Here is a 231,308-nt window from a genome sequence, read left to right on the forward strand (position 1 = left end):
CAGAGCGTCCTGGATCCAATTACGAGGACCCTTTCAAGGCTGTGGGAGCAAAGGGCCGAGGGCCTTGGGGCGGCTCAGGTCCTGGCCCCGCTCACGCTGAACACCCAGTCTCCTGAAATCTGCCGTGCGGACCATCTGCGCGGAACCGTGGGACCCCAGCGAGCGGGACTGGATGGCACGTGGCAGGCCTGGCAAGATGTGGCCCGTGGTGGCCACGGCCGGCGTCGCTAGGCACAGGACTGGAAGCGGAGACCCGTCAGCAGCCGGGCGCTCTGGAGGGCCTTTCATGCCCCTTCCAGCGTGTCCGTCCATTTTTTCACAGTTGTGGAGGGTGCCCTGTTTTAACTCCCTTAAAAAATAGCTTCATTGAACTGTAAGTCCCGTGCCGCCCTCTGAAGTGTGCTCTTCGGGGGTCGCTCATGGGGACGTACGGCCGTCGGCACAGCCCGCTCAGAAAGAGGCCGTCGCCTCCACGCCAAGCGCTTGCCCCAGGCCCCTTGCCCCTGCCTCACCCTCCTCCACGCCTGGTGGCTGGCCTTGCTTTCCATCACCCGCCATCTACTGTTCTGGACTTGTCACATGAGTGGGACTGACCACATGTGGCTTCTGTCGTCACTCTCTCAAGGTCCCTCTGCGGCACGGCGTGGCGTGGTGTGTGTTCGCCCCACGTTGCTCATGGTGGCTGAGTGGGGTTCTGCCGTGGGGCTGAGCCACGTTCCGTGTGTCCGCCCATCCCCCAGCACACGTGCAGCGTGCGCCCCCCTTCTGGCCGCTGCTGGGAACGTGCCCGTGTAGAAGCTTCTCTTTCTCTCGGGGTCACGTGTAGGAGCGGAGCTGCAGGGTCACAGGGACTCTCACTTAACCTCGTGAGGCTGTGTGTCCCGGCTGCTCTCAGGCCGTGCCCCACCCCCCCACCCAGAGCGAGGGTCCCCTTTCCCTGCCTCCTCCGGCCCTCACTGTGGCCCGTCTCTTCCGCCCCACGTCTGGGTGGGTGTGAAGTGAGCCTGTGAACCGTGGGTGCCGGTCACCGTCCATGGGAGGACGCCCCTCGATAAGCCAAGGTGGGCACAGGCAGCACGTGTCCAAGGAAGGCGCTCGAAAACGCGAGCTGCCATCGGAAACACTCGTGCGAGCGAAGTAAAACACCGCGGGGCTCGGGGCGCCCGGCAGCGCGGGCGGTGGAGCGTCTGACTCTTGGTTTCGGCTCGGGTCGTGATCTCAGGGTCGTGGACCGAGCCCCGTGTCCGCGGGAGGCGCTCCCTCCGCCCTTCCCTCTACTCGCGCGTGGGCGCACGCCTCGCTCTCCCTCAAGGAAGTAAACAAGTCTTCAGTAAAGGGAAAGATTGTGGATCCCCTAAAACTTGGGGCAGAAACAGAATTTAAAATGAAGCTGGTGAAATCCCCCAACCTCCGACCCTGTCCTGCCCTCAGCCTGTGGCGCAGGTGCGTGTCCGAGCCGCGGCATTTTTTAAGCAGAGTGAGTTCTTGGCAAACCACTGCACTGTGGACATGTAACCGGCCCCCAAACGCTGCCTGGCCAGGTTCTTCCCAAGTGTCTCCCTTCCCCACAGCAGGAGGAGGAGGAGGAGGAGGAGAGGGATGGAGGGGAAGGCCGGGAACCGGGCATCTTGTGGACAAAGGGAAACACCCACAGGGCTGATGACGGGGCACCAGAGGAAGGGCGGTCACTGTGGGCCTCCTCTCCACTTTGTTCAGCTGGACACGCCCATGAGGCCGTGTTTACCAAGCAGGGTAGGGACCAGACACGGGCTGAAAAACGGGAAGGGAGCGCGCTCTGGTTGTGCAGGCCCAGCGGGCGGGGCGGGCTGTTCTGTTCAACCCCCGCTCCTCCCGGCCGGCCCGTGCCCCCACGGTCCCCCCATCTTCCTGGCCAGCCCGTGCCCCCACGGCACCCCCCCACCAAGGTCACCAGAGCTGGCTACAGGTCCACGGGGCAGGGAGGAGAGGGGGCCCTGATCCCTTGGGAGACCCAGGCAGGGCACGGCGCTATCCCGGTCTCTGGTCCGTCCTGCCCCTGTGTTCCCTCACAGCTGAACCTTTTTAATACTAAAGTAATTTAAGTTTCGGCAACCAATTAGCTCTTTAACGAGGCTTTCGTTTCTAAATGAATATTTATGAGCTGTTGCTGAGCAAGTGTGGGACCCAGGGACCCTGGGAGTTCCTGAGCTGAACGATGACAGGCCGGGGACCCCTCCCAGAGCCCCTGAAGGGCCTGGCCCAGTCGGGGCTCCCATCCCAGCCCCAACCCCCACGCCCTGGAAGAGGGAGCCACTCTGCCTTGGGCTGCTCTGCGACCCGGGCTGGGCCAGGGGCATGAAGCCCAGACCCCCTTCTCAGTTCTACTGGGGACACACTGAAGACAGATCCTAATGTCAATGCTTCTGCCCGATGTTTGCAGGGAGGCCCAGGGCAGGAGAAGGAGCCCTTTGGTTTGAAAGGAAACGTGCAGGGTCAGCCCGTGGGCTGCTGTCTCTGAGTAACAGAGACGCTGGGCTTTGGGGTTTCTTTCCATGGGGATGTGCCCAAAGCCCCTCAGAGTCCTGGCCGACAGTGGACAGGCCGTGGGCCTCCAGCCTGTCTTAATGTTGGCATTTAGGGAAAAGACGGTGCCTCCCACGTCCCCGAGCACTGAAGGACACGCCCCAGCCACAAGCCCCACCACCTCTCCAGACCACGCTGGGGTTTCTGTCTGCATTTGACCCAAGACGATGTCGCCTCCGAGGGCCTGGCACACAGGCGCCCACCCTGGGAGCCTGTAGGATGTTTGAGCTCTGTGGGCCACAGTCAGGCAGGAGGGGGACAGCCCTGCTGGCCACAGCGCTGGGCGCCTCTAGGACATCTGTCTTGTTGGTGCCACAAGGACCCTGTAGATATGCACCGTGGGAAGAAGCAGCCACAACCCGCTCTCTCCCCACCCCGAGGTTCTGCCCAGGCTCACAGAGGCCCCCAGGGACTCGGCTACAGGTGCGCGGGGAGGAGGCCGCCCGCCCCCCCATCCAGGTCACGCTGGTCCTGCTCCCTTTGGCCCCTCAGTCAGCTCTGCCCTCTCCAAGCCAGGGAGCGTCTCTTCCCTGCGAGTGAGGAGGGAACAGCCGATGAGCCCCAGCTCTGCCTCCCCCTCTGCCCCACAGCATCGGGGCACTGGGACCCCCACAGCTGTGTCCACTGGCGTGAAGTCCAGCCTGAGCCATGAGGCCCAGTGACGCCCAGCCCCTCCTGCCTCACCCTCAGCAGCCCCCACTCCACCCCCCACCCCCACCAGGGAGCCACGCTCAGAGGGAGGGAAAGGCCTAGTCCCCTGGCCAGGGCAGCAGAGGAGTCAGGCCAGAGTGAGGAGGTGGGCCCCGGCTCAAGTCTCTGCCTTCTGGTCCTGCCTCCTCCCAGGCAGAGCCGGGCTGAGTCAGGAGGGGTGGGGGTGGGGGCCAAGGCTGAGGGAGCCTCAGGTGCAGAGCATTCCAGAAGTGGGAAGTCTGGGGAGGGCGTGGACAGACCGAGCCGCCTCCGGGCGGGCGAGCTGACTCACCATGGAGGGAGGAAGTGCAGGGAGCCGGGGGAGGGGAGGACGGGGAGGGGAGGACGGGGAGGGCACCGAGGGCCTCCCTGCGCCTCCAGCAGGGCCCTCCCCGGCTGCTTCCCAGGAGGCCCAGGCTCCAGCTGCAGCTCAGGCTCAGCGGCAGGGACAGCCCTGGGCCAGGGGGGGGTCCCCCGGGGCGGGGCGGGACGCTGCGGAGAGTCCCAGGGGCGCCTCAGAGGGGCTGTGGCGTCCCTTGAGGCGGGGACCTCCTGAGAGAACTTCCAGCCTCAGGAAGGGGCCTGCGGGGTTGCCAGCTGGGCTGAGGGCGCCTCAGGGCAGCCCAGGGGGCCCAGATGGGGGTCCAGGAACAGCTGGTGGAGGCAGGGTGGGGCGGAGGGAGCTTGGCGGTGCCCCTGCCGCGTGGTCCCAGGGAGGAGACCGGTCTGGTCCTGGGCTCTGGTGCCCGGGGCAGGCGAGGCGAGCTCAGGAGGCCGTGGGTGGGACAGGAGCGCGAGGGGTGTGAGGGGGAGAAAGATGGGGTCTCGGGGTCTCGCTGGTACCCCTCCTCCCTCCGCCTCAGCCAACCTACCCGCCCCCTTTCTCCCACTGGTCTCACGGGCCCAGCACACGCGGCTCACGTGGACCGCAGACAGGATCTCGGTTCTCCCCACACTGTAGTCAGGTGCAGACGCCCGGGGAAGGGCCTTCTCTTCTCCCTGGCAGCCCACCCCACCCCCAGCTCAAGGCGCTGCTCCCCCCGGGGGCCTGGGGCTGCGGGAAAAGCTAGTTCTGTGGGGCCGCCTGCCCCAAGCTGGCCTGTGCGGACAGGTGGGTCATGGGCTCTCCAGGGCCCTCCGGGCTCAGCACGGGCCACCGTGAGCCTGGAGGAGGCTGGGCCCACCTCAGGGAGGGAGAAGAGGCCTCCGCACACCCCCACGCACTCCCGAGGGACCAGCCCCACAGCATTCCCGGCAGGATGGGCTTCCAAGGACTCCGCAGAACCTGGAGGAAGGGCAGGGGAGGGGAGGCCTGGGGTTCTAGGGGTCCGTGGGGAGGCCAGAGCGTCCCCTCATGTTTGGGAGAGAGCTAATGGCCCCAGTCCAGCAGAGACAGGAAATTCCTAATCGGGGGCTCCTCAACCACAGGAGAGAGAGCCCCCCAACCCTGCAGAACTACGTCTGCCCCCTCCCCCACCACATCACCCTCCTCCCTGGGGACCCGGCCCCTCCCTGCCCTGCCCCAGCACCCAAGCTCTTCCGGGAACTTAGGGCTTCGTCTTGCATTTTCTGTTTTTTCAATCATTTTAATGAAATAAGGTTTCAAAAACCTGTTCATTATAGAAAAGGTAAAAATACAAAAATAAGTTTCCTTTTGGGGAAGAAATGGGTAAGAGATCACGGGGTGGACGGAAGGGGTACGGGCCGTGGAGCCCACCGAACGTGCACTCTGGCAAGGCAGGGGTGTGGTCCGGGCTGGGGTGCTGCCCTGGCCGCCCGGGAGGACCCAGGACCGTCTCCCCAGGGCCCGTGGACTCACGGTGAGGATGGGGAGGGGTCAGCCCGGTGCAGCTGGGGGGCGGTGCCAGGAGGACCCGCCTGTGCCGTGGGGGAGAGAGGGGGACGGAGTGGGCGTCTCCTTCCCAGTGTGGACCCGCCCCACCCCGACGTGCCGCCGAGCTTCAGTGTAGGAAACATTCACACTGTTTTTCTGCGTCCGCGTGTGATTTCCAGCGTCTACCAACGAGCACTGGCATTCTGAGGGGGCCCGACCAGCCAGCGGGCCAGACGCTACTGAGGGCGGACGGGCTGGTCTTCCTGGGGGCCAGAGGGCGCTGGGACAGGCGGTCAGGGAGGGAGGCGAGTCCTGTCCCCATGGACGTCTACCTCGGGACCTGGGGCCTGGGAGGCCCATGCTGGGGGCAGGAGACGCGACTCCCCCCACCAGGGACCTGGCAGGCCACACCCTGTCTAGTGTCTACAGGGCACAGAACAGACCCAGGCCTTCGGGGCCAGCCCCCGGCGTGGGGGTCCCTCGGACCCACGTCAGGCCAGGGCAGCCACCCCGGCCACCGTCAGCTGAGCGGGGCAGGAGAGGGCGTCGTTCTGCAGGGAAGAAGGAGCAGCAGCTCCAGCCAGGAATGCGTGCGGGCACAGGGCCACCAGTGTGCCACGCAGCAGGGCACGGGCGGGTCCGGGAGTCTGATGGAGCCAGCCCGAGATCACGGGCCTCCACCCTGAGCCTGGCTCCTCAGCTCCCCCTGGGGACACGGTATCTCCTCGGGTGCAGCGAGGATGACGAGGACGTACGTGCAGACCCCAGAATGGTGCCCCCGAGTTTCCTGGGAATGCACCTGTCTCAGGGCCTGGAGGTGCCCGCGGGTCCGGGAGGCTGTCTCACAGGCAGATCCCCCCTCAGGTGCCCTCTGCCGTCCCTCCCAGCAGAGCTGCCCGGGGGACCCCCTGGAGCCTCCCACCCACGTGTGCCCTCACTGGGACACTGTAGGGGCTGTCCTTCCCGTTTACGGCCTCCAGGCCTGTGACTGGATTTCTCAGAGGCCGCTGCCGTGGAAGCCCCTAGAACACACATTAGCCCACGACATGCAGCGCATATGCAAACAGATGTGTGTGCGTGTGCCCACTGGAGAGCCAACACACCTGTGTGTGCACGCGTATGCCAGAGAGTGTGCACACGTGTGCATGCGTGTGCTGGAGAGGAAGGTGTGTGTGCATGTCAGAGAAAGTGTGTGTGTGTGTGTGCTGGAGAGTGTGTGCGTGTGCGTGCACATGCCTCTGTGTGTGTGTGTGTGTGTGTGTGTGTGTGTGAATGCTGGGGAGGTTCTCTTCACCCTCCTTCTGGAAGCTGTGAGAACGGCCGAGCCCCACCCCTAGCCCCACCGCCCGGCAGAGGCAGGACTTCGAGGGTCAGGGAGGCCCCGTGCTTCGGAGGGAGAAGCAGAAGCTCCACGACACCTGCGTCTGGGCCGGGGGCTCTGGGAGGGTCACACAGGGCTCGTCCCGAAACAGCACGGCCCCCCCTTCACCAGACAAGGGGACCCTGGGACTGACCTGCAGACACTGGACACTGTCCCGACAGGCAGAAGGGTGGGGAGCTCACCGGCCGTCGAAAGGAGCCGCCTCTGCGAGGCCTTCGCGGGGGCAACCAGGGCCCGGCCGAGGGAGGGAACGTGTCGCTCAGGGCACAGCGGAGCAGGCAGGCCCCGGCCTGGGGCTCATAGTGGGCAGCGCCACTGGCCAAGGAGGAGGTTTGGGGGGTCCACCTTGGTTGAGGAGGGGACTGTGGTGTCGTCGTTGGTGGGGGGGATAGCGAGCTGCAGCTGTGGGCAGAAAACTGTGAGCCCGAAGGGGCAGCCGTGGGGAAGATGACCCTGAGGACTCCTGTGCCTGGGGGACGCTGCCCCAGAGTGGCCGCCTGGTCCCCGGAAGCAAGTGGAGCTGCCCTCACAGCCGGTGGCCAGTGGGGCTCCAGCCCCTGCAGGAGGCCCCTGGATGAGCCAGCCCCACCCTGGGGCCCCCTGCTGCCCACTGAGCACCCCGCAACCTGGTCCCGAAGCCTGTGGGGGTTGCGGCTGGGGTGGGGGGGGCGGGGGACACAGCCTCGCAGGGCACGGGTGCCCTCTTCTGGCCACTTTGTCGAAGACACAGACCCCTCCAGCACGCGACGGCCGGCGCTCAGGTGTCCAGCTGCCCAGGCGTCCTGAGAGGAAGGCGCCCGCTGGGTTTTGAACCACTCCGTGCCTCGGTTTCCACTTCGGAACCCCAGGACCGTGCGACCCCGTCCTAGGGTGTGCGGGGGAGTCCGGATGCATGAAGCTCCTGCAAACAGCAGAGCCCGGCACGTGTCCCAGGGCCGTTCCGGGGACGCTCCAGCCCCCGTGGAAAGCCCCCCAAGGCCCACAGAGGGCAGGGCTCAGGCCACGGCGGGGGAAGCGCCTTCGCAGGGCCGTGGTGCCACCTGCTGACGCTTCCAGGCATTGCGCCCCGAGTGGCCACAGCACACCAGCTGGTCCCAGGGGCGGTGCGATGCTCCCAGACGCGGCTCACAACAGTCCAGAGGCTCCCCGAGACCAGACACAATCCCTTCTGCCCTAAGTGAGGGCTTTAAAAACACATTTACCTGCACAGACGTTTGCCGGGGAGGACAGGAAGTACGTGGAAGGAGGCTGGCCTCTGGCTGGGCTTCTAGGAGCTCAGCCCCCTCGGGGGCCTGGGTGGAGGCCCCAGGACGGATGCCCGCCACTCTGTGCTGGGCGCCCTCGCAGGAAGCGCCTGGAGCAGGGACCAAGACCTGGGGCGACGGCTCACACAGGTGGTGGCCCCAGCCGTCCCCCCGGACCCCCAGCAGGACACAGACCGAGTCACCCGCTAGTCCCGATGCTCCCTGCAGTCACCCTTCCGGAGAGTGAGAACTGCATCCGTCCGTGCAGCAGGTGCAGCCTCGGAACGAGCAAGGCCTGGGGCATCTGCCCTCGGAGACGCTGCGTCCCGAGGCTGCCGACGGAGACGGCCGCACCAGCGCAGCCCAGCACGGGCAGGGATGGGGCAGCACGGAAGCTGGGATGGAGGGCGGACAGAGTCCTCCGTGCTCGGTCTCCATGTGAGGGGACAGGTCATCTCCACAGCAACCACGAAGCTTGCAGCCGTGTTCTGCCGGCGCTGGCGGACGTGTGCACACACCCTGCCCGGAGCGCGGGGTCTGCTCGGACGTGAGCCTGCATCAGACCAGCGGCCTGGGGTCTGGAACCCTCCCGTGCAGCTCAGAGTCTGGTCCCGGGACTTCCAGACCTGCTGTCCCGGGGTCTACAGGTCGCAGAGCCTTTCCCTGAGCCCAGAGCCTTCCGCGAGAGTCCCCTCGGTGGGTCTGTGCCAGCCAGCACTCAGGGCCTGGTTCTCGGGAAAGCCTGCCCTAGCCCGTTAGCTTTCCATGCCGGACAAAGCTCCAGCCGGGCAGCCGACCAGCCCCAGACGGCGAGGACATCGGTGGGCTTCATGGTGTGCCTTTGTGTTTCGGACAGATTCCCTGGGTGGCGTCCGCACACTGCCCGTGGAGCTGTCCCTTGCCGGGAAGGCCACTGCCTGCCTGCTCTCGGCTGACTGAGAGCTGGGGGGCAACGAGAAGGCGTGTAGCCCCTTCAGCATCCATCAGGAGGTCCTGCTGCAGACCGAAATGCCGTCCCATCAGATGTGGTCGCTCTCGGGCCTGGACCGGAGCCTGGAGAGCCACGGCGGCCGGGGTCCCAGAACGAGGCGCACTCAGGCATCCGGTGTGGGGTGGGACCCCGCGTCGGCAGTTACAGCGCTTTGGGGGTCTCAGAGACGCCCTGCGGGCCCCTCTATTTTTAAAAATTCAACCCCACAAAGACTGGCTCCAACCACCCAAACCCGAGTCCAGGGGGCCCCGCACCCATGTGGAGCCGTCAGTGTGGCCTCGTGCTGGTTGGACGGACAGGAATGTGGCTCCGATCCTGCCCTTTCCTGGGAATGGCGTGCCGGTGCCGGCTGGTGCTGGTGCAGGGCTGCGGGTGGGGAAGAACAAGCGGCAAAAACATTCCCCCAAGAGACGCTGCCTCTGCCATCACTGCCGAGAGACTGTCCCTGGGGAAGGGTCCTCCTGTGATGCTCAGAATGACTTCCCAGGAGCAGCTGCGTAAGGGGCACCCTGGGGGCAGTGGGCGGTGAGCCCAAGCAGGTGTAGCCAGACCGTTGCCTGCTCCCACCTTCCCGGGGCTGCTCCAGGAGTCATCAAGTGCAGGTCTGGCCAGGAGGCAGCCCCATCCCGCCGGACGCACAACAGTGCCCACCTCTGCCAGCAGAGGGCACCCTGCGTGCATGCGTTGGAGCCCTGCATGCCCAGGACCCACCCAGTACCGGGCTCTACTGTGACCCCACCCGTTTCACAAGGCCTAGAGACTGCCCCAGACGCCACAGCACGAACATTGCCCCAGAGAAACCCTCCAGCTACAAACCTGCAGAGCCACCGCAGAAGACTTCAAAGTTTAAAGAACAAAATGAGTGTCCCCCTCCACTCCCCAAATAGAGACACCAGACACCCCTCATCCTCCGGGGAGTTCCTCCCAGGTGGTCCCCCCTAAAGGCAGCTGCTATTTCCCCACATCTCTCACCTTCCTTACCTGTACCCTGATTTTATTAGGGCCCTTGTGAGCACCTTGTGAACACTGCCAAACTCACCCCAAGAATCCTGCGGTGACACCTTGCTGGGCATGTGTGTGAGCTGCCATGTCCCCATCAGCAGCAGCAGCATCTCCATCACCTTCATCATCACCGTCATCCTCATCATCATCATTTCCATCATCATCTCCATCACCGTCATCATCATCATCTCCATCATCATCTCCATCATCATCTCCATCATCATCATCATCATCATCTCCATCACCATCATCACTATCATCCTCTCCATCATCATCTCCAACATCATCATCTCCAACATTATCATCTCCATCACCATCATTTCCATCATCTTCATCATCATCATCTCCAGCATCACCGTCATCTTCATCATCATCATCACATCATCATCATCACTATCATCATCTCCATCATCATCTCCATTATCATCTCCATCATCATCATCATCATCATCATCTCCATCATCATCTCCAACATCATCATCTCCATAATCATCTCCATCATCATCTCCGTCATCATCTCCATCATCATCATCTCCGTCATCATCATCTCCATCATCATCATCATCTCCATCACTGTCTCCATTTTCACCATCCTCTCCACCATCTTCATCTCTATCTTCACCATTGTTGTCCCTTTTCATCGAGTCTGAAACCCAAGCTGTGTCTCAGTAGGCAGCGGGAGTTTTTAGGGAGCACAGGGGGCTTCTCCTCCCTGACTTGGAAATAACTGTGTTCCTAGCTCTGAGCCCAGGAGGTTTTGACTGCTATGGGGAGCCCCAGGAAGCGGTTCAGTGACGTTTGACCCCAGCCAGGCTCCCCATGTGACTGTGACCACAGACAGTCCCCCCCGTAAGGCCATCGGGCTTCTGAGGTTCTTCCAGGCTGACCATCCATATCTCTGACCAGCATGAGGACAGGAAGTCCAGGAGCCATGGCTGGAGCTCCCAGGATCAGGGCTGTTGGGGGCTGCACCATGGCTCCCGTGGGCATCTCACTTGGCGGTCCTTGTGGCTGGAGTTAGAACCACATAGGTACTTCCTGTCTGTACAAGCCCCGGGCTGAGAGTGATCATGCAGTGACCACAGGTGCTTCTGTGTGTCATCCCGTGCGTGTGCATATGCGTGCAGGCTCTTCTCTCCAGCAGGACTCTGGCCTCTCAGAGGGAGGATTTATGAATTTTTTGTGGCCACTGTAACAAATGACCACAGCTTTGTGGCTTAAAAACATATAAATTTACGGGGCGCCTGGGTGGCTCAGTAGGTTGGGCCGCTGCCTTCGGCTCAGGTCATGGTCTCGGGGTCCTGGGATCGAGCCCCGCATCAGGCTCTTTGCTCAGCAGGGAGCTTGCTTCCTCCTCTCTCTCTGCCTGCCTCTCTGCCTGCCTGTGATCTTTCTCTGTTAAGTAAATAAATAAAATCTAAAAAAAAAAACAAAACCATATAAATTTACCATCTCACAGCTCTGACGTTCAGACACCTGAAATGGGCCAAGTCCAGGTGTGGGCAGGGAATTTCTCTGGGGAAGGATGGGTGCCCTTGCCCCTCCGTTCCCGAGGTGCCTGCGTTCCTTGGCTCGCGGCCCCTCCCTCCATCTTCAAGCCAGTAGGGTCTTCCCTCTGCCGTTGGGACTCTCCTGTCCCCCGCCTCCCTGCAAGGACCCTCGAGATTACACGGAATCTGCTCACTGAGAACGCCTTCCCGTCCGAACATGGGCCGTTTATCACGTTTATCAGCCTTTATCCCACTGTACCCTGAATCCCCATGGCCGGGCAGGGCGACACACTCACAGATCCTGGGGGCTGGACATGGACATCTGGAGGATTTTATGTCCGCACCATGCAGGGCCTCCTCCTGGGCAGCCGGGCCATGTGCCCCGAGTAGAGGCAGGCGCCCCGTGCAGCACTTAGAGCCCTCAGCCCCCATCAGGGGCAGCTGGGTGGCCGGGAACAGGTTTGGGGCCAAACCTCCTCGTCAGGCAGGAAGAGCATTCTCCGAGGTATGTGATGGCCTGACTTAGCCCCAGCTCCTCTCTTAAGGCCCGCAGCGGAGCTGGGTCCCTCTCCTGTGGGTCCCTCTCCTTGCCAGGCCCCCTCCCCCAAAGTGGAGGACTTCCTGGAGGAATGGGGGCTGCACAGAATGGACAAGGGACAGGGCATCCCAGCATGAGAGGCCCTGCTCAGTGGTTTGAGCTTGGTTCAAACTGTTCAGGTGTCCCATGAGGGACAGAGAGGAAGGGCTCCTGTTTGCTTTGTGGTTCAGGAAAACCGAAACAATTAAGCTTGGCCCAGTGATGGGTCGTCCACGATGCTGGCCATGTCTGCCCGGCAGCTTCAGGGAGAACGGGACAGATGGCAGGGTGACAGCCATCTACGAGCCTGTCCTGGGCCTGACCTGGCCTTGCTGGGACGGGGAGCAGGCACCGCCATTGCTCTCCCAGCCCCCCAGCCCCCCAGAACCTGGGGGGTCACCGCAGGTCAGGTGGCCATCGGTTGACTGTCACACTGTCTGGGCAGGCTTCCCTTCCCCAAGGACCGAGAAGGACGCTCCTGTCTTCCTCTTCAGCCTCAACCTGACCAGAGTTAGGGTTAGGGTTAGGGTTAGGGCTGGGCCCAACTGGGGTCAGGGGGCGTGGGGGCACACCCAGGAATGGCCTCTGCCCTCTCCAGCCAGCCCTGCCTGTCCCTCTCCCGTTCTGAGACCCTGTGTGTCTCCTCCACCGCAGCCCCTGCCCTCCAGCTCGGGCCTCACCTCCTCACTGAAGCATCTCCCTGTCGCTTCCATCAGGCCCCCAGGCCTCTCTCCCCGCCTGCTCTGGGGTCCCTCTGCTCCACGTCCCAGCACCCCCTTTGCTACTCATGTGGGGATGTGTGGCTGAGGGAATGAATGAAGGAGTGAATGGGCATCACGTGCCGGGGGGGCACCCGGGCCCAGAGACCATGTCACCCTGCAGGGGACAGGCTTGGGGGAGGGCTGTCTGCGCACAGGAGCATCTCCAGGCTGCTGGCTTTGGCTTGGAGCCTTCTTAGAAGGGTTGTCTCTTGCTGTGGAAGGGAGGCTGTATGTGTCCCGGCCTCCTGGGTGGGGGTCCGGGCAGCAGAGACCAGGCCCTCCCAGGAATGTCACCGGGACGCACTGGTCTGCACGACCTAGAGCAGCAGCACCCGGGGGTTCCCTGGGACAGGGTGCATCCCGGGAGGCCCAGCCCGCCTGCCCCCTTACCCTGCTGCCGCCCGCTGCCGGCCCCTGTGGGCTCCTCCTCCAGCTGCGGGTAAATCGGGTTACGGCCGCGTCTGCTCGCGGGAGGAGGAGCTCCTAAAACCAGGACAGACGGCAGGGCCTCCCCGGGGGGAGTGGACTCATTAGTCGTTTCTAAATTAGACAGAGGGATGGGGACACTTGGTGGGGTCCTGGGAACCCACGGAGTCCCACTCCTGCCCACACAGGGAGGCCGCTGCCACCTCGGAGCCTCAGCCACCTTGGAAATTGATGGTGGCTGCGCGGGGACAGAGCCGATGGGGGAGGGGGGAGGCCGAGGAAGACAGGGCTGCGGAGATGCGGGCCGGCCGGAGAGGCTGCCCCTGGGCCCGGCTCCCCAGTGATACAGCCCAGTGCCCTGACAAGGGCCTCTGGTCAGCGGCGAACTCAACAGGAGCCCACAGATGTGCCCTGCGCCCCTTCCAAGCACGGTAGCCATCAGGACCCACGGCAGAGCCCAGACCTTCATCTGGGAACTCGCTTGCCGGAAGGAAGCCAGCAGGAAGCCGACTGTCTCTGCAGGCCTCTCCAGGCCCCTCTGGGAACAGTGGCTCAGGAAGCCACGGCCGAAGGGCGGTCCCTGCTCCCATCGCGGAAACGGGGCAAGACGGCCCCTGCATCCTCGCAGCCGGCCAGAGCAAGGACTCGCACTGCGGGGGACCCCGAGGCCCCTTCACCGCCTCCTGCTCCCTCGGCAGACCTTGGCAGGTTCTGGAAACGTCTCGGAGAGGAGAGCCTGACTGGGCTCCTGGGCATCAGGCTGAGCCTGCTGGACATGCCCTGGCTGGGACCAGGGGGGCAGCACCCCCGGCCTCCATTCCATGGCTTGGGGCCGTTCCAGGCCAGCTCTTCAAGAGTGAGGGGCGGGTGGGGGCAGACAGAGCGGCAGCCAGACCGGTCCAGGGTGACTCGGAGGCGGGCAGGGCCAGAACGCACAGGGACACTTAGACCTTGGGGGGCCCAGCCCCACGCACCCAGCAACGGTGGTTGAGGCCTGAGTCTGGGGTCCAGGACCAGGGACGAGGCCTGGGATGTGGAACAAGAGACGGGGTCGGCCGTTGTGGCTGCAGACGCGGCGCACTCGGGACTGGGACGGGCTTCGGGACCGCGGGGTCTGATCACCAGGCGTCAGAATGAGCATCCGGGGGAGGATGGTCGCCCGAGCACGGCCTCCTCAGTCTGCTGGGCACGAAGCCTGGCGTCCGGGCCCAGCTCTCCGTTCACGGACTCGGCAGAGGCCTTGCCCCTTGGGCCTTGGTGTCCTTGCTTATGAACAGGCCCCAAGAAGGACCCTTTCTTTGTGCCCCGCACACCATGAGGTCCATGTGCCCACTCACAAGGGCAGGGAGCAGCAGCAATGCACCAGCAGCCATCCGTGCTGGGAGCACCTTCCCCGTGCCCCCAAGACCACCGTCCCAGCCCCCTCACCTGTCGGCTCCGGGCCTCTCTCCTCTGATGGACTCTGTGCTCCCCGAAGGGGGTGGTCCTCGGCCCCCAGCACAGCCCAGACAGGAGGCCGGTGGTCAGAGCGAAGCTGGGGAGAGGCCGGCGGTCAGGAAGCAGGCTGCGGGCCTGACAGGAAGAGAGGGCTGTCTCCTCGAGAAGCGAGTGGGGGCCGAGGCTGGGGCCTAGGAGAGGAGATGGGGTCCCAGCAGAGGAGATGGGGTCCCAGCAGAGGGCCGCCAGCCCCCCACTGCCATCTCAGTGTCTCTCCGGGCACATGTACGGGGTCTGGACTGCAGATGGGGCAGAGGTCAAGAGGGCCGGGTACCGTGCCAAGGTCACCCTGCCTTCAACAGCAGGCTGAACTCTGAGGGCCCCCAGTCCCCTGTAGCCAGAGCACCCTGTCCCCCCCTTCTCCCAACAGGCTTTGCAACACACGCCTGATGGGCGGCCAGGACTCGGCCCGGCGCCTGTGCCCCCGGCGGGCTAAGCAGGAACCCTGCCCACTCGTCCTGGAAGTGCCGCGGGCTCTGCCTTCTGCCAGAGCCTCATGTTTTCTGGCTTGCTGTGTCCAAGCCTGGCCCTGGCCCCAGCCTCCTGAGGGGCCAAGCCCGAGGGGAGGCCTTCTTCTCCAGGAACCCTCCGAGCGCTCTGCCATGCCATGGGTGTGAGGGCCCGGCCGGCCCAGTGCACTGGGCGGCGCGCCGTGCTGGGCTGGGAGGAAGGGAAACAGACCCCGAGGGGGGTTCCTGTCCTTCTGGTCCAGCTGGCTCCTGCGCGTCAGGCCTGTGGACCTCGCCGCTGCAGACAAGCCCACTCCTGTCCTGGGGCCTGCAGTTTATGGGGACGCCTCCCCGCCCCCCAGAGCTGGAGGAACAGGTGGGCCGGGGGTGTGGCTGGTGGTGGGCACGGGGTCCCCCCTCCTTCCCGGGCCCCCTGGGGGCAGGACGGCGGCTCCTCCTTCTCGGAGACCAGTGCCACGGCCCGAAGGTGGGAGAGGCAGGGCCGGGCCTGGCTCCCAACAAGCCCATCTGGTTTTCTTCTCTGGCTGGGCTCCAGGGAGCCAGGCCTGTCCCAACCCAACCCGGAAGCTTCCTTCCAGGACACCCTGGGGGCCGGGCCAGGCCCCACCCACCGGCCCCTGCAGGAGGAGGAGCTGAGCGGCAGGGGGAGCCCTGGGCCCGCTCCCGACCCCCGGCACAGAGCCAGGCTCTCGCAGGAGTGGGGCCGGCGGTGGCCCCTGCGGACATGCCAACACGAGCCACCCAGGGAGATGGCAAGGTCGGAGGTCACGGTCTGCGCCGGGTTCCCCGGCTGCCAGGCTCTGCCCTGACGTGCGCCCGACGCGGACACTGGCCGGCTCCTGCCCGGGGCCTGGGTCTGGAGGTCCCTTGGGGCTCTGTGCAGGGCTGCCACCAATACCCTTGGAGGCCCCAGTGCCCAGGAATTAGGGTGCCCCCCACCCACCAGCACGGTGTAATTCAGAATGAAAACAGCGCTAAGCTGGGAAGTACGGGGAAGGAGGTCAAGGTTCTGCTCTCTCCCGTAGAGACTCCTTGGATGCTGGTTTGGAAATAACAAATACCAAATCCTTTCTAAATATGTCACTGGAGGCCTGGCCCAGCTATGGGCAACCCCCCGCGCCCGCCCTTCACCTACTCCTGGCCGCCTGCCGCCTTAATCCGCCCCGGAGAAAAGCTGCCGAGAGCTCAGCGGCATGTGCTTCTCTCCAGGAAGCCCGAGGCCGCTCCAGGCCCGGTGGTTCAGGGCGCAGCGTCCTCCTGGACTGGAGAGGCAGCCTCGGAAGGTCCCGCCCGATCCTGGCTCGGCACTGCGAGGAAGATCCTTTCCTCGAGTGTCCTGCTTGGGCTCAGCACCCCCCCGAGCCAGAACTGGGCCACCCCCCACCCACCCTGCACCAGGAAGGCGAGGGCCAGGCCCCCCGGGACAGAGGCCATCCTCCCGGGCAAGCAGGAGCAGCACTCGGTTGCGGTCAGCCTCAGGTCGCACGTGCCCCCAGCAGCCTGTCCTGGAGGTGGACGGCAGGCTGCACCGTGCACCCCCCCGCGCGGGGCAGGTCCCTGGTCCTCCGAGCGGCGTGCGAAGCCCACTTACGGGGTGGGGGCAGGTCCTGGGCAGCGCCAGGCCTCTTTCGACCAGACCCGCCTATTGCATAGGGCTCACTGAGGCCCAGAGAGGTCAGCCCTGCCTGAGGACACAGGGCCACGAGAGAAACCCGGCCTAGGGAGGCAATCAACGGCCCTCCCCACCCGGCCACCACTGGCTGAGGACCTGTGGTGTCGATCGCTGAGCTGGGGGCTACCTACAGGCAGGGACAGGGCAGAGCACCCAGCAGGGGACACCCTGAGTGACAACTAGAGAGGGAGGCCTGGAGATCCAGACCGTGGGCAGTCACCACAGTGCCCAGCTCGGGCCACTTGCTAATGAAGGAGCCATCTGGAAGGAGGGCCAGCCCGGAAGGCAGGATGGGGTTTGACCAGACGGTGGTCCACAGGAGGCTTCCAGGGAGGGGGCCCAGCCTGCCCCCGGACCCCACCAGCGCCCTGCCAGCCGGAGTTCGGAGGAGCGTGGTGGCTCCTCGAAGGGAGAGGCCGCAGCCTCCGTCTCTCCCCTCAGACCTGCTCCCGTCACCGTGGCCCAGATTCTGCTTCTGGAAATACACTCCCAATTAAATAGAAAGCCCAGAGAGAAAACGGGGGTTACACAACACCTCGTTACCAGCAGCTCCCAGGGGCCCAGCGGCCAGGCCTGCCCCTGCCGCCGCCGCCGCCCGCCTGGCCCTGGCTTCCCAGGCGACGATGACCTCCCTGCCGGCTGGAAGGCACCAGGCGGGGCAGGGAGGCCATGGGGCGCCCAGGGCCCGGCACTCTCTGTCCTGGGAGGGTGACCTGGGGTAGCCTACGGGCCTCTTGTCTTCAGATGGGGGCATCGCGCCCTCCCAGGGCTGGTGAAGCGACGGCAGGCACAGGTGACTTGCCTGCGGCCCGCTCGGGTTTCCAGGTGGCTCGTGCTGAGGGGGCGAGGAGCCAGAGGGGCGGCAGCTGCCCCAGCTTCATCCCGGTTCCCGGAGGGGGGGTCCCTGGGCCTGCTGACCCCCACGCTGCCCCGAGGCTCCCCCTGACGGCTGGGAACGGCCGGGTGCACCTGGGGCGGGCAGCCCGGACACAGGCTGAGCCGAGGGCTGGCCGCAGGCTCTGGGCAACAGGACCCTGCTGGACCTGGAGGTGTTTATGGCCCCTTGGCTGGGAGGAGCCCCGCCAGGGCCCGCTCCGCGGCTTCCGTGCTGGGCATCGGTCGCACGAACACGCCGTGGGCTCCCCTGGGCTTGCCTTCCCTTCACAGCGGGTGCGGCGAGTGTCAGGGCTGCAGAAGCCCGTCACGCGGCAGACAGCCGGGCCCCTCCTGTCTGGGGCCAGAGGGAACCCTGCGGACCCTGTAGCTGCACCCACGCCCCCGGCACCCTGAGGCTCACACCAGGCGGGGTCCCTGTAGCCCTAGATGCGGGTGGAGGGGGGCTGGGGGCAGGCAGGGCCGCGGTGGGAGAGGCGGGCATGAGCAGGGCCAAGGCAGGCAGGTGTCTCCACGGCGAGGGCAGGGCACCTGTGGGTCTGGGGGTGGCGTGAGCCATGCTTGCCCGGTTCTCTTCAGCCCTCCTTCCCGTGGCAGGGGGCAGGGAGGTGGGGGGAGCTGCGACACTGTGTCCCCCGGGGGGAAACTGCTTATTTGTTTAGGAAAATATATTAACGGCCCCTGCAGGTCTGAAGGGAAAATCCCAGGGCAGAGACTGCGTCCCGAATCTGAACCAGTGGATGTGGGGCCGTCCCCTTGCAGGAAGAGCTCGGCGCCGGCCCCGCAGGGCCTGTGGGGGCCGATGGGCCCGGAACCTGGACTGGGCGGTTTGGTGCAGGGTAAATCCTACCTGGTTTTCGTCTAATTTCTCTGGTGCCCGGAGGCTCTAGGCTTGTTCACTGTAGACATTGGGTTTATTCTATTGAAACCCTTGGGTCTTAATCTTTCCCATTTTCCGCTTTTTGTTAGTTTTGGAACTCTTCTTCTGTGGCCGATGTGTGCCCCGTGTGTCCGTCGGCTCGCCCCACAAAGACCCTCACACGTGGGAGCGTGTGCGCACCCGAGTCAGCCATATCGCCTTTGAGGACTCTTCTTGGGGTTTATGCTTAGAAAGTTCTTCTCAAATTCAAAACTGGCGCAATACTTACATACGTTTTATTTACAGCATGAGTTTTTCCTCCTTTTTTTCATACTTCTCCAATCCATCTGGAATTAATTTATAGGCATGCTTGGCCAGGGATAGAACTTGACTTTCTTCTCCAAATAATTGACCGATTTTCCCAGCTGTGCTGGCTAGATACTAGGGACACGTAACGGCCGCCGTGTTCCTGGTTTGCTCCTGGCGGGGTCAGGGCAAACCCGGGAGGCCCGTGGCTATGGCCTGTGGGAGTCTGGGCCAAGGGACCCCACGGGGAGCCATCTGCCGAGAGACGGCTGCGGGCTGCACCCCCACTCGGAGACAGCCTGCCCGCAGCAGCCGGGGAGAGGGCAGGAGAGAGCGCCCGGCCCCGCTCGGCTCCTGCCCCTCCTCCCTCTGCCAAACCCCACGCAGTGGTGGGGAGCTCGGGGCAGGCGGGTGACCAGAGGCTGTACCCAGTGCGACAAGATGCTGTCAAACTCTAACAACTTAAAGCAACGGGACCCGAAGTTGGTAGAACCCCATCCCCGATATTCTGAGCCAGAGTCCTTCACCGCGCGGCCGTGGGTGAACGGGAGGGCTGCGGAGGTGTGCCTGCCTTTCTCCCCGAGCCCCCGGGGAGAGGATGCCGGGACTGATCTGCTGCAGGGCCTCAGGGCATAACCACAGGACGCGGAAAGCCAGGCAAGTGGGCCCCCGTGTCCAGGCAGGAGGTCACGGGTCACAGCGGGCCCACGCTTCTGCAGCAAGAAGAAAACGCCAGAGAAAGCACAAAACTCAAGGCACTGAAGGCAGGGGTGTGCCCCAGAGGCATTTCCCCACCAGGGTTCTGGCCAAACATGTTTGGGCCCAGATGAGAGGCCACTGCTGAGAAGAGAGAAACCCGGGAAACACGCAGTCGTGCTTGGAGTAAGGCCAGACTGGACCCTGGAGGGGCCTCAGACACACCCACAGGGGGTTGCTGAGTTCGGTGGGCACAGGGGAGGCTGGGAGCCAGACTGAGCAGTTCTGAGAGATGCAGGGAAATCCCTGGCCTCCCTCCCTCAGGAGCTCTGCAAGCACACCACAGCCTCTCCAAGCGTCTCTGGTGGGAGCCAGGAATCAGGAGGCCGGAAAGTCGGCCGGAAAGACAGGCCCCTCATGGCCTCAGACCGGAGGCACACAGCCCTGCCTGGGACGGGGTCTCCCTCATGCTGTGAGTCAGCCCAGCTAGCTTCAGCCCTGACCACGGAACACCTTCAAGGTACGACCAGTGGAAGTTAATCTTATCCGGACCTCACTGGCTTTTTTTACCCACAATGTGAAGCCTATAATGGACACTAACCGAACATGGAAGAGGCAAAAAGGTATGACCCGTAATTAAGGGGAGAACTAGGCAATGGAATCAGACCCAAAGATGATCTGGACATCAGAGTTAGCAGGCAAGGACTTTAAATTACGTTATATAAAACTGAGGAAAAGATGGAAAATTTTACCAGAGAATTGAAATCTTTTTTCTTTTTTTCCAAAACTGTAATTTAAATTATAAGGGGCACCCAGGTGGCTCAGTTGGGTTAGGTTGAGTGTCCCAACTCTTGATCTCAGCTCAGGTCTTGATCTCAGAGTCGTGGGTTCAAGCCCCACACTGGGCTCCATGTTGAGTGTGAAGCCTACTTCAAAAATTATAAAAAGATCACATGGATACTTTATAACCATATATCCAGTGTCTGAAATTAAAAACTCAATTAATGCCCTTAGCAGCAGAACATAGGACTGAGGAACCAGACAATAGATTAATGGAAAATACCCAAACTGAAGTGCCGAGAGTAAAGGCAGATAGGGAAAGAAGAAAAAGAAACATAGAGGAACATGTAAGACATATGGAGCATGCTCAAAAATTCTAATAATTAGGGCGCCTGGGGGGCTCAGTGGGTTAAAGCCTCTGCCTTCGGCTCAGGTCATGATCCCAGGGTCCTGGGATCGAGCCCCGCATCGGGCTCTCTGCTCAGCGGGGAGCCTACTTCCTTCTCTCTCTCTGCCTGCCTCTCTGCCTACTTGTGATCTATCTCTGTCAAATAAATAAATAAAAATCTTAAAAAAAATTTAAAAATTCTAATAATTAGAGTTCCAGAGAGAGAGGAGAGAAATGGGGCGGAAGCAGCGTGCAAAAAGATAGTGACTAGGACTACCTAGAACAGAGGAAGAACATCAGCCCACAGATTTAAGAAGCTTTGCAAACCTTAGGCAGAAAAATCAAGCTAATGAACAATAAGGCAATTACTAACTCTGGTAAAATATAAAGTTACATAACAAAGGAAATATAATCAAATTACATTTCATGGCTCAGATCCAAATGACATTTACCTAATCTAATAACACATACACTAATTTTGATTGAATACAAATTATGATATAGCCCATAAAAAATGGAGGGGGGAGAAGTCCATGGGTCTGTTTAATGGGAGACAATATAAGAGAGCTCTAAAATTTCCAAACTAGGAAGCCAATAGAAAATATCTAAAATTGAAAAAAAAATCAAGCAATGATAGGAGAAATGTGTTATTTAGAACTTTATGAGATATGAAGAAATTTTTAAAAGAACTGAAAGTGGTGTCCTCTGGGGAGCCAAAACTTTCTAGAAGTAAGAGGAATGAAGGGACTAGATCATTATGTTATAAACCTTCACAAACAATTCTGACTTTTAAAATTAAGCATGGATTACTTGGATTAAAATTAAGGTGAATGGATATTAAGTATTATCAAATGCCTTCTGTGGTATTCATTAATAAATTGTCATGGTTTTCATTAACCTGTAAGTACAATAAAGCTATTGATATGGCTTCGATTTTATAATTTTAACTGATCGTTGTCTTCAAGAGATAAATCCCACGCACTCAATGTATTGTTCATTTAAGATAGTCACTGCGTTCAACTTGCTATAAATGTTTTTGGAATTCTTAGCTCTGTGTTTGTAATTGAAACTGTAGCATAATTTTCTATTTTTCTTTTCTTTTCCTCATTTTATTTTTTTTAGAGAATGAGGTGAAGGGAAGGGGCAGAGGGAGAGGGAGAGGGAGAGAGACTCTTAAGCTGGCTGGAGCCTGATGTGGGGCTTAATCTCATGACCCTGAGATCATGGTCTGAGGTAAAATCAAGAGTCAGACACTTAACCCACTGAGCCACCCAGGCGCCCCCATCGTTTTTCTTTTAATGTTGTCTTTGCCAAAATTTCAGTGTCAGGGTTAAACTAGATTCATAAAATTAATTTGGAAGATTTTCTTTCTTTCTTTCTTTAAAGATTTTATTTATTTATTTGACAGACAGGGATCACAAGTAGGCGGTGGGGGTGGAGAGCAGGCTCCCCGCAGAGCAGAGAGCCCGATGTGGGGCTCAGTCCCCCGACCCTGACCAGGACCCTGAGACCTGAGACCACGACCTGAGAGGAAGGCAGAGGCTTTAACCCACCGAGCCACCCAGGCGCCCTGAAACAACAAGCGTGCTCCCCGTTGGGGAATCGAACCCTGGTTTCCCGCGTGACAGGCAGGGATCTCACCCCTATACTAACCAGGATCTCTTTTTCTTAAGTCGGCTCCACGCCCAACATGGGGCTTGAACTCACGATCCTGAGATCAAGAGTCACACACTTCGTCAACTGAGCCAGCCAGGCACCCCTGAGAAAATATTCATATACATATATAGGGCTTTTTCCACATATATATTTTTTTCGTTTACACATATATATTTGTATCAATTTTCATCAGTTTTCATCTTGAATGACATTGAGAGTACCTGTCGTTTACCCCCCATGAGACTGGGGCGTTCTGCCGCCGCCGCTGACGGGAGAAATTCTCCTGCAAACCTTCACACGCGTTCCATGTTTGTTCACCTGTTAAACTTTTTCAAATTTCCTCTTAAGGCAAATTTGGAAAAGCCCATTTTCTTAGAAAATCAACCCTTTCTTTCAGAGGTCCAGATTCGTTTTAATGCTGTATACTTTTCACTTATAATTTTTATGTTATGTGTTTTTTTTAAGAATTGTCTTTGACACACGATTGTGCTTTATCACAAAACACAATTATTTGGATTCATTCAACATATAATTGGTTTTAAAACTCACTACAATTTTTTAAAATTTAAATTTAAATCCATCATCGCTGTGTCCTCAGTCGGGCACCCGCTCGGGGGCCCGCGCTGGGAAGCAGGGACGCACGTTCTCCGCCACCTCTAAAGTGCCCGCCTCCAGTTTCCTTCCAGTTTCTCGGGGATCTGCCCTTTGCCTCCTTTCTGTCAGAATCTCTTCACTCCCCCCGGTCAGCGCGGCGGCCACTCGCCTGCGAAGGGCTTGTCTTGCTCGACTCGGGCCTCTTCCTTCTCTCTTGCTTCTCCTGCACGTTGACCCTTGATTCTGAGTGAGAACTCAGAGCGGACACTGACCTTCGCATTCTCTGTTAGAAAATCTTTAGTAAAGAATGTCTTCTGTCTTCATCTTGATTGTCACGTTCTACATTTTCATTAAATTTGTTAAATTTTTTTAGATATTGTTTATTTGTGTGAGAGAGAGAGATCGAGGGAGCATAAGCAGGGGGAGCGGGAGAGAGAGAAGCCTGCTCCCGGCTGGGCCGGGCTCGACCCCGGGACCCCGGGACCCCGGGACCCCAGGACCGCAGGAGCCCGACCTGCGCCGCAGTGGACGTCCAGCAGACTGGGCGGCCCAGAGCCCTTTCGCTTTTCTTCAGGATGAAGGACTTTTACAGGCCCGAGTGGGCTTTGTTCAGGGTGTGTGCACGTTTGTGTGTGCTTATGCGCCCCCATGCGGAAGGGCCGTGTGTGTGTGTGGACACTTGTGTGTTTGTGGGTGTGCGTGTACGCGCACCGGTGTGTTTCCCGAGCGTCGTCCTGGGCGGTCAGAGGCCTCGAAGACCTGGGGGTGTGGACATCTGTGAGCGGAAGCTTCCCCCTTCCCTCATGCCCATTTGCTCTCTGACACAGCCAAAGGGGGTTGAGGTGCCCAGTCCCCGGCCGCCCCTGACGTGCGCTGCCCTCGTCCCCCTTGATGACCCACCACTGCTCTCTCCTTCCAGAGAGCCATTGAGAGCCACCGCTCCGGGACGACCTGGCCCTCGCCGCCCGGTTACAGCCCCAGGGCCACGTCTGTCTCCAGCTGGGCTGTGTCCCGGGAACCCCAGTCCCGGAGGGATCGCCTGGGGCTGCTCGGGGCTCCCCCTGAGGCCTGCCTGGGCTGTCCGCAGGCCGAGGATCTGCCCTTCCCGGGGGAGCGTGTGTCTGGCGTCGGCTCTGAGCTGTAGAGCTCCTGCGGGCTCCGCCGGCCACCGGTGAGCCATCCGAGCTTAGGCGGGCTGAGCTCCTGCGTCCCGGCCCTGTGCCATACTGGCCGCTCGGTACCCATCAGCAGCGACCTTTGCGTCTGTCAGCCACCTGGCTTGCCTGCGTGTCCCAAATGCCAGGGCCCTAACACTCGTCAGAGCAGCCTGTAGGCTCAGGGACGGCTGGCTGAGACTCCCATCCCCCAGGCAGGCCCCACTGCCCAGTCCTGTCCTGCTCGGAGCACACAGGGGCCCCACTGCCCACAAGGAGCCTGGGCACCCTCATGCAGGCAGCCGGGCCTCCCCAGAGCTTCTGTTCCTTGTCCTTCTGCCCGCCAGAACCCCCTTCCGAGGCCTGGGCCCTCCCCATCGCGCCTGACTTCTGCCCGGAGTCTGACCCCACCTCAGCCCTCCACCGGCCTCCTGATTACACATGTGCCTGATTATGCAATCCCCGTGCCCCTTGCCCTACGCTCACTCCTCGGGGGTCATGGGCCTCAGGCCTCACCTGTCCCAGAAAGCCTTCCCCAGGAAGCCCGGGGCCCCCACTGCTCACCTGCTCCCCAGCACGGGGCCAGTCTGTGGAGCTGCTGGGAGCTGATGGACGCCAGCCTGGGTTCCTGTGCTCTGTGACCATCTGCTGCTGTGGACTGCTCCCTCAGAGGTGGCCTGGGACACCCCTGCCCCTTCCAGGGCCCTGGTCCTCCGAGGGGTCAGGAGAAAGACCACCAGCCTGGGAAGGAGTCAGAGCCGCCCGCTGCCCGGAGAGTCTCCTGACCACAGCCGCCACAGGGTGCGTGGGGCCGTGTGCACCCCTGGTTGCTGGGCAGGGGTGGGACGGTGGCCATGTGGCCCAGGGCCATGTCCCGGGCAGGCTTGCTCACTAAAGCCCCGGGCCCGGTGGCTGCGGCCCACAGGACCGTGGCTCAGAAGTGGCCTGGCCGGAGAGCACGGAAGGCCGGCCTGGTGACTCCAGGGGCCACGGCTGTGTTTAGGCCTGGGGTGCCGGGGCAAGAAGACGCCTCTCCTGGTGCGGTCAGCAGGGGCTGGGGCTCCCCGGCTTCACGCTGCCTTCGCACGTAGTAGGTGCACACACGCGGGGTTCTCCCCAGCCTCCAGGTCATCTGCGAGCGGGGGACAAGGGGCCGTGGAACCATACTGTGGAGCGGGGGACAAGCAGAGGCCGAGCAAGGGAGAGGAAAGGAGCCTGGGTCAGAAGGCAGGTCCTCTTCCCATGTCCCCCGTTGGCCTCACAAGAGGCCGGGGAGGCGCTGAGAACAGGCTCCCGGACGGAGAGGGCTTCTGCAGGCCTCGCCAGGAGGGCCTAGGAGAGCTGCCGTGGACCCCCCCGACTCTGATCCCTGACTTTGCCTCTGGGTCCTGAGCATCCCCTGGGGAGCTCAGAAGGGGTGGGGTGCCATAGGCTGACCCCTGCGTGGTCCCAGAGGCCCCCAACCACCTCTGGCCTCCTGGGCCTTGTGGCCCTATCCCGTGTGGTCACTGAGGAGGCCCAGAGGAGGGGGAGAGCCCTGGGGGACACTCCAGTGACACCCTCCACTCCCTGGGGCCCAGGGCCCACAGGGGAACAGTCCCCTCTCAGCCGGACAGAGGGGTGTTGCTGAAGAGGCCGGGGCGCCGTGAGGGGGCGCGGTGCCCCCGCCGCAGACCCCAAGCACCGGCTTCTTCGCTGCAACCCCGTACACCCTCCTGGAACTGTGTGCCTCAGACCCACAGGCCATGCTGAGGGTGCCCTGAGCCCGCAGTGGGTTTTGAGGGAGCAGCAAAGCATCGCGAAGGCCCAGGGAGGTCCCACGGGGGGTGGCTGGTGGGTCAGCGCAAATCCAGGCTGTGTGGTCCAAAGCCCGCCGGCACCATCCCTGGGCCCGTTGCCACAAAGTGCCACAGGCTGGGGCCTTCCACACCAACCCAGCTGGCTCCCAGCCCCGGAGGCAGAGGCCTGAATCCAGGTGTGGCCATGGGTCCTCCCAGCCTCCCACAGCTCCTGGGCCTCCCTTCTGGTCAAGCTCTGTGGTTCCAGGGGGAGGGGAATTGGGGCTGACGAGCCTGACCTGGGCATGGATCCCAGGGTCTGGGAAGGAGGTCCGAGAGCCCTGCCATTTCCGGAGGGGCCTCCTGAAGTGGGCCCTGAACGCCAACGAGCAGGGGGCACCTCGCCGAGCCATCCCCCTCCTGGGGAGAGGTCCCACTGGGAATCTGCTGTCCCCATCTTGCTGCCTGCCCAGTCCACGTGGTTCTCCTACAGCCTCGGGCCCCTCAGTCCACGGGCTTGTCATCAAGGCACGTCCAGTCCTTGCCACGTGCCGGCTCCTGGTCGTGAGACACAGGAGTTGGAGTCCACGTGGACACATAGAAGCCTCCGCTCGCAGGACTTTCCCAGCCTGTGGGACACACTGACAGTGGCCGCTGGCCCATGGACGCTGGCACAACCGTGGGGACAGGAGAGTGCATCCTGGCCCTCCTTCATTCTTCCCTCACTCACTCACGAATGAATGAATGAACGGACAAGGGCAGACAGCCTGTTTCCTGGACGTGCCCTCACACAGCTGTGCTTCTTCTGTCTGTGACCCTGGGACAGAGAGCTCCACGCTCCGTCCCCCGACACAGCTGACTTGCATTCTGAACCCTCCGCTGGCCAATGAGGACGCAGGTGTATCGGAGCCACATGAGTCCTTTCCTGAGCCCCACTCTGACCCCCTCTGGAGGCCGCGTGTCCACCTGTCCCAAGACTGGGGCGGGGCCTCGTTCTTCTGCGCTGCTGCGAGGTCCGTGGACAAAGAGGGGCTCTTCAGGGCGGATCCGATCCCAGGCCTCCTCCAACACACAGAACCGGCAGAGCCACGTGGTCCCTGGGGTCACAGAGTATGTTCTTGTGCTCCTCAGAGACACTGCAGAACCACGAGCTACAGCGTCACATGCCTGAGAAAGTCCTCCTGGGAGCCTACCAGCAAGCCCAGAAGATTCTGAAAACCCCGTTTGGAGCACAGCAAGGAATTGTTCCAGATGCTTCCTTCAGGAAACTGCTTTGTCTACAAGGCAGGGGTGTGGGGCCAGAGACAGGCCCAGCCTCTGTGGTGGGTGGCCGAGGACCCGGACACGGCAGGCAGACACGGGCGCATCTGACCCGCACCCTATGGGACAGCGCCTGAGAGCCCCACCCACCTGCTCCGGCAACCACCGCGAGCGGCCGCCTGGCCCGCGCGCCTCCAAGGCCCCCGAAGGCCCCCGAGGGCAAGGACTGCGGCTCGTGAGGCACAGACACCCGGGGCCTGGCCAGGGTCAGGAGGGCAGCATGCGGCCTCAACAGCAGAAAAGAAGGAAAGTTAAGGAGGCGAGTGTCCCACTTAGAGAAAGCGAGAGCCTGAAACCAAAGAAAATAAGAAAAGACACAGATTTGAGCAGAAATATAAACAGTGCAATTTCTGGATGAAAATAGCTGATACTTATTTCTGTGATCTTGTCATAAGAGAGGATTTAAGTATAAAAAGATTGACCAAAAAAGAAAACTTACATTCATTAAAACCACCGTGCGGAAATGCGGGCCGCTCCCTGGGGACACGTTTGCTTGTGGTCGCGTCGACAGGGGACGGCGGACGGCGGGCGACCCTGCGGTCCCGTGAGGGCGTTTACACACGCGTGTCGCCGCCACGGCTTTATCCGTCTCCGTCGCCGCACAGAGTCCAAACCTTTCTCCTTGTCAAACACACAGGACGGCGTTCTTAGCGATAAAGACGTCTGTGACGCACACGAATCCCAAAGGACCCCCGGCCGGTGTTCTGTGAGTATGTGGTTTCTGGAAGCGTAAGAAAACCCAACAGCCCAAGAGAAAGGGAGCAAAGCCCGCGAACAGTGAAGACGCACAGCGGGTCGCGGTGCGCGGGGACCGCAGGGGATGCCTCCTTCCTCGTGCGGGACACGTGAATTCGAGACCCGAGCAGCTGGGCAGGATGAGCAAGTGTGACAGGAACCCGTGGGACGCCGTGTCTGCGAAGACGTCCTCGGTGCCGCGGCTGCACGAGGACGCGGTCGCCGCCTGTCTGGGAAGCCACGTGGGCTTTCTGACAAAGCGGAAATTCCCCGAGCCCGGCAGGCGGGGCCTGAGACGCGCGGCGCTCTCCCCAGACCAGGCCCCGCCACCCTGGCCGACGGCATCCCGCGCGAGTGTCCGGCAGAGCGCCCCGCGCACCCCCGGCCCGTGCAGGCGCGCGAGAGACCCGGGGGTCCCCCTGTAAACAGGCTTCTTCCTGAAGGAAAGACACAAAGCTCGGGGTGACACCCGGTCCGGCCTCACAGGGCCCCTCCAGGCTCCGGATGTGGGGGGCGTACCGCATCGTGGACTCCTGCTGTCCTCCTGGGAGGGTCCTGGGCGAGGGCCTCCCTGGAGGGTGGGGATGGAAAACCAGGAGCCGCGGGACCCCGTGTCTGTTTGGCCCGTGTCCCCCGGGGGCGGGACGGGCCTCCCTGCTCCCAGATCACCAGTGTCAGCTCGGCTGAGCCGGACGCCTGGGTTCTCTCCCCGTCACCCTGGGGCTCCCGGGCCTCGAACATCGACCCCCAAGGATGGGCAGAAGCCACAGCCCTGGATGTCCCCCCAAGAGCTGGGCCACACCCTAATCTACGCACCCCATGCCCTCCCTGGCGCCCTGCCCCTCTCCCCCACCCCTGCCTGTCTGACTGCCTGTTTGCAGAGCCCTGGTCAGTGGGGAGCAGGCAAGCAGGGTCCAGGCTGTCCGAGGGGTCCCTGTCAGCGTCTGCTCCTCTCCACCTGGCCCCGGCAGCCTTTGGCGTCCTCGGAGGCTCACCCCACCCAGGTCCACGCTGGCTTGAGCCTGTCGGGTCCACTCCCGGGGCACTACCCTTCCGACGCAGGCCTGTGACCCGCTGGGCCGTTCCGGGTCCCTCGCTGGAAGGGCAGAAGGCCCCTGGCAGAGCAGCCATCCTCTGGCCGAGGGAGCAGCCAGCCCTCGCCCTCCGGGACAGGCAGAGGGGCAGGGGCTGAGCCGGTCCTCCCGGCTGGCTTCCTGGCCCTGGGGCAGGGGCTGGACGGCAGGAACTCCCCAGGCAGGGTGAACTGCGGGGCTCTCCCACTCCGTCTCCCTCGGCAGGCAGGCACGAGCCGTCCCAGAAGGGTGCAGTCAGGACCCGACTGGGTGCGGGAGGGCCCCAGGACAGGCCCTGGAGGGGCCCTGGGGGCCTCTTTCCCCAGGGATGCATGATTTCCTACGGGGAGCCCTGGCCTGGCCTCTGGCCTGCCAAGTGATGTCCAGCACCCTACGTCCCTCCCCAGGGCTCTTTTCTGCTGGTCCTGGCTGGAGGGACGCTGGACCCCTCACTTCCTTCCAGAGAAAGTCGTTACAGCTTCCTTTTCTATGACTCACCAAGCGGCACGTCCTGCCCGATCTTTCCCTTGGCCCTTGGCTCCTCCAACCCCGGCCCCACCGCCCCCCACCGACATGCCGCCCGGGGGGCCTTGGCTCCAGGGTGCTGCGCGGAGTCCCGGATGAGGGCGGGAGGGCAGGCCGCAGGCCTCAGGTCCTCGCCCCCAGCTTGGAAGTCCGTCGCAGCCCCACCACGAGCCCCAGACCTCACATCTTTCCCCGAAGCAGACGGATGTCCGTCCTCTTGCCAGTCGGCCGCCCCCACGGGTCACCCCTTTGAAGGTAGGACAGCTTGGCTGAAGATCCTGGCTGTGATACTCACCCGCTGGGGGCCTTAGGCCGCTTCTTAACCTTTCTGAGCCCCAGGCTCTTACGCTGATGAGAGGCAGGGAGCCAGACCCTCGCCCTGATTAGAGACCTCCTCTCTGCATTCCTGCATGTTCCTGGGGCCCCTGGGGCCAGAGCTGCGGGACGCCGCTGGCCACGGGCCCCTCTGCCCAGGTAGGACCTCCCCAAGGGCCTCGCGTGCACCCCGTGCCCCCTGCCTTCTCCCTGTGGGGAGCCTCATAAAGATCACAGCCTCCTCCCCAGGACGGAGCCATAGGAGGCTGCCCCCTCCTGCAGGTGCCCCGGCGAGCAGTGGCTAGGAGCCCCTGCTGTGGTTCGGGGTTCCTCTTGGGGAGCGCCACAGGCTGGAACTGTCCAGGGCCACCTGGAGATTAGCCCACCGGAAAGTTCTACGAGCCTGGTCACTGCGTGCGCACGTACGTGTCTTGCTCGGTCTCACACACACACACACACACACAGTTGCACCAACCCCCGGGGCCCGAGTCTGCATTTGATGCAGGTGATGTGCTTCGCTCGGGCACAGACACAGCCACGGGGACACCCGTGGCCACGGGGACACCCAGTCGTACACACCCAGCCACAAGGACAAACAGTCTCTTTCTGAAATTCCGGTTTCACAGATGGGAACCAGGACCCAAGACGGGCTTTAGAGGTGGAGTAAACAGCCCCTGCGGAGCCAAAGTGACAGCCTCCTCTGAGACCGGATGAGAAGGCAGGACGCGGGCGGGCCAGGCCTGGACTGAGACCCCGCCGCCCGAGAGCAGGGGGGAGCAGAGTGCCACGCGTGGGGACCCAGCCGTCCCCCAACCCCGTGCTCTCTGCCCCGCTCAGACCCTCCATCCGAGTCTGGGGGTCGTGCCGGCCGGAAGCCGGTGGCCCCCTGACGGGGGATGTGGGCGGGCGCCTTATGGCTAGGGCGGGGCTCGGCGGGCCACAGGGGCCACGCCACAGGGAGTGGCCTGGCGGCGGACGGTGTCCAGCCCGGCGCTGACCGAAGGGAAGTTAATCTGACTTCCTCCCGCGGCTTGCTCTCGGGGGACTCTGGCTGTGCGTGGGGGCCTGTGGCCGGGCAAGTCCACCTGTGGCTCTGCCTGCTGACCCCCATGTGGGTTTGGGACGTTTCCAGTGATCTCAGGAAGGGCAGCACATACGTCTCTCAACAGCGTCAAGACAAGTCAGAGGTGCTGCGGGTTAAGGGAAAGTGCGGGCCGGCAAGCGCCTCTCCAACGACCCACGTCCAAAACGGGCTGTGTCTCCTGTGACCCGGTTTCCTCTTCCAGAAGCTGCCGGCTGGGCCCACGTCCGGCCTGGGCTGAGCCTCGGTCCTCTTAGGCCAGTCTTGGATCCACCACGGGCTGAGTCTGGGTCTCCTCTGCGAGATGGGGTCCCTTCAGGTCTGCTTGAAGCTACGGCCACGTGTCGGACCTGCTGGGTTCCTCCCTCCACGGCCGGCGGTGCCCCCCAGCTCCCCAGGCCCTGTCCCTCGCTTGTCCTCGTCTTTCAGTCCGAGTCACTGTAGACGGGTCACGTTCAAGTCAAAGTCCCCAGGAACAAGCTTTGGGACGTTTCCTTTGTCCTAGGACCAGCCCTTCCAGCCTTGGCCAGACCACATCCATTTTGGTAGTGAACGTCCTGAGTGGCCCTGTCCCCTGCTCTGAGCACATCGCCCCCTTGGGAGTGACCCATTCCTTTCGGTCATGATTTCCTCAAAACTGGGAGCTGGTGACAGTCGGGGACAGAGTATCTTCCCGTGTGTTCTCTGAAGATTTTTAACTGAAACCAGCAAATCATGGACAAGAAAGAAGAACAGATTTAATGAACACTATGGGTTTGATTCTCTGAGAATCTTCCTACACTTCACTGTGCCTCTCCCGCCACTGAGGAGGCCGAGCTCATCTGCCAGGAGGCAGCGGGACCTGTCAGCGAGGCCTGATGTGGGGGCCTCCTCCCCTGGGTAGCCCCTTCCAGCCTTTCCTCTGGGGGAGCAGAGCTGAGCGTGGGAGCTGGCGGGAAGGACGGAGGAGTGTGGGCTGGGGCTTCGGAGCTTGGGAGAGCCACCGACAGTGGGGCTATTGGTGAGAAACCTGCTGCCCGCTCCCCGAGGGGGATGGGGATGCAGCGCTGCCCACTCTGGGAACGGGGTCACAGGTGCGACTGGGCAGCCAACGTGTCCCCGCGAAGGCGAGGTCCTGCAGAGAGTCAAGGCTCTGCAGGGCCCGGACACCCGTGACCCACGTTCCCTGCTGCCCTGGTGTCTGAAATTGAACAAGGAAGCAGGTCTTTCCTCACATCCTTAAGGTGAACTTATTCTTGGAACTCGAAGTTAGACTCACTGAGCGAAAGTCACCCAGATGTAGGGGCCGCCCGTGCTCAGGGGGCAGAGAGAACGTGGAACTGCACATCCGCAGCTCCAGTGCTGCGCAACGCCCTGCACGGGGTGCACGGACACGGAAGGTGGCCCCGTGGCCGCTCAGGCCGGGCGGCGGGGATACGGGACGAGGGTCTTGGGAACGGGCGTCTCCTGCAGGCAACGGAGACGCTCCGCAGTCGCCTGTGTGCACAGCCGCACGTCTCTGCGGGCACCCCGGGCCGCTGCACGGTCCCTCCGCGCGGGCCGCGTTCACGCATGAACGCTGTCCCGGGAAAAACGAGAACACCCCCGCGAAGGGAGCGTGTCCCCTAACACGGCTCCACAGGCAGGTGTGGGTGGGGCGCGCCCCACGTGGGACCCGTCTCCCACCCGCCCCCTGCACCCACGCTGCCGGGGGTCCCCGCGGCCGCCTGCCCGTGCCCTGGGAGACGGGTCCCGACGCGGGGCGCACCCCCGCCCAGTGCGGGCCTCCGGGGACGCGCCTGTGTCAGACGGGAGCGGCGGTGGAAATTTCCCACGGTATGTAGGCCAAGATGAGTCAATGACAAAGGAAATCTCTTTTTAGATTTGTCTCTGGTGATGGTGACTTGTAGGGTCGGTTATTAAGGATCTGCCCAGATCACGTTTTCATGACTCTCTCCTCCAGAGGAGACCGGTTCCCAGTGTCCGACCGCGGCCGGCAGCAGACTCGGGGGCCTTCATCCCTCCTCCATTTAAAGAAGAGGCGTCGGGAACCACTCGGAGGCCTCCGCGTCTCCTGCCAGGGAAGCATCACGCCTCACCCCCAGCCACGGGGAGCGTCCAGAAGGTCGCTTCTCTGACACAGGGCTCTGACACAGCGGCCTCACCGAGAGGCACAGGACTGACACCCGGGGCGGAGGGCACAGGGTTCCGAGTCCCCGGGACCCACAACAGGGGCTCCCACTGCGGCCCTCACCAGTCCCCAGAGCATCCTTGCCATGACCTTCGAGGTGGGCTGCCGTTCCTCCACCTCTGATCCCTGGCCGGGTCCCACCCCGAGGTCCTGGGGGCTCTGGCTGGCCCCACATACCTTCCCCTGGGGAAGGCCCGACGAAGGCCCAGTTGGGGTGACAGGAGACACGTCACACATGTCGGCCGGCCACGCACCGGGAGCAGCTCGGGCCAAAGGCATCTGTGGGTGCAGGGAGGGGAGGCAGCCTCGTGCCCGGGTGACTGGGAACCACAGCACAGGGCCCAAAGGCAGCCCCTTCAACCAGCTGATGTTTCGAGGGAGAGGGGCTGCCCAGAGTCCCTGGCGGGCCCCCAACTCAGTGACCGGTCAGTGCAGGCTACAGGCCCAGGCCTGGCTGAGACGCTGGAAGCCCAGAGCTCCCCACGGGCCCACAGAGGCCCTGAGGACCCCCGTGGTACGTCAGTGCTCCTCTGCCTGAGGCTGTCCCCTCCCTCAGACCAGGAGGCCCCAGACCGTCCTGCAGACGCCCGTTCCGCCTCCGAGGGGGTCTTCCAGGGGGCGAGTCTCTTCCCCTCCCTGCTGGTGAGGTGGCCGAGGGGGCACAGGCCCGTGCCCCTTCTGGGAGCATTGCCAGCCTTCAGAGGCAGCGGGAACTTGTTCTCTGAATCTCTGATAAAAGTAACGAGTGGTCCGATTTTCCCGGGGCTTGGCCCCCCAGATCCTAAAGGTAGCCATTGTGTTCGGGTGGTTAGTGTAGGAGATGCGACAGAGGGTCCTATAGGGCAGCTCCCGTACCTCAAGAGGATCCCTCAGAGGCCCCAGGTTCAGTCCCTGCCACTCACCTCACACGCCACCTTGTTTCCTCACAAACCCTGGTGGCGCTTGAGGTCCCAAGGGGGCCTTGAGAAGGATGCGTGAGCCGAGAGAGCCCAGGCCGGACGAGAACGGCGGCCACGGAGAAGTACGGGCAGTGGTGACATGTGCCCCTGCGATGGCCGTGGCTGCCCTCCCAACGGGAGCTTGGCCCCTGCGGCGCGCGTGCCCTGCATGGAGGGGGGGGTCATCCCCAACCTTGAGCTCACACCTGCAGGGAGTGGCCCGGAGAAAATCCCCAGACCCGGTGCCCCACCAGGCCGAGGAGGGGCCAGCGTCTGTGAACAGGGGCTGGGGGGAGACGGGGCCCTGGGTGCTTTCACAGAGCCGAGTCCTGGGTTCTGTGCAGGCGCGTTCTGGAGGGATCCTGGCTTATGGCTTCCCCCTGCCCCCAGGGCCTGCGAAGGACAGCGGTCCAGGGGGACAGGAGGGACCGAGCCTCTGCAGGAGCTCAGCCTGCCCGCGGGCGAGACCCAGGGCCCCAGCCCTCAGCATCCCGTGCACCAGAGCCGCGGCCCCTTCCCGGCGCAGACACAGACGAGGGGGTAAGCGAGTGACAGGGACCCGTCCTTCCCAGGATCGAGGGAGCTCGTCTCCGGCCTGAGTGCGCCGACGCTGAGTAGGTGGCTCACATTTCAGCTTGGCGAGAAGATTACAACCCGTCCCAGAGGGGCCGTCGGACGCCGGGCCGGGGAACACGGCTCCCGCGCGAACTCTCGGAAAGAGGCCACGGAGCGCGTCACGCTGGCCGAGGGCCGCAAACCCTGTGGCGGGGCTGACTCGGCTTTAGGGTCCTGTCTTCGGGGCAGGGGGGCAGGGAGGCTCCCAGGGAGGCCAGTGGAGGCCAGATGGGCTGTCCCCGGCCACGACAGGGCCACGTAAGTGGCCTGAGCCCGTGCACCGCCGAGGGTGGGGCGAGGCTTGCGTGTCTGCCTGCCAGACGGCCGGCCCCGGCACCTGCCTGAGGGATGCCCCCCAGAGCCCCGGGGACCGCGCGCATCGACAGCAGCAGCCTGCCCTTCCCGGAGACACGGCGGGGCCCCGGGACTGTTCGGGCTCAGACACACGCCCTGCGCAGCGCCCCCAGGACGGCTGGGCACGGAGGCGGCTGGGCCTGCCCCCACGCAGCGCCCCGTGGAGCTTCGGTCCCAGGGGATTTCAGTGTGTGCGTCCGTCCCTGAGGACCCTTGGGGAGCGGAGGGGTCCACACTGGGATTTGAAGTGACATAAGGGAGGTGGGGAGCCCCTCAGCCTCCCCCGCCCCTGACGTCCGCCAGCTGCTCCTCCGGAGCCCTGGTTTCCCTGACTGCAGAATGGGAGGGCGTGAGGCTCCCGGGGCAGGCGCGTGTGAAAGCAGCTCGTAGGAAAACGTGCAAGAGCCGGTCAGCAGGCGTGCAAAAAGAGGCCGCGGCTACACTGTGGACAGAGGACCTCCGGACAGATGGGGCCCTTCCAGGGGACAGGAAGTGGCCATGTTCTGGACGGAGCAATGGAAAAAAGTCATTTTTCACCGCAGTGTCATGTGTGCAACAAAACCCTCTTGAAAGCACTTCTCGTGTTTCTCCTCCAAGGCTGCAGAGGCGAGCCGAGCCGCGCTGGGTCGCGAGGGCGTCCCCCGGCGTGCTGAGCACATTTCCCAGGAAAAAGGAAAGCCGCTGCTTCTCACAGGGACATCAGGCTCAGCCCCCGGCTGCTCCACGGCAGAGACTACCCCGGGCAGCTGTCTTGCCTTCTGGGGCTTGTGCACGTCTCAGGGCCCCGGGCCCATGGAATGATCGGGCCCCCAGAGCTCACGGGACTCCAGCCAGGGTTTGCCATGGTCTGGGATCTGGGGAGTCCAGCACTTCCACCTGGGGATGGGGCCATCTCGTAGGGACAGGACGGCTGGATTTTCAGGACATCAAGATAGGGCTGATTGAGCGTGGAGTTGGCTATGACTGAAGCCTGTGCCAATCTAGACTCTTAATTATACAAGACACAAAACAGCCAAATTAACTTCAAGGGCGTTTATTCATTCACATGGCTTAAGATTCAGGTATGGCTTGATCAAGCATCCCAGGCTGGTTTCTGAGTGTGTATGCCTGTTCTGGCACCACTCTCTTCTTTGTCGCAGGATGGCTGCAACAGCTCCAGACCATTCTCACAGGGACAAACCTGAGGGAGGAATGACCGTATTTGTTTGGAATTCCCAGCAGAATTCTCATTATTCTTCATTGGCTGTCATGGGGGCACTTGCCCACCTCTGACCAGGAAGAGATGACGCTTTGACGATTGCCATGCCTGGATCACGTGCCCAGCTCAGCGCGGGTGGGAAAGGGGAGAGCAGCAGAATACCGGGCTGGCTGAGCCCAAACAACCACACAGACCCCCGTCCCTGCCTCTCCCAGGATGGCCCCTCATAGCAGCACTTTGACTGCCCAGCCCTGCTATCAGGGCACAGCCGGAAGACCAGAATCTGGGCTTTGAGACATGGGTGGGGACTGGGCTTTGTTAGGAGCAGAGCCCACGGGGAGAGCTGTGACCCTTGCGGCCAGACGACCCCGTGCTCCTCCTCTGAGTGTGAGATGCCTGGAGCCGCCTGGTGAGTCCCTGCTCCGGCCCGAGCCACCCACACAACCTGACAGCCAGCACGCGGACCTCAGCCTGGGCTCCAGCATTTCCCGGGGTAACCCCTGCGCCATTCCATAGTATTCTCATCACAGTTTCTTCAGGCAGCTGGGGCGGATTGGGGAGTTGATCAAATGCCCTGTGGCTTTTGTGGAGAGGATGAGATTTCTCTCCGTTGACCTTTGTCCCGGACCGAGCTTACCTGTTACTTGCTCTTGGGTTCCTGGAGCAAACCGTACCTGCACACGGGGGGGAGGGCCTTCCTCGTCGCTGTGATTCTGATGGGCTACTGTTCCAGCTTTGACTCCGCATCTGGGTGGCTGATACGTGTTTTGGAATCAGTTTCAGTTTCTTGATCGAAGTTATGCTGGTCTCTTATATTGAGCTAGGAAGCCCCTCGTCTTTACCGGAAAGGTCTGTAGCGTGGGAATTGCTTGTTCTTTACATGTTGGAAGGGATTCCCCAGGCAACCTTTGTTTACAGGTGATTGTTAAATAACGATCTTCAAAAATCTTCTATAGTTATTTTAAAAAAAACTGCCTGTGCAGTTTTCCTCAAGTTTGTTTTAAATTTTTTTTAATTTAAATTCAGTTAACTAGCGTACAGTGCACTATTGGCTTCAGAGGTAGTTTTCATTCACTGGTCTTATATCACAGCCGGTGCTCAACACATCACCCAAGAGCCCAAGAACCCAAGAGCACGCGCCCTCCTTGGTGCCTGTTCCCCAGTCACCCTTTCCCCTGGCCCTTTCCCTCCAGCAGCTCAGTTTGCTCCCTGGAGTTAAGGGTCTCTTACGGTTTGTCTCCCTCTTTGATTTCCTTTTATTTCATTTTCCCCTCCCTTCCCCTATGAGCCTCTGTCTTGTTTCTTAAATTCCACATATGAGTGAGATCGTATAATTGTCTTTTTCTGATTGACTTATTTCTCTTAGCATAACACCCTCGAGTTCCATCCACATCCTTATAAATGGCAGGATTTTATTTTTTTGGTGGCTGAGTAATATTCTATTACATATACATGCCACATCTTCTTTGTCCAGTCATCTGTCGATGGACATCTGGGCTCTTCCCATAGTTTGGCTATTGCTGCTATCAACATTCAGGTGCACGTGCCCCTTCGGAGCACCACGTTTGTATCTTCAGGGTAAATAACGAGTAGTGCAATTGCTGGGTAGCTCTATTTTCAACTTTTTGAGGAACCTCCATGCTGTTTTCCAGAGTGGCTGCACCGGCTTGCATTCCGACCAACAGTGCAGGAGGGTTCCCCTTTCTCCGCATCCTCGCCAGCATCTGTCGTTTCCTGACTCGTTAATTTTAGCCATTCTGACTGGTGTGAGGTGGGATCTCAATGTGGTTTTGGTTTGTATTTCCCTGATGCCGAGTGATGTGGAGCACTTTCTCATGGGTCTGTTGGCCATCCGGATATTTTCTTTGCAGAAATGTCTGTTCGTGTCTTCTGCCCAGTTTTTTCTTTTCTTTTTTTTTTTTTAACATTTTATTTGTTTACTTGACAGAGAGCTAGAGAGAGAGCACAAGTAAGTAGAGCAGCAGGGAGAGGGGGAGAGAGAGAAGCAGGCTCTCTGCTGAGCAGGAGCTCAGCCCCGATGCGGGGCTCCATCCCAGGACCCTGGACTCATGACCCGAGCCGAAGGCAGCCACTTAACCAACTGAGCCCCTGGGCGCCCCTTCTGCCCATTTCTTGATTGGATTATTTGTTCTTTGGGTGTTGAGTTTGATAAGCTCTTTATAGATTTTGGATACTAGCCCTTTATCTGATGTGCCATTTGCAAATATTTTCTCCCATTCTGTCAGTTGTCTTTCGGTTTTGTTGACTGTTTCCTTTGCTGTGTAAGAGCATTTGATCTTGATGAAGTCCCAATAGTTCATTTTTGCCCTTGTTTCCCTCTCGCCTTTGGCGATGTTTCTAGGAAGAAGTGGATGCGACTGAGGTCGAAGAGGTTGCTGCCTGTGTTCTCCTCAAGGATTTTGATGGATTCCTGCCTCACATTGAGGTCCTTCACCCATTTTGAGTCTATTTTTTGTGTATGGCTTAAGAAAATTGTCCAGTTTCATTTTTCTGCACGTGGCTGTCCAATTTTCCCAACACCATTTATTGAAGAGGCTGTCTTTTTTCCATTGGGCATTCTTTCCTGCTTTGTCGAAGATTAGTTGACCATAGAGTTGAGGGTCCATTCCTGGGCTCTCTGTTCTGTTCCATTATCTATGTGTCTGTTTTTGTGCCAGTACCATGCTGTCTTGATGATGACAGCTTTGTAATAGAGCTTGAAGTCTGGAATTGTCATGTCTCCAGCTTTGGTTTTCTTTTTCAACATTCCTTTGACTATTTGGGGTCTTTTCTGGTTCCATACAAATTTTAGGATTATTTGTTCCAGCTCTGTGAAAAAAGTTGATGGTATTTTGATAGCGATTGTCTCGAATGTGTAGCTTGCTCTGGGCAGTGTAGACATTTTAACAATATTTGTTCTTCCAATCCTTGAGCATGGAATGTTTTTCCATTTCCTTGAGTCCTCCTCGATTTCTTTCATGAGTATGTTATTTTCTCAAGTTTCTTGAGGCCATTTTGTTAACTTATTTTTTATCAAATTATTTTATTGGGATTTTCATATTTTAACTGCATGTCTTATTATATGATTTTGCTTATTTGTATTTTTGTTCTGTTTCTGGATTCCGTTTGACATGGATCTCTTTTTGTTGCCATTTTGTCCGTGGACCAGGAATTGGATATATTGATCAGTTCTGATTGTTTTTCTAACTTTTTGGTTTTTGCTCATAAGATACTCAGTTCCTCCCCCAGTTAGTTCTTCAATTAATGTAGTTGAAACCCCCAGATCTTCATTCTTACTCCCAAGGACATCGAAGACCCTTGGTTTACCTCTGAGTAGAGCACTTGACCCGTCCCAGAAGTGTAATAGGTAGTATTTGCAATTCCATGAGGTCCCAACCACTCGGTGAGTGGGCCTCTGCTCTTTGAGGGGTTTGCTTTCATTCCTAGTGGCCGGGGGTCTCCGTGCAAACCAGGAAGGCTGGCCCAGCCCGGCAAGAGGAGGGGCTGTCCGTGTCCCACCTGCCAGCTCTCCTGGCGGCCCCTGTCGAGGAAGCGAGGGGCCAGGGCCGGGGCCCCGCACAGCCTGAGCTTCTCGGTCCTTTCTAGTGTCTTCATCGAGGTTACCCGGTGTGGTCTCTACAGAAGCACTGTCTTGGGGTCCTGAGGTCTCGTACATGAACACATAAGGAAGCTCTAGCACCTTCCTGCCAAGAGGTGCGTTCTTTCAACGACACACGGCATTTTGTAAAACAGTTACTTCAGCCGTTCCCCGAAGCTTTGAATTCCCTTCCTGTGCCGAAAGCGGGCAGAAGCACGCGGTGCCTCTCAGCACAGACGCCCACCGTCTGCAGCCGTGGCCCGGGGTTCCCGAGTGTCCGCGCACAGGCTCCTACGGCTGGTCCCGCGGGGTCCAGGGCACGCAGCGGGGGCTGCGGCCGCTGCTCACTGCCGGTGCCTTCCCCGCCGTGCGCACCCCTCGGCAGCCCCCCGCTCGCGTCCCGTGGAAGCCCCTCCTCCAGCTCAGACCCCCGTGCTGCCTCAGTTTCCTTCCTGCCCAAAGACTTGTTCTTCCTGATGTTATCGGACGGGACGCCATTTCACCTCCTCTCTGCAGGCCTAGCTTATGGGCTCCGTGATGTGTGCTCTGTGTGTGTGTGTGTGATGTGCGGTGTACGTTGTGGTGTGTGTGTGCAGATACACGTGTGCACAGGGTTCCATCCCATGTTGCCAATGGCAGGACTGGGGACTGGTTTTCCTCCTTCCCTGGGGGGAGCGGCACCCCCGCCCACAAGGGCTGCTGCGTGGAGCCCCCAGGGGGCCCATGCCAGGGGCTCCTCTGTCCTCCAGCCGCCTTTGTCCCACGCCCTGGGTCCACGGCTCCCGCTCTCCCGGCTCTCAGTCCCCATGGGGAGCCCTCCAGGCAGGCCCCGGCTCGCCGAGGGGAGGTTCGCTGCCCTCCGCCAGCCGGAGGGGATTCAGAAAGGCGGGGGCCTAGAGGGGCTCTTGGGAAACAGCACAGCTGCCTCAGAATGTGGCCCCCAGGGCCAAGAGGGCCCCTAGGTTTCTGGCGGGCATAGGCTGGGGTTTCTGAAAAGGGGGTGGAGGGGTCTGGCACGTGGGCAGCAGAGGCCAGGGGACAGCAGTCGACGTCCACCAGCCAGCAGAAATCCCTGCCCAGGCTGCCAGGTGTGCTGGGTGTCCGTGTTTCTGTCTCAGGGGTGTCTTACTGGGAAGTTTAAGAAGCGGTCCGTGACAAGGGCCGGCAGCCAGATATTTTAAATGAAAGCCTTTTTCTAAGGGATTTTGAAGTTAATGAAAAACAGCAGAATACTTTCCTTCCAGAAAACGGCTTTTCGTTTTCCCTCACTTCCCTGGACGACACACCTAGGAATAGGAGAAGAGGCAGGGCTGGTCGGGCATAAGCGCCGTCATCATCCGCCCTGGGAGGCACCGTTCTCCCTAAACAGGGGAGCGTCCTGACGCCGAAGCAGAGAAAACAAACAGGAGCCGGTCCGAAGGCTGCGAGGCCGGGTGGCCCTGGGCAGAGCCGCTCCTCTGAATCTCCGCCTTCTGGGGAACAGATGACGACGGCAGCCGGACGGCACCGGGACACCTGGTGGTGCTTGGAAGACCAGGCGGAAGGGACCGGGGCGCGAGCCCGTCCCCCGGGGCGTGGGAAGCCGGGCGCTTCTGGCCGCCGCCCTTCCGGGCTGTCTGCACCTATGTTTGCCCACGTGAGGGCCAGCCCGAAGCCACGGGACCTGCCAGGAGAGGGGGACAGGGCTCTAAGACTGGGCTCTTCCTTCCGGCTGGGACCCCCATCTAGTCCGTGCACAGCCCCCAGCTCCAGGTGCCGGCGCCGCTCCTGCTGCGTGGGAAGGGGCCGGGCAGCCAGCGGGGACATCTGTCAGGGGGCCTGCCTGAGACCAGAGGCGCGGCGGGATCTCGTGTGCTTCCAAGGGAGAAAAGCTGCCACACACATGTTTACATGCATGTGAACACACGTGCCACACACAAGCACGCACCTGTGTGTACATGTGCAGTGTGGGCTGTGCTCACTCCCAGCAGCACAGGAGCACGCGTGCACCGATGTGTACACGAGCGTGCACTCTCAGGAGCACACGCACACGCAGACACACATGTGCACGCGGACGCGCACTCACACGGACACACGCGCGCACGCGGACGCACACTAACACGGACACACACGGACACACGCGCGCACGCGGACGCACACTCACACGGACTCACTGTACACACGTGTGCATGGGTGCCTCCCAGTGTGCCGCGCGAACACCCCCACACGCATGTACAACCTGGCAGGCACAGGCAGCGGCACATGGGCACACGCACACGCACGTACACACGTAGGCGGGCACACACAGTGACCCAGGGACGCGTGTACACAGTACATGCGTGGGTGGGCACTCAGGCACGCAGTGATGCATGAGCGTGCTCACGTGCGTGTACACGGCTCTCTTGCGGACCCCCCTGCCCTCCGCACATCCTGCAGGCGCTTCCTCAGGGAGTGGACGGGATCAGGGGCTTCGGCCAGGCAGGGCTGTGCTCGGAGCTGGGCAAGGGATTCGCCACCCCAGCTCCACTCAGCCCGGCTGACCTGCTCCAGAAACCCTTTTAGTAACAGATGGCCTGGCCGGCCACCCGATGAACCCGGGCTACGGGGGGGCAGCACCGGCCTCGGATACACCCAGTGGTGCCATCAAGTGCTCAGTGCTTGGGTGGGACCCCCAGAGCTGAGGACCAGGGCCACACTGGGGCAGGGGGTGTCAGAGAGGAGAAGGGGGCTGTGGTCCCAGGGCACTTAGGGACACCAAGGGCAGGGAGGGATCCAGGCCCAGCCCCTTGGGCCTCATGGCTCCCCTGGAGGTGAAGGTCAGTTGCATTCTTTGCCAACACTGGAATTCTGACATCAGATTTTCCGTGCTCGGCTTGGGGGGAGGAGCCGGCAGGCGGGAGGGAGCAGCGGGCCGGGGTGGGGGTGGCGGAGGGCCTGAGGCTCCCAGGAGGCCAGAGGCGGGAGGGCTCCTGGGCTGGCCTGGCCTGCTTCTGGGCCCCTGCTGCCCACGCCTGCCTCCGGGCTGCCTGGAGCATCCTGGCCGCGGGCCACCCACAACTTTCTCATCCCGGCTTGAGGTCTTGCTGAGTCACATGGGGGCTGGGTTAGGGACTCTAAAAATAGCTGGCCGCTGGGGCCAGGCTGGGAGTTATTATTAGGCTGGGACAGAGCCCCTCCTGGGGGGAGCTCAGAGCCCTTGGAAAAGCAAGGGACATAGCCGATGGCCGGGCTGCCTGACCCCCCAACCCTGGACCCTCAAGCCCTTTCTGGGCCCACGGCTTGGATCCCCCGCTCCTGCCTTCCTCCACCTGATACCCCTCTCCTGGGCACCCCATGGAGGCCCCTGTGGCAGCTCAGGGCCCTCCACAGAGGCCAGAGAGCCCCCCGAAGAGCCCGTGGGTGTGGGGTTCCAGTGAAAACGTGGTCCCTGGTTGGAAACGGATCCGGGATTTCCGGACTAGTGGGGCCTCTGAAGCCCGGGGTCCTGTGGGATGTCTAGTCCATACCTGGGGGGAGCCGGTCCGCAAAGTGCCCAGAGGTCGTCCTGGTTTCCCGAGGAAAGAAGTCATAGCCCCAGAGCCTGTGGGACCTTGAGCCTCCTCGGGGTCCAGGAGTCCCTGAATGCCCAGCCTGTCATCTGCTTCCACGGGAAAAGCCGTGGTCAGGCCAGCACCTCTCCGCGGTACCTGAGCCGTCCAGGTAGTGTCATGTCCCTCCGGACAGCCGTTCTGCTGATGCAAGCGGCCGTAGGTGCTGCTCTGGGGGAGCCACACCCCAGCAAAGAATCCTCCCGTTAACCCCTGTGCCCCGCACAGGACACTGACCCCAGGGCGTGCACGCAGGGTCCTCCGCCCACCCCCATCCTGCTCCCCCCGGCCCAGGGCTTCCGGCTCAGCCAGCACGGTCTCCAGCCTCGGCCTCAGACCCCAGCGTCCTCCAAGGCCAGAGAGCAGTTGAGGAGAGCCTGCCCCCAGTGCCGGACGCCAGCCTCACCGCGGAGCCCCGGTGCCCTTCCCACTTCTGTGGGGTCGCGTCCTGTGTTAAAGCTGCACCCACACGGCATCGGGGAGAGCAAGCCCTGGGGCCCCGGAGCGAGCTAACTCAGGACTCAGAGAAAGTGAGCCGGACGTCCCGGGGCATCCGGGACAGAGCCACCACGCCCTCTCTGCACAAAACAGAGTGGGACGCGGGAGGTGGGGGGCCCAGCCCAGGCTCCTCAGGAAGCCCCTAGGGAAACAGGAACTTCCCCAAGGCTCCCTGCGCTGGAATGACCCTGGGCTGGAGGCGGGGGGCAGTGACCCACCAAATACTAACGAGGACGGCGCCCGAGCCAGGGAGCCAAAGTGGCCCTCAGGCGATGAATGTTCCGTGAGACCAGAGAGGCGCAGGTTCCGGGGCGCACAGACCGTGTTGTCGTGGTCCCCCCACCCCAGGATCGTGGTCGCCTGGGGGCGATGGAACGTCACCAGCTGGAACGCACGGCTCAGGCTGGGACCTGACCTCTCAGGGTCTCCAGAGGCCAGAATGAGGCCAGCCAGGCCTGGGGGGTTCACGTGCTCACCCCTGACCCCACCTCTCCAGATGACCCTCCCGGGCCAGAAGTAACCATTTCCATGCTTGCCTCCCAGACCTCTTGGCAAAGATGAGCCTTTTCCTCCTGAAAAATAATTCGTGGGCTGAAAGGCCGCTGGCCAGGCTCAACCTGTCTGCCTCGGGGGACGCAGAGCCCTCCTGAGGTCTCCATGGTCCCTATCCCGCGCCCCCGCTTCCTGGGGCTGGGCTCGTGGGGAAGAATGCGGCGCCGTGTGGTCAGCAGAGACCGCTGTCCAGCCCCCCCAGCGCGCAGGGCCGGGTGCTGCAGGGAGAAGGGTACCGACGAGCCGCGGGCCCGGAGGCTGTGGCTGGGGCGCCTGGCTCCCACGGGCGCCCTGCTGCGGACCTGAGCCACCAGGACACCGGTCGCTCCCCGGGGACCACAGGCCCGCCCGAAGCAGCCCACGCACAGGTGTCTCATGCCCGCCAGCCCCCGTGCAGATGTCTCCTCCGCCTGCCCTCGACGTACGGCACTCAGGGGGCTGACTTTCCCAAGAAGCCAAGGAAAAGGCAGGAATTCTGTACCACCTTCCCAGGTGTCCCGCTCCATGCCCAGAGTCCTGGGTCCCTCGCCGCCCTGGCTGGACTCTGGCCTGCACCTGAGGCCCGGGGAACGGACGCGACCCCTTCACTGGGGCCCGTGGACTTGGCCATGGGGAAGGTGACCCCGAAAGAGAGGCCACCCCACGTGAATGGCCCGGCACAGGACGGAGTAAAGCCGGCTTCCCAGGTGTTGGACGGCCTCCTCGTGCCAGAGCCCAGGTCCGTACATTGCCTGCCTAGGCCCACGCTGCAGGGGACCCAGGGGTGCACCGGTGAGCTGGCCCTGGCCCAGAGGATGTGTGGGCGGGAGTCAGGAGCGAGGAGGGCTTGGGTGGGTACATGGGACAGGGGGCGACAGACCTCCTTGCCTACACCGTCCTACTGAGAAAATAAAACTCCATATTTATCTTTTTCCTCAAGGTAAAAGCCGACCTTTAAGAGGCGACATCTGATTTGAGGTAATGAGAGACAGAGGGGCATTTATGCAGCCCAGGCTGGGTTTCACCTCCACATGCCCCAGGCCGGTGACAGCCTTGGAGGGAAGGTGGCGGGGCTAGCGCCCGGGGGTCGCCCACGTGCCCTCTGCGCCGTGGCACGATCAGCCACGCCCCCCACCGGCCGGGCCCTGCCCCGTGCTGACTGCGGGTACGGGCCTCTCTACCCTGCTTGCCAGTCCTGGGGCCAGCTGAGCACAGGCGCCATGGGCCTCCAGGGAAGACAGAGAGTGGGTGGCTGGGCTGCCCTGACATCGGGCTTCCCCCAGGACTGTGGGGAGGGGGTCTTTGCCCAGCGGCCTGGGGAGCCGGAAGGACACAGACAAGATAATGCCACTCACTGGGGGTCGCAGGCTGAGCTTCCTGCCGGTGCTTGAATACCTCTAGAAGAGCAGGGGCTGCGCTCCCCTCCCCCTTCTCGCTCATCCCTTCCCTTCCTCCTCCCCCACCCTCCCCCTTCCCAAGCCTGGGAACCTCCCTTCCCTCCTACCCTTAGAGGGAACCAGCAGGCTGCTGGGAGTAGGTGCTGGGACTCCCCAGGGGATGGACCAGCGAGCTGACCACCGACCAGTGAGTGCCATGTGGGTCTCCCCAGGACAGGGCCCAAGTCCAGGAGCAGACAGCGTCCAGGCCCCTGTGGGCACTGTGGGTCGGGGTGGGACAAAGGGCTGCTTGGGCAAAGAGCCTGCTCCCCCCGAAAGTCGAAGAACCAACGTGTGGGTGACCCGCCTTCGGGGCCTGGACGCGCTCTGTGCCGGCGCTGGGGACAGGCAGGCAAGCAGCAGCTGGTGGGCCCTCCAGAGGGGCCCCGGCTCCTCGTCACTGGAACTGAAGGAACCTCCGTGTTACTGCGGCCCTGTTGTCAGGGTGGTGTTTCAGCCCCGGGGCGTCGGCTCCCCTCTGCTCCTGAATCTGGTCAGAGACGTCCGGGCGCCTTGGGCAACGGAGGCGGGCTAGAGGGTCTCCCAGGCCGAGGACACCGTGGCCTGGGCCCTGGAGGTGGGGGAAGCTGGGGGCCCACTGCAGGGCTGACTGTGGGCTGTGGGAGGGGCGGGGTGGGGCGGGGCGGGGCGTCCTCTGCTCCTCGTCCTGGGCTACGGTGGGGCCCTGCTCGCCAAGCCCTCCTCGGCCTTTGCCCAGCACCCCCGCCCCGATGAATCACCGAACTCGGCATTTACATGGCCCGCCAGACCGCGAGACCGGGCTGCCTGCCCAAGGCCAGGACGTGCCGTGCCCAGAGCTGGGGTCTGGCCGGCGGAGGATCCTGTGGCTGGGCCCGGGCTCTCCGTTCCATCACTCCAGGAAATGGAAATGTTCCTAAAATGTTCGCTTTACAGCTGCTTTTACTTTTTACGTTCGTGCTTAAAATAGCCTGGAGCGCGGCCTCTCTGGTTTGCCTTTGCAGAGGTTAGAGACGCTTGGCTGGGGCACCGGAGGCCGGCGGGAGGCCAGGCTCAGCCGGAAAGCGCTTCTCCTCTTTCTGTAACTTTGGGCTGCAGTGCTCGCCTTCTGAAAGTCAGGGGACTAACAGGCTCGATCATGAAGTTGCGCTGCTGTTCACGGTCTGGAGGGCCGTGTGCGAGCCGGGCCCGTTCCCCTCACCACCTGCACACCACTTAACCCAGACTGGGGGCTGAACCCACAAACCCCAGGGTCCCGGGCCCGGAACTGGCTGTGGGCCTTCCCGCTTGCTGCTGTCCCCACACAGCCCCCGGGGCCCAGCCTCCCGCTGTGCTTCCCTCCGCTGCGGGGAGACTGAGGCTGGGAAGTACGGAGGTTTGCCCGAGGTCACTCTGGAGCTGAGGGGGACATCCGGAGAGCCCCGTGCTCCCCCGTCAGGCCCGGACGGCCACGCTTGTGAACCGCCTCTCCGGCGGGCTGCCACGTCTCCAAGTCATGCCCAGAAGGGGAGAGCCAGGCTGCCCCCAGCGCCCTCTGTGTCCCCTGCCACGCTCAGGGCCCACTTTTCCTGAGGGTGGTGTCCGGGGCCAGCGCAGCCTTCCTGTCTGCCCGAGCGTGGACAAGACCGCGTGTGGGCCTCGGGGTGCTGCCCCTCAGGCTGCTCGAATCTGGCCAGTATGGGAAGGTGCAGGCAACAGGGCGGCGGCCTCCCCGGGCCTGCGGTGAGCACGAGCCCCCGACCGTGCTGGTCAGCGCAGTGCCTGGACGGCACCAGGGAGGCCCCGGGCTGTGGGGAAGCGGTGACGCCCAGAGCCTGTTTAGAGCGGGTGGGCTCAGTCCGAGCGCACTCTCGCCCTCTAAGGGCGGGGGCGGGACGGGGGGCACCCACGAGGGTCTGCGCACACCTGCCGAGAGGCTCCCGTGACACCGACCCCACGTGGCTGAGAATCTCAGCTGGGTGTGTGCAGGCTGGTGACTTACAAGGCCCTGGGGTCCCGGCCCGACCTCCCTCCCTCCTTGTCCTCCTCCTGCCCTGGGGCCCACCCCCCGAGGATGAGGGCTAGAGGCAAGAGTCTGTGGTCTGTGCCAGAACAGGCCTCAGCCCCTCCCCCAGTCCACTTCCTCTTCCTCCCCTCCCCACTCTGCGGCTCGGGGGCTGACCGCAGCCAGGCCCTTACCAGCTCATCTGCGGAGCCTGGTCCCTGAGCCGCAGGCACAGCCAGACGCCCGCCCCTGGAGCCCATCCTGCACTCTCTGCTCTGGCCCAGGCCGCCCTCCCTGGCTCTTGCAAACACAGCTGGCTGCGGGACCCCGCAGCCCCAGGACCCCACGGCGGGGCTGAGCCTGGGCCTGCCAGGAAGGAGAGAAAGGCCATTGCAGGAGCTTGGGCAGCCCCTCCTGTGACTCAGTGGAGCCCAGGCTGATGGGGCCTGGGGCTGCCAAGTGGGACTCCAAGAACCAGGATGTCGGAGCATCACCAGGGAGCCCCATGGAGAGGGCAGTGCCAGGCAAACCTGGGTCACAGCAGGGGTGGGTGGCCCCCGGTTAGGAGGAGCGGGAGCCCGGCAGAAGCAGCCTGGCCTGGGAGCGGGTTTCCCCCCGGAGAGCTGGAAAGTGGAGGAAAGGTTCTGTGCTCCTGCCTGAGCCAGGGCAGGTTAGGGCTGGGGGGCTTCTGCGAGGAGCCGAGCAAGGCTCTGCCGATGCCAGGCCATCCCATACCCCACGTCCTGAGCACTCCCCTAGGTCAGTTCTAGGGCAACGTCCCAACTCTCTTTGGTCGGCAGGGGATGAGCACAGAGACTGGTTTAGAGGAAGTTCGTCGTTGTTGTGGGCCGAGAGCAGGAGCTGCTCCGCTGATTCTACAAGAAAAGCCACCACGTGGGGCCTGCTGACCCCAGTGACCCCTGGGGGGGCAGGGAGGGCCTCCCCAGCAAGGGTGCAGCCTGGCCACCTGCCCACCCCCCGCAGAGCCAGGTGAGCCCAGGGCCCACTCACCCTGTGCAGGTGTGCCGTGAGCCTGGGGAAGGTGAGCGGGAGTCCCTGCCCAGTCTTAGGAAAACAACTTGAGGATCTCGGGGTGGGGGGGACGCTGCTGGCTCCCACTCCGGTCCCCGCTTCCCCCACTGCTCTGGCCCAGAGGCTGAGCCCGGGCTTGCCTACGGACGTCTGCTTGGGTCCGGGCAGGGAGGTCCAGGGAGAGGATGGTGGGGGCGTGTCTTCCCAGCCTTCTTGCCCTGGACTGGGCGACCCTGGCCCGTACAGCCATCCCTGTGCTCTGGCCATGTTGCATGTCCAGGAGGAGCCCAGGGGACCCTGAAGGACGGAGCACAGACAGGCAAGCGCCCAGGTCCATGTCCCTCCCGCTCCCCAGGTGGGAGGACAGTAGAGCCCCGTGTGTCTGTGGTCCTACGACGCCCCCTTCCCCGGAAGCCCTGGGTGGGACGTGCCCTCCCCGAGAAAGCAGGGAACTGTCGGGGGACCCGCTGTGTGCGCTTGGCGACTTGGGGGAGGAACGTGGGGAAGAGGGTCTTGCTGAAGCCGCAGCGGTTTCCGTGGCCTGGGACCATGCTCCTCTCTGAGCTGTGTGTGCTTCTGCAGGGTCCGTCTCTGCACGTGGTGGAGACCCCACAACGGCCCACCCCAGCCCTGCCATTGGCTTCCCAGTAGGCCCCGGCCGTGTCTCCGTCATCTGCCACCCGGGTGGCCCCCTCCCGAATCCTCACTGAGGCCCTGCTGGAGTGTCCAGGTGGAGGAAGAGGGGGCACAGGGAGCCCAGGTAAGGGGGCAGGGGCAGCGTGCCCTCTCCGGGGTGGGTCTGGCATCGCAGCCCCGAGAGGGACTGCAGAGAGAGGTCAGTCCGTGCTGGGGGCCAGGGTGCAGGGGCTACCGTGCTTCTAACTTACTGAAATTCCAGGCACTCCCGTCTGATTTGTTTCTTGGGCTTTGGCTGGGAGAGGGGAAATCTGCAGTTTCTAAGCTCTGAGTTCCGACTGAACCTGTTGATTAAGGCAACCGTTGCACTAATCGGCCCAGAGTCCCTTCAAGGTCGAAGGGTCAGGTGCCGGCGGCCGAGCAGGCAGGGGAACCGCCAGCCGTTCCACAGCTGGATTTCGGGCCAGTGCCACCGTCGGCCTCCGACAGCACAGGCACAAGGAACCCGCGACTGCGACCGTGAGCAGCAAATGCAGAGGACACCACGCGGGGCGTCGGCTCCACGGGCAGAGCCTTGGGGCTCCACACGGCCGGGCGGCCCTTCCTCTCATGGGTGCTTGAAATGGTTCACCCTTCAACACACTTCATCAAGGGGCGCCTGGCTGGCTCGGTCAGTCAAGCGTCTGCCCTCAGCTCAGGTCACGGTCTCAGGGTCCTGGGGTCGAGCCCCGCATCGGGCTGCCTGCGCGGCGGCGGCGGCGAATCTGCTTCCCTCTCTCCCTCTGCTGCTCCCCCAGCTTGTGCTCCATCTCTCTCTTTCTACTAAATAAATACAATCTTTTTTAAAAAAAAGTACATCATTTAAAAAATCATGATTGGATACATCTTAAATATTTTATTTGACTCTTATTTCAAAAGACAAATAGTTTAAATCTATTTGTGGTTTGAAAAAAAATCTGTCCTCTATTTTTGATTTTCAGGTGCATCTTAACTTAGCTTTCAATAGGATTCAAATCTTAATATCAAGCCTGTTAATGTGACGGCCTGCTTGAAAAATGGGGAGCATGTCTAGAGCATTATGATAGAAAGAAAACCAGAAGGGGTCGTTTTCAAGTGTTTAATGCAATTCAGATTAAGTTGCGTTTGTGCGTACAAAGTGCTAGTTTGAAATGTGTGGAAGGAGACAGTCATTGGTCCTAATGATAGGACAAGAGACTAAAATACCCAGAAATATACTTGAGAGATATATATGACATTTTTTGAGAAAAGGAAATTGCCCTGAAGGGCACATAAGAATGTCTGCATTCGTAGAAAGGCGTGTTTCGAGACGGATGTATCTGATTGAGAGAGCAATCAGTAATTCCTCCCGACGGAAGAATGGATCATACACTCCCCGAGTTCTCTTAGGATAACCACTGATAGAGTTCTGCTTCGTTGAGGAGGCAAGAGAAACACAGAGCGCTACAGCTGGAAAGTGGCATATTGGGTTGTTCGTCGCTGTTCCGCTTAGACTCGAGTTACCCTCGGTCACACACGGTGGGGCACAGCGGCTCGCCGAAGCCGGCTGCGGTGACGGTGATTACGCCGATCATTACTGTTCTCACGGGCGAACCTGTGCCATAAGGTATTACTGGCTAGAAATGAGTAAACATTTTAAAGAAAGAGATTTGAAAGCACCGTGGGTGTGTAGTAAGGGTGAGGCCTGGCGTCCCGGCTCACCCCGAAGGGCGGCCCGGACCAGGACGCAGTCAGGCGGCCTCCAGCCGCTCGCAGACAGGGTTTGAGGAGCAAACCCCTCGCCCTCCCGTGCACGAGAAACGATTTCCGAGGCTGTAGTGAGCAGCTTTTCTTTTCCTTTGCTCTTTTTTAAACTCAGAAAGACTAGCTCGAAAATACGGTCAGAGGGACTTTAGCCTGAACAGGGGGCGCCCCCCTTGTTCGGCAAGACGGGATGCGCTCCGTTCACGGACGCTGTTCCCCTCTTTGACTTGACCTTTGGGGCTCTGCCCGCACGTTGCCCGCAACAGCTGCTGCTGTCAAGTCTCATCGGCTCCCCGACCCGGCGTAGGACTCCTGCCTCCCATCACGGACGGACCCTGTCGCCGTGCCGCCCCAAGGAGCCTGCGGCCTCCGTGTGGCCCTGAACCCCTCCAGGCTCCGATTTCCAACCCTGCAGGGAGGAAGGCCCACCAAGCCTCCGGCTGCCCCTGTGGCCCCATGCCGCCCCGGCTAGCTGGCCAGCCCAGCCTTACCTCTCCCCGCTCCCCTCTCCAGAGGCCCCCTGCCACACTCACTCCCCAAGACCAGGTCCGCGAGGGACGGATCCAGGAGGCGTCCTAGCCTCAGGGCCTGCTTCCCGTTCACCCCAAGCTGTAGCAGGTCCCGCATCACTGTTCGGTTCTGAGATGCGTGAGGCTCACAGCACCTCCTCTAAGGGATAAACCGTGGGGACCTGAATGGGGTCTGTTTTCTCACGTGTGGTTCCAATTAAAGCTCCACCATCTCTTATCTGAAACTCTGGGGACCAGATATAATTTAGAATTCAGAACTCCCCCCCGGATTTATAGGACGACGGTCGACTGCACGCCCGTGTAGGACGGGCCGCAGACGGTAGGTCCTGGGAGAGGGTCCTGTATCCACACATCGCCACGTTTCAGAAACAACACACAAGGATTTTCACAATAAGCCGGCTCCCAAGGCCCCCAATTTGTCCTGTGTTAGGTCAGGGTATGCCGACAAACGAGTTTAAAACCCACTCTCTGATTTTAGAGGATTTGGGTTATGTCATCACACACGAGAAATAGACGTCCATGAGCATAACCACTCGTTCGTTTCCTTTTCTGGGCACGGAAGGTCAGCCTCGAGGTGCCACTTTTGTCCAGTGAAATCCATCTGTGTTGAATGAGCTGCTCCATGGGTTTTGACGACGGTAGGCGCCCTGGAACCTGCCTGCCCCCCTGCACGTGGTCCTCCCCAGCCGGCGGGGGTGGCCGGTGGCCTGCCCCTGTCCCTGTGGGGCACTGTTGCCGTTCCTCGCACGTCGAAGGCACGGAATCGCGTGGTACCTGCTCTTTGCATCTGGCTTTCATTCACTGTGGAGTTTCTGAGACTGGGCCCGGCTGTTTGCCCCGCCGTGTGGTACCCTCATACACTCTCCGTCCTCATGACGGACTTTGGCGTCAAGAGAGTGTGACTTTTGGGACGCCTGGGTGGCTCAGTGGGTTAAGCAGCTGCCTTCGGCTCAGGTCATGATCCCAGCATCCTGGGATCGAGTCCCACATCGGGCTCCTTGCTCAGCGGGGATCCTGCTTCTCCCTCTGCCTCTGCCTGCCTCTCTGTCTGCCTGTGCTCGCTCTCTCTCCCTCTCTCTCTGATAAATAAATTAAATCTTTAAAAAAAAAAAGAGAGTGTGACTTTAAAATTTTGATAAACTGCGACTTAATCTCCCCCCCCCCCCTTTTTCACTGCAGGTAGTGGTTTTGGGGTCGTCCTCTCTGAGAAGTCTGTTCCTGCTCCAAGGTCTCAAAAATAGTCTCCCATGTTTCGGTAAATATTATAGCTTTCGCTTTTGGCTGTGGGTTTGTGAGCCGTTTTTAGTTAACTTAGGTGCCGTGTGTGTGTGTGTTAGGCGTTAGGGTCAGTCAGGGTTTGCTTCGTGCTGCATGGAAATCCCGTTGCTCCCAGCACTGTTCATTGAAAAGACAATTCTCTCCCCCGAATTGCCATCTTTGTCTAAACCGTTGGACCGCGCCCGTGCGGGTCTGCTTTTGGGTTCTCCCTTCTCTTCCCCACCAGCACGCCCACCCTTAGTCCAATAAAGCACTATCTCAATGATGACGGCTTTCTAAGTCTTCAAATCAGGCAGAGTGAGGACCCCAGCTTTGTTCTTCTTTTTCGAAACTCTTTTGGTGGTTCTAGGTACTTTGCACTTCCATATATATTTCAGGATGAACCTGTGGTCTCTAAAACAAAAAGCCAGAGCCAGCTGAGACTAGCGTGGGATTCATTAAAGCTCCGCGGAGGAAAGACATCCTCACACTGGATCTCTCAACCCGGCCAGGCGGCGGGCGCCCCGTTGCCTCCGCCCGCTCCAGCTTCAGGCCCCTGCGTTCTGTGGGTTCTCACAGAGGGCGTCTCATGCTGTTACACCTGTGCGTAAACACTTCACCTTCCAAGCTGTTTAAATGGAAATGATCTAAAGTTTTCTTTTCTAGTGCTCGTTTCTAACATCCTGCAACGCAACTGATTTCTGAATATTGACCCGTGTGCCATGACCTTAGTCAATTCATTTATCTGGAAGTATTTTTTGTGGATTTGTTAGGATTTTCCATGTCAGTGATCATGTTGCCTGAAACCAACAGCAGTTTCACATCACGCTTTCCAATCTGTGTGCATTTTCTTTCTTGTTCTTATTTTCCTGCGCAGGCCGACCTTTAGTTAACGTTGAGTAGCAGGAGTGAGGGCGCACTGCCCTGCCTCGTCCCACAGCTCAGGTGGCGGTCGCGGCGTCTGTCCGCACCCCGTGGTGCTCGCGTACGTTTCTCACGGCTGCGTCTCAGGAGGTTCAGGAGGCCTCTCCATCTTCCGTTTGCCGAGAGGTTTTAATCACAAATAGATGCTAGACGTCCGTCGAGGGCTTCTTCTGAGCACTGACCCGACGGGCAGGAAGGGAAACAACCCAGCCTCGTGGCACGATGTGTCCGTCCAGCATCGGCCGCTCCCGGACGGAAAGCCTCCAGGGAAAGCCCTCCGTGGCACCCCAAAGCACGTTACAGAGCCGGGCTCGAACCGGAGGAGCGTGTATGGCCCGAGCTGGGCAAGGAGCGCGGCGTGTGCGGTACTCGCCGGAGGTCCCGTTGCAAGAGCCACAGCGCTGGGTGCGTTCGCATGAGATGAGGGGCCGCTGCTCCTCCTGGGCGGACGGAGCCGTCGACAGACCTTGGTTATCGGGGATGAGTGCGTGCCTGTCGTAAGGGCACTGTCAGCGGGCACCGTGTCGCCTCGACGCAGGACCCACATGCGTTTCCCACCGGCGCTCCTGCAGCATCTCAGCTCCCTGGGCAGCTACCAGTCTTCGCCGGCGTGAAGCGCCGCACGGGGAAGGCACCGACAGAGACTCACCAAACGGGTAAGTGAAGGAGCAAAGGGACGAGGGAAAGGCCGGACACCGGGTAAGGCCACACCTGCTGTCGAGGACCCGGCAGGCCTGGCGTCCTGGCTTGGACCCTGCTGCCTGTGGGGAGTTGGCCTGCTTTCTGCTCCCGAAGCTTGGTTTTCTTACCTCCCAAAGGCAGATACAAACCTCGCATGGCGGGCGCCTGGATGGCTCAGCGGGTTAAAGCCTCTGCCTTCGGCTCAGGTCATGATCCCAGGCTCCTGGGATCGAGTCCCGCATTAGGCTCTCTGCTCAGCGGAGAGCCTGCTTCCTCCTCTCTCTCTCTCTCTGCCTGCCTCTCTGCCTGCTTGTGATCTCTGTCAAATGAATAAATAAAATCTTAAAAACAAACAAACAAACCTAGTATGGCCGCTTTGGAGGACTAGGAGGAAGAACCATGAAGCACCCACACAGCCAGGGTGCCTGCAAGGTGCTGGCTGCTCCCGGAGAGCGCTGGTGAATGACGGAGGAATCCAAGTGACTCAGAAGCACAGATGCCTCCCTTTCCCAGGTGACTGTGAGGTCACTAACGGCAAACACGCTTCTGGCTAAAGCAACCCAGTCTGGCCCGTCACTGAGGACAGAGCCCTGGATTCCTCCCCGGGGGGTCTGCCCAGGATCTATGCAGAAAAGCACCTAGAGTGGGACCTTGGACACCGTGTGCTGTAACAACGGACCCAGGGTGACCCCCCAGCAGGGGTGTTGGAAGTAGATGACCACATGATTGAAACACACTTTGCAGCCAGAGTGCCGTCCTCCTCTCCACCCGTGGGGCGAAGGGGGACTTTTAAGCTTGCTTGTGCATAAGGAAGCCCAGCCGTGAACCTCTGAAGCATCGGATGAGACGAACCCATGAATAAGTCGGTCACTATCTTAAACTAAGTCACGATATGAGATTAGTGGCTACCGTACTGTCCTTTCCGGGACAGCTGACAGTACATTATTGTTTAACTAGAGTCTTGGCCAAACTGTCTGGGAGCCCCGCGAGCACCTGGCCAGGCAGGCTGGGTTGGAGCACGCGGTCTTCTGCGGAAGAACCGATGTCACGCTCTCGCGGCCTCCACCTCCCCCTCTGCCCTGCTCACTGGGGGACAGATCCAGGCCCGGATGCCGGGGGGGGGGCAGGTCTCTCCTGAGGCTGGATAAGTGGGCTTTGCATAACGTATAATAAGTTGCAAAACTTAAAAAATGGTATTACTCTCTCAGCAAAGGAAACATCCAGACAGAGTTCCAAAGGCAAAAAAGAACATGCTAGAAAAAGGAAGCCTCCCCTTTACCCATGATTTTATGAATGTGGCTTTTAAGTTACATGAGATTAGGGTTCAATACCTCTCTGAGAGTCAGGTAGCCCTGGATCCAGGCACGGGCATGGCTCCGACACGGCGCTGACTCACACGGCGCACACTTGTTACTTCCCCGTGGCTGGCTGCACCTGTGTGGCGGGGAGGCGGGGGTGGGGGGGACGGTCCATAGGCAGAGGGGAAAGCTGGTGTGATGGCATGTGTGGCGTTGGGTGGGTGGGTCGGGGTGGAGGGGGCGGTCTGTAGGAGGAAGGAGCATCTGAGAGGTCGGGTGGGCCAGCAGAAGCCAGAGGAGTTGCCGCTGGGGCACAGAGTCAAACGCGGCTGCCAAGGGCCGCACGCAGAGTGACTGGACACTTTGGAGTGTGAGCCTCCGAAGGAAGGAGTGATCCTGGAATCTGCTGGGTCTGCTGGCCTCGAGACAGCCCTTCCCAGCACAGCAGCAGGCACCTGGAGAAAGTCTGAAGAGACTGGTATACAGTGTGCACGGGAGGAGGAGCCAGGACCACAGCTAAGGAGGCCGGGACTCCTGGCGGAGCGAAAGGGGCTGGGGGGCAGGCAGCCAGGGGGGACCAAGACGGCCAATGTCACGGTCACCAGGGCAGAACCCGTTTCTGGGGTAAGTCAGGTGGGTGGAAGCCAGGGGTGGGGACTGGCTGCTGAATTAGGAACCAGTGCTAACCGTGCCGATGGCCCCGTTGGGGTGTGGCACAAGCAGCCGTCGAGAGCCTGGAAGGGTGGTCCGTTGGCGCTTGGGGGAGGCTGGGCACTTGTAGAAGGTTTGCAGTAAATGGAGCAGAGATGGGACAGCGAGGAGGGGCCTAGGACAAAGGGGGACTTGTAGGGTCTGAGACGCAGCAGCATGATTGTGAGGGGAGGGCAGGACGGAGCAGGGGCTGGGCGGAGGGAGGCGGAGGCCGGTGGGGCGCAAACTCTTCTTCGCGAAGGTGAAGCGCAAGCCTGTCCGCCAGATGCGAAGGGCTGCTGGTGGCCTGGAGATGGCGGGAGGGGTCCCACGGGGCAGCCAGGAGGTTGGGTGCTGGGCGAGGACGGGGCATGCGGCTGGGTCTAATTCAGTATATGTGCTGCCGAAGCGAGCACGGGCTGGGTCTAATTCAGGCAGTCGCCGGGGAAGCAGGCTCCTGCGCGCAGCTCAGGCCCTCGGCCAGGCGGGCAGAGGTGTGAGAAGAGACACAGCCTGAGGACAGGGCAGGAGGCGACCCGGCTTCTCAGGAAGCCGCCCGGACGTCGGGGACGTGTCTCCATTTGCTCTCTATGGCCGGTGTCCTTAGCAGCGGTGGGTTTCGCAGGAAGGTGAGCAGGAGCTGCCCTACTGGTAGGGTTGGGCTGTTACCACAGAATGACACACAGTAGGTGCCTTTACTCAGCGGAAATTTATTTCTCGCCTTCTGGACGCCCCACGTCTGAGATCGCGTTCCCACAGGGTCTGGTTTCTGGTGAAAGTTCTCTCTTCCTGGCTTGTCCAGGGCTACCTTCTGTCCACTCACATGGCCTCTTCTTTGATTTCTGTTGGGATTCGGAGCGTGTGGGGCAGCATGTGCTCTGGCGCTCTTCTTGCAAGGACACTGAGTCTTGGGAAAGAGACACCTTTATGGCCTCCGTCAACCCCAACTACCGTGTAGACGCCGTCCCCACGATGGAGGCTGCAGCTTCCCCTCGGCGTCCGGAGGACCCTGGGCACGAACCCGCCCGCCGGCCACCCCGCGGAGCGAACGTGGGTTTCTGAGTCAGATGCGTCTGCTGCAGGCCCCGGGCGGTCGCAGCCGCAGAATCCCGCAGCTACCTGCAGACCAGACGCCTTCCGGGAGGGCCCAGCTGCCGGCCGCCCCCAGCGACCCGCAGGGTCAGGGGCGCGCACGCGATCTGGGCAGGGTCAGGGGCGCGCAGGCCAGCCGGGCGGCCACCCCGTCCCAGCCAGCGCCAGCCGCTCCCCGGGGGCGGGTCTGGGCAGGGGCCGGGCGCAGAGGCCTGCTGCGCGCCCAGGCGCCGGTGGACAGCCTCACCCGAAACGCCTCCCTGGTGACACCCGAGAACTAGAGACGCGCCCGGAACGCGCCGGGGACCCCGAGCCCCGAGCCCGCGCGACCCCGCCTTGGGACCCCGCTCCCGCGGCCCCCGTCCCGACCACGCCCCCCTCCCCGAGAGCCCCGTCTCCAGCCCGCGCCCCCGCCCGAGGACCCCCCTCTCAGGGTCCGGGGCCCGAGACCCCCGCCCGCCTCCCTCCTGCGCCGCTCGCTGTCCCGCTCCGCGACCCTCTGAAGCCCACCTTGGGCGGGGGCCCACGCGGCCTGTGAGTTAATAAAATGTCCCCGGCCTCCGCCTTCCACGCTCGTGGCTCAGGCGCGGGCCACACGACCACCGCCCCCCCGCCAGCCCCTCTGCTCCCGCATCGCTGACTGCGGGTCCGCGCGCGGCCCCTTTAAGAAGCACGGTCGCGCGCGGCCCCTTTAAGAAGCACGGCGGCTGCCGGACCGTGACGTCACAGGAGTGCGGGGGGCGGAGACAGTGCGCGGCCTCAGCGCGGGGCGGGGCGAGGGTCGGGAGGGCGGCCGAGGAGAAGCCCGGGCCGACGCAGGAGAGCCCCGCGCAGGTCCTGCCCCCGCCCTCGGCCTCTCTGCGGTCCCGGACCCACTCCCAGTGGCCCCGCCCCTTCCGTCCACGCCCCGTCCCAGGCCCCGCCTTCTCCAGCCGCCCCGCCCCTCCCGGTCCCTCCCGGGCAGCCTGCCCGAGGTCCCGCCCCTCCCACGCACGCCCCGCCCCGCGCACGCCCCGCCCCCCGGCTCCGGGCGGGACTGGCCTCGGCGGCGGCGGCAGCGGCGGCGGCGGCAGCGGCTGCGGGAACTTCGGCGGCGGCGATCCTAATGGCTGCGCGCGGGCCGCGGTGAGGCGCGGGAGGAGAGCGACGGGCGCGGGGCCGCGGAGCAGCGAGGGCGAGCGAGCGAGCGCGCGCGCGGCCAGACCCCGGCCAGGCCCGGCCCGACCCGCCGAGCCCGCGATGCGCCCCGGGGCCGCCCCCCGGCGCAGCTGACGCCGCGGCCCGCGGAGACCCCAACCGACCGGCCCCGCGCGAGCGGCCGCCGCCGGCCCAGGCCACGATGGCGGGGAAGGCGGCCTCCCCGGGCACCGCGGTGCTGCTGGTCACGGCCAACGTGGGCTCCCTCTTCGACGACGTAAGTGCCCGGCGGCCGGACCCCGACCCCGCGCCGACCCCGAGCCCTGGGGCCCCCGGGCCCCCGCGATCCGGACCTGGGCCCCAGCTCTGATCCGCGAGCCCCCCCGGAACCTGGCCCCCAGGTCCCGGTCCCCGTCCCGGAGCCCCCGAGTCCCAGGTTCTCGACTGAAACCCTGAGTCTCAGACCCCAGGACCTGGACGCTGGATCTGGGCCCTTCAGATCCTGGTACCCCCAAATCCTGAGACCCTGAACACCCGGTGCCCTGAGCCCTGAGCCCTGCCCCGAACCTTGGAATCCAGGTCCCCCATCCCTGGCCTCCAGACTGCATAGGCTGAACCCTGACCTCAGAGCCCCGCCGGAACCCAGGGCCCAAAACTTGGATTCTAATCCCTGTCCAAGGTCCCCAAATCCTGATCTGAGGACCCTTGTGCATTGGCCCCAAACCACAACCCTGGCCCCAACTCTTGTCCCGGACTGTTGAGCCCAGAACCCTGACCCCTGAGTTCTGGCCTCCTGACCCCGCCCCTGGCCGGTGGGCTAGTCCCCCGCGCTGGGCTGCACTGGCCGGCTGTGTGTGGCTCCGTGCTGGGCGCCCCGGTTTTACCCCGTAACTTAGTATCTGTCTAGTTCTCCAACCAGGGCGGCTGTGGCAAGCCCTAGAGAACACTCTGTTTCTTGTTTATGGAAGAGAAAGATGCCGGCGAGCTTTTCAAGGCCAAAGAAGGGATGTGACTGTCCAGGCCTTTACCTCTGGGGCCTCCCGCCCAGGCGCCCAGGGCGGCCGCTGCTGGGCCATGGGGAGCTGTGGGAGCCGGGGACTGGGGCTTCTGGAGCTCTCGAGGCAGGCCCGGGCTGACCTAGTTCGCTGCCGGAGCCGTGGTGCCACCCGCTGTTGGTGCTCGCGCTGCCAACCCAAATACAGCAGGCTGCGGCTCCAAGTGGCGTGCTTGTTTAGGAAGAAAGGGCGATGGCACAGATGGAGCCTGTGGCGGCCGCGCTAGGTGAGCAGTGGGCGTGGGCCGGTCCAGTGATACAGGCATGACTTGGATTCCGGGAGAAGGCCTGGCGTCCTGCCGAGCCTTCCTTTGCCGGCAGCAGGCACGGGTGAAGTGTTTCAGTAAGCTCTAAGGTCATGGGCGGGCTCGGCTTGCTTTCCTTGACACGGAGTCGGTGCCGTTTTCGTGTTTTTCTTATTTTAACTTCCAGGCGTCCGCGATCGGCTTCCCCGCTGCCGGCGAGCTGTCCTCCCCGTGCCCCTCGGACAGCGTCCCGCGGCTCCTCGTTGGATCGTCTTCTGCACAAGGGTCCCGTCCTGGCGCGTGTCTGTATATTTAGCCGTCTATTCTCGGCTTTCCAGTAACACGCCGCTGTGACATGGTTTTGCTCAGATGATTCAGATCCGTTAGCTGAGGCTTCAAAGCCTCAGAAATGTCAGGAAAATTAAGCATGGTGGGGCATTGCAGTCTCAAAGGGAAGAGAATTTTGCTGTGCAAACATTCTTTCCAGTAATCTTTGATTCCGCGTTCTAGCGCGTTCGCTGCGTCTCAGCTGCGCTCACACACTTCTCTCTGCTGGCGTCAACACGGGTCACTTAATTTGCTTTTGTTTGCCAACACGTTCTCTCTGAATTTTCATTTTTCTTGAAGGCTGTATGGAGTTTCGCATCACGTTTGCATCTGGGAGGGGCATTCGTTGTGGTAAACAGCACACGGGGTGATTCTGCAGGATCGGTTCCATGTGCGGGCCCGCGGACGAGGACCTGCCTGGAACCCGTAGGTTTCTCGCCAGTGGAGCTCAGCCTTGGGGGTGGCAGGCGTCCTCCCTCCGTGGCACGGGGAGCAGCAGGTGGGCGCTCGCAGGCTCCCCCACACTCTGGGGCGCCCACTGTGGCTGGGAGCCGTGTGCTGCTGCATTTTGCAGGGGGCCTGGCGGGGGAGAGCAGTCTCGAGTGCAGGGGTGTTGGTTCCTTGGTGTAGTGCAGGTTTCAGCAGATCTGCCCAGTGGCTCTGCGCACGGCATGCCTCCAGCAGAAGGGGGCTGGGCCCGGGAAGGGATGCTTTCTTGCCGGCTTGGTCGTCGTGGGGAGGGACGTCTGAGGGAGACACAGGCACGGTGCGCCGTGAAGGCCACACACGTCTGTGCTTCTGAACTCGGGCAGCCTTGCCCCGTCAGCAGGTGACCCTCTGGAGGCTCTTTTCTCATCATTGCCCCTGGCTCATGTCCCCCCCGCCCGAGCGTGGCTGGCGTGTGGTCCTTCCCGAGGGCCCTCCGGTTGCCCCGCCCTTGCGAAGTTACCCGGGAGGGGCTGTGAACAGCCGCCCCACCGTGGTTCTCACCCTTGGAGGATGGACGGTGGTGGGGAACCCCCGAAGAGCTCCTGGTTTCGGGGTTATGACCACCCGTGTTTGCACCACGTCGTTAGGTAGATCCTGAGAGAAGCAGAAACCGAGCTCACGCTTTAGTGGTCAGAACGGTGATGTCATCACACATCATGCTCTGGAAAGTTCTGCCGGTCACTCAGGACGCTGAGGCCGGGAAGAGGAGACTGTTGTGTAGTGTTGCTGTGAGCATGGCTGGGACCTGGTGGACTCCAGGCCAGGCCTCCTGGGCTTCACTCTGAGGCTCTCGGTCCTCGCTGGTGGCCCTTCCTGAACGTACACGAGCACCTCCCTGCTGGGGGCACCGAGGGGCGGCTTCTCCAGGTTTGCAGCAACTGCCAGGTCGCGTCTCGAGAGCCCCGTGGCTCTTCCAGCCCCGGGTTAGACCCCGTTGTCACCACCCCTTCTCCTGGAGAGGGGCCACCAGGGCCGCCTGCCTCATGCTTAGGCGTGAGATGGCTGGATTTTTGACAAGGGAGGTTTCTGGCTCTTTGTTCTTAATGTTATTGCTAGAAATGAACCCAGAAGGTGAATTCTTGGGGCTGAGGTTGGAGAGCTGGGCACACCCCCCCGTCCCCCGTCCCCGCCCCGGTCTGAGGTGGCAAAGCTGTTTCCTGGGAAAGGCACTTCGTGGAGTGGCAGGGTTCCGAGCGCTCGGCTTGCCCTTGGGGCTCTGCCTGCATGGCCTTTGTCCGCGCATAGTCGGAGTTGCGTCCGTTCTGAGCTGGTTCCCCTTTTCGCGGGTCTCCCCAGAGCCTGCTGAGCAGTTCGTTGTGCCACGAGTTCTGGGGAACCGGCGAGCTGGCCGCACCCTCTGGGGCCTTTCCCACAGGAGGTGTCTGGGGGACCCTCTCCCGGGCCCCGTGGCCCTCCTCTGTCCTGTACCGTCAGTTTGTCTCTCTCTGCCCCGTGCTCCCATCCCACCCTGAAAGCTCCCCGGACTCCACGTCCCCCAGCTCGTGCCGCGTGTGGGGCCGCCGCTACTGCCTGCCTTTCGCCGTCTCCCCCTGCTCCTGGCCCGGCACATGGTCACGCGAGCTGGTGGAGTCCGCGGGGCCTTGAGCTGGAGGGCTGCTGTCCGTTCCCGGCCGTCTCCCTGGCTCTGGGTGGCCTCTGACAGCACGGTCTCTGCTCCTGCAGGCCCTCTGGCGACGGCTTCACCGAGACGCCATTCCGGGGTCCTACACGTCACCGCACAAAGCTGGTGGCTCCGAATCAGTGGTTTTCTGCACGTCGCACACCGTGCCACTGTCACCCGTCCATTCTAGAGCCTGTTTTGTGCTTGAACCAGGAAGGTCCCTTGGCAGCCCCCCCGCCTTGAAGTCAGCAGGCTCCTCTGGCCTTCGGGGATTTCCTTATTCAGGGCGTCTCACGTCACTGTCCCGTAGGTGGCCCTTTGTGTCTGGCTCCGCTTGCTGGGCATGAAGTTTTCAGAGTGGATGACGGAGCGGGTGTCGGCGCTGCTTTCCGTCGTCTGCCTGAGCCCTGCCCCCGCAGGACTCACTGCGGTTGGTCAACCCGCTGTCCGCTGCTGGGCGTGGGGCCGTCCCCACGTCTGTCCCCACGGCCTGCCCGTTGCACAGAGCGCTGCCCTGAGCTTGGTGCGCGCGTTTTCGTTTCTCCCAGGCGCGTGCCCAGGAGGGGAGCTGCTTGCTTTTTGGTGACTCCATGTTTAACCTTTGGAGGGACTGACCATCGCGGCCCAGCGTCTGTACCGTTCCACCTTCCCTGAGCCGTGTTCCAAGGCTCTTGCTGCTTCCCGTCCTCCTGGCCTTGACATCCTTCTTCAGAGGCTTTTTCCTGGGCTGCGTGGACGCCCCTGCTTTGGGCTGTCCCCCTCACCCCACCCGGCCCTGGCTGCCTTTCTGCAGCCACACTCACTTCTGTGGTGCTTGTCTGGACTCAGGTCTTGAAGGACCGTGTCCATGCGGGTCGCAGGAGGCAGGAGGGAGACCCAGGCCCGGGGCTCAGCCTGTAGCGTGGTGGGATCAGCTCCTGGGAAAGCCCGTGCTCGCTGCCGGCGCGGGACACGGTGGGGGGTTCTCATCAATGAGCTTGCGGCTGTCAGGTTTCCGAAGTCGTGGTGTCGGCGCCGTCTCACAGCCCCGAAGCAGGCTGCGGTGTGTGAGGTGCAGGGGTGGGGGCCGGGCCGGGCCTCCCAGCCAGCCTCCTGGGCTCCCCCAGCCCCCGTGTCCCATGGGGACAGCCCAAGAAGGCAGGGGCTTAGCAATTTTTTTTTTTTTTTTTTGCATTGTTGCCTGTGACCCGAGACGTCAGTGTACTTTCCCTGTAGAAATTTGGTCTGTTTGCCGGAGCGCAGGCCTCTTTGTAGTCGCGGATCCGCCCATTCCCACAAATGGGGCGGGGGTCCAGAGCCTGGTGTGGCTTTGGTGCTGCTGCTGCTCAGGAAACGGCCTCGGCACCCGGACACCTCTGCTCACCCTGGACAAACAGCATGTCGTGCCGGCCTTGGACGGTCTTGGACACGCCGACGACCTGTGTGCAGGCCACACCTGCGTCCCGTCCCTCTTGCCGACATGGGGTCCCCGGCTGGGTCCAGCAGCCTCTGAGCTCGCGGTGACGCGGTGTCCTCTGCACTCACCGGCGTCCTCGGCGTTTCCGGTGTCTGTCAGGCTGCTGAGGGCTGCTGTCCACCGCACGGGGTAGCACGTCTGTGTCCAGTGTTCTGTGTGCTTCGAGTCCAGCGCAGGGAACGCGGCCGGAGGGCTCGCTGGTGTTCACACTGAGAGACACCTGTGTCACTGCCTCCCGGCCTGGATGGCTCCGAGAAGTTGCCCTCTGGTGGGCGTCCCTGGGAGAGGCCCCGCACTTGGGTCCAGAGCCCGCATCGCACACAGTGTCCCCAGCGTGCCCTTCTGGGAGCGAGAGAGCAGGAGAGGGGGTCCAGCGCCACCCTGGGTCCGTCACTGGTGGTGCGCGGGTTTTAGGGAGAGACCTGTGCGGAGCTGTGACCCCGTGATGTGCCGGGTCCAGTCTGGAAGTTACAGAAATTGGACCAGGCCTGCCTCCCCACGGATTGCCCTTCTGGAGCCTCCTGTGTGACCCGGAAGGGCGGTGAGCAGGCGGAGTGCGGGCATCTCGCTAAGGGACGGCGGGCGCGTGTGTCTGCTCCTGCGGGCAGCGGAGTGGGGAGTGGGTAGGAGGGTCCCCTGTCGGGAGGTGGGCTGTGTCTAGCTTGCAGTCCGGTCGGTGGGGTGGGCACAGGGTCAGGCGGCTGGTCGGAAGGGCATTGGAGGGTCTGGGTGGTGTCTCGGTCACCCGTCTGTCGTCGCTTCTGGGGACGCAGCCCTGTTTTCCCCATGTTTCCCCAGGCCCTCCCAACATGAGTGAGCTTACAGAGCGGGGTTGCAGCGGCTGGGGAAGAGGGGCGGCAGAGACAACGTTCCCACGGTGAACACACACTGACTGTGACTTCTGTCTTCTGTTGCCGCTTCGTTAATTAGGGCATCGGAGACTGTCCCGCCTCGATGCTGGGGGTAGTAGCTGGCCTGTAGGCTTGGGCCCGGTTTCTGCCTGGCCAGGCCCGGGACGGCTGCCCCGTGGCACGCTTCCTTCTTGGGGGCAGTCTCTGCTCCGCAGCCCCGCGTTCTCCCTGTGGAGCCGCGGGCCCCTTCCCGGAGCCTCCCTTTCAGGGGAGCAGATGGTGTTTCTGAGTGTCGGAGCCCAGGAACTGTCCAGGTACTGGGCTCTTCAGAAGCAGGGGCAGGTGCTGAGCCGGTCCACTCCAGGCGTGGGCTTGGGCACGTGGGAAAGCTCAGACGGCCGTGCGCACACTGACGGAGACACCGAGGAGGCCGCCGGGGTTTCTGACCGAAAACGAGCAGAGGAAAAAGCAGCAGCTTGTCCGGTTACACTGAAAGTGGACCAGGGTGACGGCCGCTGGCTTTTTCAGGGCATGAAAGTGTTAGTCCAGAGATGGGACCGCATGACGACCCCCGTCAACACAGGGCAGGAGGGTTTGGGGCGGCTTGTGTGTGGGCCGGGCGGGCCGGGCGACGTGCGCAGGCCTGTGTGTGGGGAGAGCATCTGGGGACGCTGTCCTCCCCGTCCCTGCCTCTGCGTGGCCTCTGACGACGGCGCTGGAGAGGGTGCCCCACTGCTGTCCACGACTTCGAGTTTTCCAGGTCTGTTTTGGGCCGTAGAAAAGGCACCGGGGCAGGATGGCCACTGGGACCAGCTGCGTGCAGGACAGCTGACGCGTCTGTCGCAGGACGGGCAGGGCTAGGGCGGCCCTGTCTGGGGAGCCGTGCTGTCCAGGGGCTGGAGCAGTCCGTGTGAGCGGCCTGGGGCCCTGTGGGAGCTGGCCCGGGCCTGGACGGCGGCTCTGGGTGGGGACGGGGGAAGCGGGTCAGGGATGACGGGTCAGGGATGACGGGGGCTCTGCCTGGCGGCTGCTCTCGGTGCCCGCACACAGAAGGGGCTTTTCTGGGTCACAGGTAAGGACGCCAGTGACACGCAGGCTCGAGGACGATGCTGGCCCGGGTTTGGGGTTTCCCTTTGGTGACTCATTCAACCTCATCCCCAGCCGTCCCTTAAATCGGGACCCTCAGGTGGGTTGTTGTGAGCCCAGGGCCCTCGTCTTCTCCCCCTTCACTGACGGGGGCTGAGGCCCTTTGGGGCTGGGGGCTCGTGGGGACGGGGAGGCCGGGGCTGCGCTCCCTCCTCTGAGCAGAACATGGTGGTGTTGGGGACCTTCTCAGAGTCCCCTCCCTGAGTGAGCTGCCTTGGAGCCCATCAGGAGTCTGTGTCCTCTGCACCCCGCGCGGCGCCGGGCCGTCCATCCTGCCCTGCCCTTGCTCTGGGCCGCGAGCACGGGAGCCGGCCTGGCGCTGCATCCTGGAGGCCACGGACTCTCTTCCCCGGGGCGGAGTCCAGCCCTGGCTCTGGTCCAGGGCTCGCCGGCCTGGGCCCAGGCGCCCTCCTTTTCTGCCCACGTCTCAGGGTCCCTGAGCCACTTGCTGTTATTCTAGGAACCGGACGTTTACAACGGGAGGCATGGCCAGGCCTGGGGCTCGGTGGCAGGGATTCCGCCCTCAGTGCTGTCACGAGGCCATGTGTCGGGGTCCGCAGGGGCTCGTGGTGACAGGGAGGTGTGGGGCTGGAGTGTGCCGTGCGTCCCGTGTGACTGAGGGCGTGTCGGCTGCCCCTCCCCCGCTGGCACATCAGGAAGGCAGGAATGCCCGCCGGCACGGGGGGCTGGGGCAGGTAGGGAGGGAGCCCGGCAGGGTGAGGTATGGGTGCTGCCAGCTGGGCCCAGGCCCCTTCCTTCGAGGTCTCTGTCCCCTTCTGCCCACCGCAGGCTTCCTTCCTTGTGCCCGGGCTGCCGGCTTGGTCCGTCTGCTGTCCGCTGCGCGTGGGCTCCTGTGTCCGGCTGACGGGAGCGCCGGTTGTGCCGCCCAGGGTCACCCCAGAGGAGCCTCCTGCTCTCGCCCGTGGCGTGCCCGCAGCCTCCGCGGCTCTGGAGGTCCGGCACACGTGCCGGCTGCCCCTTCACCGTCCCTACTGGCCTTCCTGAGCCCCCTTTCCCCACCGAGCCCCTGTGGCAGCGTGGGGCTCCGATGCCCCGCCAGGACGAGCTTTCCCGGTTGTGCTTCAGCGGAGGCTGCTGCTCTGAGCAGGCCCGTTGGGCTCCCAGTGCAGAACTTCGCGGGCCCTGCTGGGGCGGGCGCACGGTGACCGGCTCGGTGCCGCACGGTCCCTCCTTCCCCTCCTGTCACGCGGTGTTTTCAGGCTCGCTGGCCGTCACCGCATCCCAGCCTGTCGCAGTGCGCGGCCTCCCGGGACGCGGCCGCTGCGGGGTGGGCTGTGGGGTTCTGCCGGGTGGCTGGAGGGATCCCGAGGGCTGCGGGCCTGCCGGCTCCCCGGCCGCATCAGAGCGTTCCGCCGGCTCGGGAGGGGGGTCCTGGCCAGGGCGGGGGTGCAGGCCTGCTCTTCTTGCTGCCGTTTTGCCGAGGGACCGTCTGCATGTCACACAGTCCACGCCGCGCACGCGTGTGGCTCAGTGACTTTGGGAGGCGTCGGCAGTGGCTCGGCTCACCCCACGCTCCTCTCTGGGCACGTCCCTCGTGGCTCTCGGTGCCACGGCTCTGCCTCCGTCTCCAGAATTTTCCCTCCAGCGCGTCTCAGCTGGCGGGATCTCGTGGCGGTCCTCACGCCGGGCCTCGGTTTTCCGCCCGCGCTGATGTTCGCGTCGGCACTTCCGTCCCCTCTCAGGCCTAGCGCGGTGCCGTGAGGCGCGTGCCCCCAGCTGTCCCCCACCGGTGGGTGGACAGCATCGTTTCCGGCTTGGGCCGCTGTGAACCCTCGTCTGCGCCGCTGGTCGCATCTCCGCCGGCCCTGCCTCCCTGCCCTGAAGCCGTGGCCGCATGCACGTCCCGATGCCGCGTGGGGCCGAGGTGGCTGGGGGACACGGGGCTGGATGCCTTCTGCTGCGGGGGTGGGGAGGAGTCCTCTGTGTTCGTCAGGCGCGTTTTCTGGCCTCGGCCTGTGAAGGACAGGTGGCCGCCGGTGGTCCGTTGCAGCAGCGCCGCGACCGTGGCACCGCAGCTGGTGGCCGCCGGCGAGGTTGTCCGGGCGGCCGTGGGCTGCCGCGGACGGGGCCCCCCGGGGCTGTGGCTGCGCTTTGCCCTCCCTGGGTCAGGCACATGGGATGCCGGGACCTCCCAAGAGGGCGGACGGTCCGTGGGCTGGTGTCGTGCCCTCGAGTACGGTCGGCAGGTGAGGAGCCTGGACAGCTGTGCTGGGGCCTCCCGGGCCACCCTTGGCTCCCGGGACTCAGCCTCTCTGCCCACAGCTCGGTGCGGGTGTGGGCGGAGCATCCGTGGGGGGCTGGTGCTGAGTCCCGGGGTCAGGGGTCAGTCTGGAAGAGGAAGCAGTGGTGACCTCCGCGGCCTCCCCTCCTGCTGCCGTGGATGCGGAGGACACCGGCCCCCGTGGGGGCAGTGCTTCTGGCGGGTCAATTCCTTCTCCCAGCCTCGGGGCGTGACGGCCCCTCAGACGCAGTCCCTGCCCTGTTGCCCTTTCTCTCCGAGGTGCCGGGGCGTCGGGGTCTGCAGCTCTGAGGCGGGGATGTCATTTACCCCACGGCGCACGCAGCTGCTCAGCCGGGACGCTCTCTGGTGGACAACTTCGGGGACTGGGCGGCTGTGTTCCCGAAGTTGCCCCAGAATGCTTGCCCATGGCAGGGCCTGGCCAGCTTCACGTGAGGCCCGTCCTGTGCTCAGGGCCTGTGGCCTGCCTGGGAGGGGGCTGCACTGGGTCCGTCCAGATGAGGGGCTTTCTTTAGCCGCATTCCTCCTCAGTCCAGGGGTCCTGCCAGGACCAGAGGCGACAGGAAGCAGCAGCCTGACCCCAGTTCGGAGCACGTGTGCTCTTGTGCCCGTCGGTGGGCTCCTGCCGGCTCCAGAAGAGGAGGGCGCAGTGGGGCTGGGGACGGTTCTGACACACGGGGCAGGCCTGCTGCGACGGGGCTGAGGTCTGGGTTGCGGGTCAGTGCTTTTGAAACCCCGGCGAGACATGTTTGTGCAGAGCCTGTGGGAGGCGGGGCACCGAGAGGCAGCCACCGGGCGCTGAACGGACAGAGCCACCGTCCCAGTGAGCCTTTGGGTGCCCTCCACGTGCTCTCAGGGTCCCGTACCAGTTCTGGGCCCCAGGCTTAATTGGGGTGCGTCGGGGAGCACGTCCTCTGTCCGGCTCAGCCAGTGGTCGCCCGGCGCCTGCGTGCAGACCATGCCCCTCGCTGAACGGTAATTCGGGGCATTGGGGGACTTACGTTCTGCTGGAGTCGTTCTGTTAAGAAAGACAAATTAGTGGGGACGCGTGTCTTGCTTTTTTCTCCTTCATCACTTACGGTTTTTCAGATCTTTTGCAACTTCCTGTTTTTGCTGTAACGCCGTCGCCTCCCTCCGTGCTGTGTCTCGCGCTGTGCACGCCGTGCAGGTGGAAGGCAGGCGGCTGGGCTGCTTGGGGGGGCGGTGCTCATCGGAGCCGCCCGCAGGGTGTGGGTGAGCGGCAGGGGCTGACCGGCCACGGAGACCAGAGCAGCGCCCCAGTGGCCAATTCAGGGACTGTCCAGACGGCCACTGGGGCCAGGTGGGGTCTCACCTACATTTTTAAAGGCCTGGGGCTGTGTCCTCCCTGCCATAGCCCAGGCATGCTTGGTGCTGCCAGCGAAGAGTTTTGGGGCAGGAGATCTGGGCTCCTGGGCTCTGGGTGGTTCTGCTCTGATGTCCGGCTTCAGCCTTGGCCATGCTCGCAGGTGTGTTGCTGTGAGGGCCTGGAGCTCATTTTTAGGGGCTGTGCATAGCATGGTTCCGGCGGCCCCGGGCTTAGTAAGGGTGTCCTCAGGGCTGGGCCCTTGTCTGGGGGCTGGTGCCTTGGCAGGGAGCACCCCAGCTCTGCCCACACCGATGCTCCCAGCAGCTCTCCCCCTGCCTGCCTCTGGGGGCAGCTCTCGCCTTGGCGGGGCATAGTGGCTGCAGGCCAGGGCGTCTCGAGGGCACCTGGGGGCTGTCCTTCAGCCCCTTGGGTGTGCCTTTCCTGCCCGTCCCTCACGTCCATCTTGCCCGCTCGCATCCGAGACATAGAGGACTCGGGGAAAAAGCCCAGAAGCTGTGGGTCGCGGTGAGCATGGACAGAGAAGCGAGGGTCCTCGGACTGAGGAGGCTAGAGGGGGCCTGAGAGGGGGCCTGGGGGGGAGGAGCATTTTAGGACAGGTGTCCTGGGATGTGGGGAGCCAGCAGGCCGGAGCTGGGGTTCGTTGTCTGAGGCCCCCCTTGCACTGGGTCAGGGCCTCCCCCGCCCCGAGGCAGGAGTTCCCGCTCCCATCTTACTGGGATGATGCACAGCCCACCTTCGGGGCAGAGCGGCCTCACACCAGGGCAGTCTGGCACACAGCTCACCCTCGGGGCCCCCAGCTGCCCCAGCCGCCTCTTGTGGCAGGAGAGGGACTCGAGGGTGTCTTAGGAGGCCCAGAGAGGCCCAGAGACCACAGATCTCCTCCTGGGCAGGCGGCCAGGGCCTGGACCTGAGCTCTTGGGCATGGGAGCCAGTTGGAGAAGTAAGGGAGAGGTGGCCTCTGGGGCCTGTGCAGGGCGGGAGCAGAGGCAGGAAATGGGGAGCCAGGCCTGTTGGGGAAGCCGTGGGGCTGGCGTGGGCGGTGTGGTCAGCATGGCCTGGTGTGGCCAGTGAGTAGCAGAAACCAGGCACTGTGGGCCGAGAGGTGGCCTGGGTCTGAAGGTGCTTGAGCCCTGCTCCTTCAGCGCACGGGGGACTGGGGCTGATGACCCTCCCTCTGCAGCCCGGCAGGAAGACCCAGAGGGCAGGTGCCCTGGCCCCACGGTCATCCCCGGGTCTGGCCTTGAAGAGGTGTGGTCGCCGGGCCCCCTGGAGCTCCCTGAGCTCAGTCCGCATTTGCACTACTGATAAGTGAGTCAGTCCGGAAGGGGAGGAAGGGGTTGCTCAGAGCCAGGCTGGAAGAGCCAGGAGCTCCAGATAGCCCAGGGAAATGCAGTGGGGGCAGTCCGTGCCCTTGGAAGTGAGCCCCTCAAGGACAGGGTTTGTGGCCAGTGCCTCCCGAGGAGCCGGGGAGGGCAGGCGGAGAGGCACTGAGGAGGGAGCTTCCCACATCTGTTTTCAGGGTCAGAAAATTCTACCAGGGACTCCGGGACGTAGCCTAGATTCTGGGAGAAAGTGGATGTCTGTGAGCCTTGATAACCTGGGTAACTTTAGTCTTCTGTAAGGAAAAAGCCAGTGGCGTGACCCAAAAAGCTTCCAGCCACGCGTGGTCCGTATCTTGCGTGCCGTTTGGAATGGCTTTCCATGCCGCAGCACAGACGGGGTGACGGCTGCGTTAGGAATCGTCACTGCGCACGGGGACAGAGTTTTACCATTTGTGAGAGTGGACGCGCCCTTTCCTGCTGGGCGTACGCGGGCCTCCAGCGCTGTGCTGCCTTCCATGGAGAAAGTCCGGTTCCCAGGTTGGGGGGCCCGACTGGGGGTCTGCGTTGCCAGCGCCCGTGGGGCCGTCAGGCCTGGGTGCGTGTGCGGGGGGCAGGGCCCAGGGCAGACGGAGCCTGCGCTGGCCCCACCTTGTCACACAGAAGCCGACCTCCTCCGCTGTGCTGACGTCACAAAATGTGTCGGTGCCCCCCAGCGCGCGCGTGATCGGCACCCCACTGCTCCCGAGCCGGGCCAGAGCCGGGCCTGGGCAGCGCGGACGAGGCGTGGGCACTCAGGGATGGAAGGGGCCTCTGCCTCCGGTTGGGTGGCACGCGAGTGTGCGTGGAGCCCTGGGGGCGTGGGGCCGCGGGTCACTCCTGGCAGCACAGCGAAGCGCTGGCGGGGGGTGGCCCTCGGCTCACGGAACCCCCGTAAGCAACGTGGTTGGAACGAGGGACCCCGTGTGCAGGCGTCTGAGGACACTCATTAGTACTTTTCGTGGAGGGTCACGTAGGTTTTTCTCACTCTTGTCTGAGTTGGTGTGACCGGGGGCAGGGAGGGTCACCAGGACGCAAGTCCCCTTGCTGCTGTCTGAGCTCCCTGAGCGGGGACCTGCCATCTTGAGGATTCCTGGGGACCAGGGGACAAGGTGCCGCCGAGTGTCAGGAGAAGTGGCCTCAGGGGAAGGGTCGCTTGGCCGCGTGCAGTGTGTCCCGGCCTTCGTACCGGGAGGGCGGGTGGTGGGCAGGCGGCCACCCCGCGACTTCCCTCAGGGCCAGACTTCCCGCGGCCTGGGCGCCGCTGACCGCAGCCGTGCGGTGCCGGAGACTTACTTGCGTCTGGAGGTGTGCGCTGGTGCATGGGTTGTGGCGTCGGTCACTGGACGAGGGACACAGAAGCCACGTACCCTGAGCCTCGCTCTTTGTTTGTGTCGCTCAGTGCGTACAGGTATGCGCAAGGGCAGGCAGTCCTAGAACACCTCATGCCCTGCAGGAGACCAGGTTCCCGGCCGCGGTCACCCCGAGTCCTGGCCGCCGCTGATCTTCTGTGTCTGTGAATCGGCCTGTTCTGGGGGTTTTCTAGAAATGGCATCAGACTTACGTGTTGTTTTCCGTCCGGCTTCAAGCCTCGTCTGCATGGCGACGCGTGTCAGCTCCGTCCCTTCTGAGGACTGGATGCTGTCCCGTCGTGGGCCGGCCTGGGCTGTGTCCCCTTGTCCGTTGATGGACACTTGGCCATTATTGGCGGTGCCGCTGGAACATTTGTGTGTATGTTGTGTGAATGTTTGCTTTTAGTGGCCTCGGGCGCACACCTGGGAGTCACTGCTGGGTCACACGGGGACCGGGAGCTTAACTTGCCCAGGAGCCGCCACACCGTCTCTGGGGCGGCTGCGCCATTTTGTGTCCCCACCGGCCACGCACGAGGGCCCCCCTTCTCCACGTCTAAACGTGCGTGTGGTCCATCTTCCTGATTCCGACTTCCCGGTGCGCAGCCAGCGGATTCCGTGTGTGTGGCCTGACGGCCAACAGCGTGTCTGTCCTCGTGCTCGCCGGGCCGCTGTCGGTCTGGTTTGCAGAAACGTCATTCACATCCTTCGCCCACTAAAAAAATTCTTTCTGAATCGTTGAGTTGTTTGTCTGGGTCCCAGGCTCCTTCCAGGTGTGCCGTCGGCAGACGTCTTCTCCTGCCCCGTGTTGCGTCCCCACGTTCTTGCCGCGCTCTCTGAGGCACGGACGTCTCCAGCGTCGATGGAGTCCGTGTGTCCGTCCGGCCCCTCGTGCTCCGGGTGCTGTGCCCGGGCGAGCGCGGGCCCAGGGGGTCACGGACTCGCGCCGTCTCGGCTCCCAGGCCCTCGCGTCGGGGCCTTCGTCCGCTTCGACTTACAGGGACGTGCGCTGTGCGTTCGCGGTGCTCCCTGCTCCCCGGCCTGTGGACACTTACTTGTCCCGGCATCGTTTGCCGGAAGGACTTTTCGGCCCCCGGGCCGTCTCGGCAGCCTTGTTGAAAAGCCCCCGACCGCCCGGCGGAGGTCCCTCCCGGTTCTGTTCCCGCGCCCTGTTCGCGCCGCGACCGCACCGGGTCAACGCCGGGAGCTTCGCCGCGGCTCGGAGCTCGGGGAGCGGCGTCCTGGCCGTTGGCTCTCGGGGTGTCTCCCACGGCCTCGCGGGGGCGGGGGTGAGTGTGTCCTTCTCTGCAAGGCGCCAGCCGCGGTCCGGGTGGGGACGGCCCCACGCGTCTCCGCGCCGCCCGACGCCGCGCCCCGGTCCGGCCGGCGGGCGCCCTCTGTCCGCTCGGGGCCGCTGCGGTTTCTCCCGGCGACGACCCGCAGGTTTCCGGCGCTCCTTCAGCTTCGCTCGTCCCCGTCGCTCCGCTGGGGCTCTCTCCCTCGGTGCGACTCTTCGCGCAGGTTACCCTCTGCCGCTCGCCCTCTGCCTTTGGGTCTTTCTGTGTCTGCCGCGTTGGCAGGAACGGTCGCTCTGCGTCGTCCTTTTGTCAGTCGAGCTAAGGCTTGGTCAGTTCTGTTGACTTTTCCAAAGGACCATCTTTGGTTCATTGATTGTTCTGTTTCCTGTTTTCAGCGTTGGCTGCGTTTAGCGCTCAATCCCACAGGAACGTTTCCCGAGGTTCACTTGCTGGTGGTGGACTCTGGTTCTCTGCCTTCTCCCGGGTCGGCTTCAGGCCGGCTGTTTCCGGAGCAGAGGCAGCATTTCCGAGGCAGGCCTCCCCGGCCTTCTGAGTCTCCTGTGCCGGGGACCCCGGTGCTGGCCCTGATTTAGGGTCTTGTCTCCAGACGACCAAGCTTTGGGACCACCTTTCCCCACGAGCCACACACCAGGTCCCAGGAGAGGGGGTCCTTGCAGCGGATCAGTTGACTCTCTTGCTCGAATGAGTGCAGAGCAGACACGAACGAGCCTCCAGCCAGACGCCCCTGCGAGCCGTCCGACATCTCTGGGCACTGGCCCATGGCTCCGAGAGCCAGAGGGACGTCTCACCGGCCCCGGTGCGCTCCCTTCGCTTGGACCACTTGTGGCTGACAGGAAGAAGCGGCAAGTACTTAGAATGTCTTCAGAAGTGGGCTTGGGAAGAAATGTTCTCCAAGACCTGCCAGTTTGGCCTCAGGGATGAAGGGTCATTCCAGGGGGTGACATGGTCCTTACCGAGCCAGGTCCTGGGTGAGCCCCGCCCTCGGGGATGTTGCCGTTTGGTGTGGCAGGGGACGGCGAGATTCAGCAGCATCTTACTTGTCAGCCTCAGCACTCCAGGTAGACAGACATTCTTGCTGGCTGCAGCAGAAAACAAGGTTTTCAGACGGAGGGGGCTCCTGGGCGTCTGGGTGGCACAGTCAGTTAAGTGTCTGACTCCTGATTCCGGCTCGGGTCTTGAGCTCAAGGTAATGAGATCGAGCCCCGTGTCGGACTCTGGGCTCAGCCAGGAAACTGCCTCAGATTCTCTCCCTCTGCCCTGCCCTGGCTCTTGTGTATTGTCCCCGCCCCCTCCCCCGTAAATAAATAAATAAATAAATCTTAAAAATAAACAAACCCCAGGTGGCGCCTGGGAAGGGCCAGAAGTCAGGCTTGCTGGACCCAGGGATGGGGTGGCTGTGTGCACCCACGCCTCAGGGGCCCTCGCTGCTGTCCCTGGGCCAGGGACCTGCCTGGCGGCTTCTGACAGCATCTCTCCACCTTCCTGCCCCTGCCAGGAAGGGTGTCCGGACAGCCTCCTGCTGCCCTGGTGTCCAGGGCTCCAACATGCACATGGGCTGGAATTGGAGCCCAGGGAGCTCATAGCAAGAGGACAGGGTGACACGGGTCCTGCTGCCAGGACGCAGCACTTGGGGGGGCTGAGAGGCGCCACGCCGTCCTCACCCAGTCCTTGTCACTGGGCGTGAGACTGAGCCCTCCCCCAGCCGAGCGTTTCCAGCTGGAGGTCTTTGTTTTGTTTTGTTTTAAAGATTGTATTTATTTATTTGAGAGACAGAGACAGGGAGGGAGGGGAGAGCCCGTCCACGTGTAGAAGCAGGGCCGGAGAGAAGCAGGCCCCCCACAAGCAGGGAGCCCGATGCGGGACTCGATCCCGGGACCCTGGGATCATGACCTGAGCCGGAGGCAGACGCTTCCCCCACGGAGCCCCCCAGGCACCCCCAGGTTTTGAAGTCTGACAACTCTAAAGGTCAATCTTAGCTCTGTGTCTGGTCTTCGGGCAGCTGCCACTAGCAGCCTGAAAACAGACATTTTAACCTGGAATGTGAGAAGAACGGGTGTGCAGACTGACTTCCGTGACTTGGCTGAGACGCCCCGCGTGGGGCCGGAGTGGCGCCCTGGGCTGGGCTGGCGGGTCACGCTCGTGTCCTGCCGCGGCCTCGCTCGCCGGGGTTTGCGATGGAACGCAGCGTAGTTACACGGGCCTTGAGATTTCTAAAAACGCATTTGCTAGGATTTTTGTAGCTCCAGGACGAACAGCCAGGGAGCGTGTGTGTGTCTGGGCGTGCTGGCGTGTAAATCTCACGCGTCCTTGTGTAAATCTGTGTTTTAACATAAACCGCTTTCCAGTCGTCACTCTTTAGGACATAGTTGGCCTTTGAGCAAGCCCGGGGCGAGGGGCGTGACCCCCACACGGTCAGAGGCCCCTGGTGACTTCGGACCCCCCTCCGCAGAGACGACGTCCGCGTGCACCTACTATGCGCTGCGCTCTGACGGGGCTGGGGGGGCAGGGCCGTCGGGACCGCGGCGAGAAAGAGAAAGCGCGTGTGTCATGCCGCACCGCACTCGCCAGAGGAATCCACGTGTTCGAAGCCGTGCTGGCCACGGCTCGGCCGTGCGCGCTGCGGACAGGGGACCCCGTGAGGTTCTCTGTAGCGTAAGGAGGGACACAGAGCGTCCTGCTGACGGGCGTGCGTGCGGCTTCCGGGGGCCCAGACGGCGGGAAGCATTAGCTTCTCACCCCGCGTCCCCCACTTCGAGTGCGCCCCAGGAGGGAGCCGTGTTGCCGGCCTCACGGGGCCGTCGTTTCTGGCTTCTGGCTTGTCCAGGGGACAAGGCCTGGGACTTGTTCTCACAGGCAGTGGCCCAGAAGAGGGAGGAAGGGTGGCCCCTGCAGGTGCAGAGCCCCCGCCACGTCGGCTGTCTGTGTCTTGAGGAGCTGCCTTCCAGCAGGAGTGGTAGCTGCTCCCTGTGGGCCCCGCTTTTTCCGTTTTGGGCTCATCCCAGAGGCTGCCCGGGACTCGGCTCCCATGCCTGTCTTCCCGCTCCTCCGCACCACACCTGTGCCCTCCTGCTTGCGCGCCGGGAGACCTTGCCCACGTGCCGCCCCCCCTCCCCTGCCTGACGCGTCCCAGCCTGTCTCCACCAAGGGTGCCGGGACGCCCATCACTGTTTGCCTGTTGGGGATCCTGTGATCATCGGGGCCTGTGGAAAAGGGCACGTGTGCTGGCTGGCCTGGCTCGTCCACCCCCCCCCCAGGTAAAGGGTGTTGATACCCGTGGACATGGGGGGGTCGAGGAGTGGTGCCCCAGGGAGGGAGGGCGCTCCCCGCAGCCACACCGCTGTGGGGCGGCCTTTCTTCCCACGTGTCACTCAGCTGCGAGAGCTCAGGCCTGTGGGCTGGGTCCGGGGGGACCAGTGCCCCAGTTTCTGGGGGTGGCTGGCTGGCGAGCTCAAGCGCCAGCTGGGGAGCCCTCAGGGGTTTTCCCAGAGACACTGCCGGGTGACCTCCAAGTAGAGGCCAAGGGGTAGTTTTGCCCAGTATGGTGAGGGCGGGAGCTTTGACTTTTGAGGTGGATGTGGATCGTGGTAGCGTGCGACAGGAGATGCACTTGTGGATGTGACCAGCTCTTATGCCCGTGGACATCCGTGGACTTAACTCCCACATCTGGGGACCAGCTGTCCAGGCCGGGAAGGACGGTTGGGCCAGTCTGGGGACGTCAGCTGCCGTCCTTCCCGTCAGGTTGCCGATGCTGCGGGCTCAGCCCGCTGGTTTTGGGGCTGTGGGAACTTGAGAGTGACTCCCAGCTCTGTTTGCTGGTCACAGCTGGTTTTTTCTTTTTTTTTTTTAATACCTTTTTTTTTTTTTTTTAAGATTTTATTTCTTTATTTGACAGATGGAGATCACAAGCAGGCAGAGAGAGAGGAGGAAGCAGGCTCCCCGCTGAGCAGAGAGCCCGATGCGGGGCTCGGTCCCAGGACCCTGGGATCATGACCCGAGCCGAAGGCAGAGGCTTAACCCACTGAGCCACCCAGGCGCCCCCACAGCTTTTTTTTTTTCTTTAGAGAACAAATTGCAGATTTGAATGCTTTGCATCTCCATTTCTAAGTTCAACCTGCAGAGCTTGCTGTCTCCCAGGGGAGTCCCGCTGATCCGGGGCTAGGATGACTGTCCCCTATGCACTGGGCTCCCTGCCCCTTGCCTCCCAAGTGTGGCCTCAGCCCAGTGGTCAGTCTGCCTCTCCCCACCCCGACCCCACGACTTGTTCCTCATCCCCTTCTCCTGGAGGTAGGTTCCTGGAGAGACAGGAGAGCAGTACCTGGGGTGGCCCCCCTGCCACCTGACCCCGTCCTGACCTCCTCACAGCCTCCGGCTGGACGGTCCCCCGCCTCTGGGGGCACCTCTGCCAGCCCACCCTGGAGGGTTTGGTCCAGCAGCACGTAGCCTGTGCTGTACCCACGCCTCCTGCCCAGAGGAGTGGAAGGCATGTGGTCCGCAGCTCTCACCTCGGAACCCGCTTCTTACTGGAGTGCCTCAGAGCTGTCCTGTGCCTGGGACCCTTGGCCACCGGGGCCACTGTCTGAGGTAGTCAGGTGGGCCCTCTTCTCCCTGGACCTACCAAGACGCAGGGTCCGTGAGCCATTTCTGCTGTGACTGTGGCTTCCCTCCCAGGACAGCATGGGACCTGGTGTCAGTGTCTCGGCTGGTCCGGTGTGTCCCTTGCAGAAGGGAACCCCAGTGAAGTCAGGGCTGGCCATGCACCGCCTGCCTCCTGCGTCACTGTCCCCAGGAGCTCACAGGCAAACCTGGCACCAGGGGCCTGGGGACCCGTCTTAGAGTTCGCCTTACAAGAGGGGAGGCCTTAGAGGTTGGCCATATTGTCCCTCTGTCTCGTCTCTGTCCATGAGAAGAGAAATCCGATCAGAGACGGCAGATGGCAGATCAGGGACCGCTGGCTCGTGGCCGACTTCCCACCGCTGTGGGGGACGTGGGCGGGGGTTGAGGCCCAGCGCTGGCATGTGTGTGAGCCGTGCTCTGAGGAGCTGCGGCGGAGGGAGGTCCTGGCAGAGCGCCAGCCGCTGGTCACGCCTGCTCTCCGCTCTCTGTCCTTCGCTGCCCACTCCTTGGCCCGTGGGCCCTGAGGGCCTGCTCCGAAGCCTCTCTTCAGGGTACTGGCCTTCCCGTGGCTCCTACCTGATCGCGCCAGGTAGGGTACCCCAGGCTTCTTAGTTCTGTGTGGCACGGGCCCAGCTCAGCCGGGGCCCACCTCGTCCTCGTCTCATGCTGCCTCTGCCCAGACCCACTGAGATGAAGCAGAACCTTGTGGAATGTTTTCGAAGGAGCAGTTGTCAGACTCGAACACTATGTAGTTCTTGAAGCTGTCTCTATGTTTTCAATATGTGGTGCTGGCCACACGGGACAGGGACCCCTTCTGAGCGGGGGTCACGACAAGTCCGCGGTCTGGCGCGCTCGCATCCGGAGGCAGCGGCAGCTGGACTCGATCCCGAGGCAGGAAGGTGCTGGGACCTGCCGGGCGGCAGGGGTCTGCTGGGGGTGGAGGAGCCGGTGAGGGCCTGCTGAGAGTCCCCCTGCCGGAGGTGGGAGAGCCACAGAGCGGAAGACAGGAGGGACAGCAGGGCGCCAGAGGGCACGCAGGGCAGGACAGACTGTGTTGGGGGCAGGCCTGCAGGGTGTGCGGTGCTGGACTGTGAGGGAGGCCGTGCTGGCCCCAGGCAGGGGAGACTGGGCCGCCAACACGCCAGGGCTGATGGCTTCTTTGCATCCTGGGGTTGGGAGGGGGCTTTGGAAGGGGGCCTGGGGCTCCAGCTGGGGTTGGGCGACCTGCTGATTCCAGGGCCCCATGCCATGGTGCGGGGGGCGGGGGTGCACATGATCCTGGAGCCCTTGTCCTTTCATTTTCTGATTTTTCTTTTCTTTTCTTTCTTTTAAAAGATTTTGTTTATTTACTTGACAGAGATCACAAGTAGGCAGAGAGAGAGGAGGGAGCAGGCTCCCGGCTGAGCAGAGAGCCCGACGTGGGGCTCAGTTCTAAGACCCTGAGATCATGACCTGAGCTGAAGGCAGAGCCTTAACCCACTGAGCCACCCAGGCGCCCATTCTGTGATTTTCTATCTAAAACTTTCACCAGACCCTCACCTTTCAGAGTCGCTGGATTTGGGAATCGGGCAGACGGGGAGGCAGGCTGGTATTTGGTTCGGAGTCCGGGCCGTGAAGCGGAGGGTGCTGGGAGCGGCCTCCCCAGCGCAGCGAGGGTCACACCCGGCACAGAGCGGGTGCCACCCGCCGGTCTGGCTCTGGCCTTTCCCGGGGGCTTAGGTGGCCCCCGGAAGGCGGTCCGGCCCGGAGCCTGTGGGGCTGTGAGTGATCCTGCATCGGCGCGCGCTGTCCCCGCCCTTTCCAGGATGACCGTGTGGGTCCGAGGGAGGACGGGGCTCCGCGGTCGCCGCGCCGTGTCGGCGGGTTCCTCGGACGCGGCCGTGGTCTGCGCTGCCGCGAGCAGGAGAACGTGTCTGTGTGTTTGCGGAGATCGTAGTCACGGTTGCTGTTCCGAGTAACTTGCAGATGAAGGCAGTTCTTTCGTCAGGACTGCTGTTGAACGTGAGGTGTTGAGTGGGTGTCCCACAGGAACAACAAACAGAAAAATGAGGGGAAAGCAGGGAAAACAGTATCTGCGTCCCCTGACACACGGCGGCTTTGCCAGTTGTCCCGAGCTTGCTGCCAGCGCAGAGCTAGTCGGGAGTTAGTAGCTGGCATTTAGTGCTCTGTGTTTGGGGCCTGTCATCAGGGTGATGCACGTGTGGGGAGGTAGGCTCCATCCCCACCACCGGCTGCTGTCCCGAGGCCAGCAGACAGGAGCCAGGAGGGATCCTGGGACCTGTCCCTGGGCCAGTAGGCCCAGCTTTCACCGTCTGGCCATCCGCCACCACCGACCTTCGTGCCCCGACCTCCCGGCTTGGATCTGGAGTTCCCTCTCGTGTGTCCGTGCTTCGGGCTTCTTCCCACCTGTTGCTGTCCTCTCGGCGTGGCTGGAAGGGGGGGCTCCTGGGACTGTGGCTGCTGTCCTTCTCGGGGACACTGCGGTGGGTCCTTGAAGTGCCAGGCCACCGGGGACGTGGTTTGTCCCGAAAGCCCCAGGACGTCCTCCCGGGCCCCATTCTGCCACTGCGTGTTGTGAAGTTGGACGTGTCCGAGGCTTTGACCCCGTCTTCATGGGTGTGCGACCCAGGGTTTCCATGACGGCCACGGCCAGTGTCTGACTCTGGCTCCCCCGAGCCAGCGGGTGTGGAAGTGGTCCTGGTGACGCAGAGCCGGATCCAAACGCTCTAGTTTACTTGGAGGAGAATGTGTACCTCAGGAGTGGTTTTTAAGTGGCCAAGAACGTCACAATAAAAATCAGTGGGATGAAGGCGATGGGGAAACGTCTGTGATTCTGGGTACATTCAGCGTTCCTGGCAGTGCCGGGACTTTCCATGTGGTCTGAGAGTTCTAGTCTTTACAGTGGCTGCAGGTGGGGTTTCCTCGTTCATGCAGCAAGTGTTTATTGAGTGCTTGCTGTATGCCTGGCCCCATGCTGGCTGTGGGACTATACCTCTGGGCTCTGAGCTGGGGTGGGAGAAGCCTGCTGGATAAGCCTGGTGTGAGCCTCGTGGGGACAGGAACTGGCCACCGCTGACCCAGAGATGGGGGCCCCTTCAGCACCCACGCTGGAGCCCCGTCCCTGGGGGCGCCCCCCTTGCCAGGAGCCCTCTGGCTGGCGCAGTAAAGACAGCAGCGAGCCGTTTCCACGGTGCCGCTTTACAGCTCAGGTGCTGAGCAGAAACGTCGCTGCTCGCCTTAGAGTGTATTCGAAGGGGCGCACAGCTGAAAATGTCATTCCAAACCTAAACCACTTAAGAAATAAGCCAAAAAAAAAAAAAAAAAAAGAAAGAAAGAAAAGAAAGAAGCCAAAAACTGTCTAAAGCCCCCTCCATTCCTCAACTTGAACCTAGCACAGTGGGAGTGCAGCCTGTGGTGTGGACAACCATCAGACCCCTGGGGGTACGAGCCTTCCCGCGGCCTGGATCAGGGGTCAGAGCAGGAGGCTGGGGCCGGAGCAGTCCTCCTCAGCCTCGACCTTGGCCAGTGCAGCAGTCTTTCCCATGTGTGTGGCCGTCCCCTCCTGCATCAGCCTCTGAATTGGGACTTGCATCCTGGAGAGGGGCCTAGCGTGGACTTTCCTCCACGTCGTTGCCTGATGCATCGACGGACCAGGGGCCGCAGCATGTGGGCAGGGGGCATTGAGGCCTCGGGCTCGGGCCGCAGGAGTGACCTCAGGGTGCGACTGCCAGCTGGCCATGGGTGCTGCGCTCCCTGGTTCTCCGGGGAACCTGCCAAAGATAGATCAGCTTTCAGACAGTATTGTATTAGGTGTGTAAGCGTAGGTTTGCATTTGGAAAAATTGGTTAACATAATTCAGCGTGTTAATAAGTGAATAATTTGTCAGTAGTAAACTATTCCTTTTTGGTCATCTCTATAGATCCTAAAAATATATTTGATAAAATCGAACACCTTTTGATTAAGCAGTGGTTATTCTTAATAAAATTCAAATCGGTAAATATTTCCTTAATGTTGTTTTAAAACATGGCAATAAAGCATTTCTGTTAAAGTCAGGGACAAGACAAAAATACTTGACATAAAGATGATTACTTAAATAGTTTTAGAAGCTTTAGGTAGTATAATCACTAATTAAATAAGAAAAGACTATAAATGCTGAACTATTAGAATGGAGAGAGAATTATTTGTAAATGTGGTTATGCACATGGGAAAATATGAGTTTACTGAAAAGCTGTGATATGGAATAAAAGCATTAGTAATGAAATTAGTACATAAAGGTCAGTAACATTCTTACTTATCCAGACAGTAAACAGAAGACATCCCACTGATGATAGTGGAACACGGGGGCATGAACTTGGGAGCCAGGATCTCCGTGTGAGGACGGTGCTGGCCTGTCTCCAGGGAGTCACTGGAAACAGTGTTACCTGTTAAAAGTGCGAAGATTTGGGAAGATTTAACCTACTCAGAACTAGTAACTTTTGCTCATCTTTCAAGCTAGCTCATCTCCTGGGAAGCACACTGTGCCGGTTGGGATGCTGAGGGCTGCAGGGAACAGAATCCCTTACTGACAGGCTGCTGTGGGTTCGCACACGTAGCAGGAAGCCGGCCGGGCAGGGCTGGGCAGGGCTGGGCAGCTCGCGCGCCATCTGGGGACCGGCTCCCCCGTCTCCGTTCTGCCGCCTCCCTGTACCTCCAGTAAGACTGGATGCCGCCATCAGACGCTCATGGCGCGTTCTGCAAAAGCAGGAAGGAGAGACACTGGGTGGGGGTGGGGCATATCCCCCCCAAAACCCAAACAAAACCCCATTTTTTCCCAAAGGAAACGAACTGCAACCCCATGTTCCCTGCAGCACCGTTCACAGCAGCTGAGACACGGAAGCAGACCCAGCGTTGCCCGTGGATGTGTGAGGCCATGAAGCATGTGTCTGTCTGTGTGCGATGGCATCTTACTCAGCCACGCACAAGAAGGAAATCTTGCAACGCGGATAGCTAGGGAGCAGTTTGCCGAGTGAGAGAAGTCAGAGACCAATGTCGTATGACCTCACCTACACGTGGAATCTAAAATCAAAACAAACGGACACAACAGAAGCAGACTCGGGCACAGAGAACAGACGGTGGTCGCTGGGGAAAGGGGCTTGAGCGGATGGGTGAACCACGAAGGACCCCGCCCCAACATTCCCTGGGGAAACTTAAAAACATTTTTTTTAAGATTTTTATTTGTTCTTTTTTGAGAGAGAACACGGGAGCGGGGGAGGGTCGGACGGAGAAGCAGACGCCCGCTGAACAGGGAGCCCTGCGGGACTCGATCCTGGGACTCGGGGTCATGACCTGAACGGAAGGCAGTCGCTTAACCAACTGAGCCGCTAGACGGCCCCCGGAGGCAGCTTTTATACCATTTTGTATAATTGGGGATATTTTAAAATTTGGGACAAGTTTAGATTTACAGGTGGCAGAGGAGGCGCTGGCGTCCCTGTGCGTCCCTTCCGACCAGCTTCCCCTGGGACATGGCACCTTTGTCAAGCTGAGAAGCTCGTGGGCATGGCACCATCGGCGGAGCCGCAGGCTGCATTTGGGTTTTTCCGGGGTTCCCCAGGTTTTGCACAGACATGTCCTTCCTGCCCGGCCTCGGCCTTGGGGACTGCTGTGCGTTTGGTCGCCCTGCCTCCTCTGTCCCCTCCGGGCCCTGGCAGCAGCGCACGCTTCTTCCGTGTTCTTGACACTTGCGGGACACTGTTAGGTGCTCTGCGGGTGTCCCTCTAGTTGGGTCTGTCCTGTGCCTTCTCATGATGAGCCTGCGGGTATGGGCTTTGGGGAAGAAGACCTAAGAGTCCAAGCAGTGCCTCTCCGCTTCCCCTCCTGCGCTGCAGCTGGGGCCGGTCACCAGGCCGCACTTCCGGGGGACACATACATGTGTTGTTCGGGAATCTCCTGGAATTCTTCCTGTTCAGGGGACTCGCGGGTGTTCTGTTCCCGGGGGCAGTCCTGTGCTGTCGCGTTAGGGGCTCCGATGGCCCCACGCTTGGCTCCCAGCACACACCCGTCCTGCTGGCTTTCTTGAGCACCTCCTGACTCCTGTTGTTTTCCCCGCCCCCGCCCTGGGGTCCACAGGTTCTCTCAGGAATCTGGTTCTTTGACTGGACGATGGTATTAGGATCTGGGTGCGTGTGTGCTTGTCACCCCTCGGGGGGCTCCCACACAGCTTTCCTGTCAGGGACGGCATCGTCCCGGGAGGCTTGGCAGGGCCCCCGGGGTGTGTCTGGGCTGAGCCCTCTGCCTGCCCTGGCCAGATGCGGAGGAAGGCAAGACGGCTGTGCGGCTCCCACAAGGCCTCGGTCCCTCTGGGGGGAGTGGGGGACGCTCACAGCCACAGACACCTGCGCCTCTGCCCCAGGCCATTTGCGCTGCTTTGGAGTTTGACAGGCGAGGGAACACGTGAGTGACAGCCAGGAAAATTCTGAGGAAGAAGAGTGACACGGGGGACTGCTTCGGCAGGGACTCTGGCCGGATCATGAGGCAGGGGAGGCAAAGCCGTTTGGAGTGACGCATGGAGTGGTCGGGCGTGGACTTCAGCGCTGCGCGGTGCCCCTGACGGTCGCCGAGAGGGGCCTTGAACGTTCCTACCACGAGGGAAAGTGTGTGCACCTGGGAGGTGCCGGTGTCCACGAGCCTGACGCGACATTTCAGGTCACGCCGCACCCCTTCGCCCTCCGCAGCAGTCGGTGGCAGTTCCGCCTCAGGCTGGGGAAGCGCAGAGCTCCGCGGGGCCCGGGAGACGCATGGGCCAGGCCTGGAAGCCTCCGGCCGCGTGGCACGGGCCGAGGGCGGTGTCTGTCAGGGGAGCCGGGCAGCTCGGCGGTGGTGGGGCGGCGTGGGCGGCCCGACAGCCCGCCGAGAAGTGCGGCTGGACCCCCCACCCGGCCCCGCTCCGGCCCCACAGCAGCTGGGCTCGCCCCGGCTCCTCCGGTTGGGGCGCGTCTCTGTAGGACACGCCGTTGTCGTCTGAACCGCGCGGAAAAGGGAGAAGCCAGCCCAGCACAGAAGCAGGGAGCCTTCTGTGGTGAGGCGGGTCCTGGTTCCAGAAGCGCGGAAGGTTTCCACGTAAAAGTAGAGAAGAAACAGACACGGCGCCGTGGGCATTGAAGGAAGAGTCCCTCTCCTCACACACGTGTGCCCACGGCCACGCACCCGTGGAATCCGGAGTCCGAGCCCGCGGTCGGTCCGTGCTACGGATGTCGGCGCGTCTGTCAGACTCGGGGCGCCGGGCGGGGCTCTGCCGAGTGGAGCAGGACGCGGGGGCTTCCCTTCGGCCCGGCCTCCCGGGATGCGCCGTTCCTTTCCGAAGCGCGCGTTTGTGTGTGGCCGTGGCCGTGGGGGGAGCGGCGCAGGGCGCGGTGTGTCCCTCCTGCTGCTCGTGTGGCCCGGCCCCGCTGACCTCCCAGCTTCGTTCCTAACGCCTTTGGGCATTTAAATAACGTAGCTAACGGTCAACACGAAGTATATCGAGAAGCGCTCTACGGCACGAACAGTTCTTCCACTTTTTAAATCATCGCGCAAGAACTTGGCGCTGTCAGCACATCTGTCAGCACATCTGGAAAACGGCGGAGGTTTGGGCTGAAGGGCGGCCGACCCTCCCAGTGTCCGTGCGGGACCGGCCGTGCAGGGTCCGGCTAGGAGCTCGCACGCCGACTTCTCGGCGAAATCGTCCTCGCGGGTTCTGACGGCGGAGTCTGTTCGGATACTTCGGCCGCGGTTTGGGCTCGTCCTGAGAGCAACAGAGTTACTGAGCTGTGTCTGATGAAGTTCTTCCGCTTCCATTCCCAGCGCATTGTGAAGAGTCTTCGGGCGGCAGCTGAAACTTAGTCTTCGTACAGATTGAAATTCTGTTGCTGTATTTGTATTTTTTTGAAATTCTCTTAAATTTGGGACGTCAGGCCTGTGCCCGGATCTGATCTCACAGAAGACAGCCCCAGACTGCGGCCCTGGCCCATCTCACTCTCTAGGACTGTCATCACTTCGCCCCGGGTAACAATTTAAGTCACGTAAAATGTCTTATTCCATGGCTGACCTGGGGGTTCACTAAGCATCGCCTCCATGGCGAGCACACAATGGTGGCACGGCGTCCCTTGGGGTGGACGGAGGGTTTCCCATCCCGTTAGCCTGCAGTGTCCGAGGCCACGGGCGTGGGACAGAAGCTCTGGATTTCTCTGGGGCCCTGACGCCCCCCAGCCTCGCTCTGCAGGGGCCTCTCCTTGTCCTCACAAGGAACAGCCTTCGGCCTCCCTTCATCTTCCGTGTGTGTTTCCCACACTCCGTTGCACGTTCTCGCGTTTCCGAGTGCAAGCTCTCTCGCGTGCATTTCTCCACGGACTCCAGCGTGCCAACGATGGACCAAGGAGCCAGCTAAGCCGATGGGGAGGGTCCATCACTATAGCCCAGGGACACGGGCATGGTGATTCCGGAGGGGCAGGGCGGCTGACCCCCCCCGGGTGTTGGTTAGCCTTCGGGACGGCGGGAAGCAGGCAGCCCCCAGCGCTGTGCCTGACGGCAGGGGCGTCCCTTGGCCTCACACCCTCACGTGCAGGCGGAGGTCCTCCTCGAGGCTGGCACGCCGGGCCGTCTCCCACCGCAGGGGAGCACGTCAGTATTCTGGTGGCTGTCCTGGCTGGGCTGGCCAAGGAGAGGAGACAGATACCACCACGTGGGGGACGCCGGCCTATTCGGGTCCAGCCACACATCTGCTCAGCCCGCCTGCCCTAGGCTCAGCCCCGGGAGTGCAGGGAGGCCGGTGGGATGGGGGGCGGGAGAGAGCGGACGGTGGACAGTGGAGGCTGGACGGGGCTGGACGGGGCTCCTGCCCAGTAGGTCTGAAGGTGTGTGTGGAGGGGAGGCCTGCCTGGCCAGCCCCCCGTCACTGGCTTCCTGGGTGCTGCCCCTGACTGCCCGCTGGTGGCCTGTTCCCCACCCACTGCCAGCACGTGTGGTTGTGGGGAGCAGGTCCAGCGGTCCTGAGACCGTCCCCCACATGGACCTGAGCGGAGCTGTCAGGGAACGCAGCTGGTGCCTCGGAAGCAGCCGAGGTGCCGCGCGCCCTGGGAGAGCGTGGAGTGTGTTGAGCGTCCCCCTCCCAGCAGCCCGGGGGAGTGCGTGCTGTGTCGATCCCGCTTCCCCAGGACAGCAGGCAGTGAGGGAGGTGGAGGTTCGAGCCCAGCTCTGGGCACTGGGCCCCCTTCCTTACTGCTGTGTGTGGGGTTCCCACGGGGCTGGAGCAGCACGTGGTACAGCCTTTCCCTCCATGCTGCTGGGGCTCCCAGAGGCTGTCATTCCTCCCTTTCCAGCTCTGTCCCCCCCGGGGAGCTGGGGGACCTGGGCCGGCGGATTCATGGGGCCCTTCTCTGCGCTTCCAGGGCCTGCCCTACCATCTGGCCTTCGGGGGCCTCCGAGAGGGGGAGGCCTCGTTCTGTCTGCACTGTGACAGCAAAGCTCCTGGGGACATGTGTGTGGGAGTGGTTCTGAACCCTGGAATTTTAAAAGCCCATTAGGCACGTTTAACGCTGACTTCAGGAGCACGAAGTGAAGGCGAAAGTCCTGGCAGGGCTGGGGTTCCAGGCTCACGCTGGCTGCTCCGACGCGTCTGCGCCGTGTAACACGCACTCCGGGCTGGCGGTCCGCTGTTCGCGCCTCTCTGAAGGTGCCCGGACCCCCGCCTGCCTGTGGTGTTAGGACAGCGTGCTTTCCTCCCGAACGTCGGTACTTTCTACCCAACACACGCACGGCCCAGGCTGACGGTGGGTGGCCCTGTCCCAGGTCCGGTTCTCACCCCCAGGAGCTCACTCTGCTCGGAGCGGGTTGGGGAGGGGCCGCACAGACTGGACGGCAGGGAGCCCACAGGAAGGAGGTGCCCGGCGGCTGTTGCCCGCAGGAGAGCGTCCGTCGGGCTGGGAGTTGTAAAATTAGCAAGCAGGCATCTAACCACACCCACAGTCACTTGGAAACCGGCGAGGGGGCAGGCAGCGTCCCCACTCCCCCGAGCAGACCACAAGCACTTGAACGCACCTACTTCTCGTCTCTTTCCTGGGTAGAAATCCGTTTATTTGAAATTCTGTAAGCCATGTTTACACTGGCAAGGAGGAATCAAGTATGAACTTAAACAGTCGGCCCCTGCGCGCCTCGGCTGTCGGCCCCTGGAGCAGCCTTTCCGGCGTGTCCAGTGGCCTCAAGCCTCAGTGGTTGCGCGGCTGTGGCCCCGGGTGTTCGGGGTTTGGAGGACCTCAGTGTTGCCTCTCTCTGGCTTTTCTTGTGCAACCGCTTACTTCTCGTACTTGCTGCGGAAGGGCCTCTGATAGGACTACCTTGGTGGCCCTTGTGACTTTGAGAGCCTGTGCTCCTTTCTGTCCCCGTGCCACGGTGCTTCCTAGGGAGACGCTTTCCCCCAGCCGCCCAGGCCCAGGCCCCCCCGTGCCGCAGACGCATGGGGCTCCCCAGCTGCACGCTCACCCCACGGCACTCCGGTGCCCGTCCTCCGCACACCCTCGGCCATGACCGCGGAGGCTGTGTGCACAGCTGAGGACGGCGTCATGCTGCAGGGCCGAGGTGGGGTGCCCAGGGTCCTGTCCCTTCCCCGTGAGGACCAGCATGTGTCCTGTGCTGTCCAGTGCTGGGGCCCCAGGTGTGTAGGCTTGGCTGTATTTGCAGCGTGAAGGGTCGGTTCAGAATGAAGAGGAGAGAACTCTTGCCTCAGTCCCCCGGCCGTGGGTGGCTCCCAGGGCCTTGTCGGCTGGGGAGGGCCCAGGCTGGGGCCCCGTCTTCTGCCTCTCTGTTGTTCTCCCGCCGCACACCCTCCCAGCTCTCAGGGCCTCACGTGCCCTCGGTGGAGCTGTGCACCTCTCTCCTCCACTGGCGGAGTGTGTGTGAGCGTGTTCTAGATTCTCCTGGAACACAGGCTTGTCTGGGCTGTTTTTCAGCATTAAGCGTTTGCTTCCAAACTAAGTCGATCTCTCGATGACACTCTGGCCAGCGCCCGTGGGCGCACGCACCGAGTGTGGGTTCTGTCTTGAGGCCTGAGGTGGGTCCGCCTCCCCCGGTGGCCAGCACCCGAGTCTCCCCATGCTGCTGGGATGGGCTCTCCCGTGGCTGCTGTCTTCTGCCTGCTGCCCACACCCCGCCAAAAGGACGTGAGCTCACCAGCGGGCCCGGATGTGCAGTTGGGGTGGAGACTCCGTCATGCAACCCGCAGGCCCTGTGGGGCTCTGGGACCCGGGGCGGGGGTCCTCAAGGTTTGGAAGGGCGTTGAAGTGTGTGTGTAGGGTTCTGGCCGAGGCGGGAGCACAGTGGCATGGTGGAAGGTGCGAGGGCGTTCCAGACAGGGCGAAAAGCTGTGGGGAGCAACTCCGTGGGCCCCTTGCCCGCGGTGGCCCCAGAACTGCTGCTGGAGCTGGGCCTCAGAGCCTGCTTACAGCCCTCGGGCCGTCCTGCGTGCTCACTCGCCTTGCCTTACTCATATTTGCACCGAAGTTGAAATGTGTGAGGGACCTGGGGTCCCAGAGGCGCCGGGAGCCTGACTTCCGGCCAGTGTTTTCTCTGGGTCTGCAGCTTTGCCCATCCCATGTTGATCTGGGGCCTGAGCCCCTGGGGGCCTGTGACCATGAGAAGCCTGTGCTTCTGTGGGAGGAGCGCATCTGACCTGCGGGCTGGCCTCAGGGCCGCGGCTGGAGGGTAGTGACCTCTCCGGAGCAGGGACCCAAGGCAGGGGCCGCAGGACTGTGGTGGTGTGGTTGGTGGGCAGGAGCCGACGCACCCAGGGCCCGCGGCGGCCCAGTGCAGCCGTTTCTGTCTTGACGTCTGGCGCTGCAGGAAGGGGTGGTGGCGGTTTCCTGAGCGCGTCTGGACACTGGGCAGCACTCTGTGTCCTCCTGTGTCACCTCTGTGTCTCGGGCCAGCCACATTTGCTCCCTGTCCTTGAGGGGGCTCAGTGGCCGCACGCGGGCCGAGTTCTGAGGAGCCGTGACTGGGTTTCCTGGGGTCGCTCAGGATGTCCTGAGACTGGCTCGGTGTTGAACTTAAAGGTAAAGAAGAAAACTAGGGTTCTGACTCTGAAATAGGAGGACAAAGGGTTGTACCCCATACCTGTCTCCCGGCAGTGGTTCCACGTCAGTGAAGATGGACAAGACCCTCACTTTGTGTCTGTTTCTGACGCTGTGACACGTGGCCCGTTTCTGGCACTGTGACACGTGGCCCTGTACAGGACCCAAATCGGGCAGCTTCACCCCGCTCCGGAGTGGGGCGTGGCTGTGACGTGTGCGTCACCTGGTTCCGGGGTCCACAGTGAGAACAGACGCGGCGCACGAGCCCTCCAGCTGCTTGTCCACCGCACGGCCAGGAGGCAGAATTCACGGTCTGCATGACCGTCTTCCTACCCTCCCCATCCCGGGAGGGTGCCCGTGCCCGTCCCGGAGGGTGCCCGTGCCCGTCCCGGGAGGGTGCCCGTGCCCGTCCCGGGGTGTGCCCGTGCCCGTCCCGGGAGGGTGCCCGTGCCCGTCCCGGAGTGTGCCCGTGCCCGTCCCGGAGTGTGCCCGTGCCCGTCCCGGGAGGGTGCCCGTGCCGCCGTGCTGAGGGTGCCGGGGCCGCTCTCACTGGCTGTGCTGAGCAGGAAGCGCAGCCGCGTTCGGTGCAGTCGCTTCCGTGGCACGGTCGTCAGAAGTGTCCTTTGTTGCCTGGGTCCCGGGGCCTCTGTGAGAGCTGGTGCCCGCGGGGCCTGCGTATCTTGATGGACACCAGAGAGGCCTCCGCCTCAGGAGGACACGGTGGCCGGACTCGTGACAGAAGCGGGGGTGGGAACGGGTTTCCTGGTCTTGAGTGACAGCTTCATTTCAGGAAGCTGCTCGGGGCTTCTCTGGGCTGCCGCCCGTCCAGCGTGGGGTCAGGTTTCCACGGCTTCAGTCTTTCTCTGGGAAGCCTCTGCCTCCAGGGGTCGCTCCGCATGGGGCCTGCCCTGTGTGACCCATGTCGCTGTGCTCCACGCAAGGTCCCCGGCACCTGTCCGCGCCCACGCATGCTACTGCCGGTCCTTTCTTTCCCTTAATAGGCATTTTGGAAAAGGGCATGTTTTACGCGTTCATGTGTAATTTCTTCCCAGGAAAACAATTTTTAGTTTTCGCTTTGGGTATCTCATTGGCACAAAGTGTGTGTTGCAGGTTTTTGGAGAATATCAACCCCTTCAGCCCTCCTCTGGCCCCCTCGTCTCTGTCCCCACTGTCCCCGTGCTGCCTTGTCCCTGCCCAGGCCCTGTCCTGCTTCCTCTAGCCCCATCGGAGCAGGTGTCCCCTGCAGGGCTCCCTGGAGCGGGGGGGGAGTGCTGTCATTGTGCCTCTGACCTCCGGCCTCGAGCTCATGCCTGCTGGACCAGTGCCAGCGACCCCGTGCTCTGCAGCCCAGGCGTAGTGGCCCCATGACCCCGTGACCTACGTGCCCTACAGGCATGGCTGCCACGACCCTGTACTCCACGGGCCCGGTGTGGTGACCCCATGTCCTGGGAACCCTGTGTTCATACCTCCAACTCCCAGCCCAGGCTCAAGGTATCTGAGGCCCCCAGCTGGTCTAGAGCAGCCCCAGGACCCAGGGGTGGGCTCAGCCCAGTGGGGGCCTATGTGCAGTCTGCCTGCCTTGCTCTCCCACTGCACAGCAGCCGCCTCTCCATCCCTCAGGGCCACCACTGAGACTCGGTGGTGACCCGTTTCCTGTGCCCACGAGTGTGGCTGAAGGCCAGCGGGATGTTCCCCACCGCACGGTGTGAGGCACTTGGGCCCCTGACTTAGTGAGGTGAGGGCCGGGGTGCCGGCCAGGGGTGCATGGGGAGGGAGAGTTTGTGCCCCGGGAAATGCTGTCTCTGCACTGCCCACTGCTTGCCGGCCTGGGTGTTTGCAGCATGTGAGCCCCTGGCTCTGCCTCCCGAGTCCAGCCTGTCGTGCCCTGCTGGGAAGTATGGGGTTTGGGGCTGGTTCTGGGTGTGAGTCGGGCTTGCCGGCAGCTGGGGGGCTGAGCACACATCCCCGGTGCCCAGCTCTGCCCCTCTCCTCCAGCCCCGGGATCCTGCGAGGCTGGGTGGGAGGTGACACTCGGCAGGCTCAGGGTGTGGCCCTGTTGTGCTTGCCGGTGGAAAGGGAAGGAGCTGGAAGCATTTCGCATGTGTTTATTTTCTAGGGCCCCTATTTTTAGACTTACGTTATTTTGGACTTGAATTTTAAGATTTAAAAAAATCCGAGAGTCAGAATTAGCGTGTCTGATTGCTGGAGAAAGGATCTTTGGGGCTTTACCGCTTCATGACCCTGACTCTCTGTGCTTCCTGACTCTTGGTCTCCCCCGTTGGCCCTACAGCTGTCCCGGGTGACAGAGAGCAGTTCCCTCCGTCCCCAGCATAGGCTGCGGGGGAGGGTCCCCTGCCAGCAGAGACCAGACCCCCGGGCCACAGTCTCCGGCTGGGGGCTCCCTGGTGGCTGCGAGTTGGGTTGGATCCGCTTTTCCTGAGGTTGGCGGGCTGCGTCCGGCGGCTCTGAGAGCCGGGTCCGTGGCCGCCTGCCCGGATTCTGGCTGAAGAAGAGAAACGCAAACCTGTTGCCTCCTGGAGCCAGCCGTGCCCCGTGGAGAGTCACTGGGACGGCCTCCCAGACCGTCAGCGTCAGCCCTTGTTTATTTTTAGTCTTTGCCAACATTTATGACAAAGTTTCCAGCATACAGTGAAGTTTGAAAGAATTTTTCCACTAAGACTGTGTATCAGCCGCCTGGGTTCTGTCGCTGACGCTCTGCCGCGCTCCTTCTGCGACGCGGTCTTTCCGGCCTCGCACACACTTGTCCTCCAGGATCTCCGAGTCGACCGCGGACGCCCGCACCCTCCCCCCAAGTACTCAGAGTCAGCCTTGGTTTACATTTTTCCTTCGATAGATCATCTACAGGTGTAAGTGTACATTTGCTGAGTTTGACGAGTGTTTCTGTTTGACCCAACCCTTGATCGAAGGGCAGAGGGTGACTGTCGTCCCGGAAGGTTCTCCGCACACGTCCCCACCCGGGGAGTCAGGGCCCCGTTTCCCTCCAAACCAGGTTAGCCGTCGGGGGTGTCCCGCCCGCGGGTCCCGTGTGGGCTCTGCCGTGTCCGTCTGTCCTGCGGGTTTGGAGGTGGGTCCTGCCGCCATTGCCAACGTTGGTTCCTTCTTCATGCTGGGGACCGGTGCTGGTTCGCGGTTCTGGCGGCACCGTGGGTCGCCTGGCTTCTCTGCCGCCAGCGCACACACACTGGGTCTTCCTACGTTTTGGTTCTTGTGAGCAAAGGCTCGTGAACGTTCCCGTGCACATCTGTGTGCCGACCGGTTTCCGTTTCCGGGGCTGGAATGGGTGCGGCAGGGGTGGAACGTGTTCCAAAGCGACTGACGCTGTCCTGTGCGCCGCCACCCGTGTCCGGAGCCCTGGCCGCTGGTGGAGATTTTAGCCGTGCGGGTGGGCGCGCTGGGGCGTCTCCCGGCGGTTTTGGGGAGCGTCTGCTTGACGACTTGAGCTGCTTTCAAGAGCTTTTTGGCCATTTGCATATGGCGCGCGCGTGTGTATGTGTGTGTGTGTGAACTTGTCTGTCCCTGTCGTCTGCCCACCTTTGATGGAACTGTTTGAGTTCGCAGACTGTGTCCTGGGCACTCCTTTGACAGCCGTCGGTTTCGCAGATGCTTCTCCCAGACCGTGGCCTCCCTGCGCGTTTCCCTAGTGCTGGTTTCCCTGACCAGCAGCCCTTAATTGTAACATGCCTGCTGCTGAGCTGGGGCGACAGCCCCCTTTGCCTCCTTTAGCTTTGTGGTTCCTTTATCGTTCGGCTTTTCGTTCATCTCAGGTTCAGTTTTATGTATGACGCAAGGTAGCGGTGGGCGTGCTTTCCCCCTGGGCACCTGACAGCCCACCACCTGCGGGCCATGGCGGCACCTGCTGAAGTCAGCCCTTGTGCAGGCGGCATCTCTTTCCAGACTCGGTTCTGTTGCAAGGATCTGTTCATTGACTGTAACTCCAGGACCACATCCCTGACCGTGATGGCTTTTAGGGAGGCCTGGCCTCTGCCTCAGTCTTCACCTGCCTTGTATCCTTGGCCGGCTTTGTGTCCGCATGGGCTTCCAAGTCCGTTGGTCCGTCTTGCAGAAAGTCTGCTGCACTTGGGGCTGGGGCTGCATGGGTCCACGTGTGAGTGTGGGCAGCGGATGTCCTGGCAGTGCTGGGTCTCCCACTTACGAAGGCCACGGGTTCCCGCGTTTACCTGGCCTTCACCTCTCTGAGCCGTTTTGTGGGGTCAGCCTGGAGGTCTGTGTGTCTTCTGTTAAGGACAGTCCTACATAGTTTGTGTTCTTTGTGCTGTCGTAAATACTGTTTTTACATATTTCACTTTCTACGTGTCTGCTGTTGCACAGACGTGCAAGTGAGGTTCCTGTATTGATCTCGTAGCCTGTGACATGGCTGGCGGGGTCCCCAGGCCCCGCGTGTCCTCCGTCGGGTGGCAGACACCGCCAGCCACGCAGTGTTGCCTGTGCTCCGGGGTCTCGGCCCTCTGCCTGCGTGTCCCGGCCAGGGCCTTGGGTGCTGCACGGCCTGGTGGGCAGCGTGCGCTCCCCTCGCAGGGACGCGGCGGGGCCAGAGCCGCTGGCTGCAGTCTGTCTGCTTTGTGTAGGTCTCTTCTCTCTGGCGGAGAATGTTTCCTTCTCTTTCTTACTTTGCCACAGATTTGGTTGTTTGTCCTCACGTGTCCGGGGAGGTCGAACGCTGACAGGTGCACGTTCTGTGTCTGTGGAAATGACCACGTCACCTTCTCACTAGTCTGCAAATTTGGGAATACATTGATTTCTCCAGCGTCAGGCAGAACCAGGACTCCCTTGGTCCCGCAGGGCTGTTTCTCGTTTGTGCTTCCGCGCATGGTTTGCACACACGTCGGTCTGGAATGTTCCGTCTTGGCCGGAGTGCGGTGTTCGCACGGAGCCGGCTTCAGGCAGCACGCCGGAACGAGCCGTGTGGGGTTGGTGGCATTCCTGACGTGGCCGATGTTCACCAGGAGCCCGTCAGCATCCAGCAGCAAGGTTTGGGTACTAAGCCACCTTCTCTGAGGGGGACATTTCCGTTGCAGCGTGTGTCCTCCGACCTTCTCAGGGATTCGTGCACCTGCCGTCGTCGGGTCTGTTGGCCTGAGCTCGTCTGCGCTCGCTGTTCTTCGGACATCTGTGTTGATAACCGTCCTCGGTTCCTGACAATGGTCACTTGTGTCCTTTCTTCTCCGGATCATTCTGCCTGGGGGCTTCTCAGTTACGTCCGTCTGTCTTCTACTTCTGTGGATTTTCTTCAGCTCACGCTGCTTGTGCTTCTGCTCGAGGCCCAGCCCCAGCCCATGACCCTCCATGAGGTCGGCGGGGGCACTGACGTGGCACCTGGCTCTGACCTGTGTGGGGACGCGTCTCTGTCACTTTCTCATGGACGTCGGGCTGTGTTCATGTTCTCTAGACACCACACTGCTTTTCTCCCCCAAACTCTGCATTTATGGCATTTTTTACCTCCGGGGAATTCTCGTCCCCCCACAGCTGATGTTGACCCACCAGGACCTGCACAGAGTGTGGCTCTGTCTCGGAGGACACCTCTCCCCGGCTGTGGTCACCTCCTCCCAACCTCGAGTTCTTCCATGGGGACCGCAGCAGGCATGAGCCCCATGTTCTTGAAACCCAAGGGGTTGGGGCGGGTGATGGCCCGTGGGAGTATGGAAAAGCCACCACACAGCAAGTTGGAGTTGCCGGTGGTGTTTGGGATCCGGGCAGAGGAAAGTGAGCTCGGTGGCTGGGCCTGTGCTCCCCGTTCTGGACCTTCAGAGGGTGACCCACTTGGGAAGAAGCAGCATTGCTGACTCCCGGTCCCTGCCTTTGGGTTTCTCCTGCAGCAGAAGTAAGTGCCGTCGTGGAGGGAAGTGGGGGCACTCGTCTGCTCTGTTGCAAGGAGGTGCCCGGGGCTCTGGGTCCCCTGCCAAGCCGCGGGGCTCACCTGCTCATGGGGGACATGGGGCTGTGGCGCCCCTGACCCTGTAGCTTGTCACGGACGCCCTGCAGGCTGCCTGGCCGACCTGGTGCAGGGGCAGGTGACGGTGACGGCACAGCCGTTAGGGGGTTGGCAGCGGGGTGCGGGGACCTGCCGACAGCACCGGAGGCCGTCACCATCGTCCGCTTCAGGTGCCGATCTCCCACGGTGTCTGCGGTGAGCCTGGGTCACGGCTGGAAAGCAGCGTCCTTGTGGACAGGCCCGAGGCCGCCGGGCCCTCCCCAGCAGTGGTGCCCCCACCCCCGCCCCGGGCATCCCCGGGCTCCGTCCGCCTTCGCGTGTTCTTCATGTTTCCAGACACAGGTGCACAGTTTGGAGTTGGAGGCGCAGGTCTTGCCTGCATTACCCCCTTTCCGGCCCTGCCCGCTGTGGCCTCGCACAGGCCTGGCTTCGCCTCAGGGTGTGACATCGTGGGGTCGTGGGCACCTTAACCGTCTTCGCTTCTCGGTCTTTGTTAACCGGCTGGAAGAGAACGCAGAGAGGCGGCGTGAGCGCAGCGGCACGTGGCTGCTGGTGGCGTGGAGGAGGGACGGGAGAGGACGTCGGTGTCCGAGTCCTCTGTCCGCCATGTTCCCAGTTGCCACGGGGGCGGCAGGGCCGGCACCTGGGGAGGAACGTGCACTAGGGGGCGAGGGCCCCAGGCCTCCTCGGCGCCCACCTGCCTGCACGTGGGGCATCCCGACCCGCGTCCCGACCGAGGCGGGTGCAGCCGGTGAGGGGAGCCGTTGTCCGCGGGCGGGCGGGCTGGGCCAGGACCAGGCACGTCCCCGTGCTGACGGACGGTGGTGCCCCGCGGTCTCCCTCCGACCCTCTCGTTCTGCATCCTGCGGGCAGGCCTAGCTGGGCAGGTCTCTGCTGAGAGTCGTGGCCCCGATGTCACCGGTGTGGCCGGAGCCCACAAGGCGGGCCTTTCGGTTCGTGCAGACCGTCGTTCGGAGTAAACCTGCTTTATTCCTTAGAAGCTGACCCTGAGTGAGGGTAAGTTGTCGTTTTGAGTATGTTATGTTCCGGCCACCCTTGAGGGGAAATGCTCATTTTGTGGCCCAATTAATGACCTCTTGCTCCCAGTGGGTGAGTTCGAGGGGCACGTGTGTGCGTCCCCCATTCGAGGGCACGTGTGTGCGTCCCCCATTCGAGGGGCACGTGTGTGCGTCCCCCATTCGAGGGCACGTGTGTGCGTCCCCCATTCGAGGGCACGTGTGTGCGTCCCCCATTCGAGGGACACGTGTGTGCGTCCCCCATTCGAGGGACACGTGTGTGCGTCCCCCATCCGAGAGCACGTGTGCGTCCCCCATCCGAGCGTGACTCGTAGACGCCCCAGCTGGCTGTCGTCTGGCTGGAAAGGGCGTGTCTGCGCGGTGCTGCACGGGAAGACCTCTTGAGGTCTTCTTCCGTCCTGTGGACGGTCCCGCTCCCTCGGCCTCAGTGGGAGGAGCGGCCCCCAGAGGAGGCCCGGGCTGCGCATGCAGACCACAGGCGGCCCTCCTCCTTGGGCTCTCTAGGGCGGCCCCGAGCGCCCCGCCCCGTGCCCTGTGCTCTCCTCACTCCGGGGAAGGCTCACCGTTGCTTCCTTTTACCAAACTATTTTTAGCCTCCGAGTGTGTGTGAATGCACAGACAAGATTTCCTTTCTTGTGAAAGGAAACGGTTTTCTGCAGGGATAAGCGTGTGGCATGGGGCAGGGTTTCCCGGGGAATCGGGCGGCGTAGACCAGAGCCCACCCCATGGGTGCGTCCCCAGGAGGGCTTGGCCTGCCGCGTGTACAGGGTTAGGGAGCCCCTGGCACTCGTTTATTTTAAATGACTCGTGTTTGAAAGTTTTAAGGCAGTATTTGAGAAAAACGAGTTTCTGGACTGGCAGTCCTGGTCTGGGAACACGGGAGCCGCCGCCGCCACTAGCCAGGGTCGCGCTAGCTGGTCGGGGAGGCCGCCAGCAAGACCAACAGGGTTCACGGCTGCCCCAAGCCCAGGCCTTTTACAGCCGCGCTGGCAGCGTGGACACCAGCCGCCCAGACGGGGCTCAGGAGGTGGGCGTGGGGCTCAGAGTGGGGCTTCCCAGTGTCCTGCTGCCCCGTCTGGCCTGATGGCCCTGCCTCCCCCCGAGGTGAGCCCTTCAAGAGGCTGCTCCCCACCCTCTGGCCTTGCAGTGGCCTCTTGTGACGGCTGCTCCTGCTTCCAGCATGTTCTCCCCCTCACAGCCCAGGCCTTGGCTTCCCTGTAAGGACGACCTCCTTCCAGACGTCCCTGCAGGTTCTAAGTCCCCACCCGTGGTGTCGGCGACCGTGAGCACTCCCGGCGTTTGCTGCCTGCAGGGGTCGGGCGGGAAAGATGTGAGCAAGACGGGACAGAGCCAGAGACAGTGAGAGACGCAGACACAGTGAGAGACGCAGAGACAGTGAGAGCGATGGGGAGGGGTCCCTGTGTTTTCTGCACGAGCTGGTCTCTGCTGTGAGGGGACAGCCAGGACTGGCGGGGGTGGCACTCCCGGGGCGGGCGGGCAGGTTACCTGTGGTGTGGCGGGGGGCGGGGGCGGGGGGCAGTGACGGTCGTGGCGCCTGCGGGCTCCCCGCGGGCTGAGACTGACGTCCGCACCACCCCAGCGCCCCGCGGCTCACACACTCGGCAGTCAGGTGCGCGTTTGCCGGATTTCATGGGTTTGAACACACGCATTTTTGCCTGATTTCGTGGATACCGGGGCGCGCAGTGTTCACTTCGCAGGTTCTCTGAATCGAGAAAGGCGTTGGAAGTTCGGACGCTCCCGGCGCGGCCGGCAGGCGTCCCTGCGGGTCCTGAGGTGGCTGTCCCGGGACGGTGTGTGTGGGGAGGGGACTCCCAGAGCTGGCTCCGCCTCTGTCCTGTCGGAGGACGGCGCTGTCCCCTCTGCCGCTGCCTGCGCCCTGGGCTGGAAGAGCCGGGCCGCCCCTGCCCTGCGGGGAGCTGGGGTTTGGATTCCAGGCCTCCCTGAGGCACCGTGAGTGGAGTTCTTCTCTGTAGCCCGTCAGAGGATGATTGGGGGCCTGGGGGGCAGCCGCGGGTGCCCTCGGGCCAGGGGTGCAGCTGGGGCTGGCGGCAGAGAGCCTGAGTGTGCAGGAGGCGGGGGCCCGGTTTCAGCGAGAGCAGAGGCCTTGCTCCAAGGGGCACCGGGACGGCCGTGGCTGGCACTGCTGACCGGGGTGGGCGGGGTGCGCCCCAGCCCCGGTGCTGGGGGGTCTGTGATGCTGACACCCAGGACCCCCGCAGGGTTGGTGGGGACGGCCCCATCCGGGTGCAGAGAGAGGTGAGCAGCGGCGTGTCCGCCGAGAGGCCAGGCGGCTGCTGGGGGTCCGGGGCCGCACCCCGAGTCTGCACTGTGGCCCCTGCTCGCGTCCTGCTGCAGCCCCACACCACCCCATCCCCCCACCGGGCAGGGCCAGCGGCAGGGGAGGGGTCCTTCGCAGGTCATTGGAGCATCCTGACAGCCGTAAAGGTGTCACAAAGCAGGTCGATTTTCCCCCCGAGCGCTTGCCGCTGTCACCGGAGCGGCGTCTCCTGGGGACAAAGGCGCCTGCGTCTGTCTGCAGTCACGGTGCCCCGTTGCCTCCACGGGCCCCAGCGGCGTGCCGAGACCACCTGCCTGTAGGGTGCTGGGAGCTCTGCCTGCTTGTCTTGTTGGGTGCGGCCAGCTGTGCCCAGCCAAGACGCCGGGCGCTCCCTGCCCCACCCCGGACTCCCGGCCGGCTGTCTCCGGTCTGGAAAGGTGAACATGTTCTCACACATGTCAGGGAACTTGGAGATCTTTTCTCCTGCTGTTCTCTGTCAGATCTTTTAGGACTTGTCTGGTGCTAGGAAGATCAGTTCTTCGTGGGGCTGACCGTACGCACGTTCTCGCTCCGTGTGACGTCTGTCCTTCTATCCTGTGCGGGGTCCCCACTGCGGCTGAGTGTGTTGTCCTCCTTAGCCATGCAGTGTGGACTCTGAGTCCGGGTTTGCCCGTGTGAACTTTGGGGGGCTGTGCCGAGCTTGGGGGACCCGCCAGCAGGTGTGCAGTGCGGGGCCATCGTCCCAGACCTTCCACCACCGTCGGACGGTGCGTTCACTACGAGGGCACGGTTTTGAACTGGACCTCCCCGGAGACCTTACGCCACAGGGAAATCCGAGGGCGAAACGTTTCACTGTGATCGTTTCTCTCGTGACATTTTCTTCCCTTGCGCCCGCCCTGCACCCGCATACGAGGCCAAGGACATGTGCTCGTTTTCTGTGCGTGTGACCGAGTCCCGCAGGCTGTGGTTCGGCGCAAGCACTGTGTCTCTCTCATTTCTGTGGGGGGACGTCCGGGCCCTCCCAGCTGTGATCTCAGGAGGGCCGGGAGCCCCTGAGCGCCTCTGGGTTTTCCTCATCTCCTTGCTGAGGTGGGACCAAGGGCAGGCCATTCCCGCAGGCGAGAGCCAGTCCCCTGCTCATCTGCGACCTTTACAGTCTCCTGTAAGGTGCCCGCTCATGTCCGATAAGGTCAGACCAACCCAGGACAACACCCTGTTTTTTTTTTTTTTTTTAAAGATTTTATTTATTTATTTGACAGAGAGAAATCACAAGTAGGCAGAGAGGCAGGCAGAGAGAGAGGAGGAAGCAGGCTCCCCGCGGAGCAGAGAGCCCGACGTGGGACTCGATCCCAGGACCCTGAGATCATGACCTGAGCCGGAGGCAGCGGCTTAACCCACTGAGCCACCCAGGCGCCCCGACAACACCCTGTTTGATTAGCTTAAGATCAGCTATTCTCGGGGTTTAATTACGTCTGCAGAATCCTTCCACCTTTGCCACAGACGTGACCTGATCAAGGGAGTGACATCTTACCACTTCCAGGGGCGCCCACACCCCAGGGGAGGGGTTCTCTGTGCACACGGGGTGGGGCGTGTGTGCGGCCCCGCGGGACCTGACAGCCACTTCCCGGTTCATTGAAACTTGATCATTCATGGTTGCGGACTTTTATTGGAGAACTTCCATTCATTTCTTCTCCATTTTTCTTCATGCACATCTACAGTTTTGACCTGTATAATTTTCCTTCTCTCTGAAGAACTTTTTAAAACGTTACTTTTAGGGCAGGTCTCCTGGTGACGGATTTCCTCAGTTTTGTTTATCTGAGAATGTCTTTATTTTTCCGTACTTCTGGGGAGATCGTTCTGCAGGATGCAGAATCCTGGGGCAGAATCCCATCCCCTGGGACTCTCCTCTTCCTTGCGTGGCTTGCGGAAGGTGCTGGAACACCCGTCCCTGTTCCTGGTGGCCTCGGTGGGCCTCTGTTTTTCCTTCTTCCCAGACGTGCCTTGTCGTCGCCGTTCCTCAAGGTGAACGTTGTGTGCCTGCAGGAGCTTTGCTGGAATTTAAGCCACTGAGAGTTCTCCTAGCTTTCCTGGATCTGTGGTTTGTGTTTGCCATTAATTTTGAAAAACTCTCAGCCTTTAGTACCTCAGCAGAGTTTTCCAGTTTTTTCTGTCTTCTTCTGACGCCTGCATCACGTGAGGTTGTCTCTAGGTTTTTGGATGTCCTGTAGCTTTTTCAGTGTTTTTGTCTTGGAAGTTTCTGTTGACGTGTCTTCAAGCTCGCTGGTTGTTCCCTGGGCCGTGTCCAGGGTGCTAATGAGCCCGTCAGCGGCATTCTTGCTACCATGGTTTTGATGTTAGCAGTCGCTCTGGACTCGGTCTTAGAAATTCTGTCGCTCTGCTTGTGGGGCTCACCTGCCTTTTGTGCTGTCCACAATTTCCATCAGAGCCTGTAGTCTGATCTGAATCCCCTTCTGACAGTCCCAAGTCTGGGTCATAACCGATGCATTTTGTCTTTATACTGTTACTTGTCCCTTGCCTTTTAGTCTGCCTTGTAATTTCTTGCCGAAAGCTGGACCCCAAGAATCAGATCAGAGCTGCTGAGGCCGCGGGAGGCCTTCCGTTAATGTGGCGCGGCTCTGGGCCGTGCTCGGTGTGTGCTATGGCTGCGGTGTTGGGGTCCTCATGTTGTCTTCGGACATGTTCCCTAAGACTCCTTGGGGGTGGTCTGTGCCGTGCCCCACCGCACCAGTGCCCTGTTGGTGTGGGGGTGTGGTACGGGGGAAGGGAGTGCTCTACAGTCTGTGACTAAGGCTTGGAGGGTTGGTGCACCTGTGTCTCTGTCCTGTGACCCCACACATGGCTCCCCTCCACGTGGCTCCTCCTCGTCCATCCCTTCCACGTGCCAGGCAGGCAGCTTGGGAGGAAGCACCCTTTCCAGGGTCGGGCTAAGGTGCTGGTGAAGCCTCTTCCCCCATAAGGCTTCTGGTGTGCAGAGCTCCCAGGGTGTGTTTCCCCGTGGCTTCTCCTCCCGTCCCCCTGCCGGAGCCAAGAGAGGGTCTTTCTCCAGGGATCCTTGTCTGAGATGCCTGGAGGTAAAACCTACAACACGTGGGGCCGTCCTGGAAGCCGTGGTCCCAGGGAGCCTCTCAGCCCTTGTCCGCACTCAGCTCCCGGCCGCCCGTCAAGTGACGGGTGGTGTCTTCCCGCCGGTGTTGGCTCGGCGTCTGCTCCAGGAGAGCGGGTCTGGGCTGCCAGTCTCGTGTTCCGTGTCTCTGGACTTCGGGGCGGTGGTTTGCCAGCTGCTCCCGCTCCCTGGCGGATGCGAGACAAGTCCGCGTGAGGGCGGCCGTCTGACTCACGCCGCCGTGCGAGCTGTGACCGGAGCCCCGACCTGCTCAGTGACCTGTAGCACAGCCAGGACGGCCAGCTGCGTGCGGCTGCCCTGGCGTGGGCCCGTCCGTGCATCTGCGGAGCGGCCGCCCGGCCGTGGCGTGTGGGTCGATCTCGCGCCGTGTTCGCACCGACGCCCGTGCGTGGCGTAGGCGGCGCGTGGCTCCCCTTTTGTGGGTGGGTCTTCGCCGTGTTTCTGACCCGCGTCCCGTTTACTTCGCGACAGGACCTCGAAGCTTCCCGCCTTCTTCCCCAGAGCTGCTGTCGGGAGCGTCACCGACTACGCCACGGCTTTGGAATCTCAGCTCTTCAGACACGCTGGCCGCTTGCAGGCGCGGCCCGGACCGCGCGGATCTAGCGCGTTTCTGTCCCCACGGAGGGCGCGTCCCGCGGTGCCGATCCTTGTGTCGGTGGAAGCGTTCTGAAATCTGCTCTGTCCAGCCCTGGGGCCTCGGGGCTTCTGAGCAGGTGTGTGTGGCTCTGTGTGTGTGTGCGTGCGTGTGCGTGTGCGTGTGTGTGCGAGGCGTGCGTGCAGTGGGGCGCGTGTGAGCCGTGGCGCTCTTTCTGGCTGCCCTGCAGCTGTCGCACAGCCCACAAGCCGTTTTCCGTGCTCGCCCTCTCTCTCCGGGGCCCGCTGTGACGGCGGTGAGCGTGTCGTCCCGATGTGCGCGGCGCTTTCGTTGTGCGTCTCCGGCTTGAGCGTTGAAACGCGGACGTCAGTGCGGCGGCTGTGAGCCTGTGAGAAGGGGGGACGAGAAACGACGCGTCGGCTCCTCGGTCCCAGGTGCTGTCCGGAGCCGCGGCGGGCTGTTCCGCGGGCGCGGGGTCCTGCTCTGGGAGCCACGCAGCTGGCTCTTCTCCTTCGTCTCGGGGCGTGAAAGGTGGCTGTCACCCTGGCGTGTCCTCACCAGGACGGGGCTGGGCTTGGGCAGGGGCTGCTGGCTCCTGGGTGTGTGTCCCTGGCCCTGGGAGTCCTCTTCCTCTGGTGGCCGTGGGCCGGCGCTGCCCGTGCGGGAGCTGTGCGGCCACCACCGTGGTCCTTCTTAGAGCATTTCTGTCACTCCCAAGGAGCGCTGGCGGCCTGCAGCAGTCTGCTTTCTGCCTGCGTGGACTGTCCGTAGCGTGGACCCACGGTCCTGCCTGCGTCCGGCTGCTCTCACCTATATTGTAGCCAGAGTCAGGGCTTTGTTCCTTTTTAGGGTCCCGTCATCGTCCTTTGTGTGGATGGACGGCGCTCGCTTCATCCGTTCGTCCGTGGGTGGGTGTCCGGGCCCGTCTCTGGCGGGCGAGCCTCCGCAGCCCCCTGTGGCCCACAGGCGCTCGTTCCGTGGCTGGACTCCGTCCCCTCGCGACCCCGGTCTTTAGCTCCGTCTTCCTGCACTTCAGCCGCGGGAGCTGCCCTCCAGGTTGTGGGGCATCTGGGCTCCGGGCAGAGACCTCTGGGCTGAGGCCGGCTCCGTGCTCTGAACTGTGGTGTGAGTGTCCCGGCGCGACCCGGGCATCGGCGCACCTGGGTCACGTGCGCGGGGCCTCAGCGAGCAGCCGTCCCGCAGACCCTCGGACGCCCTCCTGCCGGGTCTCGCCCCACGCTTCATCTCAGTGCCTTGTCCGAAGTTGGGGTGGGCTGGGGTGGGCATGTGCCCTCTCGGCTGGTGGCCGCTGGTCTGTGACCCGCAGCGGGGATGCCCGCCGGAAGACACTGGGCGTTCTGGGCAGCTCTTTCCCCAGAGCACCCAGGGCTTGGAGCCCACCCCCCGGGACCCTGCTGCTGTCTGCCTCGTCCTGGAAGCCGGCCCGAGGGTTGCGGCTGGAACCCTGCCCCTTAAGGACAGACGCTCCCCTCGGGCCAGTACCTGCTGTGCCGTCCCGTGGCAGACCCCGGCCTGGTGGTGGGGTGTCCCTCCTGTGACCCCCGTGGGGACAGAGCAGAGTGAAGGGGTGGGTGCTGCGGGGCCTGCCTGTCACTTGGACAGCTTTGTGCCTGGGAGCACCTGCCCTGTTGAACTGGGTTCCCTTCTGGGGGCGGGAGGTCCCCCCGTGGGGTGTGCCGCACCGTGAAGCCTGCGGCAGGTCTCGGTGAAGACCATTAGCTTCCTCTCGTGGCTCCTCGGGGCTGTCCAGTGGTCTGACTGTCTCTTTTCCTTCTTGATTTACAGCCGGAAACCCTGCAGAAGAACTGGCTTCGGGAGTTTTATCAGGTAAGAAGTACTTGTGGCCGCTCTCTCAGACCCGGTGTTTCTGCCGTGAGGGCTCTGTTTCTGTGGGAGCCGCGTTTTGTCCAAATCGTCCGGGCTTGGGCTGTCCCGGGGCTGACGGTGATGGGCGTCACGTTCCTCCTCCGAAGCTCCTGCCAGATCCCCCTCCTCCGGCCCGGATTCCGAGGCCCCGGGCAGGGGTCTCCGCATTGTTGGGGCGGGGGGGAGCCACTGAAAGCTTCTGGAGACCCGAGGACGCCTTTCCGGATGGTCCTGTGTATGCATGTTCAAGGCGGCAAAGCCACACGGAGGGCCGTGGTCAGACAGCTGCGCTCCAGACCGAGGGCCCAGCCAAGGCCAGTCACGCGTCGGTGGGACGGGCACGGTGACCGGTGGGTGGGGTTGGGCACGGGACGTGTCTGTGTTTGGGACCCTCGGGGGGGCATCGGCAAGGCCGCTCTGAGGTGGGGGTGGGGTGCGTGGGCAGACCTGTGGGAGAGAGGAGCCCAGTGGCCGGGCGTCCAGTGTGGCTGGGACAGAGGGGCCTGGATCTGCCAGGAGGAGGATGGCACGGGTGGGCGAGGGGTGGCGGGGGCCACCCCTACCCTCTGGCAGCTCTGCTGAGCCCGTGGGTGTGTTTTGGCAGCAGGACACAACAGGAGATACTGGGGAGGGCCTGGGCCTCCCTTCCCCCTGGCCTCGGGGTCCGGCCAGCTGAGGTCCGAGGGGTGGAGGGGCTGGTGTAGCAGCGGGTCCGCTGGGGCTGTGTCCTGCCTGCTCCTGGCAATGTCCAGGCTCTGGGCCTGTGAAAGCAGGCCAGTGGGCTGCTCCCGGGCCTGCCGTCCCTGCCGGGGGTCCCCGGCGGCCGTGGGACCCACGTGCTAGAGGCTCAGAGTGCAGGGCGGGTGGGGGCAGATGCTGGTCCCACTCTGCGGGGGACAGCAGGCACCCAGAGGGTAGAGCCTCGGGCAGACGTTTCCATCCCTTGTGCCCAGCGAGGTGTGCCCTCCCGGGCTGTCTGGAGGTGGGGCCTCTCGCTCGCCCATCCCACACATACTGTCTGCCAGGTGTGGTGCTTGGTTCTTGGCGGGGACAGAAGGCAGATCCTCCGCACGTGAGGGAAGTTCTGGGGGGAGCGTCTTCTGGGATGGGCACATGGAAGGCTGTTGGGAGGCTCGTGGCAGAGGCCGGTGGGCTCTCTGCCCTTCCTCTGCTAGCCTTCTGCCCTGCCCAGGGCTCCCCGGCCCACGCGGCTCAGCTGCTGGCAGGAAGCCGGCCCAGTGGGTGAAGGCAAGGGCCCTTCCTGGCCAAGCACCAGCCTCCGGCTCTGGATGGGCTCAGGGGCCCTTCTGCCTGTGGCATCCCCCATCCTGCTCTCCGGGCTCCCTGGGCCTGTGTTGGTTTGGGCTGGAGCAGCTGCCCATGAAGCTGAGCCCCTGTTGGTCTCTCCAAGGCAGGGGCGGAGTTTGAGATCTCTGTTAGGTGCACGTCTTGGAGGGGCAAGTGAGTGGCCCTGCGCTGGGAGGGGTGCAGAGTGCCCGACAGCCCCAAGCTGAAGGTCAGTGCACATTTGCAAGTTTTTCCTGCTTCTGTTGACGTCGTGGTCCCTGGGGTGTGCTGAGGCAGCCAGGCCACCCGTGGTCTGCGAGTGAGTCCAGGCTGGGCAGCTGGGCTTTCTGTGCTCTGACCCCTGGAAAACTGCAGGCCACAGGTGTCCCCCCGTTCCTGAGCCTTCGCGCTGCATGCGAGCCATGTCAGGCTGTTTCCAAAACCTGGAACCCAGAGGGGCACACGGCCTGCTGTTTCCCTCAGGCTCTGTTCCCAGAGCCCCGGGTGTCCTTCCTGGAGGCCTTCCTGGAGTATGGAGCCTTTGTTGAGAGAAAGGACCATGCGTGGCGGTCTGCGGGTTGGAGGGGCGGCTTGTCCTGGTTTATAAGCAGTCTCTGTAGAAGGAAGAGAACTTTCAGGGATGATTCCGGTAAGAAAGAATTTACTGCAAGTCCCCTGACACGCGTGGGGCTGACCGGACCCCTGGGGTGATCAGGCAGCTGATCCCAGCTGTCCGGCTGGCCAGAGCAGAGAGGGCGCGGGTCTGCGGGGGGCCAAGGCGGGTCACTGCCTTCTTAAGGAGAATGTTTAACCCTAGAGTTCCCGTTATGCAGTCATGTTGTTTTCGACACAGCGCCTGATACGCTGCTTTTATAGACGCAGGAACTGAACCCAGCATTCTAAACCCCCAGTGCCTGTAGAACCCAGGGATTAATTTTTGCTTTTTCTGTAACCCCCGATCTCCGTAAAAGTGCAGGGAACGGGAGAAAATATGGCTGGCGTTTCCACCGTTAGTTCTGATGAGCCTCGGACGCTGCTGACGACCAGGCCTCACAGACTCGGTCCTGAGGGCCGCTGTGGCAGAGAGGGTCGCAGCCCGGTGTCACCCAGCTGACCTCCCCATGCCCCTCCCTGTCCAGTCTCCCGAGACACCCCTGGGCCTGTGGCCGGTGACACGACTCTCCCCCTTGCTGGGGAGCACAGGCCCCCAGTCCAGGAGCCGGTCCCTGTGCTCACCCACCCCCAGGCCAGCCGGCCCTTCTGTGCCCCCTTCTTGGTCCACCCAGAACCAGCCCCCAGGGCCCGGCCACATCCCCATTCTGTGCTCCGTGAGCGGCAGGGTGCTCCCCGAGACCACAGCTCAGGTGGGGTGGCGCTCCTGCTCCTGTCCCCTGGGTGAGAGCCCAGGGTCCGTATGTGGCCTTCTCTGCTCTGTCCCCAGACGCGCCAGGTGTTTCGGTCCTCTGTGCTTGCTCTAACCTGGACGTCCCCACCTTCCCACTCCCCGGCCCCCCGCGCCCCCACTCTCCCGATCTTTGCCGTTGCCACCCTCCCCAAGAGAGGCCCCTCCTGGTCCCTCCCCCAGTCTCACTGTGCTCCGTGCACTCGCCGTCCGGACCCGCAATCTGTGTCTGTCGGGTACTGAGGTGTTTGTCTCCCCCTGGAAACTCGGGCTCCACATCTGCCCGGGCCTCAAGCTTTGTGTTCCTGCCACGTTCCTGCGCTGAAGGGTGTGAGGTGGGGCCTTTTGGGGGTGAATAGGGTTGGACGAGGTCTTGAGGCACGCCCATGATGGCAGCAAGGAGCAGGAGAGCCAGACTCCCTGTCCTGGGAGTGTCCGTCACACAGGAGGGACAGCCGGAGGCCCTGCGGGCAGCCCAGGGGCGGTGCTGGGAAGGAGGAGGCCTCCTGGGGCTGGGGTTCTCAGGACGGCTCTTGACGGGGCGGCCATTCTGCGGGCCGGCTCTGCCCTGAGCTCTCAGAGCCGCAGGGGAGCCTTCCGGGCCGTCAGTGGGCCTCCTCTCCCTCCGCGGCGGTGGCCTGCTCGCAGGGGCGGTCCTGGCGGCAGGCCGTCCTGCTCCCTCTTCCCCCGAGACCTACGAGTGCGTGTGCCGCACGGCGTGTGGTCCGCGTCTTTCTCGGTTGCACAAGGCAGAGAGCACAGCTCAGCGCCCTGTCCCCATCCGGCGCGTCTCGCTGGCATGTGCCCGGGGAAGCGGGGCAGCCCCTAGCAGGTCACAGACACGGGGATGTTTACGGCTTACCCTTCTCTCGGCAAGCTGGGACGTCCGTGCAAATGAGCGCACACGACCTGTTTCATTGGCTTCCGAGTGTGCCGTTAGCTGGCCAGGCCGTCATTTTAAGTTGTCGTTCTGTCGACGGGCTCCTGGGCTGTTCCGAGTCTGCTGAGATGCCGTGGATGAATTTTACGGCGGTTACACATCTCTCCTACAGACCTAAATCGAGCAAGTGTTGGAATCCCGTAGTAAGTATTTATTAGTGAGCAAAATAGAAAAAGTAAGACCTTAGACCTGCTTCAAACAAGACTCCACAGGGCAAAGCCAGGCTCTCCGAGCGTCCAGGGACTTGGCCTCAGGAAGGAGCACCAGGCAGCAGGAACCCGTTCTTCCCACCAGATTCGGGATTCTCGCGGCGGGAGTATTTGCGTTGTTATCAGCCTTTAGGATTCACTGAATTGTGGAACAGCCCAGTGATAAGAAAGGTCGGGGATCTCAAGCAGACATGTTGTCTGTTTGCTGTTGGAGTTTTCCTGACAACAGCGGTAAAAGCAACGTGATAAACAGTGCTGTCTTCCAGGCAGCTTGAAGGAACGGGCCCCAAACCTGCACCTTAAACAAATTAAAACTGGGAAATACCTGTGAGACTATGGTCTTCAAACATCAGACCCCAGGCTAGGCTGCGCGGTGAGTCTGGAGAGGGTCAAAGCTGCCCTGCGGCCACCCCACCTGCTGCCCGAGGGGGTGTCCTGGCAGGGGGAGCCTAGCAAGGTGGCTGCAGGGTCACTGTTAGACCGATCCGAGACCACGAGGTGGGCAAGGACGCAGGAGAATGGACCCTGCGGAGGAGAAAACCAGACAGGAGTGTGGCTACAGGATTCAGTTTTGTGGATCTCGGAGACCCTGCTCTGGGTTTTAGGATGCCTGTTGTGTTTCTGTTTTCTCACTCACTGACTTCTGCTTTTTAAGTTTTCTCTTTCTTTTGGTTATTCTGGGTTTAACTTGCTTTTCTACATCTAATTTCTGAAGGTAGAAGACAAAAGCACCCATTTCAGAAGTCTGATGGGGGGGGCATCATCACTAAAAATCTGGCGGGTGTTAAAGAGATAAGAAGGGACTATGGTGGCCAGCTGTATGCTGATAGGTTTGAAAACTTACATGAAAGGAACATATTTTTGGAAAAATGAAGCATCAGAGCTTACAGTCGAGAAGAGATAAGTGAACTCTCTGCTCCACTAACATTTGCCAACATTTTCCGACAAAACCTCCAGGACTGTGTGGTTTCCCTGGGTAGTTCTGGCTAACATTTAAGCAAGAAACAGTCACGGTTGTTCAGAAACTTGCAGGAAGCCCAGGGGACGCTCCCTCACCCGAGACCACGGCAGGCGGAGGCGTGAGTACCGGCCGTGTCTCCCGCGGGACGGCTACGGAGCACAGACGTCTGACACCGGCGCGTCGAGCAGTGCACACGCGCACACACGTCCCAGCGTTAGTGCCTCGTCACCCGCGGAGGACGTCAGGGTCGGTCCGTAAAATCCGTGTGTGAACAGAGTCACGGGGACGAGCCGTCCCGTCATCTCTGCCTGCGCCGACGAAGCCTCAGGCCTGATCCTGGAACTTTCCGCTGGAGACCGTCAGCGAACCGAGGACCGACGGGCCCTCCCCAGCCTGCGAAGAGCCCACAGCTGACCGCAGAGCCGCCGGGGAGGGAAGGGCGCCTGGCGTCCCCTCTCCCGCCCAGTGTGGTCCTGAGGGTCCTGGCAGGGGCAGGGACGAGACGAAGACTGGAAGGAAGGGGTGAGACCCCGCGTGCGGGTGACGCCCCCCAGCTGCCGGGGCCGTGAGGAAACCACAGAGACGTGGCCTGCGTGGACAACAGCGTCCAGGGCTGTGCGCAAACATCTTCCTTTTCCCCGGGACCAGCTGGACGCGTCGCAGGGGACATGACGGTCACGCTGGAGTGGGCTGTGGCGCGGATGCCGCGCGTGGGAGCCGCCGAGCGCTGAGCCACGGGACCCGCGGACACGACAGGAAGAGACGGAGAGGCGCGGCCTGCGCGTCGTGGCACGGAGACTCCCTGACACGGGCGCGCTGGCTCCCCACCGACGGAGACCCCGTTCACCGACGTTCCCCTCGAAATCGCCGCGTGCCGTTTTGGTAGAAATCTGCGAAATACATCTAAAATTTTATATGGGGAAACAAAGGAACTCGGGTAGCCAGAAGCGTAGGGTTCCCGCTTTTCCTTCCAAGATGTATTGTAAAGTTGCAGCAGGACAGCAGGACGGAAGGACAGCGACAGGTCAGCGGAACGGAAGACAGATGCAGAAATAAACCAGGAGTACGGCCAAGCGACAGACACGGGCTGCCGCGGCTCGCAAGGGAGAAGCGCATTCAGCGGACGGAGCCGGGAGAGCGGCCGCATCCTTCCCCGCGCGGACGCATGTTGTCCGTCCTCTGCCCCTTTCACGAAGATTAAGCTAAGCCGTGGACCTAAACATAAAACTTAAAACTATAAAAGTCCTAGACGTCTTAGGGAAAAGGCCTTGTGACCTCGAACCAGGCAGATTTCTTGGGCGCACTTACAGCCCATTCACAGGAGAGGGAAAGGACCGGCCTGCGGCTGCAGGAGGGACGGTCTGCCGTCGTCTGTGTGACCCGGGGGCTTTGTGGCTGGTGTGATCGACGCTCCCGCGGGTCCCAGTGCACTCTCCGGGAGCGAGGACGTGCTTTTCTAGAAGTTACTCTCAAATAGAAGCTCGGAAGCAGGGCCGGTGACGGCGCCTCGTCTGCGGACACAGCCTGGAGCCGTGAGCCCTCCTTACCTCCCCAGGATGAGACGGCGGGGACTGACGGGCAGGCCCCCTCCGCGGGCCGCCCCCGACCTGGCCGTGTGGCTCCGGGCAGGTGGCGGTCGCTCCCGAGACCTTGGGAGGGACGACAGAGTTACTGTTGGGGACGTGTGGTGCATGCTGCCCGGCCCGTGGCTCGGGACGGCCGGCCACCGTGAACCATGGACCGACGCGTCGCCTGGACCCCCGTGCCCTGAGCGGTGGCCCTGCCCGCCCCCCACGCCGGTCCTGCGTGGGCTGTGGACTGGGGGGCAGAGTGCTAGCGGGACGGCTCGTCAAAGTTGCAGGTCGTTGAAGGACTCACTGCAGAAAGGACTCTGCAAAGCTGCGGATCGTGCGGATTTTAGGATTTCTCACAAATGAGGACGAGTTTGTAGGACGCCATCAGAAGGCCGGCCAGCGTCCCTCTTGTGGGATGGAGCCTGCGCTGCCCAGGAGTGCCGAGAGCACGTTTTCTGGGAGCCGCGTTGGAACAGGAGGAAGGAAGTGGTGAGGTTGGGTCCGTAGCACGTCAGGGAACCCGCGTGTCGCCGCGTTCAGGTCTGGCCTGCGGCCCGGGCAGTCAGTGGACTCCTCCCACCTGTCCCGCGTGCCGCCCTGGCAGGTTGGACCCCCTCGGCCCGTTGCAGTTTGCCCCGGTGCATTTTGAGCAACGCCGTGGCAGATGGGAGGGGAGAGAGGCGGTGAGCTGCCCCTTGTCGCTCTCCGGCAGAGCCGGGCTCCTGCGTCCTGGCTGCTGCCGCCGCGACAGAGGCCCCGCCTGGCTGCTGCCGCCCATGGACGCGGCTGCAGGTTGGCCGTGGATGCGGGGTTCTTGGAGCTGCTCTGACCCCCGACCCCGGTGCCCTCTCCCTGCCTGGGGGTCCAGGGAGTTCAGACCCTCACTTATAGCCTTGGGGGCCCATTCGGCACTGCCAGACCCCACCTCTCGGCCTCAGGCCCACAGAACGTGGTCTGGCGCCCACTGCGACTTGTGGGGGCGTGGGAAGGAGCTCGTGATGTCAGTCCCTTGCCGGCCTCTGCAGCTGTGGTCAGTGTCCACGTGCAGATGACAGGTGGCTCTGGGGTCCCGGTGACCGGTAAGTTTGTGCTCCTTACGCACCTCCATTTTCTTCCGTCTCAGAGGCTTGCCCAGGGTTGGGTCTTACCTCCTGATCAGGAGGTCAGGAGGTCGCCAGGTGGGCTAGGCCCTTATTCCCCTGAGGCCCACTCTGTAGATGAGCAAACTGAGGTGTGCAGGGTCAGGAGCTGTGCCCGAGGCTACAAAGCCGCAGGATAGGAGCCCCAGCCCCTCGGTGCTGAAGGCCAAGCTGGCTGCTGAGTCGGGAGGCCTGGGGTAAGGGGCACGGCAACCCACAGGGGCAGGAAGCAGCGTGCTAGGGACGGATGGGCAGGGGTCCACGACACAGGGCAGCCATTGGAAGAGGCTGGGGTGTGGCTTCCTGGCAGTAGGCAGGGGAAGGAGGAGGCAGGAGGCAGGAGGCTGAGGAGGGAACTGGGCCGTGTGGGTCCAGGGCAGATTGCTGCCTGCCACAGGGACGGGGGCAGATTCGGGCACAGGAGGAAGGAGGGAGTTGGTTGGACCAGTGGGCAGGAGTGGGGCCTGCGAGCCATCAGGAGAGGGGAGTCCTCAGTTGCCTGGATCTGGGATCCAGGCTTCCTAGCTGCGTTAGTGCCAACAGCCGTGGGAGCTTTGGTGGGAAGTGAGTCCTGCCCCAGGTGGGAAAGGAGGCACAGAGTCAGCTGGCACCGGGGTGGGCTCTGGAGGGTACGGACTTGTGTTCTGGGCATACCATTGCTTGGGGGACACTGGGGAGGTTGAGGGGGGAGGGGAGATGATCGTTAGGGGGCCGGGCGGGGTAGGAGGGCAGCTCACTGGGAAGGCCAGAGCGAGGTGTGGGCCCTGGGCGTCTTTTAGGTCCTGGGATCACAGTCTCCTGCCAGCAGAAATGGCTCAAAGAAGGGGCCTTGTGGAAGTGGTGGGTGGGTGTTGGGAAGGGGTTTCCAGGAGGGGTGCCGAGGTTCTCGAGTGGTGACCATGGGGCTGTGTCCACTACTGGCCAGCGTGAAGCCAAGTGAGCGTGTGTGAAGCAGGCGGGAGTCCTCACCGCGTCTGCTGAGGACCCGGTCTGGCACTGCTCCTGCCTCAGGTGGGTGAAAGCGCTTTCTAGGTTTAAACTGACCAGTAGAGCTTTGATGTCCTAAAGCAGCAAGTTTGTTAAAATTGAAGCACGGTCCCTGTTCCGGGTCTGTAGCAGGAGGGGTCTCCTGCCCAGCTGCGCAGACCTAGGCCCACGTGCGTGCGGCGCAGCGCCCGGTCCAGCGGCCCGGAGCCACCATTCGGTGCTGTGGTCCACTGTGGGCGCGGCCCGGCCGGTGCCAGGCACAGAGGGAACTCAGCCCCGAGCTCTGGGTCGGCAGCCGGGCTGCACCCGTCGCGAACGCAGAGCTTGGGTCCGGCCCCACACAGGCTCCGGGAGACCCCTCTCCGGTCGGCCGGTGGGGCCACGGAGTGTGGCCGTCTGTGTGCAGCTTGTGGGGAGAAGAGCCTGCCGTCCGCCCAGCTGGCCGCTGGCAGTCCGGCCGGTGGCCGTGTGCGGCGTGTGGACCGTGGGAAGGCAGCCCGTCAGGGTGTGGGAGGCTGAGTCTGGGCTTCCTCCTGGGAGCCGTCCCTGGCCTCCCCTGTGCCCGCCCAGGGCAGCCCCCGAGCCCGGGGCGAGGCCGAGCCCCCGCCGCCCCGGTCTTCAGGAGGAGCGTGTTGTGCAAGTGGACTTGGTGAATAGCAGCAACTTTTCTCTCACGACGTTCTCTCGTCCCTTCTGCCTTATCTCGCCATCGGGCTCCCACCGGCCCGTGTGCAGGATGGAATTCCTTTTTAGGTCACTCAGATGCTCTCTCCACAGAAAGCCGAACGCGGCCGGCTGCTGCTATTTCTGGCGCTGACTCCTGGCCCACGAGGGGCCGGTGGGCTGGGCGCGGCCGCCTCGCGGCTTTCCTGGGCCCGAGGCCACCTTCCTCCCGGGCCACCTGCGGCGTCGGGAGGGCTGGAAGGGGCTGCGTGTGCGTGTGCACGTGGCGATGCCTTAGGTGCTTTCTTGCTCACGTTTCTCATTTACTCTTTTCCAAAATATTTTCCTTGATCCTTCTGATGAAAGAACGTGTGTATCCTTATCAGAAGCTTTTTTTGGGGGGTACAGTTTTGGCGAAGCAAGTATGCACTTGAGGCCGTGACTTGATGCTGTCCCAGGTGAGGACAGGCCGGTGTCACCAGCAGCCGGATGGCCCCAGCTGAGGGGAGGCCCTGTGGGCAGGGGCACGCCTCTGCTCACTCGGACCTGCCTGGGGCCTGGAGACCACCTGCCCCCGGGTTGTTGACCGAGACGTGTTTCCACCCAGAAGTAACACAGCTCTCTGTCCCGCCCCGTGGGGGGCTCTTCCTGCCTGTCCTCAAGGTGCCTGTGTCATGGGCCCTGAAGGGGTCCCTGCCTGGGATCACCAGCCCCCGAGCTCCTTGCCCGGGGGGTGGGGAAGGGCCAGAGCTCTGCGCCCGCAGCCTGTGTGGCGGGGTCGAACCCACACCACCTGTCGCCTGTGTCTGGCTTGTGCCTGGTGTCCACTCCCGGCGCCCTCACGGACCACACGAGCAACCATCCGAGGCCGGCCGTCCAGGAGGCGGATACTCCGCAGTCCAGGGCACCAGGCCCGGGGTCTGTGCCGGGAAGGACAGAGCAGGACTCCGTGCGAGCAGGTGGGCCTTCTGGAGAGCCCACGCCGCCCCCGCACCCTGCGCCCCGCAGGCCGCAGAGAACCCACTGCTTCTGGGCCCGGCTGCCCCACGCAGCATGAGCAGAAACCCCGGGACCGAGTCAGTGACCCCCAAACACAGGTCGCAGCCACCCCCACTCTCCGCATGCTGGTAACGTCCTGCACGTGCAGGGGTGGGGGACGTAACCCGTCACGAAGCATCGCCCGGATCCCACGTTCAGTGCCGTCACGTCAGGAGCTCAGCTCAGGCCACGGGGGGCCTTTATGCCCTGGAAGTGGGTACGTTCCAGTTGGGGCTTTGCTGTCGGGCACCGGGCAGCTGCTGGCCCGACCCCAAGGACACACGTGTCCCCCAGGGCACCGGCTCCTGGGGTGTGTTTTGTCACACAAGGATGTGGCAGCAGAAGTGGCTCCGGCCCTGGGATGTGGGCCGGTGAGAGCACGCGACGGAGGGCGTGTCCTGGCAGCGTCCCCTGGGCTGAGCAGAGCCCGTCCCCCGGCTTCCGCCTGCGTCCCAGCCAGGGCCACTCACGTTTGCCTCCTGAAGTACCCACAGCTTCGCTCACTCGCAAAGGAAACATTGTTTTTCTGTTGGTGAAATTTTCCACAGTGTGTCACTAAAATTAGGATTCCTAACGAGCTATTTTGAGTTTCTCACCATGTGCCGTAATTACATCTGTTTTAAAATGAAGTTCTTGGGTCTTTGAGTGACGGGCTGACGGATGCTCAGCCGCCTGCCCTCCCCCAGAACCGGCCAGCCAGAGGCCTGGGGCCTGTTTCCCCCTTGCCCTGCCGTTAAGGAACCAGGGGAGACCCAAGTCAGATGCACACATTTCCTGTCATCCCGACGGGCTCCCCGTCCCCGTCCAGCTCCGGGGCCCTGGGCGGCAGGCGGTTCCTGGCCTTGCTCCCACCGAGTTAAACAGTGAGCACGGCGAACGAAGTATCACGTGAATCCAAAACGTGCATGATGCAGGGGCAGCAGGATGCTGTCCCTCGGTGCCCGCTACCCTCACTCAGTTTCCAGCTCAAAGCCAGGCCTGTCACGTGCCCAGCGTCCGCCCCAGTCACTGAAGCGAAATCCAGGCACCACGACGTCCCGCGTCAGCATGTCAGCCCGAGTCTCTGGAAGAACTGAAAGCGTCCCCCGTGCCACTGTGACACGCACGAGGATGGTCAGGAGCTCCGGCACGTCCCTGCATGTCGGGTCTGCGTTCGATGTTCCCGCCGTCTCCTGATACAGTTCGTGGGCCACGGTGCATCAGTATCTTGGTGGAAGTTGAGACGTTTTCATAACGCTGCGGGGCTGCCGCTGGCGCTCAGTGGACTTGGCATGCTCGAGGTGGGCGGCGTGCTGTGTTCTGAGGCTCGTGTGTCCACGGCGGCACTGCGGCCCCTGGGCTGGGCGCCCACTGGTTGGCTCTCGGCCCCCCGTGGTCCGTCGGTCGGCATTTTCTAGGTTTCCGTCACTCAGCTCTGCGGGTTTCTGTCTAGGGGCCGCGGGGGCCAGCACTGGTGGCTCTCGGACCGTGCGCAGGCCTGACTCTGGGGTCAGGCGGTCCCGTCAGGGCGCTTGGCGAGTCACGCTGTGTCTCTGCACGTGCAGAGGGAGGGCACACGCGTGTGCTCGTCTGTGGGGACCTGTGTACGCGTGCACACGCGCTTGTGTGTACGTCCACACGGGCACGCTGGAGCCGTTGCTGTGTAGACGGCGCGGCCTGCAGAGCCGACAGCGCGGACGCAGCTCTCCACCGAAGACCTTGGCACGTGCGCGCCGGTCGAACTCCCTCGATGGCCATCCGTTGAAGCCTGTGTTTCTGCCTTCGACGCGTGACGGACGCTCGCCGGGTGTGTGAGTGCTTGGCTCACGCCTGGTCTCGCCGACGTGTTCACAGAAGCTGAGCCCGTGCTGCCCGGCTCGCAGTTGGTTGGGACCAGTGTACCCTGACCTCTCGCTTTTCCTCGTGGATCTTTGTCCCTGGAGACTTGGGTCTGCACCTTTGGGGTCTCCTGGACCTGCCGGCCTGTGTCGCGGCCGGGCTGTGTGGGTGAGCTTTCTCGGGCTCGGGCTCGGGGCGCCCTCCCAGGCACAAGTTCAGCTCTTTCTACTCTGGGGACGTTTCCCTGGATGACGATTTTAAACATTAGTCCTGATCTGAAGCTTCGTCCCGCAGGGACTGGTGGCTGTCCTGCCCGCAGCCCTCTCCCGTCCCCCTGCCAGACCCCCTCCCCTCCCCTGCTCACCATCCCCCCCAGCCTCTCCCCTCCTCCCCTGCCCATTTCCCCTGCCAGTGCCCTGCCTGTCTCCTCTCCCCCCTCCCCTGCCCATATTCTCTCCCCCCTCCCCTGCCCCTCTCCCCGGTCCTCTCCCCGGCCCCTCTCCCCTCTCCCCTTCATCACAGCTTCTCCTGTCACTCAGCCCTTCTTGGGTGCTTTGTGATGAGGATTTTGTCTTCTTCCATTTCTTGCTTGAGGTTCATGTCATGTCTCTGTTTCTGTTTTTGGTCCATTTCTGGTGGAGATTTGTGCTTCTGACTCCTGCTCTTGATGGTGGTTTGAGTGCATTTAACTCTGCTGCAGCGTGGGCCGGCCCGCTGTGCCCGGTGGTCCGTGCCGGGGCTGGGCTGGACCTTGTGCTGGGCCTTCTGCTGTTCCGCAGAGTCGGCTCCTGGGAGCCGGTGGGAGGACGCTTGTGCAGCGTCCCAGCTCGACAGCACCCCCTTCTGTCCGCCCAGCAAAGTGCGGCACAGGCCGCCCCAGTCTGTCTCCAGTGATCTCTGCCCACGGTGATCCAGTGATCCGGTGATCGGGTGATCTGGTCCCCGGTGACCCCGTGACCGCGATGGTGACCGCAGCGCGCTCCTGGCTCTCTTCTGTCTTCCCGTTTCCCTTTCCTTCCTTTTCTCCCTGGTCAGCAGCTCCCGAGGCCGCCTCCCCTCCTTTCTGTCCCCTTTCTTTTCCACAAGCCCTGTCCCTTCCTGGCCGTGGGCTCTGACCGGCCGCTGCTTTTCCAGTACTTGCAGACCTGGGGCTCCCCGGCCGCATCTCAGGCCTGCCTCGGCCCGGCCCCAGGGTCCGCGGGCCTGCGGCACGCTGCGGGCTGCCGGCTGCTGGGTCCCAGGCCTGTGTGTCCTTTGCCCCTGAGGTGTCCCCGCCCCAGCCCCTGGTGGCCTCCTTCCACTCCGTGTTTCGGGAGTTTGGTGATCGCAGGCGGCACACGTGGCTGAGACCACGCGGTGCCCGTCTCTGGCACCCCCTCGGCGGGACGCCCTCGCGGTGCAGCCCCTGTCCTGGTCCTGTCGTGGCTCCTCATCTGTCCGCAGAGAAGCTCCTGGAGGACGGACTTGTCCTCCTCCGTCTCCCTGGAGACCCTCCGCACCCGAGAAAGCCGTGTGGGTTCTCTCGTCCGTGTCTTCATGCACCGAGGACTGAAGGGAGCTCCTGGCTGTCCTGGAGTCAGAGCTGCCTGTGGCGGCACGAAGGGGACTGTGTGGCCTCTGGGAAGTACCTGGGGGTCTGCGCACCTCCCTGCTTCGTAAGCAGCCCGCTCCCACGGGGCGCGCCTTCCTCCTCGAGTGGCCGCCTTCTGGGGTCCTGCGGGAGCCTGTCTGCAGGAAGAACAGGGGTGTTTTCCTCCAGATGGCCGCTGGTCACTCCCAGGGGAGGACAGGCTGCCCACACCTGCAGCGCACGACTAAATGTTATTTTTGCTGATTCTGAATGAAAAAAAAAAAAATCTCCCTTTCAGAGGAGCATCCGGAGCCCGGGACGGCCTCGCGTCGTCGTGAGCCACAGGCACGGACATGCTGTCGGGGTCCCCGGCAGGCGCCCGTCGCTCGCCTGGTGGGGGTCTGCTGGGGGCTGAGGCCGCAGCTGCTCACTGCAGGGAGGGACCCGCGCGCAGCCGGGTGACCAGTCAGGCTCCTCCCGGCCTCCACGGCTGCGGCGGCCAGAGGGCAGGGCGGGTGTCTCCGGGCGAGCTCCCTGTGCGCGGGACACGTCCGGTGGGGTCTGTGCACGGGAGCGGCCTGCGGGGGCCGGGGCGTGACCGCTGGTGTGGAGAGACGCCACTCACAGCTGACCTCTTTGCAAGGTCGTTCGTTACTTCTCTTCTAGAACTTTCCGTGGTCTCATCATTTTAATAACTGCCTCCGAATGACACACGACCCTTCGTCTGGGCACGTCCTCTTTTCACGTGACTTCTTCGGACGTTGGGGACCGCCGTACCCTCGGGCATCGCCTGCGCTGGAGGCAGCCCCAGGGGCCTGGTCCATCCCGACGTGTGGCCAGGCGTGTCCGGGGCTTGGTGAGCGACCTGGGCTGCTCCAGCGTGGGGTGCGTGGGATGTGGGGCGCGGGCCTATCGTCCTGGGAGACGTGGGTGCGGAGGGCGGCCAGTGAGCCCAGCGGGGCAGGAGGTCGGAGAAGCGTCCTGGGAGTCCGGCAGGGGATCGGTGGCCTCCTGGGGGCTTCGCAGGGCACGTGTGCAGGAGGGGCCGTCCCTGGAGGCCTGGGGCAGCAGGTCGGGGTGCAGGGTACACAGCCGTCTGGTAACGCAGGGCAGAGGCCGTGGGCCACATCTGGAAGCCCTGGAACCTGAGCCGAGCCGGGCCTCTGGGGCGGCTCCCTGGGGTGCCCGGCTCCTGTGGGGCCCTCACGCCTCTGGGAGCGCACTCCCCGCGGCCCCCCCGCGCCCCGCCGTGTGTCCGGGCCTCCCTGCCTGCCCCACGCCTGCCGCCTGCCGTCCCGGCACCTCCCGCGGGCTTCCTCTGGGGTGTGTCTGGAGCGCGGCACGGCGCCGCGGGAGTCCAGGCCCAGGTTTAAATGGACGGGACCTCGTGTCGGTGGCTGAACAGAGTGTGTTTACGGCTCGGACATGCGTCTCTGCACGCGCAGGGGCCGGTCACGCCCAGCGTCGAAGCCCAGCGGGGACGGTTCGTGGTCGGTGCCCGGAGCCCGCTGCGGAGACAGGGTGCAGGGGTGCGTTGTAGGCCCGAGTCGAGCTCGCGGTCCGCAGTGTCGTCGGGTCGCTGCTCAGAGCTGTCACAGTCCACTAAGGTCCCCGAGAGAAGATCACGGGAGTCACTGTTTTGGCTGTGTGAGCAGTTAAAATTTAGATTCAAATATGATAAATTTAATTTGGAAAATCATTGTGTTTCCCACCTAAAACGTATCGAACATAGGTCTTTCCTGCCCTAAAGTCCAGCTCGGGGTGCAGTGTCGTGTGTGGGGCTGGTTCAGCGCCTGGAGGCCCGGCAGAGCTCAGCGGACCGCAGCGTGGCCCCCCGAGTGGCACTGTGGGACGGCGTGGGCCAGGTGAGCCGTCCCAGGGCAGGTCACCCAGCGTCTGGGTCGCGGTGTAAGACCTGGAGTGAAGCGGAGAGATAGGAGACAGACGCGGAGGGCGCCGTGGTCCGCGTGGCCGCAGGCTGAGGTGCGTCGGGACCCGCTGGGAGGTGCCGTGACAAAGCCCGGAAGGCCTCCGTCCCCAGCCCCACGGCGCTGATTCCCTGGGTGCCCCGCACCCTCGTGAGTTTGGGGCGGCTGCCACTGCTGCTTCCTGGCCGCGCTGGGGCCATTCACCCCCGACGCACGGCACGCGGGCTTGGCTCCCGCGTTCTCGGCCCCTGTGGCCAGCCGTCCAGCTGCTCCGTGGGCTCCGCCTGGCTGTGTCCTAGAAGCAGCTGCTTTCTGTCAGGGCTGCCCAGAGCAGCACCACGTCCCTGAGGCTGTGGATGGCTCGCCGGCCGCCGTGTCCCAGCAGGAAGCGCTGTCCGAGGCTGAGTTGCCGGTGACATCAGAGCGCTTGTGCAGGAGCCTGCCTCCGCGACGCCGCGTTTGGGGAAGGGAAAGGTCATTTTTCAGGTTTTTGGCAAACCCTTCTCTGAGTCAAGAGGTGCTTGGGAGAGGTGCGTGGTGGCCATGGGTGGGTGCGGTTTGTGTGACGGGCAGCTGGGGACGTGGGCCCTGCATGTCTGCTCCCTGCCCTTGACCCTCTGGTCCCCATGGGCCCCAGGCAGCCCCTGTCCTTGTCTCAACCCCGGGCTGTAGCGGCCGGGCTGCCTCACCGGCCCAGTGCTGACGTGCCGTCCCCCTGTGCCCGTGGGGTGGGGCCGGCAAGGGCCTTGTCCCTTCTGTGAGCAGGTGCCAGTCAACATAGGTTTAGTGACCCGTGGGTCACCCCGGGACGCCCAGCGTGGTTTGCGGCGGGGAGCGAAGACGCAGGCGGTTGGAGGACCGTGGTGCTGGGCTGCGTGGGGCGTGGGGTGGCTGGAGGGCCCCCGGACGGGACCCCACTGCCCGGCGGCATCGCTGGGAGCTTCACTCGCGTCCTCCAGAACAAGGGTGCAGGGAGGCCCTGCGGCTCGCAGCGGCCCTGGGGACGGAGCAGGCCGTGCCCGCGGAAGAGCCGCCACCGGGGCCCGGATCCTCTGGCTGTAGCGGGGGCCACACGGCCTGCGGGGACACGGGCGCCGGGCAGCGGCAGCCCCTGCGGAGCGCGCCGTGGGCTCTGCTGAGTCCCAGGCCAGTGAGAAGTGTGCGCGTGCCACGCGCTAGCTTACACGGGCTCACACACGTGTGCACGCGCCCTCACACGTGGGTGCCCACGGGGCTCGCGGCCTTCGTGGAGGACGTTCCCGGGGGTCGGCAGCGAGGTGACGCGGGCAGCTTGTTCCTTGGGGGCGAAACGTGTGCTCCGTGCTGAGACACAGGAGTTTTCTTAACTGGGGGGAGACACCTCGGAATTTTTGAAGACGTTTCGGAGAAACTCGGAGTGCTGGGGATTGGGAGAGCAGAGGATGCTCGAAACCAAGCGGTCGGCCGCACGGTGGTGTCTGATTCCTCCAAATGGTTCCTGTTCCTCACCGGGCACGTGGGGCTTTTTGTCCTGGCAGCCGCCTCCCACACGGGGGTGTCCGTGCGGCCCGCCCCTGACGGCCTGTCCTGCTTCCCTCCCCAGGTCGTGCACACGCACAAGCCGCACTTCATGGCGCTGCACTGCCAGGAGTTTGGAGGGAAGAACTACGAGGCCTCCATGTCCCACGTGGACAAGTTCGTCAAGTAAGTCCCAGCGCTGTGTGCCCTGCCGTTCCCGGAACACGGCGCCCCGGGGGGTGATGTGTGCCCTGGGGGAACAGAAGGTAACAGCGTGCCTTGCTGGGGTGGCGCAGAAGGTAAGACTGTGCCCGTGCTGGGTGGCGCGGGGGGACAGCAGGTAACAGCGGACCCCCGGGGGAGGGGTGCAGAGGGTGACAGGGCGTCCCTGGGGTGTGTACCTGTGAGGGGAGCAATCCCTGGGCCTCGAGACTTCAGCCCCGGGCTCCAGCTGGCGCGTCCCTCCCATCTTTGTGGTGTGGCGGCTGGTGGACGGACACGTGGACGCTCTGCAGCTCTCAGCTGTGTTTGTCACAGTGGAGGGGATGGACGTCTGTGGGGGTGAAATCTTTGTCACCGGGAATAAGTAGCCACGGGCATGTGCTGACCACCACACGCGCGCCCTGCGGCCCCGTGGAGGACAGGCCTTCCCGGTGCTGCTGGGAGCGGCACCAAGATGTCTGCACGGTCCTGGGAGGTGGACCCGTGGGGGTAGAAGCACGCCTGTGAGGCCCCAGCTGAGAAGTGGGGTCTCTGTGTGGCTGTGGGTAGCGGAGCAGCCGCGGCACCTGCCTCCTTCTGCTCTGCCGCGGCCCGCGTGCCCCGGACGCCCTCTCTGCCCTTGGGCAGCACGGCGCCTGCCCTCCGTGGGTCCTCGATGTGGCCTTGTCCACGCCCCAGCCGTGGACTCTGGGCACTGAGACCGCTCCTGCCCGCAGTGTGAGGTGATGCTTCCTCACTTCCAAGGCTGGTCCCTGGAGGCCACCATGCCCACAGAGGCCTCTGGGTCTGTGCCCAGAGCCTGGCACCTGCCGCGTGGCCCGAGGGGTGTTTCAGTGGCCGTCACCACACTCAGTCCTGCTCGGATCCCTGACGTTGTGGACGGACACAAGCCATCCATGTTTTCAGTTGTTAGACTGGGGGGTAATTTGCTAAAGAGCATATCTTTTTAAAAGAATGGCCAAATTTTCCCAAAATAATGTAATTTTAAGGCAATTTTAATAAAAAAATTTTATTTAACTTTAATACTCAGATTACCGTGGGAGAGCAGGGGAGCGTGGCTCAACCCCAGGAGTAGCCAGAGTAGCCCTGACGGAGCACGCGATGGGCGTCCCCCGGCTTGGGCTGCAGACCTTGGGGCGCCGCAGTGAGGTCACGGGGACAGACTGCAGGGGGACCCCCGTGTCGCCGGGCCACATGCGGAGCCGTGAGCCGCGTCGCTGGTGTCACTGCCTGAGAAGGGGACACCGAGCCCGCCCCCCGCACATGAGGACGAGTCTCAGTCGTGTCACGGAGTAGCTGTAAAACTCAGGGTCACCCGGCACCGAGACGAAAGGCAGGACCACGTGGCGCGGCTCTGGGGCAGGGCAGGCTTCTCACAGAGGTGCAGAAGCGCCGCCTACCAAAGGAGATTGAGAAATCCGAATGTTAAACGATGAACGATGATGTGAAAATGACCAGGAGACACACAGTGGAGGCGACCCCTGCCGCACAGCCGAGTCGCGAAGTCCAGCGCTTGAGAGCACAGAGGGCCCCGGGGAGCCGTGAGACGGACCGCGGGGAAGAGCCAGGCTTGTCCCGGAGGGGCCTGCAGGCTTGTGGAGGGAGGCTGCCTGGCGTGCGTCCCCGCCCCCACCCCGTGCCCCTCATTCCCGTCCCACTTCTTCACCGCACATCCCTGTCCCCGCGTCCGGTCCCCGCATCCCCACCCTGCATCCGCACCCTGTGTCCGTGTCCCTGCCCCGTGTCCTCACCCCGTGTCCCTGTCCTGTGTCCTGTGTCCCCTGCTCAAGTCCTGCTTCCAGCACCCCCGTCTCTGTCCTCCCGCTGTGTGCGTGTCCAGCCCTGCAGGCGCAGGTGTGTGGTTTCGCCGTCCTGCTGCTGCCGTCGGTTCTTTCTGCTCCTGCCTGCGCCGTGTGGGGCGCGCTTTCAACCGTTCCTTTTAGAAGACGACCGAGCGAGGGAAGACGCCGTAGACTTTGAACGTTCCCTGCCGCCCGCAGTGCTCGCGGTTCCCTCGCAGACTCCGTTTCCGTCCGGGACCGGGTTCCTTCAGCCTGAGCTTCCATGACGCTCGTGTCCACACAAGTCATTGCTGACGGATTCTCTTAGCGTTTGTCTGTCTGAAGAGCGTCTTTGTCCTCAGGTTTGAAAGATGTTGTTGTTGCGGATAGAACCCTGGCCTGCCAGCGTTTCTGTGCCAGTCCTTAGAGGACACCATCGCACTGTCCCTGTCGTGTGGTTTCTGACGGGGACCAGGCCTGGGCCTCGTCCTCATTTCTGGGTCTCACGTGTCTCTTCCCTGCCCACGGGACGCCGTCTTCCTGGCTGGTTTGCGGCGACTTGATTATTCTGTTGCAGTTGGATTTCCCTTGTGTCTGCCTTGCGTGGGGTCCTGATTCTATCAAATTTGGACAAACTTTGCCCACTATTGCCTTAACCCTTTTCCTCTCCCCCCTTCCCTCGTGCCCCGACCCCGGCCTCCAGGGCGTCCCTTGTGGCGCCCGCCATGTCCCATCGGCGCTTACGACTCGCTTTCCTCTGTTCGGGTCCTTTCTGTCGCTGTGGCCTGTCGTCACCGACCTCGTTTGTGTCCTTAGGTTTTCAGCTGTGTTGATGCCCCCCTGGCCGGAAATGTCTAACGTGTGGCTTCAGTTCTGCCGTTCCTCCCGCGTCTGCGATTCTCGACGTCTTTGACCACACTCACGACGCCGGCTTCCGGGCGGTTTTCGCTAATTTTTGCCTTCTCTGCCCGTCCCGTTGACCGATCTTCCATAGATCGTGGGTCGTATTTTGCCACTCGTGGCCCGAGGCAGTTTTTGACGTAACAACCGTCGTCGGAACTTGGTGTCCTGCTGCGGACGCGGCCGAGGTGGTTTCCCGCGGGCGGTCCGGTTTGCGTCCTACGGCCAGAGCCCTGCTTCCGTGGGCCCCACGTGCGGGCGGCTCCCGGTGCCGCAGCCCCTCCCCTGCTGCTGCAGAGCCGGCGGGAGGGCTTCGGGGGGCCCCTCCGTGGTGGGGCCGGTGGGGGAGGCCCCTTCCCGCCGCGGCTCTGGGCACTCCCGGGGCTCCCCTCCCAGCCCTGTGTGCCGAGCTGATGGACGGGTGCCCACGCAAGCTCATTCTGGTCGTGGAAGGAGACCGTGAGGAGGACGGGTGTTCTTCTGTGGAGCCCCTGTCCCTGGTGCTCAGAGACCCTCCTTCGTCTGTGTCGTGGAGCGCCAGGAGTCTGAGCGCAGCCCCTCCCCAGAGAGGGATGGGGGCGCTGCAGCTGCCTGGGCTCAGGGGCATTTGGGAGTGTGGTTTCCTGCCCGTGCCGGCTTGGCGCAAACAGCTGGGATGCCCCACAGACCCTGGGGTCGTGCTGTGGTGGTGTGAGGCCCAGGCCCAGCCCCCAGGGTCCCCGCGCCTATGTGTCCCCGTCCCCGAGACACTGCTGGGTCCCGCGCATCCCCGGGGCATCACGGGATCCCGGCCAATGATGGGCAGCCCTCACCCGCCCGGGGCACGTGGTGGGCCTCCGTCTGCGCCCCTCCCCACTGCTGGTCGGGGGCCTTGACAGGGTGGCGTGCAACACGGCGTCCCTGCCAACAGCCGGGGGTCGGAAGCCGCGCCCCAGGTGGCCTGTGCACTAAAGGACTTTCTCCCCTCCCAGAGAGCTGCTGTCCAGTGACGCCATGAAGGAGTACAGCCGCGCCCGCGTCTACCTGGACGAGAACTTCAGGTCCCAGGAGCACTTCACGGTGAGTGCGCGCCGAGTCCCGGGGTCGGGGTCGGTGCCGGGCTGACCGTGTGCTGCGGGGCTGCCGCCCTGCCGGTGTGGCCGCACAGGCTGCCGTACTCGAGTTGGTATGTCAGCGGCTTGGATGGGGTCCACGGGCGGGGGCCACCAACAGGGGGACCAGGGCGCAGCCTGTGGGCTGAGGAGGGCCGGTCGGGGCTCTTCACAGAGGCGAGGGTCCCTCCTGTTCCCGGCTCTGCTCCGAACAGCTGCTCACAGGGCACAGGCCAGTTCCTTTGCCCAAGCCGCCCTCCCCGGTAGGGGAGTGGGACAGAGACCTGCCCCTTCTCTGCATGAGTCCTTGGTCCGGGGCGCAGTGGACACCTGGAAAGGGCGCCCCGCTGGGGTGCTGCGGCTACGGGAGGAACCCGCTGATGGGGAGGGCTGGGGCTTCTGGGAGCAGCAGCTGTCAGGAGGGCTGGAGGAGCTGGCTGCTGGTTCACAGGACTGTGGCCTCACGGTCCCCATCTTTAGGGGAGTGTCAGGGCTGCTCAGTTAGCTTGGTTTCCTCCGCGTTCTGTTCCCGGAGTCCGTCGCCTCATGTCTGTCCTGTCGCCAGGAGCCGGGTCCAGAGCAGGCGCTCGGCCCTAGTGTGCAGCAGCGGGTGCCTGTGCCGGGGGCAGGCAGGGCTGGGAGCCACGTCCCCAGCGGGAAGCAGCACGGGGAGGTCGCCCTTCGTCAGAAGGCGTCTGTCAGTTCTCAGCCTTTAAATCGGGGGCGTCCGTGCCAGTCCGGCAGTGTCTCCTGCGGCTGCCGTGGTCGTCACCACGCAGCTGCCCCACGCCTCTGCCGCCGTCCCCGCGCACGGCGACCCTCCGCCACGCTCAGCGCGGCCTTCCCGCCCGCCGCGTCAGCCACGCCCGCGTGGGCCCCGTGCTGCCCGCAGCCCCCCGGCTTCCTGCCTCTGCCCGCTGGCCGCTGGCTCTCAGCCGGTCCTTGACCCAGAGACACACTCCACCCTCACGCTCCCCGGTGGCAGGACCTAGTTCCGCGTCCTGTCGGAGCGTGTTCCGGCGAAAAGCACCGCAGTCGGGCGGCAAACGGCATTGGTGGGGGGCTGGCGGGGCCGGCGCCGCGGAACGGGACGAAGGGCAGGTGCCGTGGGGCCCTGGCGGGGGGAGCCCTTCAGAGCAGAGCACGGAAGGACGTCGGGATGTCCCTGCCCGGGACGGTGCGTCCAGGCTGCTGGCACGCGCGTCACGGGGACCCCAGGAGGAGCGGAAACAGGAAGTGGGCAGACACGGGGGGGGCTTTAAAAACCGGACGAGCTGTGTAGATGGCGCAGGTCCTCCCCGTCATAGGTTCGCGGTGGCGGCGGCGTTCCCCACCGAGGCTCATCCTCGCGACGTCCCTGCGAACAGGCCGCGTGTGCCGTGCCCCGGGGCGCTGGCCTCTGCAGGCGCGCTCTGCTGTGCCACGAAGCCGCCAGGTCGTGCGGCGGTCCCTGCTCCCCCGCTGCTCACGGGACGCGTCCTCGCGTCGGACCCGCCTCCTTTCGGCGGCACACTTGGTGTTTCAAAGTGAGCCGTGCGGGGGGCCCTGCCGACGCACGCGAGCAGGCGAACGTGTGTTGGGGCCACGGTCGGCCTCAGCCTGAGCAGCGCCGCGGGCAGCGGGACCCGTTGTAGGGACATGGGGGTCTGTCCTCAAGAGGACGCCGCGGGCGGGGTGCGTGTGCCCCGTGTCAGACTCGCGGATGCGGACGAGACCGCCGACGGCCCTGAGACCAGATGGGCAGCGGCTCGGGCTCCGACGCCTCCCCTCACGGACCGGTGGGCCCCGTGCGACCCCGCCGCCGTGGCGGGACACCGACTAGAGCAGCGGCCACAGAAATGGCTGTCACCGACGGTGGCCCGGTCGGCTGCTGCGGGACGGGGCGGGGCCCGGTCAGCTTCCCTTACATTTCCTCCGAAACGTCTTTCCAAGTGAGGGTCAAGGAGACTCGGAAGAACACCCCCAGGCAGGCTCGCCAGGGGCTTCTCCAGACAGGTGCAGAGCAGCCCCGGGGGGTTCGGGCGCCCCGAGGGCCACCTGTCAGGACCCCGCCGGGCGCGCTCCAGCCACTCCCATCCCGGCCTCAGAGCACGTCCACGTGAGCTGCTCACACGCGTGTGGGGATCTGGCGTGAGGCCAAGATCGCACACCTGTCGTCTCAGCACGGAGTAGATAGACCAGAAGGAAACAGAAACGGTGTCTGGAAGACTCCGAAATATCTAGAAATAAACCACACACGGGTCCAGAGAATGTCACGGAGCAGTTTGAACCGTGGGTCCGGTGACCTGGAAGACAAACGGGCGCCATCGGGATTTGCAAGATGCGCCTACAGGGGTCCATAGAGGGGAGTCTGTGGCATTAAATGCTTAGCTTGGACAGTTTTGAAAGTAAGAGCAAATTAACCCAAAGCCAGCAGAAGGAAGGAAATCATAAAATGGGAGCATTAATGTGCGACAAAGGAAATAGGGTAGAGAAAGCAAACCCAGCAAATCCGATGGTACCGTAGCAGGACAACACGTGCAGTGAGCCTCACCCCACAGGTCAGTGGTGTTTAGGGAACGAGGCTGCGGCCATCGGGGTCAGGAGGCTCCCCGGGGCCAACCCGGGACCTGCCAGAGGCCAGGCTGGGGCCACCTGGGGCCGGGGGGGGTTCGTGAGTGCTCAGTAGACGGGCCGGCGAACTTGAGAGAAGAAACGGGGTCCTCCCGGAAAGGCCTGGTGCCGGCCGCCGTCCGTCTGCCTCACTCACGCTTGCCTCTGGAAGTTTCCTGAATTTTCTCGAAGCGGTCGCTGTGGCGCGCTCCACCGTCTGCCCCGCGTCACGGTCGGGCACACACAGCTGCGTCTCTCTTCCGCAGAAGTGCTCGCTTGGTGAGAAGGGGAAGGGCACAAGGTCGGAGGCTGTCGGGCCCAGGAGCCCCTGTTTTGGTTTCCCAGCAACCCGAGATTTATCTCAAAACGTCATTCTGCAATTTGCGGTGGAAAAACAAACGCCTGGAAAGAGGCCGTCCCGTAACTCAGCAGTTTCCTCGAAAACACAACCTTTTCCGCAGAAAGCGGAGTCTGAAGCCCCCAAGATCACGTGATGACAAAAATTGGAAATAACCTTAAATACCCGAGCGTTTCCCACTGCGGGACGGCCGTGTGGCCCATGGCCTGGCAGACTGTGTCTGGGGGACCTGCCTGCAGCCGCAGGAGGGGGCACAGAGCCCGCGGCCCGAGAGAGAGCTCAGGCCGATGCTCTCACCCCGCTGGCATCTTGCCGTCCAGCTGGCGCGTGGAAATACTTCGCGGTAAGGCTGCTTTTGGTCTGTTCTTCAGCCCACACGTTTCCAAATTGAAAGCATCCGAGACCAGGTGCGTCCAAGATCCATGGCATTTCTGTTAAAATTGGCAGCACTTTCCTCTTTTGGTCGTAAATGCAGAGATGACGCGTTAGCAAGAATCACGGCCGTGGTGCTTGGTTCGAGCCTGAGCCCGTGCTTGGGGGCGGCCCCTCGCTGTGCTGGACTGACCTGGCATGGGGACATGGGGACCGCAGGTCTGAGCCCCTGTGGCTGCTGCTGCACGGTGTCAGGGGACAGGCTGGAGGGCTTGGCCTGCCGGCAGCGGGGGTAAGCGCGCTCCGACCTGCAGTGCTGTGGCTTGGCTTTCCTTCCAGGGTCCCCATCCTCTGGGGGGGTGGGGGGTCCTCTCCCGTAGTCGCAGTCCCGTGGGAGGCACGTTCATGGCCACTAGGTTACTGGACAGCCGTGTTGGGCGGGTGGGAAAGGGGCGCCTGTGCTCCAGACGCCAGCCGGAGCTCCTCCTGGACTGGGCACAGAGGTCCGTGCACGTGTGCCGTCCCGGCTTGTGACCGAGATGCCGAGGGTTCACCATGAGATCCTGCTTGACCCGGGGCCCGTGGCGTACCGTCCCTCCGCGCGCCGCATGCTGGGGTTCTCCGCATGGCCTGGTACGGGGACTGCCCCCCCGGAGTCCTGGGCAGGGCTGGGCTGCGTTGGCTGTGGCCACTCTCCCACCCGCACCTGCTGGCCTCTGGCTGTCACAGGGAGGAAAATTTAATTTTTACAAGATTAATAGTATTGGAGCAATATTTTTAGCTGAGTGTGGTTCAAATAATAGGCCATTAATTGGAAAAGGAAATTGAAATGAATTTATCTTATACATAAATGCTGTCACAGGTTTTAATAAGGATCAGAAAATAGTGGTCTGTTCCCAGAAAGAGGGCGACCCCAAAGCACCGGGTCTGTGAGCGTGACCCCACGTGGGGGTCTGCCGTGCTGCAGAAGCCTGGGGGACGGACCACGGGGGTCTGCCTGGGGGGGCTCTGGGCCTTGGGGGGCTGTGGACTGGAGGAAGTCTGAGCTGGGGGACTCGACCTGGGGCACTCGACCTGGGGGGCTGGGGGGGCACCCCGCGGGCTGATGCTTCCCGTCACCAGGAGGTGGCGCCAGAGCAGCACTTGGTCCAGGAGACGGTCCCGAGGCTTTTCTGACTTAAAACAAGGGTCGTGTTAGATTTGCTCGGAAGAGACATGGGGCCCTTCCCTGAGACCAGCTGTCTCCCTGCGGGGACCTGGCTGCCACCCCGGTCAGTGCCTGCTCCCGTTTCTCCCGGAACGTCAACACCAGAGGTCGGCCTCCTCGGGGCACAGCTGGGCTCTGGAGGGCAGGGCCCCGTCCTGTCCATGGACCGCGTGGGCGTCCCTGGGGCAGACTGAGGGCCCTGGCCCTGGGCGTCTGCACAGCCTCCTGTGAGCTGGACGGGTGGGCTGGGGCTCGCGTTCTGGTCCGGGGTGGGGGCCCTGGGGGCACCCCTGCTGGCCCCCTCACTTCTGGCACTCTACTGCCTTGTACCCCTGAGCCCCGGTTGTCGCCCTCCTGCTCTGGTCAAGGGCCTGGGGTCCGGCCCCCATCCCGGGTGCCCAGTGGGCGTGCTGTGCGTCCGAGAGAGCAACGGGAGAGCCGAGCTCCGTTGTGTGCGACGTGGGTGCCCTTCGTCCCTCCCCGTCGGGGGCAGGGCTGTGGCTCTGCCAGCATGAGCTCAGGATGGAGGCCTGACGGGGTTTAGATTTGTTTAAGACCGTGGGTCGGGCCTGGGGCCCCCACATTTGGAGATGGACTCCTCCAGGGCAAGGCAGGGGGCGAGGTAGGGGGAGGGGAGGGGCAGGGTATGCTAGAAGCCACACGGCAGCAACGACCCCACGAGGAAGAGGCTTGCCCCCAAGGTGCCCGAGCCTGGACGCTTGCCTGGATGCCCGAGAGGACCGGACCTTGCCGGCCGCTGCTTGATTGCGCGGGAAGCAGGTGGACAGCCCGGCTGCCCTCTCCACGAGGGGGGTGTTCTCCGCGCCTCAGTGCTGAGTCTTTCCACATCCCGGCAGGCTCTGAGCTCGTAACCTCCTGTTAAGGCTTTTGGATGTGCCCACAAAGAACGCAGACATTCCAGAGTCGATCCGTGGCAGGTCTGAAGGCACACTTGTCCTGTTCTTGCCACGTGGACAGAGAACGCCAGGTGGTGGGACAGGAGGTTAGTGTTGCTGGTGCTGCACCGGGACTGGCTGAAGAGGAGAGCAGGAGACGTCCCTCTAAGTGGGACTAGACCCCTGGGCACCCCTCCCCGTCCCCCTGGCCCTCCACCTCCTGCCTGCTCCCGGGTCCCTCCCACGCGCTATGAGGTGGGATGCCACGTGACCTGCAGTTCACGCTGGGGACAGACCGGAGGTCGCTGGGGACACTGCAGCATCTGGTGGAGAAGCCAGCGGTCACCGCTCGGCACCCTGGGCTGATCCCCAGCATCCCGGGGTCCATGGGACGCCCCCGCCTCCTAGAACATGCATAAACTGGGGCGACAGGTGGAGGCAGGGCATCGCGGTCACTGGGTTGCTCCCCGTGGATGGAGGCCCAGCGGTGCCCGTCTTCTGGGAGGAGGTGGCAGCCACCTTGCCTTACGTCCTGCCTCTTCCCCCCCTCGCTCACTGACACCCCCCAGCCCTGCCCTCCGTGTGCATCCCCGTTCCCTGCTGCGCACGGCCTCCGCCTCTCCCGTGGGACCCTCCTTCCCCCGCTCAGGAGCACACCCGCTCTTTGCCCGTGCCCCCGTCCCTGTTGTCCTGTTCGCCCCCCGAGGACGTTGTCCTGTCTGCACCTCACTGGGTCACTGACTCGGTCTCTGTGGAGGAGCAGGTAGAGTCGGGCACGTGACATGTGACGGTGATTCGCACACCTGCTTAGGCACGGGGATGGGCTCCGGGGCAGGCGGGACTCTCCAGGCCGTGCCGGCTTCCTGGACCTGGGTGCTCGGGTTCCCTGGCCCACCATGTGTGCTGGGCCCAGCAGCACAGGAGGCATGCGGGGCTGTGCAGGCTCAGGAGGGAGGGTCCCCAGAGGACACAGGGAGCTCTGTACCTGCTTGGAGGGAGCTGCTTCTGTCTGGACTGCGGCGAGCACCCCCGCTGCGGGGTGTGCTTGGGTTCCCGAAAGGCTCTGAAGTGCTTCCCCCAGGAAGCCTGCCAGGATTGGCCTACCAGGAATCTCCACCTGCGTTCTCAGGCGCTCTGCATCGGTCGCTGTTGACTTTGCAGCAGGGCACGGCCATGCAGACCTCGCCACAGAGGAAGTGGCCCGGGGCGTTTTCCAGGCCTTCTGTGTATCTATCGATCAGAGACATGAGAGCTCAGGAGTCGTGTCTCACATCGCGGGGGGACGTAGAAAACACATCACTTACCACACGGAAAGCTGAACGTCGATAGGGCATGTGAAGGTAACAGCTTTCCTAGACTCTGGCTTCAGAAGTGGCTAAATGAGGAAGAAATTGCAAATTTATTTTGGTATAATTGCCTCGTCTTGCTTCAGTGCAGGAGTGAGCGTCTGTCCTGCTGCTCGTTTGCGTGACGGGCAGCCCCAGGGTGGGGTGGACAGGCTCGTTTATGCGGGTGAATTCCAGGCTCCTCCGGCCAGAGGCCACCCCCACAGCCCCTCCCATGCCCCAGTGACCCCATCCTGCCCCCACTGGGGGACCTACGAGGAGGAGGAGGATGGGCGCATCCGGCTCCCGAAGCAGGACATGCCGGCCGGCCTGGGCACCCCGCACGCCGTGTCGAGGCCACTCCGATACGCTGCAGGCGGTGCCAGGTACCCGGGGAGGCCTCGGGGTTCTGGGACAGCAGCGCTCTGGAACGTAAGGGTGTGGGACATACGGGCTCATCCAGTGGCTTCCTCTCTGCAGCTCGTGCTCAGTGGCCGTGTGTGTGGTCGGGAAGCTGGAGGACTGTTCTAGCCTGCACGCCACAGGGCAGGACCCTGCAGGGCCTCTGAGAGCCCAGATATGCAGATGGCCAGGCAGGGAGGAGGGAGCGGGGCTGGCCCTTGACTCAGAGTGTGGATGGCACGGCCACGGCCGCTGGGGCCCTGTCCCCACAGGCGGGCCTGGCCACGTCCGCCACAGGAAGGCAGCCCACAATGGCGCCTTCGCTAGTCCCTGACGTGTGGCCGGCGACCTCAGATGTGTGCACAGCAGCCGGACCCAGCCCAGGTGTTGTGTCTGCCGAGCAGACCCGACGTGTGCTGTGGGACGGGCAGGGGCCGGCGGGACTGGCACCCACATCCTCGTTGGCGCCGGGCTGGTGTTGGCACTGCTGGTGGCCCAGGAGGGAGGCCGTCTTGTGAGGGCCCTGGCTGTGGGCCCCTAGAGGATCTGAAAGACTGAGCACTCCCGGGCAGTGGCAGGCCAGAGCCGGACACTCGTCCTCGGGGCCTCGCCGCACCGAGAGCACGTGGGGTCCGTGGAGAGCACTCCTGTGACCGCAGGCCGGCCTTCTCGCATGCGAGCTGACTTCTTGAAGCTCTCGGAGCAGGGCTCCTCCTGGGCAGAGGGGTCTGAAGCCAGAACCGTGTCGGCGTCCTTGAGCACCGGGAACAGGACGGGGAAAGCGCGTGGGCTCCGGCCTGCAGAGAGGAGACCAGATGCCTCCGCTGCCTGCGGTGTCCCAGCTGGCGCCTTCAGCCCTTGGCGGATCTGGTTTTTGGAAAGAGGTGCCCGGGTGAGCGGCATCCCGGGAGCCTGGCCTCGTTTGCGTGCAGGGAGGAGACCGGAGACCGGAGACCGTCAGGTTCCCCCGAAGGCTCCTCTCCGGGGGACCCCTCCCCCGCCCCTGGCCTAAAAGCTTTGCTTCGAAAGCTCCCCTGTCCGAGGGATGTGCAGAGGTGGCTCTCTCCGTTCCCCTGTCCTCAGACCATGTATCCTGGGGGTAGGCCCTGGGGCCTGGAGGGCTCCGTCCACCCTGGGAGGGCCCCACCTGCCTCGGGGGCCCTGGCTTCACCCCAGGAGGGCTCTCTCTGCACCTAGGAGGGGCTGGCCCCTGACCTCGTGGTACATTCCCTCAGTCCGACTCCGGTGCTCAGGGCTCCTGGTCCCGGGACACCTGGGTTGCTGGTCCCCCCCAGACTGCTGGTCCCCCCCAGACGGTGCTCCTCCCTCTGTCTGCCGCTCCGTGTTCTGGGGCACCCGTGCTCACGTCCAGCCCTGTGCTACGTTAGCACCGCCGAGAGGAGGGTGTTCTCGTGGGAGCACAGGCCCCAGGGGCCCTGTGCTGACCTTGGACTCGCTTTTCTGAGAGGGTCTGGGTCTCCCTCATGGGAGGCCTGCCTCCCATCTGACCGGGTCTGCTGGAGGGCTCGGGGGGTGGGGGACAGGGGAGTGCGGCCGCTGCTGTATTCCTTCCCTCCGGTCCAGGCCCCTCCCTGCCCCCTCAGTGGCCCTAGTGCCTGCCAGAGAGGGGCGGCTGGAAGGTGTGCCCCTGGAGGAGCTGTGCCCCCATGACCAGCCCCTCATCCCATCTCTGCTCTCCTGAGTAAGATTTTAGGGGAAATTTATGGAAAATTAATGGAGTTCACGGATGTTCTTTGATCCGAGGAAGGGGAAGGAAGGAAATGCGTTTCTGATGAGGGAGCTGCTCTGTTCTGGGCGAGGCCCCTCCCGTGGCCGCGCCGGCCTCCGCGCCCTGCCGGTGGGACCAGACAGACCTGATGGAGTGCAAGGAGCAAGATTGGTTTTCCGAGGGCGCCGGGCCCTCCGCGCTCAGCTAAATCACACCGTCTGCTTTGCCGGCGGTAACGACCGGCTCCCCTCGGCGGCACCTGCAGCCCCACGGGACGCGGTGATGGGCGGCCGGCCGGCGGCGGGGCCCGCGGTGAAGGTGAAGCTGTCATATCGATCTTTTTAGCACTAAAATATGAGCCACTTTACTCCGCTCCCCGCTGCTGTGATGTGAAAAATAATAACTCGGATCCAAATTAAAAATATTGATCTCTGGAAGGTGCTGGAAGTAAATACGCGCCTCCCGAAGTTTTCGGGTCAGCCGAGGAGCCGTCTCGGCAATAAATGTGTCGGCACGTCAGGTCCAGGGTTCTTGATCTGTTTTTCCTCCGAATTGATTTTTCATTATTTACTTCCTAAAAGTGTTGAAATTTGGTCTTCCACTGTTAAATCCCAGTGTTTGGGCAAATTATTTCTTTGGGGCTTATGAGCTGCTCCTGACCGACTCGCTCATTGATTGATTGATTTTTGACTCAATAAGCTTGCAGTCGCTGCCTTATTTAGGGCTTCTATCATAATTTTTTATACATTTAGGCTTGACTTTTTTATTTGCCTCTAACAGATGAGGTGACGCAGGGTATTGAGCGGGGGCGGGTGGCCGCCACAAGGTTAATTTTATCGGGCTCCGTGCCTTCTGAGGAGCTGCTGGGTGTGTCCACACCACAGGTATGTCCGGGTACAGCAGAACCCCCGGCCTCCGTAAGCCCCGTACCCACAGGGCCGTGACCCGGCCTGCACCGCTACCTCACAGCCGAGTCAGACGTGGTGGGCAGCCCGGAGTCGCAGACGTCGTGGCTGTTGGTGGGCATGGGGGAGATCCCAGAGCTCTGGGCTGGTCCCTGTGGCCACGCCGGCGAGTGGGAGGAGTCGGTGCCTGGGGCAGCTTGGCAGGGAGGCAGGAAATGAGGGATGGCCACTTCTGTTTGTGGGAAGACTTAGGACTTCAAACAGGGCTCACGGCCAATAGCACATCTTGCTGCCCTGGGAGTCAGGGCTCCCCATGACCATTTCCCACTCAGTGGTGTCCGGAGTGAGAGGTGGCCAGGCACAGAGGCCCGCGGGCTAGACCCTGGAGGCGGCAGGAAGAGGGGGTTCTGTTCCTGGGCCTCTCGGGGGATGCCAGCCCTCCGCACCCTGTGTGCCCCACGTCCTCCTTCGGGGGGCCCCGGCGTGCCCCTGCTTGGTGCCCTGCTCCTACACCGTGAGAAGCAGCGGCCCAGCATTTTCCATGCGTGCCGTGTCCGTCCTTCATGCTGGGAGGTCATAGCGAGAGGCTTGGCGGCCTGGGCCGGCTCGGGTCAGCACTCCGCAGGAGGCACCCCTTGGGACCTGCGGGTGACCCTTGCTCCCCAGCGGCTGGAGGGTGCAGAGGCCAAGAGAACCCAGGGCAGGGAGACTCCTGTGCCTCACACGAGGGCCTGGGGTTCTGTCCAACTAAAGTCTGAACAGGTCCGGAGGCTGACGGACTTTTCGGAGGGTGGCTGGTTTGTGACAGGGAGGGAGGAAGGCCGCCAGCGGGGGCCGGACGGGCCTGCGGGGAGGGATGGGGTTGTGGAGGAAGGGACTGCTCTTCTCCAGCCTGGTTCGAGGGAGGTGGATGTGCTAAGGGCCGACCACGCTGGCGGGATGCACGTGTGGGGGCAGCCCCTGTGTGGTCACCTGCTCTAGGGTTTGGGGCCGGAGGTAGGAGGAGCCCCGTGCTCCGGGCCAGCCCCCGGCGGAGGTGGCCGCTCCCCAGGAGAGAGCTCAACTCTGACTGTCAGATATCCAGAGCGTCCAGTCCCAGAGTCCTGTTTTCTGACTGTAACGCCATTTCCTGGCATTTCTCTGCTCTGGGCACTGCATCTGCCTCTAGAAACGGTGTTTCAGACAAGGACACGGATTTTAGAAGGATGATGCGTCCCCCTAAACGTCCACGGGGGCTTGCTGCCAGCAGGAAGTGGTCTAAGGGTGCTGCCACCCCGTTTCCTCCCCAGGGACCCGGAGCAGGCCGCTGGGGGGATGCCAGGCCAGGGTCCTCCTCGTGCCTCTGCTGATACGGGGAGTTGAGGCCACGAGTTGGCCTCCTTCTTACGAACCGGGGTCTGCTCTTCTCCGCCGAGGCTTGGTCTGGCTTCCCTGCCGTGCAGGTGACTCACAGCCTTTCCGTTTGGCTGCAGGAACCTGGGCGCTCTGCTCTCCGTGCGGGGCTGGCGCCCGTGGGTGCTCGCGCGACCTCTGCCCTGGGAGCCCACGCTCTAGGCTGATGGGCACAGGGAGGGTCTCCATGAAGGCCTGGGCCCTCAGGCAGGATAGGGAGGTGCTGCGAAGGGCACCCCAGATCCTCCGGCCTCACACATTAGGTACACACAGTTCTAAAAAAGGGGGTTCCCTTAGGGGCACTTAGTGGCTCATTTGGTGAAGCCTCTTGTTCTTGGTTTTCAGCCCAGGTCATTATCTCAGGGTCGTGAGATCAAGCCCCGCGTTGGGTTCTGTGCTCAGCGGGGAGTCTGCCGCGCTCGTCACCTCTGCCCCTCCCCCGACCCCACTGCATGCACTCTCAAATAAATAAAGAAGTAAATAAATAAAAAGCGTCCTCCTAGAAGAACCCAGAACTGGAGAGGCAGAGAGCTGCTGTGGTCTCAGCCCAGGGGCGGGTATGGTCACCCAGCTGTGGACTGTGCGCCGAGTCCCCTTGCCCCATGGGGAAGGCAGGGCACTGGGCAGCAGCAAGCTGACCCGGCCGCATGCGGCGTGTCCCCAGTGCCGATGAAAACGTTGAGTTTTGAAGGACAGCCGTGCTCAGATTTGGCCAAACTCTGGAACCGCAGCCCCACACGGCGGCAGTGAGCTGAGACCCAGGTTCACTCCGTCCGCAAGCCCGGGTCAGGCCCTGCCGTGGCACACGTGTTCTGCACTGCAGGGGGACGTGGCAGACACGGGACAGGAACTCGTTTTCTCCTGAGAGAGGACGCCTACGGGCAGGCATGAGGCGGAACCTGGGCCGTCGAGAAGTCAGGCCACTTGGTCACCTCTGTGCCCACATGGGTACCCAGACTCAGCTCCCAGTGGCCAGCCTGTCCTTAGATTCATTTAATCGGGGGAAGCAGGAGGAGGGAAGTCCAGCAGCTCCCGCCTGCCGCCGGGCGGTCAGAGCTCTGTCCTGCGCCGCGTCTGGGCTCCGCACAGCACGACACGCGGTGCCGGCTCCCCACGCACCGATCCCAGCGCCCTCGAGCCCTTGGTCCCTGAGCGGACGGACTCCGAGGACCAACGCTCACAACACGCAACTGTGACCACGCTCCACGCGATGGGACGCACCTTCAAGTCCTCCGCCACGTGGAGCGCGTACACTCAGGGCCCAAGTCCACGACTGTGTCGTTTCCAAGCGTGAGAAGGACCCTGGGGCCTCACAGATGTGGGAGTCACAGACGGGCTGCTCGGGGGTGCTGATGTCTCATCTGAACCTGCAGGGTGAGCGGGAGCAACCACGGAAGGAAGGAGGAGAAGGCGTTCCCGGTTGGGCACGTGTGTGTGCGCGGAGGCCGCGGTACACGTGGATCTGCACCTCCGGGGCCTCTTTGTGGGTGGCCTGCTGCCAACCGCGAGCATACGGTTCTCGACGCCCCCTCCCCTGCCACCCCCAAGGCCATGGCCTATCCGATGGGGGCACAAAGACCCAGCTGTAGGGCAGCTCTGAAGGAAGACAGGGAAGGGCAAGTTCTAGCCAAAGGAGTCCGAACCCAAGGGGCACCCCCTTTCCAGTGCCACACTAGAAAGCCGATGCCAGACAGGAACAGTGTCCTCAACATCTGGCATCCAGAACTGACCACGGGAGATTCCCATCGGGCCAGTCTGCAAGCGCGCAGATGCAAAAATGAAGAGTCTATCAGGTATGTACAATCTGAGAGAAACTATGTCCCAGCACCCTGTGTCAAGCAGCTCTGTCGTGAGGTACTGTATCCAAAAAGGTGGGCACGGAATCCGGGAAACACAGAAAGCAGAGGGGATTCGAACACGGCAGGTCCCTTGAGGTGTGTGGCACCGTTCACACACACGTGGGGGTCGTCTGCACCGCGGCCAGACGTGCGCAGAGAGCTTTCCTCTGCTTCTTGGACACGACGTCCTTCCTATCCGGCTCTGAAAACACCAGGGTGTGCTCCGGTGTGTGAGGCCTCAGCTCCAAGTCTCAAGGGAGTCCCCAGCGGTAGTGAAGACAGAGCCCGGGAGGGGACTGTGTACCAGGCAGGGGAGCAGCTACTGAAGCTGGTTCGGCTTCTAAGAGGGCTCCCCAAGAAGTGGTACTTGATGGGTTTCCTGATGTGCTTTGGCGTCCCGAGGTGAGACGGCGAGTGTGGGGGTGGCCAGGGTCGCGCACACGGAGGCTCGGCTCACGTGCAAGACGGCAGTAGCGACTGCGGGGCAGACAGAAGCTGCTGCAGAAGGAGAGGCACGTTTCTGAAGTTACGCTGCTCTGCTGGTCCCCAGTTCAGGCAAAAACGGGTCTGCGTCTCGAGGAGGGGGGTCAGGGCTGCGTGTGTGTGACGCGTGCGTGAAGAGGAAACCAGGCTGAGGGAAGTGAATCTTTATCTTCCCCCCAGGAAAGTCAGTAGTTAATGTTGAAAACTAGAGAGTCAGGAAGTGGCACGATGAGCTTTAGCGACACGGACGTGAATACCGCAAGAAAATGGGTAAAAGAAAGTCGTTTTCTCTGGGTGGGAGACCATCCACGTGATCGGACGACTTGCAGAGCTGTGATTTTTTTTTTTTCTTTTTACCAACTTAAAAAACCCTAGAAGTCAGAGATTCCTTGTCTTCATGGAACCTCAGAGAAGACTTCGGGGGAGAGGAGGCGCATCCGGGCCCCAGCGCTGACGCAGGCCTGGTTCCGCCGTCGGAGGGATGGGCAGCGACGGAGGCTGGAACCTGATGAAATGTGAGCACCAGGGAAAGGACTTAGAGGATTAGATGGTCCTTGGGCCGTTGTAGTTTGGGGAAAAGAGGTGAGTTTATCAGACCTGTGGAAAGATGGAGAAGGGCAGATGGTGGTTCTGGATTCTGCGTGCTTGCTGCCGTGCCGACTGCTGCCCTGCCGACCGCGCTCCGCCGCGTCCACCCCGTAAGCTCGCGCCGCCTGGCGGTGTAGCCCGTGACCACTAGAGAGAAGTGGGTCCAAACCCAAACTCCGGAAGACAGTGGGGGTTTCTGTATCTCAGCAGGACGGACCGTCCTAGAGGAAAGTCTGCATTTGTCCCCTCCGCGGGCCCTTTCCCTCTAGCCCGACGCACCCCTGTGCTGTCCCTTTTAAAAACACAGCCCAGAGCCTAGTACAAATTGTTGAACGCTTCGGGTCGGCTCTACGGAAGGGGCTGCATTAAAAGTAACGAAGACGGAGTCCTCTTCGGGACAGAAGGCGCGAGTGAGGTGCTTCCGCGGCGTCAGAAGGCATCGGCGCACGCAGGAGCGGCTCGTTTCTGCCGGGACAGTCTGGTCCCGCAGTGAGGGCTTAATGCTGTCGGCGTGGAAGGATTCACTTGGGATTTGAGTAACTACCATGTGTAGTAGCTTCACAATGAGACGCATTTAGAAATAAATTGGGCCAAAGATGGGCAAGACCTGTGTCGTGAGCGCTACAGCCCGTCACTGAGAGGAACCAAAGGAAACCTGAGTACACGGAGAGCTTTCCCCGTCCAAGGATCCGGGACTCGGTACCGTTCGGATGTCATCTCTTCCCACGTTGATGTGAAGAAATCTGAGTGGAAATCTGAGAGCTTCTTGGTGGACGTTGACACACCGGTTCTAAACTCAGGTGGACATAGAAAGGCCTTCGATGAGCGCGTATGAGGGCTTACGCATCCGATGCAGAGTTGCTGTAAGACTGTAGTCGTCAGGACGGAAGAGCCTGATGTAAAGCCACGTCACCAGACCGTGGCCAGAGTGGGAGCCGGGAGCAGGCCCAGGACTGGATCTGACGGGGTGTCAGGCAGCCTGGGGTGTCGGGGGCAGGCGCGACCCTTTCGCAACGGGAACTATGGCGATTAGATGACCCCGTGGAGAAAGTCAGCCCTATTTCACAGGTTATGAACACCCAGTTCTGAACAGACGATAGACCCAGCGTAAGAGCTAAAACCACAAACTCCAACACGAACATGCAGGTGAGAAGCCTCCGTGACCTCAGCTTTGCTGTGGATACGACACAGAACGTGCAACTGCTATGGAAGATGGTTGATCTGTTGCAGTTCAGCAAAATGAAAAAAACGTGTTCTTCAAAAGACACAAAACCAGGCAGTTCACAGCCCGAGAGATGTTTGCAAATATCTGACAGAGGGGTTTTGCCGGGGTACCGCGTACGAGAACTCTCAGAACCTAGCACTAACCAGACGGACAACTGAATTTTTGGAAGATTGGAACAGACACTCGACCACGTAAGACACAGAAGCTGCAAACAGGCGCATGGAAAGGTCCGCAACACCGCTGGCTGTCAGCAAGACGGCGGAAGGCCGAGGCGGAGCTGGGGAGGGCGAGGAAGAGCCGGGCCTTGTGTGGGGCTGCGGGGGGAGTGCGGGTCCCAGCCACGTGGGGAGACACTGCGGCGCGTCCTTAGAAGGTTAAGAGACACCGACCTCCTGAGCCGGCCCGTCCGCTCCCGGGAGCCTGCCCGAGAGCCGCGAGGGAACCCGTCCCACAAAGACGAGACCTCACGCGCGGAGCGCGTCTTGGCCGAGGACACGCACCCAAGGGCCAGTGGACACGTCGCCGTCCCGCTCAGCAGTCGGGGGGACGGGCTGAAGAGCACAGCCCTGGTTCTGTGGGAAGCCATCGACGTGATGGTCTTGAAAACGCAAACAAACCTGGGCCGGCCGAAAGCAGACCCGTGGTTTCCCGGACGGGGACTCCGGGAGCCGGGGATGTGCCGGGCCCCGACCGGGGACGCCCCGCAGGCGTGCACACGCGGCACACGCACAACCTGCGCGGTTCCGGGAACGCAGCCGCGCGCCAGGAACACTGCCGCAAGCCGGTCGCGTGGGCCGCGGCTGGGCGGCCAGACTTCGGAGGCTCTGACTGGAACGGGAGGTGTCCGCACCAGGGCCTGACTTCACCTGGCAGCTGTGAGCGGGTGCTCCTCACGTCTTACGCTTAAGGAAACGGGTCGTTCCGGGAGGGGCAGCCGCAGGCTCCGGCTTTACACGTGCTGTGCAGATGGCGTCCGTCTGAACCTCCAAAGGTCTCCTTCTGCTGAAATAAGGCCCTGTTAATTGTGCACGGAAGGGTGACATCGGTGCCCTTCTCCTGTGCGCCGGGGGCAGGCACATGGGGCGGGAGTGTCTTCCAGCTCACGGCTGGCCAGTCAGCTCCCAGATGTGCCATGTGCCTGCGCGGGGGCCGGTTACGCCCCTCGCTTCCCGTCCCGAGCGATCTAGCTCCTGGCTTTCTGCGGGCGCGCTCCCCTATCCCGCCCAGACCTGCTGCGTTGTTCTGTCTGTCTGCGGGCCTGGGGGTGCGCTGTGTGCAGCAGGTGTCCCTCGGGGCCCAGCTGGGCACACAGTGTGCATATCTCTGGCCAGATTCCTGCCTTCCTGCGTCCCGCTCTGAGTGTGTGATCCTGGGGGTGGTCTTGGCCTTGCCCGTGCGTCTGGGAGCCCCGCCTCCCAGCCAGCAGCCTGCCAGTACCGAGAGCCATTCTCTGGGGAGCATGAAGCAGGGCGGTCCCAGCAGGTGGGTCCGGTGTCCTGTGGGGCAGGGGGCCGAAAGAGCACCCCCCACATCTGGGACCGGGACTCGTGGCTGGGCTGGGTGCTCAGGGGTACGGGGCACCCACTCTGTTCCACGGGCAGTCCCTGACCTGCGCCTCTGCCTGTCTGTGCACATGGCCGCATGCCATGGTCTTCTCTCTGTGACACTGGGCACGGGGTCTGCAGGGTGTGGGAAGACACAGGGAAGGGGCAGGGACGCTGCGGGCAGGGCTCCCTCACCCCCACAGGCGGGTCGCGCAGCTGCCCGTGGCCGCCCCCATCCTTGCCGTCCCTGGCTGCCCCCTCGTCCGAGACGCCTGCACGTGCCGATGTCGCGGCAGGACCGCCGGGCACCCCTGGTGAAGGGCCTCCTAGCATGGGGCGGTCCCTCATCCTTTTCCCAGGGCCCGACCACGGTCATTCTGAGCGTGGTGGCCGGGGCATCGGGCTCCCCTCCCTCTCGCCAGTGCGGCTCCCACAGGGCCCAGGCAGCATGAGCCTGGGGGTCCCCTGCCCGTCCAAGTGGCCCCTTCCTCTGAGCGTGTCTGGCCTCCCCGTGGGAATCCGGCACCGGCGCCCCGTGGCCGGCCGATCCATCAGATGCCGACAGGGTGATGGAGAGCCGTGTCGCGCGGCCCAAGAAACAAATACGAAATGTGCCGCTGGACAAACTGAAAAATTGTGACGCTCTTAAGGACTTTCCTGCTCGTTAGCATTTTCTGACAGAAAATCAGTGGAGCGGCGAACATAACAAAATAGTCGCGGTGATTCACGGTCTGGCTTGTCCCGCTCGCTTGGCCTCGAGCAGCGTCTCCCTCTGGGCGCCCGCGGGCTCCTCGGTGCCCTCGCCTCTGCTCGCGCTGGCCGGGGCCTCCCTGCAGGGGTGTGTTCGCTGCCCAGCGGGGACGAGAGGGGCATCCTGCACGCGGGTTTTCCCAGAAGCCCAGGCTGCCCCGTGCTCAGACAGACCTGGTGGCCAGGAGGCAGGTCCCGAGGGGGAGTCCCAGGGCCCAGGGAGGAGAAAGGGGCTTGACGTCCTGCGCTCGGAGGCCGGCAGCAACGCCCGGCGAGGCCTTCTCCGGGGACGGCGCTGACCAGTTACACTCAGGCCGATGGACGCCCTGGCCAGCCGTCGGGTGGACAGTCGAGGGCAGGGTCGGCGGGGCTCTGGGCCCTATGGGATGGCTTCGCTCATGGCCCCTCTCTCCCGGCCGCTCGCACACGGGTGCATTTGGCCCCTGTCGCTGGCACTCGGTCCTGGGAGCTGCTGAATCCAGTGCCCGTCGTGCAAACACTTAGTGGCCGCGGGATTTCCATCTGCAGGGACGAGCCCGAGAGGTGATCTGTTTGGACCACATCCCGTTTGGATTTGCTACGCGGGCCCCCGTCCGGGCTGCGCTGCTTCCTGTTCGCTGCATGAAACACCCGTGTCGGTGAAGGGGGGGCGCACCGACTCACGGGGCCAGTGCTGGTACCCGCGCGGGTCCGCGTCCCTCTCTGTGGGGCGGGGCCGTCGCTCTCAGGCCGGTGCTGGTCAAGGGCCCCACAGCCCCAGTGCCCAGTCTCTGCCTGCAGCTCCCCCAGGTGGCGGCGGCCAGTGCCTCGGGGCCACGTGGCCTCCCGTGAGTCCCCACGATGGCCCCATGAGCACCAGCCCCTCGGACAGGAGGAAACGGAAAGCCGGGTGTAGACACTGCAGTGTTCCTTGTACATCTTCCAGTGTTTTCCCAGAAGGGCTGACAAGAGCAGGGCTGGTGTCCTGTCACCTGGGACACATCCGCCCAGAGAGGGGACCTGCGTCTCCAGAACGCGGGAAAACGGCCTCGGCCAAGTCGGCTCAGTTCGCGTTTTCCCCTGTTTCGTGTCTGTCACCTTTTAGGAGAAGATCTGATTTTTAATTATTACCAAGAAAACTGCTGTCGGGATTTGGGATTTCTTGCCTCATTGGGAGAGCGGAGCATCACGACCGTGTCCTTCCCTGGCCATGTGCGCCTGGTTTTGGTCCCTGTGCTCCGCCGTGTTGTGATGAGCCGTTAACACAGCGTCCGTCCTCGTCTCGTCGCTGGTCTGTGAGCGTGGGACGTGGCTGACCCTCACGCGCGTGTCGTCTCCAGTGCCCGGAGGTGCCGTCGGCCCCCCTGACCTGTAGCCTGGGTGCGCCGCTGCTGGTGCCGTCTCTGGGGCTTGGCTTGGCTACACTGGGGACGGGCAACGGGGACAGCCTGCTCGTGCACACGTGACGCGGGCAGCCCTGCCGGCCCCCAGCCGCCCTCCTCCGCAGGAGACATGACGTCTGTCCCACAGAAGCATTCCGAAAACTGAGAGCAAGTCCCCCAGAGCAAGTCAGGTGAGGCTGGTGGGCTCCGGCCCTTGGGGCGGCTGTCCTGCTCCCCCGGGCCTTCTGCAGGGGGATGGGGTCTCCGATGGTCCAGAAGACCCCGAAGGATTGGCCACACAACCTGAAACATCTTTCAAACGGAAATTGTTACACTTTGCTCTTCATCTTGAAATTAATGTTGGGTTGTCAATTTTTATTGCACATCTAATGGACGAGGTCCTGCCGCCCCCACTGCCGCTGCCCCTCGGTCCCACGCGTGCCGCGGTGCAGACCGTCTGCAGCGCGTGCCCCGTGCAAGGGGCTCAGGTGACAGGCACCTGGGAGGGAGTGCCGCTCCCACGGCCTGACAGCCCCGTGTCCAGCAGCGGCGCCTGGGGCACAGGAGGGTCCGGGCCATCGATGGACGCAGGAGGGTCCGGGCCATTGATGGACGCTTCCTTGTCTTTCTCTCCCCCTCTCCCCCAGCCCCGCAGCTTGGAACACAACTGCAACATGGCTTTCGCAGCTGGGGCCGGACCCACCAGAGCTGCCAAGGCTGAGGTCGAGCTGGGTTAGGGTCTGTCTGGGAGACCCGGGCATGCAGCGGGGGTGACGGTGCGTCTCTGGCTCCGCACGGCAGGCGTTGCCACGGCGAGCCGTGGCGGCTGAGCCACAGCCCCCCTCGGGTTAGCGCGGGGCTGTTTAATGAATAGCGGCTGTTCTTCCAGCCACCGTAATTATTTAAAGGGTTTTCGAAAGAGAGAGAGCAAATCGAATCAGACCGTAACGGTCGTACGTCCTTCCGGAGCTGAGTGTATTTTTAGAAATGTGGGTCTCTTCCCGAGTCTCCCCGTTTTCGTGTGTTATCCCGGTAACCGAGTTTGTAGCTGGAATTAAATTTATCAAATTGCGTTATCCTCTTTAGAAATTGGATAGGTGCCCTGGCGGGGCAAGGCAGAAGCTAATCCGCTTTGCTAAAGCCTCCGGTGGCCCCGCGTGGCCCCGCGCAACAGTAGCACGGAGACACACAGCTCTTCCTGTCACCTCGGACGCCGTGTAATTTCTCCTCCATCCCTTGTGCAAATAATGACATTTGAATCGAGCATTAACAGGCTTAATTACTTTAAAATTGTCATTTTAATTTACACTGATACAGTATTGATCACACAAGCAGAGATTAAGCTGTTCAGCGGAGCGGATGATGGGGAATTAAACATTAAGGGTCCTCGAGGGGCCGCGTGCCGCCCAGCGAGAGCCGGAAGAGGGATGGCATTTCTCGGTAATGAACTGGCGGCATGCGGGGACATGAATCTCGGGCTCCTGGAGAAGGGGAAATAATGGGGTTTGGGAAGCGCCCGCGGCTCATTCATTCGCTGCCATGCGCCGGCTCTCCGGCGACTCGTCTGCCGAACCGACGTGTATTTATCCAGCAAATTCCGAGCGTTGACCTTTTCGCTAAGTACATTGAGCAGAAGTTGGAGTGCACATTTTTCAGGTGTAACTTCTGTAAGTGTTTGTTATTTTTCCTTATTTCTAGGTATCATCAAACAAAATTTTTCTGTTTTCCTAATGCACTGGCGTTGGTGGGCCCTTCGGGGCGGCCGAGCACCGGGAGCAGGAGGCGGGGGCCGGCCACGCCTCACTTCACTCCTGAAAAATTCCAGAGGCACATCCCGGGCTCACACGTGGCTGGGCCCTTCCTTAGAGCGACACGGGAGCTCACCCTTCCACCTCTCCGGGGCTCCCCTCAGCCTCCCAGCCGGACGGGCCGAGCGTGCCCGTGAGTTGCCGGACCGTGGGGGGGGGGGCGCGTGGCCGGCAGCCCTCCTGGCTCCTGTCGCGGCGCGTTCGGTCTCTTCCCCAGACGGTTGAGTCCGTGGAGCTGACAGAATAAAAGCTGAGGTGATTGATTTTATCGCTCAGTGGGGAACGAGGAGATTCCTGATCACGTCCACAATGGCCTCATTGTGCGCGGCGACGGGAGATTCAATTAAGACACGTTCGGAGAATGGGAACCTGCTGGGGTTGCTCCTGACTGGAACGCGGGTCTGCGCCGGGCCCCGCCGTTTCTCTTCCCCAAGACGTGGACGCGCTGTCCCTTTCCTTCCAGCGGCTCGCGCTCCCCGGGCCTTGGCGACGTCCGCGAGTCCTTTCAGAACGGCCGGGCCCCGACGCGTCCCCAGCACGACTCCCTTTCCCAGGGCACCTGGGTCGCTCTGCACACCTGACCGCGATCGCCCGGGTGGCGGCCGGGGAGCCTGAGGCGCGCGGCCCTGGGCGGCGGCATCCGGCGAGTGCAGGAGCAGAGCTGCGTTCCCGGGGCTGCCTCTCTGCTGCCCTCGCGGGTGGACGAGAGGGAAATGGACTTGAATGTTTTCTTGACCTTGTACTTCTAGACCTGCCAGCACATCTCCACAGAGAACGAGAGGGAGCCTTAGTGACCCCTGTTCTGGGAAGTAGGAAGGAGGCCACTCCGGGGGACAGACGGCCGTGCCGGTCTGGCTTGGCCTTTTCCATGGAAGCTGGGGGACAGCGAGCGGCCTGTGCTCTCCGATGCTGCTGGGCTGCCCCGAGAGCAATGTTGCTGGGCAGGACTCAAGCAGCGTGAGGCGTGCGGCCCGGCCCATGTGGCCGGCATCCGGAGTGGCCAGCACGCGACTGTGGGCCTCCGGCGCCGGAAGAGTCGGGACAGGGAGATTAGGATCTGGGGTCTTTGGCCTGGTGCTGTCTCTTCGCTGTACCCTCAGCGGGCCTGCTGCGCACGGCGGCGTTGCCTCTTTCACCCGGGTTTGGCTCCAGCCCCTGCCCTACTCCTCGTCAGGTGTGGTTCCCAACGTGGCCCCCTGCGCGTGGTGAACCACATGTGGCTCCTTCCTGCACAGGAAGCTCTGCCCTCCGTGTCCCCGAGTGCCGGGCCCCCCCTTCCTGTCTGCACAGCCCAGCGCTTGTGCTGAGCCCCTGTTTCTGTCCCATGGTGCCTGCCGCCTCTGCAGCCTCTCCGGCCCTGAGCCCTGACCCCTGCTGGGTCTCTGGACCTCTGTCAGCTATTCCCCTGGCTCCCGAATCCTTCCTGGAAAACCCCACTCCTCTCTAATCTGTTTTCTGCTGGCCCTGGGCCACGGAGCCTCTGTCCCCTGCCGGCCCAGCGGGTGGGGTTGTGTCTGGCCCGCCTGGCTGGCGTCGTTCCCCCCTGAGCACAGCTCAGTGCTGTGGGTCTGTGGTCCGTGACGACGGCCGTGAGGGGAGGGACCTCACCCTGGCAGCTGTGTACGACTCACGTCCTTTCTGGACTCCCTGGCCTTCTAGAGGGTTCCCTCAGGCGTGTCCCCAGCCGTGGGTGGCTCTTCGTGCAGATTCCCCATACAGCGGACACACGTGCCAGCGGGCCCCTCTTTTTCCGGAGGAGCCTCTGGACACCAGGCCTGCCATTGGACTCACTGTCCGGAGGAGACCCTGGTTTCTCCTCTCCTGTTTTAAGGAGAGGAATGGCTCTTTCCCTGGCCAGGCAGCAGCACCAGTGGGGAAGACGTGCACACGGGCTGGGGTGAGCGTCACGGCTCCACAGGCTTTGTCCACAGGCCTAATTTATATCAAGGCCATTCGTGGGGGGTAGCTTTTCCCGTAAGAGCCTCCGTGATTTGGCCTCAGGAGAGAGGGAGGGAGAAAAGATCTATCTTTCAGACCGTGGGACATGTGAGTGGCCGGCTGGCCGCCCCCGATGTGAAGGGTGGGGAGTGCTCCGTCCGGCCCCTCACCCACCTCTACTGCGGGGGCCACAGGGGTGCATGGTGGCTGGGGCTCAGTTAGGTCTCTTGGCGTGTTGTGGCCTCTGCCTGGCCAAGGGAGGGGCATCAGACTCACCCAGGGAGGGCACTGAACAGTGTTTGAACACGGAGGCTTCGGCCTCCCTTCCGTGGAAGCAGAAAGCCTCTGGTGGCTGGCAGGCCCCTCCCGCCTGTGCCTTTCTGCCTAGCGTCAGCCTGGGCCCCTTGGAAGCCGTCTTCTCCTCCTGCGGTGCGCTAAGGGCATGGGGGGCAAGAGGAAACAGGCGAGCATCACCTATTAGGAATGCTGATTACCATGGCACTGTTATCCCCGTCCTGGCTACTCTGAGTGACCCTGGGAACCACGACTGTCTTTCTGTGCCACGAATGCAGCAGTCCCGGGACTGACAGAGGCCCCCAGACCAGGAAGAGGCCATTGCCGGGGTGGGGAGCCCCACGCCCCGGCCCCAGGACCTGCTCAGCCAGGAGAGGACCCAGTGTCGGAAGACGGAGTGGCCCTCGGGGCCACGTATGTCGATCTAGAGGGAGACTGAGTAAACACTGAGAGCCGATCCTAACCCGGGGAGGGACATAGGACAGCCCCGTGTGCCAGCAGCTTCTCTGACGGACGCTGGTACTCTTGTCCCTCGTGACCTTCGTGTGCAGAGAACTGGACACTCGGCCCCACGAAGGACGAGCTAGACGCTAAGCTGTGAGCCGCACGTGGGCCAGGAAGAAGCACTAAAACGAGCGGGGACGGAAGGACGGCGCGCGGGGATCGGACGCGGAGAGCAAGGCCTGACGCGCGGAGGTCGCGCCTGAGAGATGAACCAGAAGTCTGGTTTGTTTCAAGCTGTCATTTTTGAAGAGATAATAAGTGACAGTTTTCCAGTGTGTGAAAGATCTCAACACACAGATCAGGGCTAAAGACGGGAGAGCCCTGGGCGCGACCAGAGACGCACAGGACTTTCAGAGGCTGTGACGGGGAGGCGGGAAGCAAGAGAGACGGCAGCGGACGGCGGACGCGGCAGCCCCGGAGGCCTTGGAGGGTGACCGCCACCCCGAGTTCTGCGTCCCACCCACATGCCCGCTGGGAACGCGTGCGTGCGCATGTGGGCGCATGTGGAGCTGTGGGTTCTGCACAGCAGGCAGCAGGCCCGCAGGAGGGAGCCCGGAGCAGCCTGAGGAGACGGAGACCCACGCGGGCACGGAGCGCGGGGAAGGGAGGGGTCGCCACTCGGCCCGCGGCGCGACTCTGCGGGATCCGTGCTCCCAGGGCTCTGTGACGTGGAGGGCCGGGAAGGTGTGCGGCCTGTGAGGCTGGAGGCCTCGGCCCGGCGGGACGGCGCGTTCTCCGCGGAGCACAACTGGTCAGCGTATCTGTGCCATAGGGGCCGCGTTAAATGATTTGAAACAGAAGTAGATGGCGTTTGCAATATAACTGAAATTTAAAAATCAATTAAGTCTTTTTAGTAGCATTTTATATGCCCCAAGCTTCCCTAATGGCAGAAGGTATTTTGTAAACAGCTTGTGTTTGAGTCTTAAAGTGCATCTGACTGTAATTACCCTCTGTCCCTAATGCACGTCACCGATTTCTCCAGAATGCTTGTAAGGATGAAATTATAATTGCAAAGCTAATGATTTTTGGAAGAGAAAAGATAAAAGTCAGAGCTGGTTTGATTATGATGCAAATGCTCCCCGTAACTTAATTGGCATAAAAGTTTATTGATTATATTTCTAATCACTTAGACATGAAAAAATGACTTAATAAATTTTGTAATTAAAGCTGGTTCTTTTAGCACTGATGTTTTTCTTTGCTCGTTATTGAAACTTTCAGTTTCCAAACTACGTATTATCGAGAAATGTATCCGTATTGCAAACGACTCTCATTTAGAGAGAAGCGCGGAGGTGAGGTGACTGAAGTGCACCCGGGGTGCTCGCGGCCGTCGCAGGGGCTCAGGGTGGCGGCTCTGTCGCCGCCCATCTGCCGTCCTTCCAGAAGAGACCGCGTGAGGACCCGGCTGGATTTTCCCGCGCGGCGTGGGCAGGAGCTTGTGAGAGCTGTTCCGTCGGGAGAGGCGGCAGGATTAGCCAGGGAAGGAAGGTCTGCGTGTGCCCTCGGAGCGCCCTTCCTGTGTCCGGAGCGGGCGGCGCGTCCCCGTCAGCGCGGCCCGCCGGGTGCGGGCAGCAGGGAGGACAGGCGGGGTGTGACGGTCTCTCCCATGTCCCCCTGCAGCCGCTCTCCGGCTGCTCTCACCCCGGGACATTGCAGCTCCCACGGCTGAGGGCTGGGCCCCCCGTCTCCCGCCTGTGAGAAGAGGAACCTTCTTCCATGTCACCGTCCAGATGTGGCCGCGCACATCACCTCCGAACTCCGAGTGCGGAGGCGGGGGTCAGTCCCCGTGGGCTCTGTGCGCCGGCACACCTGGCCTTGTGGCCACTGCCTCCTCCCCCCGTACCTCTGAGACGGCACCTGCTGCTGGTGCCCACACTGACCACTCTGTCCACACCCTGTCCCCACTGAGCTCTCCCTGTCCCCACGACTGCCCCCTGGTCCTCACTGACCCCAGCTTCTGGCCGTCTCTGTGTTGGCTCTTTCATCTGTTCCCAGCCCCTCCCTAATGCGGTCCTGGGTCCACTCGCCATCCCTGTCCTTCGTCCTTTGCTCTGGGTCTCGTCCCTCCTCAGCAAGCTCAGCATCTGTGGCATCGACCACCCCATGTCATATGCCCCCCCCCCCGCCTTTCTTCTGCTCCCAGACCTCTGTCCCGGACCCAGACCCGAGCATCCAGCCATCTGCTGGTGTCTGCTGGGGGGTCTTACAGCCATTTCGAGCTGGACCCCTTCTCTCCAGAGACCCTGTGTCATGCGTGTGCCCCGCCTCCCTGGCCTTGTCCTGGGCAGCCCCCACACTCACTCTGCTGTGTGAGGCCTTCCCGTGGACGGAGCCCCTGTGGTCAGGAGCTGGCCTTTGTGTGAAGCACCTGTCACTGCCCCCGTGCTTCAGGCCATTTCTCCTCGGGACCTTTCAGGTGCCCAAGACCGCAGAGAAGGTGCCGGAGACCATCAGCTCAGGGACTGGGTGCCCGAGTGGGTGTGGGAGTCCTTGTGGTAGCTGCTCGCTGTGCCGGCTGCTGACCTTGCCTCCCGGGTCAGCTGAGCTGCCAGGTGTCCCTTGCCTGCGGAGGTCTGGTGTGACCCTCGCTCTGGCTTCTGTGCCCTTGTGCGGCGCCCTCGCCGGGCAGCCCGTCCACCGGGCTGTTGCTGAAGGCCGTCTCGTTACGTGTGAGCTGCTCCTCGCTGCGGTGATAGGAGACGTTAACAGGCGCCCTAACCTGGGGGTGTGTCGTAGCCGCACGGGAGGTCGCGTGGAGCGCTCGCCCGCCCCATCAGGACGACGCGTGCTTCGCCCGGCCCCTCGCGAGATGGCCTAATTGGGGACACTACAAGCAGGGACCGTGACAGGGCTCAGCACCCCGGGCCCTGGTGCACACACAGCATGCCGGCCCCCACCGCGCAGGCTTTATGAAATGCTCTTTAATTCAGGAGCAGAATAGCATTAACTTTGTAAGGAGATGAGCGAGCACAATGGACAACCAATTTAATTAACTTCTGCTGGCTGTGGGACGGCAGACAAAATGGAATTACCCGTGCGTCTCTCGAGCCCGTGCCGCGCAGGGAGGGACGTGGTGAGGGTCAGACGGGGGGACCTTGTGCCGTCAGCTCACAGTTAGCCCCCGGAGCTGAAATGGGTAAGTCGGGGCTTTGTACCTACGTCGGCTCTCATCTTGGCGGGTTACAGAGCCACCTTGGGAGAGGGCCTTGCTGGTGACCGTGACGTGACGGCCTTTCCCACGGGCTGCCGGCCAGGTGAGGCTGCGTCCTCCGATTCGACGGGCCGCCCGCGAGTTCCCTACACGGGGACGGATCAATGAGGCTCGGCGCTGATTTAAACGAAAGCTTCGTTTCATTTATTATTGTTTGTAATCTACTGAGTGTCACAGTAGTTTCACCCTGATTTCTTGCTGCATCTACTAAATTGTTGTAAAGCCGGGAGCATGGGCTGGCTTGCGAGAGGCCGCTGCCCTTTGCTGGTGGAAAGCGTGATTTTCGCGGCCATGTGGTGGAAGCGATGTGTTGGCTCGTCCCCTGGAACCCGAGTCAGCAGTCCTGTGTGCTGGGTCCTGAACTGCTGACCCGTCTGTCCTCAGGCACGTCACTGCGTCCCTCTCTCTGACCAGGTGTTGTTGGGTGCCTGGTGTGTGCCAGGGGCTGAGCTGGGGACTCTGAGGTGACGAGAACGCGCGCCGGGAGCTTCCCGCCCCTTCTGGTAGAGAAGGCAGGTGTGCGAGGGCAACCAGCCTGCGGCCAGAGTGCACAGCCCTGCGACAGGGTGAGGCTGTTGCTGCGGCCGCCAGGGCTGTGCAGGAGCAGTCTGGGAGGGCAGCTCAGAGGAGGCAGCCTGCAGTGGTTGGGTGTCATGTGAGCAGAAGCTGGAACGGGGAAGGCAAAGCAGCTGAAGGCCCTGATGGTGGCAGGCCCGGGCCCCCGCGTGGCCAGAGCTGTGCAAACTGGGGGTGGGGCCCGGGACACGCAGGAGCAGGGGCGGCCCCGTGTGCTGGCGGTCCCTGAGGAGCGGAGCAGTGACGGCGTCACGTTGTCGTCTTCAGAGGTCACCTGCCGTCGGGCGAAGAGGCTGAGGGGACAGTCGCCGTGGGGGGGCGGGGGGGTCATGGCTCCACTCGGGGCTGCAAGAGCAGAAGGAAGGGGAGGGGGAGGCCGAGTGTGGATTTCGCGGAAGGGGTGTGTGTGGGAGAGATGGGGCAGCAGCGAAGCAGCTGGAGGCTCCAGAGAAACCCCGGTTTCCGGGCTCGGTGCGACACGTCCACGGGGGAGCCATGTACCCCCGGCCCCGAGGCTGGCTGTGGAGGGGAGGCCCAGGGCTGTGCATGTGGGAGCTGGCGGCTGGAAATGGGAGGGGAAAGAGGCTTCTTGGGGGATCCCAAGCAGACACCGTGTGTCGTTCCCTGGGGGAGGAGGAGTGCCCAGAGACGCAGATAGGAGTCCTGAACCTGGAACGAAAGGGGGACAGAGGGGCAGGGGAGCCGCTGCTGAGAACACAAGTGTCGTGTGCACGTGTGCATGGGACGTGCCTGAAGACGTGGCAGAGACTCCCTTGCCTGGGGAGCCGAGAAGAGAGACCAGGTTGGAAGCCAGAACTGCTAAGCGCGGAGATGGGGGCAGAATCGAGCGAGGGGTGAAAGCCCGCGTCGGGGCTGGCCGCTGCGGATGCCAGGCCGGCTTCACGTTTTCAAGTCTGACAGCGATTCACTGCTTCTGTCCGTCGAATACCAGAGGTGCCCGTGGCCGTCCCTCCCTCCAGCCCGGCCCGCGTGCCTTGCTGGCTCAGCCCTCAGGAGGCTTCTCTCCCTTGGCGTTCCTCAGTCTTCACAGACGACTAAATGTCGCTTCTCGCTCAGACGTGGACCCTGAGCTTCAGACCCACGAGCCACCTGCCTGCGGGCCGTCCACGTGGCCCTTTAATTCCGGTTTCTTGTTCCCGCCAGACCCCTCTCCTCTCCAGTCTCCTCCACCAGAAAACGGCCCACTCTGGTGCCTTTCCCCAAGCCTTGGGGCATGTTCGACCTCCCTGTTTGTACACACCCTCCTTCACCTTTCTCAAAAGATCGCGATTTGGGCACATCTGCTGCTGCCCTCCACACACGCGCTGAGTTCCTAGGCAGAGCCAGGCTCCTTTGTTCCACACGGGCCCAGAACCCCTGAAGCTGCAACAAGGCAGAGCAAACACAAAGGGAAGAAAAGGTGGAAATATTGTGAAGACGAAACAAACCCAAGCCAGAGGTCCTTCAAATTACCAGAGGGAATCCACGATTGTTGGAATGGAAAGGAAACTGAGCAAAGTTGCTGAATAAAAGATTAATGTACAAAAGCTAGTAGCATTCATATTCACCAGCAGCAAATGGTTCTAAACCGAGAGTGGTTTTTCTGGGGCACCTGGGTGGCTCAGTGGGTGAAGCCTCTGCCTTCGGCTCGGGTCGTGGTCCCAGGGTTCGAGGGATGCGGGATCGAGCCCCGCATCAGGCGCTCTGCTCAGTGCAGAGCCTGCATCGCGCCCCCCACCCCTGCCTGCCTCTCTGTCTCCTTGTGATCTCTGTCAAATAAATAAATAAAACCTTTTTTAAAAAGTACACTTTCTAATAGTAACAGAAACTAAAAGATAACAAACAGTAAACCTAACAAAAGATCTTTAAGACTTTTATGGAGAAAATTATGAAACTTTGTTAGAAGACTTTTTAAAAGACCTTGAATGTATGTTCAAGGATGTATCACATTCATGGGAAGGAACGGAGTACCCCCAAAATGTCGCCGTCGCCTGCAGTCTCCGTGTCGGTCGTCCGAGCCCAGCAGGGTGTCGAGGGTGCAGACCAGCAGCCGCTCTGAAGTTTCAGTGGGAATACAAAGAGCCCCAAATATCTGAAGCGCGTGGGAGGGAAAATAATGAGGCATTTCGTTAGTAAATATCAGGACGCCTCATAAGCCAAAATAGGAAACATTGTTACTAGAAATAGATCAGTTGGGCAGAATCCAGAACACTCGAGCAGATCCCCACGCGTGGACAGACGTGTGGAACATGAGAGTGACGTGTCAGTCATGGGGGGCCAGACGGGGTGTTCCGCAGACGGGGAGAGAACCCTGCAACTCCCTGTGTGCCACAGCCACTAGCAAGTCTCTGGTCCCTAAAATCTTAAATGGGTAGAACACACTCTGACTGATTGCCCATGAGAATGGCAGCAGGTTAACCAGGGAGAAAGTTAGCTTCAACTTTGACTTAAGTATCCGTTAGAGCCGGTGACGGGTGTCCTGCTCTGTGAATTACAGTCTCTTTTCCGGAGCTTTTTGTAAGCTTCGTGATGTCGAGTCGGCGCAATCACGCCTGGCGAGGGGACTTGAAGGTTTGCCACGTTCACCCCCTGGTGCCTTCTCGGAGCCGCACAGCCTGTCGGGGGCTCAAGTCTGCAGAACGGCCCCCGCCGCAGCCCCTCTCCCCAGGAACCTTGTTGGGTGGCCGGGGTCAGCCGAGGAGTAAAACGTGGGTACAGGGACACGTACGTGTCCATGCACGTGTACAAGGTTACACACTCTGTGTGTGTACATGTGTGCGTGTAAATGTACATGCACACACGTGAAACGTGGACATTCACATGTACGTCCACACGGGTGTGAGCAGCCACGTGGACACACGTGTGTGTTACATGCACATGGGTACGTAGGCACAGGCCTGCATCTGTACACACGCATGCTCGGCACACAGGTCACACGGCCTCACAGGGGAATACACGTGTCCATCACATACAAGACACCAAGTTTGAATTTCAGAGAAACAGGTTGCTTTAAGGTCAGGTGTCCCATGCGGCCTCCGTTGGTGGTCACCGCACCCCGGCCTGGCCTCTGCAGTTTGGGGTCCAGAACGGGACTGGACCGCGGGGCCGGTGGCTGCGGGGAGCGGGTGGCAGTTCCGCATGCGGAGGGAGGACAGGGGGCCGAGGAGGCCGGTGCGGGCGGAGCTGCTGGGAGCCCCGGGTGGGTGCAGCACGCAGTGAGGACGGTGCTGGGGGCAGAGCCCTCCCCGCGGGCCCCGGGAGCCTCCCGCCGAGGGGAAACCGCGCGCGAGTGGGCGACGTGTCGGGGGAGGGGCCTTGTGTGTGCCGCTGAGTGTGACTGACGTCTCAGCCCTGCGGCCAGGGGAGGGGGTGGGCCCTGAGGAGGCAGCTCTGCTCTCGTTCACAAGGGTTTGAGTCAGTACTTGAGCCTGCTTCCAGCAGTTCTGCTCTCACACGGTTTCTCTTTTTGCTCTGCAGGCATTAGGGAGCTTTTATTTTCTTCATGAATCCTTAAAAAACATCTACCAGTTTGACTTTAAAGGTAAGACTCTTCTGGGATTCCCTGGCTGGGCTCCCCCGCCCCACCGAGCGTCCCTGTGGGGGGGCACAGCCGCTGACCAGGGGCCTCCTGTGCAAACCAGGTGCTCTGATCCCCTGGAATCCACGTGGCATTTCTGCCTCAGACCCCTGCCCTGGACCCCTGCCCCCAACTCCTGCCCCAGACCCCCTACCCTAACCTGGATCATACTCCAGACCCTGCCCTGGACCCCCAGCTCCCAGCCCGCGCCCCTCCTGCTCCCAGGGCAGGGCCGGCCAGTGACGCTGGATCTCCTGCAGAGCCGTGTAGGGAGGAGGGAACGGCCTTGTGTTCGAATCAAATGGAGAAAACGAAGGCCTGCTTGGGTGGTGTCTCTTCCACGAGCCGGCGGTAGTGGTGGAGGGAGAGCCACCCTGCGCCCTCGGGCCGGCTCGCGTGCTGTGTGGGGCTCCTGGGCTCCTAAAGCCGGCCTTGGTCCCCGTGTCCCCGCACACGGGAGCCCAGCAGCCCCCGTGTCGTCCTGCTCGGCTGGGGCGTTGGGGCGACGCCCTCTCTTCACGCCACACGCGAGTCCTCGGCCTCCAGCTCGGCCCCGGAGGCAGATCCCATTAGTCCGAGGTGTCACTGAAGTTGTAATAGCCGTGGAGAGCGACTAATTATGTCCGTCGCTCAGATTCATTATCTCCGCTCACTTAGGAGACCGATCGCCTCTTCTGGAAGGGAGATGCAGAGTCGTCCCTAAGTTGCTTGGGCAGTGATTTCATCGATGTTAGGAACAGGATCCCAGCCAGCAGGATGATTTTTCATTGGCCCTATCGCCTGAGGGTTCTTTGCGCAGTTTGGAACCCAAGCATGTGGCTTTCCCACCGAGGAACTTGCTGGGGTAGCCTTGCAAACCTGGCGGGAGACGGGCCAGAGGCCATTGTCCCCACGATGCTACTAGACACTGGGTGCCCGGGCTGTGTTCTCCAGCAGCGGGACTGTGGGCGAGGGTGGGCAGAGGGGAGGTCTCCAGACCCCGCGTGCCCCAGGCGGAGCTGGAAGCAGAATGGGTTCCGCTCCTCCGAGCTCTGGCACGTAGCCGGGCCCCTGAACTTCTCCCTTCCTGGGAGTCACCGTTCCCCTGCACCTTGTGTCACTAGATCAGATCAGTCGTGACACACCCGGCTGGCCCGGGGTTTCTCGGAAACTGAGGAGATGTACATTTGACTCCCCAAGCCTCCTGCACGGCCCCCACGATGACGAGGGTGATGAGGGCAGACACGGTGGTGGGGACTGTGCCCCGAGCACGTCGGTGGCCGGCGTATGTGTTGCTTCGGTGGCGCTCTGATGCCGGACGTGGCGTCGCCGTCCACAGCACAGGTGCGGGACCCAGCGACACCCGGTCTCGGGAGCGGAAACGCCTACCGCTTGCGTCGTGGCCCCGGTTCGCCAAGGCTCACTCTCGTGCTTTGACTTAAGCTACAGCAGAAATGGTCGTGCATCTGTGAAAAGCTTGAATAAACTTTTTAAGAAGAAATAGCTGAATTTAGTACTTAGTTAGAAAGTTGAGGACTCCCCGAAGGTGTGGAGGAAAGGGATGTGCGTTTCTGGCCTGACGCCTGGAGAGCGTGGACGGTGCTGAGGGAATGGAGGGGCCGAGTCTCTCCGATCCCTTAGAGAAGCGAGGCCCCAGGGCTTGTGCGTCCCCACACTGGGGGGACAGGTGGGCGGACCCTGAGAGCCCCCAGAAGCTGGCGCTGGTGGGAGCTGGGGGGAGGCGGCGTGGAGGGCCCGAGGCTGGAGAGAGAAACTCCCCCCCAGGCCACCCCCTACTTCGGTGAGCACCGGCTGCAGGAGCCGCACCACGTCGTCATGGGGAAGGTCCGAGAAAAACCCCCTCGTGCTTCCGGTGGGGAAGAGGGAAGGAGCCATTTGGAAGGGTGCCAGGGTTTGTTCTTCCCGAAAGGCCTGCCCTTTGTGTTCGAGAGCTGCCCAGCAGGCCTGGGGGAGGCAGGGGTGACTTCAGCCTGACTTCAGCCTCCCCTGGCCTTCTGCGCTCCTCGAGGGGCCGTAGGGCTGCGAGCGCGTCAGAGGCTGCAGCTGGGCTCATGCTGGCGGAAGGACCACAGCAGGGTCACAGGACGATGGGACAGCGTCCTGCCCCAGCCACAGCGCCTGTCCCCACGGCAGACGTCACGGCAGAGCCTGCCAAGCCCACCGTCTGCTTCCGAAGGAGTCTCACGGGTGCGCAGAGTCAGCAGGGGAGCCCGGAACAGAACGTGGGCGGAGACGTCGGCCCCGAGTCCCTCCCGGAACACAGCCCGGCTCCTCACCAGCGCCTCGAAGGAAAGTCCCGTCGACCTCCGTTCTTTTTTCCAATTCCTTGTGCTTTGCTTTTAACCAGAGGCTCATCAGCCAAGTTGAGAAGGGGAAGATACCGTGTGCAGCCGCCCGCCGGGGCGTCTTCGGAACCGCGATGTCTGTGACGAGGTGTAGAGGGAAGCAGAAGCTCGCGAGACCAGATGCGTAACCAGAGTCCGAACAGAAGCTCCTGAATCAAAAGGGAAAGCTCAAAATACAGGACGTGAACAGAAATGGCCCTGACCTCCGATGGGCTCGCCAGCCTGGACGCGGCTGAAGACAGAGCCACGGGGCCAAAAGGGCGTCTTTGAAACTTTCCAAACTGAAAAGTAAAGAGAAAAAAACAGGACACAAAAGCAGAACAAGATCCCCAGCCCCACGGGACACACACAGAAGGCAGGCGTGTGCACGAAGGGAAGCAGCTGGGCAACCGAGAGAGAAAGGAACAAGACATATTTGCAGTCATGGCCCGGAATTTTGCAGAATTCATCACGGACGCCGAGCCATAGATCCAGAAAGCTCACCGGGGCCTGAGCAGACAGATGCCACACCCTGCACCTAAGCGTGTCTACACGAGCCGCGCAAAGTCCAAGACGGAGAGAGACCTTGAGAGAACAGGGCTGGGAGTGGGGGGGTGACCTAGAAAGCAACAAGGGAAAGAAAACATTGAACTTTTCTTCAGAAACCATGGAGGTAAAGAGAGGGGCGTGAAGTACTTCTGTTGGTAGAATTCTGTACGCAGCAAAGTTACCCTTCAGAAGTGAGCGAGCAAAGAACACTTTCTCAAACAAAAGCTGCAGGAACTTGTTTCCGGCAGACCCGTCATGCGGAAAAGGTTGAAAGTTATTTGACAAAAGGAAAATGATCGGGTCAGATGCGTACATCGATGTTAAGAAAGAAAGAGTGAGGGCGCCTGGGGGGGTGGCTCAGTGGGTTAAGCCTCTGCCGTCGGCTCAGGTCATGATCTCAGGGTCCTGGGATCGAGTCCCGCATCGGGCTCTCTGCTCAGCAGGGAGCCTGCTTCCCCCTCCCCTTTGCCTGCCTCTCTGCCTGCCTGCGATCTCTGTCTGTCAAATAAATAAATAAAATTTTAAAAAAAAGAAAGAAAAAGTGTAAAGGAAGGAATAAATGAAGGAAGAGCATTTCGTTTCTTACCATCCTTCATCTGATGTAACTTCTGTTCGGAGCGTCCCTAGCAACGCCGTGGGGGGTCAGTGAGACGAGTAAGCGTGGTGTCGGGCAGGCGGGGGAGAGGCGGGGGAGAGGCGCAGGGGTGCGGCGCGGCATGAGCGGGACTGGGAGGGGGGGCGTATAGTGCAGACCCGGCAGCCACTGAGGACTGTTAACGGAGTACAGCCGGCTAGTAACACAGGAGAGCGGACGGAGCCCCGTGAAATGCTCCATGTCACCAGAGCGGTCTGCGGAGAAAGGGGGTGACAAAGGCAGCAGGTGGAGACGGTGCCCACGAGGAGCTTCTCCGTGTGGCCCCCGCGGGGCTCCCTGCAGGCGCCAGCGCAGCAACTGCGCGGCTACGAGACGGAAACGGCCCGAGCGGTCAGGACGGAAAGACCCCGCCACGCGTTGTCTGCCGGCGGCCCGCGTAGGATCCGCAGACCCACGAAGACGACAGGTCAAGGGATGGAGGGAGAGGGTCCGCACGGACGCGAGTCAGCACGCCAGCGGAGCGGCGGCCCTTCCAGACACGGCGGACCCCAGCGCGAGGAGGGACCGGGGATCGAGAAGCCTGTTCATTACACAACCATGAAGGGGCCGGATCTCGAAGAAGACAGAACAGGTCTTACCGTGTACGCACCTGACCGCAGAGCATCACGACCCACGGGGGACGACCGACAGCTTCCGGGAGAGACGGATGAATCCAGTGTTGCAGGTGGAGACCTCAGGGCCCCTCTGCCGAAGACGGGCAGATCCAGCGGGCGGGATGGCCGAGGATGTCGTTCAACCCAACAGCACCATCGGTCGGCAGGGTCCGGCCGATGTCTGTAGAATATTCTCCCCAGCGAGAGCAGCACACACATTCTCCTCACGTTCCCCGGAGTGGCTACCACGGTAGACCATATTCTGGGCCACTAAATGCCACTCAACAAATTCAGAAGAACCGACGTCATGCAAAGGACCCTCCGGACCCTCCGACTTTCACACGAAATCGGCAACAGAGAGACGGCGAGAAAACCCCAAAATACTTGTGTCCGAAGTTCAGAAATAACAGAAGTAAAACCAGTGAATCATTGAAGTAATAATGAGTAAAAGTCTGTTGTGCACACATCAACAAGACAGCTTGCACACTCGAGCATTCAAACCAAAACACGGAGTGGGGCTCTGGGGTGTATTTTGGTGTAAGGCAGCCCGTGCCGCGTGGAGGCAGTGACTTTATTCATAGCAGCGATTGGTTATGGTATTAGAACTCTCTTAAATGATGGGAATAGGTTCGCCGCTACCTCGTTTCAACACTGGGAAACAGTGTAAGTGTTCACCATGATTTTTAGATAAATCTAAAGGAATGACCCACTTTAAATTAGTCTTGCAAAATAAGCTAATTTCCACTTTGTTTCTATGACCAAACTGGCTTTGTTCAGGGAACTTTAAAGGCTGGTCTCTCTTTGTTTTTTATTTTAACACTTGGATGTGAAACAACACACTTCCAGAATAGTACATGAGTCAGAATACGTCTCAAGAAATTTTGAAAATATTTTGAACTAAATGAAAGTGAAATAGAGCTTATCAGCATTTGTGGAATGTGGTGAAAGTATGTTCGTGGCATCAAATGTATGTGTTAGAAAAGAGGTGAGATTTAAAATCGCTAATCGAAGTGTCTGCCTTAGGAATCCAGAAGAGCAAAATAAATCCAAATCATAAGAAAAGAAATAATAAAAATTAGAGCACAAATCAATGAAATTGAAAACAGGAACTCACTAGAGAAAATTAGCAAAACCCAAAGCTGATTCTTTGAAAAGATCAATAAAATATTCTTCTAGTCAGGCTAACCAAGAAAAGAAAGAAAACACAAGTTACTGATAGTAGAGATGAGAGAGGGGCCATCACTACCGGCTGTGGACGTTGAAGGGCGATGAAGGTGTATGGGGAACGGGTCGTGCCTGTAGCTTGATGATGTGGAACGAGGCAGTTCCTTGGAAGGCGCAGTCGGCCAGATTCACACCTGGAGGACTCGGTGATCTGAATAGGCCTTTATCTGTTAAGGAAATTGAATCAATAATTAATAAACTCCTAAAAAAGAAAGCACGAGGTCTGATGGGTTCACTGTGAATTCTACCAAACACTAAAGGGAGAAATTATACCAGTTCTCGGTAACATCGTCCAGAAAATAGAAGCAGAGAGAACATTCCGACTCACTCTGTGAGCCAACATTCCCCAATACCAAAGCCAGAGAGTCCAGAAGAACAGGACCATCGGCCAGTATCTCTCCTGAACATGACGTGTAGAAACCCTCCACGTAGGGTCAGCGGCTTGAGTCCAGCAGCCTGTCGGGAGAGTCGTGCGCCGCGGCAACCGAGTTCACGCAGGTCTGCGAGTCCGGCTCTGCGTCTCAAAGTCGGTTAACGTGACACATCACGTCAGCGAGCCGAGGAAGGAAGCCGCGCGGCCACGTCAGCAGACGCAGAGCAGCGCTTGGCTGTGTGAGTCTGCCGCCTGTCCACGGCGGGTCCCTGCGACCCGGGGGGGACACCTCGGTAAGGAGCAGCTGGGGAAGCCCACGTCTCACATCACACGTCACGGTGAGAGCCTGGACGCTCCCGTCTGCGGTGCGGGCGTGCACTCTGCCCGGTTCCCTTCCGTATTGCACCGGAGGTCTTGGCTGTGCACGAAGACAAGAGGAGGAAGTAGAGGGTGTCCTGATGGGGGGCGAGGAATAAAACGGTCTTCGTCCTCAGTGACACGGTTATGTCGGACGTTTGAAAACCGGACAGACAAGCACGGTGGCAGGATACAAGGTTAATACACAGAAGCCAGTGGCTTTTCTGTACCAGCAACAAGACGTGGACTTGGGACTTAAAAACAGAAAACCATTCACATTAGCACACGCATAAAAGTCAGACCTAGACATAAACGTAGCAAAACATGGACAAGATTAACATGAGGGAAACTGCAGAGCTCTGCCAAAATCAAAGACGATCGGAGTCAGCCGAGCGCTGTCCCACGTTCCTGGGCAGGCGGACGCAACCTTGTCAGCGCGTGGTTCTTCCCTGCTGGGCCCCCGAGACGCTGCCGTCGCTGTCGAATTCCGGCGGGTTGCGTTGTCGACACCGAGCGCCCGTGCGGACAGCGGCGAGCGGCCGCGCCGCGGGACAGACCTGGGGGGGGGGGGCGCGTGCTTCCCGCCCGACGTCCGCTGCCGAGCCGTGCTGGGGGTTCGCGCGGCCGAAACTGCTCTGCTCGTTCACAGAGCCCGGGCCGCTTTGAGGCGATGAGGGTGTTGTCCGAAGCAGAAATGCCTCCCCGCGACAGTCTCCTCTCCCCGGCTCGGTGGACACGGAGCCCTGTGGACTGCGTGCCCCACCGAGGACCGTGGGCGTCCGTCCCGGGGGCGCCCGTGGCCGGCAGCCTGTGTCATGACGGGCATGGCTGCGGGAGCCGGAGGAAGAGCCCAGGAGAGACCAGGCTGAGCCGGGCCTTTGCTGGGGGCTCGGTGCCAGGAGGGAGCAAGAGAAGGTGCTGGGTGGGAAGGGAGGAGGGCCAGGCGTGTCAGGAGCCCACACGGCCGGCCGAGGCCCCGGGAGGACCATCCCACCGCGGGCGGGGCGCACGGCCCGCACTCCCCGGGCGTGGTTCACAGCCCCGCGGAGCTGCCCTGTGCTGGGCCGTGTGGCCCTGGCCTCCTCACGTGGACGCTTACGCTGCCAGCTCCCGGGGTGCCGACGGCGGACACTGCTGTCCACGCACCAGCACGGACACGGATGGGCGGCTCCGGGAAGGGCCTCCCGCCTTGGACGCGCTTCTGCGGCGTTTCCGGTGGCGGTGGGTGTCGGGAACGGGAGCACGGCCACGTGGTGGTCACTTTCTCACTGACACAAGCCCAGCTGCCCCCGGCTAATGGGGTTTGTCCTGTGTCCCCCCACGGGCCTCTGGAGGCCACGGTGACTGGTGAGGGGACAGAACCACAGGCCGCAGTCACCTCGGTGATCGTCCTGTGTTTGGGAACAAGACCAGGAGTGTGCAGCTCTGCGTTTGGGGACAGCTCCATGTCCCTGCTCTGTCCTGAGTTCCCTCCTTCACCAAACATCCGTCTCCTCCCGTCCTGCGCCGGTGCGGCTGACCGTTGGAGCCCCTGCCTGCCAGTGTTCCGCTTTGACCTGGGGTTCACTGTCCCCCCAAACATGCAGTGGCCAGAGCTTTGTCCCCAGATGCCGCACATGGATGTCATTCCCGCTGTCCGCTCCCATGAGTGGGTCCGAGAGCTGCAGGTGTGGGGGCCGGGGGACGGGAGCGCGACCCCACAGAAGTGGGCAGCACGCTTCATCCTTGTCCTCCAGCAGCCTCTTAACGGCCGGGAGCGTCACCTGGTCCCCGGCACGGGGGCAGCCATCTGGGCCCGCTGCCACCACACTCCCGGCATGGCGTCCTGTGGGGGCCCCTTGGGAGACCCCACTATGGGCGTGGGGTGACCCGTCGGCGGAAAGAAGGGGCCTGGCCTGGGTATGAGAGGACTAGACCACGCCCTGTGCACAGGGGTGTCGGCCCGGGCACGCCGTCCGGGGAGCACCCCACGCCGTCCTGCCTCCGTCTCCGCCTCAGGAAAAACTCCTCCCGGACGCGAGTGATGTCGGCTGCATGTGCGGAGGAGATCGATGTCCCTAAGTAAATTCGTGTGACGGTGTGAGCGAAGGGTTGTTCTGCAGCTGTCCTCAACGTAGTCACGGTTTTAACAGAGGAGGCCAATGAGCCCTTGTAAATCTGCGGCCGGAGGTCTGAGAGGGCGACGGAGCGGCGTGTCGGGCTCCGGGTCGTGCAGTGCGGATTGACGAGCCACCGGCGTCCCCGGGGCCGCGGACCCTCCCCTCCCCGGGTGCCCCCTGCGCTCCCTGTGGGGCTGCACGGGCTGGGTGGGATGCGGCCGGAGGTCATTCACGTCCCCCCTCTGCTCTCTTCCAGCCAAGAAGTATAAAAAGGTCACGGGCAAAGAGATCTACTCGGATACGCTGGAGAGCACGCCCATGCTGGAGAAGGAGAAGTTCCCGCAGGACTACTTTCCCGAGGTGCGTCCCGGCCGCCGGCCCCCGGCCCGCTCGCCCTCAGAGCACGCGCCTCAGTGAGGACGCGTGGGCGCGCAGGCCTCGTGGGTCCGGGGAGGCCCATCCCCGGCTGGCGACGCGCTCCCGCAGGCCGCCTTTCCGGGGCTTCTCGGGCCCGCGCGGTCCGTGTGGCGGTCTTCCCGAGGAGCGGACCACCACGTCCACGCGGACCACCACGTCCTGTGACCATCATTTCCAGGCAAAGGAACCCTCCCCGTGTGAGGTGGGACAATCACGATCCGCTGGTTGTGGGCTCTGGAGAGGGAGCAGGTGCGGCTGGCCAGGGACGCGGCCGCGGGCGCAGGGTGTCCCCCGGGGAAGGCTGGGTGAGGCCTCGACACCGTTACCCGCGGTGCTCGTCTATTTCCATCGGGTTTCGGTGCGTTCTTGGGGGGGCGTTCCTTGCACGCACGCGGTCATCGCACGGCCCCGGTCATCTCCGACTCAGGTGTTCTCGGTCTGGGGTCTGCTGAACCCTGTGACTCGCGCGCTGACCCGGAGTCGCTGCCTGTCCTTCCGTCATCCGAGATCACGGGGGCGCGGGCGTCTGTGACTGAAGCATCGGGACGGTGGGCTCCCCCGCACAGCGGAGGTTGGCTCAGCGCAAGAAGGATTGCCCCGTCAGGTCTGTCCGCGCGAGGCCTGCCCACCGTCCGCGGAGACGCCCACCCACACTTGGAGCTGATTTCCAGCAAGGCCACGGCTGTATTAACGTGTTTATGGTCCGGGGTGAAGGAACTGCGGCCGCTGCCGTGAGGGACGGACGCAGATCCCTCGTCGCTCGTCCCTGAGCCAAGGACGCAGTGTTGGGGGCTGGCCTCTGTCCTGGCTGTCCCAGCCCCCACGGTCCCCTCTCCTCCTGACATTGCGATGCGGCTAGAAAGCTCCGAAGCCGTGGAGTGGATCCTGGCGTCTTTCTGCCCATCTCTCCGGGACTGCTGTCCCCTTGCAGACGCCGAGGGTCAGAGTCGGCATAGAGCTGAGCGGGGCCACTGAGAGTGACCACGGGCCCTAGTGGAGACAGCGGCTGGAGAGAGCCGGGGCCTCTGCAGCACGGCAGAGCAGCTCTGACGGGCTCGGGCGGCTTGGGAGCAGGTATCCCTGCGTCTTCGCCACGGGGTGTTGCCCGGCACACAGTGGCTGAGAAGCCCCCAGGCTCCTCTCTGCTCCGGCGGCTCCGAGCCTCGGGGCCGCCCGGCTCCTCCATCCTCAGCCCAGAGCCCGACTGGCCCAGGACAGCACTCACTTGTGCCTGGCGGCTGGCTGGGGTGTACCCCCAAGGGTTAGACACAAGGGGCCGTGTGCCTGAGAGAGGCAGGACTCGGGGTGGGGGGCGCCGGTGTGATGACCCGGGGACAGGTAGGGATGCGTCTGAGGCTACCCCCGGCAGGGCCATCTGTCGATGGCGTCCGGCCGCCTGGAGGCTGTGGACCAGCGCTTGCTGGGGCGTGAGCGGCCCTCGGTTCCCAGCCTCTATGCGGAAGAGCTGAGCAGTGCCTCTGCGAGCGCAGGGGGCTCACAGGCTCCCGGACGTGGCTTCCGCAGGCCGGGCTCCGTGCAGTGGGGGGCGTGGCATCTGCCGCAGGCTCACACTCACTCCCTGAGGGCAGGACACGCGCCGATCACTCCCTGCGTGACTTCTTATATGCGGGCTCACTTCCCGGGTCCCTCTTCCTCCCAGCACTGGGCCCCCTCGTGCTCAGAGCCCAGGTCCCTAGAGGCCCCCGAGGTCAGCTGTGAACTGTGATGCCACCAGGGAAGAGGACCGCGTGGCCGGTGCCACGTCCCTCTGGCGCCGGAGGAAGGGGAGAGCCTGCTGGTGCCCCCACACCGGACGGCCCACAGCTAATCGGACGCCTGCGGAGCCCCCGGCCCCCGAAGTTCTGTCCAACCCTGCAGGACAGCCGGCCTTCTCCTGAGGGGCTCCCTGCTCCCTGGCCCTCGGGCTGTTTTCTGGGCCCGGCGCCTGCAAACACCGGCTTCCTAGACTGTGGCACATGGGGGACCCTGTGGCCTGGCCTGGATCCCGACTCTTCCCTCTGCTGGCCCAGGCCCTGTGCGTGAGGAGGCTTGGGGCTGGGGTGCGTGTGGGTCAAATGTAGTCTCGGGCTTCAGGTGCGCTGTCCCACGTCCTGCACACCTTCCCGAGGGCGGACGCCCCCAGGGGCATCTGTGTCCGTGAGGTGCCCGTGGCTCCGTGGGGGTGCTGACAGCCAGTGGCCGCCTGTCTCCCGTGAGAGAAGTGGGGGGTCCCGGGTGACCATAGCCCCACGCACAGGCAAGAGAACATTTTCTGGAAGGAAAAGTGGGGTGTTTGTGGGCAGACCCTAGTCTCTCTACTGGAGAGCAGCGTGTTGCTGGGACTCTGGTGAGCCCCAGAGCAGCGGCCCCGGCCTCCTGGGGTCGCCGTCCTTCCTTGGTTTGACGGGATGTCGCCGCACGAGAAGTTGCGTCTGGTGTGTGCCGTCCGCCCACACGTGGATGAAGCAGAAGCGAGCGTGGCTCAGCGCACAGAAGGAGAAGCTTCTTTCACAAAATACTGAGGCTTCGCGCGTCATGTCAGTGCCGTGCTTCTCCGGCGTGCAGCGGTCCGTGTGTGCCCTGCGGCCGCGGCTGGGGGTGCCCCGGGGGTGCCGTGCGGGCGGGGCTGGAGGGCGTGTGCCTGCCTGGTGCCGGCCCTGCTCTCCAGCCCCTGAGCCGATCCTTTAGCTTTACTGGAGCACGTTTGGGGGAGAGAATGAGTCTGAGCCCGATTTCTTCTCTTCTGTTACTCTCGCGTAAGGGTGATCTAAGTGTAATTACCTCGATGAAGGCAAACGCGATTCCAAACAACCACAGCCCGCTGCGCGCAAAACTAACAAAACTTTCTGTGCTGATTTATGGGTGCGTTTGGCTCGGCATGAATTTCAAATGCCGCCTCTGGGAGCCGCACTCCAGGTAATGTGAGACCATTTTTAAAAAGCAGATTTGTGTAGTCGATCAGGGCCGAGGCATTTTTTCCCTCTCGCCCGTAGTGAGAAATTGGTTGTTACCATAGATCACAGGGACTGCTCCGAGCTCTTATGAAAGATGGATTAATTTCACTAATGCTGCAAAGCGGGGCTTTCACCGGCAAGGCTGCGTGCTGATAACCTCCCCACAGCCTCCCTTTTCTCCACGCTGATTTATGCCGTCCTTTAGTGGATGAACCGTCCTGCACTCTCCATCCATCTGCCGGCTAAAGGAATCCTATTAACAGGGTCTGAGCGGGGACTTCATACCGCAAGGTGAGTGATGTGACGCAGCCCGCCCCCCAGCCCGGCGTGACGTGGTTTCATTCCACGGCGACAGCCTCTCAGCAAGCAGGGTGGGCACCCGGCCCCTGCTGCCCATGCATGGTCGCCCGCCGGGAGTTTCGGAAGGTGCCTGGTGACCGGAAAGTTCCTGCACGTGGATGGAATGGAACCGATCAGTCTGCATTTGAGGGAACCCCCAGCCTGTGACGGAGGCGCCGTCTTCCCCGGTGCAGGTCCTTGCGGGCGCAGGACAGCCGTGTGCGTGTGCACTTCCGTGGGACGTAGTGCGGGGAAGCCTCCCCAGGCAGGCACTTGTGCCCCCTGATGACGGGGTCCCAGCCCCGCCCTGCCCCTTTGCGGCCCGGGCGAGCGTCCCTGATTTGGGACTCAGCCACAGTAGTGAAGGGAAGTCCCAGCAGGGTCTGTGGGGATCCCAGTCCTGGTTCTCCCGGCAAGGAGCCGGCGGTGGCGTGCGGGTGACCGTGTCCAGCTCTGGCTCTGCTCCGTCGGTCAGCGGTGACCGTCACGGTGACTGTTGTGGCGTTGTCACGACTCCGTGGCCCTCGGGCGGGGAGGGGGGCACCAGGGGTGAGGACGACGGTTTCCGGAAGGGCTCCTGATGCAGCCCAGCGACGCCCAAGGACACGCGATCACCCATGGAGCCCAGGCACCAACAGGTCAGCGCGTCGCAGGCCCGGGGAGTAGCCCCACGTTTCCGCCTGGGAGATCACTCAGAAATGCAGCCCGAGCGCACGCGTGATGAACTCACCTCAAAGTGAAGGATTTTCTACAAACTCTTAGTTAGGATATTTGGACGTATTAATGATGTTTTACTGTCAAACTCTTTTGAGATTTATTTGCAATGTAATACAAAACCTTAAATTTAGTTAGAATTCTGAACTTAACAGCTTTTACAAATCTTTATTATATTAGAAAAAGCAACACATGTGTTTTATGTGCGTTTCCTAATAATGTTAAACAACATTCCCTTATTGTGGACAATTTAAACGTCTAAAAACAATACACACGTGGCGTCTGTTGGAGGTGCGCACGTGGGGCGCGTACGGAGACCTTAGCTAACTCAGAACTGACCATTGAGAATCATTAATTTTTGGTTCATTACATCAAACTTACAAATGCCTTCCAGTTTTAATGGGCAAGACCCGTGGTGGTCAGGTCAGGTCCCGCTTGGGGGCTCAGCGGCTCAGCCCGGCACCAGGCTGGGGCGTGGGGTCTCACGGGTCCTGGCCACAGCCGCGCTGCTCGTGTGGAAGCGGGGGGGGGGCCCACCCTGTCCTGTCCTCCGACACGCACACCCACACCAGGTCCTGTGGGTGCGTCGGGAGAGCAAGGACCACAGCCTCACGGAGCGTGCATGCCGGCAGAGCGTCCGTGATTGTGCAAGAGAGGAGGGAGAGCCCGGGCCGGAGCCAGGAAGGGCTGTTGGGCTCAGCCTGGCGAGCTTGGCGGGGGCCGGGGGTGTGCAGTGGACGCTCGGCCGTGGGAGACTCCAGAGCTTCGGGATTTGCACCTGGAGGTCATGGTGACCTTGAAGACAGCACCCCCAAGCAGGGCATCACCAGAGGAACCAAGCTGGGCACCTTGTGAAGCTGGTCCCAAGGGAGGGAGCAGGACAGTGGCTGAGGGGAATGAGGGGTCAAGCAGGGGGTTTCAGCTGCTGAATTACTCCATTAAATAAAGAATCGCCACTGAGGTGTCTAGAGCCTCCGATTCTGGACTCACGCTTTCCGCCAGCGTTTTGCTGCGGTTACCACGGGGACCGTGAGCTCAGGCCCCTGAGGTCACCACAGCCATCCTTCCGTCCTCCCCCTGCCCTCCCCCTCCGCGCCCCCCCAGCTGCTCCTGCCCACACAGCAGAGGGACAGGCCCCTGGGGCTCGGGGGACTGCACATGTCCATCCAGCTTTCTAAAGTGTTGGCAGACTGGGGCTTCAGGGGGTTCTCCTCAGTGCCTCCTGGGGCTCACAGGGTGTGGGAGCTGGAGCCCCGCTCTCACGGCCTGGGCTGGGAGCTGCCCCGTCTGGCGTGGCTGTTGAAATGGGACGAATCCAGACAGCACGGACCGTGTGCCGCGCTCGATGGCCCTGCTAGCCGTGGCTCCCGTGTGGGGCAGCAGGTCACGGCGCGACACCCACGTCCCCGCCGGCATGAGCAGGGTGCACGAGACGGTCACCCGCGCCGGACGAGGGCAACGTCGGCACAGGCGCCGGGCACGGGTAGGCCGGCCTCTGCTCAGCCAGGCCACCCTCGCCAGGAAGATCGCGCTGGCCGGTGGTCCCGAACCTGCCCTCCCGGGCGCGGAGCGTGAGGCGCTGGGGCGAGCCTCGTGCGGGGCGCCTGCCCCCCCGGCGCTGAGCAGAAGCCTCCAGTGGACGGATGGGCGTTGGCTTTTCTGACTGAGAAGCATCTCGGGTGCCCCCCCGGCTTGTGTCCGTCCCCGACCCCTTTTCAGCCGGCTTATTGTGCACCTGTTTGTTTTTCAGTGCAAGTGGTCGAGGAAAGGCTTCATTCGGACGCGGTGGTGTGTCGCGGACTGGTACGTTTGTCGTGGGGACTGTTGCCTCCTCCAGAAACTTCGGGATGCTTCCCCGGCTTTGTGTGCTGCACCCGTGCTGTGGCCGCATGTCCCGTCACAGGCTGCCCGCCCGCTTTGTTTCCGGATACCCGGTGTGACACGGTGCCATTGCCTGGTCCCCGAGTCCGGGGTCCCGGTGCAGGCCCAACACAGGCCCCAGAGCTTCCTCCCGTGGGCACCGGTGTCCAAGTGCCCCCCAGGCAGCCCTCCACAGGCCATGGTCAGCTGCCATGGCACAGAGCACAGGGAAGGCAGACCCCCCAAGCCGACCTTCGGGCCTGGCCTGCCCGGGGCTGCTGTCTGTCTGCAGCGGCCGCTTGCCTGCTGCCCCAGTAGAAGCTTCAGAAACCCCACACCTGGTCTCCTCATGTGAGCCCCCTGGGACCATGGGTCTTAAGTCCTAGAGCCGCGTGTGTCCCATAAGCAGCTGTCAGAGGCCTTCAGTCAGCTGAGGGCACATCCAGACGGGTGGGGGCACTGAGTGCCTGCCAGATGTCCCGTCCGAGGCAGGCCCTCAGCCACCCCTGTGGTTGGCACAGTGCCCTCCCTGGGGCCCTTGGGCACCTCTCCCTGGGGCAGGGGGCAGGGAGGGGGGACGAGGAGCTGCAGACTCTGACGGTCCAGCAAGTGCCCTTTGCCCTCACTCACGCACCACTGGCCGCCGCGGCACAGTGTGGGCACCGGAGGGTGTCCTGGGGTCCCCGTGAGAGTGAGAGGATTGGCCTCCCCCGGCCGCCCGCCGCCCCGGGAAATGGCTGTGAGCTTGGCACATGCGTCTCACGGGGACCTCGGCCTTGCAGCCCGGGCACTGTGACAACCGCGGCATACGTGTGGGCACGCTGACCTCCTTGTGAGAGCACTCGTCTCCCGCGATGCCCGGGGGTCTCCGTGCGGCGGGAGGCTGATGGCCAGGATCTCCCTGCCGTGGGGACTCCCTGCTGCGGGGACCGCCTGCTGCGGCGTCTCCCTGGGGCCGCCTTGCCGCCGTGGGCCTGGGGGCTTCTCACCTAGAAGGAACCGAGTTGTGCCCCTCCTCCGGGGTCCCAGCCTCACGGGGAGTGGCCTACAGCTCCCCGGGCACCGGCCACATGCCCGCTGCCCTGCCTGGGGTCTAGGCCCCGGTCTCTGCTGCCTCCTCCTCTTCCCCCCGCTTCCTTCCCCTCCCCTTGTTTCTCCTCCCCCTCCTCCCTTCCTCCTGTTCTCATCCTTCTGCTCCCTCCTGGTGGGGGAGACTTGAAACAGCCCCTTCCCTGCTGGCCCGGTATATTTACAGACTGTGAGGTCGTGTGTGCCCTGCTCGGACTAGGCAGGGGATGTGCTCTGGGGGGACATGAAGCGGCCGAGGAGGACAGGGCTGGGCGCAGGGGGTGCTGCGTGCTGTGACCCTCAGGCCCAGGCCCCACGACATCCTGGGGAGCTGGGCCACGTCGTGTGGCCTGTGGACCAACCCTCTGTCAACATGTGTCCTTCTGTCCCCGCAGTGCCTTTGACTTGGTCAACATCCATCTTTTTCATGACGCTTCCAATCTGGTCGCCTGGGAGACGAGCCCCTCGGTGTACTCGGGGATCCGGCACAAGGCCCTGGGCTACGTGCTCGACAGGTAGGTGCCGCGCCGCCCCTCCCGCCCACCTCCTCCGAGGACGGCGGCTCGCGCCCTCTCAAGGCCCTTGCTGCCCACGTTGGTTGTTTCCTGTTTGCCGAAATACGAAACCCGCGGATGCTGCCCCACATCCCAGCCCCAGTCCCAAGGCTTGTGCGGGCTCAGCCAGACAGACCTGAAGGCGGGGGCTGCCTCCCGGAGAGCGAGGCAAGCGTACAGAGACGGCCGCGGGAGCACCCACGCTTTGGCCCAGGGCGCGGGGACGCTGCTGCATGTTCTGCCGACCGCAGGCGGGCCTTTCCATGGCTCCGCTGGGCTCGGGGCCCCGGGTTTGTGGGCCTGGAGGCCTCGCAGTCCACCTGCCCCGGCTCCTACGGGCCTGTTTTCGTTCCGTCCGCTCCTCGCGCTCCCGCTGGGCTGGACCCCACGTGGCCGGCTGCCCGCGCATGCCCGCGCTGCGTGTCTGTGGTCTCGTTGCGACCGTGCTGGCGGTCAGGACTGGTGAGCACCTGGGAAGGGAAACAGCCCCTTGCTCTACGACCAGCAGTGGGTGTTGTTTGGTCCTGGGCCAGCATCCCTCTTGGCTTGCTGAGAACCGCTGTCCGGTTCTGCCTAGTCCTCAGGTCAACCCTCAGGTCACAGTCCTGCCAGCTTCCATGCCCCCAGGGATGTCAGCGACCCACTCGGCCTTAGGAGAGCTGTCCCCATTTCTGCTCAGGCAATCTCAGATTTCCCTGGGGGCCCTGCCCCACCCCACCTCTGCTCCATCCCAGGGCACGGAGCTGGGCATCCGCGGACATGTGCCAAGAACTTAGACTCTGACCGCTGACCCCTCCCTCCTGCACCCAGCACCGCCCCGGCCCCGGCCGCCCACTCCACACACACACGGCCCTCCGGGGCTGCTCGCGGGACTCAGCCGGGGCGTGCTCTGCACAGGGAGCTCTCGGCCTCGTGCCGTCAGGGTCACATCTGGGGACCCTGGCTCCTGCCGCCCCTGCTAGGTCCGCTCGGAGGAACTGCATATGAGACTCGGGTCCGTTTGCTTCTGCTGCTGCTCCCGCGTGGAGGGCCTTGGCCGTCAGCCCAGAGCAGGCTCTGTGTTGGCCCCCTGGGCCCCGGCTGAGCTAGGCTCAGAGGCGGTTCGGACGCCTCGGATACTGCAGGGGCCCGGTGGTCTGAGCCGGCCTGAAGCCTGGGCATGGGCAGCTGAGTCCCAGCCCACGCCCACCGCGCGGAGCTCCCCCCGTCCCGTTCCCACGCACACCCGCTCCGGAGGGCCCCGAGCATGCAGGGCTCCGCAGCCGCACATCTGTGCTGGGGGAACGCCGGCACTGCCCGGGCCGGTCAGGACACCTGGGTGGGCCCTGGCCAGCCATCTCCCGGAGGGGCCAGGAAGGCAGGGATGTGCGAGGGAGCGGCCCTCAGGGGAGGGCACACCTCGGGAGAACCGTGGGCCGTCTCCCCGGCCTGAGCTGCTCCGGTGGGTGGGAGCCGGGACCCTGTGTGGGCCTTCCGGCCGGCTGGACTCTGTGCACCCGCCCGCCGGCACCTCCCGCAGAGTCTGGGGGTCAGGATGGACCCAGAGCGGTCTGGTCTGGGTGACTGCAGCAGGCTGTCCGCGGGGGGACGGACCCCTGAGCGGTCTGGTCTGGGTGACCGCAGCAGGCTGTCCGCGGGGGGACGGACCCCTGAGCGGTCTGGTCTGGGTGACCGCAGCAGGCTGTCCGCGGGGCCGGCCGCTGCAACGTGTCGTCGCCCTGCGCTGCTCCTCGTGGCCTCCGGGAAAGCAGCCGTTGGCTTTGGGGCACTTTTTTGCGACTGTGCGTTCCCATGAATCGCTTCTGTGCGGAGCTCAGCCCGCTGCAGAGCCGGACCTCCGCGGAGCAGGGCCGGGCCGCCCCGCACAAAGGGCAGCTCTGTACGGGTGCTGACTGACGGGCCGTCCTTTCATCGGGCGCCTAACCTTTTGGCAGCCACCAGCAGACTGCATTCTGCTTCGCCGATCGGGAGGACAATGCCACGCTGGCCCTTTGAATGGACGCTGCCACCAACAGTGCCCCATTCACGGCGTTGGGAACCTAAGGGAGCATTGTCCGCCGTGCTCTGGGGGGACGCGGGGAGACAGCAAGGAGGCTTTTGCGAGGGGAGCCTGCCTGGTTCCAGTTTCACCTCCCCGTGGCGTCAGACCCGGCCAGAAGTGGCCCAGCGGCCCCGCATACCGTCCCCCCGGGCCGCCGGACGGAGGCCTGGGTGAAAGCCCGGAGGCACCGAGCGCTACGGGGACAACTTTTCTGTAAATCCAAGATTGTTCCGCAACGAAAACATAGTGTACGGAAACCCACGAGGTAAAGCGTTTGTCTGCAGCGTGCAGACTCCTGGGAAGCGATCGCCCCCGGCAGTGCCGACAGCGAATGCCACGGGGCGCCTCGCGGAGGATGTAGCCGCTGTGCTGGCGCGGACCCCGGCCGGGCTCACCTGGACAGGACCCCTGGCTGACGTCAGCACTAAGAGAGCACAGGCTGCGGGCCCTCTGGGATTTATACAAATAATAATTTTAATGTTTCTTGTGCGGTTCATGAATATTTTGCTTTTCGTGCGTGATTAGGAGAGCGTCCGCCTGGGCCCCGGGTGCACCCGGGGACCCGTCCTCCTGCGGGAGCGCGTGCCCCCGGTGCCGACGGCTGCGCACGGTTGAGCACTCCGGGCGCGTTCTGTGGCTGAAACCGGGCGGGGAGCTTGGAGCACCGTTCCTCCTGAGCCGCCAGCGCCACAGCTTCCTGACGGCTCCCCAAGCTTTTGGCCGTGAAATGGGATTTTTTTCCACAAGTGACAGGGCTCTTCTGTGCCCCCCTTTGAAACGTGGCCTGGCTTAGTCCAACAAAACATTCTACGTTACAACTGTGAAATCTCGGCATGAAGCGCCCCGTTGTCCCCCATTATTTCCTCAGAAACACAGTCCATTGTCCTGGCGCTCAAGTTAATTTGATCAACATTGGGACATTTAACTTTTATGTCCAGGCAAAAGAGCTGTTTCATGCTCATTTTGGGCATTCAAAGGAAATGATTGCCAGAAAAATAATGTTGCTCCGAACAATTGGGAGCAATTAGTTTCCCAGGGAGAGGCGATGTGATGCGGCCGCCGCACCGCTCCCCTTTGTGGCCTCCTGGGCGGCCATCAGTCAGCTGTCAGCTGCTCAAAGACCCTCCAACCTAAACGTTTCTCTTCAGGCAGTTCCCAGAATCGCCCGGCTGTTCAGCAGAAGAAAAGCCGCTGCGTCTCTAGGCAGAGGCGAGCACAGCGCTGAAGACTGGGGTCATTCGGGACAGTCCCCTGCGTGGCCAGCTCCTGCTCCAAGTGCCCGTGGGCTGCTGGACGTGCACATGTCCTCTGCGGTGTCCGCCAGCCCGGAGGCCGAGGGCACCTGTCGTGTGCGTCTTGTGTGGCGTGCACTCGGGGGCCACACAGGCCCGTGTCCTCGCCCCCGCTCAGCCTGCGGGCTCTGGGCCTCCAGCGTGTTCCCGACACCCAGTGGGAGCGGCTGTGAAGACGTGTGAAGTCCAGTCGCCGTCCCGACAACACGAGCTCATTCTTCCTTCCGTCTCACGATGGACGGTGTCTGTGAAACAGACTTTATTTCACTGAAAACAAGTTCAAGCGTCCAGAAAGCTTCCAGACTGTGTGCCCTGCGGTCTGCTGGTCACGGCCGTGCGTCCATGTTTGTCTCGTGTGTCCTTCTGTTAGGACATAGAACGGCGTCCTCGAGCCCGACTCTCGTGTCTGCCGCCGCCCCCGTCCGAGGGGCCCCCGTGGCCTCCGTCTGTGGCGCTCACGCGGTCACTCGTGCAAGCGCGTCGTGCAAGCCCCGTCGCTGCGCGTTCCCGAGCGTCCCGCTGAGCGCCTCTGTCCGCGGCGTCGGCGTCGGTCCCGTCCCACCGCGTCTTGGCCACCGACCGCTGCTGTCGGCGTCTGGCCCCTCTGCACTCTGGACGGGCGGCCCTCCCGCGTCCTCGGCCCGGGCAGCGCCCGTGCTCACGCTGGTCCAGGGACCGGGGGTGGCGTGCGTCCCACATGTTTCCTGGGCTCGCTGGCAGCGGAGGTTTTAAAGGTGCCCTCGGCTTTCCAGGACACTAACGCCTGTGTCTTCTGCCTGACACCCGAGGAGCTTCTGCGACCGCGCGGCTCGTGGAGCCGTCTCAGAGTGGCTGTCAGTGCCGAAAACACGTCTTCCTCTCTTCTGCTGTTGCGGGCTGCGGCCGGGTCTGGAGCCGGAAGCCCACTGCCCGAGGCTCCCGGGAGCTGCCATCCTGGGCCTGCCCCCGCGTGCTTCTGCTGGAGGACAGCGGCTGGCAGCGGCAGGGCCTCGGTCACTGGGAAATGCCGGCATGAGCAGCCCCGTGGCAGCGCACGACAAGGACCCTGGGGCCGGGGCAGGGACCGCCCCACTGGCTAGAGTCGTCTTGTGTCCTCACGCCGCAGCGCGCAGACCCGTGGCTCAGACGACACGCGCTCCTCACAGCGCAGGAGCACGCCCGCTCACCGGGTCCTGCCGAGGAGCCACAGCCGGGCCGCCGTGTCGCACGCGGCCGAGAGCACGCGGAGGCTCTGCTCCTGGGCACGCCCCACCTTCGGACCCTTCTCACCACTCCCAGTGGTGCGTCGGGCCCGTGGCCAGCCACACGGCGGTTGGGGCCTTGACCTGAGGACAGGGGACAGGGACACCCGCGGGGCTCAGCAGGGCCTCACGGACTCCAGCTGCGAAGACGAGACGCAGGTGTTGGAAACGGCAGCGGTCTGCAGCGGGGGTCGGGCAAACGGTGGACTTTGAGACTCCTGCCGCAGCCCCGAGAGCTCTGCCCGGCCCGGTGCTGCCGGGTTGTGCCGTGGCCCCTCCAGCTGACCCCATGCCTGTGGCCGACGGTTTGTGCGCCCCCCCGCCCCCAGCACCAACCGCAAGGTGCCCTCGAGCGAGGGACGCGCCAAGGTCCCAGCACACATGTCCCTGCCAGGCCTGCTACCACGCCCCACTGCCGAGCCGCACCGCTCCCCACCTCCGGCGCCTCAGGAGTCACACCTTCTGTCACTGGGCCCGCGAGACGCCTGGCCCTGGGGAGTGTGTTGTGCACTGAGCGCTCACAGCCGGCCGGTCAGCGGGCCGTCACTCAGGCCCCTCAGACGGCCGGTGGGGACGTCGCCTGACACCAGAGGGACAGTCAGGTGTCTGCCTTCCCGACGCTGACCCCGGCCACCAGCCGGGAACGCCGGAGTGTCCGACTCGGCCCAGGGAACATCTCGTCTTCGAGACACGAGGCGTGTCAGCGGGCCTCGTTCCATGATGAAATCGCCTGTCAAAACAGAACGAGACTCTGTTTTCAAGGCCTAAAAAATGGATTTTTATGGCTTTTCTTGTAATTCTCTTTTTGAATTAGGCACAGGATATTGATGTGGTTCTACTTTTTAATCATAATAGCGTCTGACAAGGTAATTAATTTTAAAACAACTTTTTTCTCTTGGTCCAAATGGCTCTATACTGAAATTAGCCGTGAGTGCCGTGAGGGCCTCGGGCCCGGCACTCAGGCGATTGCCTCGGCCCTGACAGCCTCCGTCTCGCCAGCGCTGCGGACGGCGCTTGTTATTAATGAACACAGGCCATTACATCAAGAGGAGCCGGGCATGGAAATGGGATAAAACTTAGATTTTTAATGATAGTGTTCTAAGAATCCGGCCCTGCTGACCGATTCCCTGTAGATGACGTGGCTCCCTCGGGGGCAGGGCAGGCACCGCCGTGGGCATCCTGAGCACCGTGCGGGCAGGAAGGGCCCGTTCTCTCGCTGGACGCCCTGGAGCTTTGTGGAGTCTGTTCAGCCCGATACCGTCCCATGAGCCCATAGTTGTTTGCTTCTGTGGTCTGTTCCCACAGCGCCACTGCCGGCGTCCTGCTGCTGCTATCCGACCCGTCAGGCCGGGACCTGTGGGGACGTGGGCGGCCCACGGCCAGTGCGCGCAGGAGCCCGGGCTCTCTGCGGTCCTGGGAACACCCTCTCACTGGTGCTGTCTCCCGCTCGCTGGAACCCCAGGCTTGGACCTGACCTCTGTGGTTCCTGTTGTCCCTCTGTCTGTGGGCAGTTGCCGCTCCCACCACGGCCTCCACGTGTCCCGGAGACCCAGAGCAGCCCAGTGACTCCAGTGGCTTCACACACCTTCTGAATGTTCATTGATCCCAGAAAATATGAGGTGCTTGCCTTGTTCCCGCCCAGGGCTTGACGGGGACGTCCCATAAATCACACGGGACAGATGGCATTTCTTAAGGCGGAGATTTTACGAGACGGTGTGGGCTCAGCACACGGGACTTGACGGGCGCGTGTTCACGCTCTTTCCCGCTCTGATTCTTCTCCGAGATTCTTCAGAGGAGGAATCCTTGGTAAGAAACAGACTGTGCACATACGTGATGTGTGTACATACGCCCACACGTGTGCAACGGTTACACACGCAGGACTTGCACGTACAGCACGTACGCAGCACACCCGCGTCATGTGTCTGTGGTCCCACCTAGTCTCGACCTCCGTGGCCCCCGTCCCAGGAGCAGCACGTGTGCAGAGAGCGGGGTCAGGAGTCTGACCCGTGAGCCGCCCCCAGGAGCACCGCCGCTCGGTGCTTCTTGGTGGACAGAAGCTGAGGGATCATCAGAAACATAGATTCTCCGACACGCAGAGGGAGCAGGAACCAGCCGGAATGGGCTTTGGTTTAGTTTTTCTCAAAAAAAAAAAAAATCAAAAAAAGAAAGGAAAGAGAAATGCGTCTGTGAGACACGAGGCCGTGGACGCTGGTGGGGGGCTGGGGCGCGGCCCCGGGGGTCCAGGCGCCGTGCTGACGTTCTGCTCACCCATCCTCGCCCGCTCCCAGCGACCGGCCGGCGCCGGGGGTCGGCAGCGGATGAGCATTAGGAAACCGTCCCCGGCACAGCAGTCCCGACCTCAGAGACCCCTCGGCCCGGACGGCACCCACCTGGCCTTTGTGTGTCCAGACCTTGGTGGAATGATGCTCAAGGAGCCATCCTGGCCAGGTCAGGAAGCCCGGCCGGGCGTGGGCTGTGGGGGAGGGGAGTGGCGTGGAGGGAGCAGCGGGGTCCTGAGACGGGGCAGGGCAGGCCGGATCGCGGGAGCAGCTGTTTGCCGAGGCAACCCTGTGCCTCCTCTGGGAGCCTCTGGGGACAGGTGCCCGGGGGGGCAACAGGTGTGACCTCAGAAGATAGAACTCTGTCCCCATGAAAAGCTGTGAATGATGCTGGTTTGGGTTCTTAAAATCATGTGATTAAAGCCCAACGGTTGTATTCTGTCCCTGTGACCTGGCCCGGAGGGCTGAGGCCGTCTCCAAGCTGCTGGGGCAACTGTGCCCCCGACCTGCACCCTGTGTCCGTGAGGCCGTGCTCAAGTGTCCTGATGGGACATCGGAGACCTTTCCAGGTGCCGTACACTAGTTCTCTGAAGAGTTTTTTCTTCTCAAGCTGTTTAATGGCAGAAGCAGCTTCCGTCTCTTCAGGGTGGGGGAGGGGGTCCACGCGGGACCGGGGGAGGGGCAACCCTGGGCTGAGGCAGCAGGCGCCCCACCAGCACCCCGACACTTGTATTTTTTCCTTCCTTTTTTTTTTTTTAAGATTTTATTTATTTATTTGACAGAGACACAGCGAGAGAGGGAACAGAAGCAGGGGGAGTGGGAGAGGGAGAAGCAGGCTCCCAGCAGGGAGCCCGATGCGGGGCTCGATCCCAGGACCCTGAGATCATGACCTGAGCCGAAGGCAGAGGCTTAACCCACTGAGCCCCCCAGGCGCCCCTATGTTTCTGAGCAGTTTGTAACAAGTGAAGGAACCTGCTGTTTCCACTCACCGGTGATCTTTCCTTTTCAAATGCATGTGGGAGTGGAAAGTGTTTCCAATTAAAAAGAAAAACGGGGTATTTGTGGACTGTAACGAGATGATACAGTGATGGAAGTAGGAGAGAAATGTGAAAACAGCCGCGATGTCCTTGGAGGAATCGTCCTCAGGACGGGCGTCCCTGTGGAAAGTCACGCCGCCGGCCAGCCTGTGGGGTCAGGGACGGTCTGCGGGGGAGCAGTGCAGGGCCTCGAGAGGCCAAGTGATTTGGGGGGTTTTGTGCTCTGTGAACCGACCGGGAAGAGGATGGAGTGTGGAACACACGGGCGCCAGCTGGCTGCCGGGAGAATCGATACATGGAGATTCCCAGCGTCACACCGTGGTTCCGGACCGGTCAGAGGCTGACGGGGCCGTGAAGGTGGGAAGAGGGGAGCCGTCCGTGCCCGGAGCTGCGCGACCTTTCCCAGCCGAGCTCGGATGCCCGGACAGGGGCCCGCTCGCGCGAGGCGGAGGTCAGCCACGGCGGGAGGCCCACGAACCCAGATGCCAGCCAGCCACGGACCCAGAGGGTGGGTCCTCACCGGCTCCGAGGGCTGCTCCTGAGCTCATCAGGAAAGCGGCGAGAAACGGAAGAACAGGGTGGAAACGAGTCAGGACAGAAAAGGCAGATTCAACACGTTCTGAGCAGGCGGGCGGCCTCGTGTGGGGCATGCGCAGGGGTGGGGGGAGCGGAAGTGCAGCTTGTTCCCCTGGACGGGACAGATGGACAGAGTGTCAACAAGTGCCATGAGGCATTGGTGAGCTTCCCGACACCAGGACCCCCCGTACCCCCACTGCTCACAGCCAGGTACGAGCAGTCACGGCCTATGGAGACCTTTCTTGTGACCCAGGAGAGCATCACGGAGCTGGCCATGGCATCATGTGCTCCTGTGCTCTGTCCGTCCTTCTGTCTCTCAAGCTAACGAATCGAGGAGGCCAAAGCAGTGGTAAGCCGTGCCGGCGTCCGGGGTTGAGGCGGGGGAACCGCAGGGGCGAGGCAGGGGACACGGCGCCCAAGCATCATGCTAGGCCCCGCGGGCACAGAGAGGCGTTACCAGGGGGACTGGAGATGCACCAGATTTCTTGGTAACCAGAGAAGGTTTCCAAGTCAATCTGGGTAAGACATTGCTCCTGGCCTTTGCTGGCCTGACGACATTGGGTTTTAGTCCATCCGGGGATGTGCCCTCCGCCCTGTGCCCCTGCAGCCCCACAGCTCTGTCCCAGCAGGTGCGAGAATGGAGCCCTGCCCCCGACCGTCCGCCTGCACCGAGCACGTGCTCTGCTCCGCGGACATCTGCTTCGCGTTCTGCCGTCCCATGAAAGTAACCGGCGCTCGGCTTTGCCGCCAGAAGCGAACGGTGGTCATTAATCGCGCTGGGTAACGCTGGGGCGGGTGGAGGGGCCGTCTTCGCGCCTCGCCGTGAGCGGAGAGGTGACTGGGAGGAGGCCGTGGGCCGGTGCACTTGGCGTGTGCGAGGTCAGTGTAAGAGCAGGAGGGGCCACGGACGATGGAAAGACGCAGCCCGCGCCTCCCTGGCCTCGCACCTCACCGTGCTTTTGTGCCTCGGAAATGTGGAAACGGGCCGATACCGGAACGCGTCAGAGCCGACACAGGGGTCCGTCCTGCTGGGAGGGGTCGTGGACATGCCAGGCCAAGGTCCCGGCCAGCGGTCCTGCCCCCGCGTCCCCACCGGCTCCCCCCGGGAGCCCCGCGCCCGGCCATCGTTCTTCCCGCGCGCAGGCGACGCTTCCCACCAGATGCGGTTTCCACGCTGTGCGGGCCCACAGGGCAGGACACGTAGGTGGCTCACGCGTGACCGTGTGGAGAGAGCCGCGTGCGTCTGGTGGGTGCGTCGCGGTCACTGCTGCTCGGGAGCACATGGAAGGCGCGTGCATGGGGCGTGGGGCAGCGGAGAGCTGATTGCCTGGTGTGACGGTGGTGTTGTCTCCTTCTCTCCTCCCAGAATCATCGACCAGCGATTCGAGAAAGTGTCCTACTTTGTGTTTGGCGATTTCAACTTCCGGCTGGACTCCAAGTCCGTGGTGGAGGTAGGCACCTGCCCCAGCCTCGCCGGGAGCCCACGGTCAGGGCCCTCACAAGCAGGATCAGCTCTGTCGTTCTCACTGCTGGTATTTAAGGCAAATATTCCTCATAAGGAGGTTTTAGAGTTGAAAGGGGCCATTACTGAAACCAGAAAGGGACAGAGTCCCGCCACCTCTGCAGTGCTCAGGTGGTCGTTGCCAACGACGTGCCATCACGTCCGGCTGTGACGGTTCTGTTGTCCGCTGTTGAAAAGCGGACAGCCGGTGGGGAGACGCGGCCGGAGGGGCTGCTCCCTCCACTTCATCGCTGAGAAGGCGGGAAACCAGTCTTTCACCGAAAGATTCGTGGACGTCACTCGGTTCCTGGGGCGTGGAGGCCTGTGTCTCCTGGGTGCACCCATGGGCCCCCGGCGGGACGTTCCACTAAGAACAGGTGTGGACAGACGGCCTTGGCCCTGCACTGTCCCAGCCGTGGGACCTCAGAGCATCACCTCCGCAGCCGGGAAGGGGGCCTGGGGCTCTGGCTCGGGGCCGAGGGTCCACCGTGTGCCCGTGCAGCAGGGACCACAGCCCCAGTGGCAGCGGCAGTCAAGGGGAGTCTTCCCAGACCCCGCCAGTAGGCCTGCACGGGGAGGCCGGCAGCCCACAGCAGGGGCACAGTGCACCCCCGGTGGAGACACGGGGGCTGTTCAAGCGATCGCCCTCCGGTCGGGATCCCGGGGCACAGACCCCACTGCGCGTCCATTGTCTGTCTCTGCAGAAGTTGTTCCTGGAAGTCACAGGGGGCGGGCTGTCCATCCGTACAGCTCCCTGTGGGCGACAGATGAGGGATGTGTGGGAATTCTCTCGTGATGCAACTGATCTGATGGCGCCCCACTGGGCGGGCCCACAGGCGGTAGGCGGGCACGTCTGGGCACACTGCAGGAGCTGGCAGGCCAGGGGACGGGAGCACCGGTGCTGCGGCGCGGGGCTGTCTGCCAGGACGGGCCAGTGAGCCCCACCGGGACTGTGAAGTCCTGCACATGGTGCTGCTCATTTGCCCTTCCCCGTGTGGAGGGTGGAGGGTGAGTCCATCGGGGCCCTGTCTGAGCCCGGGAGCTTGTCCGTCTTGTGGAAACGTGACCCCGTGTCTGATGCTGTTAGGGCCCCAGGGTCCTTCCCCAAGGGCCGCCACCTGCATTAATTTCAGGCCACTGGGGGTTGAAAAGCCACACTTCTGTGACATCCTGACCCTCTACGCAGGGGTCCTTCCTGACGGGCATGCGGGACAGTGAGCCCGCTGGGCACACTGCCCCTCCTCGCCCCTCTGGCCTAACCTAGCAGGCTGTGCACTCGGGGAGGTCCGAGGACAGTCGAACGTGGCCTTTTCTTCCCCGTGAAACAGAGACCCCAGCAGGGGCGCTGCCCCAGGGGTGCGTGGTGCACGGCGCGGCGGCTCCCCGCAGGGGCTGAGCCAGGAGGCTGAGCCTGCAGAGGGCGGGAGCCGCGGGGTGGCGGGAGCCGGTCGCGCTGGGGCCGGTGCCGTCAGAGCCTCCTGCCCGAGAACCACACTGGCCCACCCCGGGCTGAGACCTGTGGAGCCGGGCCCCTGTGCCGCACGCCCTCCGGGAAGACAGCGGAGGGCGGGCAGCACTCAGAGGGTTAACAAAGGACGCTGCATGCCGTTTGTCACGTAACGTGGCCCTCACGCTCAAGGTGCCTTCTCTGATGCCTCTCCCCTGCTCCGTGGCCTTCGCGGCTCGGCCCGTGTCCTACCCCAAGGGGCTCCTGCGCACGGTGGTCCCGGAAGGTGGGAGGGGCTGTTGCGAACCGGGGTCGCTTCTCCTCACGGCCGACGTGTTTCTCAAGATCGCTGAGGAGCTTCAAGAGTCTTCGAGCTGCCGTAACCCGATGGTTCCGGGATCCGTAAGCGTCCGTATCGGAAGGGCTACCAAGTCTGAAAGTCTGTCCCGCGTTCTCCTCCCTTTCCAGCAGGAGAGCAAAGGAGGGTCTTGGTTCTGATGATTTTCCCGTCAGAATTTACGGATTTAGAGAAGGAATGACTTGAAATGCTCTTCGTGGGAGGGGATTCACATTTTCAGAAGAAGCGGAGCAGCCCACACGTGCCTGCCCCTGCCCATGCCCACAGGCTCCTGCACTGGGCCCCTTCCTCCTGTCAGCCCGACTGGCCCCCGCCCAGCATCTCGGGGTCCTGGCCCCATCCCCCACCCCAGGGCAGTCGGCCACACCCCACCACCAGCCAAGGGGGCGAGGGACGTGGGGAGGTCAGGCTGCCTACGTCTCCGGAGCTCAGATGGTGACAAGCTGCGATCCCACAGCGTCTGCCCCTTCCCACCCTGCACGTCTGTGTGACGTCAGGCACCAAGTATGGTTTTAAGTACCTGCAAAGACGGTAACGCTCTTCCGTTTGTGTCGTCCCTCCTTTGAGGAGGTCACGTAATAAATACATTCTTGGTGCACCCTCTCTTAAACGTTTCCACGTGTCCCTCCAGGTCCCTGCTGACTGCCCTGCTGGGAGGCCCCACGGTGGCGGTGATGGGGAGGCACGGGACGGTCGGTGGCTGGAGGTCCCAGGAACCCGAGGCCCGAGCCACAGCAGGCCAAGGGCAGGGACACCCGGGGTGTGTCGTTGGGAGGATGAGGGCTCTTGGCGTGGACAGGAGGGGTCCAGGGAGGCCTCGAAAGGTCACAGAAGGCGCCCCGATGGTAGCATGGGACTGACACGACACGTTCTCTGAGCTCATTGTCCTGACGCGGCCTCTCCCTTCCTCCTCGTCCTTGTCCTCTCGCCTTGGGGCCCAGCCAAAAGCCAGCCTGGTTTCGTCTCAAGACCCTTCACTAATTACGTCTACGAAGACCTTCCTTTCAAAATAAGGTCGTGTTCGGAGGTCAGGGTGGACACAGATTTGGGGGTTGCTTCAACCCGTGATGCCAGGACAACACTTAAAAGGCCAAATGCTGAACAGTAAACATGCTTGTTGGCAGAGGTTCATGTAAACAGAAGTTAAACTGGAAAAGAACGAGTTTCTGGCTCTGGTGGTTGATTTCAGTGGCAGTAGGTAAGGTGTCTTTAGTTACCAAATTTTAAAGTACCGCATGAGCATCTCTTAGAAAATCAGAATCTACTATTACCACGGCTTGGCTTTCTAAAAGGTTTGTTTTGTGTGTGTGTGTTTTTTTTTTTTTTTTTTTTACTAGATTTTATTTATTTGTCAGAGAGAAAGGGAGAGAGAGAGAACAAGCAGGAGGCAGAGAGAGAGGGGGAAGCAGGCTCCCCGCCGAGCAGAGAGCCCGATGCGGGGCTCGATCCCAGGACCCTGAGATCATGACCTGAGCGGAAGGCAGAGGCTTTAACCCACTGAGCCACCCAGGCGCCCCTTAAAGGGGCTTTAATTATAAAAAACAACTGATGGAGATTTTGTGGGAACCCTGAGAGTCTGAGTCAGCCTGAGGTACCCACGGGCGGGCCTGCGAGCGGACGGTTGAGGAGCGGCCGGAGTCCGGCCCTGGCGACGGTGGGTTCAGGGCCCAGCGCACAGAGGGGCAGGCTCTCCGTCGGGCCTCTGACCCACTGCACTTTGCTCCAACTTAGCTGCCCAGTGGGGACGTGCGGAGACTGTCGAGCTCCACCTCCGGCTGCGTCCCCGGGAGCGTGTCAGAAGCGCGTCCGTGGGGCCCCAGACCCGCAGGCCCCGAGCTGAGAAGCATTAGGTTGAGCCTCGTGCATCTCAGGGCCCTCTGGGCGCCACGGCCCGCGGGGGTCGGGGGACGGGCTCCCGCGGGTGCGCAGCCAGGACGCCCGCCGAGCCGGCGCTGCTGAGCCGCGGCTCCCACAGGACGCAGACGTGGTGGCTGGGTGAGCTCCGGACTGGGCCCTGCCGCCGCGGCCCCGTGCCTGCCGCCATGTTTCCAGAACCCTCGCGGGGGCCGTCCTAGGGGCCGTCAGCTGCCGGTTGGCTTTCTCCAGCCTGCGTGGGTGGTTCTGGGCCACAGACACCCGTGGCGGGTCAGAGCCTCCGATTCTGGTCACCGCTTCCCGGCAGGCTGCTCCAGCCGGCGTCCCCTCCTCGTTTGCTCCGCGAGACTTCCTGTGTGCCCGCTGCGTGTCTGGGCTGAACGCAGGGCCTGGCCCTGTGGTGACAGCCTGGTGCCCGCGGGGCCGTGGGGGTGGGTCTGCCTCGTGGTGGGACGGCCCCAAGACCTGGCCGGCCTGGGGACACCGGAGTCCCGCACCTCATCTGCTCTGCCTGACCCGCCTTCCGTCCGTCCCCTGCACCCTGGGGAGCCGAAATAGCGATCTGAGGGCGGCGTTCTCCCGAGCGCCCGTCCTCGTGGGGACCGTGTGCTCCTGGCAGGAGACCCGGATGCCGCTGAGTCTGCGGGCCAGACGCCAGCAGGGTCTGTTTTGGGGTGGGGTCTCCTGTGGGAAGGCACTGCTGGGAGCTGTGGGGTCCTGTCGGGTTCTCAGGTGCAGTCTGGGGGCATCAGTGAGGTTGGCAGACGGGGTAGGAGGTGCGGCCCCGGACAGGCACTGGGGTGTGGGCAGCCCGGAGGAGGGGGCCGCTGTCCGTCCTCCACGGAGCCCGGGGTGCTCTGTGTCCCTCTGCAGTGCCAAGGAGGTGAGTGGGGCACCCGACCTGTCCTTCTGAACCACAGCACGGCCCAGGAGAGACACCGGCCAGAAGAAGGCGGCGGGGCTGGACCCACACTGCCCACCACTGGCCTGGGCCTGGGCCTCCACCTCTCCACCCGAGTGGACAGGCAGACCGCCCGGGGCCGTGACTCCTCCTGGAAAAGCCGCTTGCGGATGCCCACATTCAGTGCTTGCAGACTGGGTCCTGGGGACGGGAGGAGAAGGACATGCTAACCTCTACGCTTGGTTCCGGAGAAGGGGCTACACGTGGTTTTCGGATCACCTGAGGGCAGCGTGGCTGGTGGCCAGGAGGGCCCTGGACAGTGTGCGAGCGGGAAGACCGAAGGGGGCGTTGGGACGGACACGGGCCTCTTGCCGGACAGCGACTGGGTCTCTTCCCACGGAGCACTGTCCCGAGAAGCCGCTGCCTGACTCGGCTCTGGGTCTGGTTGCCGCGTCCCCCAGCTGGAGCGGCCGGGTCAGCCCGCCCGGACCTGGGGCGGCGTCTCGGCAGGAGTCATCAGAGGTTAATTCAATCTGCCTCAGAACAATGAGGGGCCAGTGAGCGGCTCGCGGCCGCGGCCGCTGTGAAGGACAGGCAGCGATTGTCCGTCCCGCGGCCGGAGCGGGGTGGGGCGGGGCGTCTCCCGGCGTGGGGGTCAGCCAGGCCCGAGCAGGACGGGGGGACCGTGTCGTGGCCGAGGGGCCGCGTGTGGAGAGACGGCCCGGCCCAGTGAGCCGGCAGCTTCCTGTTTCGGAGGCGCACAGACGCCCGCGGGCTCGCAGGGCAGAGCCGGGAGACGGCCCGGGAGCAAACGTGGCCGCGCCAGAGCCGCGATCAAAACACACACGGACACGACCGTCACGTGCCGGCCGGCGGGCCGCGTGTCACGGAGCTGGTGTCTGACGCAGGCTCCGGCTCAGCCCTGCGGGCGGCCCCGCTCCAAGGCTGTGCTTCATGCCTGGCGCGGTGGCAGCTGGCAGCTGGGGCGCTCAGCCGGCCGGCCGCAGTGACAGAGAGTGACGGCCGTGCCAGGCGCTCCCGTCTCCGCGAGGCCCGGCCGCGCCCACCTGCCATCTTCATCCCTGACAGCGAGGGTGATGAATGTGTGCTGGAGGCTGGTGGCCGTTTTGAAAACCCAGTTGGCAGGGACGGAACCGTGCCCGTGCTCAGGTGCCAGGTGGGCCCGTGGGGACCTGTCTGGGAGGGGCTCCCCCCGCGCTGACAGGGACAGCCTTGGAGCGGACCAGAAGGACCCTCGGCAGAGCACGCTCCCTGCGTCACGCAACCACCAAGGACCCCAGCCAAGAGGAGGGGTGCGGCCAGCTCCCCGGTGGCCAGAGCCCTAGTCCCCGGACGCCAGACTGCACTGCGGCCAGCCTCCTTCCTTCAGGGTGCTCCTGCGTCCTGGGGAGGGCGCTCCCACTCACCTGAAAGGGGTGCCGCCCCATCACGGGCTGGCCCAGCGTCGCCGGGTGCCCCCCAGGACCCAGCCGGCCAGAAAGGTCACTGTGCCCCCACTGAGTGCAGGAGGAAACACTGGTGGCCTCTGGTCTCCACGTAGCCTGTTGCACCCGCCGCACCCCAGATATTCCACCACCAACATGGTGCCCGCAGCCCCCCGGCAGCCCCCCCGGCAGCCCCCGACAGCCCGTGACAGCCCGTGACAGCCCGTGACAGCCCCCAGCAGTGAGGCGGTGTTTCTGCTGTGCTGTGGTGGGAGCGGCCCGGGAGCTCTGGGCACCTGGTGGTCGTGGGACAGGTGGACCGTCGGTCACGCCAGCCCACGTCCGAGAGGCACCGGAGAAAGCTCGTTGGGCGTGGAGCGGTCGCAGGCCCGAGCCCCGACCTCTCTGTCGACTCTGCTGGTCGTGAGGGTTTCTCTTCTGAACTGGGGGCCCGTGTGGACAGGCTGCGTGTCCAGGAGGCCTCCTTGCCCCGGGCACCGCGGGTGTCTGCGGCGGCCCAGGCGGGGCGCGTGCGGGGCGTGAGCGTCTCTGTGGGGCTCCTCGAGAGGCTGGCACGGGAACAACCGATTTTCTCATTCAGATCATTACATTTATTTCATTATTGCTTCAGAAGGAAAGAGACCTCTCTCTGATCTGGTTTGTTACAGGGCCTGTGGCATCAAGCTGAAGCAAACTGTTGTTCTTTTTTTTTTTTTAAAGATTTTATTTATTTATTTGACAGAGAGAGATCACAAGCAGGCACAGAGGCAGGCAGAGAGAGAGGAGGAAGCAGGCTCCCCGCCGAGCAGAGAGCCCGATGCGGGGCTCGATCCCAGGACCCTGAGATCATGACCTGAGCCAAAGGCAGAGGCTTAACCCACTGAGCCACCCGGGTGACCGCAAACTGTTATTCTTAATTGTTATTCTTCACTAAGAATGTAAGATGTTATTCTTAAATGTGACGATTCCGGGTTTCACATGCCGGGTATTTTCTCCCGGACTTTGCCTTACCGACGTTAGCTTCTATGTCCGATTGGTAGACTGGCGTCGGAACGGTTAGTCCCACAATTACAGCAAGGAGCCGGGAGGAGACGTTCCCCTCCCCTGTGCGCTGCGCTGGGCGCTTGGCTGGCTGATTCACGGTCAGCTCCACGTTCTCGAACCTGTCCTGCCGTTTTCTGTGTGCCGCTGGCTCGGACCCCTCTGTCCCGCTCTCAGCGCCGGTGCCGCTCGTGGGGATTTCAGACGCGGGCTGGTGCCGAAGCTCGCTGGGGGGGCTCTCTGTCGGTCTGAGGTGCCCCTGCCCCCCGCTCCTCCCGGTCGGAGACCCGCTGTGTCCGTGGAAGCCCGGGGTGCTCTCAGGAGACTAACCCACGAGCGCGTGCAGTCTCCCAGGCAGGGCCTCGTGCTGGCCCGAGCTGTGGGCGTGCGCGCGCCTGCCGGACGCCGCGCTGAGAGGAGCACGCGGCTTCCTTCCGGAACACCGGCCGCGCGGTCCCGTGTGGCTCACCACCGCCGCTGGGCTTTGCCCCGTGTGCCCCCAAGCACCAGCCCTTGTGGCCTGCCTGGAGCCGTCCTGGGAGAGGAGATGGACGGGTCTTCACGGTGTGTTGTTGTGGATGAGCAGCGCACAGTCGGAAGCCGGGATGCTGCCCTGCAACGGACCGTCGTCACGGTGCCTCCTCCTGACCCGCCGGCGGCCCCCCCAGCCCCGCCGCGCGCTGGCCTGGGCCCTTCCTCCTGTGGCATTGGCACGTTGGGGTCCCCAGTGGTGGTGTGTCCCCAACGCTTATTAATAGGTCTCGTTCCCCTGAGAGGGCAACTGAGAGGGTTTGGGGGAAACTTCGAAAGAGCTAGAGCTTGTGGGAAGTCCACGCTTTGAGGAGTCCACGTAACGGGCCAGGGGACCCTGGGGGCAGTTGGGGGCGTTGCCTGCTGGAGCAGTGGGCACCTTTCCCGAGGGAGGACAAGACCCCGGTACAAGCTGCCCTCCTTGGTCTTCAGGCCCCTGGCCCCATTCAGGACCACTTTCTGTGTGAGCGCAGACCAGCCTGGTCCCCCAAACCAAGGGGGTCCCCGCCAGGACACTCCCGTCTGTGACCCCCAGGCCCGCACCCCTTCACACGTCTCAGGAGCTGTGTGTGCACGAGGGGATGCGTGTGCATGTGTGTGTGCACTGGGTGTGCGCCTGAGCGTGGGTCAGACGTGTGTATACGTACACGGGCTGCCCGTGTGTGCACATGTGTTTCCTGCACGTTTACTGTGTGGACACGTGCATCCGCTGCCTGTGTCTCCGAGCGTGCGTGTGTGTGTGCGGGACAGGGAAGGGGGCTTCGGTCACAGGCTGGGCGTGCATGGCTGTGTCTGTCCTATTGTGGGTGCCAGGATCCCAGACGTGCTCGGCAGCCACGTCCCCAGGGCCACGGCCACACTGGCTGTGGGGCAGCTGTCTGAGTGCCGTGTGCGCCGACCCGCAGGCAGGCATGTCCCTCAGCCCCCCATTCCCTTGGGCCCTCTGCTGGGCTCACCGCTTCCTTGGCCCCTCTGTTGAAGCCTCGAGATGTTGTTTTAAGGGCCATTTCTTCTGCAAGCTTTTCCCACCGGCCTTTCCAGAGTCGGCCCCGCAAGCATCTGCGGCTGAAATTAGAGCCTTTGTTTGCAACCTCACGCTCTTGGCGGGCCTGCGTGCTGTTCTGCGGAGCTGGCGGGGGGGAAGGCCTCCAGCAGGGTCCTGCTTCCCCGAGGGCGTGAGCGATGGGGAAATGTGTCCTCAAGCCCACCCACCAGTTCGCGGAGGCCAGACCACGGGTCAGTAGGGGACCGTCCTCTGGAGTCCTGGGCATGCGGCGAGGGGCGGGGCCCGGGGCTTCTCCCTCATCCTTCCTGCCTCCTCCTCCTCCTCTGTCCTCCCTGGGCCGCCCTCACTTGTCCGCCGGAAGCACTTGCAGCCCAGGGAGTTTCCGGCGGACGAGTGAAGAGAAGCTTCCTCTTCCCTCCCTGGGTTGATGTCTGGGGCGTGAAGACACACTTTGCTCAGCGATCGGACACCTTCCCCTGAAGGGGTTCTTCCTCTCTGGGAGCGGGAGGCACGTGAACAGCCAAAGCCCGGGGTTAGCTCAGACATGCGGAGTGTGCCCACGGGCGGCCTGGCAGGAGAGGTCAGATGAGGGTGTCCCGCGTCCACGTGTCCACGCCATGGGGGCTGAGAGGCTCCCACGGGCCCCGGGGCCTCCTCCAGGGGTCCTGGTTTGAAAACAGGAAAGTCTCCTTCCTGTGGCTGTAGCCCTAATTCCTTACGAATTCGCTCCAGTGTTTGACTCGAAGCTGCCTCGGCTGTGTCTGGACGTGAGGCCCAGGCTGGCTTGGGGACTCGCGTCCGGTCTGTGGAATGCGGACTGCGGCCCTGCGTGAGGGAAGGAAAGCAGAGGCCGTCCTGAGGACGACCGGGCCCAGGCTCCCTCGTCCGCTCCCTGCACGTTGAACAGCTGCGCACATCTGGCCGACCGGTTTTCATTGCTCACTGAAGTCGGGATTCGACCTTGCCCCGCCTCTTTGTGCGGCCCGGGGGAGGGACAGCGACCGGGGACAGTGGCCCCCTCACCCTTCCCGAAAGCTCTGCCCCAGGCCAGACAGGGAGCGTCTGGTGTCCTCAAGGCGCCAGCCATGCTTCGGGAGCCCCTTCCCCAGGTGCGGATTTGGGCGGCTTTGCTGGAGCCCGCGGCCAGGCCTGGAGGCCACGGGGATGAATTCGTCCCCAGCCGCTCCCTGTGCTCTGGGCAGGAGGGCTTCGTCTTCCAGAACCTTCTGATCCTGTTCCCAGAGGAGCAGGAGCTCCTCAGAATGCTTCTGGAAGGTCAAGTCACGCAGACCGTCTGCTAAGAACCTTCTGGGCGCCTGTGGCCCTTAGTGGGGACCTGGCCATCACTGACAGATGGGCTCAGAGGCAGGAAGGGGGTTCACGCTCCACAAACAGGTGACTTTGCATCAAAACAGAGACAGGATGTGCGGACTGCCGGGACCCGGGACGTGGGCAGTGAGAGGGTGTCCCAGGAGCAGAAGGGGCACATTCCCGGGACCCATGTTCCCGGGAGCTTAGCTCTGCTTCTGCGGCCATGGTGGCCGCCACGGCTCTGGCCCAGGCTCTGGGGAGGGGGGTGTCACGGGCCCCGGCAAAGAGCCTGCTGACCCCAGGCTTGCCCCGACTCAGCCCTACTGCATCTGGAGTGGTCCTTCCCCGTGCCATGACCGTGAGTGCATCCGAACTTGCAGAGCCTGTGTGGGCCTGGGGGGTGAGCCTGGGGGGTGGGCTTCTTCCAAGCTTGAGGGAGACCAGACCCCTGCCTGCTCCCGCTGGGACTTCTCCTGAGTCTGGCAGGAGAGCGCAGCCAAACGCGGGTTCCCAGCCCACACGGGCCTCGTGGACGGGGATGGGACTCCCCATTCCTGGGCTTTCAAACTCCGGTTAAAGCTGCCTTGCCTGGACCTGTCCCTGGTGGGGTCTTTCACATGGACGTTCACATGTGTTTGCTCTGTGTGCCTGTCCCCACACGGACCAGAGTGCATCGTGGGGACTCGGGGACGTGCTTCCTGACGGACACAGCTTCCCTAGCTGCCCCCAAATCAGGCTTTGTTCAATAAGGCCTAGAAGGAAACTCGAACCCAGGACTCTCCAGACCCGTCTGACCCAGCACCAGCTCCCCGGGAGGCCAGGCGCCCCTCGACCCCTGCAGCTCTGTCACCCACGTGGTAGGTGTCGGTCAAGCCCGCGTGTGCTCTCCAGTGGGGACGGAGCCCTGCCAGCTCGCCGTCCACGCTGCTGGGGACCACGGTCCTTTGTCTCGGCCGCGGAGGGTACACGGTGGGGTCTGCGAGACCGCACCTTAAAGAGCAGGCCACTAGAGTCTGGAGGTGCTCATGCCTTCCGTCACGATTTGCACCGTGGGGGGGCAGCTGTGGCCGTTCGGTGGGAGCACTGGCACAGACTTTGCTGCTGCATGGGCAAGGCCCGCGGTGGCTTTGTGTCCGTCTCGCTGTGGCTGTCAACCTCAGGGTCCGCAGAAAACCCTGGAAGTAGCCCTCTGGGCCGACCCTGGGGCCCTGGTCCTGGGGTACCCCGTCCAGCAGCCTGCCTCAGAACCTACCCGGACTGAGAAGAAACGCAGGAATTTCATTGTCCACACGACAGGTGGACAGCCTTGGGGACAGGATCCTGTGAAATTCCAGGACAAAAACCTGGCACTCCGTGCGGTGCTGGTAATGAAATACATCTTAGATGGCTCTTTAAAAATAGCATTTTGGGTATTTTTTTCTCCTTTCAAAAGAAAAATCCCTTCCGTAAGTAGGCGAGCGGAAAGGCCTGGCCTGCCAGTTTCTGCATGACTGGGCATGACTGGGTTGAAAGCGGAGACGGCGGAGGCCGGCCGCTGGGGCCTGATCTCTTCTTTCCCGCCGCCCCCCCCCCCTGGGTGGCTCTGTGGGGGGTGCAGAGACCGAGCCGAGCCGCAGGGCGGGCCCCTCTCCCAGCCCCCGGGATGATCACATGTTTATCCTTTGGGAGCCTGAAATGGCGAAATAAAGCAATTTTTTTAAAGGTTTCTAGCAGATGCCTTTGAGAAGCAGCAAGAGTTTCGTGAATCGCGTCCGGAGCGGCCACAATGGCCTTCTGCCGCCGAGCCCTCCCCCATTCACGGAAGCGCTTAAGCCACTTAGCACATTAGCATCTGGATGGCGCAGGCCCTCCGCGGGCGCAGGGGTGGGCAGGGCGGGCGCCTCTGCCCCGGATTGTCCCTGTGCTTGTTCTAATCCGCGAGGCTTGAAGGCGGCCAGACTGATTTGTGACACATGAGTCCAAAAGCCACGTCGGGGCTTGACCCGCTCAGCTCCTCTGTGCTCTGAATGTCAATGGCCTGTCGAGGAGGACCCGTCGGGGACGGGGACGGGGGCCGCTGCCTCCCCTGTCCCACGCCGGGCAGGGCCGACCCCCGCGAACCCGGCCTGTGGCCCGGCGGGTTCCCTCGGCAGGGGGGGGTCTCCGCCGCACCCGGCCCTGCCCGCCCGCCCTCCCCGGGGTCAGGGGCTGCTCACAACTTCACAGGGGCCTGAGAGGAGGTTTTTGGAAAGTCAGAATTAGTTTTCTAAACTCACGCTAGCCTCAGTCCCCAGCGGCCTCTGCCTGCACTTTCTTGACGCGTCCTGTGCATCGACCCTGGTCCCGTGTGGCCTTTCCTTAAGGAAAGGGTTTTGTCAGCAACAGGGGTGGGGGCCCTTTTCCCGCGTCCGTCCTCGCCAGTCTGGCCGCCGATCTGCCTTCTCCCGGCTCTGCTGTCATCGGGGAGCCCCTTTGTGCTTCCTTCCCAGGGCCGAGAGCCGGCTTGCTGCCCGGGCTCCGGGTCACCCCGCCTGTCGGCTCCTGCCCCAGCCTTTCCCGCCTCACACCCAGTTCCGACTAGAAGAGTTTTCTCAGCAAACCTGGACTGAATTCAGTTCGTAGTCCTGCCCGCCGTGAACTGGGCTGTGCGGGCCATCCCGGCTGTGTGGCTCCAGGACCGTCCGGCTGTCCCTGCCCCCTCGTCCCTCCCCCTGCCTGTCCAGCCGTTCCCTCCCTCGGCTGGTTAGGGTCTCTACCCCTGGAACCCAGTGTGACCTCTGTTCTCCCTGGTTTGGCCTTCCTGGTCCTGTCCCACTACCCACCTGGGGCCGATCTCCTGGCGGTGGGTCCTCAGCCCACCCCAGGGACAGCCTGAGGTGGCTCTGACTTCCCCGCCCCTCCCCTGCACGGGGCTGTGGTCAGGGCCGCCCCAGCAGACCGTCCTGGGTTGGAGCTGAGCCAGCTGCGGGGCTGCTCAGGAAGAGAGGCGGGCACGGAGGCCAGGGCCCACTCGGTTGGGCAGCCCTTCCTGCCCTGGCCGGTGTGCCGTGCGGGCGGGTCCGTGGTCCCTTTATGGGGAGGCGTCAGGGAGGGAGACCGGGCAGAGTGCGGGTCGCGTTCAGGAGGCACAGGCTGTGGGCACCTCTCCCGGGACTGAGGCTCGTCTCTGTCGTCCGCAGACTCTCTGCACAAAGGCCACGGTGCAGACGGTGCGGGCCGCCGACACCAACGAGGTCGTGAAGCTGGTATTCCGTGAGTCGGACAATGACCGGAAGGTAAGCGAACCCCGAGCTGTGGGCTGTGAGCGCAGCAGGCCACCGTGGCCATCCGGCGTCGGGGAGGGAAGGGACACACACCGCTTGAGGAGTGGCCCACTCTGCCCACGCTGACGGCCGTGCTACTTTGCAGGTGATGCTTCAGCTGGAAAAGAAACTCTTTGACTACTTCAACCAGGAGGTTTTCCACGACAACAACGGCACCGCGGTGAGCTCTGCCACCAGATGCCCGCAGGCGCCTGGGCCCCCCCGGGCCACACACCTGCAGCTGGGACTGCCCACCCCCAGCCCTGTGTCTGGTCGGTGGGCAGCATGGGGGACCCTCCGTGTGGGAGGTGGGACCCTCAGGCCCCAGGTACTCAGGGCGGCCGACACAGGCCTGGGCTCCGTGTGCACGTCTGACATGTGTGCACACGTGTGTGTGTGTTACTGTGTGCGTCGTGTGCACGTGTGAGTGTGCATGTGAGCCAAGGGAACTGTGTGCTGGTTGTGTCCTGGTCCTGTGGGAGCCGCTTCTCTGGACCCACTGCTAAACCAGCCCTCAAGAATCTGGAGACGCAGCATGGGGCCGTGGGCCACGTTCGCCGTGGATTTGGGCCTGTTTGAGTGTGTTTCTGGGGTGTCTAGTCGTGCGGTAGCAGCGTACCAGTGGACAAACAGTTCACGTGTGATGTCCCTGCTGTGGCCAGTTCCAGGCTACGAGGGGACGGCTCCTGACCCCAGGACCCCGGACCACAGGGTACAGAGGCAGGTCCTCGGTGGCACCTGCCGAAAACCAGAGGCTGCCCTGAGGGCAGGCGCCCCGGCAGCTGGGGACACCTGAGCGTGCCCGCCGCCCAGCCCCGCTCCGGGGAGGCTCTGTGCACAGCCTTGCCCCCTTCCCATCTCCTGGTCACCCCACGCCCGACAACTGTCTCCACGTCCCTGACACTGCTGTCACCCATTTCGAGGACACTTCGTCCCACAGCCTGGACTTCGTGCCCCGCCCCTGCCATCCCCGTCCTCACCTCTTTGCCTCTGGGAGCCCCAGCTTGGTCTTGCCACCCCTGCCCTGCGGCCTCGGCTGTGCTGAGTGCTCTGCACCTGTGCCTCAGTTTCCGGTCGTGTGTGGGAGGATCCCTCTGGTCCCAGGGCAGGGGGTGCTGGCAGGTGTCCCACGGGCAGCGGACTCTGTCAGTCCTATGTCCCTCCTTCAAACCGATGGCCAGGAACGCACACCTCCATGCCCGTGTCCACTCCTTCCTCCCCAGCCCGCTGTCCTCACCGAGTCGGTGTCTGCTAGCCCGGGGCCACTGCATCTCCCTCGCCGCACATGCCCCATCGGTGTACCCCAAGCCTGAGGCCCAGTCTGGGGCTTGTCATGTGCACAGAGGGTCAGGCCTCCGCCCCGAGCCCTTAGCCACTTCCCACGGACCTCAGGCGGGCCCGGAGCCTGCTGACTGCTCAGCCCTCCCTGCCCACCCCTCACTCTTGGTCAGGGCACGGGGCTAACTCTGCCCCGGCAGATGCTCTGACCTGCCTTACCTGCCCATCCCACCGTCCCGTCCCGGTGGGCACTGCCCTTTGGCCCTGGCCAGTTCACATCTCACGTCCTCGGGCCTCAGACCCTGGCAAGGCTGACTCTCGGCCTGTGTCCCCAGCAGCGTCCGGCGGCGCCAGCTCGGCACGTGGGTGCCTACATCCCTGCCCACTTCCCTCATGGGAGGCGCTGGCACAAGGACTTGTCCTACCTGCTGTCCACGCCAAGGAGCGCAGCGGCCTGGTGATTTCAGGGCCTGAGCACTCGGGGTCCAGGCGAGCCCGAGGGGCAGGTTTGGGGACAGGACTGTTCAGGGGGCACTGGCTGCAGGCAAAGTGCCCGGGAGACTGTCTCTGGGCAGCTGTGGGACTTTCTGAACTGGGAGGTAGAGTGGGCGCTCTGGGCCCCGGTACAGAGGCAGCTCCCTGACAGGGTACAGCGAGACCACCAGGACTATAACAAAGGGGGAGAGCCGTGCACACGTCAGTGACACTGGGCAGCCAGGGCCTGGGATGTTCCAGAAGGAGCAGAACATGGGGGAGCTGGGCATGCTGTGGGGTCTGAGCCAGGGAGGTACAGGGCCGCCAGGGAGAAGTTGTGTGTTCTGGAAACGGGGAGCCGGGCCACACGGACCCACAGCCACAGTCTTCGTCTCTCGGCGTCTGGACGAAGCGTGTGCTACCACCATCAGAAATAACAAAGCTGTCGCCGCTGGACATGGTGATTTTTATTTCTGTGTTTATCTGGCATATGAAGTTGTTTAAGATGGAAGAAAATTAGTCTGAATGCTCAGGAGACAGCTGGAGATTCGTTCAGAGACGGAGAAACGCGGCACAGAGTCACAGAGTAGATTTCCACGTGGCTGTTTTGGAAAGACCCACGTGCCCCTGTGCTGTGTGTGCAGAACCTCACGCGGCAGAGTTGTGCCCGGCCTGGCGCCTTCCCGGGGGTCCGTGACGGCTTCTCAGCTCCTGCTGCTGCCGCTGCTGCGGGCACTGCGGGTCCCGGGCGCTCGGTGCCTTCAGGGACGCCTCGCAGGGTCATGCTGGCGCGTGCTCCGCACCCCTGGCCGCGACCTCACGCGTTGAGAAGCTGCCTCCACGTCCGTCACACGCAGGAAGCGGGGTCGTCCGCGGCGGCCACGGGGACAAGATAAATGGTAGGACGAGCCATGTCACCTCGGCGGAGAGACGCGCAGCCCCACGGCCACCGGAGCAAAGTGCCCATCCGCAGGATGGATGTGTCCGCGCCAGACGCAGCCCCAAAATCCATCGCGCCCTTCATCAAGCCCCGGTCTTGTACCCGTCTGACAGCAATTTAATTCGAGCTGGCTTCTGGAAATAATTATTGTATTTTAAGAGTAGTAATCATTGGCCGGGACATGATTGAATGTGTCCATGCCTATTGACTTTTTCTATGATTTATAGCTTTGTTTAGTCGATATTCCCATCGAAATTGTATAATTAATTATAAGTGTGGCTGTCAGGGCGGCAGGATGGAGTGCCCTGGTGAGGATTTGGAGAGATTAAATTTTCCTTGGCTGTCCCAGGGCAGGGCTCGGGGATCTTCACAGCGCTTGGCCTGTTGGATAGAGATGTTTTCTGTGTGTTTAGCGACTGCTCTAGCTCAAGGCACATTGATTTTCTGGGCTGCTTTTTCTTTATCAGCGTGGTGTCTCTGCGGTAACAGTGGAATCTGTGCAGCTGGGGCGGCTCCTGACAGATACATATGACCAGCCGCTGCTTTATCATTGTCTACACACGCCCTGCGCTGTTTTTCACTTTGTAATCAAGAAGAATGTTTAAGATACATGGGAAATTGGTTATCATGTTTCTGAAAAATCTCAAAGAGAAACAAATTATCGTTTCAAGAGAAATGCAACATAATTTCTAATCAGGAACCTCTTTCACAGCTGGCGTTGGCACCGGGGGCCGCACCCCCCATACCCCCACAGTTCTCACGGAACTCAGGGTGTCGTCCCCTCGCACACTGGCCGCCCGGCCTGGGACCCGATGGGCCAGCTCAGGGGGGCGGGGTGTGCGCACGTGTTTCCAGGCCGTGTCACCTGAGGAGTGTCTCTCTGTTTCCGGGCAGGGGCTTGGGGCCGTGGGAATGCGGGCTGGGGTGTGGGTGTGCAGCCGGACAAGCCCAGGCGGAGGCCCCTTACTGACAGAGACCTACCCTGGACGCCTGGGTCCTCACCAAAGTGGCTCTGTTACTGTTTTCGCAGCTGGAACATTCGTACCCATTCCAAACCAGATGCTTGCTGGCTTTAATTTTCCTTTACACCCTTTGCAAGTAGAAGCATGCTGCGGTCACGGGGGGTCCAGACGGCCCCTCCCCGGGAGCTGCTGCTGCTCGGGCCAGGCAGGCTCGTCAGACAGGCTGTCCGCGTCTCACTGGCAGAGCAGTCCCTCCCGCTCTCAGCCGCACCGATGGCCCCGCCAGAGTCTCCAGCTTCTCTGGTGGCTGCGAGGCCGCGCTCACTGGAGCCTGTGCGGGCACGGTAGTGCCGGTTCCTCGCGACCCCCGCCAGCGACTCCGTGACGGGCAGCTCCGGACCGCACCAAGCCTCACCCGTATTCCAAAACCACGTCACGTGGATGCCGCCCATGTGGACGCCCCGTGGCAGGATCTGGCCGTAAGGTAGCTCGGGGCCCAGGGAGGCTAAGAGGGCCCATGTCTGAGGCTGCACAGGACACAGGAGTGGTCAGTAGGTGAGCAGGGAAAGCCTCGCACTCACACGGTGTGCTCCCAAGCACCCAGGCGCGCACAGAGAGCCGACGTCCGTGTGCGGTCACATCCCCCTCCAGCCCCTCTCGGTGTCCCCAGGGCTGATTGTGGGGACCCGGGAACCCCCCCATGGTTGCCCCTTGGGTCAGATACATAGTGGAGTGAAGGTGGACAGCATCCTGGTGGTCAGAAATGTGTCCACACAAGAGAACACACGTGTGCATGTGGGTGAGCGACTCCCGTGGCAGTGAGGACCGTGGGCCCCTGTCCTCATGCAGAGCCGCAGAGCGCTTGGCCCGCAGCTGGGAGGCAGTGGTGTGTCCTTTAGAGACAGTGGTGGTGTGTGGCGGCAGGTGAGGACGCGAGAACCCCTTTCCGAGGGGGGATCCGGGCACAGGCGGTGTCTCGTTTCCCGAGGGGATTTTACGAACCATGTTTGGATTTCTGTCGGAGTTCTGGGCTGCTAACTGGGTGCTGCTTGGAGCCCCCTTCTGGGTGCCAGATGGACACAGATGCCCAATGGGGCTCCCAGGCTGTTGGTCACAGGAGAGGGCCCAATGCAAGTGAGTCTAGAGGCCGAGGCCCAGGGGAGGGGCGCCCAAGGTGCAGGGACCATCCTCTCCAGCCCAGGCTCCGGGAGGCCTGCTGCAGCCGCCGTGGAGTTGGGGCCCGGGAGACACCCTACGTTATCCCCGGTTTCCTTCCCGGTGTAAGGAAGAAAGTGAAGTCCTAGCACCTCAGAGCGCGTGGGGTTACACTCTGAGGATCTGTACTTGAGTGCCTGGCCCCTTGCTTCTATTTCTCGTACCCAGAGGCAGCCAGATGGAGGGCGCGCGGCACGTTCCATGTCCTCCAAGTGGAGGACCCAGGAGGCAGAGCCAACAGAGAGGGTACGCCCTTGAGAACGCTGAGCCGGCGCTGGAATAATTGGTAGGAAACATAACGCAAGTATGTTTCCAAGGATTAAAAACATGGAAGAATCATGATTAAAAACATGGCCAGTAAGAAACAAGCAGATCGGAAGCATGCAGAACCTCCAGAAATGTTGCCGCGCAGGTGAAGTCCTGGTGGGTGAATTAGTGGCGGACCCACCACGGGCGCCCAGTGTGCCAGGGGCGGCACCTGGAGCAGGAGGCAGGGGTGGGGTGGCGCGTAGTGCCTCGCTGGGAGAGGCCACGTTTGGCAAGCTGATGTTGGACCCACGGGAGACAAGTCCTCAGGACCAGGATGTGTCCGCGGGGGACAGCAGGACACCAGATGGAAAGAGAGGACATGACCTAGAGCAGCGGAGGCCCGTGACAAGTCACCGTGCCAGTGGGACGCTGGCGCCAGGCGGCAACACAGTGAGCCTAGGGAAAAGCCATGAGGAGGTGTGGCCAGCCGTGCTGCACCAACCCCCCTCCCAGAACAGTGCACGGACCTCTCGGGTGGGTGGCCACAGTGGTGTGTGGAAGGGACAGACACAGGCCCCTGGAGCCGCCGGTCCACGGTGTGGCCGCCATGGGACAGCGAGGGCCCTGCGGCGTCTTGGTCTCTGCGGTGCTGTGTGTGTTTGAGCGTCCAAGCTGGATTGCGGAGAGACGGGAGGTGCGCTCCCTGCCTCGAGTGAAGCCTGGTTTTGTGATCCTGCCAGAGGAAGCCGCCCTCGCCGTTTCCGCGAAGCCGCTGGTCACCACGGCCACACTTTGCCTCCCAATGCTCGCAGGGTTCCTTCCCGGAAGCCCTGGCCCCTGACCTCGGGCAGGCGGGTTCCTCTTCTCAGCGCTTGTTGGTCACAGCCACGTTGTGCAGCAGCCCCCCCAAGTCCCCAGTGCCCGTTCAGAGCCTGTCTCCCATCTGGGAAGGCCGAGAATTCAAGCCCCGGGTGATCTAGATGAGAAACACGTTATCGGCATGTGTGTGCGCGTCAGCACAAGTACACACACACATAAGTGTACAGGTGGCTGCAGGACCTGCTCAGGTCCCCACACACACTCGGGTGCATCTCTCCACCTAGAGATTTCCTCTCCATCCCCAGCCCCAGCTGAAGACCTGACTCAGGAACTTGCCAGAAGCAGTTTGGCCTGGAGCCCTCTCTGGACTCTGGAGGAGCTAGAGGCTCCCCTGGGCGCAACAAGGCCGTTTGGTGTCATGAAAGCCAAGCCCCTGTGCGCCCCCCGTGCCCCCCTCCCCCTGCAGGCCCTGCGCCCCATGTGTCCGCTACCTGCCCTGCATCCCCCGGGGTCCGGCAGTCCCGTGCCCATCAGGGCAGCGCTGAGCAGACGCACACCAGCAGATGTGAGCTCACGGGTGCCGTAGTGGGGTCCAGGCCCCCAACCCCTGGCCTCTGAGCTCCACCAGGCAGGTCTAAGGCTCTTTGAAATTCGTGTCTGTGAGTGTCCAGGATTGTGCAGGGACGTGTGTGGGGTCCCATCTGGTGTGTACGCAAGAGAATTCATGTACCCTCCTAACCCACACACCGTCCTTCAGTTGCACACTCGAGCTGTTTTCCCTCTGAGCCACGCCAGGGGAGCACTGGGGTTCCGGGGTGGGGTGTGCTGTGTGAGGGTGGTTTGCATGGCAGCCGGGCACACAGGTCACTCCCATGTGCACTGAGCTGCTGAGGCTTCCCACCGGGCTTACTGCTGGAGTCCTGGAGGCCGTTTTTAGTCATACTGTCCTGCACGGTTGACCTTGCTCACTTTCTTAGCGTGGGCAGAAGTGAGAGCCACGTCCGTTCTGGAGGTCAGTGCCTTGGTGGGAGGGTGCTGCTGTGTCTGCTGCCCCTTGTGGTTTTGGCAGAGGACCATGGCCCTGCGTGGCCAGTCAGCCATGGGCAGTGGGGATGGAGTCCCCGTGTGGCCTCCCAGGCAGAAGGGCGTGCTGGGTGTCCACGGATCTCCCCAGGGACACGAATGGGCAGGTGTGGGCAGGGCTGCCCACAGATGGCCCAGTCGGTGTGCCGGGCGTGTTTGCTGGAAGTTCTGGGGGTCTCTGCTGCACATAGACCAGAGTCTTTCCGTGTCCCCAGTGAGTGGACCAAAGTGACCTTGTTTTCTTCTCTTTCTTTCTTTAGCTCTTAGAATTTGACAAAGAGCTGTCTGTTTTCAAGGACAGACTGTATGAACTGGACATCTCGTTCCCTCCTAGGTAAGGAACGCCCACTTGCTAGATGAGCAGGTAACTTTCTCCTTTCAGGGGACCCATGTGCACCTGTGCAGACCACGCCCCCCCACTCTTCCCACCACCCAAGAGCAATAAGCGATTCTCTTAAACAAATTATTTTTTCTTTAAATATGCGAAGTACTGCCTTCTCAGTTTAGCACTGGGGCCCTGAGAACTCTGGGCCCTGGGTGTCTCTGGGAACGTCAGGATCTTGGGCAGTCTCTGTGTCGGGGGTGGGCTCTGGGGGGCTTTTCTCAGGTGTGGAAGCTTTTCTGGGCTTTCCTCTGGTGTTCACAGAATTCTTGAGATGTGCAGCAATGACAGCCCGTTCCCTCAGAGCAGCCTGGCAGACGCGGCCCCAGGGTCTTAGAGGGCCCGGGGCAGAGAGGAGCAGGTAGAGGGGGCCTCGGGAGCTGCAGCTGGACCGGGGGCTCAGCCAGCTTCCGTCACTGGGGCGGCCGTGCCAGGCATTCTGGGGAGGGCACCTCAAGGACATGGAGGCCGTATCACGGGATTCCTCCCCACTTCTCTCTCCTTTTTTAGATCATGGGTGAAAATTCTCATCACTCCGGCATGTTCCGGGAAACTGTAACACAGGCGTGGGAGTGTCCAGGGGACACGTGGCCCCCTGTCATCAGACAGAATAGCTCTGCTCCTAGAACAGGCTCAAAAACCAGACGGTCTTTCCTGCGTGCTCCGCGAGGGACCCCATCCCCGCACCACATTCAGCAGTCACACGTGTGCAGGCTGGCAGAGGACCCCCCCAGTCCAGTGCACAGGGGACTCCCAGCTGCTCGTGGGCACGGGCTGGTGCCCCTCTGACCTCGGGGTCCAGGCTCTGGCTGAGGGAGCTGCAGCGGGAGTTGTGAGGGGAGGACTGGTAGGGACTGGGACAGTCTGGGACAGTCTGGGACAGTCAGGACCACAGCAGGACCAGAGGCGCATCCCCAGTGGTTCCCATCCATGGACTGACCAAGGGTGTCCCCCTCGGAGCCCCAACCCTGCTTCACAGGTCGTCACCTGCAGTCAGACGCACGTCAGGTCCGCCTGAGGTCCAAAGAGGTTCTGAGGGTTTGTGAAACTGCCTCTCCCTGGGTGTGGTAGGCCGGATGTCCTGAAAGGCAGCCCCTATTGGAAAAACTCGAGGATCTCCTTTCTGGGCTCTGCTGAGCTGGAGAGGACGGAGGCCTGGGGACCCACCTCGGGCAGAGGCTACGACCCTATGGACACATGGACCCTGCGCTGGCATCTGCTTCTGGAGTTTCTCTTAAACCTTGCCACCTTGCATGTCACTTGGGCACAGACCATGGAAGATGCCAGCAGGACGTGGTCAAGGCCCGCGGGGCCTGGTGGCCAGTGCCCCAGGGGGGTGAGCAGGCCCGCCACCAGCACGGGCAGCAGGGAGACCCGCCTACCTATACCCAAACCCGTCCAGAGTCTGGAAGGACAAGTCAGCCCTCACCCACGTCGGGTAATGGGGTCCTGGCTTGGGGGTCCTGGACTGATGTTACCTGGTGAAGAAAACACAGGCCTCCCTGGAGTAGTGGTGGTGACTTAGCCACGGCCGTGAAGCCCTGTCTACTTGTTGGGTCCTTTGCGCCCCTGGACAAGAGAAGGTGGTGACCGGGTGCCATGGGGGAGGTGCTCGAGAAAGCTGCCTGTGTATGCTGGGCTTCAGGGCACCTCCGACCATGTTCCCCAGGATGCCCCAGGTGGGCTGTACGCACGGGGGGTCACCCTGCCCTCCTCGAGGTCCGTGAGGTGCTGGACACAGCTGCTGCGCACAGATCTCCGCGGGGATCGCTTGGCTCGGGCAGTGGGAGAATGGCCCAGACCTGTGCCTGCCCCGTCCTGTGTGCCGTGGCCGCAGGGACCCACAGCAGGGTGCTGTCCGGGGCCATGCAGGTCGCATCGGCGAGACCCAGGAGTCCTGGGAGCCCGTAGGAACAGAGCACTCACCCTGGCTGGGGACAGGAGCGGTGACAGGAAGGGACGCCGAGGTCTCACCAGTCCTGACTTCACGGGTGCAAGCACTACTGGCTGGTCAAGTCATCAAATACTTTCCCTTTAATGAGGAAGTAAGAGTAATTCCTCCGAGGAAAGGTGGAAGTTTTCTAAGCAAACCAGCATCGCTCGGCCACCAGAGCCCAGCTTCCAGAGACCCTGGCGAGCTGCCGGGTCACCCACGCCTCCCCCGCCGCCCAGGCCACCAACCCTCCCCCTCCGAGCCGCCATCCCAGTCACCCACCCCTCCCCTGCTGTGCGGGTCACCCCTCCCCCACTGCCTGGGTCACACCAGGCCCCCTCCTTTGACTCTCTTGTCTTTGGAAGCCATGCCTGTGACCAGAGCCCCGGGGTGGTCATGTGGGGTTCGGAGAGCCGCCCGGACTGTGGGAGGAGTGGGCACAGCAGCAAAGTCCAGGAGAAGGACAAGCAATGAGGGTGGTCAGGGGCTCGGGACCTGCCGGGCATTGACTAGTGGTCGGGCTGTGTGTGCCCAGGTGGGTGTGCACGTGTGTGCATAGTGTGTGTGAGCTCACTTATAGGTGTGTGGGCATGTGCGCATGTACACGGGGATGTGTACACGGATGTGTATTCACCCCGTGCACTGCGTAGCCCCATGTGCCGGTGAGCATGTAGGTGTGAGCTCACGTGCAGGCGTGTGCTTGGACACATGTTGCCATGGTGTGTGCACGGTGTGTGTGTGTGTGTTGCCGGGGTGTGTGAACAGCCCAGAAGATCCCACCCCACACATCTCCATTCTGACAGAATGGCTATTCGCTGCGTCGGCCGTGAGGCCCAACGAGGCACCCTGTGTGTTCTCCGTGGCCCCGGCGGCACTCGGGTGTGTGCTGGGACAGACTTCTGCTCCCTTCTTGCTGCCAGGCTCCCAGCACTTTCTGGAAGGGGGCTGAGCCCGTGGGGCCGTGGCTGCCTCGGGCTGTGCTGCGTCTGGTCTCGGTGAAGCCTCAGAAACCGCGGGGCCCGTTCTCCGAGGGCGCCCGCCTGCTCCAGGGGCACGGTGGGAACGCGGGCCTGGGGCGGCCGCTCCTGGCTTTCAGAGCCTTTCTGCCCCCGTCCACGTGGCGAGGGCCTCGCACATAGATGGCGCGGCCGGGCCTCCCTGAAGGCCTCCCGTAGCACCGCGCAGAGCCAGCGGTCCCCTGGGGCGGCACGCCGTGACCAGAGTCGGCCTGGGCAGTGGGTTTCGCAGTGTGTCAGTACAGCGCACCTGTGCGCCCACAGACATTTCGTCAGTGGATGGGCCGTGTCGGGAGGGAGCGACTCTTCACAGAGACATCGGTCACCGTTCCCCGCCAGCTAACAGAACCTCACTCCCAGCGGACTAGAACTTAATGCCATAACTCACTAGAAAAGATGCTAATACTTCAGATGTTTATGGAGCTGTCGACTCTGTTCTTCTCCACCAAGGGCTCAGCGTGACGGCATCTTCCTGAGAGAGACGGCCCAGGGCTGTCGGTCAGGAAGCACAGTGCCGCGGCCTGGCTGGAATGGGCCCAACCGAGGGCCCAACCCTGCGCTCCATGGGGGCACTGTCCCCACTAGCAGGCCCAGGGACAGCATCCCCCCCACCAGATGCTGGTCTGTGATGCCAGATGGTGTGTCCCTGGGCCCCCAGCGGCGGACCATGAGCACGAGGTGCTACGTGTCTGTGACCTGCTAGTTCCTGGCTGCCGGAAGGGGTCGTTTGCCCACATGCACAACTGGCCACGTCACCAGCCGGGCCTCAGAACGCCAGATGGTACACGTCCCAGACGTCGGTGTGTCGGATGGCGCATCCCGCGGGGCCACTGAGCAGAGCACCGTGGACCGTGGCACCCGGGGCCCAGGCACATCCTCCAAAGCTCTGGGTTTTCCTTGAAAGCTTGAATTTTGTCATTGACAACAAATACACTGGCATATCCACCTGCAGAAGGAAAATGACTCATTTCATCCCTTCTTGAGAAAAGTCCCCTCTGATGTTCAGGTCTGAGTGACAACGGTCTCTGCTTTTCTGGCAAAACAAAGATGCTCCACGGCAATGAGCTGGACCGGCCGGCCAGGCGCGGCCTCCCAGGCTGGACAGTCCGTGCAGTGGCCGCGGGTTTCTTAGTGTGAGCCCGCCACGGTCCCCCGTGCCGCAGGCCACTGCTTCCGTCCGCCCGCGCAACTGCAGTGCCGGGAGGGCGGCCCACGGTGTGTCAGGATGGTACCTTCCAGCCCTGCCAAGGGAGCCAGGGACCCCGGGGCCCCGCATGGCACACTCCAAGGCCAGCCAGAACCTGGAAGAGCCAGAACGTGCACGGCGGCAGGATGGGGTCTCGCTGCTGCAGGAGAGCGGCGTGCCACAGCGGGTGCCACGGACCGCGTCCTACGAGCAGGTCTGAAGTCACGCCGTGCCCGAGGGGAGCCACACGTGCGCGCCGCCCAAGCTTCTGCATTCGTGGGACCAGTTGGCGGCTCTGGGGTCACGACCCCTGACTTTCCAGGCAGCAGCAGGAGGGTTGCCAGGTCCGTAGGGGTCGTGCGGGGGGTACGTGGGCCCTGCCCCGTGTGTGCGACGCTGTGTGGAGTCGATTGCGAGCAGAGGAAAACGGGAAAGGCCTGGACCTGCTCCTCAAAGCTCTCACGGGAATTTGCTTGTATAGGGAAAGTTGGATACGGATAGTCACGTGTTCCCAAAGGCAGACTACATGCACAGCGGGAAGGAGACCTTTCTACCGAGCAAAGTGATTACGGAACAGGACAAAGTCGTAGCTTTGGAAAAGGATGAAAGTCATCCGTGCCGCGGGGCCTGCGGGGGTGGGGGCGTGCGGCTGTCCCCATGGGGGCATTGGGATTTCCGTTAAGGGTTAAGAGGCTCTTTTCAACTTTGTTCTGGGCCCTCACCTCAACTCCAGCCGCCCGTGGTTCCTGTCGGCCGTGGCGTGTTTGGTTGTGACGTTAGGACGAGAAGGGGCACAGTCTGCCGTCTTCCAGGCCTGGTGATTGGGAAGGAGTCAGGACGTCTGTCTGTCGCGGGGTCCTGGTTGGACGTGGCCCACACAGGGGCACGGGTGGGCGTCAGAGGGTGGGCACAGCTGGAGGGGAGCTACTCGGGAAAGCCTGCCGCGGGGCGCAGGGCCGTGCCCAGGGGCCGGGGCAGTCCTTGCCGCCGACCCCTCCCCAGACAGCTCAGTGCTGCCGCGGCGCTGCTTACTTGGCCCAACCGTCCTTCGGGCTCCTGCCGTCTTTTCCAGGAGTGTCAGTAACAGGCGGCCTCTGGGGACCCCGGGGTCCTGAGCTGCTCTTGCTCTGACAGGCCCTGTCTACACCGCGGCGCCCTGGGTCGGTGGCCACGCACGCAGGCACTGTCCTCCGGCAGGGCTCCAAGGAGGGCTTCCGTCCCTGGGGCAGCGCCCCTGCCGCGCCCCCCGCGCTGGGGAGAGCAGGTACACAGTGTGCCGGTCTGGCTGGCGGCCCACCTCCCGCTTCCTCCTGCGCCCGGCGGCCCCCCGCGGCCGGCCCTGTAGACGCACACACAGCCGGGCTTTGTGCCTCCCAGGCCGTGGCGTCGAGGCCGCGTGCTTGCGGACAGGTGGGCGGTGGTTACTCTCTCACCGGGAGCTACGGCGGCTCTCCCCCACCGTGGGAGCACGGCCTGGGTGCTCGTCCCGTGTCCCCAGGCCGCCGGGATTTGCTTTCAGGTAAGCGTGTGTGCACGGCGGGCGTCCGTCCCTGTCCAACCCGGAGGTGTGCGGGCTGCAAACCCGCAGCGTTGGGCCCGGTGCCCTGTGCTTGCCGGTGGGGCCCACGCCTCTGCTGTGGGGGGAAGGTCCCCTCCTCCGGCCCTGGGGCTATGGGGGGAGGGCAGTGCCCCCACCAGCAGGACATCCCGGGACCAGCCGCTTTCTCCTTCTGAGTCAGCGGTGCTCATACCGGACTGTGGCCGTGGGTCCTGCCAGCAGCACGGGCCGGGCCCGCCGAGGCATCTCCTGTGGTCGCTACAGCATCGGGCGCGGAGCTGAGCTGCGGGTGGGGTCGGAGCACGTGGCGTTCGTCCCGTTGCCGGGCTGCACCGGGCCGGGACGACCGTCTGCCCCCTGGCAGAGGTCCCCCACCCAGCGGCTGCCCGCCCGCGGCTGCCCTCACCCCTGACCTCGGCCCCCAGCCAGGGCTCTCGTCCCATGGCTCAGCACGTTGTCTGGAAACTGGGGTGGATCCGTGTGGACTCCCGGCTCACGTAGCACGTCGTGGAGACAGCCTGCCGCCGGCCCGGGCTCGTGTCCCAGGCAAGGTTGTGCGTGCGAGGCCAGCAGTCCCGGAGGGCCGGTGTCGCTCCCCCACGGTCCCAGCTGAGCTGGGCGGCCCCCTCCCTGCAGAGGACTCCTCTGTCCACGCAGGATGCCGTTAGACGGGGGGGCTGGGTCGGTTTTGTTTTTAAGCATATTTGCTGCTTTGAGTTTTTAATCAAGTGAAGCGGTGACTCCCTGAGCAGCGGGGGTCCTCGGCCCCTGTTTCTGGTGAACATGGGGGACCCCGGTGGGACGGGGCGAGGCCGGGAGCCATTCGCTCTGGGCAGCCTGACAGCTGCAGCAGGATGGGGGTCTTGAGGCCACAGAGCAGCGGGACGGGCCAGGGTCCCCCCCAGACCAGGTGCCGCCACGGCCCCTCTCCCCGGCAGTGAGCGATGGGGAAGCCAAGTGGAGAACAAGCTTATTATGGTAATATAGTTACAATTCTAGTATATAATCCGGAACGGACCTAGAAGCAGGTTTTTACAAGAGCAGTTTAGACCGAGGATGGCTGTGTGTGAAACGCGTCACGCGGGTGTGGACGCGGCAGCCACCGCCACGCGCCCCCCACGGCTGGCTCTGAGGTCCTCGGCCACCACTTCAGTCAGTGCCAGCGCGTGCTCTTGGGGCGAGGCCAGCGGTTCTCAGGGACCGAGGAGGCCACAGGGTGGTCCCAGGGCGTTCTGGAAACAGGAGGAAGCCGCCCGGAGGGGGTCCGCCGGTGGCACCCCACATGCTTCTCACCCACGCTGTGTCACTTGCCTATTGGGGGGTTAGCTGTGGTGACTCTGTGGTCCCCAGGCGACCGTCAGGGCCTCTCCCGGGGGCTAAGCCGTGTTGGGGGGTAGGAAGGGGCGCCTGTGTGGCCAGTGCAGCAAGTCCGGGACATCCCAGGCCACGCCACAGCGATGAACCCCCGGCCCAGGCACCAGGCACTTGCCAAGACCAGATGCTGTGGTGGAGCAGGCTGGGTCGGGGCGCGGGGAGGGGGCGCGGGAGGGGGCGCGGGGAGGGGGCGCGCACCCGCGTCAGACCCCCGCGTCCAGAGGCTCCCTGGAGCCATGAGGGGACATCCGGGTGAGAGTCCCACAGCGGCGCCCCTGCATTCTCAGGCTACGCACTCGGCCGTCCCAGGACACAGGTGGGGAAGGAGGCCCGTCTGTCCGCTGACCACGTCCAAAACTAAAACCACAATGTCCTAGATGATGCCACTGGTTTGTCCCAAGATCCACTGCAGCTAAAATTCAAGTGAAAACTTGGATCGCGGGTTTGACTTTGTGTTCTGGAAACTTATCTACGTGGTTTCCCTGCCTACCTGGCCTGGCCACTCTGCGTGCATGGGAAGAGCCACACGGCCCTCCCCGGGGCCTCGGGGGACAGTGGGAGGTGGAGCCGCAGCCGGCCACTGACCAGGCGCCCTTGTATCCCCCAGCTACCCGTACAGCGAGGAGTCCGGCCAGGGCCAGCGGTACATGAACACCCGATGCCCCGCGTGGTGCGACCGCGTCCTCATGTCCCCGTCTGCCAGGGAGCTGATTCTGAAGGTAAGGGCCACAGTCGCCCCGGAACCAGCCACCCACGAGGGGCCCCGGGACGGGCCCAGACGTCCTCCTGCGGTGGGTCCTCGGCCACTTGAGACCCAGCGCCCGGGTCTGAGGGCCCCCAGGACACCCGCTGCTTTTCTGAACCCACAGCATGCATTCGCAGTCACCAGCTAGTGCTTCCAGAATTGTTTCGGTTTACTGTGTCCTCGGGAATCCAATGCGCTCTTGAACACGAACGCGCTGACGTAAAGCGCGTGAACACACGGGTCCGTCCTTCCCCGAGTTGTGAATCAAGAGCCTGATTCACATCTGGGCTCAACGTGGTAAAAACGGACGGAGACGTTCATGCTGCACTGGGGCTTGGGACGCTCAGGTCTCCTGTGGCTCATTTTCCAGAATTTCAGTGCCCACATTTTAACACAAAAGGAGTGTGTTCAGAAGAATCAGTATCTGAATTGGTTTGGTCAACGAGAAACCACGTGCAAGTACGTTGATCGATCCAGGGGGCAGGGTCACAGGCTGGTGGTCAGTGTTCAGAGAAGACGTGGGCATTCGGGGGACCCTAACCTGAGCTCTGTCTGTTTTAGGTTCCAGCCCCCACCCCCACCAGGACCCCTTGGCTGGCCTTGGGCCATACCGCAAGTCCTCAGCAAGGGACTTGGGGCACAGTGGGCAGGAGGGGTCACAGCCAGCAGGGCAGAGCCCCCCCACATGCCACCCCAGCTCCTAGCCCTGCCGTGCACACAGCCCGTACTTAGTGGGCACCGGCCGGCCTCTTCAGCGAGGGCCCAGCCATCCGTGTTCTTTCCTGAGCCCAGAGCACAGTGGGCACGTGGGGAGGGGCCCACGGGGGGCCTGGGCTGGGGATGGGGCCTTCGCTGGGTCTGCACAAGCTCACTCGTCAGCACTTCTGCCCCTGCACTATGTGTAGGGCCCGCCCCTGCCTGGGACACCCTCGCACCCAGGGCCCACTGCCGGGACAGCCCCCGGGGCCGCTTCCCCATGGGCCTCCCTGGCTGACGCTACACTGGGCGAGGACCATGAGCGCAGACCCTGGGAGCCTGCCTGGCACCCGGCCTTGGACATAGCCCTGCCCTCTCCGCTGGGCCCGCTTGCTGGCGCTCTGGGGACGGCCATGTGGGGTCCCACGGTGGCTCAGCCTCGCATGCCTGCCGGCCTGAGCACACGCGGTGTGCTGGGTGCACAGCCACAGCCAGAACGGGGCCCCCAGGGGCAGAGAAGAGACAAGCACCATGTGCAGGGGAAGCACCCGCACCCAAGGAAACGGCGTTTCGCAGGAAGGTCTTGAGTGCAGGCGGCCGAGCTGAACTCGTGCGGTGTCTGCGGCGCAGCCCAGGGGTGGGGAGTTTCCCGGGGACCCTCTCATGCTCACTCAGTCTTGGAGCTTCAGACGCGGGGGGGGGGGGGGCAGAGCTGGAGGGGAGGGCCTCCCCCCCCCCCCGCCCACGTCCCCCAGGCCCTCCCCGGGGGCAGCGGGCGGAGCCGACGCCTCGGGAGCCGCCGGGCCTCATCCATCATGGCACGGTCCGCTACCTCGTCATCATGTTCCGTTCTGCTTCCCCGGCCCTACAACACCGGCGGTGGCGGGCGGCTGTCGTTTGTTTGTGTCTCAAGATTATGCAGCTGGAAATCCACAATTTTATGCTGCCTTTGTAAATTACCGTGCTGCGTTTGATGAATGTCCCCGACTTCCGCGAGGCAGCCTTGCGGCCGTGAGGGATGGGAAGTGCTCACGCAGGCGGTGCCCGCGGTTGTGTTTTCATACTCCTGGCAGGCGACCCTGCTGGAAAGTTAATCTGACCTTAAGCTTCCTACCGCATTAAAGATAATTCAGTTTTAACGTCATGGTCTCGAGCTCCAGCTGCCGGTGGAACCATCCGGCCCCGTCGGAGCTGACTGACGGTGGGAGCGAACCCTCCAGTCGTACCCAAAAAGCTGGCGTCTGCGCGGAGCCTGGGACAGAGGCGCCGGGAGGGAGGGGCCGGCGCGTGCAGCCGTTAATTAACGTGCACGGTGCCCGGGGCAGAGGCGTCTGCTCTCCAGACAACACAGTTCGGGGCTGACAGAACCAGCTTCGAAACAAGCATGAATGGCGCAGACGGGCGCTGTGCACCACTCGGCTGTGCGGGGCGCGCCCGGGAAGAAGCTCACGGCTGTGCTCGTCGCCCGAGTACAGACCCTCTGCCCGGGGCACGTGCCAGAGGAGCGCTTGGGGGGCCCCCGCCCGACTCCTGTCTGGAAGCAGGAAGAGCCCGGGCCTCCCAGGACTTCCAGAACGTTGTGCCTGCTGGCTGGGGGCTCCCTCCGAGGCGCTGGCCGGAGAGCAGCCGGCAGGTGGCAGGGGAGGGCGGCGGGTCGCTCGGGCTCCCGGAGGACGGCCACTCCCACCTTCCCACGCGGGTCTCTCTGTTTGTTTTTCCAGTCGGAGAGCGAGGAGAAGGTTGTCACCTACGACCACATCGGGCCCAATGTCTGCATGGGGGACCACAAGGTGACGTGTCCGTGTTGCGTGTGGCTGGAAGGTGGGGGGCGTGGGCCAGGCTGGGGCTCCTCCTACGGCCACACAGCACTTGCCGAGTTGGTCTGTGTTTACTTAATTGCAGTAAAATACCACAAGGTAGGTAGGTAGGTAAAGAAGGCAGAGAAGACGGGTCACGGTAGAATAAAATACAGAATTTTACTGTTTGTAACAAAATACCGTCTACAGCTGGCGATTTCCGAAGGTCATTCTTCCAGTGTGCACGTGGGACGCTGTGACGGCCTTCTCACGGCAGCGAGCGCAGACGCCGCCCTTGAGGGGGGGACACTGAGTGTTTGTGTGCGGACGCGCTTTGTCTGCAGGGGCGCCCCGCAGCCTCACGGAGGCCAGTGCCCGCCTGTCTTACCTCCAGGCAGATGGGAGACGTCCGCGCTGTCCCGTGTGCAGGGCCTCCGGGCCATGATCCCTGGGCGACTCGTCCTGACGCGGGGCCCCCCCGCACGGGCGCCCAGTGGCAGCGCACCGGGCCGGCACTCTGTCCTTCCCCGGGTCGGGGTTTGCGCAGTCATCTGCACGAGCATCGCCTGGAAGTCCTGCCCTTCACAGAAGTCGAGCCACAGCTCCGGTCGGAGGGTGCCGGCGTCCTGCACACCAGGCCCGGGGGAGGGCAGGATCTGGAGTCGGGGGGTCAGGGCCGGCCCATGGCCGTGGGGTCTGACTCCTGTCTTCTCCCACCGCAGCCCGTGTTCCTGGCCTTCCGCATCGCGCCCGGGGCAGGTAAACCTCACGCCCATGTGCACAAGTGTTGTGTCGTGCAGTGACGTGTGGTAAATATGACTCCTTCCCTTGGCTTCACCTTTTCTCAGCTTTTCCTGGTGTGTTTGTTCCTTTAACGAGTGACCAATTCCACGGCAGGGAAGCGATGCCAGCGACGCCAGAGGGCCCTTCGCGAGACCCCCCTGTAGCGCGAAGAGCCGGTGGAAGTCCCGTCCACTGAAACCCGCCCGAGCGCCACCCGCTAGAAGGCCGGCCCCACACTTCGCTTCAGCCTCCGGACCGTTCCGGAACAGCCTCACATACCTCACTGTCTTGTCTGTTCATGTGACATTAAGTAGAAACATTGGGTTTTTGTAACAAGTCACCGTCCTGTTGCCAAACTCCATAGACCGGAGAGGGAGTCTGAGAGTTCAGAGTTTCCATTTCTAATCACTGTCAGCGTGGGAAGAGCTTCGCTGGCGTGGAAGCCCCACAGGTGTCCCACGTCCCCCTCTGCCAGCTGGAGGAGTGCCCGGGGGTGAGGCGACAGGCAGGGGCTCTTTGCGACTCAGGCAGTGTGGCCACTGTGAGGAGAGCAAGGGGCCCTGGTCTTCGCGTTGGTGGCTCCCTTCCGTGTTATTTACTGCCGTGTTACATGGTTTTAGAATCACACTGCAGCTGCTTTCCATTTTTATATATATAAATATATATAAATATATACTTTTTAAAAATAATTTATAAATCTTACCAAAACTTATGCTAAATATACTTTCCAGGATGAATGCTTGCGAGGGTCCTGTCGGCAGGTGGGGCGGAGGCCAGGAGTTCAGGGACGTGTACGTCTGCGCAGACCCATCGGGCCAGGCGGCCGCACGGTGCCGTCCTGGGGGCACGTGTACACTTGCAGACCTTACTCCTAGGCCTTCTCTTCTGTGTAACATTAAGAACCGAATGTGAAGTTTATAGCTAGCTCGGGTGTACCTTTGAAGAATTTTGTAAACTGTTTCGTCTTTTGTTACTGTTCTATGGTGCCAAGTGTTTGACATAAAACAATAATATCATGGGAGAAACAAAATAGGCTAGTCTGCTTCCGATAGAAACCGCTTTTAACACAGGCTGTCTGTAGATCTCTTAAGAGAAGCAAAACCGTGAGTTTCCGTGGCCGCCACGGCGGCCAGCCTCCGGGACACCCCGCTGCGACCCTGTCCCCCAGCACGAAGCACAGCATTACTAGCCCATGCGGAGCCTGCGGGTCGGACACAGCGTGTGTTTTATTGATCTGCTTTAGAACACTACACAACTCCTGGACTGGGGGAGGCCTTAGATGCTCGTTTTTGGGCAGATCACTACCGTCGCAAGCGATCGGGCATCCGCTTGCCGAATCCGTTCTGGCCGGTGCGGCCGGCTGGGGGCCGTGGCCGCTCTGCTCTGTCCACGCGCCCCACGGCAGGCCCGCCCCACGGCTTCTGTGTAACGGGGTGTCAGCTGTTGGTCACTGTGGAGGCCTGTAGAAATGACCGCTCCGGTTCCTAAGCAATAAAATTGATCATGGTGAAAACAGTTCTGTGTCCGCTTTGTTTCTCTGCCTTCCCGGGTCCCATCTCCTTTGAAATGCTAAGTAACGGGAGGGCCCTCCTTTGTGGGCTGTGACTTCAGATGGGGCTCACCAGAAATCCCGGAAGGTCATTCTATCAGATGTGCTACACAAAACCGAGCCAGTACTTAAGTGCAGAAAAATAATCCTTTGGATTTGTCAATGTAGCAGTAACTAATGGGAATTGCCCCTCAGCATTTAAAGATGAGATTATAAAAATGCACTGCCTTCCTCAAAACTCTAAAACTGGAAATTCCTTTGCTCTTAACTTGAGCAGAGAGAATGGTTCACTGATGGAAATAAAATACATTTCAATATTGCTCCATTAAAAAGACCAGCCGCTGGCTCAAAAGAAATGTCTTTTTTAAAACTGATGGTGTGGCCACGTGGCATAGAGCAGAAAACGTCAGGCTTTAACGTTTCTCTAACATTTTTGGAACTGCCTTCAAGGAGAAACCTCATAGTGATGTAATCACTTCTTTTTAATTTTTTAAAATTAAAGCTCAAGAGTTGGGCACAGTCGGTGCAACCACGCAGAGCCCCACAGAGCCCCAGAGTGTGGAGAAGAGCCGCTGGCCCATCCCTGCCCAGGGAGCCGGGCTGCGAGGGCCTCCGGGTGGGAGGGAGGGGGAGTGCGGCTGTCCTCGGAGGGCGGGCTGGATTACTGGGGATTTCTGTCTGGTGTCCCGGTCTGAGTCAAACAGCAATTTCTGCAGATCAAAGACTACAGAACCGGGCTGCGGAGGAGCTTAAAATCTGCGAGCTCCGCGCTGAGCCCGCACTTGGAAACCTTTAGCTGCCAAGATGTTTTAAGGTCTGCGTAATCGCCTCCGCGCGAATCGCGGCGCTGATCCGCCCCTCGCCCGCCCCGGGACTTCAGAGAAGAGCGACGCGCGGTGGGTGCTCACCTGCTGCGAACCTCCACCACTGAGCCGGTCCCGCAGCCCGGGGGAGGGCGCGGGTGGGAGAGCGCGCCGCACCTGTCGCCGCGCGCGCACCTGCCAGCGCCGCGCCCCTGCCCCGCTGCGTTTCCATCCGCCGCCATCGGCTCCGCTGGGCGCTCGCTGGCCTCATGGGCTCCTCCGGCGCTCCGGGGACGGCCGAGGGGGTCTCCGGGCCGGGGTCGCCCTTCCCCGCGCTGAGCCCTCGCTGTCCCCTCGCTCCTGCGAGCTGCCGCTGCCCATGCCTGCAGACACGCGGGCCGGGGTCGCACCGCGCGCCTCGCCGCTAGCCCGGCTCCGCGGGGACTTAGGCTGCTGCAGGGGTGGGCAGGGACCCGCGGGGGAGGTGGGAACGGGGTTTGCGAGAAGGAAGACACACGCGGTGCAGCCTCCGGAGCCGCGGCTCCACCGGGGACGTGTTAAATAATTTATTGATTATACAAAGTGATTCCGCCCGGGACGCGCGGCCCCGAGCCCTCCCGAGCCCGCGCCGGACGCTTTATAACTTATTCTGTAAAAATATATATACACACGGGCGGGCGGCGGCGAGGGGCGCCGCCCGCCCCGACCCTGGTTGCTCCGGCCGCGCCCGTGCTCACAAGGCGTCCCCCGCGCCGCCGCCGCACGGGCTGACCAGCGCCAAGTTCGCGGGTTTGTGCTTCTTGAGCAGCCGCGTGATCTTCTCGTCGTCCGAGTTGGGGTCCAGGGGCCGGTTGTACTCGTCGTCGTCCTCCGCGTCCGAGCCGCCCACCTTCAGCTTCTCGGCGTCCGAGTCCTGCTTCTTCTTGGCCGACGCCATCTCCGCCGCGTGCCGCTTGCGCCACTTGGTCCGGCGGTTCTGGAACCACACCTGCGGCGGAGGGAGAACGTCAGACGGCACCGCGGCCGCCCCCGGCCCGTGCAACGCGAGACCCCGCCGCCCGCGTGGACCTGCAGGGGCGGCGGAGGCCGGCACCCCGGCCTGGCCGCGGAGCAGCAGCGCTCCCGGGGCTGGGCCCGGGGCGGGCTGGCGGCCGAGCGCACACGGTTCGCTGGACGCGGGCGCCGAGGCGACTTGGCGCGGCGGGGCCCGCGGGAGGCCGCCCCGCACCATCCGCTCACCTTGACCTGGCTCTCGGTCATGCCCAGGGAGTAGGCGAGGCGCGCGCGCTCCGGGCCCGCCAGGTACTTGGTCTGCTCGAAGGTCTTCTCCAGCGCGAAGATCTGCTGGCCCGAGAAGGTCGGCCGTGAGTGCTTCTTCTTGCCGTCCTTGTCCAGGACCCCGCCGCCCTGGGCTGCAGAGGAGGGCGGGTGAGCTCGGCCGGCCGCCCCGCGCCCCGCGCCCCAGGCCCCGAGCCGCTCCCCGCGCGCGCCACCTACCCGGGCCGGCCAGGCGCGGGTCCCTCCAGGGCGAGCCCTGCACCACGCCGGGCCAGAAGATGGGCGGGCGCCCGGGCAGCTCTGCCAGCGGCTTGGGATAGCCGCGCGCCACGGCCGCGGGCCCGAAGTAGACGCCGGCCGACGAGGCGAGCCCGTTGAGACGGGGCAGGCCGCCCAGGAGGCCGCCGCCCGCCGCGCCCACCGGCCGCCCCAGGATGTCGCTGATGCCGTGAGGGGTGCCGAGCGGCAGCTGCGCGCCCAGGCCTCCCAGCGCGGGCGCCTTGAAGCCGGCCGGGCCCTGCAGCGCGTAGGGGAACAGCGACGTCTTCATCTCGGCCATGTTGTGCAGCGCGGCCAGCGGCGCGCTGCTCAGCACGAACGCGCCCGGGCGGTTAGCGTCCATGGGCGCCGCCGCCTCCGGCCCGGACGCCCATCCGGGCCCCGCCGCCGCCGCCGCCGCCCGCGCCCGCCGGCCCAGGAAGTTTGCGCGCGGCCCGGGGCGCCGGCTGCAGCGGGGCGCTCGGGGCGCGGGCGCCGACGGCCCCGGGAGGCGCGAGGGCGGCGGCTCCGGCGCGGTCTGGGCGGCGGCCGCGGGGGTCAGCGGGGCAGCGGCGGCGGCGGCGGCTCCGGGGCCGATCGGAGCGGCGCCGCGCGGGCCGGACGCGCTGATAACCGCGGGGGCCCCCGCGCGGCGCGCGCGCTGATTGGCTGCGGGCGCCCGCGGCCCGGCCATTGGCCAGCGCCCCGCCCGTCTGCGCGCCCCCGCCGGCCGCGCACTCCATGAAGGGCCCATTAGCGAGGCAGGTGCCTCCCCGGCTGTAAATTTGCCCCCTGATTTATCTCCCCCGGGACGAAATAAATCCCGTTGGATGGGAGTTTAGTTAGGCAAAGGTTTTAATGGGAAATCAGGAAAAAATACGAGAACATATTTTATCGCCCGAAAGAATGCAGATTTGAGGATCCGCTCAGCACGCTCTGTGCGCCCCATTCCGTGAAGAGCCCCAGGTGCGCGGCGCGGGGAGCCAGGCGGCGCCGTCGTGGGGGCACGGCCGGAGCCTCCAAACCCGCCCCGGCGGCTTCCCGGCCGCCCCGGGCTAAGGTGTCAGGAGTGCCCGAACATTTGGGGGTAACTTTCTGTGGGACGCAGACGCGGGGGAACGCTGGACCGCGTAGTCCACATGCCGAAGGGCCAGCGCGAATCTGCCCGGCTTTCACCGGCACTCCGCGGCGCGCTGCTGGGGCCCATCCCGGGGCCACGCGCGAGGCCGGCGACTCGCGGGCGCTGCCAGGCGGACAGTTCCCGGTCCCCTCTCAGCCCGCGGCACTGCCCTCTGCCCGGCCGGGGCGCGGGGACAGTGCGGGCCTGCGGCGCAGCCTTTCCCTGTCGCGAATTCGCAGCTTGGCTCCGGGAGGCAGCCTGAGCCTCAAGCTTCGACCCGAACCCCCGACCGAGCCCACAGGCCGCGGTCTCGTGGAGCGCCGCCCGAGACCACAGAGCAAGGACCAACCGGGCTCAGAGCCCAGGACGCAGGGCTGGCGGCGGCCACGTGCAGGGCCTGGACGGATGCGCTCTCCAAGTGCCCTGGGCACAGCGGGGGGCCTTCACAGGGGCCCGGGGGTGGGGGTGGGGCAGCTGTTCCCTTCCGGCAGGGAAAGCCCCCCAGCGCGTCGCATGGCTGTGGGATTCAAATTAGATCGCAGTGGACCCTGGGCGCCCGCAGAGAACAGGCGCGGAGTGAAATGCTGGGCGTTGGGCCTTCACCCTTTCGCGTGGGGTGTCACGTTAACCCTGTGGGCTCTTACTGTTACTCACTGCCTGCTCGGGACAGGACGCGAAAGCCAGGGAACACACGGCATTGCTTGGCCAGGGGTGGGCAGAGTGAGCCAGGCCGGCCTCTCCGGGGCCTCCTGCGGTTTGTCAGCAACGACTTTCCGGTTTCACGGAGCCCGCGGGGGCGTGCACGGTATGAATGAAGGCCAGCGTCCCGGCTCCGTGCAGGGACCCAGCGTCCGCTCCCACGGTGTCCTTTGGGGCTCTGTTTTCGTTTTGGGCAGTTAGTGGTGGGGTCTTGGCTCTGAGGGTCCCTGCGCCAGATCCAATCGGACAGCCACTGGCCTGTGGGGCTGGGCGGGCCTTCGATGCTCACCCCCGGATCGGGGCTCCGTGCTGCGGGGTGAGGCTGCGGGCGCGGGGGGCCCTCAGCTTCGTGTGCGGTGCCGTTCCTCTCTCCCCGCGTCTTTCCCCGGCCGCACCTGCCCCATCCCGGTGTGGCCGCCCCGCAGGCTCTCTGTCCCGGCGGAGGCTGACCCCCAGGACACTGGCAGTGCCCCTCTGGGACTCCCGGGACTCCCGCGCAGCTTCTGGCGGCAGGTCACTCCGCCGCGAGACCCGCCCCGTCTCGCTTAGAACACTCCCCACTTCCTCGGAGCAAGCAGCAGCCTGTGTGCGCCCCGACAGCCTGGGCTCAGGGACACTCTCCCCGCAGGACTGGGCCCGCTCTGGGCTCCCCAAACCCCCTACCCCCGGCAGAAGCTTGGTGGCCCAAGCTGGGGCTCCAGCGGGGGCGGAACCAGTGGGCGGAGCCGTGTAGGGGCGGGGTCGCGTCCCTCCCCTGGTCCCCCTCTTTGCTTAACTCTTGGATGGGCGGGGGCGACCAGAGGCTGCAGCGGGGCGGAACTGGAGGGGCGCGCCGGGGCGGGACGACAGGGGCGCACTCTCCTTCCAAAGGGTGCTGGCGGCTCTGGCTCAGAGCGCGGATCCCGCCGCTGCGCTCTAGGCGGGAGCCTGACAGCCGTTTTTTGTTTTTGTTTTTGTTTTACCGCGGAGGAATAAGAGCCCCCAAGTCGCTGTCCTGCGCCTCAGCGACCCTGGATCTGTCCACGTCGCTGCGCCCTCCCTGGGCTCCGGAGGGAAGGCTTGCGGTCGCGAGTGCGGCGGCGTCTCCTCTGGCCTCTGCGAACGCGGCCCCCGGGGGAGCCCGTGGCCGAGGCTGTAGCACAGGGGCCGGAGGGAGAGTGCGCGCTGGGGGAGTGAGGTGCGCGGTGCCGGTCTCGGCGCTCTCCCCAGCCATCCAACCTTGCCAGGCGCTCCGGGGTTCGGGGTTCGCAAGCCAGCGACCCGGACGGTTTCCACTCTCCTGGACCCTCGCCTCGGGTCCCACTCCCTCCAGTGCCCCTGTCCCCGGTGTGGAAGGCTCCCTGCCTGACACCTCTGACCCGCGCCCCTTCCACCCGCTTGCTGGGGCTCCTACCCGCACCCCCTTCAGTTCCTTCTTCCCTCCGGGGAAGGTCCGAGGCGGCCTGCGGGGAAGAAACGCCCCTGGGCTCCCAGCGTTGATCCGCCCCAGAGCGGAGAGGTTAGAGAATGCCACCTTCTGGTCTTGAAAACGTCCTACAAAGGAAGATGGGGCTTTCCCTGCAAACTTACACGTGGTCGGAAGGCGGAGAGCCGGCTGTTTGGTACAGGCTTTTATGCACCCCGCATGTATTTTTTCGCACCTACTGTGTGCCAGGCGTGCCCTGGGAGGGCCCCGCTAGGCAGTGCAGGCGTCCGGGGTGGGGGGGTAACAAACCTTAGAAGAGAAGCTTCAGCAAGAGCCTGCGGGAGGGGGGGTGGTCAGCACAGGTGGTCTCAGGTGTGCTGGCAGCATGGCTCCTTGGGGGAAGGTGGGACACCGGACGGGAGCTTGGATTCTGGCTCCACCAGTGAGGAAGCAGTGAGTCCTCTAAGACTCTGTCAGTGAAGGGGACATCACAGGTCCCTGAGCTGCCACCTGCCCCAACCATGACCGCTCTGGGCCGGGCTCTCTGGAAGCTGCCGCCCCCCACCCCACAGCACCCCCCCCCACCCAGCAGAGGGCTTTATTCCCACAGCTCTCAACCACCTGCGTGATGAGACCCCGCAGTGGGGTCTGATTCAGGGGTTGCTAACCCAGGAGGCCGTGAGCCAAAAGAAGGAAAGGGACCACTGAGGTGACCCAGATGTGACCTGCAGCCGCAGAGCCCACAGGGTAAGGGAGGACATGGGGGCCCCAGGACGCTGGAGCCCAGGCCCAGGAGGCCACAGTGTTGTGGCTGCTCAAGAAGGAGGAGCTAGAGCAAATCCCACCCCTTCCCCCACCAAAAACGCCCCCACTGCAAAGAGCCTCTGCTGGCAGACATCACCTAGCCTGCCCCTGCCCTTGATGGAGGAGTGACCAGGGGCTGCCTAAAAGGCCCTGCATTGGGCAGGACAAGCATTAGGAGGAGCTAGCTGCTCCCGCTCATCCCGCCTACCCCTACCCCCACACGCTGCTGAGCAGGGTCCCCTGGATCCAGTCCCAGAAACACCCAAGGCCCCTCTGCCCAGCAGCATCTGCTGAGTGACCGGCTCTGGGCGCGGCGGCCTGTCCGCATCCAAGTCAGCAAGGACTCTACATGCTCAGGTGTTTCGGGGGCTGATAAAATGCTCCGGATGAAGGGATGGACACACATCTGGGTCCCAGGCTTCAGAGCTCTGTGTCGGGGTCCTGGAGGAGTCTGGGCTTCCCCAGGGATAGAAACCAGCGAGGGTCCCCTGGGTGCCCTGAACCACAGGGCATCTTGGGCACGGAGAGGTGGGCAGGAGGAGGCTGGCAGGGTCTGCGAAGGCCGGGACCCTCGGCAGCTGGGAGGGGCCCTTGGAAGGGGGTCCCAAACTTGTGCTAAGGAAGGGGTGAGGGACTGGGAGCAGGCTTGGGGTGCCGGGGAGCCCCAGCTGCCCTCTCTTTCTTGGCCAGGAATCTGGGCAGCAGTAAGGGGGGTGGGACCTAGATGGCCAAGGGGACACCTCCCCCAGTGCTCCCATGAACCCTGCCTTGCCCCTCCCTGCACCCCCAGCTCCTCCCCCTCACTCCAGGGCCTTTCTTTGTTTAAAAGCCACGCACCGAAAACTTCCCATCCACAGAATTACCTGCCTGTTCCTGGTGTCTTGCCTTGGGGGCTTCACTCCCCTCCTCTGCGAGTGTGTGCAGCCCCCCACACAAGGGCTCGACTGGAGGGGTCTTCACATCTGCACACCTGCTCCCCACGCAGGGGGGTACGGGCTGCGTGCAGGCTGTGACCTGTGACTGGCCATACAACACGGGGTCACCTCTGCTTCGGGGACATGAGTCCACAGACCTCTCAGGGTTGCAGGTGCCTCCTTCCTCCGCTGACACGCAGCCAGTTACGGCCCCCGTCACCAGCCTCTCGTGAGCATCTTATGAGGGGGGCAGCCCACCCTCCTTGGGCAGAGCGTCATGGCTCACTCTTGGCTTCCTGACCTCTGCAGTCACGATGGCCCCTCCAGGTGGTCTGTCTTCCTCTTGCACTTCCGGGGTCCCCCCCTTGGGACCCACACACTCCGCAGAGACAGCCCACAGGCTCCAGCCCAGGGGACACCTACAGCCAACAGCTGGAGTGAGCTCCCCTGCAGAGGGAGTTTGGAGCCCAAGATGGGATTCCCGGTGGGCTGGTCCGCGCCAAGGTCGCCAAGGTCGCAGCAAACCTGAGCCCTGCCGCTTTGTTCGGTGGTCCGGCTTCTGAGAGGCGCCGACTCTCCCAGAGCCCCGTGCCCCCGCCCCCACACCCGTGGGCCACATTCCAGAATAGGTCAGGCTGCAGCCCCCTCTCCACGCCCAGCACCCAGCGAGAGGGACCTGCCACTCCCTGGGACCCGGGCCATGCTGGAAACCAACCCCTCCCCTGTGCCGTGAGGACACAGGGTCCAGGCCAGGGGAGCTCTGCAAAGCTGCCCAGGTCCCAGTCACAGGAGGGCCCCCCAGGAGGGGCCGCCCCACATCAGGACTGCAGAAGCCAGTCCTCAGGGTGGCCGTCACACCGCGTCTCAGAAGCCCTCTTCCGGGGTCCCAAGAATCTTGTCTCCTTGAGGAAAGGACAAAGGGAAGTGGCCGTAAATCACAGCTCAGAGCTCATTCCGCAGGGCTGCGCGGGCCCCAGATGTGCAATCGTGGGTAATGAGCTCTCTCCCGGGGGCTGCTCTCCCGGGGGTGGGGGCGTCTGACTGCGAGCCAAACGTGCTAATTGAGCGCCACGTGAAAGATTTGTGTTAGGGCCTCTGCTCTGTGGCCGTCGCTGTGCTCCCCAGACGGGACGGGACTGGCCAGGTGGAGGCTTCCAGAAGGGCTCTTGGCTACCGTCCAGGCCCGGTCCCAGCCCCCGCATCGTGGGGGCATCTTGGCAGCCGGCCTGGCTGTGCCACGGCAGCACCTCCCCAGGGGACGGGTGGCGTCCGCCCCTCAGGTGCCCCTTTCTCCTTGTGTGTCCAGCAGGCCTTAGCCACGTGGAAGGGGCTGCCCTCACCCCTGGGGCTGCCTCTGCCCCTCCCTGCGCGCAGGGCCCAGGCTCCCTGACTTGAACCACCTTGTCTGCTCCCTCGTAGCCCTTAGGACCTGCCTGTCGCTTGAGTGGGTACAGCCCCTGGTTGCCTGTAATGGGAAGTGCCAGGGCCCCTAGTGGGTCACAGAGTGACTGAGGCACTCGGCTGGGGGCGGGGCCTGCTTTCCAGGAGACAGGACAGTTTGGAGGAAGCTGGGGGCCCCCAGAGTTCCGGAGGAGGATGTCAGGGTTCTGCCTCCGGCGAAGGAATGCCTCTGATGAGAGCCAATTTGCTTTCTAGGGGTTACTGAGCACCGAGGGTGGGGAGGGCTGGACCCCAGCCAGGAGAGGGTCTCAGGCAAGAGCGCTGGGGCCTGTCCCATTCTCCCAGTGATGGGGCGTGCAGGGGCCTTGGTCTAGGAGACCCTAGTGTTTGCCCTAGCCTGGTGGGTGTGCTGTCCCATAAGATCCAATAAGTGGGGAACATCCAGGCTGCGGAGAACAGCTCCTCTGACTCCGGGGGACGCACCTGCCGTGTGAGGCTCTATGCACCCCCTCCCCCAGGCTCCTTGTAATGTGTGGGGGTCTTTGGACCCCTGGCCAGTGCTGCGTGCTGCCTGGCCGTCCACCTGCCTGGGCAATGGGCTCAGCATGGCTGGGGAGGGGAGTGAGCTAGGCCCAGTGCTCTGGTTTGGAGGCCCAGGGGCTCGAGGCCGTGTGCAGTGCCCCGGCCCACCAGTCCCTCCCTGCCATGGGGTCAGGGGTGCGGGCACTCCCCCGGGTGCTGGTGACCTGCGGCATCAGTACGCGGCTTGGTCTATAGAGGCCCAGTGAGCTCTCCCCACCTGATGAGGAAGGGCCCAGGAACGGTCGTATCTGGTGAAATTTTTCGAGGGAACCAGCCAGTTCTGCTGCCGAGCCGGGCGACTTGCTTTGCTTCTCCTGGGAGGACTGCGCTTGTCTTCCTGATGATGCCGCCGTGGGGTTGCTGTGGCCAAGCAAAGGTGAGCCGAGGGATGAGTGCTGACCCAAGCAGAATATCTCAGACACCCTGTGTGCTCACCAGCTTCCGGGCTCTTTCCCTCTGGAGGAAAGCGGCTCAGCTCAGACCCAGCCCAGGGCCAGAAGACCCAAGGAGCAGGGCAGGCGACCCTGGGAAACCAGCCATGGGGCTTTGGCATTGGGGATGTTTCTTACGCAGCGTGTCACTGAGCAGGGGCTGACTGATGCGTGACTAGAGCGTCCCAGAGCCCAAAGGAACAGGATGGTCTATAGTTTGAAGTCTCTGGTTGTGACCGACATTTGGGTAACCTTGACAGGCTCCTTCCCTGTTGCTCTTCCTGGACACTGGAGACCTCTGATGGCAGTCCCTGCCCCCTGTTGCACTGTGCAGTGGGAAGGGACACGTGGGCAGCTGACTGAGGAGCCATGGGCAGGTAGGGCCAGGGGATCCTGGAGGCTCTGTGAGGAGGTGACCTACAGGTGAGCCTACAGGAAGGTTGGGGTTCTGGGAGGTCTTTCCTGCTCCCAAGCAAAGATTTCGCAAAACCAGGGATTCCAAGGGCAGGCACCCCCGACCCAGGCCTCCGGGGTCTCTGGGAGCCCACCCCGCAGCCAGCACCTGGTACCCTGGTGTATCCATTCCTGCAGAGGACTCCAGGAACTCCCGGACAGAGCAGTGGGTATGGGTCTAGAAACATCACCAGCTGCCCAGGGATCAGAGGCCAGGGCGGGGGCATGTCTTGGAAGACGTCACCAGAGGAAGTTCAGACCCACCTCGGAGGCCGACTGCGTCCGTGTTGCCCAAAGGCAGGTCCCCGACTCACTCCGTGTGTGGCACACCGAGGCTGCCCATGACCGCTGGGCCTGGCACACCCAGGAGCAGAATCAGGACGGTCCTTGAGAACGCCCAAGGCCCCCAAGTGAGACGAGCAGGACCCCGATGGAAAGGCCACGCCATGGGGGCTGGGGCTGCTCGGCCGTGAGGCAAGTTCGGCACGCCCGCCACTGCTGTCCCTGCAGGTCCCGCGCGGCCAGGGCAGAGTGGGGCAGGGCACAAACATGATAGGATCCCGGAGACGACTCTGGGTCTGTCCTGAAGTCAGTGACATGGCAGGAGGGGGCCGTGTTAGCGGGTCAGCCCTGGCAGCCGCAGCACATCAGGCCTTGCCCTGGGAGCCAGCGGTGGGGAGACATCGCCCAGGTGGTTCTGACCCGAACTGGGCACCCAGGACACACCTCCGCCCCCCCCCCACCGGTCCTCTAAGTAGGTTATCGATCGACCTGTCCTCTGCGTCTGAGTTCCTACCGTGGCACCGAGAAACCCACTGGGCCCCACGGCCGCGCGCCTCTGCCGCCCCACCTCCCGCCTCCCGCTGGAGTTTTCGTCCATTTCTGCGTCCGTGGAGTCGGGGGGCTGCAGGCCCTCTCGGGCCACCCCCAGCCCCGGTGAGAGCCTCAAGGGCTGGCCGGGATTTCCGGGCTGATCTGGGGGGCTGCGGGAGGTGCCGCGTGACAGCCACCTGGAGGGGAGAAGGGCAGGAGGCGGTGGAAGGCGGCCTGGACTCTGTCCACGGGTAGATGTCGGGGGCACTTCTGTGGGGTGTTGGGGGGGACTCCGGCTGAGCCTCAGTGGCTAAGCTGTGCTGAATTGGGCTGAACTGAAAGCCAGGGGACGTGCGAACATTGGCAGTCGGTGCCAGGGGGCTTCTGGGCGAACAGGGTGTCTGGTTGTAAACCGTTAGGGGCTGAGAGGCAGCAACAGAATCTGGCACCTGCCCGACTTGGGGCCAGCCCCACTCAGGCCCCATGTGCCTGGGCCCTAACTGTGGATGTCACAGGGGTGGGCCCGTGGAGCAGCCTCGCGGATGGGATTCATGTCCACACACACCAGCTCCGGCCACGTATGACCCGGCAGAGGCAGCGTGCGCACGGCCATCGGGCCTGGCCTGCTGGGGACCGTTGCCCCTGGGGGCATGACCTGAGAACCTGGCGGCTGGGCTGGTAGAGGCTCTGGCATAGCACACCGGCTGGCCAATGCCCCCCGCCCAGTTCCTGGTCACCGTGAAGGTGACGGCATATGGAAATGAGCTGCTCCTGGAGCTACGGCAGGACCAGCACAGCCAGCGGAGAGCACAGGGACACGGGGGTCAGTCGGGGGCCACACCAGAGCGGGAGCAGCCCCGGCAGGACCGGGCCCCTCCCTGAGTAGCCGCCAGGAAGTCCCGGACCAGAAGTGGGCAGAGGACTCCTCCTGACCAGCCCTCGGCTCCTCGGTCCCCTGGTTTCCCGCTGACCCGGCGCCTGCAGACCAGAGCTGGGTCCAGAGCCAGCAGGTCACGCGTGCGTCCGTGGCTCCCCAGGAATGAGCACAGGCAGGAGAGTGGGCTCCGGCGCTGCCCGATCGGGGTGTTTGGAAAGACAGCCTCTGCCCCTGGAGAGCCCCAAGGCTTCGTGGTCACTGGGCGGACGGCGGTTCCGGGTGTCAGCAAGTCTCTGCTTCTCACTGGACGCCGGGGTTTGGGCTCTGGTGCTCAGCTCTCCGAGAAACGTGGACCCTGCCGTCGTGAGTCAAGATCTCGTGGAAGGGGTGGGCTGGGGGGCTCCGGGCCCCAGCACTTTGCAGGACCCTGATGCGTTCCTCCCACTGTGTGGCTGGACAGCCTCGGCACCTGGTCCTCTGTCTGCACTCGTCCCCACACCTGTCATGTTCCACCTGTTCGGGGGGTCCAGGGTCTGGGACCAGGTGTGGCAGGAACCACCAACCAAAGGTGTTGCCTGCATGGGCAGCATCCACTGGGAGACCGACCGACTGGGTCCTGCTTCCGGAACGACAGCCCTTAACCCACGGCTCCAGAAACGAAACAAAATGACCAAGAAGGCTCCACGCACCTGAGCTCAGCCAGCAGCAGGTGTCACCCGACAGATGACGACCCCACAGAGCAGAGCCGGGGTCTCACTGCTGAGCACTGCTCCGAGGGCCGGTGACCGCAGATGATGACCATCCCGCCCAGAGCAGCCCCTGCTCGTCCACGTGTGCATCTGCGTGCAGCCACACAGGTCATCGGGGGCTCCCCGCGTCTCTACTTGGGATCTCGCAGGGAATGCCCCAGCCCAGGCCCCATACCCCTTGGCCAGCAAGTTCCAGTTGTGGTTCTGACCACGCAGCCCGTGTCCACGCTGGGGCTGGGGCACAGGGCCCTGGGCTGGAGCCGTGCGGCCTGACCCCTCATGACCGCTGCCGGTGGCAGGTGGCAGGGAGCAGCTGATGGGGGCAGCCTGGCCTTTTCGGGTCTGGCTAACTCTTCCCAGGGGAAGTGCCAGGACACAAAGCAGTCAAATCCCCAGCGAGCAGTGGTCATGTTCAGGGCTCCGGATGATGAAATTACTCCACATTATGCCCCTTAGGGATTTTAAAAGGAGAATGAAGACAGGGTTTCCAGCCGGGCTGTGAGAGCACTCATAGAGCATCCTGGGAATTCGGGGCACTCGGGGTCCCGCTCCGGGCTTTCCCGGAGACCCCCGTCCCGAAGAGACCTTCAGGCTGCTTGTCTTGTCCTCCAGGCTTGGGCAGGAACCAACGGCGGGCTCCGTTGCATAAATGCATTCCAGACCAAACGAACTGACAGAACTTGTCTGCCTCTGGGGGAAATTCAGCTGATTATAAGGTCTATTAAAATTTGATTAGTGTGAGATCTCTTTCCAGCTGGCTTGCAGAAACAGTGTTAATCTATTAACCGCTCATACACCTGTAGAAGTAAGAAAAATTTGGAGAAGGAAAAAAGAAAATACAAACCCAATCTGGTCTTCCTCGCGCTGTGAATGTGGCGGCTCTGTGGATTTGCTTTCTTGCTAAATCTGCATCTCAGAAAACGGTGTCCCTGTGATTCGGGCTAGCGGCCGCCAGGGCCAGGTCACAAGGCAGGAGGTGAGCCGGACTATCCCACCGAAGCCCTCACGGCATCTTGAGCAGGGTGACTGCCGAGGTGGAAAGCAGCCAGAGCAGTTTTTGGTTTAGGACCCGTGTCCGGCATGAGGCAGATGGTAGGACCACTGCATCCTGTCTTACAGGTCTCTAGGGTCACTTTTTCTTTAACAGCTTAATTACACGACTTTCTAAACGTCCTCCATGAAGGAGTCTGACCTGGCCAGTCCTACACCCAGCGAGGCACGACATTCCCGGGGACTCAGGGGCTGGGCAGCCTGGCCTCAGCAAGCACTGCCGCTGTTCCTGGGACTCCAGGCTGGACGCACCTAGGAAGATGAGGCCTGGGGTCCCAGTGGCTCACAAGCAGTACGGGAATGGGTGGCGAGGGTCGCCGTGGGGCTGGCCTCCACCGTCGGGTCTGGCCAGGGAAGGCCCAGGGTTCTTTGGTGCTCAGCCCTCATCAGTCCAGTCCGTGAGAAGCGTCTGGAAAGGGCCGGCCAGGAGTGAGCCCTGAAAAGTGGCTCTGTGAGAAGGCGGGCAGGAGGGGGACCCATCCTCCACTCGGGGGGCCATAGGTCAGCTGGTCAGCGTCCAGCTCCTGCTACAGTGCAGCGAGCTCTGGCCAGCTGGAGAGACACTTCTTGTCAGGGTGTCCCCAAGGACAGGTATCACCGCAGCTGAGCCAGGAGCCAGGAGTCAGGAGAAGGGCCGGCCAGAGAGGCTGTTGGGGGACGTGGGCTTCGGCTGCGGGAGGCACGTGGTTCCAGAGCTTCTCGCTGAGTCCCTCAGGGTCCCAGTCACCTTGATCCTCTGTCCCACGGCACAGACAGACTGCAGTGCTGGGGGCTGCGGGACCCCCCCACCCCCGGGCCGAGGGCCCTGCGGTGCATGCAGGGGAGAGGTGGGCGGTTCTGAGCAGCATTACAGGGTGACCCGCGCCCTGGGCCCGAGGGCAGGATGCCTCACCTGTGCCCAGACACCGTGGTCCCCTTGCCTGGACAGAGCTGAACCCCGTGTCTGGGCCTGAGAGGCCCACATCTCGTGTGTCCTTGTTCGAGGACTCATTTCAGAGACATGGGTTTCAGCGAGGGCTCCTGGGACGGCCCCAGGGGCCGTTTGGGGGCAGTAACGGACGGGGGGACAAAGGGGCAGCCGCCGCCACATGGATCCCAACGCCACTTCCTGCCGTCTGTCACCAAGAATTAAACTCTGTAACAAGAAGAGCTCAGAGCCCCACGTCCTTTGGCCCATCGGCTTTGTCCCGGCCCTCAGCCAAGCGAGGGGGCGTCCATCTCGTCCTCTCTCTCCAGCCTCAATGAATTGTGATAAAAATGTCAGACAATTAGATTACGCTGGCCCACGGCGCGGCGTGATTGAGCGGCGGGGCAGGGCGCGTCCCCGGAATCACCCGGACAAAGGCAGCCACGGCACAGGGCGACAAATCCCCCCCGGAACCCCCTACTTTGCAGGGGGCACAGGTC

The 231,308-nt window shown here is 62.8% G+C and overlaps 2 protein-coding genes and 1 long non-coding RNA gene across 4 annotated transcripts; 1 reads left to right on the forward strand and 2 right to left on the reverse strand.

The window, feature by feature from the left end:
* Nucleotides 1-57,117: 57,117 nt before the first annotated feature.
* Nucleotides 57,118-58,091, reverse strand: LOC122899054. The gene is made up of 2 exons (XR_006383094.1): nt 58,030-58,091; nt 57,118-57,334 (listed from the first exon to the last, which is right to left on the reverse strand). It is a non-coding gene; the product is annotated as an uncharacterized LOC122899054 (long non-coding RNA).
* Nucleotides 58,092-58,781: 690 nt separating this feature from the next.
* INPP5A (inositol polyphosphate-5-phosphatase A) lies at nt 58,782-216,230 on the forward strand. Of its 2 annotated transcripts, none has more exons than XM_044240766.1 (16): nt 58,782-58,933; nt 105,024-105,065; nt 122,203-122,303; nt 125,992-126,079; nt 156,884-156,947; nt 165,414-165,517; nt 171,332-171,384; nt 172,905-173,024; nt 182,896-182,980; nt 196,104-196,199; nt 196,333-196,407; nt 203,507-203,580; nt 211,303-211,414; nt 213,858-213,926; nt 214,655-214,691; nt 214,830-216,230. In XM_044240766.1, the coding sequence occupies exons 1-16, from the start codon at nt 58,859-58,861 to the stop codon at nt 214,877-214,879; spliced, it is 1,245 nt and encodes a 414-aa protein (XP_044096701.1). In that variant the 5' UTR covers nt 58,782-58,858; the 3' UTR covers nt 214,880-216,230. The 2 variants fall into 2 exon arrangements, with proteins under 2 accessions (XP_044096701.1, XP_044096702.1); XM_044240767.1 differs by having other exon boundaries at nt 58,788-58,933; nt 214,655-214,741.
* Nucleotides 216,231-217,800: 1,570 nt separating this feature from the next.
* On the reverse strand, nt 217,801-218,967 carry NKX6-2 (NK6 homeobox 2). The gene is made up of 3 exons (XM_044236723.1): nt 218,565-218,967; nt 218,307-218,479; nt 217,801-218,055 (listed from the first exon to the last, which is right to left on the reverse strand). Exons 1-3 carry the CDS (start codon nt 218,965-218,967, stop codon nt 217,801-217,803), a joined length of 831 nt encoding a protein of 276 aa, XP_044092658.1.
* Between the last annotated feature and the right edge of the window lie 12,341 nt (nt 218,968-231,308).

This window comes from Neovison vison, chromosome 2 (assembly GCF_020171115.1).
Source record: "Neovison vison isolate M4711 chromosome 2, ASM_NN_V1, whole genome shotgun sequence".
NCBI lineage: Eukaryota > Metazoa > Chordata > Mammalia > Carnivora > Mustelidae > Neogale > Neogale vison.

What these genes read in the sequence shown, in the direction of transcription:
- INPP5A (XM_044240766.1), top strand. Translation starts at nt 58,859, where the DNA reads ATGGCGGGGAAGGCGGCCTCCCCGGGCACCGCGGTGCTGCTGGTCACG. An exon ending in CACGTGGACAAGTTCGTCAA is followed by an intron (nt 122,304 to 125,991) that starts GTAAGTCCCAGC and finishes CTCCCCTCCCAG; the next exon opens with AGAGCTGCTGTCCAGTGACG. An exon ending in AGTCGGACAATGACCGGAAG is followed by an intron (nt 196,200 to 196,332) that starts GTAAGCGAACCC and finishes GCTACTTTGCAG; the next exon opens with GTGATGCTTCAGCTGGAAAA.
- NKX6-2 (XM_044236723.1), bottom strand. Translation starts at nt 218,967, where the DNA reads ATGGACGCTAACCGCCCGGGCGCGTTCGTGCTGAGCAGCGCGCCGCTG. An exon ending in CCCGCGCCTGGCCGGCCCGG is followed by an intron (nt 218,480 to 218,564) that starts GTAGGTGGCGCG and finishes CCTCCTCTGCAG; the next exon opens with CCCAGGGCGGCGGGGTCCTG. An exon ending in TGACCGAGAGCCAGGTCAAG is followed by an intron (nt 218,056 to 218,306) that starts GTGAGCGGATGG and finishes CCTCCGCCGCAG; the next exon opens with GTGTGGTTCCAGAACCGCCG.